The sequence below is a fragment of the Cherax quadricarinatus genome, chromosome 4 (assembly GCF_038502225.1).
Source record: "Cherax quadricarinatus isolate ZL_2023a chromosome 4, ASM3850222v1, whole genome shotgun sequence".
NCBI lineage: Eukaryota > Metazoa > Arthropoda > Malacostraca > Decapoda > Parastacidae > Cherax > Cherax quadricarinatus.
Window position 1 is genome coordinate 26,096,993 of NC_091295.1, and position 223,323 is coordinate 26,320,315.

Here is a 223,323-nt window from a genome sequence, read left to right on the forward strand (position 1 = left end):
TTTTTGTTTTTGTTTTAAAATGTTATTTTGTATATTGTTAATTAACAATTTTGTTAATTTTTGCACTGGTTTGGAGTTTCCATTACCTATTACAGTGATCTTTCTCTTATTCGCATTACTGCATGTAAGGGGATGTTTAAATTATTGAAAATTCTGAATAATATGAATCAGATGTTTGTTCTATCATTCAGAATTTTTTATGTGTATCAGAGATTTTTAAATTAAAGTTTAGAACTTTTTTCTTGTTCAGAAAATTCTGAATTTCAAGAAATATTCCAAATCATTTTTAAACAGTACAGTGGGGCCCCGCTTTACGGCGTTTCGACTTATGGCATTCCTCTAATATGGCAATGTCAAATTATGACCAAAATTTGCTATACAGCAAGTGGTCTTTCCAATACGGCGCGCCCCACCCGGTTTGTTTACATTCTCCGTGACTACATCTATTATGTTAGGAAACTTTCCAAAATTTCAAGTGTTTTAAAGTTACTGCGTATTTTATATGTACTCTGATAATTATACTTATGCGTACCTGTACCTAAATATACTTACACACTGTGCTGGTGTGCAGGTACACATTAAAATCGCTAAGAGTCTCTCTACTCATGACGCCAATACTACATAATAATAATCACTCTTGGGCACACTAAGTGTCTTATTTTACATTAATGTAGGCATTTTCATTGATCCATCTATGATATTTTCCTCAAAATTATATATGAAACCCGTTACATTGCATATAAACATGATACATACACTCACAGAATAAAAATTGACGTAAATATGAGATTTGTTTACAAAGCGGCTGTGTAGGTAGTGTCGGAAGAATTATGTTTTCTCTAGTCAAACTGGGGGATAACTGTAGAAAAATATTCTTTTCGTATGCCTTCACTCTATATATAGCAATTCATGACCCTTGTGGGTTTAGTGCTTTTTATTATGATGATAATAATAATAATAATATCTTCATACACTCTAAAGCTGGTGTGTTGCTGTTTGTTTATTCTGTACTAGCTTGTACAACTTGTACACAATGTAACAGTATTTGTATTGTGAGGTAATTAGTATTATAATAAAAAAAATTGAGGTAAATGTTTTACAAACTCTTACAAACGTACGTGAATGAACTAAAAGTAGACGCATATTAATACGCATTTATTTCGCCTGACAAAGTGATCGCCCACTACCTGTTCAGTTTGTATTCTTACATTGTCTGAACTCTGTATCTCGTTCTCTTTCTCGTTTACTCTTTTGTTAACCCTTTCAGGGTCCAAGGCCAAAATCTGAAGTGGTGCTCCAGTGTCCAAGAAATTTTGAAAAAAAAAAAAATTATTTTTTCGTACAGAAATAAAGATAATATTTTTGTGAAGGTAATAAAACAAAAAAAAAAATTCTGATCAGTACTTACCAAGATACAGCGGCGGGAAGTTGACCCAAAATGACCCGGTGGGGGCAACATCAATGACTTCTGCAAAATCGCATTTTATTATTTTACGTTTTTTATACTTTTTTCTTTTCTTTTCTAATTTTTTTCTTTTTCTAGTAACATTTGTGGCCTGTACCTACCTATTTGTGGTTGCAGGGGTCGAGTCACAGCTCCTGGCCCCAATATAATGTATATTGTATAAGTGTACACTCATTGTATTCAACACAATAACTGCACTAATTTGTTTATCATTATATTGCTTACAAAACTTGTTTACAAGTTTATTGTAAACAAAATTATGAAAATATTAGTGCGGTTATTGTGTTGAATACAACGGTACCATATAGTACCATATGGTACAATGGTGCCATAGGGTGCAGTGGTAACATATGGTACAATTGTACCATATGGTACAATGGTACCATACAGTACAATGGCATCATATGATACAATGGTAATATATGATAAAATGGTACCATATGGTAGAATATGGTACAATGGCACCATTTGGTACAATGGTATCATATGATACAATGGTACCATATGGTGCAATGGTACCATATGGTACATTGTACCATGCAGTACAATTATACCATATGGTTCATTGTACCATATGGTACTCTATGGTACTGTTGTATTCAACACAATAAACACACTTAATATTTTCATCTTTATTTTGTTTACAACAATTGTTTACAACAAAAATATGCAAAAATGTTGTATATTAGTAATACACAAATAACCCGCACATAAAAGAGAGAAGCTTACGACGACGTTTCTCTCTTTTATGTGCGGGTTATTTGTGTATCGTTCCAGTCACGGTACTGTGCTTTTTTTGTTATATATTAGTAATGTTCTATTATATATTTACAAATGTACAGGAACTTGACACATTACCTGAGGTGGATAACAGAGCGCTTTGTCTTGGAAACTGCTGAGTCAGTAGATAGCTTGCGTGGCCACTCACTCAGTCTTGGCTGGTGCCTGCTGCCACCAACATGTCCTATTGACCATATGGTACATGGTATCATATGTTACAGGGTACCATATGGTACATTGTACTGTATGGTATAGGGTACCATATAGTACAGGATAACATATGGTACAGGATAACATATGGTGCAGGGTACCATATGGTGCAGGGTACCATATGGTACAGGGTACCATATAGTACAGGGTACCATATGGTACAGGGTACCATATGGTACAGGGTACCATATGGTACAGGGTACCATATGGTGTAGGGTACCATATGGTGCAGGGTACAATATGGTACAGGGTACCATATGGTATAGGACACCATATGGTACAGATACAGGGATCCCTATGAAAATAAGTCACCCTGACTTTTTTGGGTTATCCTAGGATTTTATACATATGCTGCTATGTATGATAATCTATGTAACTGTATTTGTGTACGCCTGAATAAACTTACTCAAGTGCATGTGGCATTGTAAGTAAGTTTATTTAGGTATACACAAATAAAGTTGCATAGAATATCATACTTAGCAGCATATGTTTGGGGAACCTAGGATAACCCAAAAAAATCAGAGAGACTTATTTCCATTAGGGTCCCTGTACCCTGTACTATATGGTACAATGTACCATATGGTATAATGTACCATATGGTACAATGTGCCATATGGCACATTGTACCATTGTACCATATGATACCATTGTATGACATGGCACTATTGTACCATATGGTACCATATGGTACAATGGTACCATGTGGTTCAAAACTATAGAATTCCTCTACAACTCCACTTCCATCAGTCTTAGAACTGTAAGTTGTGAAGAGGAGAGTCAGAATTTGCCCGGAGAGTGAGTGGGGAGTTAGAGCTTCCTTGCCGCCAGGCATGATGAACAAAGCTACTTTGGCGGTGTTCCCACAATGCCATGCGGGAGTCCAGATTTTTTCTGTAGTGTGCACACTGACCATCCAGACTCATTCTCTCAGATGTAGGCCTACCAGCCTTCTTGCACTAAATTTGACGCCGCTAGAATATTGGCATAGATCTACGGTTTGGACCCGGAACGTAAAGCCGTAGATCTACGGGACGGACCCTGAAAGGGTTAACTAGTTGGCTCTCATTGACGATGGCGTCTAAGGTTAGCTGTGATAAAAAGAGGAGTCGTAAGCCTCTTGCTTTAAGTACCAAGTTAGAGGATGATGGTGTGCCATTCTGATTTTATTCAATAAACACCCTGCCACTCACCTCTCACATATTAATATTAATATTTTAAGGCAAGTAATAAGTGTGCTCTGTGTGTATCTTAAATTTTATTGTGTGTTTAATGCCTATTTCTATTGCTGACTTAATATAAGTTAGTGTAAACTTGTTGTCTGGCATTTATTGCATATTTTATATGTGCTCTGATAATAATACTTGTGGAGCTGTGTGGTAGCTGGCCAGAGGGACAACATTACATTTTCTCTGCTCAACCATCAGAGAAAACGTGTATGAATCTGTGTTTGGCCCAGCCACTCCCCCATTCCGCTTTTGTTTACAGTTTTTAGCATGAATTATTCATTACTTCTCCCTTCGTTTATGATGGCATCTAAAGGTAGTTGTTAGAAATTATTAAATTCAGTGAACAAGGTATGTCAATGCTAATAATATGGCTCTGGGCCACATTGTAGGTAGCAGGTAGGTGTAGCCCAGGCTGGCTACACCTACCAGCTACCTACACTGACTTCCTACAAATACATACTATTCACCTCTCTTCCTATATTAAGACTACACATATTTTAAGGTAAATAATGAGTGTACTGTATGTGTATTTTAATTCTCTGGGATGTTTTAAATATTGTATATTAGTATGAGATGGGGAACCAGGGCTACCTACAACTGGGCTACCTGCACCTGACTTCCTACAAATAAGTACTACTCACCTCTCTCCCTACATTAAGATTACAAATACTTTAAGATAAGTAAGAACATAAGAACATAAGAATGTAGGAACACTGCAGAAGGCCTACTGGCCCATACGAGGCAGGTCCTTATCAAAACGACATCTACCTAAAGCTACTCAAGAAATAACTCCCACACCCCCCAAAAATAACTCCCGCTCCCCCCAAGAATGTACTGTGAATGTATTTTACTTTGTGTGTTTTTAATGCCTAGTTCTATTACTAACTTAATATAATTTAGTGTAAACTTGTTGTCTGGCATTTATATGCATTTATAAATGGAAAAAAAACGTCGTTCTGCCTTCCGGCAATATCTGCTTTCCGGCAACAGCTTGGAACCTAACCCGCCGTATAAGTGGGGCCCTACTGTATACTCATTTATTTAAAAAAAAGTCAGATATATTTCTAATTCAAATTTGAAGTTTTTCCTTTTTTTGAAAAATATATGAAATTTCAGAAATTATATCCAAGTTAACAATAGAAAATTTAGAATTTGGAGAATTCCAAATATGAGCATTACGAATAGGAGGTAAATTACTGTATTCTGTTCCTTTGAATGTGAACTGCAGAATGTATAGGTACATTGTAAATTTTGTACAGTATTTGGTATAAAATATAATACTTATTTGGATTTTGTTTAAACTTAATCTTCAGTTAGTAATAGTATTTGAAAATATTAATGTATGCACAATTTTTTTTATTAACTGTCTGTTAACTTTATGTCAGATCTCATTGATTTTTGTTGATTGTGCACTACATGGTCTAATATTTTTTGTTATATAATTGAAGTCCATTTCAACATCAGAGGTGCTGGAATGTTTATCTTTGTGTGACAATGGTAATTGTAACCCATATGTGTAGATATGTCTGCATGAGCTTTGTTGCATGTTTGGGAATTACAGTACTTATTCCTGGGTGTATGGAATTACCATCTCCTGGAACTTAGGAAAAACATCATATTTCATGAGTAATTCACATTTCTTAGATAAAAGCGTTATCTTTACTTTCATTCACTGCAATAATTAAATATAATAATAATTGAAAGCATAGTGCCCAACATTTCTTTGAAAACTATAATCTTTTTCTTTAAATGTGATTTACTCATGCAGAAAGGAAATTTTTTCCTTTGGTACTGTATGGTGAATGGTATTTGATAATGAGGTGTATTGGGTCACCCTCAGGAAGGAGCATGCCATCATCTCCTACAGTCACCACAACCATCAGCAGCATCCATGAAGGTTGGTCACACTAGTTCATGACTGAATGTCTTCAGTACGTTAGTAAATGAAAATAAGCTTAGCCACAGGCTTAGTATAAATGATATATAATGTTTGAACTTGGTATCTCATAAAGTCACAATACTGTGGTTGAAACAATTCATGAATAATCTGCACCTAAGACAAGAAATGTACGATGATTCATTTCAGACCACATCATCATCATAAGGTTCCTCTCCTAAATGCAGGTTATTTGTGAATTGGCATTTCATTGATGTATTAGTGTGATGGAGTGAGTCGTGTGTCTGAATCAGTCATGTGCTTGTATTAGTTGTAAGTTTTATTGAATGCTTAGTACAAAGAGAAAACAAATTGTTTTGAATATGATGGGTTAGCTTGTTTCACCTTGGTGTTGCCAGTGTAGTATAATAGCAATGTACATAAAGGTTTTGGTCATTTAACCCTTAAACTGTCCAAATGTAGATCTACGTTTGTGCGTGTAGTGCTCCGACCTTGATTTTCTCCACAAGAAAGAATATAAAAAAACATAAATCTACGTTTGGAGCGCTACGCGAGTGAGTGTAAATCTATGTTTGGACAGTTTAAGGGTTGAACACTTTTTCCTAAACCCCAAGTGTACATAAAACTTTATAAAATTTTATTATGGTGTTATCTGTATACAACAGGTGTTTCTACACTTCTTTCTTCTTCTTTCAACACACCGGCCGTATCCCACCAAGGCAGGGTGGCCCAAAAAGAAAAATGAAAGTTTCTCTTTTAAATTTAGTAATTTATACAGGAGAAGGGGTTACTAGCCCCTTGCTCTCGGCATTTTTGTCGCCTCTTACAACACGCATGGCTTACGGAGGAAGAATTCTGTTCCACTTCCCCATGGAGATAAGAGGAAATAAACAAGAACAAGAACTAGAAAGAAAATAGAAGAATACCCAGAGGGGTGTGTATATATATGCTTGTACATGTATGTGTAGTGTGACCTAAGTGCAAGTAGAAGTAGCAAGACATACCTGAAATCTTGCATGTTTATGAGACAGACAAAAGACACCAGCAATCCTACCATCATGTAAAACAATTACAGGTTTTCGTTGTACACTCACTTGGCAGGACGGTAGTACCTCCCTGGGCGGTTGCTGTTTACCAACCTACTACCTAGGGCGTTTCTACACACGTGTACAAAATATTCACTGAATGCAAAAGCTGATGTGTGAGGTTAGTCTTTTCCCTAGAAGCAAAAGCATATAATACATATTGTGTTTCCTACTATCCTTATTAATATATATTGAGGATTGGTCTGTATAAATTAACAGCTTGTTTCACCAAATGTTGGCATTTAAGAGAAGAACTTTACGATGACTTTTGGCCTGTCTAGGTTCAGTCACAGTGTTGTGACTCCTTATTCTCTAGTTTGTTTCATGCCTAAATATGCATAAGTTATAAGGATTTTGAATTTTGAAGAAAAAAATATATTGAAAATTTTCTTTCCAATCAGAATAAAATTTTGTTTAATCTAGCTCATTAGTACAGTATAATATAGAAATTATTCAGGGAAATCATAATTTTAGTTGCATCCCTAATATTGAATTGTAGAAGGTCGCTGCATCTCTTAATAGTATTTCTGATCACTCTTCAGGAAGCTAAAACATCATGCATTGCACAAAGTATGTAATGCTGACACATGTATAAAGTAGACATACAGTATATGCAGTGATTGAAAACTTATACAGTACATTATTAGGATACGTTTCACTCACCAGGAGCATTTTCAGTCTAATACAGAGTGAGGAAAAATTGGTATATATAGCAGATATGGGACATGTGTAGTGTAGGATAGATGTTAGGAGTCTAGTTGAATTCACTTGATGGCTGTCTTTTCGACCCAAGATCAATGGAAATGGTAAAACTAATGGAATTCTATACATCTGTATTGCCCAGACTGATAAGTGTTAATTCTCTTCTTTGTAGGTGAGTCTGGTTTTATTCCCGTTCATTAGATGGTCATGGCTATTCCTGTGTATCACATATGCGTTATTGATATACATGTGCATATATGAAACCTGTCCCTTTTCTGCTATATATACTTAGAATTTTCTTAATCTGTATTGTATTGAAAAAACTTTTTGTGGTATAAGTTTCTGAATATTGCATACATGTCTAATTAATATTTAATTAAATAGTATTCTGATTTCTGTAAATAATTTGTTACTAGTGAATCTTTACAATGATTTTTGAACCAAAATGTTTTAAAAAGAATAAAAGTGTCATTTCTGTGGTTGGAACAGTTCACAACTAAATATATGAATTGGAAATGAAACTATACAATGTTTCGGTCTGTCCTAGACCATTATCAAGTCACAAGTGAGAGAAAAAAAGGAAGAAAGTCAGAAGTCAGATCTGTTGAAGAAAGGTTAGTAAATATCTAAAGTTGGGTTAGATAAAGAGGTAAGGAGACAGCCAGGATTAGAGCATTTCACAATATACTGGAAGAGGCATGCAGCTGGAGAAACAAAGCTGGGGCTAAGAGTTATATTATTAGTGTTGTTTCTGTTTAGTACAGTAATGAAGTAAATTTATATTTGATATAAGAAGCACAGATAGTACATGTGATTGTACAATGCCTGCACTTTAAAGGAGGGGTTTGGGATGTTGGCAGTTTGGAGGGATATGTTGTGCATCTTTATACATATATGCTTCTAAACTGTTGTATTCTGAGCACCTCTGCAAAAACAGTGATTATGTGTGAGTGAGGTGAAAGTGTTGAATGATGATGAAAGTATTTTCTTTTTGGGGATTTTCTAATGTTGTTAATATATATATATATGTTAATGTTGCAGTTTAAAAACTGTAGTGTAAAGCACCCTTCTGGCAAGACAGTGATGGAGTGAATGATGGTGAAAGTTTTTCTTTTTCGGGCCACCCTGCCTTGGTGGGAATCGGCCAGTGTGATAATAAAAATAATAATAATAATATATATATATATATATATATTTTTTTTTTTTTTTTTTTTTTTTCAACAAGTCGGCCGTCTCCCACCGAGGCAGGGTGACCCAAAAAAGAAAGAAAATCCCCAAAAAGAAAATACTTTCATCATCATTCAACACTTTCACCACACTCACACATTATCACTGCTTTTGCAGAGGTGCTCAGAATACAACAGTTTAGAAGCATATACGTATAAAGATACACAACATATCCCTCCAAACTGCCAATATCCAAAACCCCTCCTTTAAAGTGCAGGCATTGTACTTCCCATTTCCAGGACTCAAGTCCGACTATAAGAAAATAACCGGTTTCCCTGAATCCCTTCACTAAATATTACCCTGCTCACACTCCAACAGATCGTCAGGTCCCAAGTATCATTCGTCTCCATTCACTCCTATTTAACATGCTCATGCACGCTTGCTGGAAGTCCAAGCCCCTCGCCCACAAAACCTCCTTTACCCCCTCTTTCCAACCCTTTCGAGGACGACCCCCTACCCCTCTTTCCTTCCCCTATAGATTTATATGCTTTCCATGTCATTCTACTTTGATCCATTCTCTCTAAATGACCAAACCACCTCAACAACCCCTCTTCTGCCCTCTGACTAATGCTTTTATTAACTCCACACCTTCTCCTAATTTCCACACTCCGAATTTTCTGCATAATATTTACACCACACATTGCCCTTAGACAGGACATCTCCACTGCCTCCAACCGTCTCCTCGCTGCTGCATTTACCACCCAAGTTTCACATCCATATAAGAGTGTTGGTACTACTATACTTTCATACATTCCCTTCTTTGCCTCCATAGATAACGTTTTTTGACTCCACATATACCTCAACGCACCACTCACCTTTTTTCCCTCATCAATTCTATGATTAACCTCATCCTTCATAAATCCATCCGCCGACACGTCAACTCCCAAGTATCTGATAACAGTCTCTTCTTCCAGACTCCACCTATATATATATATATATATATATATATATATATATATATATATGTTGTGTATCTTTATATATATATGCTTCTAAACTGTTGTATTCTGAGCACCTCTGCAAAAACAGTGATTATGTGTGAGTGTGGTGGAAGTGTTGAATGATGATGAAAGCATTTTCTTTTTGGGGCTTTTCTTTCTTTTTTGGGTCACCCTGCCTCGGTGGGAGACGGCCAACTTGTTGAAATATATATATATATATATATATATTTATATATATATATATATATATATATATATATATATATATATATATATAAATATATAAATATATATATATATATATATATATATATATATATATATATATATATATATATGTATATGTATATATTTATAGGTAGTAGGTTGGTAGACAGCAACCGCCCAGGGAGGTACTACCGTCCTGCCAAGTGAGTGTAAAACGAAAGCCTGTAATTGTTTTACATGATGGTAGGATTGCTGGTGTCCTTTTTTCTGTCTCATGAACATGCAAGATTTCAGGTACGTCTTGCTACTTCTACTTACACTTAGGTCACACTACACATACATGTACAAGCACATATATACACACCCCTCTGGGTTTTCTTCTATTTTCTTTCTAGTTCTTATTCTTGTTTATTTCCTCTTATCTCCATGGGGAAGTGGAACAGAATTCTTCCTCCGTAAGCCATGCGTGTTGTAAGAGGCGACTAAAATGCCGGGAGCAAGGGGCTAGTAACCTCTTCTCCTGTATATATTACTAAATGTAAAAGGAGAAACTTTCGTTTTTCCTTTTGGGCCACCCTGCCTCGGTGGGATACGGCCGGTGTGTTGAAAGAAAGAAAGAATGTATATATTTTATATTTTATAGGTAGTAGGTTGGTAGACAGCAACCACCCAGGGAGGTACTACCGTCCTACCAAGTGAGTGTAAAACGAAGCCTGTGATTGTTTTACATGATGGTAGGATTGCTGATGTCTTTTGTCTGTCTCATAAATATGCAAGATTACAGGCATGTCTTGCTACTTCTACTTACACTTAGGTCACACTACACATACATGTACACATTTATTTATACACACTCATCTGAGTTTTCTTTGATTTTATCTTAATAGTTCTTGGTCTTATTAATTTTCCTTTTATATCCATGGGGAAGTGGAATAAGAATCTTTCCTCCGTAAGCCATGCGTGTTGTAAAAGTCAACTAAAATGCCGGGAACAATTGGCTAGTAACCCCTTTTCCTGTAAAGATTACTAAAAAGAATAAGAAGAAGAAAATTGTCAAAGTGGGAAGTCTGAATGTGCGTGGATGTTGTGCAGATGATAAGAAAGAGATGATTGTGGATGTTATGAATGAGAAAAAGCTGGATGTCCTGGCTTTAAGTGAAACAAAGCTGAAGGGGGTGGGAGAGTTTCAGTGGAGAGGAATAAATGGGATTAGGTCAGGGGTTTCAAATAGAGTTAGAGCTAAAGAAGGAGTAGCAATAATGTTGAAGGATAAGCTATGGCAGGAAAAGAGGGACTATAAATGTATTAATTCAAGGATTATGTGGAGCAAAATAAAGATTGGATGTGAAAAGTGGGTTATAATAAGCGTGTATGCACCTGGAGAAGAGAGAAGTGTAGAGGAGAGAGAGAGATTTTGGGAAATGTTGAGTGAATGCGTGAGGAGTTTTGAATCAAGTGTGAGAGTAATGGTGGTTGGGGATTTTAATGCTAAAGTGGGTAAAAATGTTATGGAGGGAGTAGTAGGTAAATTTGGGGTGCCAGGGGTAAATGTAAATGGGGAGCCTTTAATTGAGCTATGTGTAGAAAGAAATTTGGTAATAAGTAATACATATTTTATGAAAAAGAGGATAAATAAATATACAAGGTATGATGTAGCACGTAATGAAAGTAGTTTATTAGATTATGTATTGGTGGATAAAAGGTTGATGGGTAGGCTCCAGGATGTACATGTTTATAGAGGGGCAACTGATATATCGGATCATTATTTAGTTGTAGCTACAGTTAGAGTAAGAGGTAGATGGGAAAAGAGGAAGGTGGCAACAACAAGTAAGAGGGAGGTGAAAGTGTATAAACTAAGGGAGGAGGAAGTTCGGGTGAGATATAAGCGACTATTGGCAGAAAGGTGGGCTAGTGCAAAGATGAGTAGTGGGGGGGTTGAAGAGGGTTGGAATAGTTTTAAAAATGCAGTATTAGAATGTGGGGCAGAAGTTTGTGGTTATAGGAGGGTGGGGGCAGGAGGAAAGAGGAGTGATTGGTGGAATGATGAAGTAAAGGGTGTGATAAAAGAGAAAAAGGTAGCTTATGAGAGGTTTTTACAAAGCAGAAGTGTTATAAGAAGAGCAGAGTATATGGAGAGTAAAAGAAAGGTAAAGAGAGTGGTGAGAGAGTGCAAAAGGAGAGCAGATGATAGAGTGGGAGAGGCACTGTCAAGAAATTTTAATGAAAATAAGAAAAAATTTTGGAGCGAGTTAAACAAGTTAAGAAAGCCTAGGGAAAATATGGATTTGTCAGTTAAAAACAGAGTAGGGGAGTTAGTAGATGGGGAGATGGAGGTATTGGGTAGATGGCGAGAATATTTTGAGGAACTTTTAAATGTTAAGGAAGAAACAGAGGCAGTAATTTCATGCACTGGTCAGGGAGGTATACCATCTTTTAGGAGTGAAGAAGAGCAGAATGTAAGTGTGGGGGAGGTACGTGAGGCATTACGTAAAATGAAAGGGGGTAAAGCAGCTGGAACTGATGGGATCATGACAGAAATGTTAAAAGCAGGGGGGGATATAGTGTTGGAGTGGTTGGTACTTTTGTTTAATAAATGTATGAAAGAGGGGAAGGTACCTAGGGATTGGCAGAGAGCATGTATAGTCCCTTTATATAAAGGGAAAGGGGACAAAAGAGACTGTAAAAATTACAGAGGAATAAGCTTACTGAGTATACCAGGAAAAGTGTACGGTAGGGTTATAATTGAAAGAATTAGAGGTAAGACAGAATGTAGGATTGCGGATGAGCAAGGAGGTTTTAGAGTGGGTAGGGGATGTGTAGATCAGGTGTTTACATTGAAGCATATATGTGAACAGTATTTAGATAAAGATAGGGAGGTTTTTATTGCATTTATGGATTTAGAAAAGGCATATGATAGAGTGGATAGAGGAGCAATGTGGCAGATGTTGCAAGTATATGGAATAGGTGGTAAGTTATTAAATGCTGTAAAGAGTTTTTATGAGGATAGTGAGGCTCAGGTTAGGGTGTGTAGAAGAGAGGGAGACTACTTCCCGGTAAAAGTAGGTCTTAGACAGGGATGTGTAATGTCACCATGGTTGTTTAATATATTTATAGATGGGGTTGTAAAGGAAGTAAATGCTAGGGTGTTTGGGAGAGGGGTGGGATTAAATTATGGGGAATCAAATTCAAAATGGGAATTGACACAGTTACTTTTTGCTGATGATACTGTGCTTATGGGAGATTCTAAAGAAAAATTGCAAAGGTTAGTGGATGAGTTTGGGAATGTGTGTAAAGGTAGAAAGTTGAAAGTGAACATAGAAAAGAGTAAGGTGATGAGGGTGTCAAATGATTTAGATAAAGAAAAATTGGATATCAAATTGGGGAGGAGGAGTATGGAAGAAGTGAATGTTTTCAGATACTTGGGAGTTGACGTGTCGGCGGATGGATTTATGAAGGATGAGGTTAATCATAGAATTGATGAGGGAAAAAAGGTGAGTGGTGCGTTGAGGTATATGTGGAGTCAAAAAACGTTATCTATGGAGGCAAAGAAGGGAATGTATGAAAGTATAGTAGTACCAACACTCTTATATGGGTGTGAAGCTTGGGTGGTAAATGCAGCAGCAAGGAGACGGTTGGAGGCAGCGGAGATGTCCTGTCTAAGGGCAATGTGTGGTGTAAATATTATGCAAAAAATTCGGAGTGTGGAAATTAGGAGAAGGTGTGGAGTTAATAAAAGTATTAGTCAGAGGGCAGAAGAGGGGTTGTTGAGGTGGTTTGGTCATTTAGAGAGAATGGATCACAGTAGAATGACATGGAAAGCATATAAATCTATAGGGGAAGGAAGGCGGGGTAGGGGTCGTCCTCGAAAGGGTTGGAGAGAGGGGGTAAAGGAGGTTTTGTGGGTAAGGGGCTTGGATTTCCAGCAAGCGTGCGTGAGCGTGTTAGATAGGAGTGAATGGAGACGAATGGTACTTGGGACCTGACGATCTGTTGGAGTGTGAGCAGGGTAATATTTAGTGAAGGGATTCAGGGAAACCGGTTATTTTCATATAGTCGGACTTGAGTCCTGGAAATGGGAAGTACAATGCCTGCACTTTAAAGGAGGGGTTTGGGATATTGGCAGTTTGGAGGGATATGTTGTGTATCTTTATATGTGTATGCTTCTAGACTGTTGTATTCTGAGCACCTCTGCAAAAACAGTGATAATGTGCGAGTGTGGTGAAAGTGTTGAATGATGATGAAAGTATTTTCTTTTTGGGGATTTTCTTTCTTTTTTGGGTCACCCTGCCTCGGTGGGAGACGGCCGACTTGTTGAAAAAAAAAAAAAAAAAAAAAAAAAAAAATATGTATATATATATATATATATATGGCGAGAATATAATGTTGAGGAAGAAAGGGAAGCGGTAATTTCATGCACTGGTCAGGGAGGTATACCATCTTTAAGGAGTGAAGAAGAGCAGAATGTAAGTGTGGGGGAGGTATGCGAGGCATTACATAGAATGAAAGGGGGTAAAGCAGCTGGAACTGGTGGGATCATGACAGAAATGTTAAAAGCAGGGGGGGATATAGTGTTGGAGTGGTTGGTACTTTTTGTTTAATAAATGTATGAAAGAGGGGAAGGTACCTAGGGATTGGCGGAGAGCATGTATAGTCCCATTATATAAAGGGAAAGGGGACAAAAGAGATTGTAAAAATTATAGAGGAATAAGTTTATTGAGTATACCAGGAAAAGAACTAGAGGTAAGACAGAATGTAGGATTGCGGATGAGCAAGGAGGTTTCAGAGTGGGTAGGGGATGTGTAGATCAAGTGTTTACATTGAAGCATATATGTGAACAGTATTTAGATAAAGGTAGGGAAGTTTTTATTGCATTTATGGATTTAGAAAAGGCATATGATAGAGTGGATAGGGGAGCAATGTGGCAGATGTTGCAAGTATATGGAATAGGTGGTAAGTTACTAAATGCTGTAAAGAGTTTTTATGAGGATAGCGAGGCTCAGGTTAGGGTGTGTAGAAGAGAGGGAGACTACTTCCCGGTAAAAGTAGGTCTTAGACAGGGATGTGTAATGTCACCATGGTTGTTTAATATATTTATAGATGGGGTTGTAAAAGAAGTAAGTGCTAGGGTGTTCGGGAGAGGGGTGGGATTAAATTATGGGGAATCAAATTCAAAATGGGAATTAACACAGTTACTTTTTGCTGATGATACTGTGCTTATGGGAGATTCTAAACAAAAATTGCAAAGGTTAGTGGATGAGTTTGAGAGTGTGTGTAAAGGAAGAAAATTGAAAGTGAACATAGAAAAGAGTAAGGTGATGAGGGTATCAAATGATTTAGATAAAGAAAAATTGGATATCAAATTGGGGAGGAGGAGTATGGAAGAAGTGAATGTTTTCAGATACTTGGGAGTTGACGTGTCGGCAGATGGATTTATGAAGGATGAGGTTAATCATAGAATTGATGAGGGAAAAAAGGTGAGTGGTGCATTGAGGTATATGTGGAGTCAAAAAACGTTATCTATGGAGGCAAAGAAGCGAATGAATGAAAGTATAGTAGTACCAACACTCTTATATGGGTGTGAAGCTTGGGTGGTAAATGCAGCAGTGAGGAGACGGTTGGAGGCAGTGGAGATGTCCTGTCTAAGGGCAATGTGTGGTGTAAATATTATGCAGAAAATTCGGAGTGTGGAAATTAGGAAAAGGTGTGGAGTTAATAAAAGTATTAGTCAGAGGGAAGAAGAGGGGTTGTTGAGGTGGTTTGGTCATTTAGAGAGAATGGATCAAAGTAGAATGACATGGAAAGCATATAAGTCTATAGGGGAAGGAAGGTGAGGTAGGGGTCATCTTTGAAAGGGTTGGAGAGAGGGGGTAAAGGAGGTTTTGTGGGCAAGGGGCTTGGACTTCCAGCAAGCGTGCGTGAGCGTGTTAGATAGGAGTGAATGGAGACGAATGGTACTTGGGACCTGACGATCTGTTGGAGTGTGAGCAGGGTAATATTTAGTGAAGGGATTCAGGGAAACTGGTCATTTTCATATAGTCGGACTTGAGTCCTGGAAATGGGAAGTACAATGCCTGCACTTTAAAGGAGGGGTTTGGGATATTGGCAGTTTGGAGGGATATGTTGTGTATCTTTATAGGTATATCCTTCTAAGCTGTTGTATTCTGAGCACCTCTGCAAAAACAGTGATAATGTGTGAGTGTGGTGAAAGTGTTGAATGATGATGAAAGCATTTTCTTTTTGGGGATTTTCCTTTTTTTTTTGGATCACCCTGCCTCGGTGGGTGACGGCCAACTTATTGAAAAAAAAAAAAAAATATAATATATATATATATAATATATATATATATATATATATAATATATATATATATATATAATATATATATATATATATATATACAGTGGACCCGCGGCTAACGATATTTTTTCATTCCAGAAGTATGTTCAGGTGCCAGTACTGACGAAATTTGCTCCCATAAGGAATATTGTGAAGTAGATTAGTCCATTTCAGACCCCCAAACATACACGTACAAACGCACTTACATAAATACACTTACATAGTTGGTCGCATTGGGAGGTGATCGTTAAGCGGGGGTCCACTGTATATAAAGTGGTCCCCCGCTTTTCGTAGTTCCCGGCAATCGTGAAATTCGCCAATCATAGGGGTATTTTCGTATAAACATGGACTCGCTTTTCATAGGTTGACTCGCGAGTCGTAGTTCGTCCGGGACGCGTACCCACGGCGTGAGCCAGGGTGGCAGCCAATCTGGCATTGTTTACCAGTGAGCAAAGGTCCCCTCACGTGCTCCAGCGAAATATTTCATAATATTCCATTTATTTTAGTGCTTGCAAGTACTAAATAAGCTACCATGGCTCCAAAGAAAGCTCCTAGTGCCAAGCCTGTGGTAAAGAAGGTGAGAAATACGATTGAATTTAAGAAAACCATCATTGAACAATATGAAAGTGGTACAAGTGTGGCCGAACTGTCCAGGATGTATAAGAAACCCTACACAACCTTATGTTCCATAGTGCCCAAGAAAAATGAAATAAAGGATGCTGTTGTTGCAAAGGGAGTAACTATGCTGACAAAAATGAGATCAGTACTGGAAGAGGTTGAGAAGTTATTATTGGTGTGGATAAATGAGAAACAATTATCTGGAGATACTCTTATGACTTTGTTTATTTGTGAAAAGGCTAGGCAGTTGCATGAAGATTTGATAAAGAAATTGCCTGCAAATAGTGGTGACGTGAGTGAATTTAAGGCCAGCAAAGGCTGGTTTGAGAGATTTAAGAACCGTACTGGCATACACAGTGTGGTAAGGCATGGTGAGGCTGCCAGTTCGGACCACAAGGCGGCTGAAAAATATGTGCATGAATTCCAAGAGTACATAGAGGCTGAAGGACTAAAACCTGAACAAGTGTTCATTTGTGACGAAACAGGCCTCTTTTGGAAGAAAATGCCAAAGAGGACCTTCATTACACAAGAGGAAAAGGCAATGCCAGGACACAAGCCTATGAAAGACAGGCTGATGCTAATGTTCTGTGCTAATGCTAGTGGGGATTTCAAAGTGAAGCCATTACTAGTGTACCATTCTGAAAATCCCAGAGTGTTCAGGAAAAACAATGTTATGAAGAGTAAATTGTGTGTGTTTTGGAAATCTAATAGTAAGGCATGGGTCATGAGGGAAATTTTCGTCGAGTGGTTCAATGAAGTGTTTGGCCCTAGTGTGAAGGAGTATCTCCTGGAAAAGAAATTGGATCTCAAGTGCCTGCTAGTAATGGACAATGCACCTGCTCATCCTCCAAACTTGGATGACCTAATTTTCGAGGAGTTTGGGTTCATCACAGTAAAGTTCTTGCCCCCGAATACCACTCCTCTCCTCCAACCCATGGACCAGCATGTTATTGCAAACTTTAAAAAAAACTACACAAAAGCAGTGTTTCACAGGTGCTTGACTGTGACCACAGACACTCACTTGACCCTAAGGGAATTTTGGAGAGAACACTTCAGCATCCTCCACTGTATAACCCTTATAGGTATGGCTTGGGAGGGAGTGACTACCAGGACTTTGAACTCTGCCTGGAGAAAATTGTGGCCAGATTGTGTCGACAAGAGGGCTTTTGAAGGATTTCGGACTGACCCTAATGAGCCTATGTCTGTTGTAAAATCAATTGTGGCACTGGGGAGTTCCATGGGGTTGGATGTGAATTTAGAGGATGTGGAAGAATTGGTGGAAGACCACAATGAAGAGCTCACCACTGAGGAGCTGCAAGAGCTTCAGCAGGAAGAGCAACACATCGCAGCTCAGAATCCTGCTGCAGAGGAGGAAGAAGAGAGATGGAAGAAGGTGCCTTCTTCAGAAATTAAAGAGATTTTTACTGTGTGGGGTAAGATGGAAAGCTTTATGGAGAAACATCACCCTAACAAGGTTGTTGCAAGCCAGGTTGGCAACATGTACAGTGACAAAGTCTTGGGTCATTTTAGGGAAGTGTTAAAGAGACGTCAGAAACAGAGCTCTCTCCTCAGTTATTTTGTGAGACAGGACTCCAGTGACTCTCAAGGTGGTCCTAGTGGCATTAAGAAACAGAGAAGAGAAGCAACCCCAGAAAAGCAAATGGTACCTGAGGTGTTGATGGAAGGGGATTCCCTTTCCAAACTATAAACAATCCACTCTCTCTCCTCCTCCAGTCTCCCATACACTAAGAAGAATCTCCAATAAAGGTAAGTGTTATGCTGTTAATGTTTCATTCATCATTTCCCATTGTATTGTTTATGTACTACATGTATATTTCATGTTAAAATTTTTTTTGTTTTAATACTTCTGGGTGTCAGGAACGGATTAATTATATTTACATTATTTCTTATGGGAAAAATTGATTCGTAAATCGTAAATTTCATTTACAGTAATGGCTCCAGGAACGGATTAATTACGAATAACGAGGGACCACTGTATATATATATACAGTGGACCCCCGCTTAACGATCACCTCCAAATGCGACCAATTATGTAAGTGTATTTATGTAAGTGCGTTTGTACGTGTATGTTTGGGGGTCTGAAATGGACTAATCTACTTCACAATATTCCTTATGGGAAAAAATTCGGTCAGTACTGGCACCTGAACATACTACTGGAATGAAAAAAGTTCGTTAACCGGGGGTCCACTGTATATATATATATTACATCCTAGCCTGGAGTTTACCTGGAGAGAGTTCCGGGGGTCAACGCCCCCGCAGCCCGGTCTATGACCAGGCCTCCTGGTGGATCAGAGCCTGATCAACCAGGCTGTTACTGCTGGCTGCACGCAAACCAACGTATGAGCCACAGCCCGGCTGGTCAGGAACCGACTTTAGGTGCTTGTCCAGTGCCAGCTTGAAGACTGCCAGGGGTCTGTTGGTAATCCCCTTTATGTATGCTGGGAGGCAGTTGAACAGTCTCGGGCCCCTGACACTTATTGTATGGTCGCTTAACGTGCTAGTGACACCCCTGCTTTTCATTGGGGGGATGTTGCATCATCTGCCAAGTGAGTGATTTTCGTGTGCAAGTTCGGTACTAGTTCCTCTAGGATTTTCCAGGTGTATATAATCATGTATCTCTCCCGCCTGCATTCCAGGGAATACAGGTTTAGGAACCTCAGGTAGTAGGTTGGTAAACAGCAACCGCCCAGGGAGGTACTACCGTCCTGCCAAGTGAGTGTACAACGAAAACCTGTAATTGTTTTACATGATGGTAGGATTGCTGGTGTCTTTTGTCTGTCTCATAAACATGCAAGATTTCAGGTATGTCTTGCTACTTCTACTTGCACTTAGATCACACTACACATACATGTACAAGCATATATATACACACACCCCTCTGGGTATTCTTCTATTTTCTTTCTAGTTCTTGTTCTTGTTTATTTCCTCTTATCTCCAAGGGGAAGTGGAACAGAATTCTTCCTCCGTAAGCCATGCCTGTTGTAAGAGGTGACTAAAATGCCGGAAGCAAGGGCCTAGTAACCCCTTCTCCCGTATAAATTGCTAAATTTAAAAGAGAAACTTTCGTTTTTCTTTTTGGGCCACCCTGCCTTGGTGGGATATGGCCGGTGTGTTGAAAGAAAGAAAAGATGAATATATATTACATTAGTGTAAGTTAGGTTAGGTGAGATGTCTAAGTTAGTTTTGGTCTAAAATAAAACTCCTAATGTGAGCCTTTGGCAAATGATGACCCTCTTATTTGTTAAGCAGCAGTTGGCATACTTATGCTAGAATACCATTATTGTATGCCCGTACTTAAAGCAGCTCCTGGAATACCAGTGCCATATACCCATGGTTAAGCATCTTTTAGCTTACCAGAACAAGATTTTTCCTCCTCATTTAAGAATAACTACATTTCCACATATTTTTTATGTAAAGTAAAAGGACACAAGTGCAACTAATGTGACATTTATTGTGGCAACGTTTCGCTCTCCAGGAGCTTTATCAAGCCTTTACAAACAATACATGGACACAGAGGGTATATAAAGGCTCAGAGTGAGGTGAATACTAGTGAGGTACCATTTCGATGTTCACTAGTGGTAGTAGTAGTAGTAGTAGTAGTAGTAGTGGTAGTGACAAAAGTAATACAATATGGTAGAGCAATTAATTCGTACATGAGTAAAAGGATATAAAAGCTATTACTTGGGTAACATAAAAATAGGTTGGACAAATATAAACTGGAATGAGGCAGCTTGTTTCAGTGTTCACTCTCTGTGCTTTGTGTAGTATAACAGGAGAGACTATGTGATGGCAGGGTTTACTGTTTTCAGGAGGATTCTTGCTAAGACTTCGGAGATGGTGAAGCTGCCGTTGTTTTGTTTAATTGTATTCGAAACAGCGATCAGTGCTGATTCGAGGCACTTGCGTCTGCGGAAATTAGTTTCTTTGATCACTAATTGGGCGTCTCTGAATTTCATGAGATGATTGGTGGAATTTCGATGTTGTACACAGGCGTTGTTCAGGTTATCGTTCCTACATGCGTAAATGTGTTCATTGAGGCGGGTGTCGAGGTTTCTGGCTGTTTCACCTACGTAAATCTTGTCACAGCCTCCACAGGGTATAGTGTAAACTCCTGCACTGACTGGTTCGTGGTGCTTGGATTTTGTCCTGGTTATATCCTTTATTGAAGTGCTAGAAGCGATGGCGACTCTGGTGTTAGTGCTCCACACAAACTAGCCGGAGTTCTTGCCAAACATCTTTCCTGCCTTCTGGGGACCATCAGCCCCGCTCATCTTAAACACTCAGGTGACCTTCTCAACCGCATCCGTAACCTCTCCATCCGTAACAAGAAACTAAGCAGTTTGGATGTGACTTCCCTCTTCACAAAAGTACCTACCAAAAAAGCCATCGAGGTTCTACGACGTAAAGTCAATCAGGACCTTAATCTTCCTCTACCTCCCGGAGATTTTGTTGACTTAATTGAACTCTGTGTTAATTTCAACTGTTTTTCTTTCAATAACAAGCTCTACAAACAAACCTACGGCATGGGAATGGGGTCCCCCATCAGTGCCGTCCTAGCCAACTTATACATGGAACACCTAGAGTCCGAACACTTCGCCAACATCATCCCTTCAAGCGTCACTTGGTTACGTTACGTGGACGATGTCCTCGTAATAACTCCAAAACGTTTTGATGTACGGGATCTTCAGGCAAGGCTCAACGCAGTTGAACCGGCGATCCAGTTTACACTAGAAGAAGAGTCCAATGACAAGCTACCTTTCCTCGACGTCCTCATTCACAAAGTAGACAACAACCTAAGATTTCAAGTTTATCGGAAACCCACCAATAAAAATGATCTCACACACTTCTATTCCAGTCAAGATACCAAGACCAAAAGAGGCATCATCATCGGGTTTTTCCTAAGAGCATACCGAATTTGTAGTCCTGAGTTTCTTGACGAGGAGTGTACATACATTCACCAAACATTCACAGAGTTACATTTTCCTTCTTTTTTTCATCAAAGACTGCAAGAAAAGAGCTCTTCAGATCATAAATTCTCCACGCATCAACACCACTCCCAGCAAAGTTATAATTCTTCCCAACAGTCAGGTTGCACTGAACGTCTCAAAAGCACTTTCACAAGCTAACACCAGAGTCGCCATCGCTTCTAGCACTTCAATAAAGGATATAACCAGGACAAAATCCAAGCACCACGAACCAGTCAATGCAGGAGTTTACACTATACCCTGTGGAGGCTGTGACAAGATTTACGTAGGTGAAACAGCCAGAAACCTCGACACCCGCCTCAATGAACACATTTACGCATGTAGGAACGATAACCTGAACAACGCCTGTGTACAACACCGAAATTCCACCAATCATCTCATGAAATTCAGAGACGCCCAATTAGTGATCAAAGAAACTAATTTCCGCAGACGCAAGTGCCTCGAATCAGCACTGATCGCTGTTTCGAATACAATTAAACAAAACAACGGCAGCTTCACCATCTCCGAAGTCTTAGCAAGAATCCTCCTGAAAACAGTAAACCCTGCCATCACATAGTCTCTCCTGTTATACTACACAAAGCACAGAGAGTGAACACTGAAACAAGCTGCCTCATTCCAGTTTATATTTGTCCAACCTATTTTTATGTTACCCAAGTAATAGCTTTTATATCCTTTTACTCATGTACGAATTAATTGCTCTACCATATTGTATTACTTTTGTCACTACCACTACTACTACTACTACTACTACTACTACCACTAGTGAACATCGAAATGGTACCTCACTAGTATTCACCTCACTCTGAACCTTTATATACCCTCTGTGTCCATGTATTGTTTGTAATGGCTTGATAAAGCTCCTGGAGAGCGAAACGTTGCCACAATAAATGTCACATTAGTTGCACTTGTGTCCTTTTACTTTACATATTGTCGGTAATTCTACCAACTTTATTACTATTTTTTATGTGTTTAATGCTGCAAAATACACAGGATAAATTAATATGGATGTGTAGTATACAATGTGTGTGTAGAGTTGTCTAGTCTGTAATGGAAAGCATCACAATTGTACAGTGTAAAAAAAGGTAACTAATGTGCACCCTTGGCATGATGTTAATGGAGATGGGTCATGTGTTGGATTATTTTAATCTCTGTAAAATCAGTTTCACTTTGTTTCATTATACAGTAGTTACTTATGCTGTAGATATGTAGCATTAAACTTTAAGTATGCACTTAGATATATGCTTATATCAACTACCATGTGTATGAAAGTATGAACATGTCTCAAACAAGAGCCCCTTTCATCATGTAAATATATTTCTATCAAAAATTCTTTCACTTCATATATATTTACTTAAAATATTCAAAGGTAAGTACCTCCATTTTAATTTTGGTCTGTACCACTTTTAATGTCGAGCAACTCTGGTTATTATGTACTAGTGATTATGCTCATAACTGCTTCATTAATTGCAGTTAACATGTTTTGTATTCTTTTAATTTTTACCATCACTGATATGCAGTAAAACCCTAAATTTTGCAAAGAATATTTATTTTGTTTAATTTTTACAGCAAAAGTTTTGCCCGATAAATTGCAACAGAAAAGAATAGATATAATACCCATATAATTGCCAACAGGTGTTTCCAAGGGTGGCTCAGTACAAGAGGAGGACAGTAGTGAGAGTGGTGATTCTGGGGATGTTATTAGTGGAAGTCACTCACTGGCTCCATCACCTCCCAGACACTTGCAAGCTATAATCGCCAGTAATAGATTCATCACTCTTGCATGGCATGAACCTGAGAAGAACAATGATCACATTGTTGGGTATTCAGTGTTTTATAGACAGGAAGGTTCTCTTAGGTAATATATTTGTTCTTTCTAGTACTACCATTGATTTGATGGAAAACTGTAATTTATTGAAACAGTTTTCAGGATTTGTTGAACATATTTGACTCAATAATTCATATTTCAAAAAGAGACTGATTTTTAATTCATAAACTTGATACAGGGAGCGTGTTCAGAATGTGAGTGCCAGCTCATCAAGTGAGGGATTGGATGAATACAAAACACAGATCAGTCACCTTATTCCTGGGAGTAACTATTTGGTTCGTGTGGTTGCCCACACTTCAAATGGTCTAGTTGGAGCATCAAGTGATGAAGTGCCTGTGTACACAAAGCCTGACCTGGACTTACCATCAGCACCAGAAAATCTCAAAGTCATTCCCACTTCCCCAACTAGTTTGCAGGTCATTTGGTCATATCCTCAAACAGTAAAGACACCTATTTCTGGATTTACAATGTATTATATGCAGGTATGTGTCCATTGCTGTTAAAATTATGTTATTTAGATATTTTATTTCTCTATATCTCTGATGGTTTCCCCCTCCTAGAGCCCCTGAAAGAGGATGATCATGACGGAAATAGCTATGTACCTTTGATGTAATATAGTCATCTATCATGTTATATAACCCTATGCCTTTAGTAATCTCTCTGCACTCCTTTTCTATGAAGTAGGTTGTCTACTCACCATTATTTCCTTGTATAGTGGACCCTCGACCAACGATGGCATCGACTAACGATAAAATCGGGCAATGATGTGTTTTTGCGTAAAAATATTGGCTCGACCAATGATGAAAAACTCAGGTAAGGACATTCGTCCTGAACGTGTCTGCCTGTCTGTCCAGCCTGAGCGCCTCAGCTGCCTTGCCTTCAGCTAGTGTGCCATTGTTTAAAAGTCAGGGCAGATGGTTTCACACATGCATGTGATATATTTTGTATTATTCCATTGTTTTTAGTGCTTGTAACTGCTGCTGTTGCTGCACCACCATCAGCTGCTGCTGTACCACTGTCAGCTGCTGCTGTTGCTGCACCACTGACAGCTGCTGCTGTACCACCATCGGTTGCTGCTGTACCACCGTCAGCTCCTGCTGTGCCACCATCAGCTGCTGCTGTACCACAGTCAGCTGCTGCTGCTGCTGCTGCTGCACCACCGTCAGCTGCTGCTGTACTACTGTCAGCTGCTGCTGTACCACCATCAGCTGCTGCTGTTGCTGCACCACTGTCAGCTGCTGCTGTATCACTGTCAGCTGCTGCTGCACCACTGTCAGCTGCTGCTGTACCACCATCAGCTGCTGCTGTACCATGGTCAGTTTCTGCTGTTGCTGCACCACCGTCACTTGTACTACTCGAAGATGTGGAGAGAATGTTGTTGGTGTGGCTTAATTAGAAACAATTACTGAGAAACAATTAACCCCGGAGGGTTAGCCACCTAGGATAACCCAAGAAAGTCAGTGGGTCATCGAGGACTGTCTAACTTATTTCCATTGGGGTCCTTAATTTTGTCCCCCAGGATGCGACCCACACCAGTCAACTAACACCCAGGTGAACAGGAAAAAATGCCTGGAACTAGTGCTCATATTGGGGAATTTAAGGCCAGCAAAGGTTGGTTTGAGAGTTATAAGTGGCATACACAGTGTGATAAGGCATGATGAAGCTGAAAATTTCCAGCCCCAACAGTGATGAAACAGGCCTGTCCTGGAAGAAAATGCCAAACAGTTCCTACATTACTCAGGAGGAAAAGGCACTCCCAGGATACAAGCCTATGAAAGACAGGCTAACTTTCTTGTTTTGTTGTAATGCTAGTGGGGATTGCAAAGTGAAGCCTTTACTCATGTATCACTCTGAAAATCCCAGAATGTTCAAGAAAAACAGTGTCTCATCACTCATCAATACTCTTCAAAAAAGGTAAGTGTCATTTTCTTATTTATTTATGTATTTATTGTGCATATCTCATTATTTTCTTTGTAGGGAAATGTATATTTCATGTAAAAAAAATTATTTTTTTAATACTTTTGGCTGTCTGGAACAGATTAATTGGATTTCCATTATTTCTTATGGGGAAAATTAATTTGGCTAAAGATAAATTCGGCTAAGGACAAGCTCTCTGGAGCAGATTAAAATCATCGGTCAAGGGTCCACTGTACTTCACTCCTGTATATCTTCCATGAAAGTATACCTTTGGTCATCTTAAGGTGTCTGAACCGTTGTAGAGTATTATTTTAGTGTATATCTTCCATCCCACCCGTCACATCTCTGATCATTTTTTACCATTTTACCCCTTGAAAATTGTAAGTTTAGTGTTTGGAACTCATAGTCTATTTTCCCATTCACACATTTTTAAATTGAAAGACTGACCACCTCCTAACATGGCTGAAAGACTGATTATATCAAATCTACTTATTCTTCTGTCTCTGGTGTTATATTCACCCATATTTGACTGAAGAAGCCTGTTGTGCAGGCAGAATGTTTCAGGAATAAAGATAATCAAGTGTTGCACATGTGTCATATTCATCAATTGAAAATGTGTTCCAAAGCCAGAATATTCTGTATCCAATTTCATTTATTTTTCAAATAATATGTTCCTTTTCACTTATACATTGTTTAACCCGTTTCACTTATACATTGTTTAACCCGTTAACTTTACAAACGTAGATCTATGTTCTCTCACCCAGCACTCCGAATATTTTGAAAAAAAAAAAATTGTTTTTTTTATAGAAATAAAGAACGCATTTTTCTACGTGTCATAGGATAAAATTTTTTTTTTAGGGTCAGTACTCACTGAGATATGAGCCTGCGAAGTTGGCCCTTGATGCTCATCTGAAGGCAACATGGAGTCCTGCCGCTTGCAGAAGTGTTGCTGATATACCTTTTTTTCTCGTTTTCATATTATTTTATATAATTTTTATGTTCTGATAATTACTATTTATAGTAGTTCTTGTAATTTGATACCCAATTTTTGTTCTGACACTAATATTAGGTACTGAAATAGTACTTAAATAGTCACAAACACAGTGATAGGTGAACATTTTCATTTACCTTAGTCACCTACTATTGTCTAGAAATATATATACATAGTATGTATTTATAGGTCCCAGCAATGTTTTGGATATGGGAGTATATAACAATAATAATAGGTTCCCTTGAAGCATCATGTAAGAGTGTGTCACTCGTCTTATCTTATCACTCCACTGCTGATAATGGTGACATTTGATGAACGTGGTCTTATTTTATCACCTGTTACAAAAAACGCGATTCTAAAAGCTTAGAGATCTCCAGTGAATACTAGAAAGGACTGCCCTTCTAGCATCCAGCCTGTTACTGGGTTTTCGTAACACTTAGTCAGTATCCTTGTCCAATTATCCATTAGAATTCAATAAGAATTATTAGTGCTTCAGGATTACAACTGGTAGGCTATTACCTAGAGAAAATAAAATTTAATAAATTTATTAATTAAGTCTAGAGGTATATTATCAAATTAAATTAAATTAATCACAGTAATCAAAATAATATTAATCGCTTCTCTCATGTACAGTATTATTGTGCTGAAAGCACATATCACATATTTATGTCTTAAGTACCGTATGGTACATTAACATTTAATAAGATATTACAAATATGTACAAATAAGTTTGTGTGTATGTGTGTAAGTGCTCTAAGTAGTTCGCTATGTCTCACGACTCGACTAGACTTAAACAAATGACTGACAAAGTCCTCTCATAAACTAAGTTCTTGACCGACTGGCAATCAGAACAGTCTGCTTGAACAATAAAAAGAATGCTAAGCCCAATAGCAATATAACAAGCAACTGCAACACAATCAGGATCAAGGAGATAATATAACAACACTAAGTAGGGACCATCAGCAGATCCTCCACAAAAGTCTCAAAACTCCCATACTACTGAATCTAAGTTCAGCATAAGAAAATCCCCAACTGTGACAATACACAGATACCAGTACAAATTAGGTCAGAAGCTACAGCTCAGAACCTGAGTTGCTCAGAGTGTCTTTGAGACACACAACCTCAGTACAACATCGAAAATCACTAAGTCTATACAATGTTCTGTGAACAGAGTCTCCAGAACTAACAAGAATAATGAGACAAGAGACGATCTTCCAACAAGGGCCAATAAGGGAGATTTAGGCTCGTCTTGTATAGAATACATCCAACCACCAAGCGAGTCTAGACCAGACTTAATACTTCAGGCGAGGTGAGAACACCCTTCCCCCTCGACCATGTGATAGCTCCGTGGACAGTTGCTGCCTAGCAACAGAAGCCAGCAGAGTAACGAGCAAAGAGCGATTATTACAGTAGTTAGACAATCAAGACTTGAACTATGAGCACATAATAATATGTTACATCCTACCTAACAAAAGTAACTAAGACAAATAATAATATAGTCATATATTTACGATTTAGCTGTTATCGCAAATATAAGCAATATAAAATTAGTATATGAAAAGGTAATATACATTATATATATATACATCATATACATTGTAACCCATTCAGGGGTTGCAACACCCCCTCAACACGGCAAACGATCACACTGGGAGTTGCATTAATGTCTTTCACATTATTACTGATTACTCATGTCACTAATACAATTTAATATAAAAACCTAGAGTCACTCTTGTGCCAAGCACTTCCATAATTTCAGTGTCTATATCACTAAGATATGCCCCTAGTACTAGGGCAGTACACAGTATCGTATCTCTGCATACTCGTGGTTATGTACATCAGTGTAGAGACAGGATAGCGTAGACAAGCATGACACGTTGAGGCTCGATCATAGTAGTGGAGACTGCATAATAGTCTTGTGCTATAGACAGGAGATGCCATTCCACTCTTAAGTAGTGGTTGTGGAATGCTATGCAGTATGGACATCTGAGTATGAAACAGCTTAAGGTGTGTAGTGAGGGGAGGGGTCTGCGGCAGGACTGTTCTGCCACGCAATAACATTGCCCACACAACACTACCCACTCAACACTCAGCTTCTGTCTCCTCCCACATATATCACCACTACTGTAAATATATAAATAACATAATTAGACATGACTTGAGTATACATAGTTAACATGGGCTGGAGGGATTAAGTTACTCTACTGAATTTGACATAGCAAGTAACAAAAGGTATTTGGGCATAAAATTATGTTAATTTAATGTAACTGATAATTATTAAGGACGTGACAGAGCGTCAGCAGTTACATTACAATGACCACTTATGTGTTTTATACTAATAGAATAAGGTTGGATTCTGAGTGCCCACCTCATGATCCTAGCATTTTTACTCTTCATAGTGTTTATGTAGGTGAGAGGATTGTGGTCTGAAAAAACGTTAATATTAAATGGGGAAGTGCCCAAATACACGTCAAATGCTCCAAGGACACCACAAGAGCTAGAGCCTCTTTCTCAATAATGGCATAATTTTTCTGGTGTCGTTTGAGCTTAAATGAATAGTAACATATAGGATGGAGAATGTCAGTGGATGTTGACTGTTGGAGCAGCACAGCACCCACTGCATAAACACTCGCATCTGTATGTAAAAAGAAGGGAAGATTGAAATTAGGACTCAACACTGGAGCAGAGGTTTAGGTAAGACACACATGCAACAGTTAGGTATCTTTATTTCGAAACGTTTCGCCTACACAGTAGGCTTCTTCAGTCGAGTACAGCAAAGTTGATAGAAGCAGAAGAGACTTGAAGACGATGTAATCAGTCCATCACCCTTAAAGTTTTGAGGTGGTCAGTCTTTCAGTCTGGAGAAGAGTATAGTTCCATTATCTGGAATAATATGGAGTTGAAGTGATAGGATGGAGCCTTATATAGCACCAGGAGGTGAGACGTAGGTCACTAGTAGAGTAAGAATGTAGACATTGAGAGGTCAGGTCCCTCTCAAATCCAGCCGTTCTCACTAGTAGAGGTTGTTGAAGTGGTTCCAAGTCTGTACCAAGATACCCTTGTGTTGCAGTGTCTGACAGAGTGAACAATAAAATGGTATAAAATACCGACAGGTTGTTTAGGTAAGACACATATGCAACAGTTAGGTATCTTTATTTCGAAACGTTTCGCCTACACAGTAGGCTTCTTCAGTCGAGTACAGCAAAGTTGATAGAAGCAGAAGAGACTTGAAGACGATGTAATCAGTCCATCACCCTTAAAGTTTAAGGGTGATGGACTGATTACATCGTCTTCAAGTCTCTTCTGCTTCTATCAACTTTGCTGTACTCGACTGAAGAAGCCTACTGTGTAGGCGAAACGTTTCGAAATAAAGATACCTAACTGTTGCATATGTGTCTTACCTAAACAACCTGTCAGTATTTTATATCATTTTATTGTTCACTGGAGCAGAGGAAAGCAAACGCTTCAACCTTTTGAACAAATCTGAACAATCACTTGTCCAGATGAACTGAACTTTGCTACTAGTGAACATAGTGAGAGGTGTAGGTGGAGGTGTGTGTGCTGGCTTGCCTGTCACTTGACACACGTGGCAACGTCGCACATGATCAGCTACTGTTTCCTTCATTTTAGGCCAAGTAAAATTTTTTTGCCAGTTTACCAAGTGTCTTCTTGACACCCAAATGTCCTCCTATGGAACTGTTGTGAGCAAAATCAATGGCTTGTTCATGAAATGTAACTGGTAACACTACGAGATACTTGACTGTGGTGGAAACAATATCAGCTGACAACTTACATGTGTTTTTCTCCATCAGTACACCGTTACTATAGTAGTAACAATTATCGAGATCCTTTGGTTCACTCTCAGTAACTGCTATATCTCTCAGTCATTCCAGTGACTGATCAACAAACTGATCCTTGATTAAATCATCATGAGTTAGAAATTTAACGTCAGTTGTGTCCTGACTAGGTCGATGGCACGGGGGAATTGGTGTTAATGATCCGGGGCGCAGAGCATCACTAAACAACATATTCAAACCCAAATCATTGTCATCCACTAACTCAACAGGAGACAGGGATGGTTGTTGAATCTTTGACATAGCTCTAGTAATTGCGCTGAGAGGAAATAAAATAGGCTTCTCTCTACAAGCTTCAATGGCATAATTATCATCAGTGGTATTATCAATCACAAGTGGTTCTTTACATATACCAGCATGAAGGATATCGTTCCCTATTAACAAGTCCACTGACCTGATGGGAAATACACCACTGGATATACCCACTGAAATATAACCAGTATAATAGCTTGTTTCAATGTAAACTTTGTGCAGAGGTACTTTTATAAAAGCCCCACCATAGGCTTCTAACAATACATCTATCTTGCAAAAGATATCATCAGTTATGGGCAGTACATCTTCTCTTAATAACGTGAGATAACTGCCAGTGTCTCTGAAAGTAATTATCTCAGTTAGATGTGATTCGTCAAATCCTACTTTACCTCTCGAAAAGTAAGGACTCATCACTGAACGAATCTTTTCGTCAGATACGCTTTCTGACGCTAGTCATCTATCCTGAGTAATATTATCTAAAACAATGGGATCAGAGGTATTACTAGGATTTTGGAGCCTTTGTTGCTCGGAAGAGGATATGACTTGAGTGGGGGCGCCAGCCACACGACTGCTTCTCGTATCTCTATCTAACTTATAGCAATACTCTCTAGCATGTCCTTTTCTGTTACAATAGGTACATTTAGCTTTCTTCTTCTCGATATCAGATTTCTGTCTAGCCACAGAGACAGATTCAGGATTGTGAGTTTTCCTGGTAAAGGTACGAGAAGTTACAGTAGCAGGTACATCAGGCCGGCAATGAGCAGCTGATATAGGTTGCCAACTTCTAGGACAATTTTTAGTAACCTTGTTTCTCTGTGTTTTAGTATGTACAAGTTTGTGAGAAATCTCGTAATTGTCTGCTAATGCTGCAGTTTCCAGAATATCCGAGGTAGTATGATCGATCAGATATTCTTGTATGTCCGCAGACATGCAGTTGTTAAACTCTTCGTGAAATAACAGCTGAACTAGAGTGTCGTAATTGTTGCACTTGGCAGATCTACACCATCTCTCAAATGCAACTTTTTTCTCACGAGCAAACTCTACACAAGTTTGATCTTGCCGTCGTTGTAACGTACGAAATGCACGTTGATAACTTACAGGCAACAAGTTATATGTCTCTAGAATAGTTTGCTTGACAGCATCTTAACTAATGTACTTGGCAAATGGTAAAGCAGCAGTACAAGTTTGAGCTCTTCCTGTCAAAGCTGTGTGCAACAAGGTAGCCAAGTGCTAACGTGGCCAGTTCATAGCACTTGCCTGGTTCTCAAACACATCAAAATAGGTGTCACTTTCAAAAAACTTAGGAACCATTGATGCAGCTTTCTGCACATTAAATGTGTCCTGTGATCTATCAGTCTGTTGTCTTCCAAGATGAACATTTTCTCTCTGGAAATCTTCGTTCAATTTCCTCTGTGCCGCTATTTGTTCAGTCTGCAACATGATGAGGTGTTCAAACCTCTCAAACTGTTCCTGAGAGATAGGAGTAGGGAAATTAACATGTCTTTCTGGACAGTCCTTAGGTCGGGCACCTCGTCCAACCGTCCCTAGAGAGTCTAGATCTGGTCTAGGATAAGTAGATACAGGTGTAGCATACACGGTACTAGCATGAGGCTGAGTCATACTACCAGTTAGGAGGGAAGGCGTGAGCGAGAACTGAGCTACACTAGGCTCAGACACTTCTGCCGTAGTTGCTCTCTCTTCTACGTCATCAAATAGAGTCATACTTCCTAATTGTGACACTAGGCTTTCTGAATCTGAATCATAATCAGACATCTCTGTATGAGCAGGAAACAATATATCTTTAATTAATGCTCTGATAGTTTCTGCAGTGTAATTCCTGTTATACGTCACACTGAGATATTTGGCTACTCGCCAACACGTCTGAAGTTTTAATGTACTTAACTCAGACAAAGTCAGAGTATCAATTAACTGTTTCACTATGGCATACGTCAGGAAAATAAATGTACTACGAGAGAGTGATTATGAGAAACTATAATGCTAATAGGAATTTTAGTGTTGGTTGTCTTAGAGCTAGAGCTCATAAACAGTATTTCCATCTCCTTGGATCAAGAGACTCAGTCAAGTACATACATCCACCTAGTACGTTGTACAAGACTAAACTCAAAGTCTTCAGATTAGGAAAGTACTCAAAGTGTTTGAATAACTCTGTGATCAAACTGGACAATTTCTCCAACACCTTGGATCAAGAGCCTCCCGGACAGGCCCCGATTTGTTACAAAAAACGCGATTCTAAAAGCTTAGAGATCTCCAGTGAATACTAGAAAGGACTGCCCTTCTAGCATCCAGCCTGTTACTGGGTTTTCGTAACAATTAGTCAGTATCCTTGTCCAATTATCCATTAGAATTCAATAAGAATTATTAGTGCTTCAGGATTACAACTGGTAGGCTATTATCTAGAGAAAATAAAATTTAATAAATTTATTAATTAACCCTTTCAGGGTCTGTCCCATAGATCAACGGCTTCACGTTGAGTGTCCAAACCATAGATCTACGCCAAAATTCTAGCGCCGTCAAATTTAGCGCGAAAACGCTCATAGGCCTACATGTGAGAGAATGGGTCTGCGTGGTGGGTGTGCGCCATAAAAAATCTAGGCGCCCGCATAGCATTGTGGGAACGCCGGCTCAGTTACCCTTGTTCACCATGCCTCGTCGCAAGTCAGCTCTCACTCCCCGGAAAATTGGGACTCTCCTCTTCCTATCTGATAGTTCTGACACTGATGGAAGTGGAAATGAAGACGAATTCTATGGCTTTGACCAGTTAGTGACCGAAAAGAATGACCAGGATATCGATAATAGTGCAGAAAACCCTGACGATCCTCAACCTTCTACCTCTGGTGTGGGCACTCGTGACTCACGGTCGGTTGTTCCTCATCGCAAGAGAAAACTAATATTTTCGCGTGGCCAGGCCTCTGACTTCAGTAATGATGATGATAGTGATGTGGACTGTGATTTTATTGCGCTCGACGATCATTCGAGTAGTGATAGTGAGGATTCATATTCACCAGTGAAGCGTCGGTATGTTCGCCGCCGCATGTGCTCGGGTAGTGTACCCTATGCTGTGCCCAGGGGACGGAGTACATCCCGGAGTACATCCCAGAGTACATCCCGTGGCCCTACACCAGTTTTAGGTAGTGATAGTGAGGATGATGTGGCTACACTTGGCATGGATAGACCACAGGCATCAGTGGATGGTGTTAGTGGTGATGGTAGTGGCACCGCCATGCGTGACTCACCAGGCCACGTTGGGACCCACGCTGCTGACTCGTCAGTTCAAGGACAAAGCGGAGCGCCAGCCACCAGCCCACCACAACCACAACCAGCCTATGATGTCCAGTATCCACCAGCAAACCGTATGTGGGATTGGCAGCAAAATCCCAATTTTGTTCCCAAGCCTCACCACTTTGATGACTCTCAAAGTGGAATTCTACCTACTTGTCCCCTTGGAACCACGGCCAATGAACTGGAATTCTTTGAATTATTCTTTGACCAGCCATTGATGGAAATTATTGTCAGGGAAAGTAATAAGTATTTTGAGTACACCTTGGCAAATACGATCTTATCACCACAGTCAAGACTACACAGGTGGAAAGAGACGACTGTTGCAGAAATGTATTTGCTTTTTGCAACAATAATGCTTATGCCTCACATCTATAAGCATAATATAAAAGCATACTGGTCCACAGATCGGCTAATTTCTACCCCGGTCTTCAGTGAAATCATACCAGTGAACAGGTTTATCTTACTCTTACGTATGTTGCACTTCTCTGACAAAACCAGGCCTGACAGAAGTGACAGGTTATACAAGATTAGAAATGTTTTCATGTATCTCAAACAAAAGTTCAGCATATACTTTTATCCATTCAAGAATCTTGTAATTGACGAGTCTTTGATTTTGTTCAAAGGTAGACTGTCATTCAAGCAGTATATACCGAGCAAGAGGAAACGCTTTGGTATAAAACTGTTTGTACTCTGTGATTGTGACAGTGGCCTGGTGTTGGATATTGTTGTATACACGGGTAGTAAAACATTGAAAGATACCAAGATGTTATTGGGTATCTCAGGTGATGTAGTGAGAAACATGATGGCACCTTATCTTGGTAAGGGGCATACATTATATACCGATAACTGGTACACAAGCCCATTACTCAGTGATTTCATGCGAGTGAACAAGACAGATGTGTGTGGCACAGTGCGTTCTAATTGTAAACATATCCCCAGGCTCAACGCAGGTGCTCGTGGTGATGACGTGCAGGTGTTTAATGCCAATGACATCATGGCATTACGGTGGCATGACAAACGAGATGTCACATTGTTGACAACCATTCACCGTAATGAAATGCAAGACAGTGGCAAAGTTGATCGAGTGACTAATGAACGTATTCGAAAGCCAGTGACAGTGATTGATTATACACAAAACATGCGCTTAGTTGACAAATGTACAACAGTTTTGGTAATCCCGCACCTCCTCCTAACTTCCAAACTACGAATTCTCTGCATTATATTCACACCACACATTGCCCTCAGACATGACATCTCCACTGCCTCCAGCCTTCTCCTCGCTGCAACATTCATCACCCACGCTTCACACCCATATAAGAGCGTTGGTAAAACTATACTCTCATACATTCCCCTCTTTGCCTCCAAGGACAAAGTTCTTTGTCTCCACAGACTCCTAAGTGCACCACTCACTCTTTTTCCCTCATCAATTCTATGATTCACCTCATCTTTCATAGACCCATCTGCTGACACGTCCACTCCCAAATATCTGAATACGTTCACCTCCTCCATACTCTCTCCCTCCAATCTGATATCCAATCTTTCATCACCTAATCTTTTTGTTATCCTCATAACCTTACTCTTTCCTGTATTCACCTTTAATTTTCTTCTTTTGCACACCCTACCAAATTCATCCACCAATCTCTGCAACTTCTCTTCAGAATCTCCCAAGAGCACAGTGTCATCAGCAAAGAGCAGCTGTGACAACTCCCACTTTGTGTGTGATTCTTTATCTTTTAACTCCACGCCTCTTGCCAAGACCCTCGCATTTACTTCTCTTACAACCCCATCTATAAATATATTAAACAACCACGGTGACATCACACATCCTTGTCTAAGGCCTACTTTTACTGGGAAAAAATTTCCCTCTTTCCTACATACTCTAACTTGAGCCTCACTATCCTTGTAAAAACTCTTCACTGCTTTCAGTAACCTACCTCCTACACCATACACTTGCAACATCTGCCACATTGCCCCCCTATCCACCCTGTCATACGCCTTTTCCAAATCCATAAATGCCACAAAGACCTCTTTAGCCTTATCTAAATACTGTTCACTTATATGTTTCACTGTAAACACCTGGTCCACACACCCCCTACCTTTCCTAAAGCCTCCTTGTTCATCTGCTATCCTATTCTCCGTCTTACTCTTAATTCTTTCAATTATAACTACCATACACTTTACCAGGTATACTCAACAGACTTATCCCCCTATAATTTTTGCACTCTCTTTTATCCCCTTTGCCTTTATACAAAGGAACTATGCATGCTCTCTGCCAATCCCTAGGTACCTTACCCTCTTCCATACATTTATTAAATAATTGCACCAACCACTCCAAAACTATATCCCCACCTGCTTTTAACATTTCTATCTTTATCCCATCAATCCCGGCTGCCTTACCGCCTTTCATTTTACCTACTGCCTCACGAACTTCCCCCACACTCACAACTGGCTCTTCCTCACTCCTACAAGATGTTATTCCTCCTTGCCCTATACACGAAATCACAGCTTCCCTATCTTCATCAACATTTAACAATTCCTCAAAATATTCCCTCCATCTTCCCAATACCTCTAACTCTCCATTTAATAACTCTCCTCTCCTATTTTTAACTGACAAATCCATTTGTTCTCTAGGCTTTCTTAACTTGTTAATCTCACTCCAAAACTTTTTCTTATTTTCAACAAAATTTGTTGATAACATCTCACCCACTCTCTCATTTGCTCTCTTTTTACATTGCTTCACCACTCTCTTAACCTCTCTCTTTTTCTCCATATACTCTTCCCTCCTTGCATCACTTCTACTTTGTAAAAACTTCTCATATGCTAACTTTTTCTCCCTTACTACTCTCTTTACATCATCATTCCACCAATCGCTCCTCTTTCCTCTCGCACCCACTTTCCTGTAACCACAAACTTCTGCTGAACACTCTAACACTACATTTTTAAACCTACCCCATATCTCTTCGACCCCATTGCCTATGCTCTCATTAGCCCATCTATCCTCCAATAGCTGTTTATATCTTACCCTAACTGCCTCCTCTTTTAGTTTATAAACCTTCACCTCTCTCTTCCCTGATGCTACTATTCTCCTTGTATCCCATCTACCTTTTACTCTCAGTGTAGCTACAACTAGAAAGTGATCTGATATATCTGTGGCCCCTCTATAAACATGTACATCCTGAAGTCTACTCAACAGTCTTTTATCTACCAATACATAATCCAACAAACTACTGTCATTTCACCCTACATCATATCTTGTATACTTATTTATCCTCTTTTTCTTAAAATATGTATTACCTATAACTAAACCCCTTTCTATACAAAGTTCAATCAAAGGGCTCCCATTATCATTTACACCTGGCACCCCAAACTTACCTACCACACCCTCTCTAAAAGTTTCTCCTACTTTAGCATTCAGGTCCCCTACCACAATTACTCTCTCACTTGGTTCAAAGGCTCCTATACATTCACTTAACATCTCCCAAAATCTCTCTCTCTCCTCTGCATTCCTCTCTTCTCCAGGTGCATACACGCTTATTATGACCCACTTCTCGCATCCAACCTTTACTTTAATCCACATAATTCTTGAATTTACACATTCATATTCTCTTTTCTCCTTCCATAACTGATCATTTAACATTACTGCTACCCCTTCCTTTGCTCTAACTCTCTCAGATACTCCAGATTTAATCCCATTTATTTCCCCCCACTGAAACTCTCCTACCCCCTTCAGCTTTGTTTCGCTTAGGGCCAGGACATCCAGCTTCTTTTCATTCATAACATCAGCAATCATCTGTTTCTTGTCATCCGCACTACATCCACGCACATTTAAGCATCCCAGTTTTATAAAGTTTTTCTTCTTCTCTTTTTTAGTAAATGTCTACAGGAGAAGGGGTTACTAGCCCATTGCTCCTGGCATTTTAGTCGCCTCATACGACACGCATGGCTTACAGAGGAAAGATTCTTTTCCACTTCCCCATGGACAATAGAAGAAATAAAGAAGAACAAGAGCTATTTAGAAAAAGGAGAAAAACCTAGATGTATGTATATATATATGCATGTGCGTGTCTGTGAAGTGTGACCAAAGTGTAAGTAGGAGTAGCAAGATATCCCTGTTATCTAGCGTGTTTATGAGACACAAAAAGAAACCAGCAATCCTACCATCATGCAAAACAGTTACAGGTTTTTGTTTCACAGTCATCTGGCAGGACGGTAGTACTTCCCTGGGTGGTTGCTGTCTACCAACCTACTACCTATAATTATATTACTAATATTAATTTTTACTGTATACTACAGTAGAGCCCCTGTGTTCACTGATTCAGTTGCCATGGTTTCAGTTATCCACTGTTTACTGTGGCCCAAAAATATCTCTTTAATTTTGCATAATAATTGCCCCATAGAGCAAAGGTAGAGAAGCTGGCAATTCTTCAAAGTCTAAGAGAATCCGTGAAGTGCTTTCCATCAGGAAAAAAGTGATAATTCTCCACTTATTGTGCATAATTTATCAACTAAACCTTATAATAGGTATGTATAGGACTTATACATAGGGTTTGCTCCTATCCGCGGTTTCCGTATCCACGGCAGGTTCTTGGAACATATCCCCCGCAGATATGGGTGTCCTACTGTATATCCTTCACAACACTGAAATACTGTATGTATAATGGGGTTGTTTATTTATTTTTTATTAATGTATAAAATTTTTTTAATATGTCAATATATTTTAAGGTTGGCTCAGCTGAAGAACATGAAGTAGAAGTCACTGGTACTTCATATGATCTTCAGGGTCTTAGCCAATTTACGGAGTACAGTGTGTGGCTTGTAGCTGTTAATGCTAATGGTGCTGGTGATGCAACCCATGAAGTGACTGCCAGAACATTTTCGGATATTCCTTCAAAAGAACCTCAAAATGTGACTGTTGAGGCAGCTAGCTCAAGAGTAAGCTTATATGTATTGTTTATTATGAATGAAGTGAAGGTTCATATACACACTTTTTGGTAAATTTTTAATTTTATGTGTAATTATTATTTTACTTTGCAAAATATTTAAATAAAATTAAGTAAACAACATGCTGTAATTTTTTCAGAGTCTTATCATTAGGTGGGAGCCACCCCCTACAGAGCACCAAAATGGTGTTATTACTGGGTACAAGATACGTTACAAGGAAAAAGGAAAAACTGGCTCCACTAAAACAAAGACAACAGATGGAAACAGAAGACTCTTTGCACTCACAGATCTCAAGAGGAGCACTCAGTACTCCATTAAGGTTAGCTCTTCTGCACCTCTAATATGTTCCTTATTTTTCATATTAGTGTTTAAAATTTTTGCTTTTATTGCTCTCAACATTTAAGAAAATGTCTTGAAACATTACTCAAAAGGGAAGACCTTTCATTTTTCAATTCCCTGGCTGAGGGGAGACCTTGTTGTTTTATAAAACAATCCTCCTACCATATTGTATAATTTTCAGTTACTTTAAATGTATTCTTAATCTTGTAGCTGTACTGCATTTGGGTATGATTAACCCTTAAACGTTCCAAACATATATATACGCTCACTCGTGCAGCACCCCAAATATTTTGAAAAAAAAACAAAAAAAAGATTCATAGAAAAAAAAAACACATTTTTTAAGTGTTTTAGAATAAAAAAAAAAATTAGGGTCAGTACTTACAGAGATATGAGACAGAGAAGTTGGCACTGGATGCTCATGTGACGGCAACATGAAGTCCTGCTGCTTGCAGAAGTGTTGCCGATATACTTTTCCACTAGCAGTGGAGAGACACTCATCTTACACCGTGCTTCAAGGAGTTTCATATATACTCCAGCATTTCTAAAACATTGCTGGGACCTGGTGAAAAAGGTGAAAATCATTTCTTATTTATAAGTACATTTTTCTTATTTAAAAACCCACAACAAAAAAATTGGGGTGGTGTTTTGGGGGATGGAACAGATTAATGTTATTTCAGTTAATTTCAATGAGGAAAATTGATTTGATATACGAGCAAATTGAGTTACGAGCTCGGTCACAGAACGAATTAAACTCATAAGTCAAGGTACCACTGTAATTGCAAAAAGTTACTTAAAACTCATTTTTGTCATACAGTCCCAGCTTTGTCCACTGTTTTACCAATGAAGAAATATTTCATGATATCTCTTGAGTTAGCATTTGTTTGTGAATAATAATAATAATAATAATAGGTTGGTAGGTTCGAAGACAGCAGCCACCCAGGGAGGTACTACCGTCCTGCCAAGTGAGTGTAAAACGAAAGCCTGTAATTGCTTTACACGATGGTAGGATTGCTGGTGTCTTTTGTCTGACTCATAAATATGCAAGATTACAGGTACATCTTGCTACTTCTACTTACACTTAGGACACACTACACATACATGTACAAGCATATACAGTGGTCCCTCAATAATCGTCCGGCCTGAAAGTCGTCCATTTTGGAAATAGTCCCATTATTTCGTCTAAACATTGGCTCGCAAATGGTCCGTTAACTCGCTAATCGTCCTTCGTCCGGGACAGGTACTCACGCTCTGAGCCGCCTGGGCCTGCCTTCCCAGCCAGTGTGCCATTGTTTACCAGTGAGTGACGGTCCCCTCACATGCTCCTACGAAATATTTCATAATATTCCATTGATTTTAGTGCTTGCAAGTGCTAAATAAGCTACCATGGCTCCAAAGAAAGCTTCTAGTGCCAGCCTTTTGGTAAAGAATGTGAGAAACACATAATTTATGAAAAAGTTTGTAGAAAAATACAAAGATGGTGGTGGTAGAGTGGAAGCAGTTGTGATAGTGGTTGATGAACATAAGAACATAAGAAAGGAGGATCACTGCAGCAGGCCTGTTGGCCCATGCTCGACAGGTCCTTTACAATTCATCCCACTAACGAAACATTTTCCCAACCCAGTCCTCAATGCTACCCAAGAAAAAAACTCTGATAACTCTATCCACTCATTTGCAAGTCCCAAATGAGCTTATTGCTTGCTACCCAAGCAATAAGCTCAGGTGCAAGTCCGACTCAAATCCAACCCCGTTCCACTCATCAACTACCCCTATTGCCAATGTTCATTTATACATTTTATTAGTGCTTTACATTTATTTGGCATTTTTTTCTGCATGTAAATCTATATTTATGCTAGGGAAGTGACCCCTGAAGTGACCTAGAGTCCTTATGGAGGGGGATTCCCCTTCCAAACAATAACCTCTCTTCCCTCTCTCCTCCTCCCTCTCTTCCATTCATCAACAACAGCCTTCAATAAAGGTAACTGTCATGTTGAATGTTCATTCTTTTGTGCATGTAAATCTATCTTTTAGGTAAAAAAAAAAATTGTTGTTGATACTCCTGGGTGTCTGGAACGAATTAATTGGATTTACATTATTTCTTATGGGGAAAATTGATTCGAAAATCGTCTATTTCGATAATAGTCCCACTTCCAGGAATGGATTAAGGACAATAATTGAGGGACCACTGTATATACACACACCTTTGTGTGTATATACACAAAGGGGTGTGTACATACAGGGTGTCTTCATTGTGGACATTTCGCCATCCAGTGGCTGGCTGGATGGCGAAACGTCTACGATAGGGATGCCCGGGTGTTGCGCATGTGTCTTAATCTCATCTTCTCAGTGTTATATACCATTCTTGTACTACTACTACTACTACCACCACCTCTTCCTGTCTATATATAGTCGTCCTGCTCCACTTCTGGTTAGTGTGACTTTGTAAATGGTCCAAGTAGGACCGAAACGTCGTCGTAAGCTTCTCTCTTTTATGTGCGGATTATTTGTGTATCGTTCCAGTCACGGTATTGTGCTTTTTTTTTTGTTATTTATGAGATATAAGCAACTATTGGCAGAAAAGTGGGTTGGTGCAAGTATGAGTAGTGGGGGGGTTGAAGAGGGTTGGAACAGTTTTAAAAATGCAGTATTAGAATGTGGAGCAGAAATTTGTGGTTACAGGAGGGTGGGTGCAGGAGGAAAGAGGAGTGATTGGTGGAATGATGAAGTAAAGGGTGTGATAAAAGAGAAAAAATTAGCTTATAAGAGGTTTTTACAAAGCAGAAGTGTTATAAGAAGAGTAGAGTATATAGAGAGTAAAAGAAAGGTGAAGAGAGTGGTGAGAGTGCAAAAGGAGAGAAGATCATAGAGTGGGAGAGGAACTGTCAAGAAATTTTAATGAAAATAAGAAAAAATTTTGGAGTGAGTTAAACAAGTTAAGAAAGCCTAGAGAACGAATGGATTTGTCAGTTAAAAACAGAGTAGGGGAGTTAGTAGATGGGGAGATGGAGGTATTGGGTAGATGGCAAGAATATTTTGAGGAACTTTTAAATGTCAATGAAGAAAGGGAGGCAGTAATTTCATGCACTGGCCAGGGAGGTATGCCATCTTTTAGGAGTGAAGAAGAGCAGGATGTGAGTGTGGGGGAGGTGCATGAGGCATTATATAGAATGAAAGGGGGTAAAGCAGCTGGAACTGACAGGATCATGACAGATATGTTAAAAGCAGGGGGGGATGTAGTGCTGGAGTAGTTGGTATTTTTGTTTAATAAATGTATGAAAAAGGGGAAGGTACCTAGGGATTGGCAGAAAGCATGTATTGTTCCTTTATATAGAGGGAAGGGGGATAAAAGAGAGTGTAAAAATTATAGAGGAATAAGTTTATTGAGCATACCAGGAAAAGTGTACAGTAGGGTTATTATTGAAAATATTAGAGGTAAGACAGAATGTAGGATTGTGGATGAGCATGGAAGTTTTAGAGTGGGTAGGGGATGTGTAGATCAAGTGTTTACATTGAAGCATATATGTGAACAGTATTTAGATAAAGGTAGAGAAGTTTTTATTGCATTTATGGATTTAGAAAATGCATATGATAGAGTGGATAGGAGAGCAATGTGGCAGATGTTGTAAGTACAGTGGTTCCTCGATAATAGTTGGGCGTGATAGTTGTCCTTTTTGGAAATCGTCGTGTTATATTAGTCCAAACATTGGCTCGCAAATGGTCGGTTGACTCGCCAATCGTCATTCGTCCTGGACGCGTACTCACAGCTCTGAGCCACCTCGGCCTCCCTTCCCAGCCTGTGTGGCATTGTTTACAAGTGTGGCATTGTTTACCAGTGAGCGATGGTCCCCTCACGTGTTCATACGAAATATTTCATAACACAGTGGACCCTCGCCTTACGATGGCATCGCGTTACGTTAAATCTGCCATACGATACATTTTAACGCAAAAATTTTGCCTCGCCTCATGCTAAAAAACTCGCCTCACGTGATTCGTCTGGGACGCGTCCCACGCATGGCCTCAGCTGCCCCGTGTGAGCCAGTGTTTACAAGCCTACCAGTGTGTTTGCATCCAGGCATACGTTTGGTACATTTCATATTATCACAGTGTTTTTAGTGATTGTACCTGCAAAATAAGTCACCATGGGCCCCCAAGAAAGCTTCTAGTGCCAACCCCTTGGGAAAAAGGGTGAAAATTACCATGGAAATGAAGAAAGAGATAATTGCTAAGTGCGAAAGTGGAGTGCGTGTCTCGGAGCTGGCCACGTTGTATACCAAACCCCAATCAACCATCGATACCATCGTGGCCAACAAAATGGCAATCAAGGAAGCTGTTCTTGCAAAAAGTGCAAGTTTGTTTTCGAAACAGAGATCACAAGTACTCGAAGATGTTGAGAGACTGTTATTGATGTGGATAAACGAAAAACAGATAGCAGGAGATAGCATCTCTCAAGCGATCATATGTGAAAAGGCTAGGAAGTTGCATGACGATTTAATTAGAAAAATGCCTGCAACTAGTGGTGATGTGAGTGAATTTAAGGCCAGCAAAGGTTGGTTTGAGAGTTATGAATCGTAGTGGCATACATAGTGTGATAAGGCATGGTGAGGCTGCCAGTTCGGACCACAAAGCGGCTGAAAAATATGTGCATGAATTCAAGGAGTACATAGACAGTGAAGAATTAAAACCTGAACAAGTGTTTAATTGTGACGAAACAGGCCTGTTTTGGAAGAAAATGCCAAGCAGGACCTACATTACTCAGGAGGAAAAGGCACTCCCAGGACATAAGCCTATGAAAGACAGGCTTACTCTTCTGATGTGTGCTAATGCTAGTGGTGATTGCAAAGTGAAGCCTTTATTGGTGTATCAATCTGAAACTCCCAGAGCGTTCAGGCAAAATAATGTCATCAAGGCTAATTTGTGTGTGATGTGGAGGGCAAACAGTAAGGCATGGGTCACTAGGGACCTTTCCTATGACTGGTTACACCATGCATTTGCCCTCCACTGTGAAAAATTACCTAATGGAAAAGAAATTGGACCTTAAGTGCCTCCTGGTATTAGACAATGCCCCTGGTCATCCTTCAGACTTGGCAGAGCGACTTTCTAGGGACATGAGCTTCATTAAGGTCAAGTTTTTGCCTCCTAATACCACTCCTCTCCTTCAGCCCATGGACCAGCAGGTCATTTCAAACTTCAAAAAACTCTACACAAAAGCTATGTTTCAAAAGTGCTTTGAAGTGACCTCAGACACTATTGACTCTAAAGGAGTTTTGGAAAGATCACTTTAGCATCCTCAGTTGTGTAAACCTTATAGGTATGGCTTGGGAGGGAGTGACTAAGAGGACCTTGAACTCTGCTTGGAAGAAACTGTGGCCACAATGTGTAGAAGAAAGGGATCTTGAAGGGTTTGGGGCTAACCCTGAGAAGCCTATGCCAGTTGTGGAATCCATTGTGGCATTGGGGAAGTCCTTGGGGTTGGAGGCTAGTGGGGAGGATGTGGAGGAGGACAATGAAGAACTAACCACTGAAGAGCTGCAAGATCAACTTCAACAGTAAGAGGCCAGACCTGAGGAAACTGCTTCAGAGGAGGGGAGAGAGAAATTGAGGAAGTTGCCTACTTCAAAGATTAAGGAAATGTGCGCAAAGTGGGTTGAACTGCAAACCTCTGCGGATGAAAATCACCCTGACACAGCTACTGGAAGCCGTGCTGGTGACTATTACAATGACACTGTTATGGCCCATTTTAGGAAAGTCTTAAAGGAACAGGAGTACAGGCCTCTATGGACAGATATGTTGTGCAACAGAGGTCCAGTGACTCTCAAGAAGGGAACTAAGCCCAGAAAAGGACTTGATACCTCAAGTTCTAATGGAAGGGGATTCCCCTTCTAAACAATAACAACTTCCACACTCCCCTCCTCCCATCCCATCAGTCATCACCAGATCTTCAATAAAGGTAAGTGTCATGTATTGTATTCTTAGTAGAGTGCATGTCTTCTTAAGTTTATGTGTATTAAAATTAATATTTCATGCAGTAAAATTTTTTTTTTTTTCATACTTTGTGGTGTCTTGCACGGATTAATTTGATTTCCGTTACTTCTTATGGGGAAAATTAATTCGCCATACAATAATTTCGTCTTACGATGAGCTCTAATGAACAGATTAATATCATAAGGCGGGGGTCCACTGTATTCCATTCATTTTAGTGCTTGCAAGTGCTAAATAAGCTACCATGGCACCAAAGAAAGCTTCTAGTGCCAAACCTTTGGTAAAGAAGGTGGGAAATACGATTGAATTTAAGAAAAACATTATTGAACAATATGAAAGTGGCATACGTTTGGCCGAACTTGCCGGGATGTATAACAAATCCTGTACAACCATATCTTCCATTGTGGCCAAGAAAAAGGAAATCAAGGAAGCTGTTGTTGCAAAGGGGGTAAATATGCTGACAAAAATGAGATCACCAGTACTCGAAGAGGTTGAGAAGTTATTATTGGTGTGGATATATGAGAAACAATTAGCAGGAGATAGTCTTATGACGTCGATTATTTGTGAAAAGGCTAGGCAGTTGCATGACGATCTGGTAATGAAATTGCCTGCAACGAGTACTGATATTGGTGAATTTAAGGCCAGCAAAGGCTGGTTTGAGAGATTTAAGAACCATAGTGGCATACACAGTGTGATAAGGCATGGTGAGGTTGCCAGTTCAGACAAAATTGCAGCTACAAAATTCATAAGTGAATTCAAGGAGTACATAGAGGCTGAAGGACTGAAACCTGAACAAGTGTTCAGTTGTGACGAAACAGGCCTCTTTTGGAAGAAAATGCCAAAGAGGACCTACATTACTCAGGAGGAAAAGGCATTACCAGGACACAAGCCTATGAAAGACAGGCTGACGCTCATGTTCTGTGCTAATGCTAGTGGGGATTTCAAAGTGAAGCCGTTACTAGTGTACCATTCTGAAAATCCCAGAGTGTTCAGGAAAAGCAATGTTATGAAGAGTAAATTGTGTGTGTTTTGGAGATCTGATAATAAGGCATGGGTCACAAGGGACATTTTCGTCGAGTGGTCCAATGAAGTGTTTGGCCCTAGTGTTAAGAATTATCTCCTGGAAAAGAAATTGGATCTCAAGTGCCTGCTAGTAATGGACAATGCACCTGCTCATCCTCCACTTGGATGACCGAATTCTGCAGGAGTTTGGGTTCATCACAGTAAAGTTCTTGCCCCCGAATACCACTCCTCTCCTCCAGCCCATAGACCAGCAGGTCATTTCAAACTTTAAACAACTCTACACCAAAGCAATGTTTCAAAGGTGCTTTAATGTGACCTCAGACACTCACTTGACCCTAAGAGAGTTTTGGAAAGAACAATTCAGCATCCTCCATTGCATAAGCCTTATAGGTAAGGCTTGGGAGGGAGTGACTACCAGGGCTTTGAACTGTGCTTGGAGAAAACTGCGACCAGATTGTGTCCACAAGAGGAATTTTTGAAGGGTTTGTGGCTGACTCTGATGAGCCTATGTCATTTGTGAACTCTATTGTGGCATTGGGGAGTTCCATGGGGTTGGATGTGAGTTTGGAGGATGCAGAAGAGTTGGTGGAGGACCACAATGAAGAACTAACCACTGAAGAGCTGTAAGAGCTTCAGCAGGAACAGCAACAGATTGCAGCTCAGAATCTTGCTGCAGAGGAGAAGGAAGAGAGATGGAAGAAAGTGCCTTCTTCAGAAATTAAGGAGATTTTTGAAATGTGGGGTAGGATGGAAAGATTTATGGGGAAACATCACCCTGAGAAGGATGTTGCAAGCCATATCGGCAACTTGTACAGTGACAGAGTCTTGGCCCATTTTAGGGAAGTTTTAAAGAGACACTAGAAACAGAGCTCTCTGGACACTTCTTTTGTGAGACAGGACTCCAGTGACTCTCAAGCTGGTCCTAGTGACATTAAGAAACAGAGAAGAGAAGTAACCCCAGAAAAGGATTTGGTACCTGAGGTGTTGATGGAAGGGGATTCCCCTTCCAAACAGTAACTAATCCAATGTCTCTCCTCCTCCAGTCTTCCATACACTAAGAAGAATTGCCAATAAAGGTAAGTGTTATGCTGTTAATGTTTCATTCATCATGTCCCATTGTATTGTTTATGTACTACATCTATATTTCATGTAAAAATTTTTTTTGTTTTAATACTTCTGAGTGTCAGGAACGGATTAATTGTATTTACATTATTTCTTATGGGGAAAATTTATTCGAAAATTGTCTTTTTTGATAATCATCACACTTCTAGGAATGGATTAACGACGATAAACGAGGGACCACTGTACATATATGGAATAGGTGGTAAGTTACTGAATGCTGTAAAGAGTTTTTATGAGGATAGTGAGGCTCAGGTTAGGGTGTGTAGAAGAGAGGAGACTACTTCCCAGTAAAGGTGGGTTTTAGACAGGGATGTGTAATGTCACCATGGTTTTTTTTTTTTTTTTATTAGCACACTGGCTGATTCCCACCAAGGCAGGGTGGCTCGAAAAAGAAAAACTTTCACCATCATTCACTACATCACTGTCTTGCCAGAAGGGTGCTTTACACTACAGTTTTTAAACTGTGACATTAACACCCCTCCTTCAGAGTGCAGGCACTGTACTTCCCATCTCCAGGACTCAAGTCCGGCCTGCCGGTTTCCCTGAATCCCTTCATAAATGTTACTTTGCTCACACTCCAACAGCACGTCAAGTATTAAAAACCATTTGTCTCCATTCACACCTATCAAACATGCTCACGCATGCCCGCTGGAAGTGCAAGCCCCTCGCACACAAAACCTCCTTTACCCCCTCCCTCCAACCTTTCCTAGGCCAACCCCTACCCCGCCTTCCTTCCACTACAGACTGATACACTCTTGAAGTCATTCTGTTTCGCTCCATTCTCTCTACATGTCCGAACCACCTCAACAACCCTTCCTCAGCCCTCTGGACAACAGTTTTGGCAATCCCGCACCTCCTCCTAACTTCCAAACTACGAATTCTCTGCATTTTATTCACACCACACATATCCCTCAGACATGACATCTCCACTGCCTCCAGCCTTCTCCTCGCTGCAACATTCATCACCCATGCTTCACACCCATACAAGAGCGTTGGTAAAACTATACTCTCATACATTAAACTCTTTGCCTCCAAGGACAAAGTTCTTTGTCTCCACATATTCCTAAGTGCACTGCATACCCTTTTCCCCTCATTAATTCTATGATTCATCTCATCTTTCATAGACCCATCCGCTGACACGTCCACTCCCAAATATCTGAATATATTCACCTCCTCCATACTCTCTCCCTCCAATCTGATATCCAATCTTTCATCTTTCATCACCTGATCTTTTTGCTATCCTCATAACCTTGCTCTTTCCTGTACAGTGGACCCTTAACCAGCGATGGCATCGATTAACGATAAATCTGACTAGCGATACATTTTAACGCAAAAATTTTGCCTCGACTAGCGCTTAAAAACCCGACCAGCGCTATTCGTTCCGTACCATACGTGTCCACTTTGGCCTGAGCGCGCCTCACTTGTCCCTTGGGTGCCAGTGTTTACAAGCCAGCCAGCCACCGCGGTCGCTTCCAAACATACAACAACTGGAACGTTTCATATTATCACAGCCTTTGTAGTGATTGCACCTGCAAAATAAATCACCATGGACCCCAAGAAAGCTTCTAGTGCCAACCCTACAGCAAAAAGGGTGAGAATTACTACGGAGATGAAGAAAGAGATCATTGCTAAGTATGAAAGTGGAGTGCCTGTCTCTGAGCTGGTCAGGTTGTATAATAAACCCCAATCAACCATCGCTACTATTGTGGGTAAGAAAACGGCAATCAAGGAAGCTGTTCTTGCCAAAGGTGCAGCTGCTGCTGCACCACAGTCAGCTGTTGTTGTTGGTGCACCACCATCAGCTGTATTACTCGAAGATGTGGAGAGAGTGTTGTTGGTGTGGCTTAACGTGAAACAATTACCAAGAAACGATTAACCCCGGAGGGTTAGCCACCCAGGATAACCCAAGAAAGTCAGTGCATCATCGAGGACTGTCTAACTTATTTCCATTGGGGTCCTTAATCTTGTCCCCCAGGATGCGACCCACAACAGTTGACTAACACCCAGGTGAACAGGAAAAAATGCCTGGAACTAGTGCTCATATTGGTGAGGTTAGTGGGGAGGATGTGGAAGAGTTGGTGGAGGAGGACAATGAAGAACAAACTACTGATGAGCTGCTAGATCATCTTCAACAGTAAGTGGCCACACCTGAGGAAACTGCTTTGGGTTGCATCATCGAGGACTGTCTAACTTATTTCCATTGGGAGAGAGAAATTGAAGAAGTTGCCTACTTCAAAGATTAAGGAAATGTGTGCAATGTGGCTTAAAGTGCAAAAGATTAAGGAAATGTGTGCCTTTTTTTTTTGATGAAAATCACCCTCACACACCTATTGCAAGCCGTGCTGGTGACTATTACACTGACAATGTTGTGAAACACTTTAGGATAAAGGAACGAGAGGTACAGGCCTCTATGGACAGATATGTTGTGCGACAGAAGTCCAGTGACTCTGAAGCTGGTCCTAGTGGCATTAAAAGAACAAGGGAAGTAACCCCAGAAAAAGACTTGCTACCTCAAGTGCTAATGAAAGGGGATTTCCCTTCTAAACACTAACAAGATCAACGGTCTCCCCTCCTCCCATCCCATCAATCATCACCAGATCTTCAATAAAGGTAAGTGTCATGTAACTGTGCATGTCTTCTTCAGTTTGTGTGTATTAAAATTAATATTTCATGTGGTAAAAATTTTTTTTTTCAATACTTTGGAGTGTCTTGCACGGATTAATTTGATTTCCATTATTTCTTATGGGGAAAATTAACTTGACTAACGATTATTTCGATTAACGATGAGCTCTCAGGAACGGATTAATATCGCTGGTTGAGGGTCCACTGTATTTACTTTTAATTTTCTTCTTTTACATACCCTACCAAATTCATCCACCAACCTCTGCAACTTCTCTTCAGAATCTCCCAAGAGCACAGTGTCATCAGCAAAGAGCAGCTGTGACAACTCCCACTTTATGTGTGATTCTTTATCTTTTAACTCCACACCTCTTGCCAGGACCCTCGCATTTACTTCTCTTACAACCCCATCTATAAATACATTAAACAACCACGGTGACATCACACATCCTTGTCTAAGGCCTACTTTTACTGGGAAATAATCTCCCTCTTTCCTACATACTCTAACTTGAGCCTCACTATCCTCATAAAAACTCTTCACTGCTTTCAGTAACCTACCTCCCATACCATACACCTGCAACATCTGCCACATTGCCCCCTTATCCACCCTGTCATATGCCTTTTCCAAATCCATAAATGCCACAAAAACCTCTTTAGCCTTATCTAAATGCTGTTCACTTATATGCTTCACTGTAAACACCTGGTCCACACACCCCCTACCTTTCCTAAAGCCTCCTTGTTCATCTGCTATCCTATTCTCCATCTTACTCTTAATTCTTTCAATAATAACTCTACCATACACTTTACCAGGTATACTCAACAGACTTATCCCCCTATAATTTTTGCACTCTCTTTTGTCCCCTTTGCCTTTATACAAAGGAACTATGCATGCTCTCTGCCAATCCCTAGGTACCATGGTTGTTTAATATATTTATAGATAGGGTTGTAATAGAAGTAAATGATTGAGGTATATGTGGAGACAAAAAACGTTATCTATGGAGACAAAGAAGGGAATGTACGAAAGTATAGTAGTACCAACACTTTTATATGGGTGTGAAGCTTGGGTTGTAAATGCTGCAGCAAGGAGGTGGTTGGAGGCAGTGGAGATATCCTGTCTAAGGGCAATGTGTGGTGTAAATATAATGCAGAAAATTCTGAGTGTGGAAATTAGGTGAAGGTGTGGAGTTACTAAAAGTATTAGTCAGAGGGCTGAAGAGGGGTTGTTAAGGTGGTTTGATCATTTAGAGAGAATGGATCAAAGTAGAATGACATGGAGAGTGTATAAATCTGTAGGAGAAGGAAGGCGGGGTAGGGGTCGTCCTCGAAAAAGTTGGAGGGAGGGGGTAAGGAGGTTTTGTGGTCAAGGGGCTTGGACTTCCAGCAAGCGTGTGTGAGCGTGTTAGATAGGAGTGAATGGAGACGACTGGTATTTGGGACCTGACGAGCTGTTGGAGTGTGAGCAGGGTAATATTTAGTGAAGGGATTCAGGGAAACCAGTTATTTTTATACAGTATAGCCGGACTTGAGTCCTGGAAATGGGAAGTACAATGCTTGCACTTTAAAGGAAGGGTTTGGGATATTGGCAGTTTGGAGGGATTTGTTGTATATCTTTAAATGTATATACTTCTAAACTGTTGTGTTCTGAGCACCTCTGCAAAAACAGTGATTATGTGTGAGTGAGGTGAAAGTGTTGAATGATGATGAAAGTATTTTATTTTTGGGGATTTTCTTTCCTTTTTGGGTCACCCTGCCTCGGTGGGAGACGGCCGACTTGTTAAAAAAAATAATAATAATAATAATAATACAGTGGACCCCCGGATTAAGACATCATCGGAATAAGTAATATTCGGAATCAGTAACGTTTTTGCATCAAAATATTGGCTCAGTGAATTTCACTGAACTTGGTATAAGTCATTTGTGTCAGGGCCTGAGTGGCCCTGACACTCCATGTACAGCCAGTGTGCCATTGTTTACCAGCCAGTGAGGACGATTCCATGCGTTCATATGATACATTTTGTATTATTCCATTCTTTTTAGTGTTTGTAACTGCTAAATAAGCCACCATGGGCCCAAAGAAAGCTTCAAGTGCCAGCCAGCCCTTTGGTAAAGGGCTGAGAGAGGAGGGAGAATGTGCGTTTTTCAGTGAGTCTTCAATATGTACGATACTAAAGCAGCAGGAGTCTATAAAGGCTATAGCGCCTGCCAGCGATAAAGTGTAGCATTAACAGTGTAGCAAGTAAGCTAAGCGATTAATCGGTAGAAAAAGGACAGCACGAAACTGACTCCTCCATTGTTGTTGGAGGTATAGGGCTACTGACTAACACCGCCACCTCTGCTGCCGCCTTCACCACCACTACGTAAGGCTTATCTTTCAGTGGCCCTTATACACCCAACAACAAACAACACACCACCACTCGTGACATTCTTAATGCCATATTTTATTCATTCTAGAGTATATATCATGTTTCTGTGTTATTAATATTGTTTATTATGTCATCTTAGATGAATTGTGCTAGATAAATAAGCCATAGAGCTGATGTTAGTGTCATATTGAAGGACTATCTTTTCCTGTCTCCCAACACAATTCCTAACATACTCCAGACACAGACCTCTCTGGAACACTTTTTTGAGCAACAGGGGTCCAGTGACTCTCAAGCTGGTCCTAATGGCATTAAAAACAAAGGAAGGAAGTAACACTGGATAAGGACTTGGTACCTGAAGTCTTTATGGAAGGGGATTCCCCTTCCAAACCCCTCAAGGAAGGTTCCTTGATGTTGGTGAGGGGCTCTTGATTTAGGGAATTGGATCTGTGCTCCAGTTCCCCGAATTAAGCCTGAATGCCTTCCACATCCCCCCCCAGGCGCTGTATAATCCTCCGGGTTTAGCGCTTCCCCCTTGATTATAATAATAATCCCCTTCCAAACAATTGTAAACTCAATCCTCTCCTCTCCTCCTGTCTTCCATACATCACCATGTCTTCAGTTAAGGTAAGTGTGATGTTATTATTGTTTTATTCTTCATGTATCATTGTTTTCTGTGTAGGTAGATGTATATTTCATGTAGAAAATTTTTTTTTTTAATACTTTTGGGTATCTGAAACGGATTAATTGGATTTCCATTATTTCTTCTGGGGTAAATTAATTCGGAATAAGTCAGATTCGGGATAAGTCACTCTCTCTGGAATGGATTAATTATGTAATCAGGGGGTCCACTGTAATAATTTTCCATGGGAAAGTGGAACAGAATTCTTATTCCAAATCCATTCATGTCATAATAGCCAACTAAAATGCCAGGAGCAAGGCGCTAGTAACCCCTTCTCCTGTATATATTACCAAAGTTTAAAAGAGAAACTTTTGTTTTTCTTTTTGGGTTGTCCTGCCTCGGTGGAATATAGCCGGTTTGTTGAAAGAAGAAGAAAGAATAATGTCTTTGGGTTGCGTGGAGATATTCAGTTTTCATTTATGATCTCTTTTTCTAGGTTCTTCTCTGGTATCATACCTGTTCTTGCCTACCTTGTGTATGCTTCAGAGTATTCTGTATGTCAAGCTCTGTAGCCCTCTGGGAAGAAAAGATCTACAGTAGGTCACCCTTGTAACTTGTTGGTGCTGCTGCATATCCTTGAATTTACTCAAGTTTTCCTTTGTGTTTGGTTAGGTGAGGGACTGGTTTCTAAAATATTAAGCATTCATTAGAATAATAGATTTTTAAGTTTTTAATATTCTTGCAACAGTCTTTGTATGTTATACTGTACTAGTATTTGAGATTCAGAATTTGTGGGCATTCCTTTGATAATTTTTCCTACATGTATTTAATATGATATAGTGGTTTATTATAGGTCTGTACTTTATGTACCTAATTGCTTTTTTATATTCTTTTCTTTTCTAGATATGTATAGACATTGAAAATCCTAGTCTTTATAACAGCGAAGGTGTTTTCTTCTTTGTTGGGTCACCCTACCTTAGTGGGAGATGGCTGGAATATTTAAAAAAAAATTACATTAAAACTTTAAATCTTTTGTTTCATTTAATGTGGTGATACAGTATTTATTTTATCTTCATTTACAGTTGACTGCCCTAACAGTTAATGGGACAGGACCATTTACACACTGGAATATAGCAGAAACATTTGCTAACGATCTTGATGAAAATCGTGTGCCAGATAAGCCCATCAACCTTAGAGGTAATAAGTTTTTCTTCATTGTTTATATATAGCTTTAAAATAGGGTATTGATATGAAAGTCAATAAACATTTATGTGATGGATAATAAAATTGTAATTGTCTTAGCTGCTTTTTTTTTTTAATAATTTTCTGTAAATGTCAAACTGTTTAGTTGAAGCTAATTCTTAAATGTATAGTATAAAATTTTATGTTTATTAAGATGAAGCTTAAGATAAACTTTTTATTGTATTATTTAAAGAATAAAATTATAATACTGTACAATAAAAAGTTTATCTTAAGCTCATCTTAATAAACATAAAATTTTATACTATACTATATATTTTTAGGATTATAACTGATACAGAGAAAAGGCATCATATGGAAATATTTATTATTCATATTTTAATATGTGAATAACCTATTTAGGTTTGAATCGATAGAAGTCTTGTTGTTTGTATAAATACAGAATATCTTGAAGTAATAGGCTGTGTTTTGATGCCACTTATGTTAGCTTTTCTTAGATCCAGACACAGATTGACTAAAATATATAAAAATTTCTCCGTAGCTGTGGCTCTGACGGATCATATTAGGGTGCGATGGCAACCCCCAGCACTCCATAATGTGATGTTGCGAGGCTACACTATAGGATGGGGTCGTGGTATACCTGATGTGTACTCCAAGATTGTAGATAGCAAACAGAGGAGCTATGTAATTGAAGGATTAGGTAAATATATTTTGCCTTTCATAAACATTTACAAAAGTTATCAAGGATCAATTCATTAATGTTGAGCAACTATGAAATTTACAAATCATTTTTCGATACTTTTATTACTACTTATTCCTTCCGTTTATTTACAGGCATACCTACCTAATCTAAAGAATCTACGACATAGTAATTTTTTTTAAATAGGATTGTAAACCTATTTCCAGTAGGCCAGCAAATTCCTAAATCACCATCTACTACTGCCATCAAAAGAGGATCTTCCACCATTAAACTAGCACCCAGCTAAAACCTGATAATTCTGAAAACAACATATGTTTAATGTGTTTTATAGTCATTTTTTATTGTTAACTTGAATCTACATTTTTTCAAAGTTTTCTCATTATTATGTGTACAGTGGTACCTTGATTTACGAATATCCCAACTTTCGAGTTTTCTGAGTTACGAGCTGTCGCTCGGTTGATATTTTGCTTTGAATTGTGAGCCAAAATCCGAGTTACAAGTGAGTCTCAGGGGAGGCATGGGGTGTGCGGCGTGCGAGCAAAAAAAAAAAATGGAAAAAATTATGAAAATTGAGTTAATCGTATAGAGAAATAGCTTAACTTAATGGCAACACAATGGTACAAGAATCAGTGTTCTATGACATTCCTACAAGGAATTATAGTCATTTATATCATGTTTGGTGACACCACTGCTAGCAACATGACTGCTCACATCCCATAAATTTTTAGGAATATTTTTTTTTTTTTTTTCTTTTTTTTTTTTTTACTGTTCCTTGTATTATTCTTTCTAATATAATAATTGATGATTTGGCATCATAAGAGAGTGGGTGGAGCTAATACGTAGTCTGGCAGCCAATCAGGAACCGCCTGGGAGCATTAGCTGACATCAGCAGAATTTCTGGCTCTTGGGAGGCAAGAGGAAATACGTACTTCAGTATAACGCTAATATCAACTCTATAGCTTATTTAACTAGGTATCACAATTGATCTAATATGACATAATAAACAATATAAATAACATAGAAACGTGATATATATTCTAGAATGAATAAAATAGGCCATAATATGGCGAGTATTCACGACCAATCCCACACATAAAGTAATTACTACTCCTTCCTGTAACGTTTCCTGTGGTCGTGGGTAAGAGAAAACAGAGTTTTTTGTGGGGCTAGCTGCACTAGATCACTAGTTCCAAAAGGAAAGTACTGAAAGAAAAGTGATTTTCTCAGAATTTTTTTTTTCCTGAGTCAGGCGAATATCTGGCAAGTAAGTTATTGACTTATTTCATGAAGCTCAGCCTTTATTATTGAAGTACAGTGGACCCTCGACATTTGATACTAATCCGTTCCTGAGAGCTAATGATGTCGAAAATATCGAAAGTCGAATTAATTTTCCCCACAAGAAATAATGGAAATCAAATTAATCTGTGCAAGACACTCAAAAGTATGAAAAAATTTTTTACCACATGGACTTCTGTCGCACAACATATCTGTCCATAGAGGCCTGTACCTCTCGTTCCTTTATGACTTTCTTAAAGTGGTTCACAACATTGTCAGTGTACAGGTTGCCAACACGGCTTGCAGTAGCTGTGTCAGGGTGATTTTCATCAAAAAAGGTTTGCACTTTAAGTCACATTGCACAGATTTCCTTAATCTTTGAAGTAGTCAACTTCTTCAATTTCTCTATCCCCTCCTCCGAAGCAGTTTCCTCAGGTCTGGCCTCTTGCTGTTGAAGATGATCTAGCAGCTCATCAGTGGTTAGTTCGTCATTGTCTTCCTCCACCAACTCTTCCACATCCTCCCCACTAACCTCCAACCCCAGGGATTTCCCCAATGTGACAATGGATTCCTCAACTGGCATAGGATAGTCAGGGTTAGCCTCAAACCCTTCAAAATCCCTTTTGTCTACACATTCTGGCCATAGTTTTTTCCAAGCAGAGTTCAAGGTCCTCTTACTCACTTCCTCCCAAGCCTTGCCTATAAGGTTTATACAATTGAGGATATTAAAGTGATCCTTCCAAAACTCTTTTAGAGTCAGTTGAGTTTCTGTGGTCACTACAAAGCACTTTTGAAACATAGATTTTGTGTACAGTTTCTTGAAGTTGGAAATGATCTGCTGGTCCATGGGCTGCAGGAGAGGAGTGGTATTAGGAGGCAAAAACTTGACCTTAATGAAGCTCATGTCCCCAGAAAGTCGCTCTGCCAAGTCTGTAGGATGACCAAGGGCATTGTCTAATACCAGGAGGCACTTAAGGTCTAATTTCTTTTCAGTTAGGTAATTTTTCATATTGGGGGCAAATGCATGGTGTAACCAGTCATAGAAAAAGTCCCTAGTGACCCATGCCTTAGTGTTCGCCCTCCACAGCACACACAAATTAGCCTTGAGGATATTCTTTTGCCTGAACGCTCTGGGAGTTTCTGAGTGATACACCAATAAAGGCTTCACTTTTCAATCACCACTAGCATTGGCATACATCAGAAGAGTAAGCCTGTCTTTCATAGGCTTATGTCCTGGGAGTGCCTTTTCCTCCTGAGTAATGTAGGTCCTGCTTGGCAATTTCTTCCAAAACAGGCCTGTTTCGTCACAATTAAACACTTGTTCAGGTTTCAATCCTTCAGCCTCTATGTACTCCTTGAATTCATGCACATATTTTTCAGCCGCTTTGTGGTCTGAACTGGCAGCCTCACCATGCCTTGCCACACTGTGTATGCCACTACGATTCTTAAATCTTTCAAACCAACCTTTGCTGGCCTTAAATTCACTCACATCACCACTAGTTGCAGGCAATTTCTTTACCAAATCATCATGCAACTGCCTAGCCTTTTCACAGATAATCGCTTGAGAGATGCTATCTCCTGCTATCTGTTTTTCATTTATCCACACCAATAACAGTCTCTCAACATCTACCAACACTAGCGATCTCTGTTTCAAAAGCAAAGTTGCTCCTTTTGCAACAACAGCTTCCTTGATTGCCATTTTCCTGCTCACTATAGTAGAGATGGTTGATTGGGGTTTACTATACAACCTGGCCAGCTCCGACACACGCACTCCACTTTCGTACTTTGCAATTAACTCTTTCTTCATTTCAATAGTCATTAGCGCCTTTTTTCTTGAAGGCTTGGCACTAAAAGCTTTCTTGGGGCCCATGGTTACTTATTTTGCAGAAACAAGCACCAAAAACAGTGATAATATGGAATGTACCGAATGCATCCTTAGATCCGTGCACACTGGCTGGCTTGTAAATACTGGCACACATGGGGCAGTTCAGGCCACACGTGGACACGTCTCGTGCGAATCGTATCGAATGTCGGGTTTTCCAATGAATGTCGAGGCGAAGTTCTTACGTTAAAATGCATTGAATGTCGGATTTGTCGAATGTCGATGCCATCGAATGTCGGGGGTCTACTGTAATTTAAATTGGGGTGGTTTTTGGGGGCTGGAATGGATTAATGGCATTTTAGTTAATTTCAATGAGGAAAATTGATTTGATATACAATGGACTTTTAGTTTTCGTGATTAATCTGTTCCAGAGAGTCTGCCAAAAACCAAAATTCACAAAAATCAAAATAAGTTTCCCCATAAGAAATAATGTAAATCCAATTAATCCATTCCAGACACCCAAAAGCATTAACAAAAAATAATTTTTTAGAGATTAAATATAGATTTACATACAGAAAACAATGACAAATCAATATAGTAAAGCAATAATAACATTACACTTACCTCTACTGAAGACTCTTGTTGGTGTATGGAAGACTGAAGTAGGGGAGAGGGAGAAGTTACTTTTGTTTGGAAGGGAAATCACTTTCCATAAAGGCTTAAGGTACTGAGTCCTTATCCAGGGTTACTTCCCTTCTTTGTTTTTGAATGGCACTAGGACCAGCTTGAGAGTCACTGGACCCCTGTTGCACAAAATATTGTTACAGAGAGCTCTGTTTCTGGCGTCTCTTTATGATTTGCCTAAAATTGGACATGGCATTGTCATTGTACATGTTGCTGACACTGCTTGCAAGAGTTTTGTCAGGGTGATGTTCCTCCACAAACGTTTGCACCTCACTCCACTTTGCACAGATGTCCTTAATCTTTGAAGAAAGCACCTTCTTCCATCTCTCTTCCTTCTCCTCTGAAGCAATTTCCTGAGCAGTAGTCTGTTGCTGTTGCAGATGAAGCTCTTGCAGCTCTGCAGTGGTTTGCTCTTCACTGTGGTCCTCCACCAACTCTTCCACATCCTGGCCACTCACATCCAACCCCAAGGAATTCCCCAATGCCACAATACATTCCACAACAGGCATAGGGTCAACAAGGTCAGCCCCAAACCCTTCAAAATCCTTCTGTTGGACACATTCTGGCCACAATTTTCTCCAAGCAGAGTTCATCATCTTGGAAGTCGCTCCCTGTCAAGCCTTATCTATAAGGGTTATGCAATTGAAGATATTGAAGTGATCCTGCCAGAACTCTCTTAGGGTCAGTTCAGTGTCTGAGGTCACGTCAAACCACCTTTGAAACATTGCTTTGGTGCAGAGATTTTTGAAGTTTGAAATGATCTGCTGGTCCATGGGTTGGATGAGAGGAGTGGTATTAGGGGGGAAGAACTTCACTGTGACAAAACTAAACTCCTCACACAATTGGTCATCCAGGTCTGGAGGATGAGCAGGAGCATTGTCTATTACCAGCAGGCACTTGAGTGGCAATTTATTTTCCAGGAGGAATTTTTCACACTCAGGCGAAACACTTCATTGAACCAATCAAGGAAAATTTCCCTCGTGACCCATTGCCTTATTGTTAGTCTTCCACATCACACACAGTTTACTCTTGGCAACACTGTTTTTCTTAAACACTCTGGGATTTTAAGAGTGATACACCAGTGAAGGCTTCACTTTTAAATCCCTACTAGCATTACCACAGAATAAGAGAGTTAGCCTGTCTTTTATAGGCTTGTGTCCTGTCAGTGCCTTTTCCTCCTGCATTTTGTAGGTCCTCTTTGGCATTTTCTTCCAAAAGAGGCCTGTTTCATCACAATTGAACACTTTTTGGGGGGGAGTCCTTCAGCCTCTATGTGCTCCTTGAATTCATGCATGAATTTTTCAGCCGCGCTTTTATCAGAGCTTTCTCCCTCGCCATGCTTTACAACACTGTGTATGCCACTTCGCTTCTTAAAATTTTTGAACCAGCCTTTGCTGGCCTTAAATTCACTAACAGCAGCACTCCTTCCAGGTATTTTCTTTACAAGATCGGCATGCAGCTGCCTTGCCTTTTTGCAAATTATCGACTGCAAAACACTATCTCCCACTAATTGTTTTTGTTGGATCCACAACAACAACAATTTCTCCATATGTTCAACTGTTTGTGACATCTGCTTCATTATCACAGTTAGCCCTTTCGCAACATCAGCTTCCTTGATTTCCTTTTTCTTCCCCACAATGGAAATGATGGTTGAATGGGGCTTCCCATACATTCTGGCAGGATCGGCCACATGTACGCCACTTTCATATTTCTCTATGATTTCTTTCTTTAATTCTATTGTGTTTCTCACCTTCTTTACCAAAGGCCTGGCACTAGGAGCTTTCTTTGGGGCCATGGTGTCTTATTTAGCAGTTACAAGCACAAAAAACACTGGATTATTGCGAAATGTTTCGTATGAATGCAGGGTGTGATGCTCACTCACCGATAAACAATACCAAACTGGTGCTAAGTGCATCTGTGGCAGGCTTTGTGTGCGCGGGGCCACCGCTAAAATCCAAGGTAAATCATGAAGACCAAGCCTATATTTTGACGAAAAAGTTGCCGATAACCAAAATTCATGATAACTAAGACTCAGAAAAACTAAGGGTCCACTGTATGAGCAAATTGAGTTATGAGCTGGGTCACGGAACGAATTAAACTCATAAGGCAAGGTACCACTGTATACCCAAAAGGAATATTTTATGATTTTTGCCTTGTAATGCTTACATATGTTCATGTAAGTAAACTTTAAGGATGGTGAATGTATTTTCTTCTATGGGTCACCCTGCTTTCACAGGAGACAGCTATTGATTAAAAAAGTAAACCTTTGTACATCAGTTGGACACTAGCCCCATGGTTCTTACTTTTATAACTGATTTTTTAATTTATTCATTGGGGTAGGAGAGAGATCTGGAGGGTGTCCAGTAAATACCTTATATACAATGAAAATATTTTTCTCTAAACTAACAATTTATGTTATTTACTCTGCATTAATTCATTCTATGAAAGCCATATTAAAAATCAAATATCTTTTGCTGTTTTATCTCCTGTGTATACCTTTAACTTAGGTCACCAAATTCTTTTATCATTCAACTTGACTGTTATGTAGGTATTGCAAAGTAATTGATTATTTCATTGGTTATGTTTTAATACTTTCATAACCATGAGGGAAATTCCCAGAGGAAAGAAGGCATCCATATAACAAAGATATTTATACAGAATTTTTTTTATTGCAGTAGCTGTCTTCAGTGTGTATTACATAATATATCATAGGTAGATTCAGTCTTGATGGCTTTTCAGAGTTTTAGAATGCATATTTTTGCCATTCATATATACTGACTGTAGGATAATTTCATATTACATATTTCTTAAGACATATGGAGAGGGCTACTCCTCCTCAGTCACCCATCAGCATTTATCTTGATATCTTGTTATTGTTCCTACTTCCTCCTCTTTGTGCATCATTATATATAAGTTCTATAACACTTAACTTATTCCTTGGAAGCAGCAATTATTATTCTTGTAATAAATATAATATCTATCTAGTATCCACTTTTTTTGTATCTGCTTTCATTATTATAAAAGTAGTTTCATATTTGCATATTCCTTGTGTTTATAATTGGATTAACAAAATTAATAAAAATGGCAGAATAACTTGCATGCTGTATGCCTTTAGTCTATGAAAAGAATTTAATACATTGCAGAACCAAATGCTGAATATGTTATCAGTCTTCGTGCTTTTAATAATGTTGGAGATGGGCAGCCAGTGTATGAACAAGTGCGTACACGTCCCCCTGAAGAGGCTGTAGCAGCAACCCTTACACCTCCAGTGGGTTTAAAAGCTGTAGTTCTTACCTCTTTCACAGTGGCCTTACAGTGGACAGATGCCACACTTAATCGCAATCAGGTTAGTTAACTTTATTGCAGTGTTCTTTAAAAACTTTATGATGCTAAAGTAAAAGATCTGTCTGCTAATGCTGTTTATCATTTTATTTCCAAATGATGTTATTTTTCATTTTTTTTTACCAACTCCCAAGTAACAATTACATAAAGATCAGCTTATGACTTTACAAAAAGTAACTTATTAAGTTGGGTTTTCTTGAAATATTTCTTCATTAAAATTAAAAAAATTTGTTTGTTGTATATTTGTAGATTCTCCAAGTTTCTGTTTTGAGGAATACTAAAACAGCCACACTGGTTAATAAAATGTGTATTTTCAAAATTAAATGTGTATTTTCAAAATTAAATGTGTATTTTCAAAATTAAATGTGTATTTTCAAAAATAAATGAGAAAATCCAGTGCATAGAATCTGGTAGAGTCAAGTTTTGCCAAATGTTGATTAGCCCCTGAAAATTAAGTTACACTAATATGGCTGGAACAGTTTGCAACTAATAGGATAGCAGATGAACAAGGAGGCTTTAGGAAAGGTAGGGGGTGTGTGGACCAGGTGTTTACAGTGAAACATATAAGTGAACAGTATTTAGATAAGGCTAAAGAGGTCTTTGTGGCATTTATGGATTTGGAAAAGGCGTATGACAGGGTGGATAGGGGGGCAATGTGGCAGATGTTGCAAGTGTATGGTGTAGGAGGTAGGTTACTGAAAGCAGTGAAGAGTTTTTACGAGGATAGTGAGGCTCAAGTTAGAGTATGTAGGAAAGAGGGAAATTTTTTCCCAGTAAAAGTAGGCCTTAGACAAGGATGTGTGATGTCACCGTGGTTGTTTAATATATTTATAGATGGGGTTGTAAGAGAAGTAAATGCGAGGGTCTTGGCAAGAGGCGTGGAGTTAAAAGATAAAGAATCACACACAAAGTGGGAGTTGTCACAGCTGCTCTTTGCTGATGACACTGTGCTCTTGGGAGATTCTGAAGAGAAGTTGCAGAGATTGGTGGATGAATTTGGTAGGGTGTGCAAAAGAAGAAAATTAAAGGTGAATACAGGAAAGAGTAAGGTTATGAGGATAACAAAAAGATTAGGTGATGAAAGATTGAATATCAGATTGGAGGGAGAGAGTATGGAGGAGGTGAACGTATTCAGATATTTGGGAGTGGACGTGTCAGCGGATGGGTCTATGAAAGATGAGGTGAATCATAGAATTGATGAGGGAAAAAGAGTGAGTGGTGCACTTAGGAGTCTGTGGAGACAAAGAACTTTGTCCTTGGAGGCAAAGAGGGGAATGTATGAGAGTATAGTTTTACCAACGCTCTTATATGGGTGTGAAGCGTGGGTGATGAATGTTGCAGCGAGGAGAAGGCTGGAGGCAGTGGAGATGTCATGTCTGAGGGCAATGTGTGGTGTGAATATAATGCAGAGAATTCGTAGTTTGGAAGTTAGGAGGAGGTGCGGGATTACCAAAACTGTTGTCCAGAGGGCTGAGGAAGGGTTGTTGAGGTGGTTCGGACATGTAGAGAGAATGGAGCGAAACAGAATGACTTCAAGAGTGTATCAGTCTGTAGTGGAAGGAAGGCGGGGTAGGGGTCGGCCTAGGAAGGGTTGGAGGGAGGGGGTAAAGGAGGTTTTGTGTGCGAGGGGCTTGGACTTCCAGCAGGCATGCGTGAGCGTGTTTGATAGGAGTGAATGGAGACAAATGGTTTTTAATACTTGACGTGCTGTTGGAGTGTGAGCAAAGTAACATTTATGAAGGGATTCAGGGAAACCGGCAGGCCGGACTTGAGTCCTGGAGATGGGAAGTACAGTGCCTGCACTCTGAAGGAGGGGTGTTAATGTTGCAGTTTAAAAACTGTAGTGTAAAGCACCCTTCTGGCAAGACAGTGATGGAGTGAATGATGGTGAAAGTTTTTCTTTTTCGGGCCACCCTGCCTTGGTGGGAATCGGCCGGTGTGATAATAATAATAATAGTTTGCAACTAAGACACAAATGGAAATAGAAGCTAGATGATGTGTCATTCTATCCTGAGCCATTATTAGATTAATATTTTTTGTTTTTTAACACATCAGCCATTTCCCACCGAGGCAGGGGTGACCCAAAAAGAAAGAAAAAACTTTCATTATTCAGCACTTTCACCATCACTCATACATAATCACTGTCTTTGCAGAGGCACTCAGATACGACAGTTCAGATGTCCTTCCAAAATGCCAATATCCTAAACCTTTCCTTCAAAGTGCAGGCATTGTACTTCCCATTTCCAGGACTCAAATCCATCTAACCAGTTTCCCTGAATCATTTCCTTCATAGAATATTACTCTGCTCACACTCCAACAGCTCGTCAGGTCCCAAAAATAATTTTTTTCCATTCACTCCTATCTAACACGCTCACGCACGCTTGCTGGAACTCCATGCCCCTCTCCCATGAAACTTCCTTTATCCCCTCCCTCGAAGCTTTATGGGGATGACCCCTACCCCACCTTCCTTCCCCAACAGATTTATATGCTCTCCAAGTCATTCTACTTTGTTCCATTCTCTCTAAATGGCCAAACCACCTCAACATATCTTCAGCTGTCTGACTAATACTTTTAGCAACTCCACACCTCCTAATTTCCACACTCCGAATTCTCTGGATAATAATCACACCACACATTGCCCATAGACATGACATTTCCACTGCCTCCAGCTGCCTCCTTTCTTCAACATTTATAACCTATGCTTCACACCCATAAAAGAGTGTTGGTACCACTATACTCTTGTACATTCCCTTCTTTGCCTCCATGGATAACATTCTTTGTCTCCATAGATCAATCAGTGCACTACTCACCTTTTTTTCTTCATCTTTATCTAAATCGTTTGATACCCTCATTACCTTACTCTTATCTATATTCACTTTCAACTTTCTGTCTTTACACGCCCTCCCAAACTTATCCACTAATCTTTGTAACTTTTCTTTAGAATCCCCCAAAAACACTATATCACCAGTAAAAAGTAACTGCGTCAACTCCTATTTTTTATTTGACTCCCCATAATTTAATCCCACCTTTCTCCCCAACTCCCTAGCATTTACATTTTACTTCTTTTAAAATGCTGTAAAGAGTTTATGAGTAACATTTGTGGAGGGTCAGAGAATGACTGCACCACAAGTGATCACATAAACTTATCTATTTTTTTTTTTTTTGCATAAGAGCAACTAAATTAATAATTTGAAGTGTATTAAACTTTTTTTATTGTTATTTATGTGAGACTATACCACTTGAATGCTTAAATGAAAGGTGTGACTGGAAGAAAAAACAAATAAAATTGTAAAATTAGGAGATATAGAAAAGAAGAGTAGGTAACTAATTGGTGTTCCTTATTAACAAGGAAATAATTATAAGAAGAAAAGGTAGTTTCCTAGTGATTTTTTTTTTTACATTGTTGAATTTACAGGGTAAGAGCTGATATTCTAACCATGGAGCTGATATACTACCTCAGTTCATTTCAAAGTCGGGGCCTGTCAAAGGTATATTACCACCCCTCAGGATGTAATCCTTAATAGTTGACTTACACCTTGGTATCTGTGATATGGATGAACAGGGGCAACAGACACTCATATATAATGACAGGCTAAGGAGTCATCCACAGCCTAAGTTGTAGTGCACTTTCAAAGATAATATGTGTACTTATGTAATTCAATGACAGTTATTTAATTTGTGGTTCATTCATAGGAGCAGCACTTGGAAAGAGCATGAAGCAGATAGAGTTTTACCCTAATTTTATTCAGGAAGAATTTGAGGGAAGGGTAAGCTAGACATCAAGAAAAGGCAAAATACCCACTCACAGTACAGAGATCAGAACAATATTTACAAGTACAGTAAACCCATTCATGAATCTGGAGCCACTTGCAGAGCAACTCCAGATGGGACAGTAAATCTCTTACTTGCATGACATTAGTAAACCAGCTATATCTTTAAGACAACCTAGTAGGAATATAGTCATACAGCAAACCCTTTTGAAAGATGCTTGCTGCATTCCCAAAAATTGGTTCCTGATATATATAATAGGGCTGTATGAAGTGATGAACGTTTTTCTTCTTTCAGCAAACCGGCCATGTCCCACTGAGGCAGGGTGGCCCAAAAAGAAAAACAAAATTTTCTTTTTTTAGCTTTATTAAGGTATACAGGGGAAGGGGTTATGAAGTGAAGAACATATGGATTAAATAGGGTTACATTCCAGATTCCTTCAAAATTTGCTGCTCAAATTATTTTATAATGTTCTTCAGTGCTAGATAAAATTTACTTCAGTTAATATTGCCTCACATTATGTTAGTCATTACTTGAAGTACAGTACTGGTCCGCCATCACAAATCCGGCAATCAGTTATTCGGTTCCTTCAGTTATTCGGCACTAATTTTGGCTAGCATAATTTCAAATTTCCAGGGTCGCCACACCAACCTGCTGGTACTGTTTGGTGGCGCTACTTGCTGCATAAGTCATTCCAATTTCTTTTTCTCCATTTATTGTTTTAACCTGCTTACTTTTAGCCCTAGCCATGGTTCCAATGAATAAAAGAAATGCTTCTCATTATGTAAAGCACCTACACAGTACATTATCCATTAAAGATAAGGTGGCTTTGAAGCCACTGTCGGTTGTCATGAACTCAGTCTCATGAAGCAGGAGAATATGCTTTATTATTATGCTAATATCAACACTACAGCTTATTTGCCTATCACAATTGATCTAATATGACACAATAAACAATATAAATAATATAAAACACGTTAAATACTCCAGAATAAATAATATTTGGCATAACACCGAGGATATGGTATACAAATACCATTCTCCTATCTCTGTCTTGGTGGCTTATATTAGAGAAAACGGAGTGTAGCACAGGGCTAACTGTGATATACACTCGTACTGCACCATAAACATGAAAGAAAAGTTATTTTCTCTATATAGATTATCACACAGCAGCATATGTGTAGAGAACCTAGGATAACCCAAAAAAGGCAGTGTGGCTTATTTTTAGTACCTGGCTTGGATTAGCCATGTATGATTTTTGGTAAATATTTGATTCCCAGCCAGGGTAGAAACATTAGGTGTGTTTCTTTACACCTGTTGTCTATGTTTACCGATCAGTAAATGGGTACCTGGGTGTTAGCCGAATAGTGTGGGTGTTATCCTGGGACACTGACCTAATTTTCTTGAAATACTCAGCATAACAAGTGGCTTTCTATACAGTAGTATGTCACTGATGTCAGCTAGGCCTGTATACCTTGTACATGTACATGTAGTAAATAAAGATATTATTATTATTATTATTATTATTATTATTATTATTATTATTATATTATTATTATTTTCTCAGTTGTTTGTTGGGTTATCTTATTCAAACTTGGGCAATGTATGATGGAAAGATACTTCTTAACATAGACCAAAAATGAAAAAATCAGACCATAAATAGCGGAGTTCACTTCTCAGCCATTAGCGGCCGCTTAGCGGTATATTTTTGTATGTTTTTATGGTTATATTCTCATTTTTTCGGTCTCATTTGATAGAATGAAAGATATATTACAGAAATAGATATGATTTTGATTGCTTTCATGACGAAAAGTACCTTGAAATTGTGCTCACAGTAGTGAAAATGTTCTATTCTTTAGTGAATCTCAAGAGTAAACAAATGACATCACTGTCCAATACCTGTCCGCCTGCCAGTCACGAATGGGTTGACATTATTTATACAATTATTACAATAATGCAGTAGTCTGCATAACAGTAAATCTTCTGTTTTTTTGTGAATAAAAATTCCAAATGGTAAGCAAGAGTAATATAAGAGGGGCCTGTAGCCATGACTAATGAACAGAGAAAATATTATTTTAGTGCCAGGAATGTCTGCATTGTTTATTCTGGACCCTATTTTGAAATTGGCATCTGTTGAAATTTGTGTGAAATCGGCCAAACTGCCAATTTCTGACCACTTCATTGGGTAGTTGAAATAAGTGAATGGGCGGTTTCTTGTATGTACTCAGTTGACAGACTAGAAGTACATAAGTGTATTAAGGTATACTCAAATACAGTTACGTAGATTATCATACATAGCAGTGTATGTATAGAGAACCTAGGATAACCCAGAAAAGTCAGACAAAGTGTCTTATTTCCAGTACCTGGCTTGGGCTTGCCATATATGATTTTTGGTAAATATTTTTTTTTCCTCGGTTGTTTGTTGGGCTATCTCATTGAAACTTGGGCAATGTATGATGGAAAGATGCTTCTTAACGGACAACAAAAATAAAAAATACGAATGATAAATAAGGGAGTTCACTTCTCAGCCATTAGCCGCCTCTTTGCAGTATATTTTTGTAGGGTTTTTATGGTTGTATTCTCATTTTTTTGGACTCATTTGATAGAATGGAAGATATATTACAGAAATAGACATGATTTTGATTGCTTTCATGACAAAAAGTACCTTGAAATTGAGCTCAAAGTAGCGGAAATGTTCGATTTTTACCAATGTTCAATGAACTTTGTGTAAGTTAAGTTGGTTAATTTTTATTAAGTGTATTCTAACCTAACCATTCTGTAATCCGGCAAACTCAGTAATCCGGCACACTACAGGTCCCAATGATGCTGGATTTGTGATGGAGGACCTGTATTTGAAGAGAGGGAGGAGGGTTAATGTGGGCCTACAAGACAAAGTTAGATGTAGCGACGTTTATCAGCTGGCACTTTCCAAGCAAATCCCTACCAAGAGCTAGTTTTAGAAGTTGGCACCTTCATGGCTCAGTTCCAGACGAGGGTTCCTAGTGGATGACCTGACCAACTGGGATGTTGGTGCTAACCACATGCAATCCAGTATATGCACCACAGCAAAGCTGATCAGAAAACTTAGCCAGTTCCCTCTTTGAAGATAGTCAGGGGTCTCTTAGTAATTCCTCTTATATATGAAGGGAGGTTGTTAAAAAGTTTTGTTCCCTTCATACTTAATGAGCATTATCTCTTAGTGTATTCATGGCACCTCTGCTTTTCATTGGGAATATTGTGCACTATCTGTCATGCCTCTTGATTTTGTAGGGAGTAATTTTTGTGTGCAAATTTAGGATCAGTCCCTCTAGAATTTTCCATGTATAAATTATGATGAATCTTTCTTGCCTATGTTCCACCATCATTTTTGGCTCATTTGTGTAAAATTTTAGAACCAAACTCTCAATTTTTCTTCACATTCTTAATTTTTGTGCAAGTGGGAAGAATTTTAATTTTACTTTAGTCACAATTGTTTGCTAATTCACAGATAACCCACACTTTGGAGAGAAGACTTTACTTCTACGGTAATAATACTCCTCATCTGACTTTTTTTATATTTTCTCTTCAGTTGATCTATTTTTAGACTTTTCACCTCAAAACCTGACCTCTCTTCTGGTTTTCTCCACATTTTCTCACTTGGTTGTGACTTGTTAATCACTCTAGGATGAACTGAAGCATCAGCTAAAGTTCCCTCTCCAAAGTGTAGTTATTCTTGGATTGTTCCACCTACGGTATTGTGATTTCTATTTTCATTTATTAAATTTTTCAAATATTTTGGTCATAGTTTTACCAACGCTCTTATATGGGTGTGAAGCATGGGTGATGAATGTTGCAGCGAGGAGAAGGCTGGAGGCAGTGGAGATGTCACGTCTGAGGGCAATGTGTGGTGTGAATATAATGCAGAGAATTCGTAGTTTGGAAGTTAGGAGGAGGTGCGGGATTACCAAAACTGTTGTCCAGAGGGCTGAGGAAGGGTTGTTGAGGTGGTTCGGACATGTAGAGAGAATGGAGCGAAACAGAATGACTTCAAGAGTGTATCAGTCTGTAGTGGAAGGAAGGCGGGGTAGGGGTCGGCCTAGGAAAGGTTGGAGGGAGGGGCTTGGACTTCTAGCAGGCATGCGTGAGCGTGTTTGATAGGAGTGAATGGAGACAAATGGTTTTTAATACTTGACGTGCTGTTGGAGTGTGAGCAAAGTAACATTTATGAAGGGGTTCAGGGAAACCGGCAGGCCAGACTTGAGTCCTGGAGATGGGAAGTACAGTGCCTGCACTCTGAAGGAGGGGTGTTAATGTTGCAGTTTAAAAACTGTAGTGTAAAGCACCCTTCTTGCAAGACAGTGATGGAGTGAATGATGGTGAAAGTTTTTCTTTTTCGGGCCACCCTGCCTTGGTGGGAATCGGCCAGTGTGATAATAAAAAAAGAAATAATATAATTTTGGTCATTGCTGACAATTTTTTTTTCACCTTAACAAGCTAACATTATGTTTTCTTCGACTGTGAAGGCTCTTTTTAATATGTTACTTCTTTCTGAATCCTTGTAAACCTTTTTATAATATTGCTGATTATAATTAAACTGATTCCTTGCAAGCTCAGATAAGTATTATTTACTTATATGTGCTAATTAATTTTTCAGTATATAAGTGACACGAGGTACTACACTGTTCGATACACAACGTACTCTTCAGCCTCATCATCCAGTCCTCGCTATCGTTACGTCAATGCAACAGATGTTACCTGCCTTATTGACAATCTCAAGCCCTCCACAATGTATGAGTTTGCAGTTAAAACTACTAAGGTAGAGTTTGTTATTTTATGAGGTTGTATTTTGCATTAAGTGGCTGCTTACTGTACTTGATAGTCAGTCTATTACTTTACACTCACATACAAAGAAATATTGGAAGTGCAGAGTGATTCGGTAATGTGAAATAATGGCATGAAATTCAAAGGCGTGAGGTGCATCACAAATAAGGAAGGAAGGTTTGCCTAGAGTTGTAGATCACTGTTCACAATGTCTTTCACTAAAATGTGTGATTGTTTTGAAAAATATTTTCAACAATGAAGATAACTTGGCAATAAAATTCCACTTTTTTACTCATCAAATGATGGTAGGTGTTTGTTATCTAAGAAATACATTGCAATGGCTTGTTTTTGTTCACACTTATGATCTAACATTAAACAAGTGCTATTCCAGTGGGTTGGTACACTCTGAATAAGCTTGTGCTTTGATGGTTCATTTTGTTCTCAGAGGCGCTATAGCTTACTTCAGGCTAGAGAAGAATGACTGAAGTGGCTCTCTATTTGCTTACAGTTAGCAATGATGTATTCTATTACTCTCTGATGCAGAATACAGTGGAACCTCTACTTACGAGTGCGTCCACATGCAAGTTTTTCCAGATGCGAGCAGTCGCTCAGTCAGTTTTTTGCTTCCAGAGGCGAGCAAAATTTCCAGATGCGAGTGTGCTTCAAGAGAGGTTCCTTGACACTGGTGAGGGGCTCTTGCTCTTGATCTAGGGAATTTGATCTCAGTTGTTTGTTGGACTCTCTTATTGAAACTTGAGTAATGTATAATGGAAAGATGCTTCTTAACGTACACCAAAATTGAAAGAGATTGGACCATAAATAATGGAATTCACATCTCAGCCATTAGCTTCCCCTTAGCGATATATTTTTGCATGGTTTTTATGGTTGTATTCTTGTATTTTTTGGTCTCATTTGATAGAATGGAAGATATATTACAGAAATAGATATGATTTTGATTGCTTTCAGAATGAAAAGTACCTTGAAATTGAACTCAAAGTAGCGGAAATGTTTGATTTTTGTCAATGTTCAAGAGTAAACAAATGACGTCACTGTCCAATGTGTGTCCAACTGGCCAGTCTAATATGCAATCACGAATGGGTTGACATTATTTATACATACAATTATTACAATAATGCAGTAGTCTGCATAGTAGTAAATCTATTTTTTGTGTGACTATTTGGTGCATTTGTAGTAAACTCATATTTGATAAAAATCAGTCAAGAAATGTGGAATTGCAAAGTCTCACAATAAATCTTACATTTTACAAATTATGTTAGCTAACTTTATGTACTATATGCATTTGCCATATGCATTTGTTGCATATGGCAAGGGATACATGAATATTAAATGTGCTTCAAATTGTTTTATTTTTAACAGGGCCGACGTGAGTCACCATGGAGTCTTGTGGTTTCCAATACGACTCTGGTAGCCCGGCCATCATCTCCACCAAGAGATGTCACCGTTGTAACTATTCCCGATGAGCCGTCGACTACTATATTCAATTGGCAACCACCAAAACAGAGTAATGGCAAAATTACAGGTAAGCATATTTGTACCAGAGGCACCAAAATCTTGGCTTGATTGAGGCAGGAAGTCATCTGAGACTTCTGAACATGCAAGGCAACCACCCATGAAAAGTGTATGGAAAATTTTTGAGAAAAAATACAAGACAAAAAATCTAAATACACAAAATACAGAATGTGGTATTCACCATTCACCGTGTTTGTGGGAGGACTGTGGACATGATCTAAGTTTTGTGATCAGCTGAACATTATGCATATGCATCAGGGAAAGCATAGGAACTTGATGTAATTGCATTGATTGAAAAGACCTCTGAGAAACAGGAGTAGTTACTGTACCTGTATTCAGGTCACCAACTGAGTCTTCATTAGTAATAAGAGGTGGCGGTGTTGCATCGTGTTAAGTGCAGGAACATAATGCAGCAGGGTTATTTGTTGCAGAATGATCTTATTCCTCAATAGGGATCACAGGTGGTTCTGGTTGCTGCAGGCTCACTGTGCTTTGGTAGGTGATGACCATTGAGATATAAAATATCAGTGTTGGCTGCTTGATATTAGTATGTAGATATTTTAATGGTGTATTCCATATTGTACTCATCATCACAATTTGCTGCTTACTAATGTGCCCCAAATTTGAAATACAGTTTTGTCTGTAATTTTCCAGAGAGTTGCATTCCTAGAGGTCCCACAGAACTAAAACTGTGAATAATACAAAATTAGGTCTCCATAATCTTTTTTTCCCGGATTTTGGTTCAATTTGTGTTCCAGAGACCATATATCCATAATATATTAGTTTAATAATCTGGTTAATGTTGATATTCATAAGAAAGAATGACCCAGAATTAATACAGATTAAGCCCTGGGAAAGCAATTGTGGTCAGATTCAATAAAGTCTTAAACATCTTGGCACACAGCTCAGAATTTTCAAAATGCTTTTTGCTGGCCAGAGTGAAATCTCAGCTTGTGCATTCTGGAGGTTAGACTGCATGTACAGATTCATGACCTATATGCCTAAAGGGTTAAACACTTTTTCACTTAATTATCAATCGCCGGCATGTTCAACAGATGTAGAAATTCTGTACAGTTAGAGCAGATGAATCAATACCAGTACCATATGCACAGGAATGCATATGGGACTGGTATTGATATTTTGTAGTTTTTTTATGTTAATGCACACTGAATAGTTTTTTCCAGTTTCTTTTATGCAGGTAGTAGGTTGGTAGACAGCAACCACCCAGGGAAGTACTACCGTCCTGCCAGATGACTGTGAAACAAAAACCTGTAACTGTTTTGCATGATGGTAGGATTGCTGGTTTCTTTTTCTGTCTCATAAACACGCTAAGATAACAGGGATATCTTGCTACTCCTACTTACACTTTGGTCACACTTCACAGACACGCACATGCATATATATATATACATACATCTAGGTTTTTCTCCTTTTTCTAAATAGCTCTTGTTCTTTTTTATTTCTTCTATTGTCCATGGGGAAGTGGAAAAGAATCTTTCCTCCGTAAGCCATGCGTGTCGTATGAGGCGACTAAAATGCCGGGAGCAATGGGCTAGTAACCCCTTCTCCTGTATACAATTACTAAAAAAGAGAAGAAGAAAAACTTTATAAAACTGGGTTGCTTAAATGTGCGTGGATGTAGTGCGGATGACAAGAAACAGATGATTGCTGATGTTATGAATGAAAAGAAGTTGGATGTCCTGGCCCTAAGCGAAACAAAGCTGAAGGGAGTAGGAGAGTTTCAGTGGGGGGAAATAAATGGGATTAAATCTGGAGTATCTGAGAGAGTTAGAGCAAAGGAAGGGGTAGCAGTAATGTTAAATGATCAGTTATGGAAGGAGAAAAGAGAATATGAATGTGTAAATTCAAGAATTATGTGGATTAAAGTAAAGGTTGGATGCGAGAAGTGGGTCATAATAAGCGTGTATGCACCTGGAGAAGAGAGGAATGCAGAGGAGAGAGAGAGATTTTGGGAGATGTTAAGTGAATGTATAGGAGCCTTTGAACCAAGTGAGAGAGTAATTGTGGTAGGGGACTTGAATGCTAAAGTAGGAGAAACTTTTAGAGAGGGTGTGGTAGGTAAGTTTGGGGTGCCAGGTGTAAATGATAATGGGAGCCCTTTGATTGAACTTTGTATAGAAAGGGGTTTAGTTATAGGTAATACATATTTTAAGAAAAAGAGGATAAATAAGTATACACGATATGATGTAGGGCGAAATGACAGTAGTTTGTTGGATTATGTATTGGTAGATAAAAGACTGTTGAGTAGACTTCAGGATGTACATGTTTATAGAGGGGCCACAGATATATCAGATCACTTTCTAGTTGTAGCTACACTGAGAGTAAAAGGTAGATGGGATACAAGGAGAATAGAAGCATCAGGGAAGAGAGAGGTGAAGGTTTATAAACTAAAAGAGGAGGCAGTTAGGGTAAGATATAAACAGCTATTGGAGGATAGATGGGCTAATGAGAGCATAGGCAATGGGGTCGAAGAGGTATGGGGTAGGTTTAAAAATGTAGTGTTAGAGTGTTCAGCAGAAGTTTGTGGTTACAGGAAAGTGGGTGCAGGAGGGAAGAGGAGCGATTGGTGGAATGATGATGTAAAGAGAGTAGTAAGGGAGAAAAAGTTAGCATATGAGAAGTTTTTACAAAGTAGAAGTGATGCAAGGAGGGAAGAGTATATGGAGAAAAAGAGAGAAGTTAAGAGAGTGGTGAAGCAATGTAAAAAGAGAGCAAATGAGAGAGTGGGTGAGATGTTATCAACAAATTTTGTTGAAAATAAGAAAAAGTTTTGGAGTGAGATTAACAAGTTAAGAAAGCCTAGAGAACAAATGGATTTGTCAGTTAAAAATAGGAGAGGAGAGTTATTAAATGGAGAGGTAGAGGTATTGGGAAGATGGAAGGAATATTTTGAGGAATTGTTAAATGTTGATGAAGATAGGGAAGCTGTGATTTCGTGTATAGGGCAAGGAGGAATAACATCTTGTAGGAGTGAGGAAGAGCCAGTTGTGAGTGTGGGGGAAGTTCGTGAGGCAGTAGGTAAAATGAAAGGGGGTAAGGCAGCCGGGATTGATGGGATAAAGATAGAAATGTTAAAAGCAGGTGGGGATATAGTTTTGGAGTGGTTGGTGCAATTATTTAATAAATGTATGGAAGAGGGTAAGGTACCTAGGGATTGGCAGAGAGCATGCATAGTTCCTTTGTATAAAGGCAAAGGGGATAAAAGAGAGTGCAAAAATTATAGGGGGATAAGTCTGTTGAGTGTACCTGGTAAAGTGTATGGTAGAGTTATAATTGAAAGAATTAAGAGTAAGACGGAGAATAGGATAGCAGATGAACAAGGAGGCTTTAGGAAAGGTAGGGGGTGTGTGGACCAGGTGTTTACAGTGAAACATATAAGTGAACAGTATTTAGATAAGGCTAAAGAGGTCTTTGTGGCATTTATGGATTTGGAAAAGGCGTATGACAGGGTGGATAGGGGGGCAATGTGGCAGATGTTGCAAGTGTATGGTGTAGGAGGTAGGTTACTGAAAGCAGTGAAGAGTTTTTACGAGGATAGTGAGGCTCAAGTTAGAGTATGTAGGAAAGAGGGAAATTTTTTCCCAGTAAAAGTAGGCCTTAGACAAGGATGTGTGATGTCACCGTGGTTGTTTAATATATTTATAGATGGGGTTGTAAGAGAAGTAAATGCGAGGGTCTTGGCAAGAGGCGTGGAGTTAAAAGATAAAGAATCACACACAAAGTGGGAGTTGTCACAGCTGCTCTTTGCCGATGACACTGTGCTCTTGGGAGATTCTGAAGAGAAGTTGCAGAGATTGGTGGATGAATTTGGTAGGGTGTGCAAAAGAAGAAAATTAAAGGTGAATACAGGAAAGAGTAAGGTTATGAGGATAACAAAAAGATTAGGTGATGAAAGATTGAATATCAGATTGGAGGGAGAGAGTATGGAGGAGGTGAACGTATTCAGATATTTGGGAGTGGACGTGTCAGCGGATGGGTCTATGAAAGATGAGGTGAATCATAGAATTGATGAGGGAAAAAGAGTGAGTGGTGCACTTAGGAGTCTGTGGAGACAAAGAACTTTGTCCTTGGAGGCAAAGAGGGGAATGTATGAGAGTATAGTTTTACCAACGCTCTTATATGGGTGTGAAGCGTGGGTGATGAATGTTGCAGCGAGGAGAAGGCTGGAGGCAGTGGAGATGTCATGTCTGAGGGCAATGTGTGGTGTGAATATAATGCAGAGAATTCGTAGTTTGGAAGTTAGGAGGAGGTGCGGGATTACCAAAACTGTTGTCCAGAGGGCTGAGGAAGGGTTGTTGAGGTGGTTCGGACATGTAGAGAGAATGGAGCGAAACAGAATGACTTCAAGAGTGTATCAGTCTGTAGTGGAAGGAAGGCGGGGTAGGGGTCGGCCTAGGAAGGGTTGGAGGGAGGGGGTAAAGGAGGTTTTGTGTGCGAGGGGCTTGGACTTCCAGCAGGCATGCGTGAGCGTGTTTGATAGGAGTGAATGGAGACAAATGGTTTTTAATACTTGACGTGCTGTTGGAGTGTGAGCAAAGTAACATTTATGAAGGGATTCAGGGAAACCGGCAGGCCGGACTTGAGTTCTGGAGATGGGAAGTACAGTGCCTGCACTCTGAAGGAGGGGTGTTAATGTTGCAGTTTAAAAACTGTAGTGTAAAGCACCCTTCTGGCAAGACAGTGATGGAGTGAATGATGGTGAAAGTTTTTCTTTTTCGGGCCACCCTGCCTTGGTGGGAATCGGCCGGTGTGATAATAAAAAAAAAAAAATAATTTTACATAAATTAAGCAGTTACATATTAGTTATATAAATCTTGGAAAACATTAAAGTAAGGAAAATTGCTGTCTTGTGGTTATGACTTGCTGCATTGTTAAGGACAACACACATAAACAAAAACAATTTGTAGATATAGTATGCAAAAGGTAATTAGTGATCAGGGAATGACTGGACCAGACTGGAGAAATTAAATATGTAAGAGGCTTGTCTCCACCTAGAAAACAGGCAGCTTCCATGTTAAAGATTAAGAACTACTGAGGTGCTAAAAGTTTTTGCAAGTTCATACCTTTGGCTAATCTTTTCAGCATATCACTACAAACTGGCGTAGTGCCAGATAAGTAGAAAATGGTAAATGTAATACCTATTTACAAGGCAGGTGACAGGTCCTTGGCTTTGAACTATAGACCAATAAGCCTTACCTCCATAGTGGGAAAATTTATGGAATCAATAATTGCCGAGGCAGTTCATAGCCATCTTGAAAGGCATGAATTGATTAATTAATCTCAACACGGTTTTACAAAGGGGTGTTCCTGTCTTGCAAATTTACTAACTTTTTTCACTAAGGTATTTGAGGAGGTAGATCATGGTATTAAATATGATATTGTGTATATGGACTTCAGTAAGGCTTTTGATAGAGTTCCACATCAGAGGCTATTGAGGAAACTTAAGGCACACAGAATAGGAGAAATTTTTTCCTGGGTAGAGGTATGGTTGACTAATAGGCAGCAGAAAGTTTGCATAAATGGGGAGAAATCAGAATGGGGGCATGTCACAAGCAGTGTTCCACAGGGGTCAGTGTTGGGCCCCTTGTTGTTCACAATTTACATAAATGACATAGATGAGGGAATAAATAGTGACATAAGCAACTTGCTGATGACATCAAAGTAGGCCGTCCAATTCATTCAAATGAGGGCATTAGAGCACTCTAGGATGATTTGAATACACTGATGCAATGGTCAGAGAAGTGGCAGATACAGTTTAATATAGACAAATGCAAAGCTCTAAATGTTGGAAAGGATAATAACCATGCCACATATAAACTGAATAATGTAGATCTTAATATTACTGATTACAAAAAGGATTTAGGAGTTCTGGTTAGCAGTAACCTGAAACCAAGACAGCAGTGCATAAGCGTTCGCAATGAAGCTAATAGAATCCTTGGCTTCATATCAAGAAGCATAAATAATAGAAATCCTCAGGTTGTTCTTCAGCTCTGTATATCCTTGGTTAGGCCTCATTTAGATTATGCTGCCCAGTTCTGGTCACCGTATCACAGAATGGACATACAGTGGTCCAGGCCTCATTTAGATTATGCTGCCCAGTTCTGGTCACCGTATCACAGAATGGACATACAGTGGTCCCTCGTTTTTCGTAATTAATCCGTTCCTGGAGCCGTTACTATAAACGAAATTTACGATTTGCGAATCAATTTTCCCCATAAGAAATAATGTAAATACAATTAATCCGTTCCTGACACCCAGAAGTATTAAAACAAAAAAATTTTTACATGAAATATACATGTAGTACATAAACAATACAATGGGAAATGATGAATGAAACATTAACAGCGTAAAATTTACCTTTATTGGAGATTCTTCTTAGTGTATGGGAGACTGGAGGAGGAGAGAGATTGATTGTTTACAGTTTAGAAGGGGAATCCCCTTCCATCAACACCTCAGGTACCAATTGCTTCTCTGGGGTTGCTTCTCCTCTCTGTTTCTTAATGCCACTAGGACCACCTTGAGAGTCACTCTAGTCCTGTCTCGCAAAGTAACTGTGGAGAGAGCTCTGTTTCTGGCGTCTCTTTAACACTTCCCTAAAATGGCCCAAGACTTTGTCACTGTACATATTTCTCACCTTCTTTACCACAGGCTTGGCACTAGGAGCTTTCTTTGGAGCCATGGTAGCTTATTTAGTACTTGCAAGCACTAAAATGAGTGGAATATTCTGAAATATTTCGTAGAAGCACTTGAGGGGACCTTCACTCACTGGTAAACAATGCCAGACTGGCTGGGTAGGGAGGCCGCCCCGGCTCACACCGTGCATACGCGTCCCGGACGAACTGCTATTCGTGAGTCAACCTATGAAAAGCGAGTCCATGTTTATATGAAAATACCCCTATGATTGGCGAAATTTACGATTGCCGAGAACTATGAAAAGCGAGGGACCACTGTAAATGCACTGGAAAATGTACAGAGGAGGATGACAAAGTTGATCCCATGTATCAGAAATCTTCCCTATGATGACAGACTGAGGGCCCTGAATCTGCACTCTCTAGAAAGGCGTAGAATTAGGGGGTATATGATTGAGGTGTATAAATGGAAAACAGGAATGAATAAAGGGGATGTAAATAGCATGCTAAAAATATCTAGCCTAGACAGGGCTCGCAGCAATGGTTTTAAGCGGGAAAAATTCAGATTCAGAAAGGATATAGGAAACTCTATTAGAGTTGTGGATGAGTGGAACAAACTCCTGAGTACTGTCATGGAAGCTAAGACATTGTGTAGTTTTAGAAATAGGTTAGATAAATACATGAGTGGGTGTGGGTGGGTGTGAGTTGGACCTGACTAGCTGGTGCTACTGGGTCAGATGCCGTGCTCCTTCCATAACCCTTTCACTGTTTTGGTCGTATATATACGTCTTACGTGCCACTGTTTCGGACGTATTTAAACGCGTAAATTCTAGTGGCTTCAAATCAAGCAGGAGAAAGCTGGTAGTCCTACATGTGAGAGAATGAGTCTGTGTAGTCAGATTGCACCACATAAAAAAAATCCTGCAATATGCAGTGCATAATGAGAAAAAAAACTGACAGTTTTTTTGGATTAAAACGCTGTCTTTGAGGTGTATTTTCATATAGTATTTATCATTGTATTCTTATTTTCATGGTCTCACATGATAAAATGGGAAACATATTACAGAAATAGAGATGATTTTGATTGCTTTCTCGATGAAAACGACCTTGAAATTGAGCTCAAAGTAGCGGAAATGTTTGATTTTTACCAAAGTTCAAGAGTAAGTAAAATCACACCACACGTCCAATACATGTCAACTGGGGAATCTGATATTCTTTCACCAGTACACTGATATTATTTATACCATTTTTACAATAATGCAGTAGTCTGCATAACAGTAAATTTTGTATTTTTTGTATGAAGAAAATGTCAAAATAGAAAGCAGTAGTAATATAAGAGGGGCCTAGAGACATGACTAATAAACAGAGGATATGTTATTTTAGTGCCAAGAATGTCTGCATTGTTTATTCTGGACCCTATTTTGAAATTGGCATCTTTTTTTATTTTGCGCAAAATTGGCCAAATTATCAATTTCTGACCACTTTATTGGGTACTTCAAATTGGTAAATGGGCAGTTTCTTGCACTCAACTGATAGAAAAAATGGAGTTCTAAAGAAATAGCTATGAGTTTGGTCAACTGGAACAACAGAACTGGTCAAAAAAAGGGCTCAAATTTGACGAAATTGCTGATGCATATATGTCACCAAGACCGCTAACTTCACAGGAGCGTAATTCCGTGAGTTTTCGACCAAATTTCATACTTTTGGTGTCATTACTATCAGGAAAAGATTCTTTATCATTTGAAAAAAAATAATTTTTTTTTTTCCAAAAATTTTGCGACACAGAATGACAGTTTCAGAAAGGGGCTTGCGACAGTCAAAGGGTTAAGCAGAGGTGACCTGACTGGGTGGGCCATTGGTCTAAACCAGGGGTTGACATGGCCAGCTAGCCCAGTGGCTTATGCATTGCCCTGGAGTTCTGCAATTCACATGCCATGGGCTCAAACCCCACCCATTCTGTGGTTTGTTTGCATTCATGTTATTACGATTTTGTGAGCCAAAATGAGGAACTAATCAGATATATAACAATCTCTAGTACTGTACAGTACACTTGGATTCCAACCACAGTGAACTGCATACACACTTAACCCTTTCAGTGTCAGCACTATAGTACTACGGCTTGCAAGCCATTGTTGGTGCTGTAGTGTTACACCAAAATTCTAGCAGTTTCAGATCTAGCATGAGAAATCTGGTAGACCTACATATGAGAGAAAGGGTCTGCATGGTTAGTGTGTATGGTATAAAAAAAATCCTGCAGCCCGCACTGCATAATGAGAAAAGAAAAAACTCAGACCGTGTTTTTGGTTTAAAACACCGACTTTAAGGTGTATTTCGGTATGGTATTTATGGTTATATTTTTGTTTGCTTGGTCTCATTTGATACAGTGGAAGATATATCACAAAAATAAAGATGATTTTGATTGGTTTCACATTGAAAATTACTTTGAAATTGAGCTCAAAATTAGCAGAAATGTTTGATTTTTGCTGATGTTCAAGAGTAAATAAATGATGTCACCGTCCAATACGTGTCCAACTGGCCAGTCTAATATGCATTCACGAATGGGTTGACATTATTTATACAATTATTAAAATAATGCAGTATTCTGCATAACAGTAAATCTTCTATTTTTTGTATGAATAAAAATTCAAAATGGAAAGCAAGAGTAATATAGGAGGGGCCTGGAGATGTGACTAATGAACATAGAAAATGTTATTTTAGTGCCAGGAATGTCTGGACCCTATTTTGAAATTGGCATCTTTTGAAATTCATGTGAAATTGGGCAAATTGCCAATTTCTGATCACTTTATTGGGTAGTTGAAATTGGTAAATGGGCAGTTTCTTATACTCATTTGATAGAACAAATGGAGTGCTAGCAAAATAGCTGAGTTTGGTTGACTGGAACACTGGAATTGGCCGAAAATAGGGCTCAAAGTGAGCGAAGTTGCTGATGCTTATATATCACTAAGACCATGAGCTTCACGAGAATGTAATTCCATGAGTTTTCCATCAAATTTCATAATTTTGTTGTCATTACCATTGGGAAAAGATTCTCTGTCATTTCATAAGTTTTTTTTTTTTTTTTTTTGAAAATTCTTTGACACTGAGAGCAAGTTTGTGAGCAAGGGTCTTGACAGTGAAAGGGTTAATTTCATGTGTGGATAACCTAAGAAATAATATGAAGGAATGTTTAGTAGATTTAGCTTGAACTGTTAGAGAATTAACTGTGACAATACAAGGAACTGTCAGATATTCTCTAGATTAACTGTCCTGAGCACTTTCAGTCACAACCAGTGCATGAAAAGCTGAATTCAGAAATCTATAAGCTTTATATGAAACATGTCCTGCTGAATGTGGAATATTTTACAGAAGAAAAAAGTCTTATTTAACTTTCTGAAAAAGAGCAAATGTCACAATAAAGGAAAGAAAATCTATAGCAAGAATTTTCAATATAGAGCAACAAGTAAAACTTTTATACCAGACTGATGAACCAGAAAGTGAATAAAAAAGGCATTTGGGAAAAAGGTAAAAATCCAAAATGTTTTTCACATATGAAAAATCCAAGTCAGAATATTTTTTCAGTGCATTGGTTCCTTGAGTCATGATGTATTGGAGTTAGGATAATTTTGAGTTATGATTTGCTCTCATAAAGGAATTTAGCTTTGAGTTGTAATGAAAAATTGGATATACAATACTCATTTGTGATTTAATTATGCTGTGTTTTTGTGTTAAGAAGTCATCATGGCCCCTAAAATGTGCAGTAAACAGGCAGTTTTTCTGAAGATCAAAAAAGAAATTGTGGAAAGTATTATGCAGAAGTTAGAATTAGTTCATTGGTTATGTTAGTATCGCTTTCCATGATCAACCGCTGATGAATCTAAGCTAGTGAAAAAAGGCAAATAAATTATCATAGAGATGGAAAGACTGTTGTTCCTGTGGATAAGAGAGTAGATGATGAAAGAAAATTCAATGCCTGCAAGCTATATCTGTGAGTATGCAAGTTCAAAGTAATGTAAAAGTTGTATTTCCAGGGTCTTGGAACAAATTACCATCAAACCATGTATTTTGGAGTTTCAGTTATGATAGTCTTGAGGTATGATATGTCTTCTGGAATGGATTAATATCATATCTCAAGGGACCACTGTACAAAAGGGCCTTGTGTGTACAGCACCCTCTTTTCTGTGTTCAACATTTTCATTGGCTTTCAGTTGAGCCGTTGCTCATTATGTTTGGTGCTTTTACTTTTTTTCTACCATTTCCATTCAACAGTTGAGTAAAGGAAGGGCAACCATATTTTAAGGTAAGTATTGTATGTACTGTATATATATTTTACTTTTTTATCTGTTTTTTGTCTAGCGGTATTGAACACTTAATGTACAATAGTGTAAACATGTTATCAGGTGTTTTAGAAACATTCAGTAATAAAAAAACACTCTTTTCCACCCGTCGGCGATTTTTGCTTACTGTATGGGATTGAGAACCTAAGAGCCATTCAAACAGGGCCTTCCTGTATTGTTTTGCACTGTACTCAGTGCCTCACATAAAGATGACAGCAAAGAAATAAGCTAAAACCTGAACAAGTTACATCATTATTCAGTTTATGCAGGAGCACCATTATGTTTCGATCCAATGATTGAAGCATCAAAGAGCCTCCCTTCAGGGAATTCTAAAAGAAGAGTATGAATCTGTACTCAGCAGTACAATAAACATCAAAAAGTTAAAGACCCAGGTTTTATTTTTCATTTACATTGCCCACCCAATAAATTATGCATCTGACATAAACACAAATTCTCTAGATGTGAAAAAGAGAAAAAACAGCATACTGAAAACATTAATATACAGTAGGGTCCCACTTACATGGCAGGTTAGGTTCCAGGCTACCGCCGTAAAGCTGAAACCGCTGTAAAGTGGAACACCTTTTTTTTTTACTTATAAATGCATACAAATACTAGATAACAAGCTTACACTAACATATATTAAGTTAGCAAGTAAGTAAGTTTATTCAGATATACACAAATACAGTTACATAGATTATCATACATAGCAGCATATGTGTAAAGTACCTAGGATAACCCAAAAAAGTCAGACAGTATGACTTATTTCCATTGGGGTTAGCAGTAGAACTAGGCATTAAAAAACAATAAAAAAGTAAAATACACATATAGTACACTCATTACTTACCTTAAAATATTTGTAATCTTAATCTAGGGTGAGACAAGTAGTATTTAGTGTAAGAAATCAAGTGTAGTATGTATGGTAGTCAGCCAGGCTACAATACCAGGCCAACCCACCCACACGTAATATTCTATTACATTTAAGCATCCCAGAGTGATAAAATGTGTATACAGTTCACTCATTACTTACCTTAAAATATTTGTAGTCTTAATGTAGGGTCAGAGGTGAGTAAACGAGATAAAACAAATAAATGAAAGAGAGAGAGAATGAGTACATGAGAGAAGACACTCGTGGAGTTATGTAAACAAACCAGGCGAACATGAACAAACCAGGCGAACGTGAGTTATGTAAACAAACAAAGTGTACACTTCTGGTTTGTGTACAAGTTACATTATGTACAAGTTGTCTCTACATTGATACGATAGAATAAATAAAGAGGAACACTCCCATTCTCATGTAACACCATTTTTTAGAAGAAATGACGCTCTGAGTGAGGGCATACAAAAGGAATAATTTTCTGCAGTTACCTCCAGTAACATTTTCTCTTATGTTGGACTAGAGAAAACATTATTCTTGCTGTCACTGGTACAAGTTGTCTGGCTCCCACATCTCATATTTATGTTTATTTATTCTACTGTGGGGTGTATTTATCATCTTTATATGTTATGTATCGTGTTTATTATATAATTTTGAAAAAAATATCATAGCTGGATTAATAAAAATGTGTATATTAATGTAATATATGACATTTAATGAGACTCGGGGATTATTATTATTATTACTAATATGGCGTCGCTTGCATAAGTCATCTGGCTCCCACATCTCATATTTATGTTTATTTATTCTACTGTGGAGTGTATTTATCATCTTTATATGTTATGTATCATTATTATATTTTTTTATTATCACACTGGCCGATTCCCACCAAGGCAGGGTGGCCCGAAAAAGAAAAACTTTCACCATCATTCACTCCATCACTGTCTTGCCAGAAGGGTGCTTTACACTACAGTTTTTAAACTGCAACATTAACACCCCTCCTTCAGAGTGCAGGCACTGTACTTCCCATCTCCAGGACTCAAGTCCGGCCTGCCGGTTTCCCTGAACCCCTTCATAAATGTTACTTTGCTCACACTCCAACAGCACGTCAAGTATTAAAAACCATTTGTCTCCATTCACTCCTATCAAACACGCTCATGCATGCCTGCTGGAAGTCCAAGCCCCTCGCACACAAAACCTCCTTTACCCCCTCCCTCCAACCTTTCCTAGGCCGACCCCTACCCCGCCTTCCTTCCACTACAGACTGATACACTCTTGAAGTCATTCTGTTTCGCTCCATTCTCTCTACATGTCCGAACCACCTCAACAACCCTTCCTCAGCCCTCTGGACAACAGTTTTGGTAATCCCGCACCTCCTCCTAACTTCCAAACTACGAATTCTCTGCATTATATTCACACCACACATTGCCCTCAGACATGACATCTCCACTGCCTCCAGCCTTCTCCTCGCTGCAACATTCATCACCCACGCTTCACACCCATATAAGAGCGTTGGTAAAACTATACTCTCATACATTCCCCTCTTTGCCTCCAAGGACAAAGTTCTTTGTCTCCACAGACTCCTAAGTGCACCACTCACTCTTTTTCCCTCATCAATTCTATGATTCACCTCATCTTTCATAGACCCATCCGCTGACACGTCCACTCCCAAATATCTGAATACGTTCACCTCCTCCATACTCTCTCCCTCCAATCTGATATTCAATCTTTCATCACCTAATCTTTTAGTTATCCTCATAACCTTACTCTTTCCTGTATTCACCTTTAATTTTCTTCTTTTGCACACCCTACCAAATTCATCCACCAATCTCTGCAACTTCTCTTCAGAATCTCCCAAGAGCACAGTGTCATCAGCAAAGAGCAGCTGTGACAACTCCCACTTTGTGTGTGATTCTTTATCTTTTAACTCCACGCCTCTTGCCAAGACCCTCACATTTACTTCTCTTACAACCCCATCTATAAATATATTAAACAACCACGGTGACATCACACATCCTTGTCTAAGGCCTACTTTTACTGGGAAAAAATTTCCCTCTTTCCTACATACTCTAACTTGAGCCTCACTATCCTCGTAAAAACTCTTCACTGCTTTCAGTAACCTACCTCCTACACCATACACTTGCAACATCTGCCACATTGCCCCCCTATCCACCCTGTCATACGCCTTTTCCAAATCCATAAATGCCACAAAGACCTCTTTAGCCTTATCTAAATACTGTTCACTTATATGTTTCACTGTAAACACCTGGTCCACACACCCCCTACCTTTCCTAAAGCCTCCTTGTTCATCTGCTATCCTATTCTCCGTCTTACTCTTAATTCTTTCAATTATAACTACCATACACTTTACCAGGTATACTCAACAGACTTATCCCCCTATAATTTTTGCACTCTCTTTTATCCCCTTTGCCTTTATACAAAGGAACTATGCATGCTCTCTGCCAATCCCTAGGTACCTTACCCTCTTCCATACATTTATTAAATAATTGCACCAACCACTCCAAAACTATATCCCCACCTGCTTTTAACATTTCTATCTTTATCCCATCAATCCCGGCTGCCTTACCCCCTTTCATTTTACCTACTGCCTCACGAACTTCCCCCACACTCACAACTGGCTCTTCCTCACTCCTACAAGATGTTATTCCTCCTTGCCCTATACACGAAATCACAGCTTCCCTATCTTCATCAACATTTAACAATTCCTCAAAATATTCCCTCCATCTTCCCAATACCTCTAACTCTCCATTTAATAACTCTCCTCTCCTATTTTTAACTGACAAATCCATTTGTTCTCTAGGCTTTCTTAACTTGTTAATCTCACTCCAAAACTTTTTCTTATTTTCAACAAAATTTGTTGATAACATCTCACCCACTCTCTCATTTGCTTTCTTTTTACATTGCTTCACCACTCTCTTAACCTCTCTCTTTTTCTCCATATACTCTTCCCTCCTTGCATCACTTCTACTTTGTAAAAACTTCTCATATGCTAACTTTTTCTCCCTTACTACTCTCTTTACATCATCATTCCACCAATCGCTCCTCTTCCCTCCTGCACCCACTTTCCTGTAACCACAAACTTCTGCTGAACACTCTAACACTACATTTTTAAACCTACCCCATACCTCTTCGACCCCATTGCCTATGTTCTCATTAGCCCATCTATCCTCCAATAGCTGTTTATATCTTACCCTAACTGCCTCCTCTTTTAGTTTATAAACCTTCACTTCTCTCTTCCCTGATGCTTCTATTCTCCTTGTATCCCATCTACCTTTTACTCTCAGTGTAGCTACAACTAGAAAGTGATCTGATATATCTGTGGCCCCTCTATAAACATGTACATACTGAAGTCTACTCAACAGTCTTTTATCTACCAATACATAATCCAACAAACTACTATTATTTCGCCCTACATCATATCTTGTATACTTATTTATCCTCTTTTTCTTAAAATATGTATTACCTATAACTAAACCCCTTTCTATACAAAGTTCAATCAATGGGCTCCCATTATCATTTACACCTGGCACCCCAAACTTACCTACCACACCCTCTCTAAAAGTTTCTCCTACTTTAGCATTCAGGTCCCCTACCACAATTACTCTCTCACTTGGTTCAAAGGCTCCTATACATTCACTTAACATCTCCCAAAATCTCTCTCTCTCCTCTGCATTCCTCTCTTCTCCCGGTGCATACACGCTTATTATGACCCACTTCTCGCATCCAACCTTTACTTTAATCCACATAATTCTTGAATTTACACATTCATATTCTCTTTTCTCCTTCCATAACTGATCATTTAACATTACTGCTACCCCTTCCTTTGCTCTAACTCTCTCAGATACTCCAGATTTAATCCCATTTATTTCCCCCCACTGAAACTCTCCTACCCCCTTCAGCTTTGTTTCGCTTAGGGCCAGGACATCCAACTTCTTTTCATTCATAACATCAACAATCATCTGTTTCTTGTCATCCGCACTACATCCACGCACATTTAAGCACCCCAGTTTTATAAAGTTTTTCTTCTTCTCTTTTTTAGTAAATGTATACAGGAGAAGGGGTTACTAGCCCATTGCTCCCGGCATTTTAGTCGCCTCATACGACACGCATGGCTTACGGAGGAAAGATTCTTTTCCACTTCCCCATGGACAATAGAAGAAATAAAAAAGAACAAGAGCTATTTAGAAAAAGGAGAAAAACCTAGATGTATGTATATATATATATGCATGTGCGTGTCTGTGAAGTGTGACCAAAGTGTAAGTAGGAGTAGCAAGATATCCCTGTTATCTAGCGTGTTTATGAGACAGAAAAAGAAACCAGCAATCCTACCATCATGCAAAACAGTTACAGGTTTTTGTTTCACAGTCATCTGGCAGGACGGTAGTACTTCCCTGGGTGGTTGCTGTCTACCAACCTACTACCTATCATGTTTATTATATAATGTTTATTATATAATTTTGAAAAAATATCATACATGGATTAATGAAAATGTGTATATTAACGTAATATACGACATTTAATGAGACTCAATGATTATTATTGAGTATTATTATCATTACTAATATGGCATCTCGAGACATAAGACACTCATACTGATTTTAACCCTTAAACGGTCCAAACAAATCGGCGTTCAAATTCGTAGTGCTACAAAAGTAGATCTACTTTTTTTTTACACATTTTCAAATGTAAGAAAAAAAAAATGTAGATAAAAGTTTTTTTACACGTTTTCAAATGTAAAACAAAAAAAAAATCTACATTTTTTTACATACTTTTAGATGTTGAAAAAATGTATATATACGTTCGGACCATTTAAAGGTTAATGTGTGCCTGCACGCCAGCACAGTGTGTAAGTTTATTTAGGTACAGGTATACATAAGTATAATTATCAGAGTATATATAAAATATGAAATAACTTTTAAAAACACAAAATTTTGGAGTTTCCAGACACAATGGTGCTTACGGAGCTCATGGAGAATGTAAACAAACAGGGTGGGGTGCGGTGACCGTATTAGAAAGTCAGGTGGGGGAGCCGTATAGAGAGTTTAGGTCATAATTTGAAATGACCGTATTAGCGGAACGCCGTAAAGTGAAACGCCGTAAAGCGGGACCCTACTGTATTCACATAAAACACTACATACAGCCTCTCCTCACTTAGCGACGTACTCGTTTACCGACTACTCGGACTTACGGCCGTCTCTCACCAGTATCCAAACCTAAATAATGTATATTGGAGCTCATTTCCTCTATTTTGTTTATTACAGTATACTGCACACTACTGTATAAACATTTAAAAATATACCAAAAATGTTATAAATGGTGCAAAGGTGACATTAAAATGATATCTAAAGATGGTTGACACAAACCCCCCTACCAGTACAGTATGCGTCTCGCTTAACGACCAATTCGCTTATTGACCTACTCTTAGAAACAGAACCCCATTGTTTAGTGAGGAGAGGCTGTATAGCCATAATAAAAAAAAAAGTCCTAGGTAGTAAGTTGGTAGACAGCAACCTTCCAGGGAGGTACTACTGTCCTGCCAGGTGAGTGTGAAATGGAAACCTGTAATTGTTTTACAGGATGGTAGGATTGCTGGTGAATTTCCTCCCATCTCCATCGAGATGTGGAAAAGAATTCTTCCTCCATAAACCATATGTGTCATGAGAGACGACTATAATGCCGGAGCAGGGGACTAGTAACCCCTTCTCCTGTATGAATTACTAAATGTAAAAAGAAAGACCTTTGTTTTTCATTTTTTCATTTTTGGGTCACTCTGCTTTGGTGGGATACAGCCAGTTTGTTAAAAAAAAAAGAAAAGAAATAGAAAGAAAAATTGCATTACTAAAAACTAGTAGTGGAATGAATGTGGGGGTTATATTGTATTACCATAACATTAAACATATTTTAAGTAAAAGTAATTAATTGCAATGCAGTTATTGTTTTATTCACTATACTGTCTTAAGGAGACAGATAAAAAGTTGCATTTAATAATGAACATTTCCTCATCTAATATTGCTACAATTATTTCCAGGTTACTTGATATTCTACACAACAGATGCATCAGGTGATTGGGTAATGGAGGAGGTACTTGGTGATAGGATGACCTTCACAGTTCATGGATTGACTCCATCAACTCTATACTACTACAAGATGCAGGCACGCAATGTTAAGGGCTTTGGTCCATTTTCTTCTGTAGGAAACTTCACCACATTACCTGGTAATGTCATTAGAATCTTAGTTGTTAATTTTAATATGAATAGAGTGTTTCAGACATAGATGATTTCTCATTTTTTTTGCATTTTTATGAAACCTTCCCAGAATATTGTTACCATCACAGAGAAGCTTTCAGGTTATCTTATCAAAACATTTTAACAGATTGTGCTCTTCTACAAACAGAGATTAGGCATAGGGATAGTGGATGCATCCATGCCAAGAAGACTATGCTTAATAAGATTACATATACATGTATTTTCTATCACATTTAAGTCAGGTGAGTTACTAGGTCACTCATTAAAGATCGAAATTTCACAATCATTTAGCTCTTCATTTTTGTGTTTGGCAGTATATTATGGGGAATTGTCTTGCATACAAAAGTTGCCCTGACACATTTCAAAATTGTCAGCAAATAGTCTACTTATTCACATGCATATTTATCACATCTGTTGTATCACTCACCTGTGTTTCAGGGAGTACAAATGAGGGATTTGAGGTGTTCCTAATTATTTATTGCAAATTTTTGACTGAAGTAATATAGGCAATCAAAGTTGTCTGTATACCTTCCTGACCTGCAGATTTACTTCCCTTAAATAGGACTTTTAGTATGTTACAGTATTCCAGTACAAAGAATACAATTGCCTTCAAGAGTTTATCATTGGCTTGATATCCCTTGTTGTCCAGCTTACCATTTTCCTTATAATTATAATAGTAATTTTATTGTGTTTCTTTATCATAGAATCCTTTTACGTGATTGTCCCCAAGTTCCTTACATTCTTCTTGTGCTCTGTCAAGTGATTTGAGTGCATTACCATATGAAAATAGGTAAATAAATAATCAAAGTAAGCCCAAAGAAGTTTCACATTTTTAAATCTTCTGTAATGTACAGGCTTTACACAGATAATTTTTTTATTAACACATTGGCCTTCTCCCACCAAGGCAGGGTGGCCTGAAAAAGAAAAACTTTCATCTTCATTCACTCCATCACTGTCTTGCCAGAGGCACGCTTACACTACGGTTATAAAACTGCAACATTAACACCCCTCCTTCAGAGTGCAGACACTGTACTCCCCATCTCCAGAACTCAAGTCTGGCCTGCCAATTTTCCTGAATCCCTTCATAAATGTTACCTTGCTCACACTCCAACAGCTCGTTAATTCCTAAAAACCATTTGTCTCCATTCGCTTCTATCTAACACGCTCACACATGCTTGCTGGAAGTCCAAACCCCTCGCACACAAAACCTCCTCTACCCTTCCCCTCCAACCTTTCCTAGGCCGACCTCTGCCCTGCCTTCCCTCCACTACAGATTTATACACTCCTGAAATCGATAAATTAGACATTGGAAACACTTGGGTATCTTTAATGAGGAAATATTTCGCCACACAGTGGCTTCATCAGTCCATACAAAGGAGAATGGTGAAGAACAGGAGGAGTTTGAGGTAATCAGTCCCACATATAATCAGTCCATCAATCTTGAAAAGAATACAGCATATGTGCAGAGAAGTGGCTTATATACTGTAGCCAGGTGAGGTGCAGCAGTTGTAGGTGGTATCACACTTGACAAAATCAAATGCGGAAGTAGGTCATGCTTAAAGGTTAGGCAAGTGAAGAATTCCCTGCATTAAGATCTTAAGATGTTGCTGTGTCTGACAGGAATGTAGATGAATGGTTCAGAGAACTGACAAGTTGATAAATTAGACACATGTGCAACACTTGGGTATCTCTAATGAGGAAACATTTCGCCACTGTTTGGTGAAACGTTTTTTCATTAAAGATACCCAAGTGTTGCAAACGTGTCTAATTTATCAACTTGTCGGTTCTCTGAACCATTCATCTACACTCTCGAAGTCATTCTATTTTGTTCCACCCTCTCTACATGTCTGAACCACCTCAACAACCCCTCTTCAGGCCTCTGGATAATAGTTTTGGTAATCCCGCACATCCTTTTAATTTCCAAACTATGAATTCTCTGCATTATATTCACACCACACATTGCCCTCAGACATGACGTCTCCACTGCCTCAGGCCTTTTCCTTGTTACAACATTCACCACCCATGTTTCACACCCATATAAGAGTGTTGGTATAACTATACTCTCATACATTCCCCTTTTTGCTTCCATGGACAAAGTTCTTTGTCTCCACAGTCTCCTAAGTGCACCAATCACTTTTTTTCCCTCATCAATTCTATGTTTCATTTCATCTTTCATAGATACATCTGCTGACACGTCCACCCCTAAATACAAGTTGGCCATCACTAATCTGGCATCAGTGGGACCTGTAGTGTGCCGGATTAGTGAGTTTGCCGGATTACAGAGTGGTTAGGTTAGAATAGACTTAATTAACCTATCAGTCGAAGCTCTTTCTGCTACATCTTCCTCATTTTCATCACTGCTTTCTCCTCCACTGGCTTGCTGCTGTGGATTTATAACTATCTACACAATTTCTGAGTTAGTATAATGATGAAATTTGAGTCAGTCTAATGATCTGAATCAGTATAACGATTTGAGACAGTATAATGATGAAATTTGAAATTATGCTAGCCAAAATTAGTGCCAGATTACTGATGGAACCAGATAACTGATTGCTGAATTGGTGATGGCCGACCTGTATCTAAATACATTCACCTCCTCCATACTTTTTCCCTCCAATCTTTCGTCACCTAATTTTTTTGTTATCCTCATCACCTTACCCTTTCCTGTATTCACTTTTAATTTTCTTTTTTTGCATACCCTACTAGACTCATCCACCAACCTCTGCAACTTTTCTTCAGAATCTCCCAAAAGCACAGTGTCATCACAAAGAGCAACTGTGACAACTCCCACTTTGTGTTAGATTCTTTATCTTTTAACCCCACACCTCTTGCCAACACTCGAGCATTCACCTCTCTTACAACTCTATCTATAAATATATTGAACAGCCTTAGTGACATCACACATTCTTGTCTAAGGCCTACTTTTACTGGGAAAAAGCCCCTCATGGAAGGTTCCTTGATGCTTATGAGGGGCTCTTGATCTAGGGAACTGGATATGTGCTCCAGTTCCCTGAATTAAGCCTGAATGCCTTCCATTTATCCCTTCCCCACAGGTGCTGTATAATCATATGGGTTTAGCGCTTCCCCCTTGATTATAATAATTTTTTTTTTTATTATCACACTGGCCGATTCCCACCAAGGCAGGGTGGCCCGAAAAAGAAAAACTTTCACCATCATTCACTCCATCACTGTCTTGCCAGAAGGGTGCTTTACACTTTAATAATAATACTGGGAAATAATCTCCCTCTCTCCTACATACTCTAACCTGAGCTTTACTATCCTCGTAAAAACTCTTTGCTGCTTTCGGTAATCTACCTCCTACCATTTGCAACATCTGCCACATTGCCCCCCTATCCACCCTGTCATACGCCTTTTCCAAGTCCATAAATGCCACAAAAACCTCTTTACCCTTACCTACATGCTGTCCTGTTCACCTATATGTTTCATTGTAAACACTTGGTCTACACACCCTCTACCTTCCCTAAAGCCTCCTTGTTCATCTGCTATCCTTCTCTCTGTCTTACTCTTAATTCTTTCAATAATAACTCTACCATACACTTTACTAGGTATACTCAGCAGACTTATTCCCCTATAATTTTTGCACTCTCTTTTGTCCCCTTTGCCTTTATACAACGGAATTGTGCATGCTCTTTACCAATCCCTAGGTACCTTACCCTCTTCCATACACTATTAAATAAAAGCAACAACTACTCCAAAACTATATCCCCACCTGCTTTTAACATTTCTCTCTTTATCCCATCAATCCCAGCTGCCTTACCCCCTTTCATTCAACCCACTGCCTCATGAACTTCCCTGACACTCACAACTGGCTCTTCTTCACTCCTACAAGATGTTATTCTTCCTTGCCCTTTACACAAAATTACAGCTTCCTTATCTTCATCAACATTTAACAATTCCTCAAAATATTTCCTCCATCTTCCTGATACCTCTAATTCTCCATTTAATAACTCTATTCTCCTATTTTTAACTATCAAATCCCCTTGTTCCCAAGGCTTCCTCAACTTATTAATCTTACTTCAAAACATTTTCTTATTTTCAAAAAAAATTGTTGATAACACCTCACCCACTCTCTCATTTGCATTCTTTTTACATTGCTTCACCACTCTCTTAACCACTTCTGCTTTGTAAAAACCTCTCGTATACTAACTTTTTCTCCCTTACTGCTCACTTTACATCATTCCACCAATCACTCTTCTTCTCTCCCTCACCCACTTTCCTGTAATCATAAACTTCTGCTTACCACTCTGACACTTCATTCTTAACCCTACCCCATACATCTTCGACCCTATTGCCTATACTCTCACTAGCTCATCTATCCTCCAATAGTTGTTTATATCTTACTCTAACTGTCTCCTTCGTTAGTTTATAAACCTTCACCTCTCTCTTACTTGCTGCTTCTATTTTCCTTGTATCCCATCTACCTTTTACTCTCACTGTAGGTACAACTAAAATGTGATTTGATATATCAGATAATTAGACTAATAAAATACTATATTGTTTTTTTATATATGTCTGCTGATAATTCATAAGGAATGAATGTAAAATCAGTGGCGTGATTGAATTTTAATTTGCAGTCTGGTGGTCCCAAAATTACCAGTAATTCTCACACTGAACTGGTAATTGTATGACTAGACTACAATTGAATCCGAGTCACTCTAGTGAAGTACACATGTATATATTGTTACAGTATGATTAAGAAATTCTGTATTTTGTTTCAGCAGTGGGAAAAAGTGTTGGCAAACCATCAGGTTGGTTTGTGGATCGAGGGAGTCTGATTGTGTTAGTAATTGCAGGAGTAGCTGGAGCAATTATTCTTATAGGGGCTTTTGTGGGTGCAGCAATCTATTGTCGGAAAGTTAAGCCCCAGCCACGACCTAGCAATGTGTAAGTATATGCATGTTGATGTATCGTGATATCAAGTATACAAGAGTATAACACAGGGGGTTTAGGATTATTATATTCATGGGAAGCACAAAAACTGTAAGGGTTATACATGGGGGATGCTGTATAACCCCTGTGAGAGCTTTTACTATCTTAGGAAGGTAAGGTAATGTGAGAGACAATATATGTGATTAGAATGGATGGGGCTAGTAACCCCTTCTGTATACATTATTAAATTTACAAAGAAAAACTTTTGTTTTTCTTTTTGGGTCACCCTGCTTTGGTGGGATACAGCCTGTGCATTGAAAGAAAGAAGAATGGATTGTTTATTGATATGGAGGTGAAAGAGTATTCATAAATGCTTTCATTGTTTATGATTTTTTAATACATTCCATTGTAAAAGGTTTCTCTGTAATTTTCAGATGATTTTTCATATTATATTTTTATGCTTTTCCAATATGCATTCATCTGAATATCATTCATTCTTAAACTACTTCATTAATCACAATACCTGTCTTCATTCATTTTGTATTTTTTTACATCTCATTTAAAATAAATTTTAGTAAAAAAAGTTTTTTGTATAGAGTAGATGAAAAATGAAAGATTATAACTCTTACACATTTATGGAAATGTAGTAAATAAATGAACTCTAGTGTTTTGTTTGATTAGCCTATCAACATAAAATAGTTTAGTTGATTACAGGTCTGGGTAAATGGAAAGGATATCTTAACCCCTAAGGTGCCTATCATGTACCAGTATTTCATAACACTGAGTCCGTAATGTGCTAGTATGCATAATTCATAGAACCCTCAGGTTTGCTGTGAGTGGCAAGTTTTGGGCTAGATATGGAAGATTGGGTCTGTGCAGTGGATGTGTGCAGTATAAAAAAAACCTTCCCATTATAGAAACAGCTAACTTCTTTCCATACACTTGGGTTAAAATAGTGGCTTTGAGGCATTTCCTAGGGTGGTTTTCTTGATTTTATTAGGTGATTCTTGCTCCAGTAGAGAGACCAAAAGACATACTCATGAAATGGATGAGATTTGGGTTGATTTAAGACTGGAGGTGGCCTGAAATAGGCATCATATTGGCAAGAAATGGTCAGTTTTGGACAGTTTTTCCTGGGAATACTGTAGCTCCCTCCCTGATCTGCTTTAGGGATGTTTTACTAGGTTGGCTTCAATTATTGGGATGGCTTAAATCATGACCAAGCATTCTTGGTTTTGGTTTATTAGCCAAAAAAAAAAAAATATGGAAAAAAAAATTATGGTGTGTGATGATGGATTGAAAATAGAGAGCAAGCATTATATAGAAGAAGCCTGGAAATGTGATTAATGAACATATGGGAAGGTTGCTTTAGTAGCTCATGTGCCCATGTTTTTTATTCTGAACTCAGAAGGAGGGGTGGGGATGTTATAGTAGGAGAATAATCTGATTGTGATGTCAGCATCTTCTGGAAAGATGGCAGTTAAGTGAATAATGGTGAATGTGTTTTCCTCATTGGGTCACTCTGCTTTGGTGGGAGATGGCCTTTGAGTAAAAAACAAATTCTGTTGTTATATTAAGTTTGATATGCTCTGTAATCTTGAAAGAAAATAATCTGCTACAGCAAGGCTGTCAGTTTAAGAGTAAATAGTGCAAGAGCTTATATAAAAAATATCCAGAATATACACATTACAAGCACTATACTGTATTACAGCTTCTCCTCACTTAACGACAGAATTCCATTCCTGAGACAATGTCATTAAACGAATTCGTCGCTAAGTGAGGAGCATACTATAATGGTAGTGAGTTGGTGTCAACCATCTTTGATATTGTTTTAATGTCATCTTTGCCCCATTTATAACATTTCTGGTATATTTTTAAATGTTTATACAGTAGTGTACTGTTTATTGAAATAAACAGTATAGAGGAAATCAGCTCTAATACTGGTCAGAGAGCCTGTCGTAAGTCCAAGGCAGTGGTAAACGAGTACATTGCTAAGTGAGGAGAGGCTGTATTGTTATATTCATGGAAAGTGTATTCAAGGTAGCATGGTGAAAAGAGATGGTAGAGGGCAAAAGGTAGAGGTGTTGAGGGAAAGACATAGGCAGAAAGAATGTAAGTCACAGTACACGTAGCAAATTTGTGTTTGCATCGGCAGCAAGGATGTGGGTCACATTACATGTAGCAAATTTGTGATAGTAATGAATTCATACAGTGTGCCTACAGTTAAGGTGGCACTGTCAGAAAGATGAACAGACAAGGTAAGCATATCATTGTGCTGAACAGAGTATCTGAAATAAATTTGTAGTGCTTTCTGATGAGCAGGATAATCAGTCAAGAGATGTTGGACTGTCAAGATGATCTAACAGTCCTTGCAGGTGGGAACTGAGCACCAAAAATTTACATATTTTTTATGATAAAATCATATCTAGATAATAAATCTTATCAATGAGCTACAGTCACAATGGTTGATGAGTGTATTGTATAAAACACTTTCACACTGAATCATAATATTGAAGGTTTAATGGTTTGTTTAGGACAAAGACTGTGTGATGTGTCCCACTGACTGAACTATTCTCACTCTTCCTTACTATATCTTGATTTATAAATTGTTACTACGATGAGCACTCACACTGAATTTTTTTTTGTAAATTCCATTGTACTTAATAAGCCTATTATGGTGATTGTAGTAAAGTATTTTAGTGAACTCGTGCATGATTCTTTGATCGTTCTTTTTCCAGTGTTATTATCAACAAAATTTGTATTAATTTTGCCTCTGTATTATTACCTCAACCTTTAACCCTTAAACTGTCCAAATGTAGATCTACATTCACGTGCGTAGCTCTCCGAATGTAGATTTACAGTTTTTTTACATGCTTTCAAATGGAGAAAATAAAGGTTGGAGCGCTACTCACGTAAACGTAGATCTACGTTTGGACAGTTCAAGGGTTAAACAACACTTTTTACAAATGTAATGTTCTTCAAGATGTAGTGGAGGGGAGGAAGGGTAGGAGTTGTCCTAGGATAAGATGGAGGGGGGGGTAAAAGAGGTTTTGTGTGCAAGGGGCTTGGACATGCAGCAGGCATGTGTGAGTGTGTTAGATAGGAATGAATGAAGATGAATGGTTTTTGGAACCTGGCATGCTGTTCAAGTGTGAGCAGAGTAATATTTTTGAAGGGATTCAGGGAAACCGGTTAGCTGGACTTGAATTCTGGAGATAAGAAGTACAGTGCCTGCACTTTAAAGGAAGGTTTTGGGATATTGGCTGTTTGGAGTGACATCTGAACTCTCATATCTGTGCACCTCTGCAAAGACAGTGCTTATGTGTGAATGATGGTGAAAGTGTTTCATTATGGTGAAAGTGTTTCTTTCTCTTTTTGAGTCACTCTGCCTTGGTGGGAGATGGGTGATGCATTTGAAAAAATCTCATATTTTGAAAATAATAAATTGTGTGACGACGAATACCGGGGACTGAATCAGTGTGCATTTTTGTTTCTATTACAGATTAATTTATTTACAGAGTTGGCAGTTGTAGCAAAAGTAACAAACCAGAGGTGCAGCCTCCAGACCTATGGATCCATCATGATCACCTTGAGCTTAAGAACTTTGATAAGGGAGAACGCAGCAGCTCGCCGAATCATGCCGCCATTATTAATCACACAGGTCAGAATTTTTTTCTGAGGGTGTAGTAAATAATATAATCCAATTTAAAAAATGTCCAGTAGATGGGTCAGCACCAGGTGTAATACATCTGTGCTTTAGGATAGTCTTGTGTGATTTTTAGGCTTCCCAGCCTTGTGGCGTCAATTAGTTTTATTTACGTTTTTGGTTTTTCTTTTATTTTTACATGCTTCTGGTAGTTTTTTATTGGAGTATTATTGTTTGTGGACAATAAAACATGTCTTGTTGAGGTCTCTTCTGATCTGACAAAAGCTAAAATGTGTGTGCTTGTAAATCATTCTTTGTGAATGCATTTTGTTAAGAAGACCATCATTTCAGGGGCAGTGCCTTAGCAATGCCTTGGCTATTTTGCCTCAGATTTTAAATACTTATGGAATGGATTCATGCAACAAGCATTTTTTAATATTTATCCTAGGTGGCAATTTTGAAAATTAGATAATGGGGACTGTATTGTTTTGAGGATATGACAGTGTTCTAACCAGATCACTTCAGACTGGGAATGTCTGACCTTGCCATTATTTCGTTGTACTGTTTGGTGTGTCATTGCCTATTAATGGCATTTTTATTGTTTTTTTAGTGTATATAACAGGAAACCATTGTTTCTGGATACCATCTTAACCATTTTGTTTTATTCAGACTAAGATACTGAAAAACGTGTGATAAGCATTGACTACCAGTAGGTGGTTCTGGGGGTCAGTGCTTCTACCTCCAGGTCTCAAACCAGGCCTTTTGGCCTCTTAGTCACTCAAGCTGTTGGTGCTGGTTATCACTATTGTAGCATGTGCTCGTTGTCACCATACCAACATAGGCACCACATCCCAACTGATCAGACATTTTTAAAGAAATTTTCAATTTGCCTCTAGAATACAAATAGTGGGCACAAAAAGTAGGTGGTTGACTCACTCAGGTAATATTTTGTAGGGGTTGAAATATATAAACTACTGTAATCCCTAAGAAAAGAGGAGCACTATAGTAGACATGTTGGCCTTACTAAGTAGGTCCTACTCTGATCTACACATTTCATTCATCTAGAACTCTAATACCATGCCAGTGTTTTAATTTATTATAAGATAAAACAAGAATGGAGAAGAACTACATTCCCATTAATGTACCTGTCCAGCCCACAATTACCAAAGTACTGGGTGTCAACAGGGTCCTTCTTTTGTATTCCAAGCTTTTGTTTCAATGAAATGCTAACAGATATGAAAATATGGTTATTTGCATATGATGGCTGAAATAATAGCATTTGTATAAAGCTTGATGATTGTCTAATCTATGCCACTTCAAACATACATATGCACTTCTAGTGGCTGGTAACAAATCCGATCGATACCCCAGTTCATTTCATGTTTAGACGCATGTCAGCTATTGGTATTTGGAAAACTTAACCCCTTACAAGCCTCCACAAAAAGTCTATAGGTGTAATATCAAGGAAGAGTGGAGACCATTTGATGGGGCTGTCCTGGCCAGTCCTTCTGCCAGGTAACTTAATATTATGATAATTATGCTGTCATGTGTAGAGGACTGCATTTTCATATCTTTTACCATATTTTAATAAATTTTTGATATCAGAAAAGGACTTTGTGGACCCTTTGTGTATGCTTCAAGGATCCTACCTGGCAGTTTATTCTGCTCACTCGTCTACAGTACTTTAATATAAACTTTCTAAATATGATTTTATCAAACTTCAGTCCATTTTTTAAAATTTTATTATGGTTAGATATATTCAGCAACTTAGTTTATTGACTTCTTGTGGGTCATTAAGGCTGCAGTTCACATACCTTCTATATAAAATTTGTAAATCTCTAGAGCAGGGATCAAATGAAACTCAATATATATATCCCCAGTTTATTCTTATATTCACTACACATTGTAAGCCTGAAGACATATACATGTATTGTATTTAATTTCTTACAGATATTTTCTATTTGAAATTAATGTCTAACATTTTTTATGATTTTGAGACACCTATATATAACATTTTACAGTAGGCATTGTACATGATCAAATCAGTACCAAAGAAGAGAAGCATATGAGGTAGGAATGTGACTTTTCTGCATTGCATGACTGACCCAACCCTAATTAAAGTAATTTAATCAATTAAATGAATGTCTTTTATCAAGCTAGGTGACATGTCTATGGATGGGGAGCAGTGTTGTACCCTTTTTGTCTATTTTTAACTATTTATAGTTATAAGGGCCGAACTTTGCTCCTAGTCTTCTGTTTTCAGTATTTAGTTCTTTATGTAATATTTTAAAGTTTCTAGTGTTTGTAGCATAGACTACATTCTTTTGGATCCTGTTGCAGTATTCAGCATTTTTGTTTTGGAATGGTAGGATTGATGACAAATGTGGTGAGAAGGCACTACTTACAGTGGAAACTTTTATTTAAAGACAACATTTTATTCACTGTTAAAGCTTTCCATAGAACGAAATATTGTCTTTAACTGAAGGTTTGCTCTGCATGTACAGCAGAACCTCGGTTTTCACTTGCCCCTGTTTTTGTCGATTTTGGTTATCGACAACTTTTTTCATCAACATATTGTCTCTGTGTTTGTTCTCACCTCATATTTCGTCCGCTGTACCAAACATGTCTGCCTGCCATGCACACACAAAGCCTCCCACGCACGCATTCTGAATCAGTGTGGCGTTGTTTCTCGGCGAGTGAACATTACCCTGTGTGTTCAAATGAAACATTTCGTAATAATCCATTGTTTTTTGTGCTTAAGATAAGATAAGATTTCGTTCGGATTTTTAACCCCGGAGGGTTAGCCACCCAGGATAACCCAAGGAAGTCAGTGCGTCATCGAGGACTGTCTAACTTATTTCCATTGGGGTCCTTAATCTTGTCCCCCAGGATGCGACCCACACCAGTCGACTAACACCCAGGTACCTATTTGCTGCTAGGTGAACAGGACAACAGGTGTAAGGAAACGTGTCGAAATGTTTCCACCCGCCGGGAATCGAACCCGGGCCCTCCGTGTGTGAAGCGGGAGCTTTAGCCACCAGGCCACCAGGCCGCCTTTGCTTGTTTATTGTGTGGGGCCATGGGGCCAAAATAAGTTCTGAGTCTTTCAGTAAGTCCACCTTGTCTTTCAAAAATGTGAATGTCCATAATCTAGGGTATTTCCCTGACACACTAGGCTTTGTCACATCACAAACAGATGAACTTACTAAGGAAGGACGATGAGCAAGTATTTTTGTACTACAATTAAATACAGTGGAACCTCGGTTGTCGAATTGAATTCATTCCAGGTGTTGATTCGACAACCAAAATGGACAACAACCAAAGTAATTTTTCCCATAAAGAATAATGTAAATAAAATTAATCCGTTCCAGACACTAAATGACAATATAATTTATTAAAAATGTGTTAAATACTACATAAAACTAAAAATGAATACCAAAAGAAACTTTAATTGAAATACTGTACAGTAAATGAAAATTTAACTCTCTCTTACCTGTCATAAGATAGCTAATGTCATATCGGAAGCAGGAGGTGGACGAGAATAGGGGGTATGTTACTGCTTGGAAGGAGAGTCACCTTCTATTAATGTCAGGCAGTTATCCTTCTGGTATTGTTTCTCTTCATTGTCTCTTTTCACCACTAACATCTTTTTCTGACTCACTAGTTCTTTGTCTCACTAAAAACCTGTCCAGCGAGGTTTGTTTCTCGATCCATTTTAGCACTTGTCTAAATTGAGACATTACACTGTCATTGTCTAAATTGAGACATTACACTGTCATTGTACATGTTAGAGAGATGGATGGCCACTGCTTTGTCTGGATGGTATTTTTCAGCAAACTCCAGCACTTCATGCCATTTAGCACACATGTGCAGTGGGCACATCATCCCTTCCCTCCATTCCTCTGATGACAGCTCCTCTGCTACAGTCTGTTACTGCTCCTTCTGAAGGTCTACAAGTTCTTCTGTGGTGAGTTCAGTTCAATTCTGTGCTCCTCCACCAACTCCTGCACATCATCTTCAGTCACCTCTAGGCTCAAGGTCTTTCCCAGGGATGCAATATCCTCTACTGGCTCAGGCTCATCTTCAAAGCCTTCAAAACCTCTGGCTGCCACAAAGTCAGGTCACAGTTTCTACCATGCTGACTGCATGGTCCTGGAAGACACATTTCCCCAGGCTTTGTCTATAAGCCTCAGGTAGATGAGGATATTGAAATGGTCCTTCCAGAACTCCCTGAGGGTTAAATTTGTTTCTGAAGTGATTTCAAAGTGATTTTGACTCATTGTCCAGTGCGCATTCTGTAAGCACGCGACCTGACTCGTCCGCACTGTTGGTCGACAACAAAGAAAACGTACGAAAACCAGGACATTTTTTCCTCAAATTCCTTGTTCGAAAACCGATTTGTTCAACAAGTAATGCAGTTGACAACCGAGGTTCCACTGTACTATCCTCAAGGGAGTAGTAGTTTTAATCTTTTTAGTCTCCCTGGTGCGGTAAGTAACATTTTTGCCTGCTCATGAGGTACCTCTCCTACAAACTTATTCTTTATTTGTTCATTATTTTATTATATTTGGTCAATAAGTCTTCATGAAGTCTTACTTAATTCGTGGATCATATGGTTGTGTAGTGAGTAGTGTTGAGGTGAAGAGCAAATTTGATGGTACTCAAATTATGTAGATTCTCAGATATTATAAAATTTTTTGGCAAGAAGTTCATCTAAATTGTAAAAACTGTTCTAATAAAGTTGTTAGCAATATTATTGAGTGCAGATTCAATGACTATTCTTCTCTGGGTTTTGTCCTCCTCCTTAGCTATTAGTAGTGTGACTTTCCAATTTATTAAGTGATTACGAGAATTATGTTATGTTAAGCAGATGTTAAGATTATCACTTCTGGTGACATATCGGTGCTCTGAAATTTGTTTGTAGATATCTCACTTATATAGATTTTTGTCACAGTTGTTACATTGGATTGTGTATACTTTTTCTGTAGTTGAGTTATGTTAGTGGTGTTTCTATCTGATGATATCCTTAATGGAAGTAGAGGCTGTGTTTTCTACATTTTTAAGTTTGCTATTGGAGAAGATCTTCAAGTGCTTGGCAATCAAGTTGTTTAGGAGAACTGTGTATTTCTTTTCAGTGGCATCAGGTCTGGGAGAGTTGTTGATGTTATGGGGTGTTTCGTGAAGTTTAATGATGATTTGTTTGATGAAAGAGCATTTTCCTTCAAGAAGTTTCCCATAACAGATAGAAAGCTTCTAGAAAAAATCCTTTTGAAAACTACATTTAGTCTTTCTATCATGGTGTGAATGGAAGTGGAGAAGATTGTGTTGGCTGGTGGGTTTCCAGTAGACTGACACAAAGTTCATTAACAAACTTGCAGAGTAAAGCATCTAGGAAAAGAAGTGTATTTTTGGTTTCTTCCTCAATTGTAAATTGTGCAGAAGGTTTGACTTGGTTGGTTATATTTTCTAGGGTGGAGATGTCAGATCTCATAGCAGTAGTGGCATACAATACCAAAAAGATGAGGAATTAGACACATGTGTAACACCTGGGTGTCTTTATTTAAAGATGTTTCTCAAACCATTGGTTTTATCAGTTCATTACAGAGATGATATGCAAAGACTATAATGAGGTAATCATTCCCTCAACCTTTCAGAACTATACAAAGAAGACAGTGGAAGATGAGGTAATTTATCCATCAGACTCTAAGTCAGTGTTCAGTACCTTAGTCTTAATGAACTTGTATTATAGGTGGGAAGATGGATTGCTGCATCTCGTCTGACTCCAGTATGTAAGAGTCCATCTTCCTGACTCATCAAGACTAGGGTACTGATTACTGGCTTCCAGGATGAGGGCCTGATTACCTCGTCTTCTACTGTCTTTACACATGATCTCTACATTGAATTGATAAAGCCACTGGTCGATAAAATGTCTTCAGATAAGATACCCAGATGTTGCACATGTGTTTAATTCCTTGTCAAATCTTCTCAGTGTAATAAAGGAGGTGTCATCCACATAGTTAAGTGAAGTGACAGAAGAGGATGGAGATAAAATGTTCAGCTTCAAGATGATCCATATAGAGGTTTGCTAGGACTGGGTTTAAAGAAAAAACATAGGTAAGTAAAAGATCTGTTGGAAGAGGGAATCTTCGAAGGAGAACTAACTGAAATTGGTGTATATCTATTAAGTCATTTTCAGGAATAGGTAAATAAAAGAAGTTACCAGTTTTTTTTTATGTAGGAGATCAATGGCTTGTGAAGTCAGTACCTTGGTTAAGAAGGAAGTCATATCTAGGCTGAAGACTTTCTTGTCTTTTATGTTGATGTTTCCAATGGAGTTGAGGAGGTCTGAATGCTTGAGGTGTGCAGGACTGATGGTTCCTAAGAGTTTGAACAGGGTGTTTAGTTAAAATGCTCACTAGCTTGTGAGGAGGGAATGTCTGTTTCAGAGAAGATAGTTAGGTCTCATTGGGATCCCAGGTCTGTGGGTCTTAGGCAATCCATACATTTTGACTGGTTTGGGGTTGTTAGGGATAAAGAGTAGTTTCATACCCTATTCTGTGTATTTTAAAATATCTTAAACCTTGTGAAGGAAAGCCTTATTAAAGGTTTCCATAATACTTGGCATGAAAGAGTAGTAGATACCTGAAGGATACTTGGAGGATGCTTCCAGGGGTCATTGCCCCCATGGCCTGGTGGATCAAGGCCTGATGAGCCAAGATGTTACTGCTGGGCATACACAGTCCAGTGTATAAACCACAGCTCAGTTGGTCAGGAACTGATTTGAGGAACTTGTCATGTTCCCTCTTGAAGGCATCCAGAAGTTTGTTGGTAATTTTCCTTACGCAAGAAGGAAGGGCATTGAAAAGTGTATGCCTTGCACCCCTTTTTTTTATTGGACGTACTGGGCCCCATCTGTCAAGCTGCTTTTATATGGAATGATTTTGGTGTGCAGGTTTGGGATCAGTCCCTCCAGTATTTTCCAGGTGTAAATTATACCTTTCTTGCAATACAGTTTAAGAGACTTCAAGCATTCCCAGTGGTTCCAGTATCAAGTATCATAATCACTGAGTAGCAACTCATATTTAAGCTGTCTTTTGTACTGTTTTTGTTTTCTGTCATTATGTTTTTGAATGTGTTTGATTACTTTTAAACATCATTTTTGGAATGTGTTTGATTACATTTAAACAAAGTACAGGTATTTTGCAGAACTATTCATATAAAGTACAATACAGTATTTTGTTTATTCTGTATCTGTTCCATGTGATATTGTATTCACTTTTGTTCTTTGAAATACCGTCTTAGATCATCATACTTTCCATTTTTATAATCTAGTTCATCCTGTTTTTTATTTTTTTTGTTCTTTCTCACATCTTGCCTTTTAACATGAGTTATTCCTAATATAACATTATTGCTTTTACCAGTGAGTTTAGTTAATGTATATTATGAATTTCATTTTGTTTTCCTAGTTAATACCTGGTCTTGTATTTCTGATGTATTGATTTCTCTTATTTTATTCAGTTCTTTAATGATGTGGTAAATAAAAAAGTAATGATATTGATGATTTTTTGTACCATTTGTTTACTACTCCAACCATGTGATGTATTTTGTTATATAGTACAGTACTGTGATTAAAACTGTAGATTACAATAGTTTTTATATTTTTATAGTCACTACCAGTTTTCATGAATATTGTATTTTCCTTAGTGTATTATATATTCCCACTTCCACTTTTCTTTAGGTTGTGGGTTATATGCATTAGGACCATAGGTTTTTTGTTTTTATACCACAAAATTTCAACATTATTTATGTTTTGAATTTTAATGTCTTTAGCTTGGGAGTAATTTTTTAAACCAATATTGCCAATCCACCTACTTTCTTTCCTACCCTGTCTCATTTTCCATTCTGAGTAAGTTTCCCCAAACATTACCTCATTATCAGTAAGTTTCTCCAATTTGGTTTCCTTTAGATCCACTATATATGGGTCCTTTTGGTTTATAATGTCCCTTGGTTATACCCATCTTGAGATTGTCCCATGTATGACATATACTGTATATAAAATGTTTGTGATGTTTGTGTACATACTTGTGAACATCTGTCATTGCAAAGTCACTTCTCTCATTTTCTAAGCCTTTATAACAGATGACAAGCAACCTTTATGACTGAATCAGATACTGCAAGAGAAAAAGTCTCTCATACATTCTGGTTTTATTTGGTACATAAATTTTTCTTATTAATGTTCAAATTCACTTAATTACAGTGGAACTTCGACTTATGAGTGTCCCAACATATGAGTTTTTCGAGATAAGAGCCGTTGCTCGGTCCATTTTTTGCTCTAAGTTATGAGCCAATATCCGAGTTACGAGCAAGCTTCTCCCGCTTTCCCCTCAACCCACAACCTGCACACCTTGCTTGTTTATCTATGATTTCATGCTTTAATTCCATGGAAATCATCCTCTTTTTCTTCTCAGCACTGTCCTTTAGACTTACTTTCTTAGGACCCATGGTTAGAAAAAGGAAATTTGGCCAAATGACTGTCAAGAAATGTAAGCAAAGCGTGAGAGAAAGGCTTCCATAGCGAGGTAAACAGTGCACTGCTCCAACTAGTGGTGGTGTTCTGAATCTCCTCTTATTATTATAATAATAATAATAATAATAATAATAATAATAATAATAATAATAATAAGTTTACTGAGTATACCAGGAAAAGTGTACGGTAGGGTTATTATTGAAAGAATTAGAGGTAAGACAGAATGTAGAATTGTGGATGAGCAAGGAGGTTTTAGAGTGGGTAGGGGATATGTAGATTAAGTGTTTACATTGAGCATATATGTGAACAGTATTTAGATAAAAGTAGGGAAGTTTTTATTGCATTTATGGATTTAGAAAAGGCATATGAAAGAGTGGATAGGGGAGCAATGTGGCAGATGTTGCAAGTACAGGTCCTCCATCACACATCCGGCATCATTGGGACCTGTAGTGTACCGGATTACTGAGTTTGCCGGAGTACAGAGTGGTTAGGTTAGAATACACTTAATAAAATTAACCAACTTGACTTACACAAAGTTCATTGAAAATCGGCCAAAATCAAACATTTCCACTACTTTGAGCTCAATTTCAAGGTACTTTTCATCATGAAAACAATCAAAATCATGTCTATTTCTGTAATATATCTTCCATTCTATCAAATGAGTCCAAAAAAATGAGAATAAAACCATAAAAACCCTATGAAAATATACTGCAAAGAGGCGGCTAATGGCTGAGAGGTGAACTCCCTTATTTATCATCCGTCTTTTTTATTTTTGTTGTACGTTAAGAAGCATCTTTCCATCATACATTGCCCAAGTTTCAATGAGATAGCCCAACAAACAACCGAGAAAAGAAAAATATTTACCAAAAATCATATATGGCAAGCCCAAGCCAGGTACTGGAAATAAGTCACTTTGTCTGACTTTTTTGGGTTATCTTTAGTTCTCTATACATACATCGGTATGTATGATAATCTATGTAACTGTATTTGTGTATACCTGAATAAACTTATTTACTTCTAGCCTGTCAAGTGAGTACAAGAAACTGCCCATTCACTTATTTCAACTACCCAATAAAGTGGTCAGAAATTGGCAATTTGGCCGATTTCACACAAATTTCAACAGATCCCAATTTCAAAATAGGGTCCAGAATAAACAATGTAGACATTCCTGGCACTAAAATAACATTTTCTCTGTTCATTAGTCATGGCTACAGGCCCCTCTTATATTACTCTTGCTTACCATTTGGAATTTTTATTTACAAAAAAATAGAAGATTTACTGCTATGCATTATTGTAATAATTGTATAAATAATGTCAACCCATTCTTGACTGCGTATTGGAATTTGGACTGGCAAGCAGACAGGTATTGGATGGTGACGTCATTTGTTTACTCGAGCTTCGCTAAATAATAGAACATTTTCGCAACTTTGAGCATGATTTCAAGGTATACTTTTCATCATGAAAGCAATCAAAATCATACCTATTTCTGTAATATATCTTTCATTTTATCAAATGAGACCGAGAAAATGAGAATATAACCATAAAAACCATACAACAATATACCGCTAAACCGCCGCTAATAGCCGAGAAGTGAACTCCGCTATTTATGGTCTGATTTTTTCATTTTTGGTGTACGTTAAGAAGTATCTTTCAATCATACATTGCCCAAGTTTCAGTAAGATAACCCAACAAACAACTGAGAAAATAATAATAATAATAATAATAATAATAATAATAATAATAATAATAATAATAATAATAATAATAATAATAATAATATCTTTATTTACTACACGTACATGTACAAGGTATACAGGCCTAGCTGACGTCAGTGACATACTACTATATAGAAAGCCGCTTGTTATGCAGAGTATTTCAAGAAAATTAGGTCAGTGTCCCAGGATAACACCCACACTAGTCGGCTAACACCCAGGTACCCATTTACTGATGGGTAAACATTGACAACAGGTGTAAAGAAACATGCCTAATAACACCTTGTAGGAGTGAGGAAGAGCCAGTTGTGAGTGTGGAGGAAGTTCGTGAGGCAGTAGGTAAAATGAAAGGGGGTAAGGCAGCCGGGATTGATGGGATAAAGATAGAAATGTTAAAAGCAGGTGGGGATATAGTTTTGGAGTGGTTGGTGCAATTATTTAATAAATGTATGGAAGAGGGTAAGGTAACTAGGGATTGGCAGAGAGTATGCATAGTTCCTTTGTATCAAGGCAAAGGGGACAAAAGAGAGTGTAAAAATTATATGGGGATAAGTCTGTTGAGTATACCTGGTAAAGTGTATGTTAGAGTTATTATTGAAAGAATTAAGAGTAAGACGGAGAATAGAATAGCAGATGAACAAGGAGGCTTTAGGAAAGGTAGGGGGCATGTGGACCAGGTGTTTACAGTGATACATATAAGTGAACAGTATTTAGATAAGGCTAAAGAGGTTTTTGTGGCATTTATGGATTTGGAAAAGGCGTATGACAGGGTGGATAGGAGGGCAATGTGGCAGATGTTGCAGGTGTATGGTGTAGGAGGTAGGTTACTGAAAGCAGTGAAGAGTTTTTACGAGGATAGTGAGGCTCAAGTTAGAGTATGTAGGAAAGAGGGAAATTATTTCCCAGTAAAAGTAGGCCTTAGACAAGGATGTGTGATGTCACCGTGGTTGTTTAATATATTTATAGATGGGGTTGTAAGAGAAGTAAATGCGAGGGTCTTGGCAAGAGGCGTGGAGTTAAAAGATAAAGAATCACACATAAAGTGGGAGTTGTCACAGTTGCTCTTTGCTGATGACGCTGTGCTCTTGGGAGATTCTGAAGAGAAGTTGCAGAGGTTGGTGGATGAATTTGGTAGGGTATGCAAAAGAAAATTAAAAGTGAATACTGGAAAGAGTAAGGTTATGAGGATAAAAAGATTAGGTGATGAAAGATTGGATATCAGATTGGAGGGAGAGAGTATGGAGGAGGTGAATGTATTCAGATATTTGGGAGTGGACGTGTCAGCGGATGGGTCTATGAAAGATGAGGTGAATCATAGAATTGATGAGGGGAAAAGGGTGAGCGGTGCACTTAGGAGTCTGTGGAGACAAAGAACTTTGTCCTTGGAGGCAAAGAGGGGAATGTGTGAGAGTATAGTTTTACCAACGCTCTTTTATGGGTGTGAAGCATGGGTGATGAATGTTGCAGCAAGGAGAAAACTGGAGGCAGTGGAGATGTCGTGTCTGAGGGCAATGTGTGGTGTGAATATAATGCAGAGAATTCGTAGTTTGGAAGTTAGGAGGAGGTGCGGGATTACCAAAACTGTTGTCCAGAGGGCTGAGGAAGGGTTGTTGAGGTGGTTCGGACATGTAGAGAGAATGGAGCGAAACAGAATGACTTCAAGAGTGTATCGGTCTGTAGTGGAAGGAAGGCGGGGTAGGGGTCGGCCTAGGAAAGGTTGGAGGGAGGTGGTAAAGGAGGTTTTGTGTGCAAGGGGCTTGGACTTCCAGCAGGCATGCGTGAGCGTGTTTGATAGGAGTGAATGGAGACAAATGGTTTTTAATACTTGACGTGCTGTTGTAGTGTGAGCAAAGTAACATTTATGAAGGGATTCAGGGAAACCGGCAGGCCGGACTTGAGTCCTGGAGATGGGAAGTACAGTGCCTTCACTCTGAAGGAGGGGTGTTAATGTTGCAGTTTAAAAACTGTAATGTAAAGCACCCTTCTGGCATGACAGTGATGGAGTGAATGATGGTGAAAATTTTTCTTTTTTGGGCCACCCTGCCTTGGTGGGAATCGGCCAGTGTGTTAATAAAAAAAAAAAATAGATGAATTGTGATAGATAAATAAACTGTAGAGTTGATATTAGCATCATATTCAAGTATTTTGTCCTGCTTCCAGAAAGCAGGAATTCTGGTGGAAAGGATTAATGGAATTTCAGTTAATTTAAATAAGGAAAATTTATTTGATATATGAGCAAATTGTGTTATGAGCTAGGTCACGGAATGGATTAACCCTTTGACTGTTTTGGTCGTATATATACGCCTTACGAGCCAGTGTTTCGGATGTATATATCCTCAATAATTCTAGGGGCTTCAGATCAAGCAGGAGAAAGGGTTTGTGTGGTCAGTGTGCACCACATAAAAAAATCCTGCAGCACGCAGTGCATAATGAGAAAAAAAACTGACCATTTTTTTGGATTAAAACGCCAACTTTGAGGTGTATTTTCGTATAGTATTTATTGTTGTATACTTGCTTTCATGGTCTCACATGATAAAATGGAAAACATATTACAGAAATAGAGATGATTTTGATTAGTTTCATGATGAAAACGACCTTGAAATTGAGTTCAAGGTAGCAGAAATGTTCGATTTTTACCAATGTTCAGGAGTAAGCAAATCACACCACACGTCCAATACACGTCAACTGGGGAGTCTGATATTCTTTCACTAGTGCACTGATATTATTTATACCATTTTTACAATTATGCAGTAGTCTGCATAACAGTAAATTTTGCATTTTTTGTATGAATAAAAAATCAAAATAGAAAGCAATAGTAATATAAAAGGGGCCTAGAGACATGACTAATGAACAGAGGATATGTTATTTTAGTTCCAAGAATATCTACATTGTTTATTCTGGACCCTGTTTTGAAATTGGCATCTTTTTTAATTTGCATGAAATTGGCCAGATTGCCAATTTCTGACCACTTTATTGGGTAGTTCAAATCGGTAAATGGGCGCTTTCTTGTACTCAACTGATAGAAAAAATGAAGTTCTAAAGAAATAGCTATGAGTTTGGTCAACTGGAACAAAGGAATTGGCCAAGAACAGGGCTCAAAATCGGCAGAATTGCAGATGCGTATATGTCGCCGAGACCACTACCTTCGCGGGAGTGTAATTCCATGAGTTTTCGACCAAATTTTGTACTTTTGGTGTCATTACCATAGGGAAAAGATTCTCTATCATTTCATAAGAAAAAAAATAATTTTTTTTTTTTCCAAAAATTTTGGGACAGAATGACAGTTTCAGAAATGGGCTTGTGACAGTCAAAGGGTTAAACTCGTAAGTTGAGGTTCCACTGTATTTCTAATACTGTACTGTATATGCTGTATATATTATTGTTATTTTTTCTTTGAATAATGGCTGACCAAAAATTATTGGATTTTGTGAAGTGCAATGCGTGTCACCAGCGTTCGTGTGTCTGTGGCTTAACCTAATTTCTTAGATATGGAGCATTTGAATTTGTATGAGTTACAGTAAAGAGAAAATATGTTATTAAATGGTTTAATTATTATTTAGTGTACCAAAATGAGATTTTCGTTGTAAAATAAAATACTGGTAGTAACAAAATCTTAAATTTATATTTGTCTTTAGAGACTATTTGAGAAAACTTTATTCCAAATTGATTAGCATCTTCATTTTTCAGTTTAATGAATTACCATATTAAAGTTCATTTTGTTTTGGAATTTTCAAATGTTCCACATTGGCTTATTAGCAACTGTCCATTCTGTCTTTGTGGGTGTAGTTAAGTGCTTGGAGTGTGATCCCTATAAAGGAACTTTCACAGTGGTGGTGGTGTCAGCTTCTTGAGAATTTGCCTTATAAATTAGATCAATATTCAAAACTTGTAGCAATGGTCATCTTTATTAAAATTCCTGAATCTGGAAAGCATAAAGCTAGATTTAGTTTTGTAGACACCACAACCTATGTTGCTTGCTTAGATAATTTTGAGTGCGCAAACCCCTACAGGCCCTGAGTATGAACCTGATGACAAGAACACGACTTACACTTCTACCTCCACCCTCGACCGCCGCACCCCTTACCAGTCAACTTATCTCCGTAAGTTACTTCCTATCCTGCTGAAGCTTAATATCCTTCTATGCTTGTTTTATTAACTTAACTATATAATTATTGGCTTATATCCAGGACTGGCAGTCTTCCCAATTAAAATACAAGTGAAACTCTACCTTCTAAGTGCTCAAGTTAAGAAGGCAATATAAAAGCCAAGGAGTGTCAGTGTTTTGCCTATATACATATTGATTGTTTTGTATGATTATGATGAGATGAGAAATACTGTATATGAATGATTCAGGGTAATTTGATTTATATTTAAAAATTTTCTTTAGTTTGTTAAATACAAGAGAAGTTTAAAAGCTGTAAGAGCTTTTACTGTATCCTTGGAACAGGGTTGACTTAACACATTAACATTTCTGATATAACAAGGTATTGGTGTAAACTGCATTAATGATTTTTGTGTATAATTTGAATCTCTTATGTTGCTGTTTCAGAGTATTAAGTTGTAGTATTTTATCTTGATTTTTATGTTTACTTTGAAAAATGAACCTCTTACTGGGTGGGCAAAAAGTTTTTTGCGGTGAAATTATCACAGTGTTTGAGCCATTATTTTCATAGGTATATTCTTCCTTGTTGATGGTTGAGCATCATGAAAGCATTCCCCTATGGCTGATTTTAAGTCCATCATGCTTATTAGCTGCAGTTTGGTAATCATTTCCTTTGCAATGAGTCAAAGTGAATTATTACATGTTATTAAGTATGGGCTTTGACATAACCATGCCACATAAGACCCTTATCAAGTCTAGTGAATGTTTTTTATGGATATTCTCGAACTGGGAGAACATAATGTGCATCATGCCTGCCCTGTATATACCAAATATCAAGAATTTTTTATTTGTATTATATCTTTAGACAGAAAAAGTGATTCCCCTAGCTAGAGAAATGTTGCAATAATATTACTGTTGCTTGTCATAGGCCAATATCTTAGGGCTCAATAAAGATAAACAGTATTAAAATTTTGTCTTGTTTTATAATCTGCGAGCTGTGTGGTGTGGGAATATGTGCACAGGGTTGTTTTTGTATTATTTAAATGTATATAATTATCTGTACATCTGCATAAATTAAGACCATTGCATAATTGCAGTGCAATATTAATACAGTATTGTTGATTCATGTATATATGTATATTTTCAACAAGTCGGCCGTCTCCCACCAAGGCAGAGTGACCCAAAAAGAAAGAAAATTCCAAAAAAGAAAATACCTTTATCATCATTCAACACTTTCAACTCACTCATATATAATCAGTCTTTGCAGAGGTGCTCAGATACGACAGTTTAGATATCCCTCTAAACTTTCAATAACCCAGACCCCTCCTTTGAAGTACAGGCATTGTACTTCCCAATTCCAGGACTCAAGTCCAGCTCAATCTATAATAACTGGCTTCTCTGAATCCCTTCACTAAATATTACCCTGCTCACACTCCAACAGCTCGTCAAGTTCCAAAAACCATCCGTCTCCATTTACCCCTATCTAACATGCTCACACACGCTTGCTGGAAGTCCAAGCCCCTCACCAACAAAACCTCCTTTACCCCCACCCTCTAACCTTTTCAAGGATGACCCCCACCCCTTCCTTCCTTCCTTCCCCTACATATTTATATGCTCTCCATGTCATTCTACTTTGATCCATTCTCTCTAAATGACCAAACCACCTCAACAACCCCTCTTCAGCCCTCTGACTAATACGTACTTTTAATAACTCCACACCTTCTCCTAAATTCCACATTCCAAATTCTCTGCATAATATTTACACCACACATTGCCCTTAGACAGGACATCTCCACTGCCTCCAGCCGCCTCCTTGCTGCAACATTTACATCCCAAACTTCACACCCATGTAATAGTGCTGGTACCACTATATTTATTTTTTTATTAACACACTGGCCGATTCCCACCATTCCCACGATTCCCATCATTCACTGCATCACTGTCTTGCCAGAAGGGTGCTTTACACTACAGTTTTTAAACTGCAACATTAACACCCCTCCTACTATACTACCACTATACTATACTCTATACTACACTATACTCCTACTATACTACCACAATACTATACTATATATATACATGTATATATATATATTCTTTCTTTCAACACACCGGCCGTATCCCACCGAGGCAGGGTGGCCCAAAAGGAAAAACGAAAGTTTCTTCTTTTACATTTAGTAATATATACAGGAGAAGGGGTTACTAGCCCCTTCACTCCCAGCATTTTAGTTGCCTCTTAAAACACGCATGGCTTACGGAGGAAGAATTCTGTTCCACTTCCCCATGGAGGATATATATATATATATATATATATATATATATATATATATATATTTTTATTTTTTTATTATCACACCGGCCGATTCCCACCAAGGCAGGGTGGCCCGAAAAAGAAAAACTTTCACCATCATTCACTCCATCACTGTCTTGCCAGAAGGGTGCTTTACACTACAGTTTTTAAACTGCAACATTAACACCCCTCCTTCAGAGTGCAGGCACTGTACTTCCCATCTCCAGGACTCAAGTCCGGCCTGCCGGTTTCCCTGAATCCCTTCATAAATGTTACTTTGCTCACACTCCAACAGCACGTCAAGTATTAAAAACCATTTGTCTCCATTCACTCCTATCAAACACGCTCACGCATGCCTGCTGGAAGTCCAAGCCCCTCGCACACAAAACCTCCTTTACCCCCTCCCTCCAACCCTTCCTAGGCCGACCCCTACCCCGCCTTCCTTCCACTACAGACTGATACACTCTTGAAGTCATTCTGTTTCGCTCCATTCTCTCTACATGTCCGAACCACCTCAACAACCCTTCCTCAGCCCTCTGGACAACAGTTTTGGTAATCCCGCACCTCCTCCTAACTTCCAAACTACGAATTCTCTGCATTATATTCACACCACACATTGCCCTCAGACATGACATCTCCACTGCCTCCAGCCTTCTCCTCGCTGCAACATTCATCACCCACGCTTCACACCCATATAAGAGAGTTGGTACAACTATACTCTCATACATTCCCCTCTTTGCCTCCAAGGACAAAGTTCTTTGTCTCCACAGACTCCTAAGTGCACCACTCACTCTTTTTCCCTCATCAATTCTATGATTCACCTCATCTTTCATAGACCCATCCGCTGACACGTCCACTCCCAAATATCTGAATACGTTCACCTCCTCCATACTCTCTCCCTCCAATCTGATATTCAATCTTTCATCACCTAATCTTTTTGTTATCCTCATAACCTTACTCTTTCCTGTATTCACCTTTAATTTTCTTCTTTTGCACACCCTACCAAATTCATCCACCAATCTCTGCAACTTCTCTTCAGAATCTCCCAAGAGCACAGTGTCATCAGCAAAGAGCTGATGCTAAAGAAGGAGTAGCAATAATGTTGAAGGATAAGCTATGGCAGGAAAAGAGGGACTACAAATGTATAAATTCAAGGATTATGTGGAGTAAAATAAAGATTGGATGTGAAAAGTGGGTTATAGTAAGCGTGTATGCACCTGGAGAAGAGAGAAGTGTAGAGGAGAGAGAGAGATTCTGGGAAATGTTGAGTGAATGCGTGGGGAGTTTTGAATCAAGTGTGAGAGTAATGGTGGTTGGGGATTTCAATGCTAAAGTGGGTAAAAATGTTATGGAGGGAGTAGTAGGTAGTTTTGGGGTGCCAGGGGTAAATGTAAATAGGGAGCCTTTAATTGAGCTAAGTGTAGAAAGAAATTTGGTAATAAGTAATACATATTTTATGAAAAAGAGGATAAATAAATATACAAGGTATGATGTAGCACGTAATGAAAGTAGTTTGTTAGATTATGTATTGGTGGATAAAAGGTTGATGGGTAGGCTCCAGGATGTACATGTTTATAGAGGGGCAACTGATATATCGGATCATTATTTAGTTGTAGCTACAGTTAGAGTAAGAGGTAGATGGGAAAAGAGGAAGGTGGCAACAACAAGTAAGAGGGAGGTGAAAGTGTATAAACTAAGGGAGGAGGAAGTTCGGGCGAGATATAAGCGAATATTGGCAGAAAGGTGGGCTAGTGCAAAGATGAGTAGTGGGGGGGTTGAAGAGGGTTGGAATAGTTTTAAAAATGCAGTATTAGAATGTGGGGCAGAAGTTTGTGGTTATAGGAGGGTGGGGGCAGGAGGAAAGAGGAGTGATTGGTGGAATGATGAAGTAAAGGGTGTGATAAAAGAGAAAAAGGTAGCTTACGAGAGGTTTTTACAAAGCAGAAGTGTTATAAGAAGAGCAGAGTATATGGAGAGTAAAAGAAAGGTGAAGAGAGTGGTGAGAGAGTGCAAAAGGAGAGCAGATGAAAGAGTGGGAGAGGCACTGTCAAGAAATTTTAATGAAAATAAGAAAAAATTTTGGAGTGAGTTAAACAAGTTAAGAAAGCCTAGGGAAAGTATGGATTTGTCAGTTAAAAACAGAGTAGGGGAGTTAGTAGATGGGGAGAGGGAGGTATTAGGTAGATGGCGAGAATATTTTGAGGAACTTTTAAATGTTAAGGAAGAAAGGGAGGCAGTAATTTCATGCACTGGCCAGGGAGGTATACCATCTTTTAGGAGTGAAGAAGAGCAGAATGTAAGTGTGGTGGAGGTATGTGAGGCATTACGTAGAATGAAAGGGGGTAAAGCAGCTGGAACTGACAGGATCATGACAGAAATGTTAAAAGCATGGGGGGATATAGTGTTGGAGTGGTTGGTACTTTTGTTTAATAAATGTATGAAAGAGGGGAAGGTACCTAGGGATTGGCAGAGAGCATGTATAGTCCCTTTATATAAAGGGAAAGGGGACAAAAGAGATTGTAAAAATTATAGAGGAATAAGTTTACTGAGTATACCAGGAAAAGTATACGGTAGGGTTATAATTGAAAGAATTAGAGGTAAGACAGAATGTAGAATTGCGGATGAGCAGGGAGGCTTCAGAGTGGGTAGGGGATGTGTAGATCAAGTGTTTACATTGAAACACATATGTGAACAGTATTTAGATAAAGGTAGGGAAGTTTTTATTGCATTTATGGATTTAGAAAAGGCATATGATAGAGTGGATAGAGGAGCAATGTGGCAGATGTTGCAAGTATATGGAATAGGTGGTAAGTTACTAAATGCTGTAAAGAGCTTTTATGAGGATAGTGAGGCTCAGGTTAGGGTGTGTAGAAGAGAGGGAGAATACTTCCCGGTAAAAGTAGGTCTTAGACAGGGATGTGTAATGTCACCATGGTTGTTTAATATATTTATAGATGGGGTTGTAAAAGAAGTAAATGCTAGGGTGTTCGGGAGAGGGGTGGGATTAAATTATGGGGAATCAAATTCAAAATGGGAATTGACACAGTTACTTTTTGCTGATGATACTGTGCTTATGGGAGATTCTAAAGAAAAATTACAAAGGTTAGTGGATGAGTTTGAGAATGTGTGTAAAGGTAGAAAGTTGAAAGTCAACATAGAAAAGAGTAAGGTGATGAGGGTATCAAATGATTTAGATAAAGAAAAATTGGATATCAAATTGGGGAGGAGGAGTATGGAAGAAGTGAATGTTTTCAGATACTTGGGAGTTGACGTGTCGGCGGAGGGATTTATGAAGGATGAGGTTAATCATAGAATTGATGAGGGAAAAAAGGTAAGTGGTGCGTTGAGGTATATGTGGAGTCAAAAAACGTTATCTATGGAGGCAAAGAAGGGAATGTATGAAAGTATAGTAGTACCAACACTCTTATATGGATGTGAAGCTTGGGTGGTAAATGCAGCAGCAAGGAGACGGTTGGAGGCAGTGGAGATGTCCTGTCTAAGGGCAATGTGTGGTGTAAATATTATGCAGAAAATTCGGAGTGTGGAAATTAGGAGAAGGTGTGGAGTTAATAAAAGCATTAGTCAGAGGGCAGAAGAGGGGTTGTTGAGGTGGTTTGGTCATTTAGAGAGAATGGATCAAAGTAGAATGACATGGAAAGCATATAAATCTATAGGGGAAGGAAAGAGGGGTAGGGGTCGTCCTCGAAAGGGTTGGAAAGAGGGGGTAAAGGAGGTTTTGTGGGTTAGGGGCTTGGACTTCCAGCAAGCATGCATGAGCGTGTTAGATAGGAGTGAATGGAGACGAATGATACTTGGGACCTGACGATCTGTTGGAGTGTGAGCAGGGTAATATTTAGTGAAGGGATTCAGGGAAACCAGTTATTTTCATATAGTCGGACTTGAGTCCTGGAAATGGGAAGTACAATGCCTGCACTTTAAAGGAGGGGTTTGGGATATTGGCAGTTTGGAGGGATATGTTGTGTATCTCTATACGTATATGCTTCTAAGCTGTTGTATTCTGAGCACCTCTGCAAAAGCAGTGATAATGTGTGAGTGTGGTGAAAGTGTTGAATGATGATGAAAGTATTTTCTTTTTGGGGATTTTCTTTCTTTTTTTTTTTTTGGGTCACCCTGCCTCGGTGGGAGATGGTTGACTTGTTGAAAAAAAAAAAAAAAAAATATATATATATATATATATATATATATATATATATATATATATATATATATATATATATATATATATATATATTATATATCTATATATATATATATATCTATATATATATATTTTTCAACAAGTCGGCCGTCTCCCACCGAGGCAGGGTGACCCAAAAAAGAAAGAAAATCCCCAAAAAGAAAATACTTTCATCATCATTCAACACTTTCACCACACTCACACATTATCACTGTTTTTGCAGAGGTGCTCAGAATACAACAGTCTAGAAGCATAAACATATAAAGATACACAACATATCCCTCCAAACTGCCAATATCCCAAACCCCTCCTTTAAAGTGCAGGCATTGTACTTCCCATTTCCAGGACTCAAGTCCGACTATATGAAAATAACTGGTTTCCCTGAATCCCTTCACTAAATATTACCCTGCTCACACTCCAACAGATCGTCAGGTCCCAAGTACCATTCGTCTCCATTCACTCCTATCTAACACGCTCACGCACGTAAGTGCGTTTGTACGTGTATGTTTGGGGGTCTGAAATGGACTAATCTACTTCACAATATTCCTTATGGGAACAAATTCGGTCAGTACTGGCATCTGAACATACTTCTGGAGTGAAAAAATATCGTTAGCCGGGGGTCCACTGTATATATATATATAGTATATATAGTAGTAGGTTGGTAGACAGCAACCACCCAGGGAGGTACTACCGTCCTACCAAGTGAGTGTAAAACGAAGCCTGTGATTGTTTTACATGATGGTAGGATTGCTGATGTCTTTTGTCTGTCTCATAAATATGCAAGATTACAGGCATGTCTTGCTACTTCTACTTACACTTAGGTCACACTACACATACATGTACACATTTATTTATACACACTCATCTGAGTTTTCTTTGATTTTATCTTAATAGTTCTTGGTCTTATTAATTTTCCTTTTATATCCATGGGGAAGTGGAATAAGAATCTTTCCTCCGTAAGCCATGCGTGTTGTAAAAGTCAACTAAAATGCCGGGAACAATGGGCTAGTAACCCCTTTTCCTGTAAAGATTACTAAAAAGAATAAGAAGAAGAAAATTGTCAAAGTGGGAAGTCTGAATGTGCGTGGATGTTGTGCAGATGATAAGAAAGAGATGATTGTGGATGTTATGAATGAGAAAAAGCTGGATGTCCTGGCTTTAAGTGAAACAAAGCTGAAGGGGGTGGGAGAGTTTCAGTGGAGAGGAATAAATGGGATTAGGTCAGGGGTTTCAAATAGAGTTAGAGCTAAAGAAGGAGTAGCAATAATGTTGAAGGATAAGCTATGGCAGGAAAAGAGGGACTATAAATGTATTAATTCAAGGATTATGTGGAGCAAAATAAAGATTGGATGTGAAAAGTGGGTTATAATAAGCGTGTATGCACCTGGAGAAGAGAGAAGTGTAGAGGAGAGAGAGAGATTTTGGGAAATGTTGAGTGAATGCGTGGGGAGTTTTGAATCAAGTGTGAGAGTAATGGTGGTTGGGGATTTTAATGCTAAAGTGGGTAAAAATGTTATGGAGGGAGTAGTAGGTAAATTTGGGGTGCCAGGGGTAAATGTAAATGGGGAGCCTTTAATTGAGCTATGTGTAGAAAGAAATTTGGTAATAAGTAATACATATTTTATGAAAAAGAGGATAAATAAATATACAAGGTATGATGTAGCACGTAATGAAAGTAGTTTATTAGATTATGTATTGGTGGATAAAAGGTTGATGGGTAGGCTCCAGGATGTACATGTTTATAGAGGGGCAACTGATATATCGGATCATTATTTAGTTGTAGCTACAGTTAGAGTAAGAGGTAGATGGGAAAAGAGGAAGGTGGCAACAACAAGTAAGAGGGAGGTGAAAGTGTATAAACTAAGGGAGGAGGAAGTTCGGGTGAGATATAAGCGACTATTGGCAGAAAGGTGGGCTAGTGCAAAGATGAGTAGTGGGGGGGTTGAAGAGGGTTGGAATAGTTTTAAAAATGCAGTATTAGAATGTGGGGCAGAAGTTTGTGGTTATAGGAGGGTGGGGGCAGGAGGAAAGAGGAGTGATTGGTGGAATGATGAAGTAAAGGGTGTGATAAAAGAGAAAAAGGTAGCTTATGAGAGGTTTTTACAAAGCAGAAGTGTTATAAGAAGAGCAGAGTATATGGAGAGTAAAAGAAAGGTAAAGAGAGTGGTGAGAGAGTGCAAAAGGAGAGCAGATGATAGAGTGGGAGAGGCACTGTCAAGAAATTTTAATGAAAATAAGAAAAAATTTTGGAGCGAGTTAAACAAGTTAAGAAAGCCTAGGGAAAATATGGATTTGTCAGTTAAAAACAGAGTAGGGGAGTTAGTAGATGGGGAGATGGAGGTATTGGGTAGATGGCGAGAATATTTTGAGGAACTTTTAAATGTTAAGGAAGAAACAGAGGCAGTAATTTCATGCACTGGTCAGGGAGGTATACCATCTTTTAGGAGTGAAGAAGAGCAGAATGTAAGTGTGGGGGAGGTACGTGAGGCATTACGTAAAATGAAAGGGGGTAAAGCAGCTGGAACTGATGGGATCATGACAGAAATGTTAAAAGCAGGGGGGGATATAGTGTTGGAGTGGTTGGTACTTTTGTTTAATAAATGTATGAAAGAGGGGAAGGTACCTAGGGATTGGCAGAGAGCATGTATAGTCCCTTTATATAAAGGGAAAGGGGACAAAAGAGACTGTAAAAATTATAGAGGAATAAGCTTACTGAGTATACCAGGAAAAGTGTACGGTAGGGTTATAATTGAAAGAATTAGAGGTAAGACAGAATGTAGGATTGCGGATGAGCAAGGAGGTTTTAGAGTGGGTAGGGGATGTGTAGATCAGGTGTTTACATTGAAGCATATATGTGAACAGTATTTAGATAAAGATAGGGAGGTTTTTATTGCATTTATGGATTTAGAAAAGGCATATGATAGAGTGGATAGAGGAGCAATGTGGCAGATGTTGCAAGTATATGGAATAGGTGGTAAGTTATTAAATGCTGTAAAGAGTTTTTATGAGGATAGTGAGGCTCAGGTTAGGGTGTGTAGAAGAGAGGGAGACTACTTCCCGGTAAAAGTAGGTCTTAGACAGGGATGTGTAATGTCACCATGGTTGTTTAATATATTTATAGATGGGGTTGTAAAGGAAGTAAATGCTAGGGTGTTTGGGAGAGGGGTGGGATTAAATTATGGGGAATCAAATTCAAAATGGGAATTGACACAGTTACTTTTTGCTGATGATACTGTGCTTATGGGAGATTCTAAAGAAAAATTGCAAAGGTTAGTGGATGAGTTTGGGAATGTGTGTAAAGGTAGAAAGTTGAAAGTGAACATAGAAAAGAGTAAGGTGATGAGGGTGTCAAATGATTTAGATAAAGAAAAATTGGATATCAAATTGGGGAGGAGGAGTATGGAAGAAGTGAATGTTTTCAGATACTTGGGAGTTGACGTGTCGGCGGATGGATTTATGAAGGATGAGGTTAATCATAGAATTGATGAGGGAAAAAAGGTGAGTGGTGCGTTGAGGTATATGTGGAGTCAAAAAACGTTATCTATGGAGGCAAAGAAGGGAATGTATGAAAGTATAGTAGTACCAACACTCTTATATGGGTGTGAAGCTTGGGTGGTAAATGCAGCAGCAAGGAGACGGTTGGAGGCAGCGGAGATGTCCTGTCTAAGGGCAATGTGTGGTGTAAATATTATGCAAAAAATTCGGAGTGTGGAAATTAGGAGAAGGTGTGGAGTTAATAAAAGTATTAGTCAGAGGGCAGAAGAGGGGTTGTTGAGGTGGTTTGGTCATTTAGAGAGAATGGATCACAGTAGAATGACATGGAAAGCATATAAATCTATAGGGGAAGGAAGGCGGGGTAGGGGTCGTCCTCGAAAGGGTTGGAGAGAGGGGGTAAAGGAGGTTTTGTGGGTAAGGGGCTTGGATTTCCAGCAAGCGTGCGTGAGCGTGTTAGATAGGAGTGAATGGAGACGAATGGTACTTGGGACCTGACGATCTGTTGGAGTGTGAGCAGGGTAATATTTAGTGAAGGGATTCAGGGAAACCGGTTATTTTCATATAGTCGGACTTGAGTCCTGGAAATGGGAAGTACAATGCCTGCACTTTAAAGGAGGGGTTTGGGATATTGGCAGTTTGGAGGGATATGTTGTGTGTCTTTATATGTGTATGCTTCTAGACTGTTGTATTCTGAGCACCTCTGCAAAAACAGTGATAATGTGCGAGTGTGGTGAAAGTGTTGAATGATGATGAAAGTATTTTCTTTTTGGGGATTTTCTTTCTTTTTTTGGGTCACCCTGCCTCGGTGGGAGACGGCCGACTTGTTTAAAAAAAAAAAAAAAAAAAAAATATATATATATATTATATAATGTATATATATATTATACATATATATTATATTATATACATATGTATATATATATATATATATATATATATATATATATATATAATATATATATATATATATATATATATATATATATATATATGCATATATATATATATATATATATATATATATATATATATATATACAGTGGACCCCCGGTTAACGATATTTTTTCACTCCAGAAGTATGTTCAGATGCCAGTACTGACCGAATTTGTTCCCATAAGGAATATTGTGAAGTAGATTAGTCCATTTCAGACCCCCAAACATACACGTACAAACGCACTTACATAAATACACTTACATAATTGGTCGCATTGGGAGGTGATCGTTAAGCCGGGGTCCACTGTATATACAGTGGACCCCCGCATAGCGACCTTAATCCGTGCAAGAGGGCTGGCTGTTATGCGAAATGTTCGCTATGTGAATGAATTTTCCCCATAAGAAATAATGGAAATCAAATTAATCCGTGCAAGACACCCAAAAGTTTGAAAAAAAAAATTTTACCACATGAAATATACATTTTCCTACACACAAAGAGAAGGATACATGCACAATAGTAGAGTAGTACATGCACAATATATATTGTGCATGTACTACTCTACTAAATGAAGAATAAATGACACTTACCTTTATTGAAGATGCAGCAATGACTGATGAGACACTGTGTCCTGGGAGTGCCTTTTCCTCCTGAGTACTGTAGGTCCTGTTTTGTATTTTCTTCCAGAACAGGCCTTATCACACTGTGTATGTCACTACGATTCTTAAATCTCTCAAACCAACCTTTGCTGGCTCTAAATTCACCAATATGAGCACTAGTTCCAGGCATTTTCCCTGTTCACCTGGGTGTTAGTCGACTGGTGTGGGTTGCATCCTGGGAGACAAGATTAAGGACCCCAATGGAAATAAGTTAGACAGTCTTCGATGACACTGACTTTTTTGGGCTATCCTGGGTGGCAAATCCTCTGGGGTTAATTGTTTCTTGGTATTCTCAATAAGCCACACCAACAACGGTGCTACAGCAGCAGCAGCAGCAGCTGACGATGTTACAGCAGCAGCAGACGATGCTACAGCAGCAGCAGCAGCAGACGATGCTACAGCAGCAACAGATGATGCTACAGCAGCAGCAGACGATGCTACAGCAGCAACTGACGATGTTACAGCAGCAGCAGACGATGCTACAGCAGCAGCAGCAGCAGACGATGCTACAGCAGCAGCAGCAGCTGACGGTGGTACAGCAGCAACAGACGATGCTACAGCAGCAACAGACGATGCTACAGCAGCAGCAGACGATGCTACAGCAGCAGCAGACGATGCTACAGCAGCAGCAAATGATGCTACAGCAGCAGCAGACGGTACTACAGCATCACGAGCAGCTGACGGTGGTACAGCAGCAGCAGCTGACAGTGCAGCAGCAGCTGACGGTGATACAGCAGCAGCAGCAGCTGTACCACCAATAGTAGCGATGGTTGATTGGGGTTTATTATACAACCTGGCCAGCTCGGAGACACGCACTCCACTTTCATACTTATCAATGATCTTTTTCTTCATCTCCATAGTAATTCTCACCCTTATTGCTGTAGGGTTGGCACTAGAAGCTTTCTTGGGGCCCATGGTCACTTATTTTCCAGAAAAAAATCACCAAAAACACTGTAATAATACAAAATGTTCCGATTGTATGCTTGGATGTTACCGCGGAGGCTGGCTGGTAAACAATGCCACCCGCGGAACATGTGAGCGTGGCTCAGGCCGCACATTGGACGTGTCTCGGACGAAGGCCGCTGAGCGGGTTTTTGGGCGCTATGCGGGGCAAAATTTTAGCGATCAAAGCGTCCGCTATGCGGATTGTCCGCTATGCAAGGCGTCCGTTATGCGGGGGTCCACTGTATATAATTTTTTTTTTTTTTTTCAACAAGTTGGCTGTCTCCCACCGAGGCAGGTTTTGTGGGCAAGGGGCTTGGACTTCCAGGAAGCGTGCGTGAGTGTGTTAGATAGGAGTGAATGGAGACGAATGGTACTTGGGACCTGACGATCTGTTGAAGTGTGAGCAGGGTAATATTTAGTGAAGGGATTCAGGGAAACCGGTTATTTTCATATAGTCGGACTTGAGTCCTGGAAATGGGAAGTACAATGCCTGTACTTTAAAGGAGGGGTTTGGGATATTGGCAGTTTGGAGGGATATGTTGTGTATCTTTATATGTGTATGCTTCTAAACTGTTGTATTCCGAGCACCTCTGCAAAAACAGTGATAATGTGCGAGTGTGGTGAAAGTGTTGAATGATTATGAAAGTATTTTCTCTTTGGGGATTTTCTTTCTTTTTTGGGTCACCCTGCCTCGGTGGGAGACGGCCGACTTGTTGAAAAAAAAATAATATATTATATATCAATAACAACACTGCGCTAGCCAAGGATTCGAACCCATGTTGTTCTGGTCTGCCTCATGGTAAGCGAGAACCACATGAAGCTTTAAACCACAGGACCACACCATACCACTCGTTCGTGATTACAATAATATTATATATACAGTGGACCTCTGAGTTTTGTGATTAATCCGTTCCAGAGAGCCTGCCGAAAGTCGAAATTCACGAAACTCAGAACCATTTTCCCCATAAGAAATAATGGAAATAAAATTAATCCATTCCAGACACCCAAAAATATTAAAATAATTTTTTTTTTTCAAATTAAATAAAGATTTATATACTGAAATCAATGAGAAATCAAGTACATACATATAAAAAATAATAATAACATTACACTTACCTTTACTGAAGACTTCTGGGTGGATGGCAGACGGAAGGAGGGGATAGGAGGAAGGTGTACACTATTGTTTGGAAGGAGAATCTCCTTCCATTAGGACTTTAGGTAGCAAGTCCTTATCTGGGGTTACTTCCCTTCTTCTTTTAATGCCACTGGGAACAACTTGAGAGTCACTGGACCCCCTGTCACACAAAATATCTGTCCAGAGAGGTCTTTTTCTGGCATTTCTTTAAGATTTCCCTGAAGTGGGACACAACACTGTCATTGTACGTGTTGCAGATATGGCTTGTTTCAGCTTGGTCAGGGTGATACTTTTCAACAAAACTTCGCAACTCATTCCACATTCCACACATGTCCTTAATCACTGAAGAAGGAACCTCCTTCACTTTCTTTTCCTCCTCCTCTGAAGCAAGTTCCTCGGCCGTGGTCTGATGCTGTTCCAGTTGAAGCTCTTGCAGTTCATCAGTGGTTAGCTCTTCCCTGTGGTCCTCCACCAACTCTTCCACATCCCTGTCACTCACCTCCAACCCCATGGACTTGCCCAATGCCACAACACCTTCCACAACATGCAGAGGGTCAGCAGGGACAGGGTCTGCATCAAACTCTTCAAAATCCCTCTGGATCGTGTTCCTCACTTTATTTACCAAAGGGCTTGCACTAGCTTTCCTTGGGTCCATGATGACTTATTTAGCAGTTGCAAGCACAAAAAACACAATGGATTATTATGAAATGTATTGTATGAACCTGCGGGGTGATGGTCACGTGTTGGTAAACAATAGCACACTGAGCGTGAATGGCATGGGAGACTGGCTTGGTGTGCACGGTGATGGGCAGACGGGTACCGGACGGTCGCTGAAACACGAGTCTAATCACGAAACTCGAGGCCAAATTTTGCCAAAAAAACTTGCCGAAGGTCGAATTTCATGAAACTCGATGCTGCCGAAACTCGAGGGTCCACTATGTATATGTATATACATGTGTATGTGTGTATATATATATATATATATACAGTGGACCCCCGCATAACGATTACCTCCGAATGCGACCAATTATGTAAGTGTATTTATATAAGTGCGTTTGTACGTGTATGTTTGGGGGTCTGAAATGGACTAATCTACTTCACAATATTCCTTATGGGAACAAATTCGGTCAGTACTCGCACCTGAACATACTTCTGGAGTGAAAAAATATCGTTAACCGGGGGTCCACTGTATATATATATATATATATATATATATATATATATACAGTGGACCCCCGCTTAACGATCCCCTCCAAATGCGACCAATTATGTAAGTGTATTTATGTAAGTGCTTTTGTACATGTATGTTTGGGGGTTTGAAATGGACTAATCTACTTCACAATATTCCTTATGGGAAAAAATTCGGTCAGTACTGGCACCTGAACATACTACTGGAATGAAAAAAGTTCGTTAACCGGGGGTCCACTGTATATATATACATATATATACATATATATATATATACATATATATACATATATATATATATATACATATATATACATATATATATATATACATATATATATATATATATATATATATATATATATATACATATATATATATATATATATATATATATATATATATATATATATATATATATATATAGGTAGTAGGTTGGTAGACAGCAACCGCCCAGGGAGGTACTACCGTCCTGCCAAGTGAATGTAAAATGAAAGCCTGTAATCGTTTTACATGATGGTAGGATTGCTGGTGTCTTTTGTCTGTCTCAAATATGCAAGATTACAGGTAAGTCTTGCTACTTCTACTTACACTTAGGTCACACTACACATACATGTACAAGCATATATATACACACCCCTCTGGGTTTTCTTCTATTTTCTTTCTAATTCTTGTTCTTGTTTATTTCCTCTTATCTCCATGGGGAAGTGGAACAGAATTCTTCCTCTGTAAGCCATGCGTGTCGTAAGAGGCGACTAAAATGCCGGGAGCAAGGGGCTAGTAACCCCTTCTCCTGTATATAGTACTAAATTTAAAAGGAGAAACTTCAGTTTTTTCTTTTGGGCCACCCCACCTCAGTGGGATACGGCTGGTACGTTGAAAGAAGAAGATATATATATATATATATATATATATATATATATATATATATATATAAATGTATGAAAGAGGGGACGGTACCTAGGGATTGGTGGAGAGCATGTATAGTCCCTTTATATAAAGGGAAAGGGGACAAAAGAGATTGTAAAAATTATAGAGGAATAAGTTTACTGAGTATACCAGGAAAAGTATACGGTAGGGTTATAATTGAAAGAATTAGAGGTAAGACAAAATGTAGAACTGCGGACGAGCAAGGAGGCTTCAGAGTGGGTAGGGGATGTGTAGATCAAGTGTTTACATTGAAGCATATATGTGAACAGTATTTAGATAAAGGTAGGGAAGTTTTTATTGCATTTATGGATTTAGAAAAGGCATATGATAGAGTGGATAGAGGAGCAATGTGGCAGATGTTGCAAGTATATGGAATAGGTGGTAAGTTAATAAATGCTGTAAAGAGCTTTTATGAGGATAGTGAGGCTCAGGTTAGGGTGTGTAGAAGAGAGGGAGAATACTTCCTGGTAAAAGTAGGTCTTAGACAGGGATGTGTAATGTCACCATGGTTGTTTAATATATTTATAGATGGGGTTGTAAAAGAAGTAAATGCTAGGGTGTTCGGGAGAGGGGTGGGATTAAATTATGGGGAATCAAATTCAAAATGGGAATTGACACAGTTACTTTTTGCTGATGATACTGTGCTTATGGGAGATTCTAAAGAAAAATTGCAAAGGTTAGTGGATGAGTTTGAGAATGTGTGTAAAGGTAGAAAGTTGAAAGTGAACATAGAAAAGAGTAAGGTGATGAGGGTATCAAATAATTTAGATAAAGAAAAATTGGATATCAAATTGGGGAGGAGGAGTATGGAAGAAATGAATGTTTTCAGATACTTAGGAGTTGACGTGTCGGCGGATGGATTTATGAAGGATGAGGTTAATCATAGAATTGATGAGGGAAAAAAGGTGAGTGGTGCGTTCAGGTATATATGGAGTCAAAAAACGTTATCTATGGAGGCAAAGAAGGGAATGTATGAAAGTATAGTAGTACCAACACTCTTATATGGATGTGAAGCTTGGGTGGTAAATGCAGCAGCGAGGAGACGGTTGGAGGCAGTGGAGATGTCCTGTCTAAGGGCAATGTGTGGTGTAAATATTATGCAGAAAATTCGGAGTGTGGAAATTAGGAGAAGGTGTGGAGTTAATAAAAGCATTAGTCAGAGGGCAGAAGAGGGGTTGTTGAGGTGGTTTGGTCATTTAGAGAGAATGGATCAAAGTAGAATGACATGGAAAGCATATAAATCTATAGGGGAAGGAAAGAGGGGTAGGGGTCGTCCTCGAAAGGGTTGGAAAGAGGGGGTAAAGGAGGTTTTGTGGGTGAGGGGCTTGGACTTCCAGCAAGCGTGCATGAGCGTGTTAGATAGGAGTGAATGGAGACGAATGATACTTGGGACCTGACGATCTGTTGGAGTGTGAGCAGGGTAATATTTAGTGAAGGGATTCAGGGAAACCGGTTATTTTCATATAGTCGGACTTGAGTCCTGGAAATGGGAAGTACAATGCCTGCACTTTAAAGGAGGGATTTTGGGATATTGGCAGTTTGGAGGGATATGTTGTGTATCTCTATACATATATGCTTCTAAGCTGTTGTATTCTGAGCACCTCTGCAAAAGCAGTGATAATGTGTGAGTGTGGTGAAAGTGTTGAATGATGATGAAAGTATTTTCTTTTTGGGGATTTTCTTTCTTTTTTTTTGGGGTCACCCTGCCTCGGTGGGAGACGACCGACTTGTTGAAAAAAAAAATATATATATATATATTATATATATAATATATATATATATTATATATATAATATATATATACATATATATTATATATATATATATTTTATTATCACACCGGCCGATTCCCACCAAGGCAGGGTGGCCCGAAAAAGAAAAACTTTCACCATCATTCACTCCATCACTGTCTTGCCAGAAGGGTGCTTTACACTACAGTTTTTAAACTGCGACATTAACACCCCTCCTTCAGAGTGCAGGCACTGTACTTCCCATCTCCAGGACTCAAGTCCGGCCTGCCGGTTTCCCTGAATCCCTTCATAAATGTTACTTTGCTCACACTCCAACAGCACGTCAAGTATTAAAAACCATTTGTCTCCATTCACTCCTATCAAACACGCTCACGCATGCCTGCTGGAAGTCCAAGCCCCTCGCACACAAAACCTCCTTTACCCCCTCCCTCCAACCCTTCCTAGGCCGACCCCTACCCCGCCTTCCTTCCACTACAGACTGATACACTCTTGAAGTCATTCTGTTTCGCTCCATTCTCTCTACATGTCCGAACCACCTCAACAACCCTTCCTCAGCCCTCTGGACAACAGTTTTGGTAATCCCGCACCTCCTCCTAACTTCCAAACTACGAATTCTCTGCATTATATTCACACCACACATTGCCCTCAGACATGACATCTCCACTGCCTCCAGCCTTCTCCTCGCTGCAACATTCATCACCCACGCTTCACACCCATATAAAAGCGTTGGTAAAACTATACTCTCATACATTCCCCTCTTTGCCTCCAAGGACAAAGTTCTTTGTCTCCACAGACTCCTAAGTGCACCACTCACTCATTTTCCCTCATCAATTCTATGATTCACCTCATCTTTCATAGACCCGTCCGCTGACACGTCCACTCCCAAATATCTGAATACATTCACCTCCTCCATACTCTCTCCCTCCAATCTGATATTCAATCTTTCATCACCTAATCTTTTTGTTATCCTCATAACCTTACTCTTTCCTGTATTCACCTTTAATTTTCTTCTTTTGCACACCCTACCAAATTCATCCACCAATCTCTGCAACTTCTCTTCAGAATCTCCCAAGAGCACAGTGTCATCAGCAAAGAGCAGCTGTGACAACTCCCACTTTGTGTGTGATTCTTTATCTTTTAACTCCACGCCTCTTGCCAAGACCCTCGCATTTACTTCTCTTACAACCCCATCTATAAATATATTAAACAACCACGGTGACATCACACATCCTTGTCTAAGGCCTACTTTTACTGGGAAAAAATTTCCCTCTTTCCTACATACTCTAACTTGAGCCTCACTATCCTCGTAAAAACTCTTCACTGCTTTCAGTAACCTACCTCCTACACCATACACTTGCAACATCTGCCACATTGCCCCCCTATCCACCCTGTCATACGCCTTTTCCAAATCCATAAATGCCACAAAGACCTCTTTAGCCTTATCTAAATACTGTTCACTTATATGTTTCACTGTAAACACCTGGTCCACACACCCCCTACCTTTCCTAAAGCCTCCTTGTTCATCTGCTATCCTATTCTCCGTCTTACTCTTAATTCTTTCAATTATAACTCTACCATACACTTTACCAGGTACACTCAACAGACTTATCCCCCTATAATTTTTGCACTCTCTTTTATCCCCTTTGCCTTTATACAAAGGAACTATGCATGCTCTCTGCCAATCCCTAGGTACCTTACCCTCTTCCATACATTTATTAAATAATTGCACCAACCACTCCAAAACTATATCCCCACCTGCTTTTAACATTTCTATCTTTATCCCATCAATCCCGGCTGCCTTACCCCCTTTCATTTTACCTACTGCCTCACGAACTTCCCCCACACTCACAACTGGCTCTTCCTCACTCCTACAAGATGTTATTCCTCCTTGCCCTATACACGAAATCACAGCTTCCCTATCTTCATCAACATTTAACAATTCCTCAAAATATTCCTTCCATCTTCCCAATACCTCTAACTCTCCATTTAATAACTCTCCTCTCCTATTTTTAACTGACAAATCCATTTGTTCTCTAGGCTTTCTTAACTTGTTAATCTCACTCCAAAACTTTTTCTTATTTTCAACAAAATTTGTTGATAACATCTCACCCACTCTCTCATTTGCTCTCTTTTTACATTGCTTCACCACTCTCTTAACTTCTCTCTTTTTCTCCATATACTCTTCCCTCCTTGCATCACTTCTACTTTGTAAAAACTTCTCATATGCTAACTTTTTCTCCCTTACTACTCTCTTTACATCATCATTCCACCAATCGCTCCTCTTCCCTCCTGCACCCACTTTCCTGTAACCACAAACTTCTGCTGAACACTCTAACACTACATTTTTAAACCTACCCCATACCTCTTCGACCCCATTGCCTATGCTCTCATTAGCCCATCTATCCTCCAATAGCTGTTTATATCTTACCCTAACTGCCTCCTCTTTTAGTTTATAAACCTTCACCTCTCTCTTCCCTGATGCTTCTATTCTCCTTGTATCCCATCTACCTTTTACTCTCAGTGTAGCTACAACTAGAAAGTGATCTGATATATCTGTGGCCCCTCTATAAACATGTACATCCTGAAGTCTACTCAACAGTCTTTTATCTACCAATACATAATCCAACAAACTACTGTCATTTCGCCCTACATCATATCGTGTATACTTATTTATCCTCTTTTTCTTAAAATATGTATTACCTATAACTAAACCCCTTTCTATACAAAGTTCAATCAAAGGGCTCCCATTATCATTTACACCTGGCACCCCAAACTTACCTACCACACCCTCTCTAAAAGTTTCTCCTACTTTAGCATTCAAGTCCCCTACCACAATTACTCTCTCACTTGGTTCAAAGGCTCCTATACATTCACTTAACATCTCCCAAAATCTCTCTCTCTCCTCTGCATTCCTCTCTTCTCCAGGTGCATACACGCTTATTATGACCCACTTCTCGCATCCAACCTTTACTTTAATCCACATAATTCTTGAATTTACACATTCATATTCTCTTTTCTCCTTCCATAACTGATCATTTAACATTACTGCTACCCCTTCCTTTGCTCTAACTCTCTCAGATACTCCAGATTTAATCCCATTTATTTCCCCCCACTGAAACTCTCCTACCCCCTTCAGCTTTGTTTCGCTTAGGGCCAGGACATCCAACTTCTTTTCATTCATAACATCAGCAATCATCTGTTTCTTGTCATCCGCACTACATCCACGCACATTTAAGCAACCCAGTTTTATAAAGTTTTTCTTCTTCTCTTTTTTAGTAATTGTATACAGGAGAAGGGGTTACTAGCCCATTGCTCCCGGCATTTTAGTCGCCTCATACGACACGCATGGCTTACGGAGGAAAGATTCTTTTCCACTTCCCCATGGACAATAGAAGAAATAAAAAAGAACAAGAGCTATTTAGAAAAAGGAGAAAAACCTAGATGTATGTATATATATATATGCATGTGCGTGTCTGTGAAGTGTGACCAAAGTGTAAGTAGGAGTAGCAAGATATCCCTGTTATCTTAGCGTGTTTATGAGACAGAAAAAGAAACCAGCAATCCTACCATCATGCAAAACAGTTACAGGTTTTTGTTTCACAGTCATCTGGCAGGACGGTAGTACTTCCCTGGGTGGTTGCTGTCTACCAACCTACTACCTATATATACATATATATATACATATATATATACATATACATGTATACACCTACCATCCGACTTACGACCAAGTTCGGTTCCGAGAAACCGGTCGTAAGTCGAAATGGTCGTAAGTCAAACTTTACTACTGAATATCAACAAAACATTTTTGTAATGACTTTATTTTATTGTTTTATTTTGGTATTTCATGTTTTACTTTACTTTTTATGCTGTTAGTACTGTATTTTATACTGTAAGGTTTAGGATAAACACTGTGTACAACACAAATAGTTGTTTATTTCCCAGAAATTTGGCATAAAAAACACGGTCGTAAGTCGAGTGGTCATAAGCGGAGCAGGTCGTAAGCCGGATGGTAGGTGTATGTGTATATATATATATATATATATATATATATATATATATATATATATATATATATATATTTTTTTTTATTATCACACCGGCCGATTCCCACCAAGGCAGGGTGGCCCGAAAAAGAAAAACTTTCACCATCATTCACTCCATCACTGTCTTGCCAGAAGGGTGCTTTACACTACAGTTTTTAAACTGCAACATTAACACCCCTCCTTCAGAGTGCAGGCACTGTACTTCCCATCTCCAGGACTCAAGTCCGGCCTGCCGGTTTCCCTGAATCCCTTCATAAATGTTACTTTGCTCACACTCCAACAGCACGTCAAGTATTAAAAACCATTTGTCTCCATTCACTCCTATCAAACACGCTCACGCATGCCTGCTGGAAGTCCAAGCCCCTCGCACACAAAACCTCCTTTACCCCCTCCCTCCAACCCTTCCTAGGCCGACCCCTACCCCGCCTTCCTTCCACTACAGACTGATACACTCTTGAAGTCATTCTGTTTCGCTCCATTCTCTCTACATGTCCGAACCACCTCAACAACCCTTCCTCAGCCCTCTGGACAACAGTTTTGGTAATCCCGCACCTCCTCCTAACTTCCAAACTACGAATTCTCTGCATTATATTCACACCACACATTGCCCTCAGACATGACATCTCCACTGCCTCCAGCCTTCTCCTCGCTGCAACATTCATCACCCACGCTTCACACCCATATAAGAGCGTTGGTAAAACTATACTCTCATACATTCCCCTCTTTGCCTCCAAGGACAAAGTTCTTTGTCTCCACAGACTCCTAAGTGCACCACTCACTCTTTTTCCCTCATCAATTCTATGATTCACCTCATCTTTCATAGACCCATCCGCTGACACGTCCACTCCCAAATATCTGAATACGTTCACCTCCTCCATACTCTCTCCCTCCAATCTGATATTCAATCTTTCATCACCTAATCTTTTTGTTATCCTCATAACCTTACTCTTTCCTGTATTCACCTTTAATTTTCTTCTTTTGCACACCCTACCAAATTCATCCACCAATCTCTGCAACTTCTCTTCAGAATCTCCCAAGAGCACAGTGTCATCGGCAAAGAGCAGCTGTGACAACTCCCACTTTGTGTGTGATTCTTTATCTTTTAACTCCACGCCTCTTGCCAAGACCCTCGCATTTACTTCTCTTACAACCCCATCTATAAATATATTAAACAACCACGGTGACATCACACATCCTTGTCTAAGGCCTACTTTTACTGGGAAAAAATTTCCCTCTTTCCTACATACTCTAACTTGAGCCTCACTATCCTCGTAAAAACTCTTCACTGCTTTCAGTAACCTACCTCCTACACCATACACTTGCAACATCTGCCACATTGCCCCCCTATCCACCCTGTCATACGCCTTTTCCAAATCCATAAATGCCACAAAGACCTCTTTAGCCTTATCTAAATACTGTTCACTTATATGTTTCACTGTAAACACCTGGTCCACACACCCCCTACCTTTCCTAAAGCCTCCTTGTTCATCTGCTATCCTATTCTCCGTCTTACTCTTAATTCTTTCAATTATAACTCTACCATACACTTTACCAGGTACACTCAACAGACTTATCCCCCTATAATTTTTGCACTCTCTTTTATCCCCTTTGCCTTTATACAAAGGAACTATGCATGCTCTCTGCCAATCCCTAGGTACCTTACCCTCTTCCATACATTTATTAAATAATTGCACCAACCACTCCAAAACTATATCCCCACCTGCTTTTAACATTTCTATCTTTATCCCATCAATCCCGGCTGCCTTACCCCCTTTCATTTTACCTACTGCCTCACGAACTTCCCCCACACTCACAACTGGCTCTTCCTCACTCCTACAAGATGTTATTCCTCCTTGCCCTATACACGAAATCACAGCTTCCCTATCTTCATCAACATTTAACAATTCCTCAAAATATTCCTTCCATCTTCCCAATACCTCTACCTCTCCATTTAATAACTCTCCTCTCCTATTTTTAACTGACAAATCCATTTGTTCTCTAGGCTTTCTTAACTTGTTAATCTCACTCCAAAACTTTTTCTTATTTTCAACAAAATTTGTTGATAACATCTCACCCACTCTCTCATTTGCTCTCTTTTTACATTGCTTCACCACTCTCTTAACTTCTCTCTTTTTCTCCATATACTCTTCCCTCCTTGCATCACTTCTACTTTGTAAAAACTTCTCATATGCTAACTTTTTCTCCCTTACTACTCTCTTTACATCATCATTCCACCAATCGCTCCTCTTCCCTCCTGCACCCACTTTCCTGTAACCACAAACTTCTGCTGAACACTCTAACACTACATTTTTAAACCTACCCCATACCTCTTCGACCCCATTGCCTATGCTCTCATTAGCCCATCTATCCTCCAATAGCTGTTTATATCTTACCCTAACTGCCTCCTCTTTTAGTTTATAAACCTTCACCTCTCTCTTCCCTGATGCTTCTATTCTCCTTGTATCCCATCTACCTTTTACTCTCAGTGTAGCTACAACTAGAAAGTGATCTGATATATCTGTGGCCCCTCTATAAACATGTACATCCTGAAGTCTACTCAACAGTCTTTTATCTACCAATACATAATCCAACAAACTACTGTCATTTCGCCCTACATCATATCGTGTATACTTATCGTGTATACTTATATATATATATATATATATATATATACAGTGGACCCTCGGCTAACGATATTAATCCGTTCCTGAGAGCTCATCGTTAGATGAAATTATCGTTAGCCAATTTAATTTTCCCCATAAGAAATAATGGAAATCCAATTAATCCATTCCAGACAGCCAAAAGTATTCAAAAATTTTTTTTTCATGAAATATACATTTCCCTACAAAGAAAACAATGAGACATTCACAATAACTATATAAATAAATGTTAAAATGACACTTACCTTTATTGAAGAGTATTGATGAGTGATGAGACACTGTTTTTCTTGAACATTCTGGGATTTTCAGAGTGATACATGAGTAAATGCTTCACTTTGCAATCCCCACTAGCATTACAACAAAACAAGAAAGTTAGCCTGTCTTTCATAGGCTTGTGTCCTGGGAGTGCCTTTTCCTCCTGAGTAATGTAGGTCCTGTTTGGCATTTTCTTCCAGAACAGGCCTGTTTCATCACTGTTGGGGCTGGAAATTTTCAGCTTCATCATGCCTTATCACACTGTGTATGCCACTTATATCTCTCAAACCAACCTTTGCTGGCCTTAAATTCACCAATATGAGCACTAGTTCCAGGCAATTTTTCCTGTTCACCTGGGTGTTACTCGATTGGTGTGGGTCGCATCCTGGGGGACAAGATTAAGGACCCCAATGGAAATAAGTTAGGCAGTCCTCGATAACTCACTGACTTTCTTGGGTTATCCTGGGTGGCTAACCAGCCACCCTGGCTTGTAAACAACGATGGCAGGGCAGCAGAGGCACTCAGGCTGGACGGACAGGCTCGAGACGAATCATGCTGGGCGAGTTTTTTATCTGGACTCTATTTTAAAATTGAACAGATAAAATGTTATTTTAGTGCCATGAATGTCTGTCTTGTTTATTCTGGACCCTATTTCGAAATTGGCATCTTCTGAAATTTTTGTGAAATTGCCCAAATTGCCAATTTCTGACCACTTTATTGAGTAGTTGAAATCGGTAATTGAGTGGATTTTTGTACTCAATCGATAGAACAAATGGAGCTCTAGGGAAATAGCTTTGATTTTAATCAACTGCACCATTGGAATTGGCTGAAAATAGGGCTCAAAGTGGGCGATTTGAGACTGCTAACTTCGCAAGAGCATAATTCCGTAAGTTTTCCATCAGATTTCATACTTTTGGTGTCATTATGATTGGAAAAAGATTCTTTATCATTTCATAAGAAAAAATAATTTATTTTTTTTCGAAAGTTTTTCGACCCTGAGAACGAGTTTGGGAGAGGGCCTCTCGACCCTCAAAGGGTTAAGTGAGTTTTCCATCAAGTTTCGTACTTTTGGTTTCATTACCTTCATAAGATTTTTTTTTTTTCTTTTTTAAATTCTCCGACCCTGAGAGCAAATTTCAGATCCAGGGTTCCGACCCTTAACCCTTTGAGGGTTTCGGATGTACTAGTACGGCTTACGACCCAGGGTTTTTGACGTACTAGTACGCCTAAATTCTAGCGCCCTCAAATCTAGTGGGAGAAAGCTGGTAGGCCTTCATATGAAAGAATGGGTCTATGTGGTCAGTGTGCGCAGTATAAAAAATATCCTGCAGCACACAGTGCATAATGAGAAAAAAAAAACTTTGACCATTTTTTGGGAATAAAACAGCGACTTTGCACTGTATTTTCGTATGGTATTTATTGTTGTATTCTAGTTTTCTTGGTCTCATTTTATAGAATGGAAGACATATTACAGAAATTGAGATGATTTTGACTGGTTTTACAATGAAAGGTACCTTGAAATTGAGCTCAAAGTAGCAGATATGTTCGATTTTTACCAAATTTCAAAAGTAAACAAATCGTGCCAAGCGTGCAATACACGTCAACTGGTGAGTCTAATATTCTTTCACAAGTGCACCAATAATATTTATACCATTTTTTACACTAATGCAGTAGTCTGCATAACAGTAAATCTTATATTTTTTGTGAGAATAAAAATTCAAAGTGGAAAGGAAAAGAATATAAGAGGGGCCTTGAGATGTGACTAATGACCAGAGGAAATGTCATTTTAGTGCCAGGTATGTCTTTCTTGTTTATTCTGGACCCTATTTGGAAATTGGCATCTTTTGAAATTTGTGTGAAATTGGCAAAATTGCTAAATTCTGACTACTGTACTGGATAGTTGAATTTCATAAATGGGTGGTTTCTTGCACCCATTCGATAGAAAAAATGGAGTTCTAGCGAAATATTCATGTTTTTTGTCGACTAGTACAGTGGAATTGGCCGAAAATGGGGCTCAAAGTGGGCAAAATCGCCAATGCGTAAACATCGCCGAGACCGCTAACTTTGCGAGAGCATAATTCCATAAGTTTTCCATCAAATTTCAAACTTTTGGTGTCCTTATGATCGGGAAAAGATTCTCGATCTTTTCATAAGAGAAAATAATTTTTTTTTTTTTAATTTGGCCGACCCTGAGAACGAGTTTCGGAGAGGGCCTGTCGACCCTCAAAGGGTTAAAGGGTTAAAGATCTTTTAGCACTTTCAGACATGGGGAAATTTTTAGCCTGACATCGCTGCACTTATAATTTTTTTTTTTTTTTAAATGAACCAGCCGTATCCCACCAAGACAGAGTGACCTAAAAAGAAAAACAAAAGTTTTTCTTCTTAAATTTTGTAATTTATACATGAGAAGGGGTTACTAGCCCCTTGCTTCTGGCATTTTAGTTGCCTTTTACGACACTCATGGCTTATGGAGGAAGGAAGAATTCTTTTCCCACTTTCCCATGGAAAATTTTGAATATACTTTGTATATATGGTATAATTGTTTTTTGTTCAACTTTTTTTTTTTTTTACTATTTTGGTCTAATAATGCTGTGTACAAGGAATACTTATTATAATTGTTTCAGTGTGTAATACTCCTCAAAACCTGGAAGTAAATCATACTGTTTGACATTACTTGGTTATCCTGAGTTAAATATACAGGTCTCCCTCAACATTTGCAAGGGTTAGGGGATCAAGAGCCTCGCGAATGTTGAAAAATCGCAAATGTTTGGTGCCCCAATATATTGTAGGGAAATATAATACAATACTGCTTCCTTAACTTGTTGAACCATGAACAATCATAAAATACATGAAAATGTCATAAAATATTGTACTAAATACATACATGCTATGGTTTAATAACATGGATGTTATTAACCCTATCAGGGTCCGTCCCATAGATCTACGGCTTCATGTTGAGTGTCCAAACCGTAGATCTATGCCAAAATTCTAGCGCCTACATTTCCATCATGGCCAGACTAATATGACACTTTTTTGAGGTAGCAGTCTTTTCAACTTGCCTATGCTCGTGTTATGGTCATTTGCAGAAACCTGATGTAATGGCCATCACACTTTCCTTAATCTTGAAATTTTTCTTAATGGTGGAACAGTCACCGCTGTTGCATCATGATCAAGCATGTCCAATAATTTAAAAATTTCACTTAATTTTATCAGATTTTTCTTCCTCTTATGAGCACACTCATAAAATGAACATACAAGATAGTTTATTTGTAAATGTTTGTATCTGGTAGTGGGCAATTGTAAGAATTTAATTGGTTCCAAAGTGACTCTGTTAACAACTATGAATCATCCTGATTCAAATGTTTGTAAGTTAGATACCCCCTATATTGCTGTAATGGCATCAGTACTGAAATTCCATAAGAATGCTTTATCAGGATAAGAATTATAATAGTGAGAAGGCCATGAAAAATGTTGTGAAAACTGTCATTAAATGTCACTTCAGGTCATTTCAAATAGTTGGCTGTCACTGGGAGTTTTTTTTTTTCTCTTAAAAAGGGAGAGAAAGATTAAGATTCAGCTATACTATTTGTTCTTTGTTTACATACTGTTGTTGTGTATGTGCTGCTTTCTTAGCAGTATGATGTTAATAAAGGTACAATATAATGATGTTTTCCTTATTGAAATGCATCACCATTTACTGTATGGGAAAAATAGATGTAAAGAAAATGATTTCTGACAGGTTATTGTGGGGTGCATAAAAGGCATTAATTGGGGGTGAACTGTAGTACATTATGTGTACCTGTATATTGTCTCAATAATTTTCAAGAAAAAACTAATATTGCAGTATATTGAAAGTATGACAAATATTATCATTATCACATTCATGGAGCTAAACCCATAAGGGTCATGCAGCACTAAGTGCAGAGGAAAACAGTTGGCGGAGAGGGTGAGGTAGAGGTCTTGAAGGTAAGCCATCATCTGAAAGAAAGAGGAGAGGAAGGAGTCTGTTAAGAAATCCTTAAGTTTGCATTGAAAGCGGGACTGTTGGAGAGGAGAGTAGACAAAACAGTCATGTCGGAGCATTGAAGGTGTCTGAAATGAAGGTGGCATTCTCTTTGATGAACAGAACAATCTATCAAGAGATATCGCAAAATTGTACCGGTGCACTCATTTCTAAGACAGCCTTGTGTGTGTGTGTCTCTAGTGTGTCCAGTTCGTATGCATGTTTGTACTGTTTTCCATAGCTGGTGATGATGAAGGAAGGATGACTAAAAGCCCAATTGTGATTCGATGCAAAACATAAGCCTTTGACAAAGTTTAATTAATTTTCAGTGATTTCAAAGTCTTGAAACCTTTAAATTGTATTAACCTACTGTATCTAAGCTTTGGTTGTTTTTAACCCGTAAACTGTCCAAACGTAGATCTACGTTCATGTGCGTAGTGCTCCAAACGTAGATCTACATTTTTTTACATGAGTTCAAATGGAGAAAATAAAGGTTGGAGCACTACACACGTGAATGTAGATCTACATTTGGGTACGTTAAGGGTTAAATATTTTCATCATTGTTGATGATGGATGAAAGTAATCTTAGTGCTTTGCAGGTTTTTGAATGATTTAAGAGAAAACCTTCCCCAGCAAAGTTGTAGTAGTTTTTGGAGGCATATGAGGCATCTTGATTCTCACTTCAATATTCAGGATTTAATTTTCAAATATTCTGTCCATTATGTAGATAGATGATGAAGTAATTAGAAGGGCGTAGATTTTTTAAAGTGCTGCACAGTATGCAGATGATCAGAGGAATGTATAGTTTTGTTATATCTTATATTTTTATTTTTTTTATTTAGCATGATTTTTTATAGACTCTTCATGCTGCTTGTATACCCCTACTTTTTTTCTTCTTTTTCTTTTTTTGATATATACTTGTAGGTGACCAACTGAGTGAAGATGAAACGGATAAATTGTTGAATCGTCGATCCTTCAAACCCAAACCTCTCATTATGTCTTTGGATGTTTCCAATGATGGTAAGTAGTACTGTACCCACTTTTCTGCATGGTCAGCATAGCACCCTCTTTATTCTGTGCTTCTTGTAGTGAATCTTGTATGAAAGCAAGCATTATCAATCTTGATGAAAATATACCATAAGTGTTGCCCTTTCTGTCTGCAGTACAGTGGAACCTCAGCTTACAAAAGTCCCACCATGCTAATTTTTCAGGATATGAACTGTCGTTCGGTTGATTTTTTGCTTCTGGATATGAACGAAATTTCAGGATGCAATCTTCCCCCCTCAAGGGAGGTTCCTTAAATAAATAAATAAATAAAATATTTCTTTCTTTGCAAAGGTTACAATGTGTGTTTACATATCATAATGTGATTGGAGCAAGGAAAGCCACTATCATGCCAAGGCATTTTGGGCAGACTTAACCTAATACTAATAGGTGACTAAGTCTAGACAGGTGAAAAGTGTACTAGTAGTGGTTACCAGTGTTTTGCTGATGGTGGTGCCAACTACTGGCAGCTTTTTGAAGTTTCTCCTTAATGTCATTATTATTATTTTTATTATTATTAGTATGTACATGGTGATGGGCTCTTGCTCTAGGGAATTGGATCTGTGCTCCAGTTCCCTAAATTAATAATAATAATACATATGTATTAACCCTTTCAGGGTTGGTGCCGTACTAGTACGGCTTGCATGCCAGGGTTGGTGCCATACTAGTATGCATAAATTCTAGCGCCTTCAAATCTAGCGAGAGAAAACTGGTAGGCCTACACATGAAAGAATGGGTCTGTGTAGTCACTGTGCACAGTATAAAAAAAGTCCTGCAGCACACAGCACATAATGAGGAAAAAAAAACTCTGACCGTGTTTTTGCTTTAACCCTTTGAGGGTTTCGGCCATACTAGTACGGCTTACGACCCAGGGTTTTTGATGTACTAGTACGCCTAAATTCTAGCGCCCTCAAATCTAGTGGGAGAAAGCTGGTAGGCATACATGTGAAAGAATGGGACTATGTGGTCAGTGTGCACAGTATAAAAAATATCCTGCAGCACACAGTGCATAATGAGAAAAAAAAAACTTTGACCATGTTTTGGGAATAAAACAGCGACTTTGCACTGTATTTTCGTATGGTATTTATTGTTGTATTCTAGTTTTCTTGGTCTCATTTTATAGAATGGAAGACATATTACAGAAATTGAGATGATTTTGACTGGTTTTACAATGAAAAGTACCTTGAAATTGAGCTCAAAATTAGCAGAAATGTTCGAATTTTACCAAAGTTCAAAAGTAAACAAATGATGCCAAGTGTCCAATACACGTCAACTGGTGAGGCTAATATTCTTTCACAAGTTCGCTGATATTATTTATACCATTTCTACACTAATGCAGCAGTCTGCATAACAGTAAATCTTCTATTTTTTGTAAGAATAAAAATTGAAAGTAGAAAGCCAAAGAAATATAAGAGGGGCCTGGGGATGTTACTAACGAACAGAGAAAATGTTATTTTAGTGCCAGGAATGTCTTTCTTGTTTATTCTGGACTCTATTTGGAAATTGGCATCTTTTCAAATTTGTGTGAAATTGGCAAAATTGCTAAATCCTGACCACTGTATTGGATAGTTGAAATCAGTAAATGGGTGGTTTCTTGTACTCATTCAATAGAAAAAATGGAGTTCTAGAGAAATAGTTATGATTTTTGTCGACTAGTACACTGGAATTGGCCAAAAATAGGGCTCAAAGTGGGCAAAATCACCGATGCGTAAACATCGTTGAGACCGCTAAATTTGCGAGAGCATAATTCCGTAAGTTTTCCATCAAATTTAATACTTCTGGTGTCATTATGATCGGGAAAAGATTCTCTATCTTTTCATAAGAAAAAATAACTTTTTTTTTTAAATTTGGGCGACCCTGAGAACAAGTCTTGGAGAGGGCCTGTCGACCCTCAAAGGGTTAAAACAGCGACTTTGCAGTGTATTTTTGTATGCTATTTACGGTTGTATTCTAGTTTTCGTGGTCTCATTTTATAGAATGGAAGACATATTACAGAAATTGAGATGATTTTGATTGGTTTCACAATGAAAAGTACCTTGAAATTGAGCTCAAAGTAGCACAAATGTTCAGTTTGTGCCAAAGTTCAAAAGTAAACAAATCATGCCACACGTCCAATACACATCAACTGGTGAGTCTAATATTCTTTTGCAAGTGCACTGATATTATTTATACCATTTCTACACTAATGCAGTAGTCTGCATAACAGTAAGTCTTCTATTTTTTTGTGAGAATAAAAATTTAAAGTGGAAAGCAAAAGAAATGTAAGAGAGGCCTGGGGACATGACTAATGAACAGTAAAATTTTTATTTTAGTACCAGGAATGTCTGTCATGTTTATTCTGACCCTATTTGGAAATTGGCATCTTTTGAAATTAGAGTGAAATTGGTAAAATTGCCTATTTCTGACCACTTTATTGGATAGTTGAAATCGAAAATGGGTGGTTTCTTGTACATATTTGATAGACAAAATGGAGTTCTAGCGAATTAGTTATGACTTTTGTCGACTAGTACATTGGAATTGGCCAAAAATAGGGCTCAAAGTGGGCGAAATTGCCGCTGCATAAACATTATTGAGACCGCTAACTTCGCAAGAGCATAATTCCATAAGTTTTCCATCAAATTTCATACTTTTGTTGTCATTATGATCGGGAAAAGATTCTCTTATCATTTCCTAAGAATTTTTTTTTTTTTTTTTTAAATTTCCGACCCTGAGAACAAGTTTAGGAGAGGGCCTGCCGACCCTGAAAGGATTAATAGTAATAATAATAATAATAATAATAATAATAATAATAATAATAATAATAATAATAATAATAATAATACATTTTTTTTTTTTCAACAAGTCGGCCGTCTCCCACCGAGGCAGGGTGACCCAAAAAAAAGAAAGAAAATCCCCAAAAAGAAAATACTTTCATCATCATTCAACACTTTCACCACACTCGCACATTATCACTGTTTTTGCAGAGGTGCTCAGAATACAACAGTTTAGAAGCATACACATATAAAGATACACAACATATCCCTCCAAACTGCCAATATCCCAAACCCCTCCTTTAAAGTGCAGGCATTGTACTTCCCATTTCCAGGACTCAAGTCCGACTATATGAAAATAATACATATGTATTAATAATAATAATAATAATAACAAAAAAAACAGTGATAATGTGCGAGTGTGGTGAAAGTGTTGAATGATGATGAAAGTATTTTCTTTTTGGGGATTTTCTTTCTTTTTTGGGTCACCCTGCCTCGGTGGGAGACGGCCGACTTGTTGAAAAAAAAAAAAAAAAAAAAAAATAATAATAATAATAATAATACAGTATATGTAATAGCAATATTTATTTATTAATTTGAACATGATACAGTGAAGTACAAAAGAATACAGTTAAATATTAATATGTTGTCATTTTTAGACATTTTTTGTAATTTTTTTTTTCATATTTTTGTGTTAAATGCTTCAAAATACAAATTGGTAACCCACTGAGTGGCTGTAGGTACAGGTGCTAGACCATGGCTCTCTCAGTGCCAACCAAGGGTCAAAAGGAAGAGGAGGTGTGCCGCTCTGAGTGACCACAGCAGACCCTTGGGATGCGTAATTTTGTCTTATACATGTATTGTACAAATTTCTTTCACAATGCCTCGTCCAAAGAGACAGTATTAGTGTTCAAGCAGCAAGAAGTTCAGGAAGCGATTAGAAACTATGAAAAAAGCTAGAGAAACGAAGAAGGCAGTAGCATAGACTGAGGCACCTGGCTGCCACCACCACCACCACCACCATTACCACCACCACTGTGGCCACAGTGATCATATCTTTACCTATATATACATCTGTCTTGACCACACCTGTGGTTACATATGTGACAACCTCAACACTAATCATAGATAAACACAAGCTAGGTGTGGGGTTATGGACTGGGAACATACTAGAGTGGGAGAGTAAACGGCGGATGCTTTCTGCTGCTGCCAGCGTCGCCATCACTTTCCATATTATGGCCTATTTTATTCATTCTTGAGTATATATCATGTTTCTGTGTTATTAATATTGTTTATTCTGTCATATTAGTTGAATTGTGATAGATAACTAACCCATAGAGCTGGTATTAGCATTATTTTGTCATGCCTCCCGAGAGGCTGGAATGGATTAATTGCATTTCAATTAATTTAAATGAGGAAAATTGACTCAGCATATGAACAAATCAGGATACGAACAAGAACACGAAACGGATTAAATTCATAAGCCGAGGTTCCACTGTATTAACCTTACAGCTACAAAGAATCGTCTTTTTTTTTTTTATGTTTGCATATCATATATATTAAGCTTTGTGTTCTTGCTAAAATTTTTTAATGTTTGTGTGTTTCACAGTTATAGTCGAGTCCCATTAACTCAAAATCCTTGAGGCCAAGGGCATTGGGTCATAACCAAATTTTCAGCTGACACAAAATAGTAGAGGACCCCACCAAACCACTTATTTTCAATAAACAGTTTTTCTCGGCTATTTTTTCACCACATGCACTCATATTTTGTATGTTAATTTATGCATGTGTGGAGTATTCATGTAAATATGGTAAATATGTTATTAGTAAAAAAAATATACATTTAATAGTGTAATTACAATTTTGTCAAAGATTAATTATATTTATAATTTTTTCCTATTATTTTTACCTTATGCATTGATATTTTTATATTATTGATATGTGTTGAGCCCACATTTGTTTCGTTATGATTGGTCAAGAACTGTAAATATAAAAACACGTATGTTTATTGGTCAGTGCCCGTGTGTAGTACCTATGCAGTGGGTGAAATGGCAACACTAGTTACTTTTTCAGCCTCCTTCCCTACCATAGCACAGTATTGTATGTATACATACAACAGTACCTTGCATAGTACTGTTAATACATATCAAAAAAAATAGTGCACTATGCAATACTATACTGACCAAGGTATTATTAAAATGTGTTTTAATGTAGTGCGTTCCATCAGTATGATTAATTGTGTCGGATTGTGAAAATATTCAGCCGTTTGCTTAGTACAAATCGCTGCACACAAAACTCTTGCACCTGCTTGCAGATAAAAAATTACAGAAGATAAAAATGAAAAAAATAGTAGTACTAAAGATTTTTATTACAGTTGTGAATAAATAATGTACTATGCATATAGTAAAGTAAAAGATCATCTTTATTTTGAAAAACAGTTGAGCAACTTATTTTGCAGTTTTTCTTCTTTTTATCAACATACATATCTTTATAATTTCTAGTTTTTTATGTAATGTTAACTATTTATGTTTACTAGAATACTTAGCATTGTTGCATTGCCTCTTTCCACTCATATTTGCATATAAAAGGGGTACTAATACTTCATATAATAAAGAGAAAAATTTGTGTATATGTATGTACTGTATAGGACTACACAGCTTCACTGCTCAGGGTTTGGAGTGATACTGATGCTTGCATCACACAAGTCTGGTATATACATAGCAGTAGTCTAATATTGGGGCTTAATGTAGTTAAATAAAATTTATATTATTAAATTTATATGATAAAATTTATATTATTAAATTTCTTAAATTTCAAACCTGTACTGTTCAAAACTGTACTATGCAAGGCATTGCTGTACAGATATGTATGTATGTATGTATGTGTGTATGTATGTATGTATGTATATATTTACATAATTTGTTTGTTTCTGAAATCACAGCTTAGAAGAGTTGTTTACATGACAGAAGTCAAACATAAAACCAAAATAGAAATTTGGAGCTTAATAAAGTTCAATGCCTTAGAAATGCTGAAAGTGAGGTAACTAGCCTGTGTGAATCAATTTTAATGTTTCCAAGAGTGACTACTTATGTTAATCACAGATAATAAATTTAAACTTTGTCCAGAAGTTTTCAGAGTCAAGAAAAATGGCAAAGCTTTGCCCTTCTATAAATTGAGAATTATTTTTTTTGCAAAATATTCAGTGCTGGCCAAAATTTTAGATAAAAGTAAATTATCATTTTGTTCAAAAGTCAAGAATAACTCCATTGAACTATGTTTGAAAGGGCAATGCATGAGCGTGTTTGATAGGAGTGAATGGAGACAAATGGTTTTTAATACTTGACGTGCTGTTGGAGTGTGAGCAAAGTAACATTTATGAAGGGGTTCAGGGAAACCGGCAGGCCGGACTTGAGTCCTGGAGATGGGAAGTACAGTGCCTGCACTCTGAAGGAGGGGTGTTAATGTTGCAGTTTAAAAACTGTACTGTAAAGCACCCTTCTGGCAAGACAGTGATGGAGTGAATGATGGTGAAAGTTTTTCTTTTTCGGGCCACCCTGCCTTGGTGGGAATCGGCCAGTGTGATAATAAAAAAAAAAAATAAAAAAAATTTTATTTGTTAACTCTTTCACTGTCTTGTATGTAGATCTATGTTATTGATGCTAGGGTTGCTTACATAGATCTACTCTTTGAGCTCAGTTCCCTCAGATAAGCTGTGAGCAGTAAATTTTGGCATAGACATGAGAGAATGAATCTGTGCAGCGAATGTACACAGTATAAAAACTCCTGCTCCAGATTGTACGTGATGAGAAAAGTAAACCTTTTGCTTTTTGTTTGGTTTAATATAGTGAATTTGAGGTGTTTTCTAGGATGGTTTTTATGGTTTTATTGGCTGTTTCATTGTATCATTTGGTAGAATAAACACATACTACTTAAGTAGAGGAAATTTTGGTTCATTTCAGGACCAGAAGTAGCTTGAAATGGAGCTTAAAATAGCAGAAATATTTGATTTTTGACAAATTTTCTGAGGATGAGTAAGGCATCCCCTTCCCTGCACCCCTAGTCTGTTTTATGGGTTTTTACTAAGTTTGATTCAATTATTGGAATGTTGTAAATCATGACCAGTCATTCTTGGTTATTATTTTATTATCTGATAAATAGAGTACAGCCTCTCTTCACTTAGCGACGGAGTTCCATTCCTAAGACCATGCCGATAAATGAATTTGTCACTAAGTGAGGAGCATACTATAACAGTAGTGAGTTGGTGTCAACCATCTTTGATATTGTTTTACTGTCACCTTTGCACCATTTGTAATATTTCTTCCATATTTTTTAATGTTTTTACAGTAGTGTTATGTATATTGTATTAAACAGAATATAGGAAATCAGCTCTAATATACATTACCTAGGTATGCATTCTGGTCAGAGAGCCCATCATAAGTCAGAGTCGTCAGTAAATGAGTATGTCGCTAAGTGAAGAGAGACTGTAATCCTTCAATTTTTTTGTGTGATGAATTCAAAATGGAGGGCAAGTGTCATATAGGAGAAGCCTGAGGACATGATTAATGAAAAGAGGAAATATTGTTTTAGTGCCTAGAATGTCTGCACAGTTTATTCTGGACTATGGTTTTAAAGTGGAACTTTTTGAATATTTTGTAAAATTGGCCGACTTACCAAATTCTGTGCACTTTATAGGGCAGTTTGATAAAATGGAAGGCATATTAGTGAAATAAATAAGAATTTGGTCATATTGAGCAATAAGAATCAAAGTGGGGAAAATCAACGATGCTTAAATTGTGCCCACACTGCTAACTTTGTGTCCGCTTAATTCCATAAGCTGTCCATCAAATTTCATATTTTTGGCATCATTACCTTCAGAAAAAGATTCTCTACTATTTCAAAAGAATATATATATATATATATATATACAGTGGACCCCCAGTTAACGATATTTTTCCACTCCAGAAGTATGTTCAGGTGCCAGTACTGACCGAAATTGTTCCCATAAGGAATATTGTGAAGTAGAGTAGTCCATTTCAGACCCCCAAACATACACGTACAAATGCACTTACATAAATACACTTACATAATTGGTCGCATTCGGAGGTGATCGTTATGCGGGGGTCCACTGTATATATATATATATGTAAGTGTATTTATGTAAGTGCGTTTGTACGTGTATGTTTGCGGGTCTGAAATGGACTAATGTACTTCACAATATTCCTTATGGGAACAAATTCGGTCAGTACTGACACCTGAACATACTTCTGGAGTGAAAAAATATCGTTAACCGGGGTCCACTATATATATATATATATATATATATATATATATATATATATATATATATATATATATATATATATATATATATATATATATATATATATATATACATATACATATATATATACATATATATACATATACATATATATATACACACACACACACACACACACACACACACACACACACACACAGTGGACCCCCTCATAACGATCAGCTCCCAACTCGACCAATTATGTAAGTGTATTTTTGTAGGTGCTTTTGTAGGTGTATTTTTGGGGGTCTGAAACGGACTAATCTAATTCACAATATCTCTTATGGGAACATTCGGTCTATAACGGCACCCAAACAGACTTCTGGATTGAAATAATATCGTTATGCGGGGGTCCACTGTATATACAGTAAGGCCCCGCTTTACGGCGTTTTGCCTTACGGCGTTCCGCTAATATGGCGATGTCAAATTATGACCAAAATTTGCTATACGGGAAGCGGTCTTTCAAATACGGCGCACCCCATCCGGTTTGTTTACATTCTCTGTGTGAAGGCTTACTCAGCCCTGTAACAACTTCAGTCAGTATTACCAAGGCTGGCTCCTCCTCAGGAAAATTAATGAATAGAAAAAGAAATAATGACAGACAATGATAAACACTTTATTATTTAGAAATGGAAAATGTAAAACAATAAAACATGAATGGGCATCCTAATTGAAAGAAAAATGAAAAATAAAATAAAAAAAATTACATTTGAACTCAATGCTAATATAGGTATATCGTGGTAATGGGGTGTCAGGTGTTGGTGACACTGTGTGTTGTTGAAATCGTAGCCATTGCTGATGTAGGGGAGGGTAGCAGGTGTTGGTGACCACCACTGGCTCGTTCTTCACAGAGTATGGCCGTGAGTAATTACTTCAGATGACAGGAAAACAGGTTCGTTACCACTGCTATGATGAGGGGTTAGGTCCTGCATTGGCATACATAACAGGTAAGTAGATTAAACATGGGACGTCTCAGGACGTTAGTCCGTCTCCTTCTATTCTTCTCGTTGGTTGGCAGGTGACCCTCTCTGTCATTCCAAGCTGTAAAGAGAGACAGATTACCCACTGCTTAAGAAATCACTCTCCATGATAAGTACAATACCTAAAAGATGTGGTGATTATTAAAACATTTAACAGATAAACACTGAAAGGACTAAGTTAATTATTGGTCAAAAGTGAAGCTTTCAACCAATAAGTCCACAAAAATATGATCAGGAGTGTACTTACAGTAGTGTTGGGAGCTGTGAGTCGAGTGATTTACTGTTTGACCGGAGCCCCACACGTCACCTTTCGGGGGGGGGGAAGAGGGAGGGGAAGGGATAGCGGGAGCTAGACTGACCCTACCTTAACAAGCAGCCAGCAATCAAACTATCACTTTCGGGGAGGGGGAAAAAAAGGGGGGGGGAATAGCGGGAGCTGGACTTACCCTACCTTAACAAGTAGCCGGCAATGAAACTATTGTTACTATACACTCCCTCGCTACTCCTATCTATTGAACTTTTCCCTCACACTCCCCCATACCAAGACTTATAGTCAAGGAGTATAAGAAGAATAGGTGAGGAAAAAGTTCTAACATGTGGAAGTCGCGTAAGGCAACAAATCTTCTACTGACTGTCACGACTTAACCAGTCAGAGAAATAATTGGATGAACCATTGATATACACAATATGGAACTTAAAAGCTTGGAGTGCCAATGTCCACTTCAAGAGGCGACTGTTGGTTCCCTTAAAAGTTTCTAGGTATATCAAAGGTTTGTGGTCCGTTTCTAAAATGAATTCTTTTCCCAGCAAATAAAATTTAAGTTTGGAGATACCCCACACAAGGGCCAAACATTCCTTTTCTATGGTGGAGTATCTCGTTTCTGATCCTGCAGCACACTGTGTATAATGAGAGAAAAAACTGAAATCATGATTTTTCGATTAAAACAGCAACTTTGCAGTGTTTTTTCGTATGTTTTTTATAGTTGTATTTGCGATTTCTAGGGAAGGAGTTTCCGGCTTAGGAAGCATACAGGGAAGGGAGTACCATCATGGTATTGTAGTAGCACTGCACCTAAGCCAATATTGGAGGCATCAGTTCTTAATCGATAGAATAGAAGTAATACTAGTGAAATAGCTAAGAATTTGGTTGATTGGAATAATGTAATTGGCCTAAAATGGGAGTCAAATTCGGCAATATCGCCAATTCGTAAATAACTTTTTGTTTTATTACCTTCACAAAAAGATTCTCTACGATTTTAAGAAAAAATAACAAATCTTGGATTAAGATTTGGGCCTTGGACCCTGAAAGGGTTAAGTATAGGGTCTTTCGATAAGATACTTTTAATCTCATTAAACTTTTCCCGAGCTACGTCGAAAAGTTCAAGAGGTTCCTTCACAGACTTTTTAAGGAAGTCGGATAAGATGCCTGTAAGATCAGTAAGGTTCGGGATAAACCGTGCATAAAAATTTACAGAACCAAGAAAGCTACGCATGAGCTTCTTGGTTTTGGGGAATTTAAATTCTAATAAAGCTTTGATCTTACTGGGGAGAGGCTGTAGAGAGTTATTAGAAAGTATCAGTCCAAGATATCTAATCTTGTTATACCCAAGGAAGCATTTCTTCGGCTTGGCAGTGAGGCCATGTGAGCATAACCTACGCAAAACTGATGTTAATGTTTGGATATGTTCGCCCCACGTGGATGTCATTACGTAAATGTTATCAAAATAAACTGAAACATTTGGCATATTACCCAAGACCTTTCTCATCAGTCTCACATAGGTAGCACAGGCAGTTACCAAACCGAAGGGCATAGTTCTATACTGCATCAGTGCTTGGTGGGTAGGAAAAGCAGTGTACTGCTTAGAAGAAGGATCTAACATTACTTGATGATATGCTTGCGCAATATCAATCTCTGAAAAGAAGGAAGCATCATAAAATTTATGTAGATCGCTATCTATTAAGGGCATAGGTTCAGCATCCCACCGAGTTATAGCATTAAGGCCTCTGAAGTCAATAGCAAGTCGATATGAATTATCCTCCTTCTTAACCATGACTACTGGTGAGCAATATGCAGATACTGAAGGTTCAATGATCTTTAGTGTTAATAATTTGTCTACCTCTCGGTCAAATGCATCCCTAAGGTGAACTGGAACTGGGTATAATTTCTGTCTGATCGGATTGTCTGTCAATAAGTCAATCTTATGGACTACCGTGGAGGTAACACCTGGAATATCAGTAAAGACGTCTGAAAAGTTACTCACACATTGAAGTAGTTCATGTCTCTTATGGTCATCCAAAGATTCATTAATATTAATGTTGGTTGCACCCGAGTGGTCAAGAGTCACCAAGTCATGTAGTTCTTCATCATAGTTTAAGTTAGAGGTGTCAATTACACACACCTTACATTCTTCAGTTGTCTTATCAAGTTCGTGTGGAAAAACTAAGTCAAAGTTATTAAGGCAGTTAACCGAATTTCTTCGGTAATATTTCTTAAGGATGTTGATATGATAAAGCTTAGGTTTCCCCTTGACTTCTATGAGGTAGTCAACTTTCCCACAAATTTTTAATACTTTATATGGACCTTTCCATGCTACTAATAATTTATTTGACTTGATAGGCAAAGGTACCAGAACTTCATCCCCTACTTTAAAACTTCTCCTCTGACTTTTGGAATCAAAATAGGTTTTGTACTGGTCCATTGACAAGCTTAGGTTTTTTGAAACTATGTCAGAGGTCTCCTCAAGTTTAGATCTAAGGTCAAGGAGGAACTGGTAAGAAGACTGAACCTCAGCATTTACCTCCTCATTAGTCCATAAGTCATGAAGGATGGACAATGGACCTCTTGCCTGTCTACCATAGAGAAGTTCAAAAGGTGAAAACCCCATAGAGTCACTGGGAACTTCCCTCATGGCAAACAAAGCACAGGGTAGGTAACGATGCCACTCCTTATGTTTAAGGGAGCAAAGTTTCCTTAAAATGGACTTGAGAATCGAATGCTGGCGCTCAATCCTCCCATTACAGCTGGGATGATAGGGTGTGATGAAGAGAGGCTTCACTCCCAGAAGTTGGTATAGATGTTGCATTAAGTCAGATGTGAATTGTGTCTCATGGTCAGACAAAATTTCTCTAGGGATGCCCACTCTGGAGAAGATGGACAAAAGGGCTTCAGCCACCTCTGTAGTAGTTATGGTCTTTAAGGGAACGGCTTCAGGGAAACTCGAAGCATAATCAACTAATGTTAATATATATATATGTCCCCCAGATGAAAGTGGAGATAAAGGACCAACGATGTCAATAGCTACTCTTTCAAACGGTACCGTAAAGATAGGCATTTTGACCATAGGTACTCGCCTGATACCTCGGGAGGATGACAGTTGGCAAACTTTGCACGATCTACAATAGGTAGTGACATCTGAGGACATTTTTGGCCAAAAATAGGTTTCCCTAATTTTATTTAAGGTTTTACGATGCGAGAAATGTCCGGCCACTGGCAGGTCATGAGCCATTTTAAGAACAGTCTCTCTGCATTGACTTGGAACAACTAAGATGGAATAGTTTATCTCATCTGAATTTAATTTGAATACTGACTTGTACAAGATACCTTTTATATATTCAAATTTATATGAAAAGTTTTTCCTTTGGATAACTTGATTTTGTTTAGCGGCATTATGGCAATTCTGAAGAGAAGGGCAATTACGTTGTAAATTGACAAAGGAGTCCTTCGATATATCTAAAGGCTTAAAGTCAGGAAAAATCAAAGGATGGACAGTAGGAGAAGCCTGGGCTTTGGTCTGAGCCCTAGTCAAGACATTTATGGTATCGGAGGTGATATCTTCACTTTCATCTAACAAGTGAACCGTGATCCTACTACCTCGCTTTCGAAAGTAACATCACTGGTTTTTAATCCCACATGAATCTCACGAGACATTGTCTCATCTGAACTTTCGAGGGGCTTCTCTGACTACAGGAAGAGGATCTGAAACACTTATGTCCATCTTTGGTGATGAAAGGTCAACCTCAGAAGGAAGAATGGCACCTTTTACATTACCTATTAGTACGGAGCAAGAAGTGATGGGAGCTAGTACGGCTTCAGACCAACCTGTGAACCATTTAGACCTAATGTAACAACGGATGGTAGGAAAAGTGTCTGTACGGCCCAGGTAGTCTGAAAGTATAGCAGAGGAATGAGTTTCTTTAAGAATAGGGAACAGCTTATCAGAAATGACTATACATGTGCATCCAGTGTCTCGTAAAATGGTAGATACATTACGTCCATTAACTGTTCCTGAACAGAAGGGTGCTTGGTCATTACAGTCTTTAAAACATCTTCCAACTTTTTGGACCTTCTTAGAAGGACAATCTGGACGTTTATGTCTTTTAACACCACACAAATGACAAACAGGAATAAAAGAAGTCACTTTATTTTCCACTAGAGGCTTTGATTTCTTAAGGTCTGATGAACCCTTGCCCTTAGGGTTCGATCCCTTTAGGTCTTTATAGGAATTGTGAGCCTCAGCATACAAGTCAGCGGCCTCAGCAACTTCCTCAGCTTTAATCAGGTTACGTTCTCTAATGAATGTTCTTATCTGGTGGGGAAGAGCTACCAGGAACTGGTCAGCAACCATGAAGTCTCTAAGAGATTCATAACTGTGATCAATTCCTGAACTCTATCCAAAAGTCGAACAAACGAAAGAGTGTTACCTGTAACTGCTGAAAGTTCTGGCCAGGCTGTAAGGTGGCATACCTGAAATCTTTCCTGTAAGAATTAGTGGTTTTTTATGCTTTAAGGATTGCCTTCTTCAGTAGGTTATAATTACATATGATATCCTGCGACAAAGTTGCATAGATATTCAAGGCTGTACCAGAAAATAACATTCCTAACCTGGTAGCCCAGGTGTCAGCAGGCCATTCACAGAGGGTAGCAGTATTTTCGAACCTGATAATGTATGAAGTTATGTCGTCCCCCTCTGTGAAGGGAGGTAAATTAGGTGTTGGAATATGTGCACTGACTGCACGTTGTTCCATTACTCCTTCCTCTAATTGTTGTTGTGTAAAAGTTAACTTTTTATTCTCTAATTCAAGGCGAGATTTTTCGAGCTCGCGATCCTTTTCTCTCTCTATTAACTCATGTTCTCTATCCTTTGCTCTTTCCTCAAGTTCTCTTAATTTAACTTGTTCCTCATGTATTTTAGCTTGTTCCTCACGTTCTCTAGCTCTTTCCTCACGATCAAGTCTATCACGCTCTTTTTGGTCTTCTCGCTCTCTTTCTGTCTTTCTTGGCTTTCTCTTTCAATTCTCTCTCTCTCCTTTTTCTCTTCTCTTTCATTTCTCTCTCTCTCCTTTTTCTCTTCTCTTTCCCTTTCTAACTGTCTTTCTTCTCTCTCAATTCTCTCTCTTTCAAGTCTTTCCTGGATCTTAGCACTAATGAAAGATTCTAAATTTTTCCCTGTTATTCCTAACTTACTTCCAGCATTCATCCAAAACTGGTATTCCTCCATGCTCGCAAGAATAACTTAAACTATCAGGGGAAATGAAATGGGTATTAAAGAAAACGGAGGGTTCAATTCCTGCTCCGCTCAAACTGTAAATAAACCAGAGGGCTCGATCTCTACTTCAATTAAACAATATGTATTAATTAAAATGAAGGGTTCTGTGCCGGCTCCGAGCAAACAAATCAAGAGTGTCCTACGACAGTTCCCTTGATATAATAAAGAGCTCAATGAAACAAATTGTCGCTGGAAAATCTTGGGTCCCTAGAGTCTAATCCTCCAAAGTGTTTCAAGCTCAAAAAGATGGCAGAATTAAATATTGCATCCTGCCTGACTTGACTTACAATAAATTGAGACTATAACAATCACCAAATCTTTTAAATACCTGTACCATAGTCCTACCATAGAGAATGATTACTCATGGCTGGTGGTAACCGTCTGTGGTATGCGGCGTTGAAGTTCCAATAGTAGATTCGAGATGGAGTTGAATCTTGATTCAGTTGAGTTGATCCTGGCAAGGTCGCCACTTGTGAAGGCTTACTCAGCCCTGTAACAACTTCAGTCAGTATTACCAAGGCTGGCTCCTCCTCAGGAAAATTAATGAATAGAAAAAGAAATAATAACAGACAATGATAAACACTTTATTATTTAGAACCGGAAAATGTAAAACAATAAAACATGAATAGGTATCCTAATTGAAAGAAAAATGAAAAATGAAATGAAAAAAATTACATTTGAACTCAACGCTAATAGAGGTATATCGTGGTGATGGGGTGTCAGGTGTTGGTGACACTGCGTGTTGTTGAAATCGTAGTCGTTGCTGATGTGGGGGGGGTAGCAGGTGTTGGTGACCACCACCGGCTTGTTCTTCACAGAGTATGGCCGTGAGTAATTACTTCAGATGACAGGAAAACAGGTTCGTTACCACTGCTATGATGAGGGGTTAGGTCCTGCGTTGGCATACATAACAGGTAAGTAGATTAAACATGGGACATCTCAGGACGTTAGTCCGTCTCCTTCTATTCTTCTCGTTGGTTGGCAGGTGACCCTCTCTGTCATTCCAAGCTGTAAAGAGAGACAGATTACCCACTGCTTAAGAAATCACTCTCCATGATAAGTACAATACCTAAAAGATGTGGTGATTATTAAAACATTTAACAGATAAACACTGAAAGGACTATGTTAATTATTGGTCAAAAGTGAAGCTTTCAACCAATAAGTCCACTAAAATATGATCAGGCGTGTACTTACAATAGTGTTGGGAGCTGTGAGTCGAGTGATTTACTGTTTGACCGGAGCCCCACACGTCACCTTTCGGGGGGGGGAAGGGAAGGGATAGCGGGAGCTAGACTGACCCTACCTTAACAAGCAGCCAGCAATCAAACTATCACTTTCGGGGAGGGGGAAAAAGGGGGGGGAATAGAGGGAGCTGGACTTACCCTACCTTAACAAGTAGCCGGCAATGAAACTATTGTTACTATACACTCCCTCGCTACTCCTATCTATTGAACTTTTCCCTCACACTCTGTGACCACATCTATTATGTCAGGAAACTTTCCAAAATTTCAAGTGTTTTAAAGTTACTGCATATTTCATATGTACTCTGATAATTATACTTATAGGATCCCATGGTAGAAAAAGTGTTATGCTTAGATTCCACTCACATGACAGGAAAAAAGACTTAATTATTGCATCTATTAAAGTAAAGAAAGAGGTATAAATAAACGAGTGTCTTACCAAAAAACGTCAGAACCTCCTGTATAGAGTCAGAAAACTTAAGTGGGAGAATAACGACACAATACACCAATGCTTCACACGGGATGGGGAAATTCTTGTTAGGAAAACAAATGTAGGTCAACTGTACACAATCACGAACGAGAATGATCTATCACGATTTCTCAGGGATACTAATCTTACAGAGAATAACTAAACAATGTCCAACTTAAAAGCCTACGTAGTGTAGTGTATGTTTTGCTCCATTATTGTTCAGATTTCATTGTACAATCTCTTAGTAATTAAATAATCAACTACCTCATTTTGTGATTTTACTAGTAAGCATAAGTCACCTTATGTAATTTTCTTATTTACTATTGTTTACTTAAACATTAGCTGAATTGATACTTTCTCTGTCCATATTACTACCTCATATTTTTTTAAATACTACCAATTGATATTACTTACTAAAATTAATAATTATCATTTTTACTATAATTTCAATTTACTCTTAACATTTTTGACATTTAATAACCATTACTTGTCTAATTACCTTTACCTGTTTTAATACCACATTTACTATCTTAGAGTACTCTTAATTACCTTGTACTGCCATATAACCTCTAGTATAACTACCAGTGCAATACAGTGGACCCCCGCATAACGATGGCATCACATAGCGATTTTTCCGCATACCGATTACTTTTATCGCAAAATTTTTGCCGCGCATACCGATTAAAAACCCGCTTACCGATTTTCGTCCGAGACGCGTCCAATGTGCCCTCAGCCAGCCTCACATGTGCCGGCCGTCCCATTGTTTACCAGCCAGCCTCCGCGGTAACATCCAAGCATACACTCTGAATATTTCGTATTATTACAGTGTTTTCGGTGCTGTTTCTGGAAAATAAGTGACCATGGGCCCCAAGAAAGCTTCTAGTGCCAACCCTGTGGTAAAAAGGGTGAGAATTAGTATGGAAATTAAGAAAGATTTTGAAGGGTTTGGGGCTAACCCTGAGAAGCCTATGCCAGTTGTGGAATCCATTGTGCCTACTTCAAAGATTAAGGAAATGTGTGCACAGTGGGTTGAACTGCAAACCTTTATAGATGAAAATCACCCTGACACAGCTGTTGCAAGCCGTGCTGGTGACTATTTCAATGACAATGTTGTGGCCCATTTTAGACAAATCGTAAAGGAACGGGAGGTACAGAGCTCTATGGACAGATTTGTTGTGCGACAGAGGTCCAGTGACTCTCAAGCTGGTCCTAGTGGCATTAAAAGAAGAAGGGAAGTAACCCCGGAAAAGGACTTGCTACCTCAAGTCGTAATGGAAGGGGATTCCCCTTCTAAACAGTAAGAAGATAATGCTCTCCCCTCCTCCCATCCCATCAATCATCACCAGATCTTCAATAAAAGTAAGTGTCATTTAATTGTGCATGCCTTTTTCAGTTTGTGTGTATTAAAATTAACATTTCATGTGGTAAAAAAAAAATTTTTTCATACTTTTGGGCGTCTTGCACGGATTAATTTGATTTCCATTATTTCTTATGGGGAAAATTCATTCGCATAACGATTATTTCGCATAACGATGAGCCCTCTTGCACGGATTAAAATCGTTAACCGGGGGTCCACTGTATTGAATGAAATAAACATTACTTTTTCACTTTTTTTGTAATCATTATTACTACTAAAATTTTATTAAACACCATATTTACTACCAGTCGATTTTACTTTTGTACATTAAACATTATTTTATACTTCCCATAACATTTTGTTGCCAAATTTTCAAGTTTGTATATTCAACTCCAACCTTTATATTATCCTTTGTACCTGTGTACCTGTCTACCATCTTACTATCATATTATAACCAAGACATTACCATTGTTATTTTTTACTATTATTCTTTTGGTACTTTAATTGTGAATTTTATTTTGTCAATTTAAATCTAGTTATACTCTTGATCTTGTCAACAACCTATACCAGACCCTAGTGCAATTGCAAGTACCATTTCAATTTGTATTTTTATATTATAAGTTTATATTATAATTCCTACTCTAAGATTGTTTTCATATCTTAGTGACTATATTGTGTGTGCAATTAGTGTATATTTCAATTATATTATTGTTCAAGGCCCTTAACTATCTTTTGCTAACTAGTACCAACTACCTCATATATCTTTTTTTTTTTTTTTTGCTTTTTTTATACTTTTTTTATTCTTTTGCTACCTTAACTTGTATATTTTATCTTGTCAATTTAAATCTAGTTATACTCTAATTCTTGTAAACAACTTATATAACACCTTAGTGCAATTACAATTGAGAGTCTTGTGTTTTTATATTATTAGATTAAACTCAGTTGTACTATAGTCAATACCAAATTCATTATATTAGACCATATTGCAATTACTAGTGAGAGACTGGTGCTATTTTTAATTTGTATTTTTATATTATTAGATTAAATCTAGTTGTACTATAGCTCATTCTAGCTCAAAACATAGACTCCACAAAAGTCATTATATTAGACCTTAGTGCAATTACAAGTGAGAGTCTTGTTCTATTTTAAATTTGTATTTTTATATTACTAGTTTATACCTAGTTGTACTTTAGTTCATTCCAGCACAACACATAGACAACATCAACTTCATTATGTGTAGTAGTGACTATACTCTATATGACCAAAATACTCTAGCTATATACTTATCCAAGCTTCCCACCACTACAGATATCAGTACTAGAACTCAACACATAACTCAGGATATAAATAACCATAATTTAAACCTAGAAGATGATTGATCACGTTGACCCTGATCTAAACCTCCATAATCTGACACCCAATCAAAACCTATTGGAAAGTAACTGCCTTTATTACACAGCATCACAAGCCAGCACTATCCTAAACAATGCTAAAAGCCTATCAGTACTTAACTACAACATCAGGTCCTTAAGCAAACACTATGATGACCTCCTGGCACTCCTTGAATCACTAAAGACACCCTTCTCCTGCATTATTCTTACTGAGACCTGGCTTAAGCAGGACACAATAGATATCTACCCTCTACCAGGATACACAGCAATTCACAACTGCAGACCAAACCAAGTTGGGGGTGGTATTGCAATCTATTACTCTAACCAGTTATCTTGTATTAGCACCACTTGCTTTAGTGATGAATATGGGGAATACATTTTTGCTAATTTTACTGTAAAAAACCTTAAGACACCTATAACAATCGGTGCCATTTACCGGATACCTCACACAAACATCCCAAATTTCAGTGAGAAATTAAAGTCACTAATAACAAACAGACAAATGAATAAGCACCACCTTCTCTTAGCTGGAGACTTCAACATCAACCTTGGCTTACTAGATGATCAGCCTGTAACTGATTTCATCAACAATATGAACAACACACTTCTCATACCAACAATAACTAAACCAACCAGGCTCACTGAGACAAGTGCAACCATAATAGACCACATATGGACCAATATACTAGCCCCCCTTAAATCAGGGATAATCACAGATAGCACTACAGACCACTACCCTACCTTCCTCCTGACAAACATTAATAAACCACCACTTGAATACAACAAAGTCTCATTTAGACTCCATGACGAGGCCTCAATAAGGAAGTTCACAACTGACCTAGAGATTGTTGACTGGCCTACAGAATTCTCCAAGGCCAATGGTATTGATGACTGGACAGACATTTTTCTTAACAAATTACTTAGACTATACAACAAACATTGTCCTATAAAAACGAAACGGATCACAAACAAACGGCTTGGTTGCCCATGGCTAACCAGCACCATTCTGAAATCCATTGACAAGAAACACCAATATGAAAAGCAATATAGACAGGGCTTAATACACAAAGATATTCTTAAACACTATGTTGTGATAGAAACACAGGCCTTATCTCTAGGCTTTATTGAACATAGAATCTTCATAGTACTTCTGCAACAACAAAATATAATGACTAGTACATCTAATAATGGCTTCTACAGGGATGGTGATGTCTTGCATATGTCAAGAGAAAAGTTATAACTACAGGCCACATATTTAAACTCACCATGTAATCTGCATCACTAATATATATATATAGATAGAGGAGGAGAGAATCACACACCATGTGTTGGCGCCCATGACACACACCAAACTGTTGTTGTTGTTAAGGGCCCCAAGAGGTGGTGCAGTATTATCCTGCTGCTGCTCCCCACAGGACCAGTATCACTACAATCTCCCCCTTCTAAAATATCAGAGACAGTAATCTCCCAAACTGTTAGGTGGGCGACGTACACGTCCCGACCTTCGTAGCCCTTGAGCCTCTTCACCAGGTTCGATATTTTCCAGCGGGGTTTGATTAACTGCTGGAGCAGAATCCTCTATTTCCATAGGGGTAGTCTCAAGGGGCTTTCCAGGAGAAAACAAAGCATCTTTCACATCTATTGGTGTATCTTGAGATTCCACACTAATGGGGATTTCAACTGGGGCTAAATGTCTTGTAGATACTGTAGTCTCTTCACCATTTTGGTAGCGAATGTGGGCGTAATGTGGATTAGCTTGCAGGAGCTCTACCTCTTCCACTAAAGGATCCGTCTTGTTCATCCTACGGTGACTCTTCAGGAGAACGGGTCCAGGATGACATAACCAAGTGGGCACGGAGGCTCCCGTAGAGGAACGACGTGAATAGTTGAGGAGTCTTTCATGAGGGGTTGCATTAGTAGCTGTGCACAGCAATGATCTAATAGAGTGAAGAGCATCAGGTAGGACAGTTTGCCAGTGTTGAACAGGTAGATTGCGCGACTTCAATGTCATTGTAACTGCCTTCCATATAGTACCATTGAACCGCTCCACTTGACCATTGCCTTGAGGGTTGTAGCTTGTTGTTCTGCTGCAGGCAATACCTTTGCTAGCCAAAAACTCCTGAAGTTCGTTACTCATGAACGAGGATCCCCTGTCTAAATGGATATAAGCTGGCATACCAAAAATAGTGAACAACTGTGAAAGAACTAATAACAGTTGAAGCAGCCATATTTGCACAGGGGAATACAAAGGGAAACCTTGAATATTCATCTACTATGTTAAGGAAATACCTATTCTGATTTGTGCTTGGTAGAGGTCCTTTGAAATCTATATTCAATCTTTCGAAAGGCTGGGTGGATTTTATGAGATGAGTCTTCTCTGGCTGATGAAAGTTTGGCTTGCACTCTGCACATACTCTGCATGCTCTGATCACTTGTCGCACATCTTCCACTGAGTAGGGCATGTTCTTTGATTTGACAAAATGGTACAGGCGTGTAACTCCTGGGTGACACAAAGCCTTGTGGAGCGCTGAGAGTGATTGCAAATCATGACATGCTGCTCCACAGTGGGACCTAGAGAATGCATCAGGTGAGATGTTCTCTTGACCCGGTCGGTACAGAATATCAAAGTCATAACACGATAGTTCCATCCTCCAGCGTAATATCTTGTCATTCTTTATCCTACTTTTGTGCTTCTTGTCGAACATATACATCACGGACCGTTGGTCAGTCCTTATGGTGAAATGTCTACCAGTTAAATAATGCCTCCAGTGGCGAACTGCTTCTATGATGGCCTGGGCTTCCTTTTCTACAGCAGCGTAACATTTCTCTGATCCTTGAAAAGTTCTCGAAAAGAAGGCTACTGGTCGTCCTGCCTGAGATAAGACTGCAGCAATGGCAATGTCAGATGCATCCGTTTCCACTTCGAATGGTAGGGACTCATCAATGGCTTGAACTACTGAGTTTTCAATGTCCTGTTTGAGAGTATGGAAAGCGGCTTCTGCTTCCTTTGTCACAGGAAATGTGGTAGCACTCAATGGGCGGATTTTACTTGAATAGTTGTAGATCCATTGTGAGTAATAAGCAAAGAGACCAAGAGTTCTTCGGAGTGACTTTTTGTCTTGAGGCATTGGAAGTTCCCGTAGAGGTCGTAGTCGTTCAGGGTCTGGGAATATTGAACCTCCTTCCACTACATAACCAAGGATGCTAAGCCTTTTAGTTGAAAAAGTGCACTTTTCCTCATTGTAACTGATATTTTTCTTCTTGGCGGCTTCCAAAAACTTACCAAGGTTTGCATCATGTTCCTCCTGGGTCTTGCCACAAATGGTAACATTATCTAAATACGCGTAAGTTCCCATGAGTTGCTCTTCCTGAATGAGTGAATCCATAATTCGTTGGAAGCAGGCTACCCCATTGGTGACTCCAAAAGGGACTCTGGTAAACTGATACAGGCCATCACTAGCCTGAAACGCTGTGTATGGTTTATCTTCATTCCTTATAGGGACTTGATGATAGGCACTCTGTAGATCAATTGTGCTAAACACATAGTACTGAGCAATTTTGTTCACTGTATCATCAATTCGAGGTAGAGGGTACCCATCAAGAAGTGTAAATTTGTTGATTGTCTCAGAGTAATCGATAGCCAGTCTCCGTTTCCTATAACCATCTTTAACAACAACAACCTGTGCACGCCAAGGGGAATCACTCGGTTCTATAATACCCTCCTTCAGCAGCCTCTGAGTTTCTTTCTCAATGAACATCCGATCCTCATAAGAATAGCGGCGTGACTTAGCTGATATAGGATGGCAATCCGCGGTAAGATTTGCAAACAGCTTTGGTGGGTCTACCCTTAAAGTGCTAAGTCCACAGACAACAAGAGGAGGCAGTTCACCTCCATATGTTAAGGTGACACTACCATGCAGCTTCTGAAAGTCCTGACCAAGGATAACATCAGAGCACAGTTGTGGCAGAATAGCTAAATGTACATCTTGATAATCCTTTCCATTAACTCTGAGATTTACCTTACAAAACCCTAAGGTCTGAATAGAGAGAGATGTTGATGCCATGGAAACAGTACCTGATGAGTGATGTACAGTCAAAGAGTGGCGTTTAAATAAGTCAAGGTTGATGAAACTCTCTGAGCTGCCACTATCAATAAGACCATCTACTTCTGTTCCTTTGATGAATACTTTCACAACTGCCTTTGACAGTGAATTTGGTGTAGCCGCAGAAGTCACTGTTGCTAGAGTCGCATGATCACTGGAATGTGTGGAGGCACTAGCTCTTGTTGATGCATTAGCACGACATACTTTAGCAAAGTGACCTTTCTTGTGGCATTTATGGCACATTGCTTCACGAGCAGGACACTTTGGACGTGGATGTCTTGAAAAACCACAAAAGAAACACACCGTACCTGCTGCTGCTGTCACTGAGGCAGGTTCCACAGTAACTTCATTGCAAGAGTCTTGGTCAGGAATTGCAGCACTTACCACTCGAGAAGGCTGAGTGGTACTGTATACTTCAGAATTCTTCTGGGCTGAATCTAGAGCTCTTGCCTGGTCAAAGGCAGCGACGAAGTCGAGAGTTTTATTCTCCAATAAACGCTGCCTTATTATTGGTGATTGCAGGCCACTGATAAAAGCATCCCTGATGGACTCTTCACAATACTGAGCAGCTGTCAGTGCTTGGAAGTGACAGTCCTTACCTAAAATTTTCAGTGCTTGAAAGTATTCCTCTAAGGATTCATCAATCTGCTGGCGGCGAGTTGCAAGGCGATAGCGTGCAAAGATTTCATTTGTAGGTTTAATATAATGAGATAAAACGAATAAATGAGAGAGAGAAAGAATGAGTACATGAGAGGTGACAGGCCAGGCACAGAGTAAACAAACCAGGCTCCCACATCTTATATTTATGTTTATTTATTCTATTGTGGGGTGTATTTATCATCTTTTTATGTTATGTATCGTGTTTATTATATAATTTTGAAAAAAATATCATGGCTGGATTAATGAAAATGTGTATATTACCGTAATATACGACATTTAATGAGACTCGGTGACTATTGTTATTATCACCACTTGTGGAAGTCGTCTGCTACCACAGCTCACATTTATGTTTATTTATTCTACTGTGGGGTGTATTTATCTTATTTATATGTTATGCATCGTGTTTATTATATAATTTTGAAAAAAATATCATGGATGGATTAATGAAAATGTGTATATTACCGTAATATACGACATTTAATGAGACTCGGTGACTATTGTTATTATGGCGTCACTTGTGGAAGTCGTCTGCTCACATCTCACATTTATGTTTATTTATTCTACTGTGGGGTGTATTTATCTTATTTATATGTTATGCATCGTGTTTATTATATAATTTTGAAAAAAATATCATGGATGGATTAATGAAAATGTGTATATTACCGTAATATACGACATTTAATGAGACTCGGTAACTATTGTTATTATCACCACTTGTGGAAGTCGTCTGCTACCACAGCTCACATTTATGTTTATTTATTCTACTGTGGGGTGTATTTATCTTATTTATATGTTATGCATCGTGTTTATTATATAATTTTGAAAAAAATATCATGGATGGATTAATGAAAATGTGTATATTACCGTAATATACGACATTTAATGAGACTCGGTGACTATTGTTATTATGGCGTCACTTGTGGAAGTCGTCTGCTCACATCTCACATTTATGTTTATTTATTCTACTGTGGGGTGTATTTATCTTATTTATATGTTATGCATCGTGTTTATTATATAATTTTGAAAAAAATATCATGGATGGATTAATGAAAATGTGTATATTAACGTAATATACGACATTTAAATGACTTGATGTATGTAAGTTTATTTAGGTACAGGTATACATAAGTATAATTATCAGAGTATATATAAAATATGAAATAACTTTTAAAAACATTTGAAATTTTGGAGTTTCCAGACAAAATGGAGAGACTTAGTGCTTACTGAGCTCATGGAGAATGTAAACAAACAGGGTGGGGCACGGTGACCGTATTAGAAAGTCAGGTGGGGGGAGCTGTATAGTGAGTTTTGGTCATAATTTGAAATGTCCGTATTAGCGGAACGCCGTAAAGTGAAACGCCGTAAAGCGGGGCCTTCCTGTACTGAGACTTGAGGGTTTTGATAGCATCTTCATAGGTATTACACTCAGAAATAGCCTCATATATCTTAGGTGACACAAAATTGATGAGCAGACTTAGTTTATCTAGATCTTTAGGAAGGGCTCCCAAGAAGTTTTCGAAAGTCTTAAACCAGTGCTTCCATTCCTGAGCAGCCGTTGATAAGCTGGGGTCACAGTCTAGCCTCTCAGGTTTCAGTAAACGCTCCATGTTGTGATGTAGTCTAGCGCAGGATCACCACCAGGTAGCCCAGGATTCTATGTTCAATAAATTGTTGTGATAGATACACAGGCCTTATCTCTAGGCTTTATTGAACATACAATCTTCATAGTACTTCTGCAACAACAAAATATAATGACTAGTACATCTAATAATGGCTTCTACAGGGATGGTGATGTCTTGCATATGTCAAGAGAAAAGTTATAACTACAGGCCACATATTTAAACTCACCATGTAATCTGCATCACTAATATATATATATAGATAGAGGAGGAGAGAATCACACACCATGTGTTGGCACCCATGACACACACCAAACTGTTGTTGTTGTTAAGGGCCCCAAGAGGTGGTGCAGTATTATCCTGCTGCTGCTCCCCACAGGACCAGTATCACTACACACTATTCATCAGTTCTCACCAAAGTAATAAAGAAAGCCAAACAACTAAACTACTCCAGTAGATTCACAGACACTAGAGGAGATATAAAAAAGACCTGGAAAACACTCTCTCAAATTCTAGGGACCCACAAACTGAAAAAAACCAAGAATATTGTCCTAACTAAACCTAATGAAACACCACTACATCCCACTGACACAGCTAACAAGATAACGACTTCTTCTCAACCATAGGATCTAATCTCGCCAATAAAATCCCACATACTAATGCCCATTCCGGGGACTACCTAGATGGGAATTTCCCAAATTCCTTCTATCTTGCACCAACTGAGCCCTCGGAAGTCACCGAGATTATAAAGTCACTTAAAAACAACTCAGGGAATCTGTCTAATGTCCCACCATTACTGTACAAGCGAGCGGCCCATATCCTTTCGCATGCTATTTCATTACTTTTTAACAAGTCACTAGAAACTAGCACCTTCCCGAAACTACTCAAGATGGCAAGGGTTACACCAATACATAAAGGTGGTGACCCTACAGACTTAAACAACTATAGGCCGATATCAAACTTACCATTGCTATCCAAAATCTTTGAGAAACTCGTGCACAGGAGACTATATTCATTTATAACAGCACAAAACATACTCAACCCCTGCCAATTTGGATTTAGGAAAAATAAAAGCACTAATGATGCAATCATAAAAATGCTAGATCTGCTTTACACAGCATTGGAAAATAAGGAATATCCACTAGGAATTTTTATTGACCTAAGAAAAGCTTTTGACACAGTAGACCACGACATCCTACTCCACAAACTTGACCATTATGGTAAAAGAGGCCACGCGCTTGCTTATTTCAAATCTTACCTTACTAATAGGTATCAGTATGTTACCATTAAAGACACAGCATCAACAACACGGCCACTTGATACTGGAGTTCCGCAGGGAAGTGTCCTTGGTCCCCTGCTCTTCCTCATATACATCAATGATCTTCCAAACGTATCCCAACACCTGAAACCCATTCTCTTTGCTGACGACACGACTTATGTCATCTCTCACCCTAATCTTGCCACCCTCAACACCATTGTTAACGAGGAGCTGATCAAAATATCGACTTGGATGACAGCCAATAAACTTACGCTTAACACTGACAAAACCTACTATATTATGTTTGGTAGCAGAGCAGGAGATGCACAAATTAACATCAAGATCGACAACACTCTAATTACCAGACATAATGAGGGCAAATTCCTAGGCCTATACCTTGACAACAACCTGAATTTCAGCACCCATATCCAACACATAACCAAAAAAGTATCCAAAACAGTTGGGATCCTCTCCAAGATACGATACTACGTGCCGCAAAATGCCCTTCTCACACTATACCACTCACTTATTTATCCATACCTCACCTATGCTATTTGTGCTTGGGGATCAACTGCAGCAACACACCTAAAGCCAATAACCCAACAAAAAGCTGCAGTAAGAATAATCACTAAATCCCATCCCTGGCAACAGCCCCCCCCCACTCTTCATAGATCTAAACTTACTCCCTGTTCAGTACATCCACATTTACTACTGTGCAATCTACATCTACAGGACCTTAAACTCCAATATCAACCTTGACCTAAAACGCTTTCTTGATAGTTGTGACAGAACCCACAGGCCTAACACCAGACACAAACATCTCTACGACATTCCCCATGTCCGACTAAACCTTTACAAAAATTCAATGTATGTCAAAGGCCCTAAAATCTGGAACACCCTACCTGAGAACTCTAGAACTGCAGACACATTCATCACCTTCAAAACTACCATTAGAAAACATCTTATCTCCCTGATAAACCCCATCAACTAACTACACGAATACCACCTGGTGGTTCACACTTACACTCACTCACCCATTTGACCATAAACAGAAATATTAATCTCAATCTTAAAATAATGAATCCTATGATACTCCAGTACTGAAACTATGTACTGTGCCAAAACAAAAGCATTCACATTGCTAAACTCACAAACTAGTATTTAGTCACTTAGCCATAATACCAACTTACCTCATAATTTGTAATATTTTAAAATAAAGAATTAAACTAAGTCTGCCCGAAATGCCTAGCCATGCTAGGCGTTCTAGTGGTACAGTCTGTAATCATTATTTAACTACATGTAAACCACACAACAACCAAATTCTGTAAATTCAACATTGTAATTTTTATAGAGAATAAACTTTGAATTTGAATTTGAATGTGTACCTGTACCTAAATATATTTACACACTGTGCTGGTGTGCAGGTACACATTAAAATCGCTAAGTCTCTACTCTTGACTCCAATACTACGTAATAATAATCACTCTTGGGCACATTAAATGTTGTATTTTACATTAATATAGGCATTTTTATTAATCCATCTATGATATTTTCCTCAAAATTATATATGAAACCCGTTACATAGCATATAAACGTGATACATACACTCACAGAATAAAAAGTGACGTAAATATGAGATTTGTTTACCTAGCTGTGTAATTTACACTAGTGTCGGAAGAATTACATTTTCTCTAGTCAAACTGGGGGATAACTGTAGAAAAATATTCTTTTTGCATACCTTCACTCTGTATATAGCATTTCATGATCCTTGTGGGTTTAGTGCTTTTTATTATGATAATAAAATAATAATAATATCTTCATTCACTCTAAACATGGTGTGTTGCTGTTTGTTTATTCTGTACTAACTTGAACAACTTGTACACAATGTAAGAGTATTTGTAATGTGAGGTAATTATTACAGTGGAACCTCAAATTTTGAACATATCACTTATCGAATGTTTCAAAAATAGAACCCTTTTTTTGAACCAACTTTGTCCCTATTATCGAATGCGCCCCTATTTTCGGACCGCCGGGTACCGGACCTGTCCACCAGCCCACTCTGTCCGTATCCCCGTGCAGGCGCTGTGAGCTAGTCTGGCTTTGTTGATGCTTGAGTGAACACTAACCTGTGCTCTCATTCAAACATTTTACGATTATTTCATTGTGTTTAGTGCTTTTGGGGATGTGAAATAAGCTACCATGGGCCCAAAGAAACTTGCTAGTGGTACCCCTGTGGTAAAGAAAGTGAGAAACAACATAGATGTGAAGAAGGAAATAATACAGAAGTATGAGAGTGGTGTGAGACATGCTGAGCTTGCCAGGACGTATGGGAAAAATAAGTCAACCATCGGTTCTATCCTGGCAAAGAAAGAACAAATCAAGGAAGCTGATGTTGTGAAAGGTGTTAATATGCTAACCCAAAAAAAACACAAATAGTTGAAGAGGTTGAGAAGTTGTTGCTGGTGCGGATCAAGGATAAAGAGATGGTAGGTGATAGTGTTTCAGAGACGATTGTTTGTGAAAAGGCAAGGAAGTTGCATGCCGATCTGGTACAGAAAACTCCTGGAACCAGTTCAGTGACAGAACCATGTCCCATTTTAGGGAAATGTTAAAGAGGTGCCAGAAACAGAGGACTGTGGATAGTTATTTGGTCCTAGTGGCATTAAAAGACAGAGAAGGGAAGTAACCCCAAAGAGGGCTTTACCTGAAGTCTTCATGGAGGGGCATTCTCCTTCCAAACACTAACCCCAACTCCCTCTCTCCTCCTCCCTATCTTCCAGATGCCATCACCAATCTTCAATAAAGGTAAGTAAAAATGTTATTTTATATTTATATATATAATTGAACACTATAGTATTTGTTGTGTGTATGTAAAACTGTAATTAATCTCTATAAAATGTATTTTTTTGTGAATATTTTTGGGTTTCTGGAACAGATTAATTGTATTTCCATTATTTCTTATGGGAAATATTGCTTCGATTTTCAGACTTTTCGAATTTAGAACTAGCTCCTGGAATGGATTAAGTTCGATATTTGAGGTTCCACTGTATTATAATAAAAAAAATTGAGGTAAATGTTTTACAAACTCTTACAAACGTACGTGAATGAACTAAAAGTAGACACATATTAATACGCATTTATTTCACCTGACCAAGTGATCGCCCACTACCTGTTCAGTTTGTGTTCTTACATTGTCTGAACTCTGTATCTCGTTCTCTTTCTCGTTTACTCTTTCATTAACTTGTTGGCTCTCATTGACGATGGCGTCTAAGCTTAGCTGTGATAAAAAGAGGAGTTGTAAGCCTCTTGCTTTAACCCTTAAACTGTCCAAACGTAGATCTACGTTTTTTCAACATTTGAAAGTATGTAAAAAAAGTAGATCGGCTTTTTTTTTTTTACATTTGAAAAAGTGCAAAAAAAACTGATCTATTTTTTTTTTTTGTTATATTTGAAAATATGTAAAAAAAAACATAGATCTACTTTTGGAGCACTACGCATGTGAACATAGATCTGCTTGGACAGTTTAAGGGTTAAGTACCAAGTTAGAGGATGATGGTGTGCCATTCTGATTTTTATTCAATAAACACCCTGCCACTCACTTCTCACACATTAATATTAATATTTTAAGGTAAATAATAAATGTAATCTGTGTGTATCTTATCTTTTATTGTGTTTTTAATGCCTATTTCTAACTTAATATAAGTTAGTGTAAACTTGTTGTCTGGCATTTATTGTATATTTTATATGTGCTCTGATAATAATACTTGTGGTCCTGTGTGGTAGTCGGGCAGAGGGACAACATTACATTTTCTCTGCTCAGCCATCAGAGAAAACGTGTATGAATCTGCGTTTGGCCCAGCCACTCCCCCACTCCGCTTTTGTTTACAATTTTTGGCATGAATTATTCATTACTTCTCCCTTCATTTATGATGGCATCTAAAGGTAGTTGTTAGAAATGATTAAATTCAGTGAACAAGGTATGCCTATGTTAATAATATGGCTCTGGGCCACAGTGTAGGTAGCCGGTAGGTGTAGCCCAGGCGGGCTACACCTACTGGCTACCTACACTGACTTCCTACAAATAAATACTACTCATCTCTCTTCCTATATTAAGACTACACATATTTTAAGGTAAATAGTGAGTGTACTGTATGTGTATTTTAACTCTCTGGGATGTTTTAAATATCGTATATTAAGTATGAGATAGGGAGCCAGGGCTACCTACACCTGACTTCCTACAAATAAGTACTACTCACCTCTCTCCCTACATCAAGACTACAAATACTTTAAGATAAGTAATGAATGTACTGTGAATGTATTTTACTTTGTGTGTTTTTAATGCCTAGTTCTATTACTAACTTAATATAATTTAGTGTAAACTTTTTGTCTGGCATTTATATGCATTTATAAATGGGAAAAATGGCGTTCTGCCTTCCAGCGATGTCTGCTTTCCGGCGACAGCCTGGAACCTAGCCCGCCATATAAGTGGGGCCCTACTGTGTGTGTGTGTGTGTATATATATATATATATATATATATATATATATATATATATATACATACATATATATATATATATATATATATATATATATATACATGTGTATATATATATATATATATATATATATATATATATATATATATATATATATATATATATATATATATATATATATATATATATATACATTATATATATATATATATATATATATATATATATATATATATATATATATATATATATATATATATATATATATATATATATATATATATACATATATATTTGTAACCACGAGCGAGTGGTATTGATCAATAACAACACTGCGCTAGCCAAGGATTTGAACCCATGTTGTACTGGCTTGCCTCATGGTAACTGAGAACCACATGACGCTTTAAACCACAGGACCACCCAACCCTACAAGAATGGTGCAGCCAGCACACAGCTAGCTGTTGGGTCGCCATCTGAGGGCATATGGAGGTGTGGGAGCTTCTAAGCTAATTTCATTCTCATCCCTGTTTGGTGTACTAGCCTCACGAGCAGTATTTATATATTATTGTAACCACGAACGAGTGGTATTGGTCAATAACAACACTGCACTAGCCAAGGATTCGAACCCATGTTGTTCTATCTAGGCTGGAATATTGCTGCACTCTAACAGCACCTTTCAAGGCAGGTGAAATTGCCGACCTAGAAAATGTACAGAGAACTTTCACGGCGCGCATAACGGAGATAAAACACCTCAATTACTGGGAGCGCTTGAGGTTTCTAAACCTGTATTCCCTGGAACGCAGGAGGGAGAGATACATGATTATATACACCTGGAAAATCCTAGAGGGACTAGTACCGAACTTGCACACGAAAATCACTCACTACGAAAGCAAAAGACTTGGCAGACGATGCACCATCCCCCCAATGAAAAGCAGGGGTGTCACTAGCACGTTAAGAGACCATACAATAAGTGTCAGGGGCCCGAGACTGTTCAGCTGCCTCCCAGCACACATAAGGGGGATCACCAACAGACCCCTGGCAGTCTTCAAGCTGGCACTGGACAAGCACCTAAAGTCAGTTCCTGATCAGCCGGGCTGTGGCTCGTACGTTGGTTTGCGTGCAGCCAGCAGCAACAGCCTGGTTGATCAGGCGCTGATCCACCAGGAGGCCTGGTCACAGACCGGGCCGCGGGGGCATTGACCCCCGAAACTCTCTCCAGGTAAACTCCAGGTAAACTGGCCTGCCTCATCGTAAGCGAGAACCACATGGCGCTTTAAACCACAGGACCACCCAACCCTACAAGAATGGCGCAGCCAGCACACAGCTAGCTGTTGGGCTGCCATCCGAGGGCATATGGAGGCGTGGGAGCTTGTAAGCTAATTTCATTCTCATCCCTGTTTGGTGTACTAGCCTCACGAGCAGTATTTATATATTATTGTAACCACGAACGAGTGGTATTGGTCAATAACAACACTGCGCTAGCCAAGGATTCGAACCCATGTTGTACTGGCCTGCCTCATCGTAAGCGAGAACCACATGGCGCTTTAAACCACAGGACCACCCAACTCTACAAGAATGGCGCAGCCAGCACACAGCTAGCTGTTGGGCTGCCATCCGAGGGCATATGGAGGTGTGGGAGCTTGTAACCTAATTTCATTCTCATCACTGTTTGGTGTACTAGCCTCACAAGTAGTATTTATATATCATTGTAACCACGAACGAGTGGTATTGATCAATAACAACACTGCGCCAGCCAAGGATTTGAACCCATGTTGTACTGGCCTGCCTCATGGTAAGCGAGAACCACATGGTGCTTTAAACCACAGAACCACCCAACCCTACAAGAATGGCGCAGCCAGCACACAGCTAGCTGTTGGGCCACCATTCGAGGGCATACAGAGGTGTGGGAGCTTCTAAGCTAATTACATTCTCATCCCTGTTTGGTGTGGTTACAGTAATATAAAAATGCTGCTCGTGAGGCTAGTTCACCAAACAGGGTTGAGAATGAAATTATCTTAGAAGCTCCCACACCTCCGTATGCCCTCAGATGGCAGCTTAACAGCTAGCTGTGTGTTGGCTGCGCCATTCTTGTAGGGTTGGGTGGTCCTGTGGTTTAAAGCGCCATGTGGTTCTCGCTTACCATGAGGCAGGCCAGTACAACATGGGTTCGAATCCTTGGCTAGCGCAGTGTTGTTATTGATCAATACCACTCGTACGTGGCTACAATAATATATAAATACTGCTCGTGAGGCTAGTACACCAAACAGGGATGAGAATGAAATTAGCTTAGAAGCTCCCACACCTCCGTATGCCCTCGGATGGCGGCCCAACAGCTAGCTGTGTGCTGGCTGCGCCATTCTTGTACGGTTGGGTGGTCCTGTGGTTTAAAGTGTCATGTGGTTCTCGCTTACCATGAGGCAGGCCAGTACAACATGGGTTCGAATCCTTGGCTAGTGCAGTGTTGTTATTGATATATATATATATATATATATATATATATATATATATATATATATATATATATATATATATATATATCTATATATATATATATATATATATATATATATATATACAGTGGACCATCGAGTTTCAGCAGCATCGAGTTTCGTGAAATTCGACCTTCGGCAAGTTTTTTTTGCAAAATTTGGCCTCGAGTTTCATGATTAGACTCGTGTTTCGGCGACCGTCCGGTACCCGTCCGCCTGTCACCGCACACACCAAGCCAGTCTCCCACGCCATTTACGCTCAGTGTGCCATTGTTTACCAACACATGACCATCACCCCGCGGGTTCATACAACACATTTCATAATAATCCATTGTTTTTTGTGCTTGCAACTGCTAAATAAGTCATCATGGACCCAAGGAAAGCTAGTGCAAGCCCTTTGGTAAATAAAGTGAGGAACACGATCCAGAGGGATTTTGATTGTGAAAGGTGTTGTGGCATTGGGCAAGTCCATGGGGTTGGAGGTGAGTGACGGGGATGTGGAAGAGTTGGTGGAGGACCACAGGGAAGAGCTAACCACTGACGAACTGTGAGAGCTTCAACTGGAACAGCATCAGACCACAGCTGAGGAACTTGCTTCAGAGGAGGAGAAAAAGAGAGTGAAGGAGGTTCCTTCTTCAGTGATTAACCCTTTCAGGGTCCAAGGCCCAAATCTGGAGTCACGCACCAGTGTCCAAGAATTTTCAAAAAAAAAAAAATTTTATTTTTTCTTATGAAATCGTAGAGAATCTTTTTGTGAAGGTAATAAAACAAAAAGTACGAAATTTGGTGGAAAATTGACGAAATTATGCTCTCGCGAATTTTGATGTGTTAGCGATATTTACGAATCGGCGATTTTGCCGACTTTGACTCCCATTTTAGGCCAATTACATTATTCCAATCAACCAAATTCTGAGCTATTTCACTAGTATTACTTCTATTCTATCGATTGAGCACAAGAAATCACCAAGTCAACTGTTTCAACTACAAAATAAAGTGATCGGAAATTGTTAATTTGGCCAATTTAACACAAAGTTCAAAATATTCCAATTTCAAAATAGGGTCCAGAATGAACAATGTAGGCATTCCTGGCACTAAACTAACATTTCCTCTGTTGATTAGTTATGTTTTGAGGCTTTACAAATAAATTCCATTTTGATTTTTTATTCACATAATGAATTTTTATTCACACCAAAAAATAGAAGATTTACTGTTATGCAATACTGTAATAATTGTATAAATATCATCACCATATTTGTGAATGTATATTAGACCCACCAGCTGACGTGTATTAGACGTGTGAGGTCGTTTGTTTACTCTTGAATATCGGCAAAAATTTAACATTTCCGCTACTTTGAGCTCAGTTTCAAGCCATTTCCAGTGCTAAAACCAATCAAAATCATCTCTATTTCTGTAATATGTCTTCCATTCTATCAAATGAGACCAAGAAATCGCAAATACAACTATAAAAAACATACGAAAAAACACTGCAAAGTTGCTGTTTTAATCGAAAAATCATGATTTCATTTTTTTTCTCTCATTATACACAGTGTGCTGCAGGATCTGTTTTATGTGGTGCACACATACCACATAGATGTATTCTCTCATATCTAGGCCCAAATGTACCACTCTCAGTTTATCAGAGTGAGCTGAGCTCATGGCGTAGATCTACGGTTTGGACCCTGAACGTAAAGCCGTAGATCTACGGGACGGACCCTGAAAGGGTTAAGGACATGTGTGGAATGTGGAATGAGTTGTGAAGTTTTGTTGAAAAGTATCGCCCTGACCAAGCTGAAACAAGCCATATCTGCAACATGTACAATGACAGTGTTGTGTCCCACTTCAGGGAAATCTTAAAGAAATGCCAGAAAAAGACCTTTCTGGACAGATATTTTGTGCGACAGGGGTCCAGTGACTCTCAAGTTGTTCCCAGTGGCATTAAAAGAAGAAGGGAAGTAACCCCAGATAAGGACTTGCTACCTAAAGTCCTAATGGAAGGAGATTCTCCTTCCAAACAATAGTGTACGCCTTCCTCCTATCCCCTCCTCCCGTCTGCCATCCACCCAGAAGTCTTCAGTAAAGGTAAGTGTAATGCTATTATTATTTTTTATATGTATGTACTTGATTTCTCATTGATTTCAGTATATAAATCTTTATTTAATTTGAAAAAAAAAAAAATTAATTTAATATTTTTGGATGAATGGAACGGACTAATTTTATTTCCATTATTTCTTATGGGGAAAATGGTTTCGAGTTTTGTGAATTTCGACTTTCGGCAGGCTCTCTGGAATGGATTAATCACGAAACTCGGGGGTCCACTGTATATATATATTTATATATATATATATATATATATATATATATATATATATATATATATATATATATATATATATATATATTTTCAACAAGTCGGTCGTCTCCCACAGAGGCAGGGTGACCCAAAAAAAGAAAGAAAATCTCCAAAAAGAAAACACTTTCATCATCATTCAACACCTTCACCACACTCACACACCATCACTGCTTTTGCAGAGGTGCTCAGAATACAACAGCTCAGAAGCACACACGCACAAAGATACACAACATATCCCTCCATATTGCCAATATCCCAAACCCCTCCTTTAAAGTGCAGGCATTGTACTTCCCATTTCCAGGACTCAAGTCCGACTATATGAAAATACTGTAACATATATATATATATATATATATTTTTCAAAATAATATATATATATATATATATATATATATATATATATATATATATATATATATATATATATATATATATATATATATATATATATATATATATATATATATATAGTAAATGTCAACACTGTGAGTACTTTTAATTTTGGGTCTTCTGACGGTGAAGGGGTTAAATAAAACATGAAAGTATGTGTTTATTAATCTTCATAATTCACCTTTACTAATAAGCTTACCACTGTCACTTGCTTACCCTAGCAATATTGTCAGTGTGCCACAGGTAAGGTCTTTATTCTTTAGATTTTGCAGCTTATTTCTAGCCTCCATATTGTGGAATAGACATATGTGCACTGGAAACATTCAGAGGAAGATGACAAAGTTAACTCCATGTATAAGAAACTTCTCTGAAGAAGACAGGCTGAAGGCACTGAATTTACACTTTGGAAAGGTGTAGAATTAGAAGTTATATGATTTAAGATGTACAAGTAGAATAATGGAATGAATAAAGGAGACATGAATAGGGTGTTGAAAATATCTGGCCAGGATATGACTCACAGTAATGGATTCAAATGGGAAAAATTTAGGTTTAGAAAGGGTATAAGAAAGCACTAGTTTGGCAGTAGAGCTGTGGATGAGTGGAACAAACTACCAGATTACATTATTGAAGCAAGAGCTTAGCATATTAAATTTATATAGAAGATACTTGTGAACGTGGTCTCAAATCAACACACTACCAGAGCAACATATTAAACCCATCCCATATTGCCATACAGTGCTGGGAAAATAGGAGGTAATTAGATTTGATCCAAATTGATCCAATTCCTTGCTTTGAATGCCCTTCAGCATCAAAAACACTCCTTTAATTTGGAAGGGTTGTAATACTGGTACAACCATTCACCAATCTGCTTTATTGTTGCTCCCTAGCAAACTTATCTTTATGCCTAATGTTGCAATAATGACAGGCTTTGAGCAGTTTGAAAAGATTACATTATTCTTTCCATTTGAAGTTGGTGATTGAATCAACTTTGTTATGAAACCATGAGATTTTTCTTTGTTACAATAAATGATTTTAAGTATGAAAAAACACATTTCTTCATAACGACCCTGAGAGCTCATGTAGAATACAATGAGACACATAAGAGGATGTCAGGTTCTCAGAAATTGGCATGTATTGTAAAAACACTGTATACAAATAAAATACAATATGGGAAAAAAATGGCCTACTTTCTGAATATAGTACTTGACTCTCAGTAGAAAAAATGCAGGAAAAAATGTCAGATACTTAGTAGGGTAGGGTATAACTCTACACTTCTATATCATTGCTGTAGGCTTATACTTGTTGTGCAGTGATGGACCTTACAACTTCTGTAGCTGCAGTATTTCCTTGTGTAGTCAAATTTTATTATTTCTTCTGATTTCTGATATCATAAGTAGAGGTCCTGTGTATTAGTGAAAAGGAAGGCAAGTACAGGAGTGAAAATTATAAGAACGTTTATTAAAATACAGTAGTGTAAATGTAATTTCAGTATCACTTGACTGCAGGATGTACTCCAACCACTCATATAATCTTCCAGTCATCCACTGCATTTTGATGGACCTCCAGATATAGAATAAGCATGACTTAGCTTTTCTGAACAGTGACTGAGCACATCTACTTGAAACAGGTGCCAGATTAATTAGGCTGTGATGGTTATAGAGGCTTGTGAGCTGCTGCCAGTAATAGCCTAGTTGATTAGGCAGTCAACAATAAAATCCAGCCTTAGGCTAGCCTTTGAAAGTATAGGTTTACATATTAAATACCAGATGTGTATCCTTAAACAGGGAAGAGCAAAGAGATGTAAACTGCAAAGTTGCCAGCCAACTGGTACAGTCACTCAGTCATTCATTCTGTCTTGTTAAACCCTAAATAATGGGTAAATATGATTTAGCCTTACCTAGTATGGCACACGGATTTTCTGAGCAGTGAATGAGCATGGGTTTGTACATTCACTATCCTTTGTAGTTCCTTGGTAATCATTATAGTCACCAAGCCATGCACTGCATCTTGTTAGAATGCCATATAAATGGTAAATATGTCTATGGCCATGCTTATCAATGCATGGAGATTTTTCTGAACTATAAATGAGCATGGTTATGCACATACAACAGTGTCTCAGGGTGTTGTAGCAGAAATTAAGCTGACATTGGCTTCCTTCATTATCCAAGCCTCCCTCCCTCCCTCCCTCATTATGAAGCTATGTAAAACTGTCATTGACTTTCAGATGAAGGTGTACTTTGAATTTTTAACAATGGATAGTTAATAGTTGTTAATAATCTAAAAGAGTAAAGCAGTCCATCTTATTTCCTTTGGGATCCTTAAATCTTGTTCCCTAGAATGTGACCCACAACAGATGCCTCTTTACTGCTAAGTGAATATGGAAAGCAGATGTAAAGAGGCTAACACTCAGGTACCTTTTAAGTAAACAAATGCAGCAAGTGTAAGAAAACTTGCCTAAACATGCCTGGGAAGACATGTTGGTAGATCTCCTTACACCTGCTGCCCCTGTTACTCTGTCCTGCATAATGCAGGACAGAATGACACATGGTGAGTGCAGTGCCAAGTAAATCTTACATATGTTCACTTAACAGTAAACCTACCTAGGATTTACTTGGCACTGCATTCACCATATGTCATTCTGTCCTGCAGTATGTAGGATCCAGAGATAAGAAGAGTCACCGGTGAAGGTGTATTAAAAAAAAAAAAAGATAGTGGGGAACAAGATACTCCAAAAGAATTGAGTAGTACAGGTAAGGGTGGTAACAGGGGGCACATTGTTGAGAGGGGATAGGAGAGTTGCATTGTGCATAATAGTGACACATGAAAATAAATGCATTAGACACAACTGGGAAGCAGGTCATGCACTCATCCTGCAGCAGGAGATTTAAAAATAATTTTTTTTTTCTTCTTTCTCATTACCACCCCACCTGGTTTTATACTTAAAGGGGAAAGCCACAACTATAAACACGTCCAATTGTATGTATTCAGAGACTTATTATCCTCACATAGAAATCCAGCTTTACAGTCTCCAAACTGTCTGAGGGATCAGGAGCACACCTTTTACTTGCCAAGAAAAAACATAATGATACCATTGAGCCAAGCAAATGAAAACAGAAATAGTGAGGTAGTTACCCACAACCTTACGGAAGGAATTAGTGCAGGCAGGGGAGTCCCTTCTTATGTTAATGTAATGTTGGGAACACCTGCATGGAATGTAGTCATGTAGAACCTAGAAGATCCATGGCCAAACCTATGAGGTGATCCTGGAAGATCCTCATCTAGGAAGGACATAGAAGTGATCCACAGGAAGAAGCATTGTTAAGGATGCCAAATGAGGAGTACCACCAATCTCTGAAAAAGTGTAAGGAATAATACACAAAGAACCCAGGGAAACCCTGGGGACCAGAAAAATCTGGTAAATATATTGGTTGGTGATTTTCAAATATATTGACTAAGATGTAGGTTGTATATTTTCCATTATCATTGGAAGGATGTAGGCTACCAAAGAAACCTGAGACTTTCTGCCATAATGAATGAATGAATGAATGCTTCATGTCCATATGATAGAGATTTTGTATAGAATTGGATGACATTTAATGGTAGACATAGAAAGCCCCTGGTTATGCAGAGCATAACATAGTAGAACATAAGAGAGCATATTAAACATATTACATGCTGCATGTGTGTACAAAGACATTAATGATATACATGGTATAAAGGTAATTCTCTTAACCCTTAAACTGTCTAAACGTAAATCTACGTTCGCTCGTGTAGCACTCCAAACGTAGATCTGTATTTGATTTTACATGCTTTCTTATGTAAAAAAAACGTAGATCTATGTTCGGAGCAGTACACGAGTGAATGTAGATCTACGTTTGGACAGTTTAAGGGTTCAATATAACAGCAAATGTACATGAAAGTAGGGGTGTGCCAAATATCAGTATCAGTGGGTATAGTCCAGTTTTGATGGTATTGGTATTGGCTCAAAACTGAGTAAGTATCAGCAGGTATTGGCCAATTTTGATGGTTTTGGCATTGACATTAATATTGGTGGGCCTCGGCTAATTTTGATGGTATTGATATTGACCTAAAACTTGAGTAACGGTATCGGTACCAGCAAAAAGTTTGATACCATTCTATCCTTACATGAAAGTAGACTAGATGTACTCACCTATGTGTGGCTGCAGGGTCAAGTTACAGCTCCTGGAACTGCCTCTTTGCTAGTTGCTACTATATCCACTCTCATGGTACACAAGGACAAGAAACTGAGTTAAATTCCAACAAAATAAATTATGTTCTGTGGTACAATTTTTACATCTTGAAAGATTTGTTCCTCAAGTGATTTGTTGAAAAGTATTGCAGTGGCTGGAGATAGTTTTTCTGCAGCTTTTTCTTTTGTGTGTAAATTATTGTTGGTACAGTCTCTTATCCGTGCTACGTACTCTCAATATTTTTAAGTGGTTTTATTAATGAAGCTATTTCTGTAGAGGTGGTAGAGACCAAGTAGAAAAAATTAGGATAATTATCTGTCAGGTAGCTAGTGATGTTGCCTTGAGTTTCTGGAACATTGTTTGCTAGAGTGGTTTCTAGTGCAGCAGAGACATTTTTTTCTTTAAGATTTTTTTAGAAAGGGCTATTTGTTTGTTTCTTGAAGACTTTCTTAATCCTAGAATTTGGGAGAGTGTTCTCCAAGTTTGTTTAATATCTCCCTTGGAATTATATAATATAGTGGAATAGTAGTTTCAGTTAAATACAGTGGACCCCCGCATAACGATTACCTCCGAATGCGACCAATTATGTTAGTGTATTTATGTAAGTGCGTTTGTACGTGTATGTTTGGGGGTCTGAAATGGACTAATCTACTTCACAATATTCCTTATGGGAATAAATTCGGTCAGTACTGGCACCTGAACATACTTATGGAGTGAAAAAATATCGTTAACCGGGGGTCCACTGTATTCTGATAATACTTGTGAGGGGTTGCAGAGCATATACTCTTTTCCTGGAAATTAGGCCTAATCTATACTTATTCTCATTATCTTTTTTCTTGTCAATTGATCTGAGCAAAACTTATCAGCCATGGGTTATTTTAACATTTTTGTTTTTATTTGTTTCACTTTTTGTGAGCAGTAAATAGCGTTATTGAATATTAAGAAAGTTTTCTACTTAGGAATTTGCATTTTAGTGGATATTCAGTTATCATTCCCAATTAGTATGTATAATAGTATCAATGAATTTGTTTAATGAAGCATCATTATGGAGGCTGCAGGTTCAGACACTACAGTATTCATATCTTGGAAGGGAAGTTTCCTCTTAGATTAACCCTTAAACTGTCCAAACGTAGATCTGCGTTTGCCTGCGTGGTGCTCCAAATATTTTGAAAAATAAAGAACTTGTTTTTTGTTTTTAAATTAACCCTTTGACTGTTTCAGTCGTATATATACGTCTTACGAGGTACCCTGTTTGACATATATATACTCATAAATTCTAGCGGCTTCAAATCAAGCAGGAGAAAGCTGGTAGGCCCACATGTGAGAGAATGGGTCTGTATGGTCAGTGTGCACCATATAAAAAATCCTGGAGCATGCAGTGCATAATGAGAAAAAAAAAACAACGACCGTTTTTTTTTTAATTAAAATGCCAACTTTGTGGTCTATTTTTGTATAGTATTTATGGTTGTATTCTCATTTTCTTGGTCTCATTTGATAGAATGGAAAACATATTATAGAAATAGAGGTGATTTTGATTGGTTTTTCTATAAAAGAACCTTGAAATGGAGCTCAAAGCAGGGGAAATATTTGATTTTTGCCAATATTCAAAAGTAAACAAATGATGTCATTGTCCAATAAATGTCCAACTAGCCATTCTAATATGCAGTCATGAATGGGTTGACATTATTTGTGCAATTATTACAGTATTGCAGTAGTCTGCATAACAGTAAATCTTCTATTTTTGTTTGAATAAAAATTCAAAATAGAAAGTAAGAGTAATATCAGAGGGGCCTGGAGATGTGACTGATGAACAAAGAAAATGTTATTTTAGAGCCAGGAATGCCTGCATTGTTCATTCTGAACCTTATTTTGACATTGTCATATTTTTTAATTTTTGTGAAATTGGCCAAATTGCAAATTTCTGACCACATTATTGGGTAGTTGAAATCGGTAAATGGGCAGTTTCTTGTACTCAATCGATAGAAAAAATGGAGTTCTAAAGAAATAGCTATGAGTTTGGTCAACTGGAACAATGGAATTAGCCAAAAATAGGGCTCAAAGTGGGCAAAATCGCCGATTTGTAAATATCGCCGAGGTCGCTAACCGCAAGAGCATAATTCTATCAGTTTTCCATCAAATTTCGTTTTTTTTTTGGTGTCATTACAATCGGGAAAAGATTCTCTATCATTTCATAAGAAAAAATAATTTTTTTTTTTTTTTTTAAATTTTGCGACACCAGGAGACACCTCAGGATTGGGGGTTGCGACAGTCAAGGGGTTAAAGAGGGGTATTTTCTGTGTGGTATAAGACCAAAAAAAAATTTTTTAGGACCAGTACTTACCGAGATATAAGACCGTGAATTTGGCCCTGACGGCAACATCCAGTCCTGCCGCTTGCAGAAGTGTTGCCGATTTCCCTTTTTTCTCGATTTTATTTTAATTTATATAATTTTTATGTTCTGATAATTACAATTTATAATAGTCGTGATTTCATAGCCAATCTTTGTTCTGACACTAATATTATGCACTGAAATAGTACTCAAATTGTAACAATCACACTGGTGAACATTTTCACCTGCCCTGGTCATTTACTAGTGTCTAGAAATATATACAAAGTATTTATAGGTCCCAGCACTGTTTTAGACATGCTGGAGTACGAACCTCCTTGAAACATGGTGTTATGACAAGGGTCAGAATGTGCCCTGTTGGAGGGGAAACCTTGTCTTTATATGTTTTTACTCTTGCACACAAACATGTCTTTGTATGTCTGTCTGTCAGTCTGTCTGTTTGCCTGACTATCTGTCTGCCTGTCTATCTGTCTATGTACATCTATCTGTCTGTCTATCTATACATCTGTCTGTCTGTCTCTCCACCTAGTTCTGCTTATCTGTCTGTCCAGTTCAGCTTATCTGTCTTTCTGTCTTCTGTGTGTGCCTGGAGTGAAATATGAGCTCCTTGAATAATTGTGTTATGACAGCATCAGATAACAGTGACATTCGATGAGTGTGCACTGCTGGAGCGGGAACCTTGCCTTTATATGTTTTTACTCTTGCACACAAACATGTCTCTGTATGTCTGTCTGTCAGTCTATCTATCTGTACATCTATCTGACTGTCTGTACATCTATCTGTCTGTCTATCTGTCTGTCTGCCTAGCTCTGCTTATCTATCTGTCTGTCTGTCTGCCTGTGTGTGTGTGTGTGTGTCTTTCCATCTGCTTGTCTCTGTCTCAGGGAGCAGCTAGTAAACCTGTTGGTTTGTGGTGTATGTGCCGCTCTCTGATTGCTGACCAAGTGACACTGCTATTATTTGCGTCATGTTTATTTATGTCTTATATCTACAAACACTGTATAGCACTTGGCCTGGAATTTTTGGGTTATCCTAGGTAATTTACATTATGTATAATAACTGTATTTATGAGTATCTTTGTCTATATCTCTGTGAGAGACAGAGATACAAATAGACAGTGAAGTAGACAGATAGACAGAGATATAGACAGATACAGACAGAGACAGCCAAAGCCAGCCAGCTAGCCAGCCGAATACATAAGAACACAAGAAAGAAGGAACACTGCAGCAGGCCTACTGGCCCATGCAAAGCAGGTCCATGTCAACCCCCAGCTTAGACCAATGACCCACCTAGTCAGGTCACATCCACTGAAAGAAAGAGCACGACATCTAACCTAGTAGCACAAGCTAGTCAGGTCCAACTCACACCCACTCATGCATTTATCTAACCTATTTTTACTTTCCTCTTAAAATGTGAGTGTTAATATGACATGACATCAGTGAATCCTTGATGTTTGCCATGATATTTGCTCTAGCTGGTGCTCAGTTGAACTGGTGCTCACACAAGGTACTAAGTGCTCCCAGATTTTTTTCATAGTACCTGGAGGTTACCTGGAGGTTATTCCGGGGATCAACGCCCCTGCGGCCCGGTCCATGACCAGGCCTCCCGATGGATCAGGGCCTGATCAACTAGGCTGTTACTGCTGGCCGCACGCAGTCCAACATACGAGCCACAGCCCGGCTGATCCGGCACTGACTTTAAGTATCTGTCCAGCTCTCTCTTGAAGGCAGCCAGGGGTTTATTCGCACCTGTGTGCACGGACCCATTCTTTCATGTCTAGGCAACTCAGGCCTATCGCACCAAATTTGAAGGAATGAAAAATAAAACATTGATCTATGTTTGGAGCCTGCCGCAGGTGAACGTACATCTACGTGTGGACAGTTTAAGGGTTAAAAGATCAATATTCCTCCATAGAGTTTAATATTGGCCATGCTCTAATTAATGAATAGTTTCACATGTTCATTTACCACCACTACCTTAAGAGTAAGTGAAAGGACTATAGGCCTTTTATCTCTTACAATCAGCTGGAGACACTAAATTAGAGTTAAAGGATCATATTGGTCCTTGCCCAGATTCATTTATCATAATTCATCAAGTTCTCTTCCAGCTTGCATTGATAGTTTTGAGAAAACGATCACTCAGACCACTGAGTCTAGTACAGCCTTGCTAGCATTTGCTACAACCATTGGAAATTTTCAAAAAGTATATGATGAAAACATTATTAGAGGCAGGTCACTGTGAGCAAAGCCCTGCTCCTTTAGCTACAAGTAGGTAATTACAGGTAGTAGTAGTAGAAGGCTGGTAGTCAGCAACCATCCATGGAGGTACTACTATCCAGTCAGTGTGGAATGGGAATATTATTAAACTTTGTACTCTGGCAGGATTGCTGATCATTTGTTTCTGTCTTATGAACATATGTTGTCTTCTTACATTAAGTATACACATACCTTACTGGTTTCTTAATAGTGTTTAATCCTGTAATACTTCCTTTCTAACTAGGAGGCCTTGTTTGAGACTGGGCTGCAGGGAGGATAATTCTCTGAGCCTCATTTCAGATAACCTAACACATGGCTGTCACTGGGCCAGTTAGTCCCCCACGTGTGTCCTTAGACACCACATTTTCGCTGTGCCACTGCTAGAGTGCTGGTACCACTGTATGCATTATACAATACAGTCTTATGTGGAGTAATTTTTACTGGCAGATAAACTATCATCACATAGTGGTCAGTTCAGTCCAGGCTATATGAACTATAATGCCAGTTACCAGCTACTGGTTACCATTTATACATGAGTAAGGACATGGTAGAGTACTTCAGGGGTAAATTAGCTCACATGGATAAGATTTCTTTTCAAGGCTGTTACAGGAAGTAATAATAGGCTCCAATAATAAACTATAGCCAGCCTTTTGAACTGTGGAGTCTCTTGTAACTATGTTTCTGTTTTTACAAAGTTTGAGAAAATAAAGAGTTGATTCAGTTGAGGCACTTGTTCTTCCTTCACCTCAGTGTAAGAACTTCTTGTTTCCACCTACAGTTGATAAATGCACCTACCATATGGCATTCTGTGAGTTCTTTAACACTTCTTTGACTATAAAATTGTGTGATTTATCAGTTCTTTCACTCTTGTGAGAATTGTCAGGTTGTAATGACACTCCAACATTCCTTAATTTATTAGCTTGTTTATCAGAGAGCACACTAGCTTCATTTCAGACATCATGTGACATGATAATTTTGTCCTCCTTACTGACAGTCCCACCTTTATTGTGGACTCTCTGTTTTGATCTTTTGACTCGCACTGATTTGCTACATCAGCTGGGACTTATTTTCTTACTAATGTCCTTTGCTCAGTACCTCCACCTCTGCATCCTCTACCATTTATTTCATGTTTGCCATATTGCACTGTATGACTTTATAAGTTATGCACTTTTCATGAATTATAATAATAATTCCCTATGTCTCCCTTATATTCTCAAAATATGTACCTTCCCTTCTAAGCTGCTGTGCTATATTCACAATCTTACTCATCTCCTTGCCAGTGTTGAAGAAACTGTTAAATTTCATTCACTGCCTCATTCACAATTTTTTTCAACATGCATTTAGAGTGCCTCCTAAATATTGATGTAAGCTACAATGGTGTGATCCTTCCAGCACCTTTGCAGATTGATCATTTTATTATGTTTTTAATGTGTGGTCAGTTGTGTGGTGTAGTATTGTACGGTGCCTTTAAAAGGCAACAATAATTCCCGGGTGTAAGGGCTGCAGTACTGTAGAGATATGTTGAGTAGCATGATTTCTACCCTAATATTGAGCGAGCAGGAGCATTGTCTATGGGGAGGATTTTTAAAGGTAATTTCTTGAATGTCTAGTCTTTTCTTCATTGCTGGGAGATAGCAAATATGAAACCAGACCTTGAAAATGGTTTTGGTTAAGCAAATACTCATTTTCACATTCCAATGAATGGGCAGCTACATCCCTATTTTTGCCTTAAAATATAAATTGGTTAAAGGAATAATAAAGTGGCATGGGCTTCATCATAAATTTTCCCAAGGAATGTTCACAGTAATGTCTCAACCTATCTTTGGATACCTTGAGGCCAGAAGCAAATTTCTTCTTCTTCTTCTTCAAAGGTATAAGGTATATCATCTTTCAGTAGAAGGTAGTCTGATGAGCAATAAAGACCTGATTCAGTCTGTATCCCACCTTGTTTATGACTTTCATTCACTCAGATAATCTTGTCCTGTTTGATAATCTATGGAGGCTAATTACCTGCTAAACTAAGACAACTACGTATATTCATCACTGGTACTTGTGATATTGTTGTACCACCACATCGCTATTGTACGTATAATAATAACTTGTTATACAAAACCTTTCTACATCTATGCTCTGCTGTTGTTATGCTCAGTCAGAATTATCTTAGCATGTGTTGTGCTGGTCATCATACTTATCTAAATCTATCTTTCTTATTCCCTGCTATAAGATACTGATAAATTAGACACATGTGCAACTCTTGGGTATCTTTATTGAGGAAACGTTTCGCCACACAGTGGCTTCATCAGTCCATACAAAGGAGAATCTTGAAGAACAGGAAGAGAATGAGGTAATCAGTCCCTCAACCTTGAGTCGATGTGGTCAGTCCATCAATCTTGAATAGAATACGGCATACGTGCGGAGAAGGAGCTTATAAACCGTAGGCAGGAGAGGTGCAGCAGTCATAGGTGGTGTCACATTTGTTCAATGTGGAAGTAGGTCGTGCCCAAGAATTAGGCAAGTGAAGAATTCCCAAGTATTAAGATCCCAAGAAGTTGCAGTGTCTGACAGGTTTGTAGATGAATGGTTCAGAGAACAGACAGGTTGATAAATTAGACACATGTGCAACTCTTGGGTATCTTTATTGAGGAAATGTTTCGCCACACAGTGGCTTTATCAGTCAATACAAAGGAGAATCTTGAAGAACAGGAGGAGAATGAGGTAATCAGTCCCTCAACCTTGAGTTGATGTGATCAGTCCATCAATCTTGAATAGAATACGGCATATATACGGAGAAGGAGCTTATAAACCGTATTTATCAACATCTCGGTTCTCTGAACCATTCATCTACAAACCTATAAGATACTATAGACTCATTAGGACTACAACTTGTGCAAGCATAATCAGTAATTGAATTTTACTACTCAGTTTCATCAAAATACATGCATTGCTTTAAAAGAACAAATTCACCTTGCACACTCATGTGCATAGGAGCCATGATGCATGTAAGTGCAATACAGTAATCCAAATAATTGGTCAAAATAGTAGTAGGTTGGTCAGCAGCCATCCAGGAAGGTACCACTTTCCTATCATCTGAGCATGAGATGGAAGCCTATCATATGTTTGTACTCTGGCAGGATTTCATTTTTTTTTCTGTATCAGGAACACAAAAGACCACAGATAAATTCTACAAACTTTTACTTGCAATCACTTTCTTTCTTAGATTTGCTTTTCAGTACAGTATTTCTTAATAGTTCTTGTTCCTGTAATATTTCCAGTTTATGAGATTTCATCTGAGACTGGGCCATGGGGAAGATTATGCCCAAACTCATTAATAGATATTTACAGGTACAGGATGAACCAACTGCTTGTAATGCAAGACAAAAACATTGTATGCTCAGACTTATCTGTATCAAGTACAGCATATCCCAAAATGTCTCCGATGTTGTCTACTGTGTTTATATTTCATAATCAGTAAAATTAACCTGTACAGAATTAACATTTGTACAGTACGTATATTAAATATGAAATAAAAAAAAGTCCTTTATATGTCTAAGTTCCCTAGGATATGTGCAAATATCCAACAAAACTGCAAATGTTAGATTTTTTCATGGGATATATTTGAGAAAAATTGTGCAAATTATTGAAATTCTTGAATTTAGAAGCTGCAAATTTGAAGGTTTTGATTCATATGCATGCCAGATTTTGAAGATCATTTTCATCAAAGTGATTGATGTCCATGAGGAAGAGCTGGAGAAATCTGGCACAAGCCATAGCTTGTGATAGGTTGGTACAATATTATGAATTACATGGTCTTAGTAATTCCAGTGGAAATACTGTATTGATATTGGTTGATTATTGAATTATTATTTTTGTTTTCAGTGGTTGGTGGTAGTACATCGAGTAGTGTTTACAGCGATGGAACTCTTGGTCGACCAGGCTACTCCATGCCACAGTTTTCCTCTGCTGCAAGCCAAGGATATAACTCACCTGCAGAAAATCCATACAGCCCAAACCCAACTAGGTACCCAACTAGCCCTAGATATCAACACTGTTTAAAATGGCTGTCTATAAATATGCTTTCATTTTTTTTTTTTTTTTTTTTGCAAAATATTGATAAACAATAGGTTATTTTTGTTAAGCAACATATTAAGGTAGCATTATTTATATATTGGTATTGAAAACTTTTGGCAGTTCTTTAATTGTTTAACTTGTTAAGTTGTGTGTCTGTTGGAAAAATAACATGGAACTATCTTTATTGTACACTTCTAACTTGTGTGATATATCTCTTTATGTTATCTTATTCTTCATACATTTGTGTCCACTCCATAATTTTTTAGCTTATAAAAAATAATTGAGAAAACAATAAAATGCAAGTGATTCATCCTCATTATAATATATGAACCAGTTTAATACATTGAAGGCTAAGTTCCTAGATATAATCTTAAAGCATGGCCTACCATGTCAGATTTTTAGTAACACCTTAATGGATGCATATTCATTCAAGGATTCTTCCGGATAATAAGTACTTATTAAATAAAGTACAGTAGGGACCTGCTTTAGGGTGTTTCACCTTATGGCGTTCTGCTAATATGGACATTTCAAATTATGACCAAAACTTGCTATACAGCTCCCCCTGACTCTAATACAGTCACCACACGCCACCCGGCTTGTTTATATTCTCCATGAGTTCCACGAGCTCCGCATCTCTCCATTATGTCTGGAAACTTTCCAAAATTTTAAGTGTTTTAAAGTTATTTTCTATTTTATATATACTCTGATAATTATACTTATGTGTACCTGTATCTAAATAAACTTACACACCATGCTGGCATGCAGGTACACATTAACCTTTCGAGTGTTGAGACTCTTGCTCACAAACTTGCTTGTAGTGTCAAAGAATTAAAAAAAAAAAATTTTTTTCTTATGGAATGATAGAAAATCTTTTTCCAAGGTAATAAACCCAAAAGTTCGAAACTTGTTAAAAATCTTATGGAATTACACTTTTGTGAAGTTAGCGGTCTTGACATTATTTACACATCAGCGATTTTGCCCACTTTGAGCCTTATTTTGGGCCAATTCCATTGTTCCACCCGACCAAACTCATAGCTATTTTGTTAGAACACCTTTCATTCAATTGACTGAATACAAGAAACTGCCATTTACCTATTTTAACTACACAAAAAAGTGATCAGAAATTACTTATTTGGCCTATTTCACACAAAATTCAAGAAAGGCCATTTTCAAAATAGGGTCCAGAATTAACAATGCTGATATTTCTGTCACTAAAATAACATTTTCTCTGTTCATTATTCACATCTCCAGGCCCCTCTTATATTATGTTTGCTTTTCATTTTACATTTTTATTCACACAAAAAATAGATGACTTACTGTTATTCAGGTTACTGCATAATTGTAATACTGTAATTGCATAAATAATAGCACATTCATGAATGCATATTAGACCCATATTGGATGCGTGACGTGATTTGTTTACTCCTGAGCATTATCAAAAATCTAACATTTCTGCTACTTTGAGCTCAATTTCAAGCTACTTTTAATCAGTAAACCATTTCTGTGATATATCTTCCATTCTATCAAATGAGACCAAGAAAACAAAAATGCAACCATAAATACCATATGAAAATACACCACAAAGTTGCTGTTTAAAACCAAAAACACGGTCAGTTTTTTTTCTCATTATGTAGTGCTTGCTGCAGGATTTTTAATACTATGCACACTGACCACACAGACCCATCCTCTCATATGTAGGCCTACCACCTTTCTCCCGCAAGATTTGAAGTTGCTAGAATTTTGGCGTAGTGTTAGCGGACCAACACTGGCTTCAAAGCCATAATATTACAGCACTGACACCGAATGGGTTAAAATCACTAAGAATGTCTTATTAGTCTTGAAGATGCTATATTAATAATGATGATAATGATACACAATAATAATCACTCTGAGGTGCATTAAATGTCATATACTATTCATTAATACAGACATTTTCAGTAATCCACCTATATTTTTCAAAATCAAATAATAAACACGCAACATAACATATAAACATGACATATATATACCCCCCACAGTAGAATAAATTAACATAAATATGAGATTTTTTCCAGCCGGCTTGTCAGAGTGTCGGAAAGAATAACGTTTTCTATAGTTCAACACCAAAGAAAATGCATACCCGATAGCATTACTGAGGGTAACCGTAAAAAATTATTCCTTTTGTATGCCTTCACTCAGAGCGTCTTTCCTTCTAAAAATAGTGTGTTACATGAGAATGGGAGTGTTGCTTTTTATTTATTCTGCTGTACCATTGTGCATACAACTTGTACACAATGTAAGGTGTTTGTATTATGGTATAAGCTTCACAAATATGGAAATGAATGTGTATCAACCATAACCAGATGCATTTATCTGCTTGTATACAGACTCCACGTCTCTGTCCTCTCTCATTTACTCGTTCTCTCTCTCTCATTTATTGATTTTATCTTGTTTATTCATGTCTCACCCTACATTAAGACTACAAATATTTTAACCCTTTCACTGTCGGCTCCGTAATATTACGGCTTGCAAGCCAGTGTCAGTCCCTAATACTTCCCCAAAATTCTAGCGGCTTCCAATCTTGCAGGAGATAGCTGGTAGGCCTACATATGAGAGAATGGGTCTGAGTGGTCAGTGTGCACAGTCTAAAAAAAAATCCTGCAGCATGCAGTGCATAATGAGAAAAAAAAATTGCCACTGTGTTTTTGGTTTAAAACAGCAACTTTGCGGTGTATTTTTGTATGGTATTTATGGATGTACGTATTCTCGTTTCCTTGGTCTCATTTGATAGAATGGAAGATATATTACATAAATGGAGATGATTTTGAATGGTTTACAGAATAAAAGTACCTTGAAATTGAGCTCAAAATAGCAGAAATGTTTGATTTTTGCCATTGTTCAAGAGTAAACAAATCACGTCAACTGGTTGGTCTAATGTGCTTGCACAAATGCGTTGATATCATTTATACCATTTTTACAATAATGAAGTAGTCTGCATAACAGTAAATCTTCTATTTTTTGTGTGAATAAAAACTCAAAATTGAAAGCAAGCATAATAAAAGAGGGACCTGGAGACATGACTAATGAACAGAGAAAATGTTATTTTAGTGCTAGGAATGTTTGCATTGTTAATTCTGGACCCTGTTTTGAAAACGGCCTTTCTTGAATTTTGTATGAAACTGGCAAAATTACCAATTTCTGATCTCTTTATTGGGTAGTTGAAATAGGTAAATAGGTGGTTTCTTGTACTCAATCGATAGAACAAAAGGAGTTCTAGCAAAGTAGCTATGAATTTGATTGACTGGAACAATGGAGTTGGCCGAAAATAGCGATATTTACACATCCCTGATGTTACATGTAAATATCCCCAAGACCACTAACTTTGCAAGAGCATAATTCCATAAGTTTTCCATTAAATTTTGTACTTTTGGTTTCCTTACCATTGGAAATGATTATCTATCATTCATAAGATGAATTTTTTTTTTAAACTCTTCGACACTGAGAGCAAGTTTGCGAGCAGGGGTCTTGACAGTGAAAGGATTAAGGTAAGTAATGAGTGTACTGTATATGCATTCTATCACTCTAGGGTACTTTCAATGTATATTAAGTTTGGATGGGGTGGCTGTACATACCACACCTGACCTTACAATAAATACTGCTCACATCTCACCCTATACTAAGACTACAAATATTTTGAGGTAATTAATGAGTGTACTGTATATGCATTCTGTCGCTCTAGGGTGCTTTAAATGTATATTCCATGTGGGTCAGGTGGCCATATCTACCACACCTGACTACCATACTTACCACACCTAACCTCTTACAATAAATACTACTCAAGTCTCACCCTACATTAAGACACAAATATTGTATGGTAAGTAATGAGTGTACTGTGTATGATGTTGCATTTTATTGTTTTTAATGCCTAGTTCTATTGCTTACTTAATATATGTTAGTGTAAATTTGATATCTGGCATTTATATGTATTTAGACCCAAACCTGCCATGTAAGTGGGGCCCTACCGTATGTTAAAATATTTGAACTTGTAATGTTCTGAAATCTCTTCAATAACTTTCTGTTTTTTGATTCTATAAACCACTCTAGTTATAACAACCTATCAGTAAACTTCTTATTTTAGAAATATATTCTGCAGTCAGTTTTTACATTATTGTATGTGTATATGTATATATGCAGTTTGGAAGTAATCTGATTGTGATGTCAGCACACTTTTAGAAAGACCGATTGAATGTACTTTGGTAAAGGAGTTTTCTTCTTTGAGTCAACCTGCCTTGGCAGATGGCTATTGAGTTTAAAAAAAATGTGCATATGTATCCAAATAAATTTGTATAAATAAATATCCAGGCATATTATTTTTAATATTTTCTTACAGTAGCGGTATGTCTTCAATGCTTGGTCCAGGCAATATGCCTCTAGATGGCATGCCTCTACCTCCTCAACCTACACAACCACTTCTGGGAGGTCTTGCAGCACCTCCTGGACCTTCACAATACAGGTATCTGTGTTTCTTGAATACATCTGTGACAGATTAGGAGGACGTTAATAGTGAAGATGGAAATGAGAAAGGTGATTTGTGTAAAAAAAATTTAGCAATGAAAGAGTGGACATCAGATCAAAGAAAGCAAGTAGAGAGAGAGTTAATGTACAGTAGTCCCCCATGTCTGTGGGGTATACATTCCAAGACTTACCGTGGATACCCGAAACCGTGGATCAGTGGCGTTGCTAGGGTTGGTGTCACCCGGGGCAGCATCTTTGGTGTCACCCCCATGAAATCCAAGGGTGGGGGGATAGGAGGGGAGTAAACTCCAGTTATGTCACTACTACATGCCCAGTGACTAATATTTAGCAATGAGAACATTTAAAAGGGCCATAAACCAAACAGGAGAATACTTCTCAGCTTTATTAATGATAATAAATAATCATAGTAATATTGAGGAAACATAAATTCAAATACTACTTTGAGTACAGGCAACAGATCCTACATTTATTTTTCTTCAGCAATGCAAAAAAAACTTGAAAAGTAAAGAAAAACATTGCAGTATCAGAGAAATACTAGTTCCTATTTGACCTTGAGTACAGGTAACATCTCAAAGAATCAGAGCTTACATTTCCTTGCCTTCAATCCTGCAAAACCAATGCTGTCAACTGACCCATTTTCTGTGGATAACATTGCTAAGTCAGAGATTCTGGGTTGACTCATTGTGGACCGTAAATAGTTTTTAATCAGCTTCAACTTTGAGAAACTCCTTTCACAAGAAGCCACAGAAACACATATAATAAGGAACAATATCAGGCAGTGTGAAAGTTGGAAGAGATTCACTGAAATCCCATTAAGCTTTGAATGTTAGTGCATCCAATGCAGTCCAGTGCTTATCTTTTCCAAGATCAACATCAGCAGCTTGCAGGTGCCTCCTTTGTCTTGGTATCTCAAGCATGAGCTCATACTTGCATATTTCATTATAGAAGGCTGTGAATCTTGAAGCCATCACCTCCAATTCTTCTTTAGTAGCTTGCACAAGATTCTTTGTTTAAATGACCCTAAACATGGCTGCCACATCCTTGATTCCTTTTGATCGCATCTCGAGTTCATTATGAAAATGATCAATGCACTCCAACATCGCCCTCTTATTTTCTTCCTGCAGAGTGAGTCCGGAATTTCTTGCCTGCTCCCCTGCCATCCTCTTCTTTAACCTGATTCTTCTCTCTGTTGAAAATCCACACTCCTCACATTTCAAAAGTGCCTGCTGTATTGAATTCTCCACTATGCAATCTTGCCCTTCATACAAAAATAATTGCAGTGCCTCTAGCTTCACCACCACTTTGTCAGGAGTTAAATCCTTAGTCTGCAAGTACTGCTGTACAAGCTGAACCTCCTGAAGTATGTCACACCAGAAATACAGAAACACAAAAATGTGAAATCGCACTCAGCAGGAAGAAGACCTTGCGCTGCTCCTCTTGTATCCAAATTTTCCCGTGGACCACAAAGAGCTTCAGTTGCTGCTACAAATTTCTCAAACTATTCCGCTACTGATTTCACTGCACTGTAATGAGAACTCCATCTTGTTGTTGATAATCTTTTCAAAGAGACTGCAGTATGGCCCATTAATACATCCCATCGATGGGCGGAGGAGGCAGTGAATGTGTACGTTAACTCAAGACTGCCAAAAAATTTCACACGATGAATTCTCGGCAAAAGAATGCTGACCACACAAGTTCAATGAATGGTCCACACAACTGCTGAAAATTGTCTTCTTGTTCTTTTCCTTGAGAATGGGTTGTATACCTCCATGTACCCCAGGCATGGTGGCAGCATTGTCATATCCTTGAGCATGGCACAGCATGAAGTCCAGTCCATCACTTTTCAGCTTTTTCAGGATATCAGAACTGATATCAGCAGCTTTTTTGCCCTTCAAAGGGAAAAAAAACAAGAAAAATTTCCTTCACTTGAACTCTTCCATCCTCCATTTGCACTATGGTATCACCCCTTGATGGTGTTATCTGGGGTAGCTCCCTCTCCTCGCCCCCCCCCCCTATGACGCCACTGCTGTGGATAGTAGTGAACCCTATATATAAGTCTTTTTTAATTTACATATGTACCTGTGATAAAGTTTAATTGATAAGTTATGCAAAATAATTCTAGAATTAGCACTTTTTTGCTTATGGGAAGCATTTCACAGCTTCTCTTAGGCTTTGAAGAGCTGCCAGCATCACTACTTTTGCACTTTGGGGCCATTAGTAAGCAGAATTAAGGGTTATTTTTGGGCTATGGTAAACTGTGGATAACTGATACAGCTGATATTGAATCCATGGATATGGGGGGTTCTACTGTGTTTAGATATGGAGTGGTTGTGTTGGCAAATATATCTGTGAAAGCCTAGGTTCATAGAAAAAACAAGGGGGATAAAAAGGTGGAATGTAGAGGTGTATGTGGAAAGAAGTTAATCATTGCTGTACCTGTACTTTTATTTGAATGTGAGACAGGGTCTTGGAATATTTAGGCTTGTGTGTTGTGAATATAATGGAGAGAATAAGGAGCTTAGAAATTGGAAGACAGTATGGTGGTATGAAAGGTGTATGTAATTCAGAGAACATATGAGGGGCTCTTGAGATAGTTTGGTCATTTTAAAAGAAGAGAGCAGAGTCTGCTGACTAAGAGTGTGTACAAATCCAATTTGGATAGAAGGAGGGGTAGGGAATATCCCAGGCAGGGTTGGAGAGAGTGTAGAGTCAAAGTGTTAGCAATATAACATTTATGAAGGTTTTCAGGGTTGCTGGTTAGCCAGATTAAAGTTCTGTTTCCCCATCAATGTCTGGTTAACCAAAGAAGGAAACACGTTCACAATTTTTCATTCCTTAACCCTTTCAGGGTCGGCAGGCCCTCTCCTAAACTTGTTCTCAGGGTCAGAAAGTTTTCGAAAAAAATAATTATTTTTCTTATGAAATGATAGAGAATCTTTTCCTGATCACAATGACACCAAAAGTATAAAATTTGATGGAAAACTTGCGGAATTAGGCTCTGGCGAAGTTAGTGGTCTCAACGAAGTTTATACATCAGCGATTTCGCCCACTTTGAGCCCTATTATTAAAGTTAATTCTCAATAAGTGATTACTGAAATACAGTAATTAAAAAAAAAGCTGGGACTCTCAGCATTTAAGATTACCATATATAGTTAATGAATGTTGATGTTTTCCACTGAAGTAGCAGAATTTTTTTAAAATGGTGGTTATTAGGTGTGCAGAAAAGTATTTTTATATTAAATATTAGATGAAGGGTTGCATTTAATTTTTAATAAGTTATGCAGGTAAAAAGTTTGATAAATATCTTTCAGTTCTGTAAATGGTGAAGGAAGTAATACACTGGGCAAGCGGTCTGGTAATCCTCTTCGCAGTTTCAGTGTCCCAGCACCACCTCAGTCTGCTCCCACTACACCTCAGCCTAAACATATTGGTAAGTTAATTTATTCCTATTAAATTATAGTTAATTTTCCTTCATTCTTTGCATTCTTAGTTTGATGAAACATGCAAAAATCTGTCTCTGAAGTACTGACCAACTGATATACATTCTGGTTGGCTGTATAGCTTCTGTGAATTAGAATCAATAATCAGTAAGCATGCTAGAATAATGTTGAGAAAATGTATCTAATTGTAACAAGAAAAATATGGTGCATTTAGGAAAACAAAAGGGTGTCTAACAATGACAGAATCATCATTATCTACAATTTTGTTAATGTCATGCATTTGACAGCATTCTCACTCAATTCTTAACTTTCCTCACTCCTGTTTTCTCTCACTTCCTTTTACTTTCTCTCATTCCTTCATTTTGTATATTTTTGTGCTTTTGCTTCTGACTAAAATCATTTGTTAATTTTTTTCCTGAAGAAAATTGTATATATACATATGTTTCTGTCTTGACAGTTGCAGTACGTCCTCAGGGAGTAACAAGTCCTTTCAAGAAATCTTTAACTCCTGGATCTTCTGGCATGTCAGGTAGTGCTGGTCCAAGTGGACCATCAGGCCGTTGGGCGGGTCCCACAATGCGTGTTGATTCTTTACCTGAACATGAGGTAAGACACTGGAGGTTACCTCTAATTTTCATCCATTAATATATTCATACATGTACACTGTTTTCCAGGAAATATAAGTACTGTATAGTTAACATGATATTGTCAAAATTATTTGTCAATACGTACTAATCAGCTTGTGGGTAAACGTCATTGTGCTATTTACAGGAGGCAAATGAAGCCCTTCTTCATGGTTATTCAACAGAAGAATTATCTCAGGAAATGGCCAATCTTGAAGGACTTATGAAGGATCTCTCAGCCATCACAGCAAACCAGTTCAATTGCTGAGGTCTGTCTTCATCACCCCTCTTGTGTTTTTTCTCCTAAAAGTGAAATCCTCAGCATTGTATAAAATGCGACCACGTGTGTACTTTAGCAGTGTGTGACAAGATTATATACATAGAGTTCAAAGCATGAAATACTTTTTATATTTTGTATATTATTATTTTTTTATTATTACTTCAAGGGCCTCTGAATTATTACATTTCATCTGGCCATTTAAAGACCTTAAGTGATGTGCTGCTTGGCATATACTGAATGATAATAAAGCATTTCTTCATGAAACTAAGAATGGCATAGGGTGAACTTCATAGTGAACTCTGTGTGATTTTATTAATAGAAAAATGAATATGTACAGCATTTGTAAAAATTTTGGAGTGCAAAGAAAAAACTGAGTTGAATTTAGAAAAGCAGTCTATAGGGTGGTGAACTGTGGTGCTTCCAATTCTCCTCAGTTATCAATTGTCTTCATCTCATAATAAGTTGGTGTCACACTGGGCAACTTTAGATGAACTAATGCAAGGTAAGAATGCATTAGAATTATGAATTAAGAATTGGAACAATTAAGAAGGAAAATTATTTTTTTTTTATTATCACACCGGCCGATTCCCACCAAGGCAGGGTGGCCCGCAAAAGAAAAACTTTCACCATCATTCACTCCATCACTGTCTTGCCAGAAGGGTGCTTTACACTACAGTTTTTAAACTGCAACATTAACACCCCTCCTTCAGAGTGCAGGCACTGTACTTCCCATCTCCAGGACTCAAGTCCGGCCTGCCGGTTTCCCTGAATCCCTTCATAAATGTTACTTTGCTCACACTCCAACAGCACGTCAAGTATTAAAAACCATTTGTCTCCATTCACTCCTATCAAACACGCTCACGCATGCCTGCTGGAAGTCCAAGCCCCTCGCACACAAAACCTCCTTTACCCCCTCCCTCCAACCCTTCCTAGGCCGACCCCTACCCCGCCTTCCTTCCACTACAGACTGATACACTCTTGAAGTCATTCTGTTTCGCTCCATTCTCTCTACATGTCCGAACCACCTCAACAACCCTTCCTCAGCCCTCTGGACAACAGTTTTGGTAATCCCGCACCTCCTCCTAACTTCCAAACTACGAATTCTCTGCATTATATTCACACCACACATTGCCCTCAGACATGACATCTCCACTGCCTCCAGCCTTCTCCTCGCTGCAACATTCATCACCCACGCTTCACACCCATATAAGAGCGTTGGTAAAACTATACTCTCATACATTCCCCTCTTTGCCTCCAAGGACAAAGTTCTTTGTCTCCACAGACTCCTAAGTGCACCACTCACTCTTTTTCCCTCATCAATTCTATGATTCACCTCATCTTTCATAGACCCATCCGCTGACACGTCCACTCCCAAATATCTGAATACGTTCACATCCTCCATACTCTCTCCCTCCAATCTGATATTCAATCTTTCATCACCTAATCTTTTTGTTATCCTCATAACCTTACTCTTTCCTGTATTCACCTTTAATTTTCTTCTTTTGCACACCCTACCAAATTCATCCACCAATCTCTGCAACTTCTCTTCAGAATCTCCCAAGAGCACAGTGTCATCAGCAAAGAGCAGCTGTGACAACTCCCACTTTGTGTGTGATTCTTTATCTTTTAACTCCACGCCTCTTGCCAAGACCCTCGCATTTACTTCTCTTACAACCCCATCTATAAATATATTAAACAACCACGGTGACATCACACATCCTTGTCTAAGGCCTACTTTTACTGGGAAAAAATTTCCCTCTTTCCTACATACTCTAACTTGAGCCTCACTATCTTCGTAAAAACTCTTCACTGCTTTCAGTAACCTACCTCCTACACCATACACTTGCAACATCTGCCACATTGCCCCCCTATCTACCCTGTCATACGCCTTTTCCAAATCCATAAATGCCACAAAGACATCTTTAGCCTTATCTAAATACTGTTCACTTATATGTTTCACTGTAAACACCTGGTCCACACACCCCCTACCTTTCCTAAAGCCTCCTTGTTCATCTGCTATCCTATTCTCCGTCTTACTCTTAATTCTTTCAATTATAACTCTACCATACACTTTACCAGGTACACTCAACAGACTTATCCCCCTATAATTTTTGCACTCTCTTTTATCCCCTTTGCCTTTATACAAAGGAACTATGCATGCTCTCTGCCAATCCCTAGGTACCTTACCCTCTTCCATACATTTATTAAATAATTGCACCAACCACTCCAAAACTATATCCCCACCTGCTTTTAACATTTCTATCTTTATCCCATCAATCCCGGCTGCCTTACCCCCTTTCATTTTACCTACTGCCTCACGAACTTCCCCCACACTCACAACTGGCTCTTCCTCACTCCTACAAGATGTTATTCCTCCTTGCCCTATACACGAAATCACAGCTTCCCTATCTTCATCAACATTTAACAATTCCTCAAAATATTCCTTCCATCTTCCCAATACCTCTAACTCTCCATTTAATAACTCTCCTCTCCTATTTTTAACTGACAAATCCATTTGTTCTCTAGGCTTTCTTAACTTGTTAATCTCACTCCAAAACTTTTTCTTATTTTCAACAAAATTTGTTGATAACATCTCACCCACTCTCTCATTTGCTCTCTTTTTACATTGCTTCACCACTCTCTTAACTTCTCTCTTTTTCTCCATATACTCTTCCCTCCTTGCATCACTTCTACTTTGTAAAAACTTCTCATATGCTAACTTTTTCTCCCTTACAACTCTCTTTACATCATCATTCCACCAATCGCTCCTCTTCCCTCCTGCACCCACTTTCCTGTAACCACAAACTTCTGCTGAACACTCTAACACTACATTTTTAAACCTACCCCATACCTCTTCGACCCCATTGCCTATGCTCTCATTAGCCCATCTATCCTCCAATAGCTGTTTATATCTTACCCTAACTGCCTCCTCTTTTAGTTTATAAACCTTCACCTCTCTCTTCCCTGATGCTTCTATTCTCCTTGTATCCCATCTACCTTTTACTCTCAGTGTAGCTACAACTAGAAAGTGATCTGATATATCTGTGGCCCCTCTATAAACATGTACATCCTGAAGTCTACTCAACAGTCTTTTATCTACCAATACATAATCCAACAAACTACTGTCATTTCGCCCTACATCATATCGTGTATACTTATTTATCCTCTTTTTCTTAAAATATGTATTACCTATAACTAAACCCCTTTCTATACAAAGTTCAATCAAAGGGCTCCCATTATCATTTACACCTGGCACCCCAAACTTACCTACCACACCCTCTCTAAAAGTTTCTCCTACTTTAGCATTCAAGTCCCCTACCACAATTACTCTCTCACTTGGTTCAAAGGCTCCTATACATTCACTTAACATCTCCCAAAATCTCTCTCTCTCCTCTGCATTCCTCTCTTCTCCAGGTGCATACACGCTTATTATGACCCACTTCTCGCACCCAACCTTTACTTTAATCCACATAATTCTTGAATTTACACATTCATATTCTCTTTTCTCCTTCCATAACTGATCATTTAACATTACTGCTACCCCTTCCTTTGCTCTAACTCTCTCAGATACTCCAGATTTAATCCCATTTATTTCCCCCCACTGAAACTCTCCTACCCCCTTCAGCTTTGTTTCGCTTAGGGCCAGGACATCCAACTTCTTTTCATTCATAACATCAGCAATCATCTGTTTCTTGTCATCCGCACTACATCCACGCACATTTAAGCAACCCAGTTTTATAAAGTTTTTCTTCTTCTCTTTTTTAGTAATTGTATACAGGAGAAGGGGTTACTAGCCCATTGCTCCCGGCATTTTAGTCGCCTCATACGACACGCATGGCTTACGGAGGAAAGATTCTTTTCCACTTCCCCATGGACAATAGAAGAAATAAAAAAGAACAAGAGCTATTTAGAAAAAGGAGAAAAACCTAGATGTATGTATATATATATATGCATGTGCGTGTCTGTGAAGTGTGACCAAAGTGTAAGTAGGAGTAGCAAGATATCCCTGTTATCTTAGCGTGTTTATGAGACAGAAAAAGAAACCAGCAAATACTTTCTGGTAAATGTTGGTTTCATATTGAATTACTACTGTGTATAATTATTTTGATTTTTGATGGTAGGAGGTAAAGCTTTATTATGTCCATGAATGTTCTTTGACTCATTTGTGGCTTCAAAAATACTCATATAGTATACTTAATATAAAATTTGGCACAATGTCTTAAGTGTGAAGTTCGGGTAAGGTATAATGTACTGTAATCTGATTCCTATTTAGCCATGTCAGTGAAATATTGCTACCTAATAAGGGTTTAAGTTTGATTATAAATATAAGCTCATCACTCTAAATTAAACTAACAAAAAACTAAGTAAAGTACAGAAAGTTTAAAACAATGTAATATGTATTGTTTATGATCAAGTCATAATCAAAACAAAATGTAAATCTTTTTCTTTATGCAAAATTATTTTTTATGGTAATATTACATATATATTTTACTGACTAATGTATTAATCTGAAATTTAATTTCTAGAGAAGTAACCTTTTTTTAATTTACAAATAAAGTTTAATTGCAATATTTACTTTTATATGCAAAAACAACATTAGCAGCAACAAAAATATTTTAAATCAAGTGATTCCTTTGCATTTTCTAGAAAACAGTCATTTTGAAATTAAATAATCTATGCATGGAAAAGAAAAAAAATAGCTTTCATGGTTAGTTGCTCAGCATGACACCATCTTTACACTTACAGACATAAGAAGTATCAGTTAATTTTAAAATGTACTCTTATGGTGACACAAGGTGTGAATACAGCATAAGTATTGCAGGGGGATATAATCTGTAATAATTTCTCCCAAGTGATAGTGCATTCTTGGTGATAATTTTCTTTTTTATCCATTTGGACATGGAATGAATATGTGATGAAAATGAATGACTCATTATTTTATACTGTGAGGGGTGGCTGAGTTAGTGTTGCCTAGTCAGTGTTGTCTTGATAAACTCAGCATGTGTACTCTGGTTATAAACAGTGGAGAATTAGTGCAGCTTTTCAGTGCTTTTTTCTTGGAACACAAAAGACAAAAGAAGTAACCTTATTTGCTTCATTAAAATTAACAAAACGAGTAAGTAAATGGAAGAGAGATAATACTGTACTACGATCAGTGACAGACTAATACTCTGCCAACTTGGTGTTATTGGAAAGTTACTTGCTGTAGCAGTTTCCGGTCTCTGTGCTCAATCACACTGAATCTTTTTGATTTGACCAGCAAAGAGTTAGTTATGGATATTTACCTATCATCTTTTTTTCTAAGGTGCAGAAGAAACCCTCTTATGAAGATGCACTACAAATTATTTACATTACACTGGTCAGCAGTTCACTAAGTGCAGTATTGTAATCCAGGTCTTGTAACTTCATTAACCAAATGTATGGACATTATGGTGGTTATTAGTATTTTAGTAAACATATAATAATGATTGATGTTGAATGGGAATAAGACATTTGCAATTGGGTGTAAACCTTGAAATTTCCAAGACTTTTTTTTTGCTGGTCTCTTCACATGTGTTCTTGTCTGTACACTGTGTTTGTGTACAGACTGAATGTGCATTTATTGTTAAGAGTAATTTTAAGAACTTTTGTAATGCAAGTTTCCCCAGCCATACCCAAGTATCCTTCCAAATTTGACCTATTGTTTCATGACAGTAAATAAGACTTTCTCTATAATGGGGGTAGATTGTTAGTTTTATATGAATTTTTGTGTGACAATTACTATAACTGTTACAGAGAAAATTGAATGTCTGATGCAGAGGTTACTTTTATACAATTAAATGTTTTTATTTGATGGTACATTTCACAGATTTTTTTATGTTGGATATTATTAATTTATTAAAGAAATACATGGAATATTTAATTGTTTTTTAATGTGGTATGGGGGTTTCTGGTAAACAACAGAAATTATTCCAGCTGGATTATGACAGCTCTTAATTGCACAAATTTTTGATGAGCAGTTGTGCAGTGAAACATTATACCTGTATTTCTCATTTTAAAACTTATAATTTAGCATTGTCATTGTCATTCTCATTATATCATGGTCATTTTCATATTTGTCATCCTCATAACTACAAATCCATGCATTCATTTATATTTTTACTTTATTAATAAGTGTAATGTGAAATAACAACTGTCAATATATGACTGAAGTACACCATTGAGACTTGAACTGACTTGAATTAATTCAGTAAATACAATGATAAATTGTTTAGTATTGTATTCTTGCAAATAGCAATGCATATATGTATTTGTTTCCAGTATAGTAGTTCTATTAAATGCATTGGCTGTTATCTGGCAGACTATTTTTGAGTTACATTGATTGAAAAATTCATCTCTTAAAAAATGAAGGCCAAAATATTCTAAATTGAAAAATGTACAAGTTTGCAATATATGTTTTCAGTCATTTTAACTTATGGAGGAATTCCCATGAACACATTTAATATGAAAGAATATGCATTTTGTATAAATGCTCAAACAATTACCAATTTTAATCTTTGTAAGATCAAATTTTTAATACCACTTGCCATGTAAATAAAATTTAATTTTCAATAACTTTATAAATGATTGATAGAATTCAATGCTCATTTTGTACAGTTGTGTCTGGTATGTGGTTTGTAGAATTAAGTGGCTGGGGTGTTGGTATTTAATGCTGAACATTAAATATTACATTACAAACAACTATTAATTGCTAAAATAATTAATGTAACGTACAGTGTTGAAGTATTTCGGAAATACTAAAATCATTTCTACTTCTTCTTCTTTCAACAAACCAGCCTTATCCCACCAAAGTAGGGTGGCCCAAAAAGAAAAACGAAAGTCTCTCTTTTTAAATTTAGTAATGTATACAGGAGAAGGGGTTACTAGCCCCTTGCTCCTGGCAATTTAGTCGCCTCTTATGACATGCATGGCTTACGGAGGAGGAATTCTGTTCCACTTCCCCATGGAGAACAAAAATTATATACTGTCTTAAAAAATTAACAATATTCAGAAGCATGAAATATGTATGAAGCTACACACATTATGCCATGTGTGTATTTTAGCATACATGACAGGGATGTTGAATAATTTTTTCCTGACACCAGTAATTTGCCACAAAGAAAAACATTCACTATCACTTGCTCATTAGCTTTCATTTCAGTAGTGCAAGGACACAAGGACTGGAATCATAGCATTCTCACCTATCTTTCAAGTTGCTGGCATTTCTTTCCACCTCCAGAACTCAAGTATAGATAACCATTCCCTGATTGCCTCCAGCATCATGTCAAATCCCAAGAACACTTGTTGGCACTTACTCTAATGTAACACAGCCCCACGTGTCTTCTGATGCTTAAGCTCTTACCCCCTTCACACTTTTCCACCCTTTTAACTTTATTTCACTTGGTGCTGGATTTCCAGCTGTCTTTCATTCATAACAATAATCATTACAATCAGTACAAAAGTGGTAAGGCTATTCTGGATTGCTTTTATATAACAGTATTTGTTCATTTATTCCTTTGTCTGTATATCTATTTTTGTTCATCATACTTTAGTTTCCACTCCACAGTTTTTAAACTTCAAAAGATACCTATATGTGTATTGTTGTTAGATGATGTACAATGAGGAAAAAAACTAAAGCCATGCAAAAAAAAAAAAAACAAGATTGCAAGGTCAAAGATTAAATAGTTTCTTCTTGCATACTCATTCATCTAATTTATTATCACCTAAACTGTGCACAGCAAAGAACCATATTCATATGGGCCAAGAAATATTCACAGGTAGTGCAATTATTGCCCTATGTACACTTGTTTTTATACAAGTGAGACATTTGTAACAACATGCATAACTACAACAACACTTAGTTTTTTGTATTACTTATGATTGGGTCACATTGTATTTCTCAGCCACTAAATCCTGACAACCAAGTTCCTTCCAAGAATTTTCTTGTAAAAATAGTCACTCAAAATGTTCTCAATAAACCGAGATGTATTTGTGTATGTATATTCATTGAAGATTCCTGATTGCAATGCAGAAACTTGTAAAAAATATCATATTAAGACTAAATCATCTCAACTTTATATGAAAAACTGAAGAAGAAAATTAGATTTGGCCTTGTGCCTCTACCACTGATGCTGCTGTCACTGAAATTATTCCTACTAATATGCTATTGCTGATATTGCCACCACCACTGCTGCCCTCATAAAACAAGATCCTCTAAAATATTCCCTTCCTTTGTATAGGTATGTTCCATGACTACTTGTCTACTTGCAGTTTTCTACCTCACTGACCCTTCTTTCTGGCGAGATCCTCCTCAAAATTTCTCACTCCTTCCCCTTCTGCCAACTTTGTAAACCTCTGCACAGAGTAGCTTTATGAACCTTACAGGTTCAGCACTTTTCCTCAAATATAATAATTTTTTTATTATTTCTAAGTGGCCTCCAATTTATTACACTCACTCTGAACTCCCATTCTCTTACTATTACAGCTGTCTCTCACTTACTCCTTATAGTGCTGGATAACATATACAGGAGGGCCCTGCATATTTGGCCCCTCAAGGAAGGCTCCTTGATGCTGGTGAGGGGCTCTTGATTCAGGGAATTGGATCTGTGCTCCAGTTCCCTGAATACCTTCCACATCCCCCCCCACAGGCGCTGTATAATCCTATGGGTTTAGCGCTTTCCCCTTGATTATAATAATAATAATAATGCATATTTGGCACTCACTTTTCAGTGTTCCATTTTTTCATTTGTTTTCAAGTGAACCCTTGTTCTTGTTGGGTCTTTTTCCACTTTTCTGCCATTTTCACACCTCAGTTGCATGAAGGAAGGGTGACTGGTGCCATATATTAAGGTAAGTATTGTATGTACCATGTATTTATTTTACTTTTTATATCTTTTTTTGTATGCCTAGCTGTATTGAGCACTTAATATATGATAGTGTAAACATGTTATCAGGCATTTTAAATGCATTTAATACTGAAAAGCTGCTCTCTCCCACTCGCCAGCAATTTTTGCCATAAAAATGTGACCCCCATAATTCTATTATTATTATAATAAAAAAGAAGCGCTAAGCCACAAGGGCTATACAGCGCTGTCCCATAATTCTAATAATGTTACTCCACTTGGAGAGATTTATTTTTTTTTTTTTTTATTAATCTGTTGCATTGTGAAAATAAGTATATATAAAGTTTTTATTTGTAGTAGACTTAACATTTGCTGTTATATTTATGTGAAAGATTTCTGGCACGTAGTATCTCTGTCCCATTACCTTCCTTCTCAAGTACCAACTTCAGGTCTACATCCACCACAATAGTAATGATAATTCATCAGAGTATTCCACTACTGCTCTGTACACCAGTGGTTCCAAATCCTCTGACAAGAGTTTGATGCTTAGTTTTCCTTCAGCTCCACTTTCTTTCTTTGTGAAGAAAAGTTTCATGATCTTCTTACACAATGCTCTGAAATAACGAAATGGCACTTCTAATAAGAACATTAAATTTCACAGATTTTGCACAAAATTCTGGACTGCCTTCCTAGTTATATAAATTAAATAATAATAGTGCTGGAGCTACATGACCACATACCTCACATTACCACTACTCAGTGCCAACTGGCAGTAAAACCACTCTCCTGTGCAAACAAGGAGGATTAGATTAGATTTTGCCTTTGAAGTGGTTAGTTTATTGTGCACCCCATATCCATCCTGTAGTGCAAGAGCATATGGATACACAAAAGGCCTAGTTCCTATAAGCATGGAGATACAATGGCACTGAGCAGTGGTACTGCAACTCCAGCACTGTATTTTTACTTAATTTATATATGTGGTTGAACAATCTAGCCATCCTTGTGCTTCTCACCCATGATAATGAAAGACAGATCATACATCTGAAGAAAAATTTTGTTTACTATCTGAGGATAGCTTATCTGACCTTAACAGAAACTGCTTAGTGGCTTCCTGCTTCAAGTAGCGCCCAGGGCACGTGCCATACCTTAGGTACACCACTGCACACATAACACCTTCAGTAATAATAAGCAAACAAATATTGTTTGTAAGTACTGCATTTTAATACTTTTGATACTCGTACAATAAAAAATCCCAAACTGCAGTGTTGGGAGCTATAGACAAATGAAAGTTTTGCGTGTACAGTACAAGAAATTTTTCAAGTCAGCATACTAGCTGGCTAATGAGGTTCAAGGATTATCGACTACACGAGGGTCATTAATGATGTTTGTAACCTGTTTACATGAGGGTCATTAAGGATGCTTGTAATCTGTTAAGTTTATTCAGATACAGGCATACACAAATACAGTTACATAAATTATCATACTTAGCAGCATATGTGTAGATTACCTAGGATAACCCATTGTTCACCCGAGAAGAATACTTTAACCACTATAGTACTGATTAAAGTAAATTCCCAGTGTATATTCACCATGGGATAAACACTTCTAGGTGTACATATTTTCTTATAGATCTGGAGGTAGGAGCTGATACAGTAGCAAAGAGAGGACAAGCTCAATGGTGCTATAAGAGACTGTAATGCTGAATTCCTTGATAGTGGAATTCTGTCAAATGCATAAGAAACCGGAATACTTCTGCATTCACAATTACAGAAGGAAACCTGCGAAACATTCTCAGTACACGCAGAACTACCTGTAACATCATTAGGTACTGCCAGTACAGTGGTGGTGGTAGTCTCTATGTAGCATCCAGTGCTGTATGACCCTTATGGGTTTAGCACTTAGGTATGATTATAATAGTCTATGTACATCGACAGGTACTACCTGTACAGTGGTAGTGAAGAGTTAGACTGGTCAGGACTGTCCAATACGAGGATGGAAACAAAGCCTCCACTCTGTAACAGGAACAGAGGATTAAGCTTCCACTCCGATGCAAGGATGGAGAAAGTTCCCATTCTGATACAAGGACGGAGGGTAGACCCCCCATTGCTCTGAACTATCTACATAGGTTTAGCACTTCACTATTATATAAAAATATTATAATTTACCCACTTAACCAATTATCTCTCCATATACCTATGTATATTAATATCTCCATGTACCTATGTCTCTATTAATATCTCCATGGACCTATGTCTACATCTATCCATGTACCTATGTCTACATCTATCCATGTCTACATCTGTTTGTTTATATATACAATGTTAAAAATTCTTGCATTATTCACTGGAACAATCACTACCGGTTGATGAAGTGGAATGAACGTAAACTATCATCATGGAAGAAAGGTTTTTACATAAACGCAGCCGTTTTGAATCTGCAGTCCTTTAATTGTCTCCCTGCAAACTATTTAAAAACTGTGACTGACTTCTTAGTTACAATTAAATTTCACAGTGGAAAGAATAAAAGGCACAATAACCTAAGTGGAACAATACACAAATAACCTGCACACAGAAGAAGGAAACTTATGATGATGTTTTGATGCAACTTGGACCATTTAACTAACTGGTCAGCCACACACAGGCAAAAAAACTTGTGGATGGCAAATGAAATGATACAGTAAGACATAAGCTGGGTTGCTAGACCGAACAACCAAGCTGACGTCATGTCATCAGAGTGAAGAGCTTGAAAATCTGTTAAGTTGATGGTTACTCTGCTCCCATTGGCTGGATCTAACATTTACATTCTCTTGCTCAATTATTATTATTATTATAATCATGGGGGAGCGCTAAACCCAGAGGATTATATGGCGCATGTGGGGGGGGATGGAAGGCATTCAGGCTCAATTCAGGGAACTGGAGTGCAGATCTAATTCCCTAGATCAAGAGCCCCCTCACCAGCATCAAGGAACCTCCCTTGAGGGGTCTCTTGCTCAAGATATAGATAAAGACTTGTTGTTGATTTATTTCTGCCAACAGATGGCTCCTCACCTCCCATAATTTAAACAACAAACCTACAAGTGCCATTTCATTGATGATAATAATAGTAGCAATAATAACTGAATTTATTTTTAAAAAGCTTACATTCTCTCTCTCACACACACACACCCCTCAAGGGAAGTTCCTTGACGCTGGTGAGGGGCTCTTGATCTAGGGCCCCCTCAAGGAAGGTTCCTTGATGTTGGTGAGGAGCTCTTGATTTAGGGAATTGGATCTGTGCTCCAGTTCCCCGAATTAAGCCTGAATGCCTTCCACATCCCCCCCCCCAGGCGCTGTATAATCCTCCGGGTTTAGCGCTTCCCCCTTGATTATAATAATAATTGATCTAGGGCAGGGATTCTCAACTTTTCCTCCATCATTAACCCCCTCGGCTTGATGTATTTCTCCATTTACTACCTTACTTCCATACAAAAAGTTGATCACCATCATAAAGGGACAGAAAAACAAGAAGGTCAGGTTTTGCACAAAAATGGCAATATACATACATTTGTATCACCAAAAATAAAAAAAATAAAACATTCTTTTCTAAAGAAATAGTTATAAAGTCCATTTTATCACAAAAAATAAAACCAAACAGAAACACCAGAAACATTATCAGTGGGAACACTGCTGCAAGGAGCTGTTGATGACAATGCTACTCTCATTGTCATCGGCTTTCAATTGGTTCCTGGCCTTTGTCTTCATTGCTACTAAACTTGAGAACCCTGATTCACGTAAGTATGTATGTAGTGACAAAAGGAACAAGCACTTGGAAGGCACACTGGGTAAGGAGTGGAAATGAATCTGCGAGTTTTACCCAAAAATGAAAAATTTAAATGATTATTCATTTATCAGGTACATCAAATATTTATCCCTTGCAATGTAATTTTTTACCCCCAAGGGGTAAATTTACCACTGGTTGAGAATCACTGATCTAGGGACCTGAATCTGTGCTCCAGATCCCTGAATTGAGCCTGAATACCTTCTACCCCCTCCCCCATGTACACTGAATAATCCGATGGGTTACATCGACACCATGCCTAACCCTTCTAGGGTAGGGTAGGTGCCTGAGCCCGAGCCTTTAGCTCATAAGACTGTCATTCCCATTTGCCCCCTTGGGGCAGGGCTGGCAGACCAGAGAGGCCTAGCTTGTGGCTAGGCCTGGGGACAGTTAGTCCCAAAGATGAGGAGGTACTTGTGTCTCCTCCCATGGGAGACTTAGGTCTCAGACACTCCCTAAAGAGGGAGCCAAGGCCGGGCCACCACTTGGAAAAGGCCCGGGCCGGGAGAATACCGGCTAATCTTTAACTAACTAACTAACTATGGGTTAAGCGCTTCCCCATGATAATAATAATAATCACACACACACACCAAATCAAATAAAGCAACACAAATTTCACCATACTGAACTTCAAACTCTGAAAAGGAAATTTCAAACTGGATGTGACAACCAAATATGCACTAAAGAACTAGCACCAAGTTTATCACGCCTCACCCAGCTAGCATCTGGCAGCAGGTTCATTACAGTGCTGATACCAAGGAACAACTCCGTTACACACACACACACACACATGCAAACATATCCCACTGAGGCAGCAGGGTGACCTAAACAGAAAAAAAAAGCCTTTTACATGTCTTGATTTATACAGGAAAAGGGGCTACAAGCCATTTGCTCCTGGTATTGTAGTCACCTCTTACAACACACATGGCTTACGGAGTTATTTTAATATGTTTATTATGCACCCCATACCCATCCTGTGGGCGGTAGTCAAAAGATTACAGAGGTACATAATTGGTCCAGGGACTGGACTCCAAAGTTTTGATAGCTGAGCAAGTTACAGAGGTAATGAATTCACAATTTACATTATTATTATTATAATCAAGGGGGAAGCGCTAAACCCGGACGATTATACAGCGCCTGGGGGGGGGGATGTGGAAGGCATTCAGGCTTAATTCGGGGAACTGGAGCACAGATCCAATTCCCTAAATCAAGAGCCCCTCACCAACATCAAGGAACCTTCCTTGAGGGGTCACAATTTACAAAGGTAATGAACTCACAACTTACAAAGGTAATGGCTTACGGAGGAAGAATTCTTTTTATTTTTGATGTCTCCGTATATTCACCGCTCTGGCAAGACAGTGATGGAGTGAATGATGATGACAATTATTTTTTACGGGCCACCCTGCCTTGGTGGGAATTGGCCGATGTGTTAATAAATAAATAAAATATATTTTTATTTATTAACACATTGGCTGGTTCCCATTAAGGCAGGGTGGCCCAAAAAAGAAAAACTTAAATCATTCACTCCATCACTGTCTTGCCAGAGGGGTGCTTTATACTATAGTTATAAAACTGCAACATTAACACCCCTCCTTCAGAGTGTAGACACTGTACTTCCCATCTCCAGGACTCAAGTCCGGCCTGCCGGTTTCCCTGAATCCCTTCATAAATGTTACTTTGCTCACACTCCAACAGCACGTCAAGTATTAAAAACCAATTGTCTCCATTCACTCCTATCAAATACGCTCACACACGCTTGCTGGAAGTCCAAGCCCCTCGCACGCAAAACCTTCTTTACCCCCTCCCTTCAACCCTTCCTAGGCTGACCCCTACCCCGCCTTCCCTCCACTACAGATTTATACACTCCTCAAAGTCATTTTGTTTTGTTCTATTCTCTCTACATGTCCGAACCACCTCAACAACCCCTCCTCAGCCCTCTGGATAATAGTTTTGGCAATCCCACACCTCCTAATTTCCAGACTATGAATTCTCTGCATTATATTCACAACACACACACACACACATAATGTGTATATATATATATATATATATATATATATATATATATATATATATATATATATATATATATATATATATATATATATATATATATATATATATATATATCTCGTGTCGAATAGGTAAATCTGGTCAGTTTACAAGAACTCATTTAAAATTAAGTCCTTTCTAAAATTTTCTAACAAAGGATCATTAGCAAACTTACCTACCCTTATTATAACAAGTCCAATTTATTTTAGCCTAATCCAACTAAATATATTTTAGATAAATTTACAATAATTTAATAAACAAATACAATGAAATATATATTTTTTGTTAGGTTCAGAATGATTTTAGTGAAATTATTGCATGCACAAATTTTTGTATGCCTTATTCGGCAAAAGAGCATTGCTATTTAAGCCAAAATCGCAAGTTTTACCTATTCGGCATGACATATATCAATAACAACACTGCAACTAGCAAGGACTCGAACCCATGTTGTTTTGGATTGCCTCATGGTGAGCGAAAACACATGATGCTCTAACCCACAGGACTACGCAATCCTACAAGAAAGAACCAAGCACCCAGCTAAGCTTGGTGTGTTACCTTGGAGGACATACAGTGGTGTGGGTGCCTCTGAGCTAATTTCATTCTACTCCCCATTTGGTATACTAACCCAACAAGCAGTATTTTATATTATTGTAACCACAAACGAGTGGTATTAATCAATAACAACATTGCAACTATCCAAGGACTCGAACCCATGTTGTTTTGGGTTTCAAGTCCTTGGCTAATCGCAGTGTTGTTCTTGATCAATACCATGTTTATATTCATATGAAGATTTTTCAATATGTCTTAAGGTAACTAACTAACTAACCATTTCCCTGAAAATTAATAAAATCAATGGAGAATTTATGTAAAATTTATTTTACGTCTGCTCCATAAAAGTAAGTCATAAGCTGGGTTTCTAAGCTGAATCAAGTAGATGGAAATTAATGATTGCTCTGCTCTCATTGGCTGGATCTAATGTTTACCTTCCATGTAACTGGCTGTTCAAGATGTAAATAAAGAGTTCCTACCAATGATATGCAACGGCGAGTGACGTCAAGTGGGTTTATCACCCTGTCTTATGAGTTGCTCTTGAACTATTGCTAGTTTAAATTCTGCCACTCATGTGCTGTGGGAACTTAGTCAGTCCCACAGGGTAAATAAGCCGTATGAAGCCCCTAATTTCCACAGATAGACCATCTGAGTTTTGCGGGCCTCACATCTACCCAAAACACACCCACACCCGGGTTGGCGGAGGTGGTTGAAAGGTACATCTTTATTGATAGATTTACCTTTCAAGGAAAGTGTAGGTAGTTTAGATTGTTAGTAAACTAATATTAGGATTGTTGAAGCAACTGCAGATATTAATAATGTAGACCTAAGACCCTAACGTAGGTAAGAATAGGCCTTTAATATAGGCCGAAATGCCTAGCCATGCTAGGCGTTCTAGTGGTACACTCTGTAATCATTATTTAACTACATGTAAACCACACAACAACCAAATTCTGTAAATTCAACATTGTAATCTTTATAGAGAATAAACTTTGAATTTGAATTTGAATTTGAAAACACTAGGTTATATTAGCTAGGGAGAACTGGCAGCCCCGAGTTTGAGACGCTAGCTCTTCCTTCTACGACCAGACACCATCGGAATAACAAGTGCCGTGAACAGCAGGGCGGCGCCCCACGTGCCTACACAAGCTAGACCTGGGGAATCTGGAGGAAACGCCTTGGAGCACTGTAGATGCCCTCCTCCGTCAGGCCCATTACATTAAGACAAGACCTCCCTTTATTTCTCAGTATTCTGGCCAGTATCTGGGGAAAACTTGAGTGAGCTGCATTGTGGGTCTGTACAGCGCTGTATAGTCCTTGTGGCTTAGCGCTTCTTTTTGATTATAATAATAATAATGTGGGTCTGTGCAGGCGGACGCACGTAGACCAGTACATACCGGCGTCCCCTCTTTAAATACAATCTTAGAAGCTAGTTCCACTTCCTACTTAGTTATACTAGGGGATACGCACCCCCTTGGAATCAGGAATTTCTGAGGTGCAGGCAGGTCACTAATGCCGACTGAATATTGCAGAAATTAAGTTCCCTACTACACGTGGTGGTTTGAAGGGGAATGTCCAGAGGGGATAAGGCTTAACCCAGCAGCTGAGGCGATCGTGGGATAGAGCTGGAGAGATCAGGACTTGGCTGAGGATGTGGACGACGTGGGCAAGCTGTGCAGGCTGCATCATGGTGGTTGATCTGTAGCTCTGGTCCCCTCAAGGAAGGTTCCTTGATGTTGGTGAGGGGCTCTTGATTTAGGGAATTGGATCTGTGCTCCAGTTCCCCGAATTAAGCCTGAATGCCTTCCACATATCCCCCCCCCCCAGGCGCTGTATAATCCTCCGGGTTTAGCGCTTCCCCCTTGATTATAATAATAATAATGTAGCTCTGGTCGGCGATTGGTTGCTGGAGATCGACGGGAAGCGGGGTGGAGAGGGAGGCATGCTTCAATATGATTAATAATAATTTTATTTCTTTGTAAAGGTTGCAATGTGTAATTACAATTTTGATTTGATAAGTACAAAGATAGCCACTATCATGCCGAGGCATTTCGGGCAAACTAATCCTAATACATAGTAACTAATTAAAACTAGATAAGATAATAGTACATAGTAATTATTACTTAAAACTAAACATAGAATAGTGGTGAGCTGTTTTACAATCTTGTTTGGACTTAATAAATCTTATGTATACTTAGTACAAAATCTAATTTACAAGGAATGGTGCAGGTGGTAATATTTTATGGAATGGCAGAATTAAAAGCCAGGAGGTCACATGATAGAACCAGCCAGTAGATGTTTGGTTGATTTGGTTAATGTGAGATAAGATGATTTTTTAGCAGAGTCCTAAATTTATAAGTTGTCTGGGGATCCTTGACTTGTTCCGGAAACGAGTTCCAGATCTTTGGGCCTTTTATGTGCATAGCGTTCTTGCATAGTGAGTTTTACTCGAGGGATGTTGAAAAGGGCCCTTTGCCTTGTACTGTGACTGTGCATTCTGTTGTAACTGTCGAGTAGTAGTTTTAGGGGGGGGGTTACAGTGGAGTTTAAAGTTCTGTATATGTAATAGGCACACCTTGTATCAACATGGCGCTGAGTGTGAGGAGGCGCGTAAATACCATTGGTATTGAGCTGCTTCGTGGGGCGATTTCACCCTCTTCAGCGCAAGTCTTACTCCCAACAATCATTAGGGAGACCTATGGAATCCAGGACGATGAGGTGTATGGTGTAGCCCTGAATGGGGCTTACAGAATCTTCGTCAAACTGAATTCCACATCCGTGTACGAGTCTTTGGTGACGAGATTCCAAGACGTGAGTCTTGACGCTACTCCAGCTGTGAAGGTGCGTTTGATCGACGTATCTCGCCACTTTACGTGGGTTAAGATACGTAATGTCCCATTTGAGGCAGATGAGGCTGACATCAGGAGTGTTTTTGAGACATATGGAACTGTACATCTGGCACAAAAGGGCAAGTGGACGGCAGGTGCTTACATGGGCCGTCCGGAGGGTACCTTTTCCCTGAAGATGACTCTGAGATGTCTTAGGTCTTGTTGGAGGACTTCAGGACGCAAGTTATGGTATCGTATGCCGGACAGAGACGTACGTGCAGAATATGTGGGGCGTACGACCATATGGCGGCAGAGTGCGTGAAGCTGAGGAGGGCGCCAGCACAAACTGGTGAAGCACCAGTTACCAGCGTGATAGCTGTTGAGAGCCCCACGCGAAAGTAAGGGCTTGGGCGCTTGTGGAGTGAAGAGGTGGAGGATTCCAAAGAGGAGACTGGCATGTGTGAGGTAAGCTGTGATGTAAAAGGATCTGTTACTAGACAAGGGAAAAGTACAGAAGTGCAAGTGCAGGAGGAGGTGCAGGCTCTAGAGGAAGAGCTTTAGGAAGTGTTAAGGACATTGACGCCACCTGCAGAGGATGTTGTTCCTGAGCTGGTGAGAGGCACGGCGTTGCCTGTGGAGGAATGTAAGGATAAAAACCATAGCAGGGTTGACGGGTCAACTAGTAAGAGTGAGTTGTCGCCGTGTGCTGTGGAACGAGGCGTGGTGGAGGTTGAGGTACATCGTGAGGGAACCTCAGAAGATAACATGGATGTAGAGGGCATCACGAGGAAGAGAGCGGCGGCGTCAGACTCAGATGATGTCCTGACGCCGGCGCAGAGGTCTGGGAGGAAGGAAGAGCAATGTCGAAGTAGTCACGATAAGAGGCATCGCAAAAAAAGGGGGGGGGGTTGATGGTGTGAAGCCTTGTGCTGGCTCTGGGGCAGGAGGCCCTGGGATGAATGAAGAGAGGAGGAAGGGTTGGAAACTATAAAGAGGCCTTAGGTGTATGACTGTGAACGTAAATGGACTGTGTAATAGTGTGAAGAAGGAATGGTTTCGAATGTTTCTGTATAAATATATGGTGGATGTAGTGTTCCTGCAAGAACACAATTTCAAGGAGGGAAGAGTGCTCGAGGTGGAGGGGTTTCAGGTCATGACTCTGCCATCTGCACGTCTGAAAGGTGGTGTGGGTATATTGATCAGGGAGGCAAGCCCGTTTGTGTTGCTAAGAAGTGAGGGGGGAGGGGGGGAAGAGTATTGCGCGTGGATGGGTGGTGGATGGGGCAGAGGGTATCTTTTGTAAGTGTGTATGCACCAGCAGAAAATGATGTGAGGGTAAAAAGGGATTTTGTATGTGAAGAACTAGTTTTCTTCTTACGTGGTTTACCTGCAGTGGCCGTCGTTGGTGGGGACTGGAACTGCGTTATTAGGAGGGCTGATGTGGAACCAAAAGGGGCGGGGCACGTGTCGGCGGCCTTGCGAGATCTTTTGAGGGATATTCAGTTGCGGGATGCGGTTGGAGGAGGGGCGTGGGAGGTAGAGCACACTTTTGTAAGACGGGGTTACGCTGCTAGGTTGGATAGGCTGTATATATCTCAAGGGGTTGGGTTGACATTTTTCCGTACAATAGAAGTAGCTTATTCGGACCATCGGGCGGTAGTAGCAGAGGTGGCGTGGGAGTCACTAGCAGGTATATCTAGGGGTTATTGGAAATTAAATACAAGTGTGTTAGGTGATGAGGAGGGGATAGAGGGATTTGCAACGCTGTGGGAGGGGTTACGTGCAGAGATAAATGGGGTAGAGGATGTGGTGATGTGGTGGGATGGTGTGGCTAAAGAACGGATTAAGCAATATTACGTAAAGGAAGGGAAACGTATCAATTCTTTAAAATATGGGCTTGCCAACTATTTGGAGGATAGATTACGGGGTTGTTATGCGAGGGGGGCGGTGGCGGGCACTTATCCAATGGATGATATTATGGCAATTAAAGGGAGGCTGCGTGAGGTACAGGATGAGAGGTTCCAAGCGGTGCGGGTACAGGCGGGGGTGGAAGAGGTGTTATGGGGCGATAGACCTTCATCGTGCGTATTGCGTAGGCAGAAACAAAGACAGCAGGCAATGACTATTCCATGGTTGGAGGTTCATGAGTCGATAGGAGGGTACAGGGAGGGGCAGGTCATACAAGCTATGGAAGGAATGGGGGCGTTTGCTGACAAGTGGTATGAGAAGTACTGGCAACGAGAAGGGGTAGAGGATGGGGTTTTAGAACAGGTGTGTGGGAGTGTGGTATGTCAGTTGCGTAACAGTGATAGGGAAGCACTGGGTGGGGAAATAACTGAGGGGGAAATGTGGAGGGCTTTAAGTGGAATGCGAAAGGGCAAAGCACCGGGAATTGATGGACTCCCGGCAGAGTTTTATCAGCAGCATTGGGAATTATTGAGGCATTTTCTGGTTAGGTTATTAAATTGCATGAAGGAGAGAGGTGAGCTGGGTGAGAAGCAGGCAATGGCTGTCGTTGTATTGGTACCGAAGGGTAAGGGGCAGCATACGCTTCGGGATTACAGGGCGATCTCGTTATTATGCGCAGATTATAAATTGTTTGCTAAGATTTTGGGAAATCGGGTCAAGTGTGTGGTGGGGCGGGTAGTATCAAAAACTCAGTTTGGTTTGCCAGGGAGGTCTATGGTGGAGGGGCATGGGTTACTTAGGGATTTCGTGGAGGCAAAAGGGGGGAGGGGGGAGGGGGGAGGTTTGGTGGCGCTCGATTGGCAAGGGGCATACGATAGAGTGGATCGGAAAGCATTGAAAGCCATCCTCAGGGGTCAGGGGTTTGGGGAAGAAATAGTGGGTTGGGTTGAGGCGTTGTATGGAGGTGCAATGGCGAGGGTACAGATTAATGGTCGATTGGGTGGGAAGATTGTAATGGGTAGGGGACTTAGGCAGGGGTGTCCTATGTCACAATTATTGTTTGCGTGCGTACAGGACCCCTTTTATAGATTGATGGAGCAGGGTATGTGTCACGTAGAGGGTCCAGGGTGTGAGGGAAGAAATAGTGGGTTGGGTTGAGGCGTTGTATGGAGGTGCAATGGCGAGGGTACAGATTAATGGTCGATTGGGTGGGAAGATTGTAATGGGTAGGGGACTTAGGCAGGGGTGTCCTATGTCACAATTATTGTTTGCGTGCGTACAGGACCCCTTTTATAGATTGATGGAGCAGGGTATGTGTCACGTAGAGGGTCCAGGGTGTGAGGTTGCGAGGATTTGGCCAGTTTTAATTGGGTATGTGGATGATACAACTGTTCTGATCAGGGAGGGGATGTCAATGGACACATTAGACGGGGTAGTACAAATGTTCGCAGGGGCAACTGGTATGAGGGTAAATTCAGATAAATCCATGGTCATGGGGTTAGGAGCTTGGGCGGGTAGGGTTGATTGGGGTAGTGCAGTTGTGAGGAGGCAGGTGAATTCGTTAAAAATTTGCGGTCTTATTTATGCAGACGATCTAACTGTGGCACGTATGGAAAACTCGCTTAGGATGGTAGAAAGGATTCAGGGACGCTTGGGTGCATTGCGACCTTATCATTTGACCCTTGTGCAGCGTGCCATTGTTATTAATATCTTACTGTATAGCAAAGTATGGCACGTGGCAGCCGTGTTCCCATTAACTGGGCCAGCAATAACGAACATACTTAGGAAGGTTTTTAAATTCTTGTGGGGTTCGAGCTGTGATTGGATTAAAAGGGATGTGGTAATGTTACCTGTAAGTAAGGGGGGGCTGGGATTGCTGGACTTAAAGCGGAGGGTCAAATGTGTCTTCATTAAAAGGGAGGTGATGAGGGAAAGTGTGGGTGGGGGGGGGGGTTGGCCAGGATCCATAACAGATTGCAACAGATGTATACAGGAGTTGAGTTGCATGAGTGTGAAACTGTGTTGAGGGCTCTGGCGTGGGATCGAGAGCCAGCAAAGGTTAAAATAGGTAGGTTGTGTAGATTGTTAGCCGGGAGGGTTGTAGCGCCTGTAGAGGGAATTTTCCCCATGTATGCATGGGGAAGTATATGGAATAGGTTGAGTAGGATGAGGTTGCAACCTCGTGTTCGGGATGTAATGTATCGTTTTCTGCACGGCATTTTACCGTCGGGTGTGGTTCTACGGGACAGACGAGTCGTTGACGGGGGGGAGTGTGGGATATGTGGTGGGGAGGAGTCGGCTTTTCATGTAGTATATTTTTGTGATGGAATGAGAAGTGTCAAGGGGTGGTTAAATAGGGTGATAAATAGGATAGGAGGTAAAGGAATTTCTGTATTGAGAGCATTAAGTCTCGACGTGGGGGGTTGGGAGGAAAGTGTAATCAGAGCTGTGGGATACATTATGGCAGATTATATCTATATAGTGTGGGGATTGCGGGGGGAACAGGTTACTGAGGTGAAGAGGAGGGTGTTAGCGGTAACGTTCTATAAAACGGTATGTAGAAATAAGGAAATTTATGGGAGGAGGTGGGTGAAGGATTTTTCAGAGGGATATAGGCAACTTACGTTACAGGTTTTATTAGACTTGTAATATACGAGG

At 38.6% G+C, this 223,323-nt stretch overlaps 1 protein-coding gene and 1 long non-coding RNA gene across 6 annotated transcripts; one reads left to right on the forward strand and one right to left on the reverse strand.

The window, feature by feature from the left end:
• Nucleotides 1-5,481: 5,481 nt before the first annotated feature.
• fra (neogenin protein frazzled) lies at nucleotides 5,482-201,237 on the forward strand. Of its 5 annotated transcripts, none has more exons than XM_070095374.1 (20): nucleotides 5,482-5,578; nucleotides 23,332-23,554; nucleotides 23,703-24,006; nucleotides 38,561-38,770; nucleotides 38,919-39,098; nucleotides 53,923-54,037; nucleotides 54,582-54,740; nucleotides 61,665-61,867; nucleotides 70,265-70,426; nucleotides 71,809-71,971; nucleotides 89,869-90,054; nucleotides 94,828-94,990; nucleotides 98,494-98,636; nucleotides 112,871-112,960; nucleotides 142,373-142,468; nucleotides 191,602-191,743; nucleotides 196,163-196,285; nucleotides 199,620-199,738; nucleotides 200,206-200,354; nucleotides 200,520-201,237. In XM_070095374.1, exons 1-20 carry the CDS (start codon nucleotides 5,497-5,499, stop codon nucleotides 200,637-200,639), a joined length of 3,132 nt encoding a protein of 1,043 aa, XP_069951475.1. In that variant the 5' UTR covers nucleotides 5,482-5,496; the 3' UTR covers nucleotides 200,640-201,237. The 5 variants fall into 5 exon arrangements, with proteins under 5 accessions (XP_069951475.1, XP_069951470.1, XP_069951492.1 ...); XM_070095369.1 differs by having other exon boundaries at nucleotides 94,825-94,990; nucleotides 200,520-201,236; XM_070095391.1 differs by lacking the exon at nucleotides 142,373-142,468 and having other exon boundaries at nucleotides 94,825-94,990; nucleotides 200,520-201,236.
• On the reverse strand, nucleotides 27,747-52,206 carry LOC138854140 (uncharacterized). The gene is made up of 3 exons (XR_011393344.1): nucleotides 52,142-52,206; nucleotides 39,501-39,677; nucleotides 27,747-28,556 (listed from the first exon to the last, which is right to left on the reverse strand). It is a non-coding gene; the product is annotated as an uncharacterized lncRNA (long non-coding RNA).
• Nucleotides 201,238-223,323: the final 22,086 nt, after the last annotated feature.

Bases quoted from the DNA above. Each gene is read 5' to 3' on its own strand.
- fra (XM_070095369.1), top strand. From the start codon at position 5,497: ATGAGGTGTATTGGGTCACCCTCAGGAAGGAGCATGCCATCATCTCCT. The intron at 5,579-23,331 runs GTTGGTCACACT...AATTGCCAACAG, and splicing joins CATCAGCAGCATCCATGAAG to GTGTTTCCAAGGGTGGCTCA. The intron at 54,038-54,581 runs GTAATAAGTTTT...ATTTCTCCGTAG, and splicing joins TAAGCCCATCAACCTTAGAG to CTGTGGCTCTGACGGATCAT.